Source organism: Pelobates fuscus, chromosome 2 (genome assembly GCF_036172605.1).
Source record: "Pelobates fuscus isolate aPelFus1 chromosome 2, aPelFus1.pri, whole genome shotgun sequence".
Taxonomy (NCBI): Eukaryota; Metazoa; Chordata; class Amphibia; order Anura; family Pelobatidae; genus Pelobates; species Pelobates fuscus.
In genome coordinates, this window is record NC_086318.1 from 182,835,023 (window position 1) to 183,123,380 (window position 288,358).

General features: G+C 39.9%; 2 protein-coding genes across 2 annotated transcripts in view; both read left to right on the top strand.

Annotated features, from left to right (window-relative positions):
- The window catches only part of LOC134586250 (CD109 antigen-like), a 128,586-nt gene extending 112,610 nt beyond the window's left edge, over positions 1-15,976 (top strand). The window contains exons 29-33 of the mRNA XM_063441743.1: positions 551-616; positions 4,719-4,855; positions 7,335-7,485; positions 11,584-11,686; positions 15,510-15,976. Of these exons, the coding sequence (XP_063297813.1) occupies positions 551-616; positions 4,719-4,855; positions 7,335-7,485; positions 11,584-11,686; positions 15,510-15,703 (651 nt within the window). The 3' untranslated portion in view covers positions 15,704-15,976. The remainder of the gene's footprint in view (positions 1-550; positions 617-4,718; positions 4,856-7,334; positions 7,486-11,583; positions 11,687-15,509) is intronic.
- A 14,463-nt stretch (positions 15,977-30,439) lies between these two features.
- Positions 30,440-218,449, top strand: CD109 (CD109 molecule). The gene is made up of 33 exons (XM_063442994.1): positions 30,440-30,899; positions 35,667-35,827; positions 48,377-48,405; positions 51,815-52,045; positions 56,151-56,276; positions 74,849-74,888; positions 77,048-77,132; positions 78,210-78,300; positions 83,134-83,272; positions 106,975-107,084; positions 122,640-122,852; positions 124,675-124,776; positions 128,143-128,205; positions 136,354-136,548; positions 136,696-136,848; positions 137,716-137,787; positions 139,118-139,208; positions 139,736-139,850; positions 145,696-145,813; positions 158,938-159,051; positions 161,984-162,196; positions 164,849-164,993; positions 166,352-166,528; positions 170,311-170,392; positions 174,502-174,730; positions 183,938-184,103; positions 187,721-187,911; positions 193,071-193,226; positions 193,324-193,389; positions 195,726-195,868; positions 198,177-198,333; positions 199,568-199,670; positions 217,670-218,449. The coding sequence occupies exons 1-33, from the start codon at positions 30,823-30,825 to the stop codon at positions 217,849-217,851; spliced, it is 4,335 nt and encodes a 1,444-aa protein (XP_063299064.1). The 5' UTR covers positions 30,440-30,822; the 3' UTR covers positions 217,852-218,449.
- The last annotated feature ends 69,909 nt before the right edge of the window (positions 218,450-288,358 follow it).

The following is a 288,358-nucleotide window of genomic DNA, read 5'->3' on the forward strand; positions in this document are numbered from 1 at the left end:
GATTATTAAGTATATGTACCTTTACTTTTTACACTATAGTGGTTTTGTACCCACCAGTGTTTGATAGATCTATTGTTTTATGTAAATAGATTTCATTACTGTTAATAAATGAATTTACAATAAAAGTTATGTCTTAATTTAGATTTGTATAATTGCATCTACTCCCACATTTGTTTTTTGGTTACAGGGTTATTGACTGAAGTGAGAATTTAAGGTGAATTCAACGTGAATTTCAAATTCAAAGTATAAATATCTAAACTGGAAACATTCTCTATGCCAGCTATGCTTCAGGTTCGGGCTAATTAAACCTTAAATTTGAAATTCACTTTGAATTCTCACTTTTGTGAATAACCCTGTATGTGTCTCTAAGAAAATGTTGTAAACCATGTAAGTTCTCCTATGGTGTTAAACTAGAGATGACTTTTATTTTGGAAAACATTATATAGATATTTCTGAGTTGATTGGAATGTACAGATATCCATCAGGATATGTTTGAAAATATAGTATGAAAAGTTAATCAATGATTTTTTAATTTTTTTTTTAAAAACAGGTTCCTGTTTCTCAGCCTTTGACACTGAATATTTCTGTATTTGGAAATGGATTAGCTATTGTGCAGGTAAGTTCAACAAGTTCTTTCCAATCTCATTGGACGTCCTGCAATGACATGGTTGCCGTACATTCCCTTAATTAAAGCTTAAAGCACAACTGACTCTACTCTGAAAGCCACAGTTCCTCAGTATTTACTGAAGTGTTTATTATGTTTAATAATAAAAATATATATGCTATTGGCATAGAAGCTGATTGAAATTAGATCCTTTCTTTGAGGAAATGGGGTACCACCATTGACGACTATTTGCAGACTCATGTGTCATGTTCTGTAACAGTGGAAGTAGTGTGGGAATTGGATTCTCTTATCACAATTTAGTAGTTGCATCAGGTCAATAAAGGGACACTCTGGTCTCCTAAATCACTTTAGCTTGCTGAAATGCTTTATGTGTGAAGATTGTGTCCTCTTTTTTTCATTTTACTAAAAGTGCAGATTTCAATAGAAATTGGCACTTTTAGAAATTAATTTTGTGTCAAGCAGACATGTCCTGTTACTTACTGGTTTGTTTAGCTCATTGGAGCTAAACTCAAGAGGCAGCAATTGCTCAGAACACCTGCCTTGCAAAGACTACTCATTGAGCTGAATTGATAAATCTGTGATTGGAAAGCCACAGAGACTCTGGGCGGGGGAAGAAGATTGAGGCTTGCAAAGACAGCTAATAAGAGAATTGCAACTTTTGCAAGCTATTTTTCATATATCCCTAATGAAAATAATGCTTAATGAAATGCATGCATGTTTTTTTTTGGGGGGGGGCTATATCTACTAAATGGTTATGATTATTTATGGGTTGACTTATTTAAAGTGTCCCTTTAAGCTGACAAAAAGCTGACCCTGATAGGCTTCTTATTAAAAATATAAGGCTTTAAGTTCAGAATCATTACCACATCTTTTAAGGACCTTGAATTCTTTGGTTGACGGTGGGTCCTTTCAAAGGCATACTTTAGCAGCACATTCCCATCCTATCCAATGATGGGAAGGATCTAGAGTTTTGTAAATGTTATCGGTCAACATCACTCTGGAATGTTGATCTAAAACTTTTTTCAAATATTTTGGCCTTGCAGTTACAGGTTTGTCTGCCATAGTTCATCCATATAGATCATAATACAGGTTAAGGAACAGCGCACACATAAAAATACAATTCTAATTTCTTTAAGGCTACCTTAAAATGCCTATCTCCGCAAACAAATATGGGGAATCACCGAGAGCATTGACCAAAGCAAAATACAAGACTATCTCACCTTTTTAAAGATATGAAGATACAAGAGGCTAATAACCAAGTGATTATAGAATGGGCTCACAGAAGATTTAAACCTAGATTTCTACCAACTGATAAACCAAGAGATGTGATAATCAAGTTTGTAAACTTCTATGTCAAACAGAAAATAGAAAACCATTGCAAGAAATTATGCCCCAAAAGATAATCAATTTGAGAATCTTTTTGATCTCACTTAACAATAAAAATGAAAATGGAATTTTAACAGTTTTCACTTATAATATAATTACAAATGTGGTGTTTTGTAAGATATAGAAGGGTATTTAGCATTTTGCAGGATGGGGTGGAGGAGGCGCCACCACAAAGGGTGCCAGTCGCTGAGCCTCTGCCATCTTGACCTCATGGTGCTTATTCACTGGGGCTATGGCATCCACGCTAGCAATGACTTGGAGAATGACTTCCTGCGAGGGGTTGGGGCCAAGCAGGACCAGCCTGGTGTTGATATCTCGGATGTACTCATTGACCCCTGGGGATGCTGAGTCGGCATCATCAAGCTGCATCAATTCTGCTATCCGGGTAGCCTTTGATTTATTGCTAGCAGGTCTCCCTTATACTTTTAGCAGGTTTTTCAGGGTCGTCCGCTTTCGTTGCTCATAACGCTGCCACACCAGCTGTGAGCTTCACTATGGCTCCAGAGAAATGGACATTTCCACTGCTGCCACCAGATATGGCGGTATACCAACAATCGCTTGGTTGTCATCACCACGTCCCCTTTATCTTGTGTATTTAGAGCTCAGCGTGATTATAGCCTTTTGCCGGGGTATATTGCTGTCTCACTATTTGAGACATAGTGAAGGGTAAAGAAGAACTGAGTTTATTGGGACAAAGCACAGAAATATATACACAGACCCCCAGCATGTGTACTGCATTCAGAATAACCCAAGCCCTCGCTGTCGCCTTTGTGTATGGGAGACAGCTCTCAGTTAAACCAATTATCTCCTGAAAGTGCAATACAAAAAAACAACACATATCATATAATGGAGCACCCCCACATGTCAGATATCCATGAAAAGGTCTCTCTGGAGTCCATTCAGTCCAAAAAGCACCAAGATCAGATAAGGCTAGCCCAAATTAGGTGGAAGTCAAGAGTTCAGCGCTATGTGGCTAGCTTCCAATCTGGCACAGGGTTCCCTAGTGCTGGGTAGAGATCCTCGGTCTCCTAAAAACACAGCGCTTTCTGTGGATATATGGAGCTCCCTTAAATCCTTGGTGTCATTCAATGCCTCACCCACCCACTGTGTTAACCCTCCAAAAGGTTCCCTGATTGCTTGTCCTGGGACCGAGAGAGCTCTGGTTGAAGATTTAGCAGACCACGGTGACTCCGCGATCTGCTTTTGAGTTCCAGAGAAGTTCAGAGTTACTCGTGTACCGCCATGTCTCAGCGGCCCCTTGGCTGGTAAAAGGTGACTCTGGAGCTGCAAACAAGGAGTGCTGGGCTGGGAGACATGGGATCCAGGGTTAGTCCCTAGCAATAACAGTCTTTATAGAGAGGATGGAAGTTGGGGAGACACGTATATACATATTTGGTGAAGCTGTGAAGGTATTAAGGACTACATTTTCTGGAAAATATAGCTAAATTAAAAATTGACAACACTCCTGAAAAGTCACTTCTAATTGGGATCGTCCAAATATCAATATAGACCAAAAAATACTAACTATTTATACTTTGGCAAAAATGTTGTCACAAAATTAATTGCATGAAATTTGGATAAAAAAGTTATAGTGCTTCACTGGTTACAATTAAAGAATGTAACATTCTAAAAACATTGTACTTCTTCGAAAATCAATCAGATACAAGAAGTCCAACAGCTTTCGTATTAAAAGGGGAAATTCTATTTCTCTATTAAATGTTTAGATGATCTGATCTATAAAGAAACGATAATTGATATTCTTGGATGTGACACTTTCTGTTAACATAGTCTTTATGGCAGTTTCTCTTCTTGTCGTGTGCAATTATATTATATGAAGAGATCTGTTTCTTTTTTCTTATTTTTCATAACAGTTTTGCATGCTCACAGAGCCTATGTAAGCCTGATTATATTGGAATTTATTTAAGTATGCACTTCATATGTATGTTTATATATTCTATTTTTTTTTCTTTCTGTATGTGGAATAAGGTGTTGTCTTGAAAAAAAAAGCAATTAATAGAGAACTGCTGAAATCGAAAATAAATGTGGCACTAAAGTCCAAAAGAAAGTTACATAGTCATGCGAATAGTCATGAATTCAAAGTGAATAAAAAATTGTGGGTTAAAATAGCTCAATTAAAAACATTTCTTATATGTTGATCTTTTTTTTCCAATTTGGCTATTTTGTCCTAAAATGTTATTTTCACTTTCAATACACATTAAATTCCCTGCAACTCCCTCTTTAGTTATGAAACCCTAAATGTGTTATGATGAGCACATGCTTCATGGGTTTCATAGAAAATTGTACATTTATTGAATAAACCGTGCAATTGGGTTTCCTAAAAGCCTTGAATGCCATTAAGTAAGGACTACAATTATGCAAATATCTAAGCCAAAACTTAGTATATGAATGGTGCTAAAATCAGGATAAATGTATAATTGTTTGCAAAATTTAGAGCAATATATCTGAGGCATAACACCTCATGGTATACTGTTAAATGAATCTCATTTTAAAATGAATGTATTTTAATTATGAAACAATTGTAGTGCGTACAATTTATCAAATGTAATAGATGGTACAAAAATATGTATATATTTAAAAATGTATTACCTATGCTATTTCAGTTAAATTGTATGATTGCTTTCAGCAATGATACTCATATTTCAGAGACTTGGTATATGCTCTGACATGTATTTCTTTTATATCACAGCTCAATATTATGTATAATCAGAAGATATCCTCAAGGCAGCAAAGAACTTCACTAATCCCAGAAGCGTTCAGTTTGGATGTTACGGTAATCGATAATGAAGTTAACTTGGATGGACTTTCTGTGGAAGTATGCACAAGGTTAGTTGCTGTGGAGCTCTGTCATGCACTCAAACAAACCAACAATATTGATCTTAGTAAAAAGTGATATAAGGATAGAAAATAGAGACAGCAGGATTTTGTATCAAAATAGGGACTATCACTCCTAAATAGGGACACTGTTTGATCTTCCAACTAACCAGAGCTGGATTACAAGGCAATATAGTGTCTAGGACCCAGACTCTTACAGGGTCCCAGTGAATCCCTTTCTGTGCTTTAAACTCTGGCTGTGAAAGGGACCCTCCCTGAGCCAGAAGGCCACGTGCCCCCTCACTACCTCAAGTGAGCTGTTTTTTTCTAAACTAAACATATTTAAATGTGTTGGCCTTTCTTAATAACAAAAATCTCCCTTTCATTTTAATAATTGTGTAGTCTGCATGTGCACTTTTTCATAATATCCTTATTTAGAACAGGTGCCTAAATTTGCAGTTGCAGTGAGTTTTAGAAAGTGTGTGTGTATACAATTCATCTGCAGCAAAATAAAAGAGGAGTATAAGTAGAAAACATAGACACACACATATTACAGTAGTAGATTAGAGAACCATATATTTGTTATGTAACTCTAACTACGGTATATATTTTTGTCCATCAACAATATAATTTCCTACGTGTACCTTAATTAACAGATCATCAAAATTGTTTCCCAGTTATCATAATTTAATGATATATTTTATGCCTAATTTTAGAAGACACAAACAATTTACATATATTCATTCTGTGTAATATATTACTAATTTCCTACCAACCTCATGCAAATATGGGTTGCAGAAATCTAACTCAACCTCAAGCTGAAAATAAAATGAATATAAAAAACCTTCCCTAAAGCACTCAATATCTTCTTTATTAAAAACTGTCCCACGCTGTAGTGTACGTATCCCTGTCTTGGGCTTATGGTTTCACCCAAAGGCTAAACTACATGATCGTACAGGAGCTTCTAGAACTAGTAATACTTTTAGAAAAAAAAGGCTTAGGTACACATGCAATATATCTAGAGAGTGTTATAATACCACATATTTGCCTATGCAAATCACTCACTGTCAAACTGCAGAAGGATTCCTTAAAAAATTACTTTAGAGTCAAGAATATTATATATCCATTCAATATTTATTTTCAAATATTTTTTTATTGAAATAAAGTTTTACATGTTTTACATAACACAGAAAAATGTATTCATTAATACAAAATAACAAAATAACAGAATATATAGAGTAAATCAGCGGTTCCCAAACTGTGTGAATGTTTCCCTTGTGCTATAATTATAGCATCGGGCAACATAACGGCTGATCAGGGGCCTGGGGGGTGCCACAGCCCTTTAAGACCGGGAACGGCCGGTGTAGTGTCTGCCAGCTTGGAGGAAGTGACAGCTTGTCATTTCCTTTCAGCTTTGTGCAGGTAGACAGCATGGGAGGGAGAGAAGGCAGCCGCAGCATGAGGGGACAGGAGCACTTCAGAGCTGCTCCAGACCCCATCACTCACACCAGCCAGCATGTTTCAATGTTGGTGTGTGTGTGTGTGAAAATGTCAGTGCATGTGTGTGTTATAGTGTGTGTGTATGTGTAGGTGTGTGTGTGTATGTGTCAGTGTCTATATGGATTTGTGTGTATGTGTCAGTGTATTTATATGTATCTGTGTGTTAATGTGCATGTATATCTGTGTGTGCATGTATATCTGTGTATGTATGTATGTATGTATGTATGTATGTGGTAGTGTATGTGTATGCAATCAAGAAGTCAAAGACACAACATACAAACACACTCTGCAAACACTGCAATCTAACACAAATATTACATATAAACACACCCATGCATTCAAACTCCAAAAGGATACACAAACACACCCATTCACTCAAATAGAAATACTTCACACAAATGTACATCCGCATTTAAAAGTGAACATAACATTCAAACACTCCCCTGCAATCAAACACAAACATTACATACAAACACACCGCTTTATTAAAACACTGAAACTTTATGCAAGCACCACTTCAAACACCAACACTGTACATTACACTATAGCGCCAGTAAATACCGCATTGCTGTACAGATATACAACCTAGAAATTTTGACTGGGGATGCTTTGGAAAAATATTGAAATATTAAGGGTGCCTTGAACCTGAAAAGTTTGGGAACCACTGGAGTAAATCATATGTAAGGACCATTATTTCCGTAACGGACAAACACACTAAAAAAGGGGGGGGGGTGGAGTTCATAATTAAACGTTTTGTAGGTGATCCTGAAAAGTGATCTAAAAACAAAACTGATGTTTTACCTCTATTTATTTAAAATGATAACTTACAAATACACTTGGAGCAGTAGGGCACTCCTGGCACCATAACCACTACATCATGTTTTAGTTGTTGTGTTGCTTAGAGTGTTTACTTAATTTTATTGTGTTATCCATCACCTACAGATATTTTGACTAAACATTATTCTCATTTATATTGTGCATTCTTTCCTAGCTACAAAGGCATAGGGAATGAGACTGGAATGGCCCTATTAGAGGTTGGATTTCTTAGCGGATTTACATTGGGCAAAGAAGGAATTCCAGCCAGTGGATCCCTGAAACTGGTTGAAAAAAAAGATGACAAAGTATACCTTTACTATGATTCAGTGAGTATAGTTTTACTTTTTAATTTGCAGAAAGCTAAGATGTCACTAGGGACAGAAGTGTCTGTCCAAAACATTGCCTCTCCCAATTTGAACAGGGAGCCTTTTATTCATCCCTGACTGTTCATCTTTTCTTTTTATTCAAATTTTATATAAATTCTTGAAATACTTACATATAACACAAAGCAAAGCATTTAACCCCTTAAGGACGTGGGTGTTCTATGCCGTCCTTATTGGGGCGGTCCTATATGCTGGCGGGCGGCATAGAATGTCCCCGCTGCCCATACTACTTACCGGGTCCTCGCCGTTCCCACGCCAGCTGTCACAATCCTGGGGTCTGCCTGGGCTCAGGCAGACCCCCTCTGCCCGATCCGGCCCCCTCTCCCCGGCGCCCCCTCCCCGACCATGTGATCACGGGTCCTCACGATCACATGGCCGGAATAGCCGGCTTTTGCAGTGCCTGCAGGGGGCCTGCCTGAGCTCTCAGGCAGTCCTCCTCATGCCTGTAAAGTTTTCAAAAGTTAGTCAAAGTTATTAAAAAGTTTTTAAATTAAATAAAAAGTACTTAGATCATATATATATATATATATATATATATATATATATATATGATCTAAGTACTTTTATATACACATACGCATACATGCATCATTAATAAAATATGTATATATATATATTAATATTAAAATGCGCTTAGAATGACGTTAATTTTATATATAATTTAAAAAAAAACCTATATAACAGTTTTAATGTGTTATAACTGTATTTTGATATTAATATACATATATATTACATTCAAAATACATTTAGAATGACGTTATAAATACATATATGTATCTATCTATATATATATATATATATATATATATATAAAAATAAAAACTAATTTATATACATACATACACACACACACACACGTATATACACATATACATATATATATTTAAATTCTACAAATATATTTATATAATATTTTTACATAATTAAGTAATTTTATTAATTACAATCTGAGGGACCTGCCCGACAACTGAGGCAGAAAGTCCAGAGAATTTTGCTCACAAGCCCTATATTTAACCCTGCAACTTTCCAGGACACCATAAAACCTGTACATGGGGGTTACTGTTTTACTCGGGGGACTTCGCTGAACACAAATATTAGTGTTTAAAAACAGTAAAACATATCACAATGATGATATTGTCAGTAAAAATGCATTTTTTTGCATTTTTCACACACAAACTGTACTTTCACTGAAGATATAATTGTTGTGATACGTTTTACTATTTTTAAACACTAATATTTGTGTTCAGCGAAGTCTCCCGAGTATAACAGTACCCCCCATGTACAGGTTTTATGGTGTTTTCAAAAGTTACTGAGTCAAATATAAGGCATGAATTTCCTTTTTTTCACATTGAAATTTGCCAGATTGGTCATGTTGACTTTGAGACCGTATGGTAGCCCAGGAATGAGAATTACCCCCATGATGGCATACCATTTGCAAAAGTAGACAACCCAAGGTATTGCAAATGGGGTATGTCCAGGCGTTTTTAGTAGCTACATAGTCACAAACACTAGCCAAAATTAGCGTTCAATTTAGTTATTTGCATTTTTCACACACAACAAATATGATGCTAACTTTGGTCAGTGTTTGTGACTAAGTGGCTACTAAAAAAAGACTTGACATACCCCATTTGGAATACCTTGGGTTGTCTACTTTTACAAATGGTATGTCATCATGGGGGTAATTTTCATTCCTGGGCTACCATACGCTCTCAAAAGCAACATAACCAGTATGGCAAATTTCAATGTGTATAAACTGAAAAATGTAAGGTGCTATATTTGACCCTGTAACTTTCCAAAACACCATAAAACCTGTACATTGGGGGTTCTTTTTTACTTGTGAGATATTGCTGAATACAAATATGTGTACTTTATTGCAGTAACAGCTAATAGTATTGTGACATTCACAGTTAAAATGCCATGCAGAACTAAAAAAAAAACCAGAATTTCTTAATTTCTCAATTTATGTTTATATTTTATTCATATTAAATTATGTTTAAGATACAAATATTTGATGTGACATGAAAGACCTGTTTCTATTTTTATATAAGTGTGGGTGCACATAATATGAAAGATGTGAATTACGCCTGAACAAACGTGCACAAATTCAAGGTTTTTTCTTTGTTTTGTTTTGATCACAACTTGTACAATTAAATATCCATTTACCTTTTTTCTACTTTTTTAGCCACATTACAGAGAAACACATTTTTAAGTCTGTGCTCTATTCTGTCTCTCTGAATAGGCACTATAAAGGTCAGCCACCTCTCTTTACTCGACACATATTCTGTTATTATCCTTATTGAGAGCAATCTTATCTATAAGGGGTGTTGAGACATCATTTAGTAGACCTCAAGTGTTGCAGGTTGATGTAATTGACCACAAGACTTCTATCACATTAGGAGATAATTCCATTGCAACATATTATTCTACTTATACATGTAAATACATATGTAAAAAATGAATTTATAAAATATTAACCCTATAATTACTGCCTTTGTTAATTTTGGTATTCACTGTAATACTACATCACAATATATAAAAAAAAAGTTACAATAAAAATCTGCTATGTGTTTGCTTTGATTTCCACCAACATAAATTGAAAAACCTATAAATGCAGAGTTTCTCTACAATGTGGAGATGTACATACAAATAAATCTATGCACGCGTAGTAGCAGGTATATTGTGCACTAAATACAAGAAAATGGGTTGCGCCAAAAGGTGTAAAACAATAAAATAATATAATAATTTAAAAAATATATATATAAAAAAGTCCAAATATTCACAGTCCAAATATATCGCAATCCCAGCTGTTCCTGGATTCTTGGGGAATGTTGGTTCTTGGTTATGGTTGGTTAAGGTTCTTGCAAATATATGTAGGGAGACACAAAGTGACAAATAATAGTGCAGACTGTTTTGGCAGGAAAATAGGACTGGGTATATGAGGTAGCACTCACATGTTATGTTGCTTAAACTAGCTCTAAGTAAAATTGCTTTCAGCGGTACAATCCCCACTGGTAGATATAACTTATGAGGCGAATATATGCAGGTAGGTATATGAAAGAAAAATAAAATATCCAATAGTGCTCACTGTAAACATAAATATGCGATACAGTACAAACATTTATTATACTCACATTTGATAGAGCGATAAGTGTATAATCCCCAGTAGGCATATGTTGGTAAATAGTTGTCCAGTAGTGATGTCCTGAACAGTTCGCCGGCGAACATAGCTTGTTCGTGGCGAACGCGGCGGGCGAACATATGCAATGTTCGGTCCGCCCCCTATTCGTCATGGAGGTGGGAGGGTCTGCTGCTGATTGGCTGGAATGTGTCTGCTGACTGTGAGGTACAGGGTCAAAGTTTACTCAATGATGACGAATAGGGGGCGGACCGACCATCACATATGTTCGCCTGCCGCGTTCGCCACGAACAAGCTATGTTCGCCGGCGAACGGTTCCCGGCGAACTGTTCGGGACATCACTATTGGCAAGATCTGAAGTTAGGTGTGCCAGGAACAAATACATTTTTAAATTGCATAAAAAGTGTAATAAATGGTCTGTCACAACAAAGTGAATTAAAAACAAATATACTTTAATGCTTAAAAGAAATAAAACCTAAATGTTACAATATTACACAACATATTTCACCAATATAGGCTTTTTCTAGTTTAGCCAGTTGTTTCCTTAGCGCTTTTCCATTTTTTCATATTGTGCACTAAGCACTATAGCATTAGTGAACAACCATTGCATAAAATAATGTGTTCTATGCTTTTTTTAATATAAATATTTATTTTTTGTTACTGTTTCGAATTATCGTATTGAAACAATGGTGAATATGGATTTTACCATTTCTGTTCTTTAATTTGCCAAAATACAAATCATGTAGGGTATTGCCAACCGTGACATTTGGAAAAATGGAGTAACTGAGCAATTCTGAAAATACAAAAAAGCTTTAAAAAAACCAACATTCCTGCTGACCTTGAAAATTTACAATGAAAAAGCTTAATGAATGTCTTTCCAATTAATAATTTTTCATGACTTTCAGATAAACAAAAATCAGACTTGTGTTTCTGTTCCAATGATTCGCACTGCAAATGTAGCTGCTTCTCAAGATTCAATGGTAAAAATAACTGATTACTACAACCCAAGTAAGTTAAAGAAGCTGAAATATCATATATGTTGTTGAAATCTAATTAATTAAGTATTTGAAAAAGTGTGCTATTTGTGAAATATGGTCTTTAAAAAATCAATTTCTTCTTAACCACTTTGCAACATTAGAACGTGTTATTGTGTCCTAACTATACTGGGCTTTAACCCCCTTAAAACCGGAGGGCGTACTATTACGCCCTATTCTAAGTGGCTCTAAATGCCGTAGGGTGTAATAGTACGCCTTCCGTTTTTTTTTTACTTACACAGGATCGTCGGCAATCGCGGTTGGGGGGACTCCCAGGGAGTCCCCCGCGGCAGATCCTCCCTCATGCAGCCGCCCCGGCCACTTGAGAGTGAGGTCCTTGCGAGGACCTCACAATCACATGGCCGGGTTAGCTGCCTGCTGCATTGCCAGCAGGGGGACTGCCTGTAATGACAGTTAGTCCCCCTGCTGGCTGGAAATAAAATAAATTAAAATAAGTGTAAAAACAAATATATATATATATATATATATATATATATATATATATTTACACACACATATACATACACACACTCCCGAGTACAACAGTACCCCTCATGTACAGGTTTTATGGTGTTTTCAAAAGTTACAGCGTCAAATATAAGGCTTGTGTTTCATTTTTTTCACATTAAAATTCGCCAGATTGGTTACGTTGCCTTTGAGACCCTATGGTAGCCCAAGAATGAAAATTACCCCTATGATGGCATACCATTTGCAATAGTAGACAACCCAAGGTATTGCAAATGGGGTATGTCCAGTCTTTTTTAGTAGCCACTTAGTCACAAACACTGGCCAAAATCTGCTTTTTTTTGCATTTTTCACACACAAACAAATACTAACGCTAACTTTGGCCAGTTTTTGTGACCAAATGGCTACTACAAAAGACTGGACATACCCCATTTGCAATACATTGGGTTGTCTACTTTTGCAAATGGTATGCCATTATGGGTGTAAATTTAATTCCTGGGACAGTCTCAAAGGCAACGTAACCAATCTGGCGAATTTCAATTTCAAATGTAACGTGCTATATTTGACCCTGTAACTTCCCAAAACACCATACAACCTGTACATAGGGGGTACTGTTTTAAATGCCAGACTTTGCTGAATACAAATATGTGTATTTTATTGCAGTAAAAGCAAACAGTATTATGACATTGACAGTTAAAATGTCATGTAGAACTAAAAAAATAAAAAAAAATCTTATTTTCTCCCATTTTTTTTATATTAAATTATGTTTCATAGCTAAATATTTGATATTAAATGAAAGCCCTGTTTCCCCTGACTAAAATTATAAATATAAGGGTGGGTGCATTTAATATGAAAGAGGTGAATTATGGTTGGACATACATGTAGCGCAAATGCCAGGTTTTGTTTACGTTTTGTTTACAACGTGTACATTTGGCTCAGTCCTTAAGGGGTTAATGCTGTTATGGCGTATTGACACATCCTAACGTTTTGATGTTAGCAGAGCTGCTTACACCTGGGAGGCCATTTTTAGTGGCACCAGATGCAATATATGAAGCTTTCAAAATGAGTGCTGCTACAATTAAATGGTTAAACCCCTGCTCACACCAAGGAGACTGGTATCATATGATACTTAGGGCTCCCCTCTGTCAGCTAGCGTCACGTTGAGTAGCCCGTAGACTGACAGTTCAAACAACTGGACACACTGCATCTGAACATATTCAGCTAGGAAAGATCTCCCTGTAATACTGAAAACAGCTAGTAGATAGTGGCAACATACTACTTTTTTACCGTTTTAACTAGGTAACCTACCTGCTGATATCAGAGGGTTTCCTTAGGGTTAGGGTAGGGTTAGTGTTGGAGAAGGTTAGTTGTAGGGTTAGATTAGGTGTAGGGTTAGCGCTTGGGTGAATACTATTTTAAGGTTAGGAATAGTGTAGGGTTAAAGTTAGAGTTAGGGTAGATATAAGGTTAGTATTGGTGCATGCATAGGATAAGGCAGAGCTAATCATGGATGGGTGCACAGCTTCCAGGCACTCTGTAGATAGAGGCGCATCAGCAAGGTGTGCAGCAATACGCTCTGCCCCCTAACATTAGGTCTTACCCCTCTCATTAGGCTCGGCCCTCTCACCATTGGCTCCAGGTGGCAGAGCTGGAAGGCAGAGGTTACTGGAAGAGCTGGATGGGAGAGGTGATAAGCTGTCCTCAAACAACATTTGTTTTTCAGCTCTGCTATCTGGTGTCGGATGGTAGAGACCCAAATAAGTAACTAAGAATCTACTTGACAATTAGAGAACAAAATAAGTAAGGGTCCAGAAGACTAGCCGTTTCCTGGACCCACAATAATAATAATAATAATAATAATTAGCCTATCGATTAGAAGTGCAAGTTATGAAGAGAGAGGGGAGGTTACTTGTTGAGCCTCTCCTGATTTTATTGTAATTATTGGAGACCACTTCATTTTATTTATTTATTTTAAATTGGAGATATCTTACATTACTTACACATTGCATTGATCTCCTTTGTGTCACTGAAAGTTGATTTTCCTGATGTAGTGCACCTTACACTGGTTTCACTGATGTAAAAAATCCACCAGAAAAAGTGACTTTTGAAGCCATGGATTCTCATTTAGCATTGAAACATGATTAACACTCATCAGAAGGACGGTACCAGGGGAATCCAGACACTAAAACTACTTTCATGAGATGAAACAGTTACAATTCTTTTAAACTGATTTACAAGTGTAACTGATTTCAACAGCAGTGCAGCTACTTAACGCTTTGAGAAATGATGATGATGATGAGAGTCCCTAAAAATGTGTTACTGTCCAATTATTTTTGTAAATGAAAAACTGAAAAAAATTAAATGTGCATATTTTAATCTTTTTAGGTATCCTTAGCAAACTGCATGAAACTTTTTACGTTTCTAAACAAATTACATGATATTCTTTACATAAAAAAATGTGGTAGTGAATTGGATAATGTAACTGTATGACACTATTATGGTTATTTACGAAGGTGAGTATTTATTGGCGAAAAAGTTAATTCAAAGTGAATTTCAGATTAAATAAAAAGTTGTTGAAATGGAAAAATTCTCCATGTCAGTTAATCTTCCAATTTGGCTTCTTTGACCTTAAATTTAAAATATATGCTTTCCTGACAATTCTCACTTTAGTAAATAACCCAGTATGTGTTATTTGGGAAAACTGTCAGATCCTATTTAAATGGTTACTCCAAGCATCATAATCACTACAACTTCCTGTAGTGGTCATGATGCCAGGTGTATCCTGGCCCGGTTCCACCAGTATTAGAGTAAACCATTTAGTAACAGTTTACTCTCTTACCTGGGTCCACACTGAGGTGCAGAAGCCTGAAGACAGTCCATTTGCATTCTGAGACTGAGTGTGCACATAATATGCATAGAATTGAGTTGCAATTTCAATACAGCCAAGGGGTTAAGCTCAGTATGGGCAGTATTTCACAGCAAAATTCTGCTCATAAAGACTCCAGGTACCATGATCACTTTAAATCACTGAAGTGGTCATGGTGCTTGGAGTAATCTTATAATGTCAGACACAATATCACTAGTTAGTTTAAGCTTTTTAAAAGCTTTTTAAAAACAAGAGTGAATATAATATCTTAATCTCACCTTTGTAAGAACCATTGTAATAAGAGACCCTTTTTTTTTTTTAGATAAAGAAAAAAACAGCAATTCAAATTACCGATTACGATATGTTTTGACAAATTATTCTGCAAATGTCTATTTATCTGTCTATAAACATAAATATTAAATTATATTTTATATTACATCGCACACTAAATAATAATTTCTTCCAGGAAACACAGCAACAAGAACTTATAATTCTGAGAAAATGAAAAAGATTTCTTCTTGTGACTTCTGTGGGTTGGACTGTTCCCTGTGTAAATCCAGTCACCAAACACAACCTCAAATTAATGGTGCTACTAAAATAGTGTTTCACCTCTGTTTTGTGGTTAGCATATTATATTTTCTATTAATGATTTATAAATGAGAAATCAGGTGATTTTAATATTTTGATTTAAAAAATTGAATAAATTACATACTTTTTCTATTTTGAGGACACAAATAAAAACATTTTTTTCAAGTCAATTATTTCTAGAGAGTATGCTTATATAAATTTGTGCTGGATTTGACACGTTGAAGATGTAGTAAGCTGTTAATTTTAGGAAATTTGTAATTTGTTAGTGTTTTCTCTAATACCATTTAGATGTTCACTATATTCCCAAAAGAATAGTTTTTGGAAACTGAAATAATTACATGTGAAATAAACAGGTTGTGTTTTTTTCTGCATTCTACTATATATTTTTTTGCATGCACTGAATACAGTATTTTCTAATAATTGTTTATTTACACATGTCGCTAAAACAAATAATGCAAGTACGGTAAGTATACTACACAAAATTATCCTTTGAAAATAATTTGTACACTTATACTGAAATATATAGTTCCACCAAAATTTCTTTGTAAACATTAATGTGCAATTTCTTAACTGACTGATTGTGGCTTCCATAAATATCACAATATTTTTATTTTAGCAATACTACGGAAGAAACAGTTATCAACTTAAAACAGGGTTTAATGTCAGCCATCATTCTTAATCTCAATGTTAATTCTCTAAGAATACAAAGTTGAAGGGATAATGTCGATACTAAAAGTACTTTAGCTTAATAGCACTGTTACCCCCATATTCCCTGAAAAATTTGTTTTTATGAAATACCCATTTTGACTTTGTTGGAATTTCACAGAAATTCCAACCAAGTCAATAGAAATACAGAGACAAAGCATGGACTTTGGTCCAGGAACCCCTGTTGTGAGACCAGGCATAAGCAAACGCACACCTGTACCTTATCGCCGGATCAGAGAATAATCACAACCCAGTAAATCTTTAACATGCTTTAACTCGGGGGTGGATTCTGCAATCAGGGTGTTATTTGGACATTGAGGGTGCTTGGTGACTGTATTTGCAGAAAAATAAGGTTCTTTCATCTTGCTTTTCTTCTAGGCCTTTAAGTTCAAAGCAAAGGGCAGATTGTGCTAGCTAGAGATAATGTAATTAAGTCCCCAGAGAAAGTGAGACCAGGGAGGGACAGTTGTACTGCACATTGCTTTGAATGGATGAACCCCTGCAGGGAGGGTCAACATTGCTATGTATAAATAGCTGTGTACTGTGCAATAAATATCATTCTACCCCTGCATTCAGACTTATCTAATGTGTGGTGGAAAAGCTATAATATCTGCTTTGCAGGAGAGGAGGTGTCATGAGCTATATTAACTGCAGACTTGTCCGATGAAGAGGTCCTTAGAGAAACCATTCAAGCTTCAGCGATTGGGTCTGAAGTGCTCCAGAATCTCTGGTGGCAGCTAGGAAGCTGACCTGACCTATCAGGTCAGCTTCCTAGCTGCCACCAGAGATTCTGGAGTACTTCAGACCCAATCGCTGAAGCTTGAATGGTATTCAGTTGGAGCTTGGGAGCTCTGTCACAATATACATCAATGTCTTTGTATAGGTCCAGCATATGTTTCTATTTCTAGGGGTACGCAGGCCGGGTATGCAATAATGAGTTATTACTGTTACAAATATACAGACTCACTTTCACCAACCAAGAATACTATAGCCATGCAAAGACCTACACCTCCACTAAAGCCTTGCACAGGCCTATGTGTCATCTCTACTCTGAGTATGCAAAAAAAAAAAATGCTGTATTTTACTTAGGGTGCAATAATCAAAGGATGTATGGCAACAGTAGCATGGGTAAAGCACAACTGCTATTTTAATGTATACAGTTTGTAACCATGAGTATTTATCAAATATCAGTGTTTAAGAAATATTAGAGTTTACATCTGTATCATTGTAGGGTATTTTATGGGTGGAGCCCAGGAGGCAGTAGTGAGCCAAAAGCGAGGTACCGAATAGGGATAAAACAATCTCCTAGTCAGGGTAAGCCAAGGTCAGAGACCAGTAGCGCAGGTTCAGGAACGGTATAACAGGCAGATAGGTCAAGGGTCAGATGAAGACAGGATTCACAGAAGTGTATACACCGAAGAGCACAGTATAACTGAGCACTGAGGTAAGGGTAGTCTGGGTTTATATAGGGGAGAGGTATCCACCTCTCATATACTATTGGTTAAACAGTGATTAGTCCCTTTAAACTATTTAAGGTGTTCTGTCTCTTTAAGAGGCCGGATTTCAGGCGCTCGCGCTCCTAGAGTATGTGGAGTTTACACGTTGATTTGGTTGGAGCTTCCAGCGGGTCGCGACGTGCTGTGGGAAGCCGCGGCACCGCATCCACGTGCCACATGGTTGCCGGCTGTCTGTTCTTGCGGTCGAACACACCAAAGTCCTGTGGATGGAGGCACGGCGAGGGACTCCCAGGTAAGCATGGTCATAACAATCATTGACCTTTGGCCCTTAATGCATTTCAATGCTTTCCTATGGGGAAATGAGCGACGCTGGAGGTCCTCACATAGCGTGAGGACGTCCAGCAACGCTCTAGCGCAGGTTTCCTGTGCTAGAAACCAGGAAGTGCCCTCTGGTGGCTGTCCAGTAGACAGCCACTAGAGGTGGAGTTAACCCTGCAATGTAATTATTGCAGTTTATAAAAAACTGCAATAATTACACTTGCAGGGTTAAGAGTAGTGGGAGTTGGCACCCAGACCACTCCAATGGGCAGAAGTGGTCTGGGTGCCTGGAGTGTCCCTTTAAGTGTCACAAAGATGAAATATTTTGGTTTTCAGTTTAACTCATGGATGACATTGTGTCTCAGGGCTCTTTTGATCACTGAAAAGAATCTCGGACACTTGTGATAATTAGATTGCCTGAGCCCAATTTAAGGAAAAACTACTAAAGAAGGGTGTTCCACATTATTAAGCAGAGCACCATTTTCATGCAATATGGGGAAGAAAAATGGATCTCTCTGCTGCCGAAAAGAGTGAAATAGTACAATGCCTTGGATGAGGTATGAAAACATTTGATATTTCACGAAAACTTAAGCGTGATCATCGCACTATTAAGAGATTTGTGGCTGATTCAGAGCTCAGATGGGTTCGTGCAGATAAAGGCACATTGAGGAAGATTTCTGCCAGATCCATGCATCGGATAAAGAGAGCAGCTGCTAAAATACCATTACATCAGCAAACTGATATTTGAAGCTGCTGGTGCCTCTGGAGTCCCACGGACACCAAGGTGTAGAGTCCTCCAGAGTCTTGCAACTGTGCATAAACCTTCTATTCGGCCAGTCCTGTTCACTGATGAGTGCCATGCAACCCTGGATGGCCCAGATGGATGGTGTAGTGGATGGTTGGTGGATGGCCACCCTGTTCCAACAAGGCTGCGACGTCCTCAAGGCGGTGGTGAAGTCATGTTTTGGACCGGAATCATGGGAGGAAAGCTAGTTGGCCTCTTTAGGGCCCCCGACGGTGTAAAGAGGACCTCTGCAAAGTATGTGGAGTGTCTGACTGACCACTTTCTTCGCTGGTACAGAAGTAAGAACTATGCTTTCCGTAATAAAATCATCTTCATGCATGACAATGCACCATCTCATGCTGCAAAGAATACCTCTGTATCAATGGCTGCTATGGGGATAAAATGAGAGAAAGTCATGGTGTGGTCTCCATCCTCCCCAGACCTCAATCCTATTGAGAACCTTTGGAGCATCCTCAAGCAAAAGATCTATGAGGGTTGGAGGCAGTTTACATCCAAACAGCAGCTCTGGAAGGCTATTCTGACATCTTAAAAACAAATTTAAGCAAAAACTGTCCAAAAACTCACAAGTTCAATGGATGCAAGACTTGTGAAGCTGCTATCAAGTAAGGGGTCCTATGTTAAACCTGGAGAACCTGGCAGAGCTGCAGTTAAGAGCTCCCCTGGGTTCGCTCTCCCTACCCTGCCGGCTGCCAGCAATGTGCCTGTGGACCAGGGAATCTCCCCTCCAGTCAGTGAAGGCAAACAGCGAGGCCGGCACTTAGATAGAGCAAGCCCTGCATGGGCCGGCAGGCCAGCACTATTTTCTAGGGGGGGAGGGGGGGGGGGAGAGGGGAAAGTGGGGGCAATTGCCTCATTGCCTCACCCCACCCCCCCCAGCCACCCCGGATTCGCCACTGATGTCTGGTTAATGTAGGCATGGACTTTAGATTAAGGGCAAAACTGTAACATATTCCATTGCTGCGTATGTCCCAATGCTGCCTGAGATTAGTTGGAGTTACAGTAATGGGCAGTGGCTATTTCAACTGATGTCATCAACTCCCACTAATCTCAGGATACTGTGACTGCATGGAGATTACCAATGCATTATTATCTGTTTCTTATTTGAATTGTAGGTAGACTAGAAAAATGGTCAGAGTTGTGGCAACTGACATTTAATGTGGATAAGTGCAAGATAATGCATCTTGGACGTAAAAACCCAAGGGCAGAGTACAGAATATTTGATAGAGTCCTAACCTCAACATCTGAGGAAAGGGATTTAGGGGTGATTATTTCTGATGACTTAAAGGTAGGCAGACAATGTAATAGAGCAGCAGGAAATGCTAGCAGAATGCTTGGTTGTATAGGGAGAGGTATTAGCAGTAGAAAGAGGGAAGTGCTCATGCCATTGTACAGAACACTGGTGAGACCTCACTTGGAGTACTGTACACAGTACTGGAGACCCTATCTTCAGAAGGATATTGATACCTTAGAGAGAGTTCAAAGAAGGGCTACTAAACTGGTTCATGGATTGCAGGATAAAACTTACCAGGAAAGGTTAAAGGATCTTAACATGTATAGCATGGAGGAAAGACGAGACAGGGGGGATATGATAGAAACATTTAAATACATAAAGGGAATCAACACAGTAAAGGAGGAGACTATATTTAAAAGAAGAAAAACTACCACAACAAGAGGACATAGTCTTAAATTAGAGGGACAAAGGTTTAAAAATAATATCAGGAAGTATTACTTTACTGAGAGGGTAGTGGATGCATGGAATAGCCTTCCAGCTGAAGTGGTAGAGGTTAACACAGTAAAGGAGTTTAAGCATGCGTGGGATAGGCATAAGGCTATCCTAACTATAAGATAAGGCCAGGGACTAATGAAAGTATTTAGAAAACTGGGCAGACTAGATGGGCCGAATGGTTCTTATCTGCCGTCACATTCTATGTTTCTATGTTTCTATGTTACATGTAAAAGCATGTACAAAAGAAAGATAAAATAAATAAAATGATGACTAATACTGAGACAAAGCATAGATTATGGAGGAGCATAGCTGAACTATTCATATTTCCTCAGGGGAAAATGGGTTGATCAAAATACTTCTCGTAATGAAAAAGCATCTGGTAACATCAAAAACAAAAGAGAGTACTCAATGATTTTAGTACAAGGTACAAGTATCTGCATATATCTTAATGCAAAATACTAATAGATACACACACCCACCATTTGAATTTGGGGACAAACCACTTGAAGCATTCATTGTGTTGAGCTATTGCAATTGCTATTGTATGATTTGTTCATTGCAGACAGCTAAATGTGTGTTACGTTTTGACAAAAAAACAGATTTTCAATGGGGGTGGAATCATTTTAATTACAACTTGTCTTTTTCAATATCTTAATTTTATTTCTTTATTAAACCTTGAGTAAGTTTGAAGTCTTGTGAGTGCACCCTTTATCATCATTCACTGACAGACATACACGCACATTCACTGACAGACTTAAATATTTACTCACAGACATACACACACACACACACACAAACTTACAGACACACGCTAACTGACAGACACACATACATATTCACTGATGCACACACACACACTGACAAACACACACTCAGTGACAGACACACACATACACTCTCACAGTGCTTCCTCCTGTCCCATATTCATCCGCTTATAAAAATGTGGTTAATGGCATTTACTGTCCACACATGAAAAGTTGTGCCAAGCAGCAACCAAATTCACAGAAGGGTTAATGCTGAGCAGAAATTATGCAAATGAGAACCTGGTAACTGCCTTTGGGGTCAAAGGCCGGTTACAGCCTATCAGATCTAGAGGAGGGGTATTTAGGGAGGGGTATTTAGGCCCAGGTATTTAGGCCCAGTCCTGCTGAGTGCCCTGTCGTGGTTTCCCTTGTGGTTGTCCGAGAGCGTGTTATTGATTCTGGTTATTTGACTTTGGCATTGTTTTTGACTTCCCTGTTTTCTGGCATCCCTGACTCCTGGCTTTTCCTTATCGTTGTGTCTCTTTCTGTATCCCTTGACCTCGGCTATTCCTGACTATTCTTTAGTACATTAGTCCAGCCATTCTAAGGTCCGGTATACGTTACCTATCAGTCCTCTGTGTTACACAATTCTACGTGCTGGATCATTCTGTAATCCTGACACCTCCCTGCTCACCTACAAAATGAGTAGATGCCAGGGAGGATTTCAAGGTGGCCAGCCAGCTCTTGGGAACCCAGTAGAAGAGGTTGACAAGGCATCATCTGGGGTGTTTCGGGAGGTGTGGAGTTATTTGCCTCCCCCCTGAAAGTGCCCCCCAAAGAAAATGCCTTATCAGCCGTATGCTAAATAGAGCACTGTGTGTGTGTTTAAATACCCCTCTCTAGGCTATGATTGGTCAGAGGGCGACCTCTGACCCCAAAACGTGCGTGTGCGTTGACGTCGTGACGTCACGCACACGTTGGTATATCTCTCGGGGGCGGGGCTATCCATAGACGTGACCACGTGGTCGGCGCCATATTGGATTCGGGCGTGATGCCCGGAAGAACTGAGTGCGCGGTTCCCGGCTCGCCGACGAGCAGGTAAGCTCGTGTAGTCGGTGCGGTCGTGCCGGTCGGGCACGGCCGTGAGGCTCGGCGGGCCGGTGACCGCAACAGTACCCCCCACTCGAAGACCACGCACCGGGCGGGAAGGACCCGGCTTAAGAGGAAAGCGGTTGTGAAATGACCGGATAAGACGGGGCGCATGGACCCGGTCAGCAGGAACCCAACAATGTTCCTCGGGACCATAACCCTTCCAGTCAACGAGATAGGACAAGACACCTCTGGATAACTTGGAGTCCATGATAGAACGGACTTCATATTCTTCTTGATCACCCACTACCAAGGGCGGAGGAGGAGTGGAGAACTTGGTGTAGCGATTGCAAGTAAGGGGCTTGAGCAGAGACACATGGAAAGTATTCGCAATTCTCATATGAGCCGGAAGTGCCAAAGAATAGGTCACTGGATAATTGGGTAACTCGAAAGGGACCTATGTACCGAGGGGCAAATTTCATGGACGGGACCTTAAGCTTGATATGTTTTGTGGAAAGCCACACCCTGTCACCTGGAAGATAGACAGGATTAGCGCCCCGTTTTTTGTCAGCTTGGACCTTTGCTCGTAATGAGGCTTTTTGCAGAGCTGAATGGACGGAATCCCAGGTATCATGAATTGATTCTAAACGGGTGTTCAAAGCAGGAATTTCCGTGTCTGAGAATTCAGAAGGAAAAACAGCGGGGTAATAACCCTGATTTACAAAGAATGGACAATGATTAGAAGATTCATGAGTGGCGTTGTTCCTGGCGAACTCAGCCATGGGTAAGAGCTCATACCAGTTAGACTGATTGGCATTTATAAAGCAACGTAAATAGGCTTCTAAAGACTCTCTGCAGCCCTCTCTGCTGCTCCATTTGTTTGAGGATGATATGCTGACGAAAAGGAGAGTTCGATGCCCAATTGTTTACAAAAGGAACGCCAAAACCTAGAAACAAACTGGGTACCTCTGTCAGATACTATGCTTTTGGGTACACCGTGCAACCGAAAGATCTCTCTCAAGAATATTTGAACTAGATCTTGAGCAGATGGTAATTTTTTAAGTGGGACAAAATGTGCCATCTTTGTGAATCTATCAATAACCATAAGGACTGTATTAAACCCGTTTGAACTGGGTAGATCCACAATGAAATCCATGGCCAAGTGGGTCCATGGAGCACTAGGTATGGGCAGTGGTTGTAACAGTCCAGGAGGCGATCTAGGAGGAACTTTAGAAACTGCACATATTTGACATGCCCCAACATAATCTTTGATATCGTTTCTAAGAGCAGGCCACCAAAACCTCCGGGAGATGGCAGAGAGAGTTTTATGGACTCCAGGATGGCCCGCTGTGAGGTTGTCATGGAACATATCTAGTACCTTTTTTCGGAACTGAGGTGACACATACAGTTTGTCCGGAGGTTTTCCCACAGGTGCCTGAATTTGGTCTGCTATTATGGCACAGAAGAGTGGAGAAGACACTTCGGTAACTGTAGTGGCAATGAGGCATTCAGGAGGTATAATAGGATATATCTCCTGTTCCGGAACTTCCTCTGTCTCAAACTGCCTAGAAAGTGCATCTGACTTGGTGTTTTTAGTACCAGGCCTATACGTAATTATGAAATTGAATCGGGAGAGGAACAATGACCATCTAGCCTGACGAGAGGACAGTCTCTTAGCGTCCCCAATATAAGCCAAATTCTTATGATCAGTAAAGATCAGAAGTGGCTCTTTGGAACCTTCCAAGAGATGCCTCCATTCTTTAAGGGCAAGTATAATGGCTAAAAGTTCCCTATTCCCTATGTCATAATTCTTCTCTGCAGGTGTGAGTTTGCGAGAGTAAAATCCACAGGGATGTAAAGGCGTATCAGGACTTTCTCTCTGAGATAGAATGGCTCCAACTCCTGTCTCTGACGCATCCACCTCTAGGATAAATGGTTTGGTTGGATCAGGATGGGTCAGGACAGGTGCTGAGGAAAATAAAGATTTTAACTGTTCAAATGCCTCTCTTGCTTCTTTGGGCCAAGATATACAATTTGCTCCTTTTTTGGTTAAATTGGTTATAGGGGAAATCACAGAGGAAAATCCCTTTATGAATTTGCGGTAGTAATTCGCAAAACCTATAAAGCGTTGAGTAGCTTTAAGGCCCTTGGGCAATGGCCACTGTAAGACTGCCTCCAGTTTGCGGGGATCCATCTGGAAACCAGACGGAGATATAACGTATCCAAGGAATAGTATCTCCATTTGGTCAAACTGGCATTTCTCCAGTTTACAGTAAAGACCGTTCAGTAACAGGGTTTTCAGTACAATTCTCACATGTTCATGATGTGTCTCTAGGTCTGGGGAATAGATGAGAATGTCGTCCAGGTATACTAGAACGAACATGTGAAGTTACTCTCTTAGGACATCGTTAATAAAATCCTGGAATACCGCTGGAGCGTTACATAATCCAAACGGCATAACCAGGTATTCGTAATGTCCCATTCTGGTGTTAAATGCGGTCTTCCATTCGTGACCGTCCTTAATCCTGACTAGATTGTATGCACTTCGGAGATCGAGCTTAGTAAAGACTCGAGCTCCCTTCAATCTGTCAAACAGCTCTGATATAAGGGGGATAGGGTAGGCATTTTTTATGGTAATCCTATTCAAACCCCTATAATCGATACAGGGGCGTAGGTCTCCTTCTTTTTTAGAGACAAAGAAGAACCCAGCCCCGGCTGGTGAGGAGGATCTACGGATATGACCCTTTCTGAGAGCATCCTTTATATATTCTTCTAAACAAAGATTTTCCTGGGGGGACAAGGCATAAACTCCTCCCTTGGGAGGCATGGTCCCTGGTAATAAATTTATAGTACAGTCATAAGGTCTGTGAGGAGGTAACCCTTCTGACTGGACCTTGTTAAATACCTCTTTTAAATCCATATACTGCGGCGGTATTTGTGTGGTCAAGGGAGGTGCAATAGGAACATTAATAGTACCAATAGGTTGTGGGATTTGCTTAAAGCAAACAACTTTGCATCTCTCACCCCAACTCACAATCTCTCCTTCAATCCAATCCAAACGTGGATTGTGTTTCAGGAGCCAAGGGAAACCGAGTATTATCGGACATGTAGGTGAAGATATTATTTGAAAGGTCATTTCTTCAGAGTGGAGAATACCCACTGAGACAGTGATTGGCAGAGTTTTGTGTGTGATGAAAGGCTGGGTAAGAGGCCTTCCATCAATGGCCTTGACTGCTATAGGTTTCTCTTTTTGTCTTAAGGGCAGGAGATGTTTTGCAGAGAACTCTTTGTCTAGGAAGTTCTCCGCTGCCCCAGAGTCAATCATAGCCTCACACTGAACAGTGGTCTTCTTAAAAGACAAGGTAACTTTGACAAGGAAACGGTTCTTAGTCAATTTAGGGGACATATACATCACACCTAAGGTCGGTCCCCGTACGTGCCTTAGGTGTGCAAGTTTTCCGGCCGAACCGGGCATGACCATCTTTGATGTCCCTTCTTGCCACAATACATACATAGCCCCTCGTTACGTCTGTGTTGTCTCTCTGCCTCAGTGAGTTTAGCGCTGCCCAATTGCATGGGTTCAGGTTCTGGAAGAGGCGCTTGGCTACTCACCACTGGGTTAGAGAAACGAGGAGCTATGGACAAATTAGAACGTCTGTTGCGTTGCTTGTTTTTCTCTCTCTCTCTGAGCCGGTTATCAATGTCTATCATGTAGGCAATAAACTCATTAAGATTAACCGGAAGGTCTCTAGCTGCGGTCTCATCTTGTATACTCTCAGCTAGACCTTCAGAGAAAGCAGCCACCAGACCGCTATTGGTCCAATCAACCTCAGACGCCAATGTCCTGAACTCTATGGCATAATCGGCTACAGAACGACTGCCTTGCTTTATTCTCATAAGGGCTTTGGCAGCGTTCTTCTCCCTGCCTTTAGGTTCAAACGTAGCCTTAAAAGCTGTGAGAAAGGCACTGTAATCACGGGCTACTGCGTCACCACTTTCCCATAAGGGGTTAGCCCAGGTTAAGGCTTTTCCAGTTAATTGGTTCATCAGATAGCCTATTTTTGATCTATCTGTTGGGAATGAACCTGGGGATGCCTCAAAGTGGTATTCAATTTGGTTTAAAAAACCTCTGAATTCTTTAGAATCACCTCCATAACGAGGGGGAGGTGACAGGGTTATGGACAGTGGTTTATGTGGTACGGGAACCACTACAGGTGGCGGAACCACAGGTGGTACAGGAGGGACCTCTAAATAGGCAGTCCTCTGGAACAAGGTCTGAAATGCCTGGGCAAATTGGTCTAACCTGTGGTCCATATCCTCCACCCTATTTTCACAGGCGATCATATGTTTGCATAGTTCTGCAGGATCCATGGCCCTGTCGTAATGTCACGGCTAGTAATGCGGTCCAGCACGCAGAAACTATGTAAACATATACATAAGTAAGAAAAGGAAAATAACAGGATAGAGCGTAAACCGGACCTTAGAATGGCCGGACTAATACGCTAGAGACAGAGAATGGTCAAAGGGAAAGCCGAGGTCAAGGAAGCCAGAAAATACTCAATACCGATAAAACAAGCCAAGTCAGGGAAACCAGAGATCAGAATAACCAGGGAAACGCCAAGGATCAGGATACCAGGAAATCAGAAACACGGAAATAGCACTCTCGGGAAACCAGGAAACTGAAACCACGACAGGGCAAAGTTCTGGGAAAAGCTAGGGGTTTAAATACCCCTCTCTAGGCTATGATTGGTCAGAGGGCGACCTCTGACCCCAAAACGTGCGTGTGCGTTGACGTCGTGATGTCACGCACACGTTGGTATATCTCTCGGGGGCGGGGCTATCCATAGACGCGACCACGTGGTCCGCGCCATATTGGATTCGGGCGTGATGCCCGGAAGAACTGAGTGCGCGGTTCCCGGCTCGCGACGAGCAGGTAAGCTTGTGTAGTCGGTGCGGTCGTGCCGGTCGGGCACGGCCGTGAGGCTCGGCGGGCCTGTGTCCTCAACAGACCCATGCGACCGGGCCCCCTCCCCCCTTTCAATCTGGGAAATAATGTGTAAAAACTGAAATGGGCAAGCCTTATATTTGACACTATAACTTTCCAAAACACTTTGAAACCTGGAGATGGGGGTTTCTGTAATACTTGTGATACATCACTGAATACAAATAGGAATGTTTTAGAGCAGTAAAATGTATAATGTTGATGAGATCATCAGTAAAAAGTCAGTTTTTAGTGAAAAATGCAAGAAACAAATATGAACGCTAACTTTGGCCAGGCTATGTGACTAAGTGTCTACTAAAATAGACTGGACATACCCCATTTTCAATAACCTGGGTTGTCTACTTTTGCAAATGAAATGCCATGATGGGGTTATTTTTCATACCTTCGCAAAGGCAACATAGGCCCAGTAAACCAATCTGGCAAATTTATATGTGTACTGAAAAGTGTACTGTACAACTGAAAAGGGAAAAGCCCTATATTTAACCTTGTCACTTTTGAACAATCCCATAAAACCTGTACATTGGGGGTACTGTTGTGCTTATGAGACATTGCTGAACACTAATATGTATATTTTATTGAAGTAAATTACATTTATAGTTAAAATGCCATGCAGAACAAGGCATATAAGAAAATTTCTTAATTTCACAAATGTTTTTAGATTTTATTGATATTAAAACATTGTTCATATATAGATGAACAAAATTATAAATAATAAATTGGGAGGATAGTGTGCATTCGCGAGAAAACGCAATGCTTTGTCAATCAGATGGACTCTGAGACCATCTGATAGAAATAGTGGAGTTTTACAGTACATAATACTCCACTATCACAAAATCACAATCAAAAAGGTTATCAGGCCTCCAGAGGAAAAGATCAACAAGACTGGAATGTGAAACCATGCTCAGTCATTGTCATTGGGCAGTAGGCTAGTCAATGGAATTCTTCAATCCTGTAGTCTAGAAGTGCACCTTAAAATGGAGCTCCAGGCTCTAAGTTTTTACAATTTCTACCTTGGCGAACTTTCAACATTCTCATGTTTACATGATATCTCCACTTGCTAATGTGTTTCATCAGAAAAGAACAGCTCTGACTTGTACCGAAATAAACATAACAAGGACCATGATTGTAGAATTTTACCAAGATCACTTGAGCAGAATGGATAAGCACTGGAATATTGCCGGCGCAGGAGATGCCCTTCAGGGAGCATAGGGAAATAGGCATAGGGTTAGCGTAAGTTCAAGGCTTTGTTTTAGTTTGGGGGTTAGCTGGCTGAATCCAGTTTTCAACGGTTGGATTTAATTTTGTTTTTACTGTTAGGTTTTGGTGGTTATATATATATATATATAAATAATATATATATATATATAAATAAAAAGTTCAAAGTCTGGCACTCTACCTTAAAGATGATACAAAATGTAAAAAAGCCTCGGTGCTGCAGAGCGTAGGTATGTATGCAGAAAGTAGATAGAGCACTCCAGAGGTCTTTGTTCAAAGGTGGTTTATTCAGTGAAGAAAATCAACGTTTCGACCCTAAGGTCTTTGTCAAGATGACAAAGACCTTAGGGTCGAAACGTTGATTTTCTTCACTGAATAAACCACCTTTGAACAAAGACCTCTGGAGTGCTCTATCTACTTTCTGCATATATATATATATATATATATATATATATACCAAATTTGAATTGCGCAGGCTTCGCACTCTGAGGGACTTACAGAACAGGAGGGAGAAGTTTGGAGCTTCCCACCCACACTTTTTATTTTATTGTCGTAGCTGTGGATTTGGGGTAAGGTCGCCTCAAATACGAGGTGGATTGAGGCATAAAGGGGCACTGTAGTCACCAGAACAACTACAGCTTATTGAATTTGTTCTGGTGAGTAGAATCATTACCTTCAGGCTTTTTGTTGTAAACACTGTCTTTTCAGAGAAAATGCAGTGTTTACATTACAGCCTAGTGATAACTTCACTGGCCACTCCTCAGATAGCTGTTAGAGATCCTTCCTGGGTCATGGCTGCCTAAAATGCATCCAAACATTCAGCATCTCCTCCCTCTGCATGCAGACACTGAACTTTCCTCATAGAGATTTATTGATTCAATTCATCTCTACGAGGAGATGCTGATTGGCCAGGGCTGTGTTTGAATCATGCTGGCTCTGCCCCTGATCTACCTCTTTGTCAGTCTCAGCCAATCCTATGGGGAAGCACTGTGTTTGGATCACGCCACCACTTCTAATGATGTCAGCAGACAGCTTGTTTCTGAGACAAACAACATGCAGAGTTACAGCTTCAGGCTTGAATACTGTAAGATTTTGCTATATTTATGGAGACATGAGGGGCCCAGGGGGGCTAGATGGTGGTTTTAACACTATAGCATCAGGAATACATATTTGTGTTCCTGACCCTAGAGTGATCCTTTAAGGTTTAAACAATCTGGCTGGCTCAAGGGCAGACTGATACATTTAAGGAGTTGTTGAGATTGTTATTGGATTAATTTTAAAGTGGATTGTAATGCCTCTAAATACCCTCAATAAAGCTACGACCTTTCCATCCAATTAAAATGGTGTCGGTTCTTATTTATTATCTGGTATTTGGTTTGTTTCATTTATAAATATGATCATCTGAAGGACAATAAAACCACGTTTTTTGCTCAGTTATTCCTATATTGCAAATAAAAGTCATTTAACTTTTTCTGTCAGTTTATACATGAGCTGATCTGTTGTTTTTCACTTAAACACAGCGCACGTTTGCACTGCAAGCACAAGTCACACTAATCTTAATATATACACTCTGGACATTTATTTTAAAAAACTGCAGTCTCAGGAGATTCTGTGTGGAACGCTGTGGGAAATAGATCGTCAAATTCTGTGCTGTGGGAAATAGATCGTCAAAGTCTTCACTTCTGACTCATTTGTGGCCAGGGCATATTTTCCACATTAACTTACTTCACGTCTGAACGGATCAGTAAGGGTGCGGTACATACTTTGCACTGGAGTACATGGACTCACCCTACCACTCACAGCCTTCCTTCATAAGACCCAGCCAGCTGCTATATCCTTTAAACACAGGTAGTGTTGAAGCAGCAGGAAGGATACACACAGACCCTGTAATCAGCCAGTAGACACAGCCATGCTGTAGAACTGGAGTAGAAGAAAGGAGAGGGGGCAGGGCTTGCTGTACTGACTACATCAACCCCTGGCTGCTGCTGCTGTTGCTGTGACCATATTAACACAGTTTACTTCTGTCATCCAATAAGCAAGCCTTGAAGATTTAAATAAAACAACAACAAAAAAAAAAAATAGTGGACACAAGAAGACATTAAAAAAGCCTTGGAAGATTCAACAGAGCAGAATGTTGCAGCTTCTGAAGAGCCTGCTAATGTTGGCTTACATTTTGTACCTCTTGCCAACACATGCTGCTGCAGCGGGGTAGGCATTAATACCATCTATATATTTCTGTACATTGTACCTTTTCTTCTCAAACTCAAAAATATACCCGAGTAAACTGTGCAGCGTGATCATGTCAACAGAACATGTACTGTAAGTGTGCACGGTGTGCTAATTGTCTCCTTTGTAAAATGTTACTTCGAAACATCTCTAGTCTTGATATAAAGTAGCCCAATCTCCATTTACCATTTCAGTTCCTTTAGTATGAGCGGTAGATGTATGGGCATAAGTAATAAAAAGGTTAATACTGGCATTTTTTTATTGTTAGGGTATAGTTTTAGGTGAAAGAGGTTTGTGAGCTTACTGTGATATATACTGTACTTTATTTAGTGTGCAGGCTGGAGCAGACTGTTTTTGTTTTACAAATTTATAGCATACGTAGTTGAAAATGCAAAACAAAAATGTTGGAGGTTTTACTTTAAATAAAGTCCTGCATAAAATACATCATCAGGACACAAATCACTGGAAAACAAAAACAAATAGATCCCAAAACTCCCGGCATTCCATTAGTAATCCACCCTTCCCCCTATAAGCAAAATCTTTTAATGTCTTTCCCGTTGTAGTTTTAGGGCCATTAACAAAAGTGATGTGCAAAGAAAAAGCATTACAATTGTATAAACATATACACACACACTATTTAAATTCAGTGTGCTGACTCCACAGGTACAGTGAAAACATTGATACATAATAAAGCTTATGGATAAACAACTTACTTGATTTAATATGCATGTTTGAAGTTGTTTTTTAGCAACCAAAACTGTAAGAAGGCATGCAGCTTAGTTTACTGATCACTTGGTAAACTGTTGATTTCCTAGAAATAATTGTGCACTTATAAGATAAGATAGATCAAACTTTTCTCCCTAACTGTATGAATTCATAATAATGTATTTTATATTAGAATTTTAATAATAATAATAATAATAATAATATATATATATATATATATAAATATAAAAAACACAGTTGATGGATTATTGAAATAGAATACTAACATGGCACAAGGGCACATATTAGCTTCTGATCATCCAAAGGTTGGCAGATTTTAATTTGAATAAGGGATGCCTATACATGACACTATATAAAAGTGGGCTTTTATATGTCGGGATGCCTGATGAACAAATATTGCATCTTTGATCTGTATTTTAGCCAACAGAATTGTGTGTATTGCATGTTTTTATTAGAAAATAAGTTCTGTCAGATTCCACATGACCATCAAACCATTACATATATCAGTGACTGGTATGACATTGTGCCTATTGGACACTGGTCATATACATAGTATAGATATTACAGATCATTGGCACTATATATAGGTGTATGTAAGCAGTGGAGGAACTAAAGTACAGAGGGCCCTGGTGCAAGAATTTGTTTTGGGCCTCCCTCTAGCACAAGAGTGGCAAAAAGGTAGATCTCTGTCGTACAACTCCCATGATGTTATGCGAGCTGGGGATCTACCAAATGCCTGTCCTCGCAGTGTTGTAATTGTGAGCAGTGTTTGTATGCTTGAATGTAAGTATGTTTTTGTATAGAGTATGTGTGTGTGTATGTAGGGCTGTATTTGAATACACTGTTGCCATTGGAATGCAGTGGTGTACTTGTATGTAGCCAGGGCCAGACTGGCCCACCGGGATACTGGGAAATACAGACAAGCTCACTGGCACACACATGCTCACTATAGACAAGCTCACTGACAGAAAAGCTCACTGACACACACACATGCTCCCTACAGACAAGTTCATGGACACACACATGCTCACTATAGACAAGCTCACTGACACACAAGCTCATTACAGACAGTCACTGACACACACGCTCACTACAGACAAGCTCACTGTTACACACACATACTCACTACAGCTGTATAAGCTCACTGATACACAGACACATGAGTGTGTGTCAGTTAGCTTGTATGTAGTGACCGTGTGTCAGTGAGCATGTGTGTGTTTGTGAGCTTGTCTGTAGTAGTTGTGTGTCAGTGAGCTTGTCTCTAGTGAGCTGCGTATATGTGTGTACATATATACACACAAAACACAATTTTACTACAGAGAAGCTCTCTCTTTATATTATATAGACAGACACCTCTCTCTCTCTCTCTCTCTCTCTCTCTCTCTATAGATATAGATATATAGAGAGAGAGAGCTTGTCTGTAGTGAGCGTGTGTGTATAAGCTTGCATATACGTGTGTGTGTGTGTGTATATATATATATATATATATATATATATATACATACACACAGGGGTGTATCATGGTTTTGTGCTGCCCTAGGCAGGACAAAACTCAGGCGCCCCCCTCACCCCCCCCCCCCCCGCCACCCCCACCCAACCCTTCCCCCGCCTTCTAAATACACACACACTGACAGATACGCATCCATTAGCTAACTGTTAGCTAATGGATGCGTATCTGTCAGTGTGTGTGTGTGAGTGTATGAGTGTGTCTGTGTGTGAGTGTGTCTGTTAGTGAGTGTGAGTGTGTCTGTTAGTGAGTGTGTCTGTTAGTGAGTGTGTCTGTTAGTGTGTGTGTCTGTTAGTGTGTGTGTCTGTTAGTGTGTGTATGTCAGTGTGTGTGAGTGTCTGTTAGTGAGTGTGTGAGTGTGTCTGTTAGCTGCTAACAGACACACTCACACACTCACTAACAGACACACTCACACACACTGACATACACACACTAACAGACACACACAGTCAGACACACACACACACTCTAACAGACACACTCTCACACACACACACTCTAACAGACAAACAGACACACTCACACTCACTAACAGACACACACTAACAGACACACTCACACACACTAACAGACACACTCACACACACTAACAGACACACACACACACACTAACAGACACACTCACTAACAGACACACTCACACACACTAACAGACACACTCACACACACTAACAGACACACACAGTCAGACACACTCACACACACTCTCACACTCACTAACAGACACACACACACACACACTAACAGACACACTCACACACACTAACAGACACACACAGTCAGACACACTCACACACACTAACAGACACACACACACACACACTAACAGACACACTCACTAACAGACACACACTAACAGACACACTCACTCACATTAACTCTTTTTTTTTTTTATTTACCCCCCCAGCCTCTTTACCTTTGGGAATGCTGGGGGGGTTCTCCCTCTCCCTGGGGTCTAGTGGGGCTGCCCTTCTTTTAGCATACCTTTTGGCATTTGGCATTCAAATTTGTTTTGTTTTTTCACACACAAAAAAATATGACCGCTAACTCTGCCAAGTGTTTGTGGCCAAGTGGCTACTAAAAAAGACTGGACATACCCCATTTGCAATACCTTGGGTTGTCTACTGTTTCAAATGGTATGCCATCATGGCGGTAATTCTCATTCCTGGGCTACCATACGCTCTCAAAGGCAACATAACAAATCTGGTGAATTTCAATGTGAAACAAAATGAGAACTGTAACATGCTATATTTGACCCTGTAACTTCCCAAAACATCATAAAACCTGTACATAGGGGGTACTGTTTTACACACGAGACATCACTGAATACAATATGTATATTTTATTGCAGTAAAAGCAAACCGTATTATGACATTCACAGTTAAAATGTCATGCAGAACAAAAAAAAAATTTGTAAAATCTCACTCACTTTTTTTATATTTTATTCCTATTAAATTATGTTTCATAAATAAATATTTAATGCTAAATGAGAGCCCTATTTCTCCTGAATAAAATGATACATAATAAGTGTGTGTGCACTTAAAGGGACACTATAATCACCAAAACAACTACAGCTTATTGAATTTGTTGTGGTGAGTAGAATCATTACCTTCAGGCTTTTTGCTGTAAGCACTGTCTTTTCAGAGAAAATGCAGTGTCTACATTACATCCTAGCGATAAATTTACTGGCCACTCCTTAGATAGCTGTTAGAGACCCTTCCTGGGTCATGGCTGCCTAAAATGCATCCAAACATTCAGTGTCTCCTCCCTCTGCATGCAGACACTGAACTTTCATCATAGAGATTCATTGATTCAATTCATCTCTATGAGGAGATGCTGATTGACCAGGGCTGTGTTTGAATCATGCTGGCTCTGCCCCTGATCTGCCTCCTTGTCAGTCTCAGCCAATCCTATGGGGAAGCATTGTGAATGGATCAGGCTACCACTTCTGATGATGTCAGCAGACTGCCTGTCACCGCTTCAGGCTTGAATACAGTTAGATTTTTACTATATTTATGGAGGCATAAGGGTTCCAGGAGGGCTAAATGGTGGTTTTAACACTATAGGGTCAGGAATACATGTTTGTGTTCCTGATCCTATAGTGATCCTTTAATATAAAAGAGGTGAATTACGGTTTAACAGACATATAGTCAAATTCCATTTGATTTAGTCCTTAATGCAACAAGTGGTTATTAAGAGATGATGATTGGCCAGGGTGGCATTTGGACCTACCCCCAGCCTGCCTCCTTGGCTGAGATTATCAGAATTGACAATCTTAGCCAATCTAATGCTTTCCTATGGGAAAGCATTGTGATTGGCTGAGATCATCACTGTGAAGGAGGCAGATCAGGGGCAGACTCAGCACCAGCAAACTGGAATAAAGGTAAACTATTACTATATTTAGGTGAGCTAGGGTAGCTAGATAGCGATTTTAACACTATACTGTCAGGAATACATGTATGTGTTCCTGACCCTATAGCGTTCATTTAACTAACATGTTTGTTATGTTGCAATAGGCCTTCATTTCTGATCACTGCTCCTATGGATATCCGTCCTGCAATGAATCTAGCATTAGGGATTGATTTGCTACCAGAAAGCCCATCTGTCGTAAAAGTGGAAGCAGAAATTCTGAAAGATAATATGACAATTGTTGGAGGAGAAGGACTATTCAAAAAAGGTGGGTACATTTTTATACTTTGAATTTGTCATATAGTGATACATGTTTCTAGTGTCATAGAGAAAAAAATAATGAATATCTTGTGTTGCATATTGTGAACTATTTAGTAGTTTGATGTGTACTACTATCTTCAACTATCCTTTTCATTGTTAAAAAGTTTAGGTCTAAAACCAAAGAAAAGAAAAGTGAGTAAGAACTAGGAGAAAGATAGTGACTGACAACTCCTCATTTTCAGCAAAAACAAAATTAGATGACAAAAAATGTAATATGGTGTACTAATGGTGAAAGGCCTCCAACCTTTTAGAAGGTTGGAAGATCAATAATGAACATACATAATATTCATTCTAAAATGCACACATGCTATTGTGGATTTGATAGTGACTTGGTATTATTTATAGAACAAAATAGAATAAAATAAATTTAATAAAATTATATTCTACTATGCAAAACATTATTAAAGTATCACACATATATATGACTGAACCACTCAATATTCTTAAATGAAGAATCCACACCATGTTACGTCTCTGGCTCAGAAATAATTTGCATATACAATTTCACGCAATATCTGTTCAGTGGTGGCTCTAGATTTTGCAAAGCCTTAGGCCAGGCACAGGCAACTTTCAGCACTTCAGATGTTTTGGACTACACTTCCTTTGATGTTTTGCCAGCATTATGGAGGATGTAGTCCACAACATCTGGAGTGCCGAACGTTGACTATCCCTGCCTTAGGCAATACTCAAACTAGAGGCCCCCACCAACACCCAAAGTGAAAAAGAAATTGTGTTTGCATTGTGTGTGTGTAAGGAGCTGTAGTTATATTAAAGGGTGGGCTTGAAGCGATGGATACAGAAAGCTAGTCTCTGTATTCATTGTTTAGAGTCTTGCATTCCCTGACTGTAGTTACGGCATAATTTAAAATGAAATTAATTTGCAAATAAACACATTTAATTTGAACTTATGCTAATCGTATATACGGAGTATGGTTGCATAACCTGGCAGTTGTATATATATAAGTTCCAGTGAGAATTGGTTTATTGGAAAAAAAAATAATTTTTGTTGGGCAAATCAATTACCAAATAATAGAGTCAGAGATAAGAAAACAGTGTTATAGACATTTCCCCACATTCTATAAACCTTTCAAGATGCCAAAATACCACAGTTTTGCAGTATGCAATGATACCTTTTTTATTGGACTAACATAATATTTCAAAGACAAGCTTTTGAGAGTTTTCCTCTCTTCCTCAGGTCTGAAGCAATACTGCAGCAGTATTGCTTCAGACCTGAGGAAGAGGGGAAAACTCTTGAAATTTCGAGCTGTTAAGTCGAATAATAACCAGGAACTCATATATACGGCTAATTAACCTACTAACTACAGGTATAAAACAAAATATTATAATGTCTAGCTCTTTTGATATAGCACATAACAAGATGTATGGTAACGATCACAAGTATTATTTTTTGTAGATCAAGATTAGTGCCTTTATAATCAATCTCTTTAAGGTGCATGAGTGAATTGGAGGGATTATAGCTTGATGAATTTGACATCCATTACTATCCCTTTCTTCTTGTCCATCTGGACATCAAACCAATACACAGAAAATGGAATAACGTTCACCACATATAACTAATGGAAATAATGTCATCTTTCATTTTGAGCACCATACATTTTACAGCCGCTCGACTACTAATTACATTAATCTTGGCTATTTATATCTCTCAGTTTATCAAGTTGCGATAGAATTTTGTGGCAATGAAAGATGGGGAGAGGGCTTCTTTACATGTGTGTGAAGGGTTATAACCATATGGATACCATATCCATATACATGGAATGGGATAATAAAAAATTTTTTGCACATGATTAATGGAAATATATCATTCTCTTCATCTTATTTGAATACTATACATTTGAAGCTGTTACTTTACAGCCAATTACATTAATCTTGGCTATTTACATTTATTAGCATTTCAAGTTGCGATAGAAACTTGTAACAGAAAAAGACAAGGATCATGTTTCTTTACATATAGAACGTGTGTCAAAGGTTAAAACTGCAAGTGAGCAGAGCCCTACCCCCTTTTTCTCACTAACCGATTGGTGAAGGTTGGCCTCCTGAAGGTCCAATCACTGATACAGGCGCCTTTTTTAAACCACTGGAAGAGCCTTAACGGTGAAACGCGCATCGGGTCTAATACACCCTGTTACAAATTATTCTGCAAATGATATTTTTCTCATTTACCTAAATAATTGATGTAAATAACAGTCAGCATAATTCTCATGTTATCAACTATTAAGAGTACAATTCAAATTTTATTGAATAAACCTCCTAATGATAACAGTATTTTTTTAAACATAAAAAACTTACAATGCACTGTTCCAAATAATTACACACAGTAAGTTTCAAAACACTTTATAGGTTGTAAAGAACTGAAAAGTGTCATTTGTTGTGTTTGCAGCATATTTACTGAAATCAAAAGCTATTTCAATCAAACTTATAACAACATTTTAACTTTTTAAACATTTTAACAGGTCACGTTACATTTTAACATAGGACCCCTTATTTGATAGCAGCTTCACAAGTCTTGCATCCATTGAACTTGTGAGTTTTTGGACAGTTTTTGCTTAAATTTGTTTTTAAGATGTCAGAATAGCCTTCCAGAGCTGCTGTTTGGATGTAAACTGCCTCCAACCCTCATAGATCTTTTGCTTGAGGATGCTCCAAAGGTTCTCAATAGGATTGAGGTCAGGGGAGGATGGAGACCACACCATGATTTTCTCTCCTTTTATCCCCATAGCAGCCATTGATGCAGAGGTATTCTTTGCAGCATGAGATGGTGCATTGTCATGCATGGAGATGCTTTTATTACAGAAAGCATAGTTCTTCCTTCTGTACCAGGTAAGAAAGTGGTCAGTCAGAAACTCCACATACTTTGCAGAGGTCATTTTTACACCTTTGGGGACCCTAAAGGGGCTGACTAGCTCTCTTCCCATGATTCCGGCCCAAAACATGACTCCACCATCGCCTTGCTGACGTCGCTGCCTTGTTGGAACAGGGTGGCCGTCCACCAACCATCCACTACTCCATCCATCTGGACCATCCAGGGTTGCATGGCACTCATCAGTGAACAGGACTGTTTGAAAATTAGTCTTTGTGTATTTTTCTGCCCAATGCAGCCATTTCTGCTTGTGAGCATTGGTTAGTGGTGGACGAATAGAAGGTTTATGCACAGTTGCAAGACTCTGGAGGACTCTACACCTTGATGTCCGTGGGACTCCAGAGGCACCAGCAGCTTCAAATATCTGTTTGCTGCTATGTAATGGTATTTTAGCAGCTGCTCTCTTGATCCGATGCATTGATCTGGCAGAAATCTTCCTCAATGTGCATTTATCTGCACTAACCCGTCTGTGCTCTGAATCAGCCACAAATCTCTTAATAGTGCGATGATCACGCTTAAGTTTTCATGAAATATCTAATGTTTTCATACCTCGTCCGAGGCATTGAACTATTTCACTCTTTTCGGCAGCAGAGAGATCCCTTTTCTTCCCCATATTGCATGAAAATGGTGCTCTGCTTAATAATGTGGAACACCCTCCTTTAGTAGTTTTTCCTTAAATTGGGCTCACTGGGCAATCTAATTATCACAGGTGTTCGAGATTGTTTTCAGTGATCAAAAGAGCCCTGAGACACAATGTCATCCATGAGTTAAACTGAAAAACAAAATATTTAATCTTTGTGACACTTAACCCCTTAAAAGACTACAGTTAGTCCCCCTGCTGGCAATGCACCAGGCAGCTAACACGGCCATGTGATTGTGAAGTCCTCGCAAGGACCTCACTCCCACATGGCTGGGGGGGCTGAAGAATGATGGAGGTGCCGCTGGGGCTCCCTGGGAGTCCTCCCAACCGCGATCGCCAGCGTGGGATCGCCGGCGATCGAGTAAGTAAAAAAAACAAAAAACGGAGGGCGTATTATAACGCCCTGCGGCGATTAGAGCCGCAAAGAATAGGGCATAAAAGTACGCCCTCCGTTTTTTTTTTTTTTACTTACCCGGTCGCCGGCGATCCCACGCTGGCGATCCCATTTGGGAGGACTCCCAGGGAGCCCCCGCGGCACCTCCGTCATTCTTCAGCCCCCCCAGCCATGTGGGAGTGAGGTCCTTGCGAGGACTTCACAATCACATGGCCGTGTTAGCTGCCTGGTGCATTGCCAGCAGGGGGACTAATTGTAGTGACAGTTAGTCCCCCTGCTGGCTGGAAATAAAATAAATGAAATTAATATAAGTGTAAAAAAAAAAAATATATATATATACTTAGATCATATAAATATATTATATATATATATATATATATGATCTAAGTATATATATACACATATACATACACAAACATACACTGTCTAGGTGTATTTTACTATTAATATATATATAATTATATTTATATATTAATATCAAATTACACGTAGACTGATACTGATTAAATATATATATAATTATTGTTATATATATATTTATATATAATATAAAAAAATATGTAAATACGTTAAAAAATAACATTACAAAAATATTTAAAACTAAATAATTAAAAAAATATATAGATGTGTGTTATTCCGTTCTAACTGTATTGTGATATTAATATATATATTTATATCAAAATACACGTAGAACGAAATAATATATATATATCTATATACATAAATATATACGTATATATCACTATATATATACCTATATATAAATAAAAATATTTAAAAAATATATATATATATATATACACACATACGTATATATATATATATATATATATATATATATATATATATGTATATATATATATATATATATATATATATATATATATATACATATATTAATTCTATATATATATATTTATGTAATATTTTTACATAATTAGGTATCTTAATTAATTACAATTAGCGGGACCTGGCTGACAACCCATGCCTATAACTTTCCAAGAAACCATAAAACCTGTACATGGGGGGTACTGTTTTACTCGGGAGACTTCACTAAACACAAATATTCGTGTTTCAAAACAGTATTAGAACGATGATATCGCCAGTAAAATTTACGTTTTTTTGCATTTTTCACACACAAACAGCACTTACACGGACGATATTATTGCTGTGATATGTTTTACTGTTTTGAAACACAAATATTTGTGTTCAGCGAAGTCTCCCGAGTACAACAGTACCCCTCATGTACAGGTTTTATGGTGTTTTCAAAAGTTACAGCGTCAGATCTAAGGCTTGTGTTTCATTTTTTTCACATAAAAATTCGCAAGATTGGTTACATTTGCAAAAGTAGACAACCCAAGGTATTGCTAATGGGGTATGTCCAGTCTTTTTTAGTAGCCACTTAGTCACAAACAGTGGCCAAATTTGGCGGTTTTTGCATTTTTCACACACAAATACTAACGCAAAAGAAGGGAGGAGGGTATTTAGAATTTTTAAGGGGTGCCCTCAAAGGCACAACAGAGTAGGGAATTTCACTACCTGCAGGATACGTTCACCACTCTGTTCCTTATCTGTTACGACTCTCCTCCTGGCTAATATAATATGAAACAAATGTAACATTTACATTTTGTTACATTTTGGTTTCATATAACTTTGTATGGTGTGACAACTAATCTTTTTCTATTTGTATATATTTGTAGCTTTTTGTTCTATGTATATTTCACATAGATTTGTTACACTCATTATTTTTTGGGATCACTGTATTAGTTTAGATTTTAATTTTTGATATAGTTTTGTTAAATAGAAAATTGGAACTCAGATTAATTGATCATAGTCCTCATAAGGATTAACTAATCTCTTTAGGATTCTCTTTGTCCTATTTCTTGGATATTAATTTTATTCATGATAAGATTTCCAAGAATATTTTAATTAATACATTAAAAGTGATGTTTTATTTATTTATTATTTGGGTTACTCTTTGCCACCAACAATTTACCTTCTAAATGGTTTTCCCAGGTATTCCTACCTTTGTCATATGGTATGAGAGTTATACTCCCTTTCAGAGAATGCTGATTTTATTTGTAGGTTATGTATCTGGGGGGATTGTTAAAACTCACTTTTTCTAAAATCCGAAATAAATCTCATAACTTTCTCTAGGCTGCAGAATTAGCAAAATAAAGGCAGAAAAAAATATATCTCACTAATAAATAGTTTGTCACAGTGCTTTTTAATTCTTTCAATCTGGGCTCAGTGCTCCATTCAGTTCAGCACATGCATGCCAGAATTCTGTTCAACTCAATTACGGGACCTCAGAATATCCCTATGTATAAAAATAGAAGCATTCCCTCAAATACATTTAAAATCCAAATTATTATTATTTTTTTTTCCACAAAATTATCACAAACAAGACTTGTCACTACAAAGGCGATAAGAGATACAAAATGAAAGAATCCAAAACATTAAACCATTACAGCAAATCTTCCATTCCTGGCTAATCATGGCAGCATCACTTATGGGTAGCTCCGCCCCTAAACAGGAACAGGACTGGAAAGATTCAACCAATCTGAACAAGACTGAAGACATAAAAGGTCCCTCCTACTTCTACCCCACAGTCTTTTTTTGTCCTTTTAGGACAAACAGGAACATTTTATTTTGTGACCACCTTCACATGTGTACCATGGGCTTTCAGATAAAGTTCAGCCTCTCTTCATCTGCAGTAATCAGCCTGCATGGACAGGACTAACTGAGTTAGGTACAGAATATTATCTGTACTGTACTGTGAGAATTTGGATACGTCCTTTATGCAGAGTTTGGGCTAATCATATTTCTATTGGATGTGGGGTCGGCTGTTGCCTTAAAAATTCCCCTTGCCGCATCATTACCCTTCATGACCTGTTTGAAAAAAAAACTTTGGAGAAGCCTGGGTAAGTGGTCATTATATTTATTTTTCTTCTTTTCCCCTTCCTTTATCACTGATGTTATATATTTAGCTCTTTCTTACCTGGGAGTTTTCTCTCTGTTTTCATCAGCTCGGCGCCTCTCTCCTTAGTATGTTCCTGCCGATGGCTGTGCGCAGTAGCATCATCGTCCGTTTTTCCATCAGCGCATGCGCTAACTAGCTTTTGCGCTTAAAGTGATATCGCACCTAAACTTAAAACATCAAAATCCTTAAAAAGATTTGAAGTTAGCTACTGAATTTTGCTCAGAAGCTTCCCTGGATGTTAGCAAGATGGTAGCTAAAAGCATGGCTCTTTCCATGGCCTCAAGAAGAGGGTTATGGCTACACTCTTGGGGAGCAGATTATGCTTAAAGGCCTCCCTATGTGCTCTCCCTTTTCAAGGTGACTTGCTGTTTGTAAAAGTACTGGAGAATGCCATTCACAAAGCAGCTGATAGAAAAAAGGCTTTTCTCCCTCAAGGCAAAAGAAGATTCGGTGCATCTTCCTGGAAAGACAAGAAGTTCAATACATTAAAAGTGATGTTTAATGTATTGCTAATATTGGATCCTTTTGGGACAGTAGAGCACATAGGCCTGGAAGGGAATATTCCAGGAATGCTAACTGGAGAAGTTATCAATCAACCTCATCTAAACCAGCTAGGCAAAGAGGATCTAGATATCAACGAATAATAGCTTCTGAACATTTGCAGGTCCTGCAAGGTGTTATAAGAGGCAGACTGCTCCTCTTCTATTCGGTTTGGGCCAAAAACATTCAAGATTCCCGTGTTCTTTCAATTCTAAGGGAAGGTTACAAGAACAAATTCAACTATTTCCCAACAAAGAGGGTCTTCATTCGTTCACGGGTAGCCAAAGAGTAAAAAGAAATAGCTATGAAGGACTGTATTTCACAGCTACTGGAGAATCGGGTGATAGAAGAAGTTCCTTGCGAAGAACGTTTCAGCGGCCATTACTCTACCATAGAAATGAAATGAAGGCTAATATTGGATCTCAAGACCTTGAATACAAAGTTGAAAACAAGAACATTCAAGATGGAGTCTATCGCTACTATTCTTCCAAATATAATGACTGGAGACTGGATGACGTCTATCGATCTAAGAGACGCCTCTTATCAGATCCCCATTCACAACAATCATCGCCGGTTCCTGAGATTTTGGATCTCAGGAAAACATAACCAATTCAAGGGTCTTCCTTTCGGATTAAAGTGGTACTGTCATGCCGAACTTACCTTTCTTTAATTGATTCCTCTTCTCTCTCTCTGTCATGATCTGTTCTTCATTTCTTCTGGTCTGCTCTAGTTTTCTTTAAAACATAAGACAAAGTAGGGACTGCTTGTCTTATGGTGGTTTCCTACATCTGACCATCTCAGTCCAGCTGAGGAGCAAAGTGTGCTTCGTTTCCGGTGGTTAGAGCAATTGGCTGCTCACTGTTAAAAAAAACAAAAACCCTGGTATCCCCCTATCCAAGCCCCCACCCATGCCGCACGAGTGGGGGCCCTAAATAATAATGGGGGGGGGACCTATTGGCCCCCCCACCCCCACCCCTGAGCGGCAGGTGGGGGCCCTAAATAACAATGAGGAGGGCCCTATTATCCTCACCCCGGTCCCCACCCCTGAGCGGCGGGTGGGGGCCCTAAATAACAATGAGGGGGGACCTACACGCTGTTTCAAATTATTATACAAATTCTATTTAAGTGTCACAAAGATTAAATATTTTGTTTTTCAGTTTAACTCATGGATGGAAACCAGATGGTGAAATATTATTTGAGTGGGGAGAACACACCACATCAAACAATACCCACTCAAATAATATTTCACCATCTGGTTTGCATGTTACTGTGTTAAGTTAGAGGTACTAACCCGAGTGGTGAGCAGCTTTTTTAAACTTTTGATGTAAATTAATCTTAAGCGCCTTACATTGACACAGCACATTTAGTTTATAACTCATGGATGGCATTGTGTCTCAGGGCTCTTTTGATCACTGAAAAACAATCACGGACACCTGTGATAATTAGATTGTCAGGTGAGCCCAATTTAAGGAAAAACTACTAAAGGAGGGTGTTCCACATTATTAAGCAGAGCACTATTTTCATGCAATATGGGGAAGACAAAGTATCTCTCTGCTGCCGAAAAGAGTGAAATAGTTCAATGCCTTGGACAAAGTATGAAAACTTTAGATATTTCATGAACCAATTTAAGCCAACCAATCAGAGTGCTCTGACAGGTAAATGAAGAGACTGACAGGTAAGTTTCTAAATTTATCTGTAACAGCATTCTGATTGGTTGGCTTGAAATCCAACCTATCAGAGTGCTCTGTGTCATTTTACACAGCGTGGGAAAATTCCAAAGAATTTTCCCATGCTGTATAAAATGACAGCACCCTGATCTCTGATTGGTTGGATTTCAATCCAACCAATCAGAGTGTTATGAGTCATTTTACACAGCGTGTGGACTTTTTATATCAGCATCACATAATAATAGCATGTGCTGTCATACATGCTCTCCAATAATCTTTTATTTGTGGTACACCAAAACCACCCTTATTGGCCTTCAAAGTCAAGCGGTTAACACAAGTTTGGAGGATATTTCTCAAACCAGGTAAGTTTATTAAAAACTGTCTGCACCAATCCCAACCAACTGTCTGGGGAGGTCAATGGGAACATACATAAAAGATATATCCATTTCTTTAAAATACAAGTTTTGAAAATATAATTTCTCCTCCACCTCAATACGTTTCCATTCTTTTAGCTTTTTACTGGTATACTTTAGCAGTGGTAAAAAGATGATTTCAATTGTTTTTGAAAACGAATTTCTAGTCTCAACCCCAAAGCAGCTGATTGCGTTTTTAGTGTAGTCAAATGATGAGGATTTACCCAAATTCACTTTATATCCTGAATATAATGAAAACTCCTCGCTATTCATCATCAATTAATCTATATCATTTTGGGAATCACTTAATGTACTAAGTCATCAGCATAAATGATAATTTTACCCCTCTCTCTCAATACAGAGAAGACTTTGATTCATCTATTGTCCCTGATTGCCACCGCCAAGGGTTCCCCACAAGATGTATCAGTAGGGAAAGCAGACAAACCTGTCTGGTACCATTTTTTTAATTAAACCATTGTGAGATAAAACCACTCCCACCACTCCAGCCATGGATGAATACATATAAGCCATTATAGAAGTTACAATAGGTCAAAAATGTCTAACACATGACCGAGTAATTCCCACCTGACCCTTTTGAAAGCCTTCTTAGCATTCAGCATCCAGTGGGACACATGTCCCCGATAAGCCACATCCACAATATCTATCAGTCTTCTGAGGTTATGACCAGGAGATCTACTAGAAACAAATCCTATCAGCCCCAGCCACCCTCCTGCCCAGATAAGGTAAGAAACAGGAGGGTGGCTGAAAAATGAGCTGTGTGTGTGTGTCTGTATGCATGCATGTCTGTCAGTATGTATGTATATATGTCAGTATCAATGTATGTCTGGATGAATGTATTGTATGTCTGTATGTATGTCTGCATGTCATTATGAATGTATGGATGTGTGTATGGATGTCAGTGTCTGTATGCATGTATGTCAGTATGTATATATGTCTGTATGTCTGTCACTATGTATGTATGTATGTATTCCAGTATCAATGTCTGTATGTCATTATGAATGTATGTCTGTGTGTGTGTATGTCTGTATGTATGCGTGTATGGATGTCAGTGTATGTATGCATGTATGTATGTATGTCTGCATGTCATAAATGAATGTATGTATGTGTGACTGGTAGTCAATATATGCATGCATGTCTGTCAGTATGCATGCATGTCTGTCTGTATGAATGTATGTCAGTATGTCTTTATGTATGTCAGTATTAATGTATGTCTGTGTGTGTATGGATGTCAGTGTCTGTATGCATGTATGTCTGTATGTATGTCTGGCCTTATGCATGTGTGTCTGTATGTACGTTAGTATGTGTCTGTCTGTCACTATGTATGCCTGTGTGTCTGTATATGTGTGTATGTCTCAGTATGTGTGTGTCAGTATGTATGCCTATATGTGTGTATGTCTGTTTCAGTATGTGTGTCTGTTAGTATGTATCTGTGTGTGTGTGTGTATCTGTGTCCTTTTGTATCTGTGTGTGTTTGTGTCTGTGTGTGTATTCCTGTGGGCGGGATTTGGAGGCGGACCCTGTGGGCAGGCTTGGAGGTGGGCCCCTAGGGGGCCCAGACCCTGAGCTGAGTTAGGGGCCCCAAAATTTCGGCTGGCGGCCCTGATTGTAGGTATAATATTTTGTCATCTATCTGCTATTACTGAGAAATGTATTTTGACGTCAACATTTAGTGATGAAATTGGCCTATAATTAGCAATTATTTCTGGATGTTTATTCTGTTTTGGGATGGGCACAATATGTGTTTGTAACATTTTTCATGGTATTGCCCCAGACATGATGATATAATTAGATATACATATATGTTATTTAGCTTTATTATTATTTAACAACTAGTAAATGTTATTGCTGAAGCTATCAGGTCCTGGGGATTTATTCACTTTCAATTCTTTTTATAGCTACATTATTTTGCTTTAAAGAATAGGGTCATTCAACTTGGTCAACTGGGCTGGAGAGATCTTTGGGATAAAATATCTGCAAAAAAATTGGACATTTTAACAGATTTATGTGTTACTGGTAAATTATATAATGCAATGTAAATTTCCTTTAATGCCTACCCAATTCTTTCTCGTTTAATGATAAGATCGTCCCCAGCTGTAATCTTAGAAACTACCTTTTTTGCCTTTTTATTTTTTAATCTGTTGGACAATAATTTATCAGTTTTGTTTCCTTCATAATACCACGTTCTGTTAAGCCATTCCAATGTAAATTCCAATTTGCTTTTTCATTTAAAATATTATTGATATTCTCCTTTGTAACCTTCAGCCTGTCACTTATTTCGTTAGAGGCTTTAATTTTATTTTTGTCAGCTAAATTTGTCATTCCATTTTTTGTTTCTTGATTTCCCAATATAATTCTTGATAGGCCAATTGTATATGCCCATTAGTGGTATCACTTCATTATTGTTATTTAGTTAATAAAGAGATCAGGCTATTCTTTAATATTATTAAGATTTTACTTTTTTTTAAATCAGTAATTTAATTTCCAATTACATCTTTTTTTTTATTGAAGCCATCCTTAATCTCCATAATAATTGCATTATGATCTGACCATGTATTACTAGTAATCAATATTTTCGTAATACAGTTTGTAGTAGCTGACTCTCCCAGAATATAATCAATCCTTCAGTATACTTAATGCGAGCAGGAGAAACATGAATAAACTCTTGTGGATGCCAAATTTGCCATAAGTACAGCAACCCATTTTTCTTTAAGATGTTGTTAAAGCATTTAGCCATATTCATTTGATTTAATTTATTATCTTTCTTGATTAATCTATTGCTATTCAGAGCAGTGTCTAGAGGGCAATTACAGTCTCCCGATATATAACCTTGTTCAAGTACATATGGATTTTGTAGATATATAGATAGATACATTTATATATGCAGAGACAAAAGGGAAATAATTGATTAAACCTATTCAAAATGTTTAATAGTTTTTTTCCCCTTTTTTTTAACATAGGGTCTCATAGTACACTGGTTCTTCCAAAGGTAAGTTGAAAATAGTTATTCATTATTGTTTTTATAATGCTTTAGTTAATTTATACACATACATTTCTTTTACAGCAGCATATCAGCTGTAAAGACTGATCACATTACATTATAGTACTTTATCAAAACAGAATGAGCAGTGAAATGTGTGGTTTAATATCCTATGTCATCATTTCCATTTTAACATGGGTTCAGGTTATGTAGAACATGGCAATCTTATAGAGGGCATCATGTAAAGGTTTTGTTATGTGTATGGCTAAATAATAAAAATAGCAAATATTAGCTTTCATTTCCAACTTTTTCAGTAAATTATTGTAAGCTTCCACTACTAACAAGGCAGTAGCTAACAGCAGCTACTATTTACAGGCTTGTTTCCAACCTTGTCACTAATTGTTAGTGGTTGACTGACACTAAGAACTGCATGCAAAGATACAAACCACTCACTAATTAGCTTCTCACTAGTAAAGCACATGCTGTGTAAGTTGTCATTGTAGTAACCACATCTTGCCAGTAAAAACAACTTACACTCAGCATGCATACTTCACCCTGACCTATGCCGTATGCCAGATACATATCTTTATATCATTTGAGGTTCATTTCTGATAAGTGAATTGTTTATTTAAATGACAGATGCCTTCCACTTCACACAGAAAGAATATGTTTATATTTTTATATCATACCTATCTGGTCTTTAATTTTATTGCTGTTTCATATGTTTGTATATACTATTGTAGTTTCTTTAGTGTTTCAATGTAAAGCCATATATTCTAACATTCATTTTCCTACATGATGTATAGTTAACTAGCTGCGGTTAATTTGTATCGGCAAAGGGTTAACAGCAGACCTTATACAGCAGCAACAGGTTTGGAAACCACTCGTCAACCAGTCATTAATTAGCAGTTAGCAGCTCTCATGGAGAAAATTGGGAGCTATTATCCAATACTTAGCGGCTGTCTTTCATTCAACTCCTTGTCCATTCTCGAAATTCCACAGTCGATAGACAGTCACTATTTTCTAATAGTAGAGACTGGTACTTACAAGTAGAGGCTGGCTGGTAAAAAAAAAGTAGCATTAGGATGGGAAACAAGCCTGTAGTTGAACTGGGGCAGTTGGGGCAGTTGGGGCAGTTGGGGTCTGCAAGATGTGCTTCCTTGTTATGTGGCGAAACTTATTCTTGCAATTGGGAAGAGTATTACTGCTTCTGAGTATCCTAATGTAAAAAACACCTGCAGAAGCCAACCAAAGTCGAAGCACAAGTAATACATTCCATATTCACCTTAGTTGACTTTATTAATAACATGCAATGTAGTAGTAGTTTTGGAAAGAGCTGAATGTTCTGAGCACATCTGCACTGTTGTACTAACTTACATGACTTACATGTAAAATGTACATGTGTTGATACTGTGTTGATACTTGATGTGAAAGGACCCTAAAACATACTCACAGTTTCATTAAACACAAGTTGTTCATAAATCTTTTTCAATGAGGTGTTATTCAGATTCAGTGTTTTAACAATAGAAAATATTCCATATTATTTATTACTCAACATTTTTTACTTTTTTAAAATAAGACTTCACTTGAAAAGTTTGTCAATATCTCTAGTCCCACAGATAAAACCATAAAATCTCAAGTAAACACAGTCTGAACACTATTGTTTACAGCTGAACTCATCCGTGCTCACTTCATTATTAAATTATAGATCACTGAACTTGGTTAGAACTTGTTAGTATACAGGTTTCAACAGATTATATCCTGACTTAAAGGTGAACTGTCACTTTCTTTTTTAGATTTTCTTTATATTGTTTTATTATTTACATATTCTTACATCTAACAATATGGATGTTTTTGTGAAAATTAAAAATCCACCCCTCTTCATCTTTCAATTGTGTGCATCAAACTTGGCACCTTGGAAATCATTGTTATAAGCTCTGTCATTTGTATGTTACAGTCATCACAGAAAAAGCAAACAGAGAAGAGGAGAAATTTAACAATATTTCTCCTCTTCACTTGCAATGTGTGCCCTAGATTGGCCTTGTCTGATATTGATTGTTATGTAATTTGAAACACTTTAATACAATTTATAAGAAAAATAAGTATTTCATTAAAAAAGGTTAACAGTAGTTGGTAATTTTCATTGTTTTAGTTTAAGGTATAAATTCCAGTGAGGCAACAGGTACCCGTTAAGTTTATTAACCAAGTTCTTGTTTATATAGCTAGGGACCTATACTGAAAGTAACTTTCTGTACTTCAGAAAAAAAAATAATAATATTCATTGAGCTACCCCCCCGGGACTTGCCTGAGTTGAGATGAAATTGAGTTAATAATACAGGTCCGAATAGACTGTTATATATCTCAAGACGCTACTGATAACAATAGATGAATGGCAATCTCTCCTATAAAAGCTATTGCAATGTATGAGACTATGGTATGGGTTGCTTTATTTTGTATACTAAATATACCACAATAGACAATTACACTGAGCAGTCACAAGATTAAAACCACTGACAGGTGAAGTGTATATATTGATACAATGACACCTGGCATACCTTGAATTTAATTTGTTTGAAGTAGAAAAATGGGAAAGCGAAAAGATCTAAGTGACTTTAATCAGGGCCAAATAGTGCTAGATGACTGGGTCAGGTTAAAAGGACCACTATAGCCACCCAGACCACTTCAGCTCAATTAAGTGGTCTGGGTGCCAGGTCCCTCTAGTGTTTACCCTGCAGCTGATAACATAGTTGTTTCAGAGATACGGCTATGTTTCCCTGAGGGTTATTCCAGCCTCTAGTGGCTGTCTCTCTGACAGCCGCTAGAGGCGCTTCCGCGCTTCCCACTGTGAAAATCACAGTGAGAAGACGCTGGACGTCCATAGGAAAGCATTGAGAAATGCTTTCCTATGGGTGGTTTGAATGCGCTCGTGGCTCTTGCCGCACATGTGCATTCGGCGCCGACGTTGGCAGAGGGAGGAGAGTTCCCCAGCCCTGAGGGATCCTGGCGCTGGAGAAAGGTAAGTGGCTGAAGGGGTTTTAACCCATTCAGCACAGCGGAAGAGGGGGGCCATGAGGGTGGGGGACCTATTAACACTATAGAGCCAGGAAAAATAGTTTGTTTTCCTGGCAATATAGTGGTCCTTTAAAGAATCTGCTGCTAATGTCTTGGTGTCAGATTCCACAGGACATGTTCAGAGGTCTTGTGGAGTCCATGCCTCAACACAGAGTTGATTTGGCAGTACAAGGTGGACCTACACAATATTAGGTAGGTCGTTACAATGTTGAGGCTGCTCAGTGTACTTGACATAACTCACAAAACTAAAGACATTTCAATTTAATTTTTGTAAAGATCACAATGTAAAACTGTCTGTTGCAATATATATATATATATATATATATTTTTTTTTTCTTTTGTCTAGCTTCCATTGAAAAGTGTTCAAGGCAAATATGAACTTCAAGTAAAAGGATTTTCTGACAACAACTTGATATTTTCCAAACATACACATCTTCGTTTTAAATCCAAGAGCTTTTCTGTCTTCATTGAAACAAACAGTGTCTTTTATAAACCAGCCCAAGAAGTGAAACTTCGAATTTTGGCTATGTCTGTTGACTTAAAACCTTACAACTCTACCGTTGACATACATATTTCGGTAAGTAGAAATACATGCATCATTATTAAGCACCGCATATGTTAAAAATACAGTGCAGTGGTTTGTATTAAAGTGGAGGATTGCAGTCTGCTTCAGTGTGTTCAATGATAAGTTATGTTTTAAAAGTCAAATAATTCCTCCTAGTGGTTTAATATGAATAGAAGCTTTTGATTTTGTTGTCTTCATGTCAGTAATGACATATTCATAGTTCTTCACTGAAGTGGATTATCAGGAATCCGAAATTAGTTCACTATTGATTTCCCATATCAGGCCAAAGCAGCCAAGTAAAAAAAAAAAATATGTCCAAACTTGTGTTTTCTGTTTAGCTATTTTGACAGAAAAAAAATGAAATATACAGTGAATTTTCTTTGATTGCTCATCAGTTCACACTTTATTAAATACATCTGTAAATGTTTACTTTATGGTATAAATAGACACATACCGTATATACTCGAGTATAAGCCGACCCGAATATAAGCCGAGGCCCCTAATTTTATCCCAAAAAACTGGGAAAACTTATTGACTCGAGTATAAGACTAGGGTGGGAAATGCAGCAGCTACTGGTAAATTTCTAAATAAAATTAGATCCTAAAAAAAATATATTAATTGAATATTTATTTACAGTGTGTGTATAATGAATGCAGTGTGTGCGTATGTGTGTGTGTATGAGTGCAGCGTGTGTGTATGAGTGCAGTGTGTGTATGAGTGCAGTGTGTGTGTGCATGAATGCAGTGTGTGTGTGCATGAATGCAGTGTGTGAATGCAGTGTGTGCAGGGCCGGTGCAAGGATATTTGCCGCCGTAGGCAAAACATTTTTTGCCGCCCCCTCCCCCCCCATATGTCCTGACTTCCCCTCCTACTCCCTCAGTGGTCCTTACCTCCCCACCCCTGTGTTCCTTCACCCCCCCCCCAGTGGTCCTGACTCACCCCTCCCCTAGTGGTCCTTACCCTCCCCTCCCCTAGTGGTCCTTACTTCCCCCTCCCCTCCCATAGTGGTCCTTATCCCACCCCCTCCCTCTCATAGTGGTCCTTATCCCCCCCCTCCCTCCCATAGTGGTCCTTATACCCCCCCTCCCTCCCATAGTGGTCCTTATCCCACCCCCTCCCTCCCATAGTGGTCCTTATCCCCCCCCTCCCTCCCATAGTGGTCCTTATCCCCCCCTCCCTCCCATAGTGGTCCTTATCCCCCCCCTCCCTCCCATAGTGGTCCTTATCCCCCCCCTCCCTCCCATAGTGGTCCTTATCCCCCCCTCCCTCCCATAGTGGTCCTTATCCCCCCCCTCCCTCCCATAGTGGTCCTTACCCCCCCTCCCTCCCATAGCGGTCCTTATACCCCCCCTCCCTCCCATAGTGGTCCTTATACCCCCCTCCCTCCCATAGTGGTCCTTAACCCACCCCCACCCTCCCATAGTGGTCCTTAACCCACCCCCACCCTCCCATAGTGGTCCTTATACCCCCCCCCATCCCAAAGTGGTCCTTATACCCCTTTTTTTTGTTATTATTATTTTTTTTTTTATTCTTATTATTTTTTTATTATTTCTTCTTATTTTATTTTTTTTCGTCCCCCCTCCCTGCTTGATATATGGCAGGGAGGGGGGCTCTCCTTCCCTGGTGGTCCAGTGGCAGTTCAGTGGGGGGGAGAGGGGGCTGGCAGAGCTGTAACTTACCTGTTCTGCAGCTCCTGTCAGCTCTCTCCTCCTCTGCGCCGTCCGTTCTGCTCTTCTGTCAGCTCCCAGTGTAAATCTCGCGAGAGCCGCGGCTCTCGCGAGACTTACACTGGGAGCTGACCGAGGTGCTGAACGGACCGGCAGAGGAGGAGAGAGCTGACAGGAGCTGCAGAACAGGTAAGTACAGCTCTGCCAGCCCCCCTCTCCCCCCAGTCTGTATTATGGCAATGTAAATTGCCATAATACAGACCTTGACTCGAGTATAAGCCGAGTTGGGGTTTTTCAGCCCAAAAAATGGGCTGAAAAACTCGGCTTATACTCGAGTATATACGGTAGCCTGTAGTTTGAATTATGGAGACCTACAAAAGGAGGATATCAAACGCAGTACAGGAAAACATAAGAAAAATGTATTGCATTGGCAGGTATGGAATTGGGACTGGTGAGATGCAGAACACCAGGGAATTGAATTAGAGCAGGACAGGACCCTAAAATACTGACTGTGCTACCAAAAGAGGGAACGTTCGAGGCCTGGTTTTGGGTTTAATAATCCCTTCACTAATCTGTTTTTATTTTAAGAATAGTTTACCACATATGTGAAACATGGATGGACAAAGGATTCAAAAAAAAAATTGAGTATAAGTTCCTGTTTGATGATGCTTTAAAAAAATATTTATGTAATTTCACAGAAGCTTTATTTTATCCTTCATCTGCCATTTCAGGCAGGTATTGAAATAATACCATTTTGTCACATACAGTAAATCTATCAGAAATAGTAAAATAAATTGGCAAATATCCTTCTTTTGGATGTTCATAAAGAATATGATGTTTCAGCTTTCTAAAAATGCAGCCTGATTGCAAAAAAACATTTTTAAATGGTCATAAAATCCACTTGGCAGGCTGTAAAAAATCCATGTAGGGTGTTCAGAACCTGAATACAGTCCAACTCAAGTAGACAGTTTTTGGAAGGAAAGGGGGTTAGAAAGATACTATAAAATGTACATATTAATATGTAGAAGTGTTTTCCTAGAGGTAAGTATAAATCACAATGTGCCAGGTGTTCAAAGATAAAACTGAATCTAACAAATAAAATAAAAATAAAGACATAATGTTTGGTGGTTACATCCAGAGTGATTACTCTAGTGCAAGTGAAAACTTGTTCTCCGATTCTACTCTGTAATAGGCAGTTGTAGATTCACACTTGTGTCTGCAGACCAAATTCACACTGCATTTATTATAAATGGTTACCCTTGATAAAGCCAGCAAGCGATATTCTACCTATTTTACGCTTCCTGTTAGTATAGCTTACCTATCATGTGTAGCACAACTAACCCATGTCACCATCATAATTCAGAAAAATATCTTTACCGTTACCTACTCAAGGTGAGTTTAAAATTTTAGGCGAAAATAGACACTGAAAACATTCTCAAAATTAGCTATGCTTGCCATTCAACCACTCTGGCCTTAAATGTGAAATTTACTGTAAACTAACAATGTATATATATTCGCGATGGGATCTCTGGTGTTTACATGTGTATGATCTTACTAACTAGTTGATCAGAACTGGGAAAGACGGACAGAAGCCTTGCTGGCATTACATAATCACTACTATACAAGCACTACTATACAAGCAATATTTGAATATATCAACATATAAATATATCGACATATAATGTGCTGTGGAGGTTCCCACCAAATACATTTGATTTATATATTTTCTTGTTACATTTTTCTGATGGTATGCAGAAAACTGTTTAGATGCTGCAGGCTCACTTTAATTGGTCACCAAATTAACATTCTAAAGTGCATACAATTTGAGTGTTATCTACAAACTGTTTACTGCATTAGTGCAAGATTGACATGCACCTTCTTTTGCTTGCCCCAACCCCTTTTCAAATGGAAGTGCTTGTTATTGCCATCTCCAGTGGCGCAAGTGTCATCACCAATATACCACATAGGCTCTTACACTACCTGCCCCGATTTAATACCTGCCTGTATTGAGAGATATGCCATAAGGATATCAGTTCAGACCAGCAGTGTGAACTTATCTGATCGAGTATGATGGTGAATTTAAAAGGCATTAATTCATGCCACCAGATACAGATTTCTGTTTCACATTTGTTTAAAATCTGTATAGTAAAATCTGTATAGTAATATACAAGGGTATCTTGGTATTTATTAGAATTTACTTATTAGTAAGAATGAAAATAAATGATTTTAAATACCATAAACGTATTTTAACAAGCAATAACTAATTATTGCAATGGCTTATTGAATCACACTAATATGCTTATTATTTTTATTTATTAATTTTGTGTTTAATACTTGTTGGATCTAACTTCGAACTTTAATTGATATACTGTGGAGGATTAGCACTTTTTACATCAAGTACTGTAGAATAATGTTGGTAATGCTGTCTTATAACATACTTTGCTTTCAAGGATCCCAGTGGGAATTTGATTGAGCAGTGGCTTGAAGAGGAAACTGACTTGGGTGTTGCATCAAAGAGCTTCCATCTAAGTGATAATCCTCCTACTGGAGACTGGTCCATAAAAGTAAAACTACATGTAAGTGTAACCTTAAGAAAACTGAAAATGTATAATACTGAATAATAAGAGCTACAGACCAAGTGAATAGACACGTTGGTGACTGGTTTGCATTTTAATGGTACTAGTTTAATGCACAGGAAGCTTTTTTTTGTTCTGCATATTTGGGTTGCTCAATCCTGTAGCCATTGCTGCCTACTACAAGTAATATAAGTATACTTCTGTGTGCACTTATATTAAGAGGCTAACCCTATTAATTGAAAAAAAATATTCTCCTGTTCCCCTTTGTGGAGAAAAAAAAGTGTATTATAATACATTGCTTTTACTACATATATACAATGTCGTGTCTTAGGTCTTAGAACTAACACAAGATCCTAGCTATTCAATTAAGCATATTATTAGCAAAACACTACAGAGGCAATTGGAAGCTAATTACCTCACTTAATGCCCAGGAACCCAATAATTTACATGCTTCCAAGGTTATTAACTACTACTAACATACTTTCCCCAGTAGTATGCCAAAATATGCAGAAAATGGAAACCCAAAAAGGAGAAACCAGGCCTTAGAGGGGCATAACCTAATTTAATAAACAAAGAAAGAGAAAAAGTCAATAAAGAAGCCAAGGTTGGAAATACAGATAGACGGAAATCGAGATAACAAGCCGGGTCAGGAAAACAGAGGTGCTCAAAATTCCTCTAAACTAGTCAAGGTTAAAATCCAGAAATAAACAAGTGACACAAGGAAAGCACCAATCAGTTACTAAGGCAGAAAACATGATATGGCACAGAACTAGGGACAAAACAGGATTAAATAGGATTACTTAGACTCTGACTGGTCAACGTCACCATTACGATTCCAAAACATGCGGAAACAAGGTCGCCTGAGTGACGCAAACATTTTGAACTAGTAATCATGTTACACAAACGTATGGCACTTAAGGATGCACCATACATGTGGGCAGTGTTTAAATTGCCATGTGGAAGCAGACCATGTGACCGACCGGTGTATTCGACACTCATGACCTGCGAGGGAGCAAGAATAGGCAGCGTTGATTGGGTAAGTATCGTGACATTACCCCCTCCCCCAGTAGGACATATCCACAACCCTCCACTCACTGTCACCCCCACACACACACACTGCCACTCACCTCCACACTCGGTCACCCCCCCACACACACACACTATGTCATCCCCCTCACACACTGCCACCTCTAAACTATTATCCCCACATACACACACTGTCACCTCCTAGACACACACTCACACACACTATCACTCCCCTCCACTTTGTCACCCCCTTCTATACCACTGTCACCCTCTTCACACACTCACACTGTCACATTCACCTCCCAGCCCTATTACACTCACCCCCCTTCATGCTGTCATACTCACCCTATAACATTAACTAACCTAATCCTGTAACACTCACCTTTTCTCTGACTGTCACATTCACCGTCCAGCCCTGTCACACTCACCCTGTCATATTAAGCCCTCCCGGGTGAGTGGGACAGGATGAAAGGGAATGCCTCTGCTACCTGGGACTCCAAAGAGGGACTAATTGCAAACAACACTTTGCAGTACTAAAAAAATCTTGTATAGACAATTCCAAGTTATGGATGCCAGGAATTGTGTACCAGAGTGCCGTAGTAAAGAAATTAACCAGTTCCTTTATTTGTTTCAACTTGCTTAATTAGTAAAGCCTTCACACTTGTCAAACTTGGTAGGTACGATAATGGGAGAGGATGTTTGTAAAGAATTTAGCAACACAAACAACGTACCCAAATGTGCACTGGGTTGGCACGATGCATGGTAGGGCAGCCTATTAGGGCTTCCGATATGTTGAGCTCTGCTGAAACACTTGTGTATGGGCTGAAATGCCCTCAGTTTCACTCAAAGTGCTGAGCAAGCATGTTTAGACAAGTAAATAAAGTTCTTCTGATACCACACAAACAGTGGGCCTGTTGGGTGGCCTAAATGCGAATTTTGTGGCGCAATTGTTAAAAGATCAGACAGAATTAAGTAACTATGCAAGTCTGAAGCTTATGATCTTAACAGGTAGTACATTGTGACTAGAGAGGATCTGTACCCTCTCATGCCCCCACAAAATTATCTGGAGGCTTTTATGTCTACTGCTTAGAAATCCTTTTGCACAGTTTATTTTGTCTTAACCTTTTCTTGATAGATTATTTCAAAAGGAGAGTCATGATAAAAACAAATTGCTAACCCCTTGCCATTAATAGGTTGATAAGTGATCACAATGCTCTTATTAATACCTCTAGTAATAACAAATATAACAAACATTGGTTGCGGGAATAAAAATACATTTGAATCCTTTTACAATGTATGCACACTAGATGGCAGCCAAACTATGATAACATTTTGAAGCTGGAAGGAAAATGAAGGCCAGATTTGGAAACCACATTTAAGATACTGGTTTCCAAATATGACATCATTGAGGTGCAATGCCTTAAGGAATGAACTGGCAAATAAACAATACTACCCTTTAATATTAAGTGAACACAAATGTATTATTGACACTATAGTCCTGAATAGCTGTTTAGGCCCAGGCCCCCCTTATCTCCAGTTAAAAAAAAGTTATTTACTTAACTTTTTTCAGTGCTGCACAAGTGCAGTTGTTGCTGGCCTGCCCACGCTTCGCCCCTTAGCTGAGATCAAACTTGATGCTCTTAGCCAATCCAATGTTCTCCCATAGGAGGTTAACGCACATCCAAATCAATGCATTTCTATGAGAAACGTTCAGCGCCTCCATTTAGAGTGTGGTGAAACTGTACTTCAGTACTGCACATTGTGCAGCATTGACCCAGAAAGCACCTCTAGTGGCCGTCTGAGTGACTGCCACTAGAGGTGTCCCAAGGCAGATATGTAAATACTGCCTTTTCTCTAAAAAGTCAGTGTTTAAATTAGCAAGCCTACAGGAACATGTTATACTCACCAGAATAACTATATTAAGCTGTAGTTGTTCTGTTCTATACCATAGTATCCCTATACATGTGTTTTAAAAATAAAATCCTGTAGTTTAGGTCTGACAGTTTTATTTCAGGCTCTCCTGTAAAGAGACACTATAGGCACCCAGACCACTTCATCTTATTGAAGTGGCCTGGTTGCAGTGTCCCTAACCCCCTTAGTCCTGCAATATAAAACATTTCCGTTTTAGAGAAACTCAATGTTTACATTGCAGTACTAAGACGGCCTCTTGTGGCATCAGAGAAACCCCCACAGAAAAGCATAAAGACAATGCTTTATCACGAGGAAGTCCTAATGCCTTGACGTGGCAGGTGAGCTTACACTTGAATGGCCATAAGATTGATACTAAAAAAAACTTCCAGTTATTTAAATGTGCATATGGATTTGAGATAGTGTGCAAGTAACTTTTTTCTTTAAATTATATTTTGTGTATATGTGCACTATAGTAATTGCTGCAACACAGGAATAGTGGAAGTTTGAGCGCAGGGCTTAATTGTAAATTTGTGTTTGCTTTTGTATCACAGCAATGTTACAATGCTGTCACCCACCAAATGTGTTCTCTATTAATGTATAATAAGTGTGAAGGGGTTTAGAAAGATACTCCTCTGTCTCATTAGAGATTTTGCCTTCTTGCTAATAAACAGCAAGGTGAATTGTTTGTGCAGGACTAGCCTAAGAGGCTTTGCCTTAAAGTGGCAGGTGAGCTTACAATTTAATGACCATTGGAGTAGTACTAAAAAACCTCCACTTATTTTTATATGCATTGGTATTTGGGATAGAGCACAAGTAACTTTTTTCTTTGGTTTTTATACCGTAAATAAGCTTGATCATACATAAATAAACAGTGTGGTTTATGTGCTAATAGAATGTAAATATCACAATATAGGCAATTATAATATGTCCTACACACAGGATTGGATTGTAACTGCATCATAGTTCTACAATTGACATCTGTGGGAAATTGGCATTCAAGCATTAGAGATTTACTCATAGAACGACTATCCCAAAGGGATGATAAAATAGTCACAGGATATTTGGTTATTCATTGCCAACAATGAGCATAGAGATACCATAACCAACACAAGCAGAAATAAAATAAAATAAAATATATACAGGTGATACTCGAAAAATTAGAATATCGTGCAAAAGTTCATTTATTTCAGTAATGCAACGTAAAAGGGGAAACTAATATATGAGATAGACACATTACATGCAAAGCAAGATAGTTCAAGCCATGATTTGTCATAAGTGCGATGATTATGTCTTATAGCTAGTGATGTCGCGAACACGAAATTTTCGGTTCGCGAACGGCGAACGGGAACTTCCACAAACGTTTGCGAACCGGGCGAACCGCCATTGACTTCAATGGGCAGGCGAATTTTAAAACCCACAGGGACTTTTTCTGGCCACAAAAGTGATGGAAAAGTTGTTTCAAGGGGACTAACACCTGGACTGTGGCATGCCGGAGGGGGATCCATGGCAAAACTCCCATGGAAAATTACACAGTTGATGCAGAGTCTGGTTTTAATACATAAAGGGCAGAAATCACCTAACATTCCTAAATCACAATGGATATGGATTGACACCTGACATATGACATATTGACACCTTGACATATGGATTGACACCATGACATATGGATTGACACCTGTCCTCAGAGACCCTGATACACACTGACACAGAGCAGAATAGGGACTGTTCCCCCTACATAGGGTCACTTGGCAGGTATGGATTGACTCAGAGACCATGATACACACTGACACAGAGCAGAATAGAGACTGTTCCCCCTACATAGGGTCACTTGGCAGATATGGCGTGGTCGTGGGAGGAGGAGGATGACTTTCACCTCTTCCCCTGTTAGATTACCGTTGTGCTGTGACATCACCCTTATACGCTGTGTAAAGCATACTTTTTAATTTATTTTGCAAATGCTGCATCCTTTCCGACTTGTTGTAATTCGGTAACATTTCCGCCACTGTCTGCTTATACCGGGGGTCTAGTAGCGTGGACACCCAGCACAGGTCGTTCTCCTTCAGCCTTTTTATACGAGGGTCCCTCAACAGGCACGACAGCATGAAAGACCCCATTTGCAACAGGTTGGATGCCGAGCTACTCATTTCTCGTTCCTCCTCCTCACACAGAGCAGAATAGGGACTGTTCCCCCTATCTTGGCAGATATGGATTGACACCTGTCCTCAAAGCCCCTGATACACACTGACACAGAGCAGAATAGGGACTTTTCCCCCTACATAGGGTCACTTGGCAGGTATGGATTGACACCTGTCCTCAGAGACCATGATACACACGGACACAGAGCAGAATAGGGACTATTCCCCCTACATAGGGTCACTTGGCAGGTATGGATTGACACCTGTCCTCAGAGACCATGATACACACTGCCAAAGAGCAGAATAGAGACTGTTACCCCTACATAGAGTCACTTGGCAGATATGGATTGACACCTGTCTTTAAAGCCCCTGATACACACTGACAAAGAGCAGAATAGAGACTGTTCCCCCTACATAGGGTCACTTGGCAGGTATGGATTGACACCTGTCCTCAGAGACCATGATACACACTGACAAAGAGCAGAATAGAGACTGTTCCCCCTACATAGGGTCACTTGGCAGGTATGGATTGACACCTGTCCTCAGAGACCATGATACACACTGCCAAAGAGCAGAATAGAGACTGTTACCCCTACATAGGGTCACTTGGCAGATATGGCGTGGTCGTGGGGGGAGGAGGATGACTTTCACCTCTTCCCCTGTTACATTCCCGTTGTGCTGTGACATCACCCTTATACGCTGTGTAAAGCATACTTTTTAATTTATTTCGCAAATGCTGCATCCTTTCTGACTTGTAATTCGGTAACATTTCTGCCACTGTCTGCTTATACCGGGGATCTAGTAGTGTGGACACCCAGCACAGGTCGTTCTCCTTCAGCCTTTTTATACGAGGGTCCCTCAACAGGCACGACAGCATGAAAGACCCCATTTGCACAAGGTTGGATGCCGAGCTACTCATTTACCGTTCCTCCTCCTCACACAGAGCAGAATAGGGACTGTTCCCCCTACATAGGGTCACTTGGCAGATATGGATTGACACCTGTCCTCAAAGCCCCTGATACACACTGACACAGAGCAGAATAGGGACTGTTCTCCCTACATATGTTCACTTGGCAGGTATGGATTGACACCTGTCCTCAAAGCCCCTGATACACACTGACACAGAGCAGTATAGAGACTGTTCCCCCTACATAGGGTCACTTGGCAGGTATGGATTGACACCTGTCCTCAGAGACCATGATACACACTGACACAGAGCAGAATAGAGACTGTTCCCCTTACATAGGGTCACTTGGCAGGTATGGATTGACACCTGTCCTCAGGGACCCTGATACACACTGACACAGAGCAGAATAGAGACTGTTCCCCCTACATAGGGTCACTTGGCAGGTATGGATTGACACCTGTCCTCAGAGACCATGATACACACTGACAAAGAGCAGAATAGAGACTGTTCCCCCTACATAGGGTCACTTGGCAGGTATGGATTGACACCTGTCCTCAGAGACCATGATACACACTGCCAAAGAGCAGAATAGAGACTGTTACCCCTACATAGGGTCACTTGGCAGATATGGCGTGGTCGTGGGGGGAGGAGGATGACTTTCACCTCTTCCCCTGTTACATTCCCGTTGTGCTGTGACATCACCCTTATACGCTGTGTAAAGCATACTTTTTAATTTATTTTGCAAATGCTGCATCCTTTCTGACTTGTAATTCGGTAACATTTCTGCCACTGTCTGCTTATACCGGGGATCTAGTAGTGTGGACACCCAGCACAGGTCGTTCTCCTTCAGCCTTTTTATACGAGGGTCCCTCAACAGGCACGACAGCATGAAAGACCCCATTTGCACAAGGTTGGATGCCGAGCTACTCATTTACCGTTCCTCCTCCTCACACAGAGCAGAATAGGGACTGTTCCCCCTACATAGGGTCACTTGGCAGATATGGATTGACACCTGTCCTCAAAGCCCCTGATACACACTGACACAGAGCAGAATAGGGACTGTTCTCCCTACATATGTTCACTTGGCAGGTATGGATTGACACCTGTCCTCAAAGCCCCTGATACACACTGACACAGAGCAGTATAGAGACTGTTCCCCCTACATAGGGTCACTTGGCAGGTATGGATTGACACCTGTCCTCAGAGACCATGATACACACTGACACAGAGCAGAATAGAGACTGTTCCCCTTACATAGGGTCACTTGGCAGGTATGGATTGACACCTGTCCTCAGGGACCCTGATACACACTGACACAGAGCAGAATAGGGACTGTTCCCCCTACATAGGGTCACTTGGCAGGTATGGATTGACACCTGTCCTCAGAGACCATGATAGACACTGACACAGAGCAGAATAGGGACTGTTCCCCCTACATAGCATCACTTGGCAGGTATGGATTGACACCTGTCCTCAGAGACCATGATACACACTGACACAGAGCAGAATAGAGACTGTTCCCCTTACATAGGGTCACTTGGCAGGTATGGATTGACACCTATCCTAAGGATCCCTGATACACACTGACTCGGAGCAGAATAGGGACTGTTCCCCCTACATAGGGTCACTATGTACCTATTTTTTGGTTTGGTTTTTGAAGCCACAGTGCAGCACCAGAGGGCCTAAAAATTAGGCATGTATACATGCCTGAAAAATTAGGTATTGTTGCAGCCGCTGCTGTAGCTGCGGCCATAAAAAATTATGTTTGTTTCCCAGGCAGAAAGTGCCCTAAAACATTGCGGCTTGAACCCTAGTTGGTGGCGGAAAAGTCATGCAAGTCAACCGGCATTCAGAGCTAAAATACAGCAGCGTGTGGACCATTTTTAGCCCAAGGCAGCTCATCTCATCAGGCCTTTTTTAGTCGAATGTATCGCCCAGTGTCAGTCCCTTCGGGATCCATCCCTCATTCATCTTAATAAAGGTGAGGTAATCTAGACTTTTTTGACCTAGGCGACTTCTCTTCTCAGTGACAATACCTCCTGCTGCACTGAAGGTCCTTTCTGACAGGACACTTGAAGCGGGGCAGGCCAGAAGTTCTATCGCAAATTGGGATAGCTCAGGCCACAGGTCAAGCCTGCACACCCAGTAGTCAAGGGGTTCATCGCTCCTCAGAGTGTCGATATCTGCAGTTAAGGCGAGGTAGTCTGCTATCTGTCGGTCGAGTCGTTCTCTGAGGGTGGATCCCGAAGGGCTGTGGCGATGCGTAGGACTTATAAAAGCTCTGCATGTCCTCCATCAACAACACGTCTTTAAAGCGTCCTGTCCTTGCCGTCGTGGTCATGGGAGGATGAGGAGGATGACTTCCACCTCTTCCCCTGTTAGATTCCCGTTGTGCTGTGACATCACCCTTATACGCTGTGTAAAGCATACTTTTTAATTTATTTTACAAATGCTGCATCCTTTCCGACTTGTTGTAATTCGGTAACATTTCCGCCACGTTCTGCTTATACCGGGGGTCTAGTAGCGTGGACACCCAGTACAGGTCGTTCTCCTTCAGCCTTTTTATACGAGGGTCCTTCAACAGGCAAGACAGCATGAAAGACCCCATTTGCACAAGGTTGGATGCTGAGCTACTCATTTCCCCTTCCTCCTCCTCAGTGATGTCAATGAAGGTATGTTCTTCCCCCCAGCCACGTACAACACCACGGTACCAGATAGGTGACAACAAGCACCCTGGGATGCCTGTTGTGGTTGGTCTTCCTCCTCCTCCTCAAAGCCACATTCCTCCTCTGACTCCTCTTCCTCACAATCCTCTTTCCAAACGTTGCCGCAGGTCCAGCAAGCGATGCTGATAAGGCTGTTTCTGGTGGTGATGGTGACCACAACTCTTCCTCTTCCTCTTCATGCTCATCTACGGCCTGATCCAGCACTCTTCGAAGGGCACACTCCAGGAAGAAAACAAATGGTATGATGTCGCTGATGGTGCCTTCGTTGCGACTGACTAGGTTTGTCACCTCCTCAAAAGGACGCATGAGCCTACAGGCATTGCGCATGAGCGTCCAGTAACGTGGCAAAAAAATTCCCAACTCCCCAGAGGCTGTCCTAGCACCCCGTTCATACAAATATTCATTAACGGCTTTTTCTTGTTGGAGCAGGCGGTCGAACATTAGGAGTGTTGAATTCCAACGTGTCGGGCTGTCGCAAATCAAGCGCCTCACTGGCATGTTGTTTCGCCGCTGGATATCGGCAAAGTGCGCCATGGCCGTGTAGGAACGCCTGAAATGGCCACACACCTTCCTGGCCTGCTTCAGGACGTCCTGTAAGCCTGTGTACTTAAGCACAAAGCGTTGTACGATCAGATTACACACATGTGCCATGCACGTCAACTTGCCCAACTTCAATGCCGCTAACAAATTTTTTCCGTTGTCACAAACCAATTTGCCGATATCCAGTTGCTGCGTAGTCAGCCACTTTTCCACCTGTGCGTTCAGGGCGGACAGGAGTGCTTGTCCGGTGTGACTCTCTGCTTTCAAGCAAGTCAAACCCAAGATGGCGTGACACTGCTTTATCCGGAATGTGGAATAGTACCGGGGAGCTGGGGGGGGTGCCGTTGATGTGGAGCAAGACGCAGCAGCAGAAGAGGACTCAGCCGAGGAGGTTATGGAAGAGGATGGAGTAGGAGGAGTAGAGGAGGTGGCAGCAGGCCTGCCTGCAAGTCGTGGCGGTGTCACCAACTCCTCTGCAGAGCCAAGCATTCCATGCTTGGCAGCCGTCAGCAGGTTTACCCAATGTGCAGTGTAGGTGATATACCTGCCCTGACCATGCTTTGCAGACCAGGTATCAGTGGTCAGATGGACCCTTGCCCCAACACTGTGTGCCAGACATGCCATTACTTCCTTTTGCACAATCGAGTACAGGTTGGGGATTGCCTTTTGTGCAAAGAAATTTCGTCCGGGTACCTTCCACTGCGGTGTCCCAATAGCTACAAATTTGTTGAATGCCTCAGACTCCACCAGCTTGTATGGTAAAAGCTGGCGGGCTTATAGTTCGGACAAGCCAGCTGTCAGACGCTGGGCAAGGGGGTGACTTTCTGACATTGGCTTCTTACGCTCAAACATGTCCTTGACAGACACATGACTGTGGGCAGATGAGCAGGAACTGCTCAAGGCGGGAGACGGAGTGGCGGATGGTTGAGAGGGGGCAAGGAGGACAGCAGTGGTTGACGTGGCTGAAGATGCTGGACCAGGAGGAGGATGGCGACTCAGAGTTTGTGTGCTGCTTGTACTCATGTGTTGATCCCATAGGCGTTTGTGATGTGCCATCATGTGCCTACGCAAAGCAGTTGTACCTAGGTGGGTGTTGGACTTTCCACGACTTAGTTTCTTTTGGCACAGGTTGCAAATGGCATCACTGTTGTCAGAGGCAGACACACAAAAAAAATTCCACACTGCTGAGCTCTGCAATGACGGCATTCTGGTGGTGGACACAGCATGTGTTGATTGGCGTGCTGTCGGGCTGACCCTGCGTGCCGATGCATGCTGTCTGACTGTGCCACTAGCTCCTTGCGACGACCTCCCCCTGCTTCCAACTCTTCTCCTCCTCCCCCTCTCTGTCTCCCCATCTGAACTTTTGCCCTGTTCTTCTTCTTGCCGAGCGGGCACCCACGTGACATCCATGGACGCATCGTAATCATCAACCGCTTCACTTGTATCTGACAACTCAGCAAAGGAAGCAGCAGCGGGTACAACATCATCATCATCACTCGGTACGTCCATGTGTGTAATGCTGCCTGCCTGAGACATATCCCTGTTATCTACATCCTCTGGCAATAATGGTTGCGCATCACTCATTTCTTCAAACGGATGTGTGAATAACTCCTCTGACATACCAAGTAAAGCGGCTGTGGTGCTAGTTTTGGTGGTGTCGGCAGGCGGGTGAATGGTATCTTGAGAGGTGCCTGAAGCTAAGCCGGCACGCACACACTCGCTACATCCCCAATACACACTATGCCCCCTATGCACCCACTCTCTACACCCCTAGCACGATATGCTTTCCTGGTGTTTTTGTCCTCTGGTATCCCACTTATTGAGACACCAGAGACAAGTGAAAAGCAAACACAGCGCAAGCATGTTATTAAATTTGCTTGCGCTGCGCAGACCAAATACAGGGCCTTTTTCTCATGCTAGAGCTCTGCAGCAGGGCTCTGCGCATTGAACTAACATGCTCACTTTAAAAGGGGGTGTGTTTGTCCTTAGTGATGACAAAACACCCCCTCTCTGGCCCCACCCCCTTCTCAGGGGGCCGCTGTGATTGAAAAATGCCTGGGCCGAATTTTTTTCCCAGTCCGGCCCTGGTTGGGACGATGGAAATCAGCAGCATATATCAGTTATATACCACAACCAGAACATGAATTGAGATTAGTATTTAAAGGTTTAGCTTTGTAACGTGTATGTCATAAAGTTTATTTGTTTACATCAACTTTTTCTCTCTTTTATTACAGGCCTAGCACCATAGGCTTGCGCAGCCTATTGCATTAGGGTGTGCACCCTAAAGCACAAACACACACCGCATGTATGTATATATATATATATTTGTTTTGTTTTGTTTTATATATATATATATATACATATACATACATACACACACACACACACACTGCTGTGTGTGTGTGTGTGTGTGTGTGTGCTGTTAGTGCGCTGTGTGAGGGTGCTGGTAGTGTGCTATGTGGGTGAGGGTGTTGTTAGTGTGTTGTGTGTGAGGGTGCGGTTTGTGTGTGAGGGTGCTGGTAGTGTGCTGTGTGTGAGGGTGTGTTAGGGTCCTGTTAGTGTGCTGTGTGAGGGTGCTGTTTGTCTGATGTGTGATATGTGTGTGTGTGTGTGTGTGTGGGTGGGTGCTGTTTGTGTCGTGTATTTGTGAGTGTGCTGTTTGTGTGAGGGTGCTGTGTGTGTGAGGGTGCTGTTAGTGTACTGTGTGTGAGAGTGTTGTGTGTGTGACGGTGCTGTATGTGTGCTGTGTGTGTGAGGGTGCTGTATGTGCGCTGTGTGTGTGCTGTAGTAAATATCCCCCCTCCCTTCTTACCTTATGATAGGGAGGGGAGATCCTTGCTGCCATGTGCCATCCCTGGCGGTCCAGTGTAGAGAATACTCTAGCCTGCGGGGCTAGAGTTCACTCTCGCGAGATCTGAGCGTTGCCACGGCAATGCTCAGATCTCGCGAGAGGAACCTGGCAAAGCTTCTGTCTAGAGCTCCCCGGGTCCTCTCCTGCCTCCCTCTATGCTGCTGTGGGCCGGTGAGGTAGATCTCCCCGCTGGCCCATGGAGGCTTAGAGCAGAGCCGGCACTCAAATAGTGCCGGCTCTGCATGAGCTTACAGGGGAGATCCGGAGATCTCTCCTGCCGGCAGGGGTCAAGTCCTGGGGAATAAAGTGTAAGAACTCTCCCAAGATTCCCACCCCCCAAAAAAAAATAATATACACTCGTGTATATATACGTGCACACACACACTGACACACACACATATATATATACGCGTACACACACACATACACACACACATACACTCACAGACACACACACATACACTTACAGACACACACATACTCTGACACACACCACACATACATTCACAGACACACACACTCACACAGACACACACTCACATACTCAGACACACACATACTTAGACACACACACACTCACAGACATACTTAGACATACACACAGACATACTTAGACACACACACACACAGACATACTTAGATACACACACAGACATACTTAGATACACACACAGACATACTTAGACACACACAGGGCTGCCATCAGAAATTTTGGGGCCCCTGACAAAGCACAAGGTCTGGGCCCCCCCCACCCGACCCCTCCGTCCCGGGCCCGCCCACGCCCTACCTAGTCCGCTGACAATGATGCGGGACTGAATGTGGTGTGTATAGTGTAAGTGAATTAGAATGTGTGTAATGGATGTAGTGTTTGTGTGTATTAGATACTGTTTGTGCAGTGAATGCAGAGTGTGTTAGTGTAGCAGATGCAGTGTGTATAGTAAACGCAGAGTGTGTTTGAGTAGTGGATGTAGTGTGTGTACAGTGATGTAGTGTGTGTTTGTGTAGTGGATGTAGTGTTTGTATGTACTAGATGAAATGTGTTTAGTGGATGCAGTGTCTGTAGTTGATGTAGTGTGTGTATTAGACGCAGTGTCTGTGTATAGTGAATGCAGAGTGTTTCAATTTGTGGTGGATGTAGTGTGTGTACTGTGAATACAGGATGTTTGTGTAGTGGATGCTGTGTGTACAGTTAATGCAGAGTGTGTGTCGTATAGTGAATGCAGAGTGTGTGCATAGTTTAGTGAATGCAGAGTGTGTGCATAGTTTAGTGAATGCAGAGTGTGTGCATAGTTTAGTGAATGCAGAGTGTGTGTTAGTGTGTAATGAATGCAGAGTGTGTGTTAGTGTGTAGTGAATGCAGAGTGTGTCAGTGTAATGAATGTAGTGTGTGTGTTAGTGCAGCGAATGCAGAGTGTTTGTAAATGTGTAGTGAATGCAGAGTGTGTGTTAATGTGTAGTGAATGCAGAGGGTGTGTTAGTGTGTAGCGGATGCAGAGTGTGTGTTAGTGTAGTGAATGCAGAGTGTTAATGTGTAGTGAATGCAGAGTGTGTTTGAGTAGTGGATGTAGTGTGTGTACAGTGATGTAGTGTGTGTTTGTGTAGTGGATGTAGTGTTTGTATGTACTAGATTAAATGTGTTTAGTGGATGCAGTGTCTGTAGTGGATGTAGTGTGTGTATTAGACACAGTGTCTGTGTATAGTGAATGCAGAATGTTTCAATTTGTGGTGGATGTAGTGTGTGTACTGTGAATACAGGATGTTTGTGTAGTGGATGCTGTGTGTACAGGTGATGCAGAGTGTATGTTAGTGTAGTGAATGCAGAGTGTGTGTCAGTATAGTGAATCCAGAGTGTGTGCATAGTTTAGTGAATGCAGAGTGTGTGTTAGTGTGTAATAAATGCAGAGTGTGTGTTAGGGTGTAGTGAATGCAGAGTGTGTCAGTGTAATGAATGTAGTGTGTGTGTAAATTTGTAGTGAATGCAGAGTGTGTGTTAATGTGTAGTGAATGCAGAGAGTGTGTTAGTGTAGTGAATGCAGAGAGTGTGTTAGTGTAGTGAATGCAGAGAGTGTGTTAGTGTAGTGAATGCAGAGAGTGTGTTAGTGTAGTGAATGCAGAGAGTGTGTTAATGTGTAGTGAAAGCAGAGAGTGTGTTAATGTGTAGTGAATGCAGAGAGTGTGTTAGTGTAGTGAATGCAGAGAGTGTGTTAGTGTAGTGAATGCAGAGAGTGTGTTAATGTGTAGTGAATGCAGAGAGTGTGTTAATGTGTAGTGAATGCAGAGAGTGTGTTAGTGTGTAGCGGATGCAGAGTCTGTGTTAGTGTAGTGAATGCAGAGAGTGTGTTAGTGTGTAGCGGATGCACAGTGTGTGTTAGTGTAGTGAATGCAGAGTGTGTTAGTGTGTAGCGGATGCAGAGTGTGTGTTAGTGTAGTGAATGCAGAGTGTGGTAATGTGTAGCGAATGCAGAGTGTGTGTCAGTATAGTGGATGCAGTGAGTGTGTTAGTGTGTAGTGTATGCAGAGTGCATGTTGTATTAGTGAATGCAGTGTGTGTATTGTATTAGTGTATGCACTGTGTGTGTTAGTGTATGCAGTGTGTGTGTTTGTGTATGCAGTGTGTGTTGTGTCAGTGTATGCAGTGTGTGTTGTGTTAGTGTATGCAGTGTGTTGTGTCAGTGTATGCAGAGTGTGTGTTGTGTCAGTGTATGCAGTGTGTGTGTGTTGTGTCAGTGTATGCAGTGTGTGTGTGTTGTGTCAGTGTATGCAGTGTGTGTGTGTTGTGTCAGTGTATGCAGTGTGTGTGTGTTGTGTTAGTGTATGCGGTGTGTGTGTTGTGTTAGTGTATGCGTTGTGTCAGTGTATGTGGTGTGTGTGTTGTGTTAGTGTATGCGGTGTGTGTGTTGTGTCAGTGTATGCAGAGTGTGTGTTGTGTTAGTGTATGCGGTGAGTGTGTTGTGTCAATGTATGCAAAGTGTGGGTTGTGTAAGTGTATGCAGTGTGTGTTGTGTCAGTGCATGCAGAGTGTGTTGTGTCAGTGTATGCAGAGTGTGTGATGTGTTAGTGTATGCAGTGTGTGTTGTGTTGGTATGTGCAGTGTGTGTGTTGTGTCAGTGTATGTAGTGTGTGTTAGTGTATGTAGTGTGTGTGTGTTGTGTCAGTGTATGCAGTGTGTGTGTTGTGTCAGTGTATGTAGTGTGTGTGTAAATTTGCAATGAGGAGGGAGAGGGGGGGTCATTTTAACATTATTTAAAACAACAACAAAAAAAAATTAATTAATTAAATTGTTTCTCCCCCCTCCCTGCTTACCTGTGTCTAGGGAGGGGGGAGATTCCATCCCCGGTGGTCCGGTGGCATGGTGGGGCCCCCCGGCTCCCTGTTACCGCAGAGGGGGCCCAGGCCTCCAGCTTCTCCTCTTCTCTCCTCCAATAACTCTCGCGAGACCCGCGGAGCGTTGCCATGGCAACCGGGTCTCGCGAGAGTTATTAGCCGGGAGGAGAAGAGAAGAGGCTGGAGGCCTGGGCCCCCTCTGCGGTAACAGGGAGCAGGGGGCCCGCGGCTGCACACATAGATCGCGATATTCGCGATCTATGTGTGCAGGGAGGGAAAGTGGGGCCCAGGACTGCCAGAGCAGTCCGGGCCCCCCAGGGCCGCCGGGCCCGTGACAACTGTCACGGTTGTCACCCCCTGATGGCGGCCCTGCCACATACACACACAGACATACTTAGACACACACACAGACATACTTAGACACACACACAGACATACTTAGACACACACACACACACACACACACAGACATACTTAGATACACACACACACACAGACATACTTAGATACACACACAGACATACTTAGACACACACACACACAGACATACTTAGATACACACACAGACATACTTAGACACACACACACACACACAGACTTACTTAGACACACACACACACACACACGCTTAGACACACACACACACACATACTTAGACACACACACACACACACAGAGACACTCACAAATTATTATTTTTTTAATTAAAAATTGTCCACCCAGCCTCCCTACCTGGAGTGCTGGCGTGGACTTGTCCCTGGGGTCCAGTGGGTCGGGTGCCGGTCTCCATCTCAGCCGCGGCGAGGGAGCTGTGTGCTGTCTGCTTCCTCTCACCGCGCGGGCTGTCTGCTGTAGCTGGGAGCCGGAATATGACGTCATATTCCGGCTCCGGCATCAGCAAACGGCGCGCGGCGAGAGGAAGCAGACAGCACACAGCTCTCTCGCCGCGGCTGAGATGGAGACCGGCGGGGGGGGGGGGGTCCATTACCTCTTGCCCTCCCCCCCATGACAGGGGGAACTCGGGGGGAACTCGGAGGGCATTTGGGGGTGGCAGAGTGCCTGCAGGAACGCGTGGGAACCTGCAGGACTCACAGGCGTGCCGCGGCCCACCCCGTGCGCACGCCTATGCCTAGCACGCCACAACTGACTTGTGTTTACTTCTAATTATATATTATTGTATTCATTATTATGGCTTGTGTGCCTGACTACAATTATAATATAGCTGCAGCATATTACACATTTTAGGTTGTGTGTGTGTATGTATGTATATATATATATACATATATATACATACATACATACATACATATATAAAACTAGTTGTTGGTCGGCAGTTTAAAGATGCCTCTTTGGGTGAGCACCCTTTATTTCTTTTTATGAAAAACTCTTGGCCAATTTAAAAGTCCAGTAACTACTGGAACTGCTATTAAAATTAGAAAAGACCTGATTCACATTAAAAAAAAAAAGATAAAAAGAAAAGTGACAAATTAAAAATGAACACTCTTTCACCTATGGAGAGCTCGGTGCAGAATGAACTTGCAAGGCAAGTAAAGTCTTTATAAGGCTTCCCCACACAATGTCAACTCTGACAGACAAGTCTAATTTCTGTGCCATCATTTTATTAGTGACTGGGTAGCGATAGCGGATGCTAACGGTTTAATAGACATGTCTCCACTCGTGGCATGGCAGCTGGAGGTATAAGGGAAGTATTAAACCTCCCTTATAGAAGTATGGGGGTCGTATTGACCTCCATATGCTTTATTTTTTTGATGCACATTTATTGACGGATTTATTTCAAGCAGAGCAGTCGTTTTTCAAGTTTAGCTGCCTGAATTTTGGCTAGGATTAAATCTAGCCGAAATACAATAAAAACTATTGGCAAATGTATCGACTGATTTCAACAGATAGCATTTAATTGAGGCCATCGTTGAATCCAGCAGTTGCTTAGGCTTCCAGTTATGTGTTTGTTTTTTTTTACTGGAAGATCATTTAAAACAGTTGTTTACATATTATATAATATTTAAACAACTGTTTTAAATTATTTTCCAGCAAAAAACAAACACATAACTGAAAAAAAAAAATGATTATATATAATCATTATATATATTATATATAAATCTCCTGAACTATCCACAATGTTAACAGGAACCATATTTGTGTGTCTTCTTCTAAATGATCAGAAAATTAAGTCAGTATGGTCAGTACTTTGTTTCTGACAGGTATCGTACAACATTATGGAATAGATAAAGGCACAGAACAACAATTAGTGTATTAGCAGTGATAATAATGATAATTTATTTATGATAGAAGATTTAATATTTGAATAAAACAATAATCAACAAGGAGTCTGTATTACCATGGTTGGCATTAGTCATCATAGAACATTAGAACAAGGAGAAAACACAAGACAGCTGTTTATTCTGTTTGGATATGTACAGTGTCCTATTAAAATTATTGGCAAAAGATGGTTGAAATCAAATATGGCAAGCATCTATTCCAAAATACTAACACTATATAAAATATGTTAGACTCAGATTAATGATTGGATGGATGAGGTGAACTGATTAAATCTGTTTTATGATTCAGATTTTTATTTTTTTATTAGTAACATTTTTTATATTTACACATTTTTGTGGATCTAAATAAGCCCCAAAAAGGGGTTGCTTACATTCTATAGCCATAAACAACAGTAATTTTCCCTACTACGATTTACTTGCAATACATATCTGGTTTTGCTTTGCTAATTTAAAAAAAAAAAAAAAAAAAGAAATCCACAAAATTCTAATATCTCAAAAGAAAAACAATAAAATACTTAACTAAAAGTAGTCCGACTTCACTTGTAAATATTCTTGTGTTGGGAGTGAATCAATTGCAAAGCCATTCCAGTATTTTACAGTTTTGAGCTACAAGTAACACTGATATTTTGGATTAAAATGTTATTTGCAACACATTAATCTTGTCATGTTTTAATAGAAATGGGTAATATCTAGATATTGGACTGTCAATTATATGTATGAAATAATTCAACAAACACTGGGTCAGATATCTATCATGGCTGGAAAAACAAACAATGAATTATTGTGGATTTTATGTACTTATGGAAAAATGTTTTTTACCAAAAACAAATAATAGTTTAAATGTGTTTCCCACAGGAGCAATATCATTATCAAACCTTCACAGTGATGGAATACGGCAAGTACACATTTCTTGATTTTACTTCCTTGATATTAATTAGGTTTTATGAAATGTTTGTGAAGACTAGCTCATCAACAAAGATATGTGAGTTCCCATGCAGGCTGTAGTGTTACCAGGTATGGCAAAGGTCTGAATGAAATTGAACTAAGACTAGAAAAGAACATCTAAAAAGTACACAACGAGAACACTATCTCGGTTTTAAATATTTACTTGACCTATATCATGGTATAATGCAAAATAATAGAATGGCAATAAATAACATTAGGTGCAATACAATGTCAATTATTTCACACTCAGTATTATAGTGGAATGGTTAAATGTGTAAATGTGGGTTTGAGGTAGAGGGGAATATTTAATAATTAGGGTTTACAACTAGCTGGATATGTTAAGGTTTGGTTAAAAAAAAAATAGGAAGTGCATACTCATTTATTGATTGTAGGTTTAGGAGAAGCTCATAAGATAAGCTTTCTCAGTGCCTCATAAATGTTCCATTGTTACCTTTTGACATGTGTGAGCACTATAATTTGCTTTAGAACAGCTGATGTTTGTGACCAGATATGGATGTGGATACACTGATCAGCCAGAACAATAAAATCACTAACAGAAGAAGTGAATAACATTGATTATATATGTCAGGGTCTTACCTGAGGTGGGAATCCGGTAGGCAGAGATTTGTGCTCACCCTTGCAGATATACACAGTCCAAGATGATAAGGTTGGAAACCACCAGGACTGTGAATCTGTGTACGGGGGCTGTGCATGAAAGGTGCTTCAATTTGCAGTACAGACAAGGACACAAGCAGAAGGATCGTCAAGGGTAAGCCGAAGTCAGAGGATGCCAGAGGTCAGGATAAAAAAGGAGGAAAGCCAAGGTCAGGAGCCGGGGTCAATCTGGAGTACAAGTATCAGGAGACAAAACAGGAACAAAACACGATCACCGAATCAAAGAACTGACAATGTTCTCATGGAGAGGCAGATTTAACTAACTTGCTAATGAGCTATCTGCCTCAGGTGGACATAGAGAAACAGGAGCAGTCACAGGTAAAGTCCAGCCCTGTAGTGCTGCAGACAAGGCAGGATAGGACAACAGGCAGAAACATGAACTGAAGTGTGGCTCAGAGGCAAGACAGCAGGGCTAAGGCAGCAAGAGTTCAAATCCCTTTTTTGGCACCTGTGGAATGGCCACGCCTTGCCGTCTGGATGTCACAGTGAGAACCGTGACAATATCATTACAATGGCAACTGTCAAGTTGTGGGATATATTAGGCAGCAAGTGAACGGTCAATTTTTGAATTTCATGTGTTGGAAGCAAGAAAAATGGGTAAGCGAAAAGATCTGAGTGAATTTGACAAGGGCCAGACTACTGGGTCACATAATCTTCAAAACGACAAGTCTTGTGGGGTGTTTCCAGTATGCCGTGGTTAGTACCTACCAAAAGTGTTGCAAGGAAGGAATACTGGTAAACCAGTGTTATGGGCACTAATGGCTCATTAATGCACGAGGGAGCAAAAGCAAGCCATCTGGTCCGATCCCATAGAAGAGTTACTGTAAAACATAACAGTATCCATGATAGAAAGGTGTCATAACACACAGTGAATCACAATTTGCTGCATATGAGCAGACTGGTTAGATGCCTACGATGACCCCTGTCCACTGCTGAAAGCACCTGCCTGGTCTGACAAGTCAAATTCTTTTCAGATCAGGGCAATGGTCAGATGCATGGCATCATTTACCTGGGGAAGAGATGGCAGCAGGATGCACTTTGGGAAAAAGGCAGGCTGGCAGAAGTAGTGTTATGCTCTGGGCAATGTTCTGCTAGCAAACATTGGGTCCTGGCAGTCATGTGGATGGTAATTTGACACATACCACCTACCTACAGACTATGTGCACCGCTTCACGGCAATAGTGTTCCCTCATGACTTTTGTTTCTTAATGTTCCCAATTCATCATCTGATTTGCCTTTTTTCTGAAATGTATATATTAATTGGGACAAAAGGCTTCTGACAACTAACCATCTTAATGAATATGCATATTTTGTCATGTATGATATTTTATGAGCAGACAAATGGGCAGAGGGCAAAGGTTATTTGCATGTGTGCATTTGCAACATTATAGATTTATTGTCTGGCCATGTGTAATGCAATATTTCCTCCCATAGTATTGCCAAGGTTTGAAGTTCTTCTGAGCACACCTGTACACCATTCAATAAAAAGTGGACCAATGGTTGGAACAGTTACTGCAAAGTGAGTTTTGTTTGTTATAACTTACAAGTATGTTGTTCTAGCTTGTGAAGTTACAGACCTCCCAAGTGTTCCTATTTAGGAGGGACAGACCCTGTTTTGGACCCAAATCCATCTAGTCCTCTTTTTTATTCTAATGCCCCTCTTCTCTAGGAGAAATATATTGTTGGTGTGTCTGAGCTCCACAGCAATATTTGTTACAGTAATGTGTCCTTTAAGCTACATTAAATATGTTCAAAAATCAGTCTGTGCAAATAAGATACACTGTTCTTGTTGTAAACTGCATTTTAGTTGCATAAATTGTTATTAGGTCAGCTACAATTTCTCAGAACAGCCCCACTCACACCCCTAAAATCAGTGTCCCTCTTTGTCCATTTGAAATGTTGGGTGGTATGGTGGTAGATCTCCACAAGCGCAGTCTGCTAAAGCAGCTGCTGAATCTATCTAAATAATTCCAAATAGTCCCTATTTAGGAGGGCTGTCCCTGTTTTGGGCCCAAATCACTCCCTTTTCTAGGAACTCTGTATTGTTGATGTGTCTGAGTGTACAACAAAGCTTCACATTAATAATACTCTCAGAAATGTGTCTCTATACCACTATAAATGTGTTTCGAAATCAGTCTGTGTAAATGACATGCATTACTCTTGTTCTATTTACATTTTAGTTACATAAGTTGTTATTAGTAAGTCACTTACAATTTCTTAGAACAGCCTCACCACTTAGCACATCCCCATTTGTGTAACTACTCTCAAATTGTTGGTTTCCATAACTCTCTTCAAACATCATGCAAAAAGCAGACAGTACTTTAGATTTAAGGTTCATTAAAACTGTAGTTATTTTTGTGCTTTGTAGTTTAAAGGAGGCATCTCTATGAGAAATGATACCTTTATTGAGTCTTAAAGAAAGATGTGGATAGAAGAGACAGTCAAGGCTGTTTGTGTGACCAATATGAAACATATCCTCTGGTTATTCCACAAATATGAGCTATATTTACCAGTGGAGCAAAATCCTGTGTAGATAAACTACACATATTGACTACTAAAGTGTACATTCATGCTATTTTCTGGTGATTGATTATAGGTATACTTATGGAATGTCAGTGAAAGGAACTCTGTCCGTAACTGTAACAGCAAATCACAGGAGGAAAAATAGTATTACCAAACTGTTTGAGGTAAGCATAGACCTTGATCCTAACAGCTACAGTGAAAGAATGCAGGACAAATAAATCTAACTGTAACTTGCCTATTCTTGCAAGGTTATATTTGAGTTTAGTGTCTTTATGTTTGTAAATAGGAGTGTTTTTGTATGGAGCAGGTGTGTCAATTTATGAGTAGTGCTTGCATTTGAATAGAGGGGCGTGTTTGTATGTAATGTTGGCATTTGAATGAAGGGGTGTGTTTCTATGTAGTGTCAGTGTGTTGAATTGTAGATGTGTTTTTATATGGAAACAAATATAAAAGTCAAAGGGCGCCAAACAATACACACTATTTTAAAAATGCATTTACCAAAATTTACCAAAAGTATTTCCTAAGCTATAATTCAATAGCGGTATAATTGAAGCACTTGATGAGGATCCTCCTTTTTTTCCTAACACTTACTTGTTAATGCTGGACAATGTCCAATCAAATGCTTTTTCATAGAGGAGCAGATGAAACAAATCTCCAAATTTCAATAATTCTCAAAGAAATGGGTGAATTTAAGATTAAAAGAGTTAGTTACTAAAGGGAGAATTCAAGGTTAATTCAAAGAGAATTTAATAAAAAAAAATTATAATTCATTATTTTTGTTGTGCATCAGAATACATATACGCTTAGAATGCCACAAGAGCAACAATAAGCACAATAAACTCATGAATAAGCATAACAAATGTGTGACAATCAGGGGAGGGCTGGCAGCCTTAGGCCTGGACGGCAAAACCAGTCAAGTGGCCCATTGCACCACCAAATCAGTTCACCATTCATGCCCACCTTTTCCTGGTTTTATAACGGATATTGATGTTATGCTAATCAGTAGCTCTTTGCCATACCCGCTCCTTCACGGCTCTGACTTTCAATGTTGTCAGAGCGCAGGCTGAGAATCTCTGAGCCTGTGCTCTGACTCACTAACTGAGCGCCGGAACCACGAGGGAGAGGATATAATCTGACTGCACCTACTGCTGGTGCGCACCAGTGGACCACTAGCGAATCATTTAAATTGAATATGCTGGTGTCCCCAACTTGTGAGCTGTGTTGGCCACTGGGCACCCCTGTTGTCCTGGCACCCTGCGTGACCGCACAGCGTGCACACCCCAACGGCTGACCCTGCTGACACACACTGACGTTACTACTTAGACATCCCTCAATATTAATACAGACATCAGAGTAAACACCAATAAACTGTGGAGAGCTGATCCCCCCAAATTTATAAAGAGTTTAAATCATGCCTCCTCCTCTCTCTCTCCCATGCGCTGCTCTGTAGGCTAGGAGGAAGTAAAGAGTAATCACATTCTCCCAGCACAGCGCCACCTGTGGCTGCATGGGGAACAGCTGTTTAATGTAATGCTTGCAGGACGGCCAGCTGCCGCAGAACCTCTTTGTTCCCGTCTCTGCAAAGGGCTCCAGGCACAGCCTGTTGTGAGTGTGAGCCACTGTAAATTAGGGGCAGAGGGCACTTGCACTGCGGTAAAGATGGATCTGGGCAGGAGGAGAGTGCTGTGCAATCAGTGCACTCCCCTCCTGTGGGTCACCATTAGACTGGTGCACCTGCCCAGGATCAGAGCCGGTGCAAGGATTTTTGCCGCCCTAGGCAAAATAAAAATTTGCCGTCCCCCCCATGTGACATCACAATGCCCCACCTATATGATCTGCCATATGAACTAATTCCAATGCTGCACACAGTGTGTGTTTACATTAAAAAGCCTGCAGGGACCAGCTATAGACACCAGAACCACTTCATTAAGCTGAAGTGGTTCTGGGGACTATAGTGTCCCTTTAATGTGAGGTAAATTATAGATTAGTGTCACTAATAATATACTAGATTGCCTACTTACAACCAGATGAGGATGATGATGGGCTGCAGTTTGGCTCCACTGGTCTGGTGTAGAACAGGATCTCTGGAGGCTGCTTGTAACTGTGGTCACAAAATTCAAAGTTCTAGTAGAATGGGAAGCAACTCAATTTTTGGGGGGCCCCTTACACAGCTCAAGGTCTGGGCCCCAGGACCTAACGGTGATTATGCCCATAAGGCCCACCTAAAAGTCCACCTACATGTTCCACCCATGAGTTCGCTCACAGGGAGTGGAGTGTGTAGGGGATGTGTTATGTGTTATTGTAGAGGATCTAATGTGTGTGCTTATGGTATGTAGTGTATAGGGATACCATTTTGTGTAGGTGATGCAGTGTATTTGTTTGTAGTGGAAGCAGTGTGTGTTTGTGTATAAGGGATGTATTGTGTGAATCTGTGTTTGTATGCATAAGGGATGCAAGGTGTGTGTCTGTAAGTGTGTGCATTGAGTGTGTGTAAGAAATGCATTGTGTTTCTGTGAATATGTAAGAGAAGCAGTGTGTGTGTTTGCATGTGTGTGTAAGGGAAGCATGTTGTGTTTCTGTGTGTGTAGGGATGCATTGTGTGTTTCTGTGTATGTGCGCGTAGTGTGAAAGAGCTCCCTGTCCTGCCCCCTGTCCTATAGCGCTCTCCCCTGCCCCTTAGTGGTCTCCCCCCCTGTTCTCCTCACTCCCCCATGTGTTCTCACTCCCCCAGTGTTCTACTCACTCCCCTCACCCTCCCTGTGTTCTTCCAACTCCCCCACCCTCCCTGTGTTCTTCTAACCTCCCCCCTCCCTGTGTTCTCCTCATCTCCCCTTCTCCCCCTCCTGCCTGTGTTCTTCTTACTCCCCCCCTCCTCTCTGTGTTCTTCTTACCCCCATGTTCTTCTTAATCCCCCTCCCTGTTCTTCTTAATCCTTCCTGTTCTTCTTAATCCCCCCATCCCCCTGTTCTTCTTAATCCCCCCCAACCCCCTGTTCTTCTTAATCCCCCACCCCCTGTTCTTCTTAATCTCCCCACTCTTGTTCTTCTTAATCTCCCCACCCCCTGTTCTTCTTAATCCCCCACCCTCCCCCCTGTTCTTTTAAATCCCCCCATCCCTCCCCCTTCTTAATCCCCCCTGTTCTTCTTAATCCCCCACCCCTCCCCCTTCTTCATAATGCCCCCACCCCTCCTTCTTCTTAATCCCCCACCCCTCCCCCTTCTTCTTAATCTCCCCACTCCCCCTGTTCTTCTTAATCTCCCCACGCCCTGTTCTTCTTAATCCCCCCACCCTTCCCCTGTTCTTCCTAATCCCCCATCCCTCCCCCTTCTTCTTAATCCCCCTGTTCTTCTTAATCCCCCCTTCTTCTTAATCCCCCACCCCTCCTTCTTCTTAATCTCCCCACCCCTCCCCTTCTTCTTAATCTCCCCACTCCCCCTGTTCTTCCTAATCTGCCCACCCCCTGTTCTTCTTAATCTCCCCACCCCCCGTTCTTCTTAATCTCCCCACCCTCCCCCTGTTCTTCTTAATCCCCATCCCTCCCCCTTCTTCTTAATACCCCCATCCCTCCTTCTTCTTAATCCCCCCACCCCTCCCCCTTCTTCTTAATCTCCCCACTCCCCCTGTTCTTCTTAATCTCCCCACCCCCTGTTCTTCTTAATCGCCCCACCCCCCCTGTTCTTCTTAATCCCCAACCTCCCCCTGTTCTTCTTAGTCCCCCATCCCTCCCCCTTCTTCTTATCTCCCCCACCCTTCCCCCTTCTTAATCCCCCCTTCTTCTTAATCCCCCCTCTTCTTAATCCCCCCGTTCTTCTTACTCCCCCCCTCACCTCCCCTCCTCTCCCCTGTAGCGTGGCCGAGCTACTCTCCGGTCCGCGGTGCCCAGCCGGAGTGATAGGGAGGTGCACACTCAGTGTGCACTTCCTGTCAGTCCGGCCATGTACAGGAAACAGAAACTCTGCGCGGAACAGGAGTTTCTGTTTCCTGTACCCGGCCGGACTGACAGGAAGTGCACACTGAGTGTGCACCTTCCTATCACTCCGGCTGGGCACCGCGGACCGGAGAGCAGCTCGGCCACGCTTAACAGAGCGCTCAGGCGGCTGCAGAATTAGGACCGGCCCGCTGTGGCCGGTCTTAAAATGATTTAGGGCGGCCTGGGGTGCAGTTGCCTCCCTGCCCCTTGCCCCGCCCGCCCCTGGTGACAATTGATTAAACTGCACAACGTTTTAAAGCAGGAAGGAGTGCAGAAAGCATGGTATAGGATGATAGCAGATAAAGAGTCTCTGCAGACAGAGGTCTGTGAAGTTGCTGTGATTGTTTGGGGATAAGCTCTGTTGCAGCGTGCTTGGAAGGAGTGCGCTAGCCATTTTAGATTGTAGGGCATAGCCCTGATAACTGATGAAATGTGTTGGCATATGCATCAAAATTGGTCAGCAGCATACCATTGTGTCTGGGATGACCCCCATTGGTCAAAATGGGGGTAGGAGTTCGGCAAGGCCGCTCACTTAATAGACTAATGAGAGTAGCGGTCCCCTCCTCCCAACTCCAGTTCAGGTAGGCCACAATGCAGCATTTTGGACTCCCTGCAGCGACAAGCTCAAGTCAGGTCTCAGATGAATCAGCTGAGCACCCACGATGTGGATAGAGCACTGTATTGAATATTGTAGCTTATGAGCATCTGGTAGCACCCCGATCCTAAAGATGGGGACAGGAGGTCATGCTGCTTCCAACCGAATAACTCGAAGGTCAAGCTACGCCCCACGTCAGTTTCAAATTCAAGGTAAATATTGCTGAAATGGAAACATTCTCTAAGTCAGCTTTGTTTCCAGTTCGAATACTTTTGTTTTAAATGTGAAATTCGCTTAACTTTTTATTTAAGTGTGGATAAAGTTTTGTTTGTTTTAACATTTCTTTAAATTGCATCTATAATTATCCAACAAATGTCATATGATTTGAGTGTTATATTAAGAACATATTCTGTACATTTTGTTTAACTACAGATAAATGGAGAATCAAAGTTTAGCTTTAGTTCTGTAGAATTGAAAGAACTTATGATGAACAGACAAAGAGCACATGACTCTGACTCCTCTGTTACTGGACCACTGGACATTAACGTCAGTGTCAAAGAAGCACTTACAGGTAATTTGTAGCATATCCCTGAAAGCACTAATATTAAACCAATTATACGATTTACTGTATTTGCATAATTAACTGTAGGTTTTCAACAGAAACATTTTGCTGATGGATCCATTGAATCACATCAGCTGTCTTTCTTCCAGGATATCTCGATGTCCATGGGGCTTTGCTGTCAAATGGTACAGTAGGGGGGCAAGATATGACATACAAATGGGGTCCCATGTGCTTCCACATGGTTACACATTAGGCCAGGGACACATCCTTCATGGTATTTCTTAAGTACCTACTTTCCTGATGGCACTCTGGGAGCTCCAACAGCTTCTTGTATAGCAGCTGTGAAAATGCATCATAAAGTCTGAAGAAGGTGGTTATGACTTGAACTGCTACCACCTTTGTTTTACCATAAATTGCCTCTTAATTTATAGATATCTTGGTGCCACCCCTGGAACTGACTTTTAAATTTAATAATGGTAGAGGTCCCCAATCTGGATATGTCCCTAGCCAACATAGCCTTGATTCATAAACTAGGGAGTGATGATACCCATGTGGTCAACTACAGACCTATTTCTTTAATTATTTTTACTTAAAATTGTTTGCTAAAATATTGGCGGAGAGGTGGAATCTGCTACTTAATTTCAGGGAGACAACTCTATGAGAAATACAGACTCTATGTGGTGCTTGGTTGACTGGTCATTTCTCTGTATGCGGACAAGCCTATCAACAGGATTGAACAGCAATACCTTTTTAACCCCTTAAGGACCAAACTTCTGGAATAAAAGGGAATCATGACATGTCACACATGTCATGTGTCCTTAAGGGGTTAAACTTTACTCCACGTGGGATTTCCCACTGCATTTGTTACAGTGCCCTTTAAATAAATGTATGTGCCCAAATACAGGCTCTAAACCCATGCTATTCACAACTGGGAATTGAGCTAGGTAGGATTGTCCCCTGTCACTCCTACTGTTTTCCATAACTCTTGAGTTGCTTTTAAACACCATACATAACTGCCCTGTGATATCTGGGGTTAAAATTGCAGGCACTACTTGCACAGTATCTGCATTTGCAGTTGACTTGCTACTTACCAGTCCAGTGCCCTCCATGCATTATTTTGACTTTGTTCTAGACAGAAAAAGAGGAAGTGGGGGGCACAATGAGAATATGCATTTTTTATTAATTGTGCTGCTTGAAAGACCAAAATTTATACAAAATACAGATTAAGAAACAGAACACACACAAAAAAATATACTACATCACAGTACCCCAATTTAAGTGGGTCCTACTCTAATTTTAAAACGGGAGATTAACTTGCTAACTGCAATACAACTGCAATACATCTTAAACTGCTTCCATAGACTCTTCTCAAATTGATGATTTCCTGTGATCACCTCCCCAAGTGTGGGGTGCTCAACTCAAAAGGAATCTGGTCTAGATTCCAAATATACATAGTAAAAAGGGAAATTGGGTAGCACACCCAAAAAATGTATTTCTCAGTATAGGTGCTGCTGTAAAGAAACAGGGCACAAACACAAACACAATTACATTTTTTAATTTTGCAATGGTCTAGACAGATTTGAGAATCTTAACCAAGTCTTTTGTAATGCCTGTACATGTCCCAGTTGCAGATGCAGCTCTCATTGGATTGTCCTACACATGACTCACTTCAATAATTGGAGATTGACATTATTGTTGACTCCTCCAAGCTCTTTGAGAGAAATTATATGATATCTGATAAGAGATCAAATAACTGCATTGACAAAACCATATCATGGATCAGGCAAATACATGTTGTAAAAGTGAGCATCCTTCGCAGAACTTTTTTTTTTTATTCAATCTCTTCCAGTCCCAGTCAATAAAAGAGATCTAACCAATTTTCAGGTTGTTATTGATAGTTTTGTATGGCAAAATAAATTACATAGAATTACACATAGTGTTCTGTAAAGAACAAAACCTGTAGGTGGCCTTTCTATATTATCTCTATATTATCTCTCAGCCCACTTGGCCGAGATCTTCATATGACACACTCCTCTGGAACAGAGGAGATGAGTGTACCTAGAATCCCTTCTTGCGTATGCTAACTTCACCCAATTCTACATCTAGATCCATGGGGTGAAATTATGCATTATTAGGAGTTTTCAGATGCAACATTTGAAGGTGAAATGTAGCAAGTGATTATAGCCTTTACCCGACATCATGAGTCAAGACTACATATCCACCGCTGATATTTTTTTGTGTTAAATTTAAGTTTAACATTTGATGTCAGTTTTGATAATATGACTGTATAATTCCCACTTTTATTGACAATTGATTAATAGTTTGAAACCAACACCACGGTGCCCCGACATATAGACTATCCAAGCTAAATAGGAACTGGTGCCCAAAGTCCTCTGATGCCTCCGCTTCAGGTGGCGGGATCGTAGTCCCATATCACTTAGGTCTCCCTGGGGATCCAGATGGCAGACTGCAAAAAACTTCCCTCTGTGTTCTGTGTTGGGCCAAGTGTGAGGGTGTGTGCACGATTGCTTATACAGTAACAGAAGCTTTGACAGATAGCTTCATATTGCGTGAGAAAAGCTGCTCTCCATCTCTGGCTTGCTGTACCCTCTGTTTGGTGCGAGGGAGCTAATGAGGCAGCCATCATGGTTAAGCCATATGGTTTCTATGCACCCAAGCAAAAGCATATGGGGGGCAGTTTTGGAGGTTTCCACAGTGAGGACCTCGCGCCTGACCAGAGGGTATAACTCCCGCTGTTCCAGAGGGTAGGTAACAGGGCACACTTCAGAAGCTTCAATTATCAGCTCGCTCTGAGTCAGGAGGTCAGCTGCTTCTTCCATCCACAGAGTCGTTAGTTGGACTAGGCCGCCTAACCTTAAATGATAGGTTCCCCTATCCAGACAAAAGGGTGGTTCTTAGCTAGGTCTGCTGCCATTCAGTGCCTGTGGACCAGGTGATTTTCGGCTGTGAGTTGTGAAATTTGTTTGGGCTGCAGAATAGTGAGTCCATCCTTCTTGATTGTCTGGCCCTGCTGCCTAATTGTTGCTTCTATAAATAAATATCTTGAAACTTCTCTGGAAAGACTGATAAACTGGATGAAAGTTCATATAAAATTCTTGGATAATGGAGAGTGACTTCTGTTATCTAATGATTTAGAACACACGGATATTTCATATTGTTTTTATTATAAAGTTGGACTTTTAACATTTAGGTGCAAACAAAATAGCAATTCTATCGAGAAACTTTAGGCCAATTACGTACTTAGAACACTGACAGTATCTTTCCCATATTAAATATTTCCAGACAGAGAAAGAAAGAGAACACTATAATTTACATTCTGATAGAAAGTTGACTTTGATGAGTCACAGTCCATGTTAGAAAAGTAGCCTATTTTATTAGTAATGTAATTAAAATATTTCTAAAAAATATTTTTTTATGATATCTGGTAACTATAAAATAGAAGAAATGCACCTGATATTTCTGCACTTAAAGGTTGGTGTATTGCAAATTCGGAACATAACATAAACATTTGTGCTATTCCCCAAATCAGTTTTTATTAAAGAAGCTAAAATGTTAACATACTGAAGATAGTCTGTTGGAAACAGATTCACCAAAATCATCTTTTCACAAGAACATAGAAGGTTTTGTGAAACTGTGTGCATGGATGATAAACTGATTTTTTCTATTGTTTATTTACACTGATTATATTGTTACAATGGCACCTGTCAACCCCTTAAGGACTGAGACAAATGTTCACCTTGTGATCAAAACAAAACATAAACAAAAACCTTAATTTGCGCTATATGTCTCTTTAGGTGTAATACACCTCTTTCATATTACGTGCACCCACACTTATTATATATCATTTTATTCAGGAGAAACAGGGCTTTCATTTAACATCAAATATTTAGGCATGAAACATAATTTAATATGAAGAAAATATAAAAAATGGGAGAAAATAATAATTTTTAAAAATTTTTTAGTTCTACGTGACATTTTAACTGTGAATGTCATAATACTGTTTTCGTTTACTGCAATAAAATACACATATTTGTATTCAGCGATGTCTCACGTGTAAAACAGTACCCCCTGTATAAAGGTTTTATGGTGTCTTGGGAAGTTACAGGGTATATATACAAATATAGCTTTTACACCCTATGATGGCTCGATGTTCTCGAATTTTAAACCCGTTAGTTCATCTGAGATTCTGTTCATCCTCAAGTCTCTCAGGGCATCGTCCTCATCGCTGGATCCCTGCACTGCTCAGCTGGTGAAGGATGCCGCTGATGCTTTGGCCCCCTATATTGCAGACATTGTTAGTATGTCATTTGCCACCGGAGTTGTTCCTGGCATTCTGAAGCAGGCTGTGGTTATCCCTCTGCTGAAGACACCAACTGTGCCACGCTCCGAGTTGAGCAACAATCGACCTATTTCCACCTTGCCTTTTTTGGCTAAGATCATCGAGAGAGCGGCGGTATGGCAAATTCAGCCTCACCTGGAATCTAATCACATTCTGGATGACTTCCAATCGGGATTTCGACCTGGTAGAGGGACAGAAACTGCCCTGGTTAAAGTCCACGACGATCTCCTGTGGGCTTTGGACAGAGGGGAGGAAATTGCCCTGGTACTCCTGGATTTATCGGCGGCCTTCGATACCATCGATCATGATAGATTGACAGAGAGGCTACTTACTGTGGCTGGTGTGGATGACAGGGCGCTAGCTTGGGTGACCTCGTTTCTCCACGACAGGGTTCAAAGGGTAAAATTGGGGACATTTTACTCCTCTAACATCTCCCTGACGTGTGGAGTCCCCCAGGGTTCGGCTTTATCTCCAATCCTGTTTAACATCTATATGAGGCCACTGACCCATATCATCCGCCGCCACATGCTTCCCTATCATATCTATGCCGACGATACCCAGTTGTACTTTCGCCTGGCCAAGAAAAAGGAGGATCAAATCAATCTTTCTTCATGCCTACAGGATATCCAGTCGTGGATGGGAGCCAATTATTTAAAACTTAATGGCTCCAAAACTGAATGCATCATCTTCAGTAACCAGGAGGTGAATAGTATCTTTCCCTCATGGCCGGACTCGTTTTCTCCATCTCCGAGTCCTGCCACTAAGGTCAGAGATCTGGGAGTCATTCTCGATTCCAGGTTGACACTGAAGCCTCAGATTAATCAGGTGGTAAGCTCTTGCCACTACCACCTGAAGCTTCTGAGGTCTATTTTCAGATTCATTGCCCCCTCCGATCAAATCTCGGTGGTCAACGCCATCATCAGTAGCCGATTGGACTACTGCAATGCTCTGTACATTGGACTGCCTCAGAACATCATACACAAGCTACAGTTGATACAGAACGCAGCTGCAAGGCTACTTACGGGTGTGGCCCGTAATGACCATATCACTCCATCATTAAGAGCCTTGCACTGGTTGCCCGTTCGTGAACGGGTTCTGTTTAAAAATGGTTGTTTGGTATATAAGGCAGTCCATGGTATGGGACCAGACTATCTGAAGGATAAATTCACACGCTATACTCCCAGTCGATCCTTGAGATCGGCTGATTTAGCCTTATTGAAGATTCCAAATTTTAAAAAGAAAAAGTGCGGAGGGAGAACGAGTGATGTTCAGGGAGCGCAATTTTGGAACTCCCTGCCTCTGACATTAAGACTTGAGAATGATCTACTGAAGTTTCGCCGGAGCTTAAAAACAGTTTTATTTGCTCAGGCGTATGGGATGACATGAAACTTTTAACCTGGTTCAAATGCATGTGATTATAATGCTGTTGTTTGCTGGATATTGTTTTGTCTGTTTTATTGCTGGTATGCGCATCGAGACCCTATGGGTAATAAGACTGCGTTTCTTAAGAATTTTTAATAAATAAATAAATAAATAATAAATACATTTTTCAGTTTTTTTCACGTTGAAATTCACCAGATTGGTTACTTTGCCTTTGAGACTGTATGGTAGCCCAGGAATGAGAATTACCCCCCTGATGGCATACCATTTGCAAAAGTAGACAACCCAAGGGATTGCAAAGGCAGTGTGTCCAGTCTTTTTTAGTAGCCACTTGGTCACAAACACTGGCCAAAGTTAGTGTTAATATTTGTTTGTGTGTGAAAAATGCGAAAAACTAATTTGAACACAAATTTTGGCTAGTGTTTGTGACTAAGTGGCTACTAAAATAGACTGGACATACCCCATTTGCAATACCTTGGGTTGTCTACTATTGCAAATGGTATGCCATCATGGGGGTTGTAACGGCACTCCGGGCATAAAGGGGTTAAACCGGCGTTTAGAAGATCTACCCCTTCCAGAGATACAGGCACAGCTACTGCAGAACACCAAACTCCCGAACTGAATACAAGGGAATGCTCCAAACTCCCGAACTGCATACAAAATAGTACTCCAAACTCCCGAACTGGAACCTCACGTATAGCTGCTAGCAGACGAACAGGAAAACCACCCAAGCGGTTTACACTGCTGGCAATCAGTCTCTAACAGCATACAGTAAATCCCCCCAAAGACGAGACAGAGCTCCGTGTTGACGGTCAAGCAGTGGTCTGGTTTAATGTGGGCTACCTGCCCGGTATTCATGCAGGTCTTCCACCTGGTGGACACTCCCCCAAGGGAACAGATGGAAGACTGGGACACAAATGGTAAAATGACCAATCACAGGCATACAGGGTTAAAACACTTCCACAGTACATTACAATCCCTCCCCTCTATCCTGGAGATAATTGGGAAGTAATCCAATTATCTCCCAGGACAGAGGCAAAACTCAATTACGCACATGTTGGTAAAAAGACACAAAAATACACAATGTTGCAAATAATGAACAAAACATATACATTCTACCTATCCCCCCACATACATACAGTTAAATCGCCATGGAGCCAAAGTCTTTCCCATAGTCTTTTGTTATACGAATAGGCTCCATGGCATGGCTATCTGGGGTGATGCTGTTCATATGGTTAAACTACCGAGTGAACAGGCATTCAGCTAAATGACCGAATGTAGAAGCAAGGAGGCTGACGGCTCAGCGGTGTTCGCGCAGATAAGTGTCCGTTTCCGGTTCCATAGTTTGGGTGCTGAACACCGCTGGCCGTTCGGGACTTTAAAATGGCAGCCGCCACGTGTTCGGCAAATGAACAAAGGCCACCCAGTATTCGTCAATTAAGCTGCGGTTAACCGCAGCTTCTGGGAGGTCAATTGATGGCACACTCCAGCTCTCAGGTGGTCCAGTCATTCGTGCGTTTGATCGTTACATTGAATTTACCGAACACCCTGTCAGAAAGGCACGCACAAGCCTTTCTGCAGGGGGAAATACCAGGTTTACCATAGGGCCATAGTCCAGAGGCAACAGGCGGGCAACCAGGCTCCTCCAATGCAATGTGGTGAGATTGGTCTCATCACAGGGGTAATTTTAATTCCTGGGCTACCATACGGTCTCAAAGGCAACGTAACCAATCTGGCGAATTTCAATGTGAAAAAACTGAAACGCAAGCCTTATATTTGACTCTGTAACTTTTGAAAACACCATACAACCTGTACATGAGTGGTACTGTTATACTCAGGAGACTTCCCTGAAAACAGACAGAGGGGGGCTCCCTGGGCTGCCAGGGAAGTAGAAAGGACGGCGGGACGTGCTATGCCGTCCTGAAGGGGTTAAGAGATGAGATATATTTGGCAACAAGTGAGCAGTCAGTTCTTGAAAATCACTTCTTGGTAGCAGGGTAAATGGGCAAGTAAAAATATCTGAATGAGTTTGACAAGAGCCTAATAGTGATCTCTTGACAACTGGGTCACAGTATTTCCAAAACAACAAGTCTTGTGGAGTGTTCCTAGTATGCAGTGGTTGGTACCTACCAAAAGTAGTGCAAGGAAAGACAACAGTTGCACCGGTGTCAGGGTCATGGACGTGGAAAACAAAGTGATCACACCAGTCAGAGTGGACATGATGACCCCTGTTGACCTCCGAAAGCACCTTCAATGGGGACGAGGAATGAACGATGTGCATTCCAGCGGATGCATTCAGTTCTGAATTTTTGTAAAACTGTTGCTTTGTAATTTTTCCAAATCCTATACTTTGTATAGAAATTGGATGTAAAAACACTGATTTTAATCCACACAATGAGTTCTGACCATATTTGGCTTCATTAAGTAATAGAATTGCCATTGCAGTCAGCACCGAGTAAGTCCATTGAATAGCTCTTTATAGTAAAAACATTTTTCAGTCACCTGGTATCTCTTGAAACAGATATAACTTGATGCTTGCAGGCTGGGCCTGTGAAGGAATTTAGTGGATTCAAGCCAAGAATTGGTGAACTTTAATTTGTGGAAGCACATACCAGTGCTTTTAAAATAATTAAAATAAATGTCCCATATATTGAGGGGAAATATATAAATGGATGCTTAGAACACAAATACAAATCTGTTTAAGCATGCAAATATTTGGACGGTGTACCCATACGTGCAAGGATGAATATATTTGCCCTATTGGGCTTAAACACTGCTTTATTATAATCATGCTGCAAGCAGCAAAGCAGCTAAGGATGGTCAAAGAACCAAAAGTTTACCTAGCCTGCATATCCATTTATTATGAAAACCAACCTTAGCTCTTTCTCTTGCGTATTGAGTATGAATCAATCTAGCATTCAAAAAAATTTAGAAATGAAGAAAATAAAATCCATATGTGAAAGCCCAATAACCGTCAATATACAAAGTGCGCAAGTTAACTTTGATATTGAATTGGGAAATGTTTCCTTAAAGGACCACTCTAGTGCCAGGAAAACATACTCGTTTTCCTGGCACTAGAGTGCCCTGAGGGTGCCCCCACCCTCAGGGACCCCCTCCCGCCCGGCTCTGGAAAGGGTAAAGGGGTAAAAACTTACCTTTTTCCAGCGGTGGGCGGAGAGCTCTCCTCCTCCGATCCTCCTCTTCTCCTCCCCGTCGGCTGAATGCGCACGCGCGGCAAGAGCTGCGCGCGCATTCAGCCGGTCACATAGGAAAGCATTCATAATGCTTTCCTATGGACGCTTGCGTGCTCTCACTGTGATTTTCACAGTGAGAATCACGCAAGCGCCTCTAGCGGCTGTCAATGAGACAGCCACTAGAGGATTAGGGGGAAGGCGTAACCCATTCACAAACATAGCAGTTTCTCTGAAACTGCTATGTTTATGAAAAAATGGGTTAACCCTTGAAGGACCTGGCACCCAGACCACTTCATTAAGCTGAAGTGGTCTGAGTGCCTAGAGTGGTCCTTTAATTCTTGGATCTGGTAAGCATTTTTTTTTTTTTTTAAATCTTTATTTTATTCGTGCATAGGTTAAACAAGCTGGTTTACATTGCCACAACAGCTGGTGCAAACTGATCTTTAGACATAGTATAACTGATACCGGAGAAACTGACGGAAGCCAAGCACAGAGAGATGGACACAGGTTTCTTCAGGAAGGAAGAGATTCTTTATTGGATCACCGATCGGGACTCAGAGGGACTAATGTCACCAAAATACAGCAAGTTCTGAGCCCCGGACAATAGTGCAGGCTCCTTATATAGGCATATAACTCCTCCCATATTAAGCTCCACCCGCACATTCTCTTGACCAATCAATACAAATAAGAATTAACTTCCTGCTTGACCGCATGGCCTGTCCAGCACAATGGAGGAGGGGAATACTACATCCTGTATTCTTGCACATGCTCCGTACACTACTGATCGTATCTTGCCTCGTGCAACCAATTGATCGATACGTCAACATATGCACGTACACATGCCACGTGGTAATCTCGGCCTACTAAATTTATTTTTACCGAGATTCCACCACATTCCCCCCTTTGATGCCTCTTGATATTTCACAATTACTTGAGGCATCACTTAACCTTAGTTTGCATACACCGCAAGTTACCTTGAACCAGACCAGACTTATCTTATGATGTGAATCTTCAACACTCATCTTCCTGCATTGGTTCTCCCTGATCTAGAGCCTTATATTTATAAATTGCCATTATCTGTGCAGCAGCCTTCCTCTCTGCTATATTTTCTATCAGGCTTTGCACAGACCTAACTACTAAGGGTATAAGACACGGCAGGAGTAGACACAACATTAAAATCAGTAGGACTCCACCTACCACTGCCTTAAGCCCTCCAAACCACTCATACCAGCTACCAAACCAACTGCTTGGATTATACCCTTTCCATACCTGAGTAGGCACATGCGCTAGTTTAACCATATGGCTAGTAAGCTCAGCTATTGCTTGCCCTTCGTCATCTATTTGAAGACAGCAATTGCTCAGGTTAAACTTCCCACATACACCTCCCTCTACTGCCAAAAGGTAATCCAAGGCTTATCTATTTTGGTATACTGCTGTCCTCATCCTGGTATTGTGCTTCGCTAGAAGATTGAGCGCTTGTGATGTCTCGTTAGTAATGATCTCAACCACCGCCTGTAATCGTATAATACGGTTGAGCATATAAATAGGGGTTCTATAACCAAAAGTACCATCCTCTGCCCACGTGGCTGGCCCATAATAATCTATAATACGCTGGGGAGGCCATTCATTATCTTCCCAGGCGCCTATCTCTATGGGTCCCCTTTTCTTCCTATGATTCACATCATACACTTTAACACCTAAAGTCTCACCTGTTTCGATAGGTAACAAGAAGAAGGATGGTTTGAGCATACCCAACACACATGCCCCTTCCCAGTCCTGTGGCAACTCCGAATAGGCTTTCTTACCACAGATCCAGTACAAATTTGCTGGGGCTCTCCAGGTAGATGTGATGGATAGGTCAAACCACACATCCTTTAAATTGGCGTATCTAGCAAACGGGTTAGATGGTTCTGAGACATTTGAAGCCGACCACCAAGTTGTATTCTTCGTATCATCATCATAACCTTTTTGCCCTAGACAAGTTAATTCTCCTACAGAAGTATTATACATCATTCCTTTCCTTGCTATGCAAACATAACCTATGATGGAGGTCTTTAATCTCCACTCAGATTTACCTCTAACACTCATATGATAATCGGCTTGTGTAGATATTAATTGGTCAACTGCCTCAGAACCGGACATTACCTCCTTTGCTTCCCAAGGCCATTGGTCTCCCATGTTAGTACCTCCACACACATAGCAGTTGGTAACATTAAGACTACCGGCAATACTTTCGGCTAAATCAATAAACAGGTTTTTAGCATTATGGGGGATCTTATTATCTATACTCATCTCTTCATAAAAGGAATGGTATACTTGATGAGTCTGGGAGGATACCGTATCAGTCTCTATCCCTATAAACAATACTGTCCCAGGATCTAAACCCGTCCCATATATTTGAAACCCAAATAAATTACCATATTTATCTAAGAACTTGTCGGGGTTATTTATAAGTATATGGACTGGATTGCATTCCATAGACTTACAATATGGGCTGGTAGGCAACTTAGTCACAATCATGTCCTTGTCTACTGTCTGTCCCCAAGTTGCCCACCCCACACAAGACCAATATGGGCAAAAGTTATAATCTCTATTTGGGCATCTAGGACTCACATATTTATTTTTACTACTGGGACAAATATATTTATCGTTAGACCCATACGTCCTCTCCCATCTAAGATCCCCACATACATTCCACGGCTTTCTACCACTTGATATCGCCTTACACGCATCAAATAGCAGAACACCCGAAGAATGTACGGATTCTATTACCGTCTTATTAATTAGGGTCCCCTGAGGATCTCCATTCCTGAGAGTCAACCAAATTGTACGAGGTTGATACTCTGGACTGAAGCACTTAGGTTCTCCTACTCCTAAATGGCACACACTATATTCTATATTTAGGTATCTACATCTTGATACATCTCCTTTACACTCGTATTGTGAATGCCAAATTAGGGTTTGGGAAATATGGTTACCTGTTCTTGTAGTCTTAATGCATACCTCACAGCTAGGAGGGTCGGTACCTCTACCTTCCTGAATATAAAAATACACATAAATAAACATTATTAAGAACACATCTTTCGTCGTCATCCTCAGTCTTCGTCCGTGCGAAGGCACCTCAGCTTCCAGGATGTAAGGGCTGCAGGGAATGGAGTTCTGCTCGTCTTCACAGGAGTCCCTTCGAGACTTTTCCTGGCTTATATACTATACGTCGGTGAGCGGACAGGCTTTATTATGGCCCTCTCACTCACTTACCAAATCTCTGAAACAATAAAATTTGTAATCCACAAGGTTCCTCGTCACTCCGACTGAGTTGTGCGCTTTAACCGGATCTTGCAGGGATTCTCTGGATCTGCTGTAACTTGCCAAGAATCGACTGCTGCTGGTTTAACCCTGGAGTGATGTATCCACGGATTCACTTCGGCTACTTTTATCGCTGTAGGGGTAGACAAAAGAACAACATAAGGACCTCTCCACTTGGGCCCTAACGGTACATTATTCCACTCTTTAATCCACACTTGGTCTCCTGGGTGGTAACTATGAACTGGGGGATAAATATTCACAGGTAATCTATCTTGTACCCATTTCTGTACCTCCTCCATAGTCTTACCCAACTCTACAACCTGCTGTCGGGTAATTCCTTCTCCCAACTGACTCAAATCCCCCCTTAAGTTACCAAGTACGGGAGGTGGTCGCCCATACATGATTTCAAAAGGAGAGAGGCCCATCCTTCTGGTAGGTGTACTGCGGATTCGCAAAAGAGCTATGGGTAAGAGAACGTTCCACTTAAGTTGGGTTTCCTGACACATTTTAGCCAACTGATTTTTAATAGTTCTATTCATTCTCTCTACCTTACCAGAACTCTGGGGTCTATATGCCGTATGAAGCCTCCACTTTATACCAAGCATATGAGTCAGTTGTTGTAGGCACTGATGAACAAAAGCTGGACCATTGTACGATCCTATAGAGCAGGGTAGTCCATATCGGGGTATTATTTCTCGTAACAGGAATCTCACAACTTCTCCTGCTTTCTCTGTACGAGTAGGACATGCTTCTACCCAGCCTGAATAGGTACACACAATTACCAGCAGGTAACGATGTCCACCCGATTTAGGCATCACTGTATAGTCAATTTGTAAATCGGACATGGGGAGTCCCCCCATAAACTGGACTCCTGGTGGCTTTACTGGTCCTTGCCTTGCATTATTTTTAGCACACGTTACACATCTTCGTACAATGGCCTGAGTCAAGTTGGACAATCTTGGTATGTAGAAATGTTTTCTGAGAGATTCTTCTGTGCTGTCTCTCCCAGAATGTGTCCCGTTGTGATAGTTTTGGACAATTTCTACCGCTAGTGATGCTGGAATGACTATTCTTCCGTCTTCTAACTGATACCATTTGTTCTCCAAATACTTTCCAGGTTCAGTCTTTAACCACTCCTCTTCTTGAGCTGTATAAACTGGAGTCCATTGAGACAGTGGAGTTGGTATAAGAGCAGCTATATGCCCCACATACTCCTGTCTTCCCGATTCAGCGGCACGCTTAGCTGCACTATCTGCCATCCGATTTCCTTTGGTTACATCACCATCTCCTCTCAGATGCGCTCGACAATGAATAATGCCGACTTCTTTCGGCTCCCACACTGCTTCCAATAGTTGTAGGATTTCAGCTGCGTACTTGATTTCTTTGCCTTCTGAATTCAATAGTCCTCTTTCTTTATACAAAGCTCCGTGGGCATGAGTGGTTAAAAACGCATACTTGGAGTCCGTGTAGATGTTCACTCTTAAACCTTCAGCCAATTGTAACGCTCGTGTTAGTGCTATCAATTCTGCCTTTTGTGCTGATGTTCCTTTTGCCAGTGGCCGAGCTTCTATCACCTTGTCTATCGTTGTTACTGCATATCCTGCATAGCGGATCCCTTCTTTCACATAACTACTGCCGTCGGTGTAATATTGAACATCGGGGTTCTGGATGGGAAAATCACGAAGATCTGGTCTACTTGAAAATACTTCATCCATTACTTCCAAACAATCATGTTGACTTTCAGTAGGTTGTGGCAAAAGGGTAGCTGGATTTAAGGTGTTTACAGTCTCTAAATGCACTCTTGGGTTTTCACACAACATTGCTTGCTACTTGGTCATACGGCTATTACTAAACCAATGATTTCCTTTGTAATCCAACAACGTCTGTACTGCATGTGGGACTCGTACATAAAGTTCTTGACCTAGAGTGAGTTTATCGGCTTCAGCTACTAGCAGGGCGGCTGCAGCTACGGCTCTTAGACAAGGTGGAAGTCCGCTGGACACTGCATCCAGTTGCTTAGACATATAGGCAACAGGTCTTTGCCATGATCCCAAGTACTGTGTCAATACTCCCACAGCCATTCTTCTTTGCTCATGTACATACAGGTAGAATGGTCGTGTGTGATCAGGTAGACCTAATGCTGGGGCACTCATCAAAGCCTTCTTCACATCTTCAAATGCCGTTTGCTGTTCTTGAGTCCATAAGAAGGGGTCGTGCTCTGTACCTTTGATAGCTGCATACAGAGGTTTTGCCAGTATCGCGTAGCTGGGAATCCATATCCTACAGAAGCCTGCTGCCCCCAAGAATTCTCGCACTTGTCTTCTATTCTTGGGTATCGGTATTTGGCACACAGCTTCTTTTCTCTCTGGCCCCATAATTCTTTGACCTTCAGAGATATGGAATCCCAGATATTTGACAGTTGGCAAACACAACTGAGCCTTCTTTCTAGACACCTTGTATCCTGCCTTCCAGAGAATGTGTAGTAGATCGTGCGTTGCTTGCTGACATATTTCCTTTGTAACTGCTGCTATCAACAAGTCATCTACATATTGTAACAATACACACTCTCCTGGGATGGACTCGAAATCCAATAAATCTTGACTTAGAGCTGAACCAAATAGGGTAGGTGAATTTTTAAACCCTTGGGGCAGTCTTGTCCAGGTCATTTGGCGTTTTGAGCCCGTTACAGCATTTTCCCATTGGAAAGCGAAGATACATTGACTTTCTGCGGCAATTCGGAGGCAAAAGAAGGCATCTTTGAGGTCTAAGACTGTAAAATAAGTAGCCCCGCCCGGAATTAAAGCAAGCAGGTTATATGGATTGGGTACAACTGGATGTATACTAACAACCGCATCATTGACTGCTCTCAAGTCCTGCACAGGTCGATACTCATCTGTACCGGGCTTTTGAACAGGCAGCAATGGGGTGTTCCAGAGGGAAGTACAGAATTTTAGGATACCATACCGTATGAACTTATCCAGATAAGATTGGATGTTCTTCTTAGCCTTCTGCGGGATGTGATATTGTCTTAGGCTTACTGGATAAACCCCAAGTTTTAGTTCGATTTTAATAGGTGGAATATTGCGGGCCAGTCCTGGTGAGTTGTTCTCTGCCCAAACTCCTGGTATGTTGAATAAGGATTCATCACTCCTAGGGTTTTGGTTAGTCAACGCTGTATAAAGTCGCCACTCTTCTTCCTTTGGTACGGATAATGTCATAATACCTGAAGGTCCATTAAACTTTAAGGATGTTGTTCCATTTGGTAGGAACGTAATCTGCGCTTGTAACTTAGATAGCATATCACGTCCCAGCAATTGGACTGGACATTCAGGCATATAAAGGAATTGATGTTTTACTACGTGGCCTCCCAATGTACAGAGTCGACTTTTAAGAACCGGTTTTGCTGCACTTCTTCCAGTTGCTCCTATTACAGTAATAGTTCTTCCAGATGGAGGAGCAACTAGGTCAGTCACCACCGAATGTTCAGCACCAGTGTCGATCATGAACGCACTCCTTTTTCCCCCTATTGATACATCGACCATAGGCTCCGCTCGACCAAGGGGGATGGAGCCCGGTCGGTATCAATAGTCCTCCATGACCGTGTCAGCCAATCCTACAAAGTCCCTACCTTCTCTATCGCGGGACCTTTGCGCTGCTGGATAGTACCTATCTTCCCTTACACTTCCTCTGTTCCCATTACTCCCTCTATTACCATTGCTCCCTCCGGGGCCTCCTCTACCTCTCGCTCTGCCTCTAAAGTTTCCATAACCTGTCCTAGGTCTGTCTCTCTCATACTGTTCTCTTCGCAGACACTCATTTCTCCAATGCCCTTCTTCTCTACAGTATGCGCACTGATTTCTACTCAGAGGTTCCTTATTCCACTTACTATCGCCTCTATCTGGGCCCCGTCTATCTACGCCTGCGATCGCTACCGCTAGCATATCTGCCTTTCTACGCATCTTGCGCTCTTCCTCTTTCTTAGTCTCTGTGTCCCTGTTCATGTACACTTTATTCGCTACCTCCATTAGTTGGGTGATAGACATACCTGCAAACCCTTCTAACTTCTGTAGCTTGCGCTTAATATCTCCGTAAGCTTGGCTGACAAAGGCGGAGTTCACCATTCGGGAATTATCTGCGTCTTCCGGATTAAAGGGGGTATACAAGCGGTATGCCTCCAATAATCGGTCATAAAAGACACTGGGCGCTTCATCACTTTTCTGAATCACCTCAACTGTCTTCGACATGTTAATAGCTTTCTTTCCTCCGGCTTTCATGCCAGCAATTATAGCGTCTCTATAGGCTCTGAGTTGAACCATATCTGCGCCATTTACATTCCAGTCGGGATCGGTGTTAGGATAATGTGTTGCGGCCCATGCTGCTGGATTGGCTTGATTCAAAGCACGGGCTCTATCCTCTTGCGCTTTAATGGCCGCTTGATTAATCCTTGTCCTTTCCTCATTATTAAACAAAGTCATTAATAACTGCTGGCAATCAGCCCATGTCGGGTTATGTGTCTGAACTATCGAGGTGAACAGATCGGTCATAGCTTGTGGTTTCTCAGTGTACGAGGAATTGTGGGTCTTCCAATTCAAGAGATCGGTAGTCGTGAACGGGACATATACGAAGACTGGGTCAGCATGTGCCATTTGACCTGCGGCATCGATATAGGCTGACCCGGGATTCAGACGAAGAGGCATCTGATAATGTTTTAATTGTTGGGTACCGGTCAGTTGTCGGGTTAGTATGGGGCTACGTGGAGGGGCGTCAGTTATGGGTTCCGGTCGGGGGGTAATAAAGCATGAGGATGTGGGAGCTTGGTTTTGGGAAAAGTTAGTAAATAGAACACTTCGAGCCGAGCTAGAAGAAGCTTGACCAGAAGTCTGAAGTGGCGCCAAATCAGGATATTCAGATCTAATGGGGGTTGGTTCTGGTTCCGGAAGGGGAGATTTAGTACGAGAGGGGGTGGATTCTGTACTGGAGGAGGAAGCGGAAGTGGATGGGGGCAATGGGGGAAGGGGTGCAGGACTTCCTGCATTCGCGTCACTTCCTCTTAAAGGAAAGTAAGGGGGCGGCAAAGGGATCTCGGACTCAGGGGGCGTGTCCAAAATGGGCCTAACACCAGTCCTAGTGGACAAACAAGTCCTAGCCACCATGAGGCGACATTGCTCCTCGTGGCATGTCTGAATCCATTTTGGCGAGTCATTTACGGCCTGTCTCCAACAATCAATATAAGGAAACTGCCCGTAAAGTTCAGGCCTACCTGATACAGCCACGTGTACGCGCTGTACCAGAGTTGGATCCAAACTGCCACGTGGCGGCCATGCCGCAACCAAAGTAGGCCACTCCCTAGTACACAAAGTGACCAAACGTACAGGAGACATTTTAACCCCAAAATCACATGTTTTGAATCCCTTTTTAAAATTCTTCACCATACAACCTAAGGGATCCGGAATCGTTGACTCCGACGCGCCCATACTTATCAATGGAACGTCGTTGACAACGAATACTATGCACGCGTACTATTCAACAGTCACACCCGTTTCCTCTGGCAACAGCACCACGTGGTACGGTTACCAAGTGAAACGTACACAATAACACAATAAACACTCAGGGAATTCCCGTACACGCACAGCTGTTACACCAGTCACTAGATAATCAATATTATGCCCTTTGGCGAAACTATACAGTCACCCACGCTATAATTCTCTATATATGAATTATCTGTCTATAACACACCCCAGTAACATCGTCTTTTACAAATAGCGGTTACAGTACGGTTAGCATAGGTCAAAGCACAATTTAAGGTCACAATACAATTATTTGTGGTTATGGTGTTAAACATGCAATAGACGACAATGATTAGTACTTATATACAGTGTCAGTAAATATACAGGGTTATGGTACCGTGCACTATGATACAGCAACACACTATTAACACTCTCGCTAGACGGCTGAGCTCGCGCTATCTAACAAGATATACACTTTACTAAACAATCTTTAACACATTTACAATCCCAACTAAACTATTGGCCAGTACCTTGAACTATGTACTTGACTACCTAAAACTATGTACACCCGTTTTGGTTAGCCACACTGCCCAAGCACCACATATAGCGAGCTAGAGGACCGAATTTACACAGACGCCTCTTAGTCGATTACTATCAAAAATCTAGTGGGTTCCAAATTTACACGCCTTCCCACTTAGCCAAGATAGGTTGAGAGCTAGCGAACCGAATTTACACAGACGCCGCTTAGTCTCCCGGTCCCTCCGACCTAGCGAACAAAATATACACCCTAGAACGCTAGTCTAGACAAGACACCGGTGTCCATCTAGGGCTATTTACACCAGAACCCCGCCTGACTAACCAAATCAAACGGTCTGACTAAAGAGGGTTCGATTGAGCGGTGCGCCTTCGCTCCTTCCCTCCGACAGAGGGGGCAGATTCCATACACAATTCAAACCCCTTATGGGCCTACCGCACAATCGGTATACCCCTAGTGGGTCTGCCGTCTAAAACAGCAGTTGTCTTACCTCCTCGTTCCTGAACCTGAGTTCACACTCATCGACGGGGACACCCCAGCACTTCTTACGTAGAGGCCGATGATCTCCTGGACAACAGACCAGTGGCGCAGAGACGAAGGGAGGTCCACGCAGAAGTTCAGGGGTGCAGCCGTAGAGAACGTGGGCAAAGATAGACCGTCTCACGCCTCTGCCTCTCAGCTACCGTTGAACGATGAGCTTCCCGGCCAATGCACCAAATGATACCGGAGAAACTGACGGAAGCCAAGCACAGAGAGATGGACACAGGTTTCTTCAGGAAGGAAGAGATTCTTTATTGGATCACCGATCGGGACTCAGAGGGACTAATGTCACCAAAATACAGCAAGTTCTGAGCCCCAGACAATAGTGCAGGCTCCTTATATAGGCATATAACTCCTCCCATATTAAGCTCCACCCGCACATTCTCTTGACCAATCAATACAAATAAGAATTAACTTAAATGCAAGCTATTGTGACACCAGATATGAGTGGTGGCACTGGGCAAGTGGGCACAGTATACGCTGTGAGCCTGACACACACACTGGCAGACAACTAACTGCTATTCAATCTATTACAGTCAAAATTGTATTTTTTTTTTTAAATGTACACTACTGTTACACCAGATATGAGTTGCACTGGTGTGACACTGTGCCCTGGCAGGCCCTGAAACGCACACGCGTGAAGGAAACTGACTGCTATTATATTACAGTCAAAAAAGTTTTGTTTTTTTTAAATGCAAGCTATTGGGACACCAGTGAGTGAGTGGTGGCACTGGGCAGGCCCTGAAACGCACACTCGTGAAGGAAACTGACTGCTATTATATTACAGTCCCAAAAGTTGTTTTTTTGTTAAATGCAAGCTATTGTGACACCAGATATGAGTGGTGGCACTGGGCAAGTGGGCACAGTATACGCTGTGAGCCTGACACACACACTGGCAGACAACTAACTGCTATTCAATCTATTACAGTCAAAATTGTATTTTTTTTTTTTTTAAATGTACACTACTGTTACACCAGATATGAGTTGCACTGGTGTGACACTGTGCCCTGGCAGGCCCTGAAACGCACACGCGTGAAGGAAACTGACTGCTATTATATTACAGTCAAAAACATTTTTTTTTTAAATGCAAGCTATTGTGACACCAGTGAGTGAGTGGTGGCACTGGGCAGGCCCTGAAACGCACACTAGTGAAGGAAACTGACTGCTATTATATTACAGTCAAAAAAGTTTTGTTTTTTTTTAAATGCTAGCTATTGTGACACCAGTGCGTGAGTGTTGCCACTGGGCAGGCCCTGAAACGCACACGCGTGAAGGAAACTGACTGCTATTATATTACAGTCAAAAAAGTTTTGTTTTTTTTTAAATGCAAGCTATTGGGACACCAGTGAGTGAGTGGTGGCACTGGGCAGGCCCTGAAACGCACACTCGTGAAGGAAACTGACTGCTATTATATTACAGTCCCAAAAGTTTTTTTTTTGTTAAATGCAAGCTATGGTGACACCAGATATGAGTGGTGGCACTGGGCAAGTGGGCACAGTATACGCTGTGAGCCTGACACACACACTGGCAGACAACTAACTGCTATTCAATCTATTACAGTCAAAATTGTATTTTTTTTTTTTTTAAATGTACACTACTGTTACACCAGATATGAGTTGCACTGGTGTGACACTGTGCCCTGGCAGGCCCTGAAACGCACATGCGTGAAGGAAACTGACTGCTATTATATTACAGTCAAAAACATTTTTTTTTTAAAAATGCAAGCTATTGTGACACCAGTGAGTGAGTGGTGGCACTGGGCAGGCCCTGAAACGCACACTAGTGAAGGAAACTGACTGCTATTATATTACAGTCAAAAAAGTTTTGTTTTTTTAAATGCAAGCTATTGTGACACCAGTGAGTGAGTGGTGGCACTGGGCAGGCACTGAAACGCACACTAGTGAAGGAAACTGACTGCTATTATATTACAGTCAAAAAAGTTTTGTTTTTTTAAATGCAAGCTATTGTAACACCAGTGAGTGAGTGGTGGCACTGGACAGGCCCTGAAACGCACACTCGTGAAGGAAACTGACTGCTATTATATTACAGTCAAAAAAGTTTTGTTTTTTTTAAATGCAAGCTATTGGGACACCAGTGAGTGAGTGGTGGCACTGGGCAGGCCCTGAAACGTACACTCGTGAAGGAAACTGACTGCTATTATATTACAGTCCCAAAAGTTTTTTTTTGTTAAATGCAAGCTATTGTGACACCAGATATGAGTGGTGGCACTGGGCAAGTGGGCACAGTATACGCTGTGAGCCTGACACACACACTGGCAGACAACTAACTGCTATTCAATCTATTACAGTCAAAATTGTATTTTTTTTTTAAATGTACACTACTGTTACACCAGATAGGAGTTGCACTGGTGTGACACTGTGCCCTGGCAGGCCCTGAAACGCACACGCGTGAAGGAAACTGACTGCTATTATATTACAGTCAAAAACATTTTTTTTTAAATGCAAGCTATTGTGACACCAGTGAGTGAGTGGTGGCACTGGGCAGGCCCTGAAACGCACACTAGTGAAGGAAACTGACTGCTATTATATTACAGTCAAAAAAGTTTTTTTTTTTTTTAAATGCTAGCTATTGTGACACCAGTGAGTGAGTGTTGCCACTGGGCAGGCCCTGAAACGCACACGCGTGAAGGAAACTGACTGCTATTATATTACAGTCCCAAAAGTTTTTTTTTTGTTAAATGCAAGCTATGGTGACACCAGATATGAGTGGTGGCACTGGGCAAGTGGGCACAGTATACGCTGTGAGCCTGACACACACACTGGCAGACAACTAACTGCTATTCAATCTATTACAGTCAAAATTGTATTTTTTTTTTTAAATGTACACTACTGTTACACCAGATATGAGTTGCACTGGTGTGACACTGTGCCCTGGCAGGCCCTGAAACGCACATGCGTGAAGGAAACTGACTGCTATTATATTACAGTCAAAAACATTTTTTTTAAAAAAAAAATGCAAGCTATTGTGACACCAGTGAGTGAGTGGTGGCACTGGGCAGGCACTGAAACGCACACTAGTGAAGGAAACTGACTGCTATTATATTACAGTCAAAAAAGTTTTGTTTTTTTAAATGCAAGCTATTGTAACACCAGTGAGTGAGTGGTGGCACTGGGCAGGCCCTGAAACGCACACTCGTGAAGGAAACTGACTGCTATTATATTACAGTCCCAAAAGTTTTTTTTTTTGTTAAATGCAAGCTATTGTGACACCAGATATGAGTGGTGGCACTGGGGAAGTGGGCACAGTATACGCTGTGAGCCTGACACACACACTGGCAGACAACTAACTGCTATTCAATCTATTACAGTCAAAATTGTATTTTTTTTTTAAATGTACACTACTGTTACACCAGATATGAGTTGCACTGGTGTGACACTGTGCCCTGGCAGGCCCTGAAACGCACACGCATGAAGGAAACTGACTGCTATTATATTACAGTCAAAAAAGTTTTGTTTTTTTAAATGCAAGCTATTGTGACACCAGTGAGTGAGTGGTGGCACTGGGCAGGCACTGAAACACACACTAGTGAAGGAAACTGACTGCTATTATATTACAGTCAAAAAAGTTTTGTTTTTTTAAATGCAAGCTTTTGTGACACCAGTGAGTGAGTGGTGGCACTGGGCAGGCACTGAAACGCACACTAGTGAAGGAAACTGACTGCTATTATATTACAGTCAAAAAATTTAGTTTTTTTTAAATGCAAACTATTGTGACACCAGTGAGTGAGTGGTGGCACTGGGCAAGTGGGCACAGTATATGCTGTGAGTCTGACATACAGGCTGGCAGGCTGGCAGGCAACTGCAATTACATTACACAGAAAAAAAAAAAAAAAGCAGACTGATGTTTTAGCCCTAAAAAGGGCTTTTTGGGGTGCTGTCCTTATAGCCGAGATCAGGTGAGTCCTTCAGGACTGTAGTGGACACTGACTACACTAGCCTAGCTATCAATTTCCCTATCAAATCAGCAGCAGCTACACTGTCCTTCTTCTCACTAAGAATGCAGCTTCACAATGAATGTAAAATGGATGCTGTCCAGGAGGTGGGAAGGTCTGGGAGGGAGGGTCTGCTGCTGATTGACTGGAATGTGTCTGCTGACTGTGAGGTACAGGGTCAAAGTTTACTCAATGATGACGAATAGGGGGCGGACCGAACAGCGCATATGTTCGCCGTCCGTGGCGAACGCGAACAAGCGATGTTCGCCAGGAACTATTCGCCAGCGAACAGTTCGGGACATCACTATAGGTAATATATTTCCACTCCATCTAAACATGACATCCTAATGAAACTAAAGGAGTTCCTCATTCCATTTAGCAGATAAGTTGAAGGTCACTATAGGAACCAAAGCAAATTTAGCATAATGAAGCAGTTTTGGTGCATAGATCATGCCCCTGCAGTCTCACTGCTCAATTATCTGCCATTCAGGAGTTAAATCACTTTGTTTAAACAGCCCTAGTCATACCTGTGATTAGGGCTGTATATTGTAGATTGTGTGTGTCACAGCCAAGGGAGGTGTCGCTAGGGCTTCGTGGACAGAAAAAAAGGATTTAAGTCCAAAATGACAGAAAAGTAAGCAGTGAGACTGAAGGGTAATGATATATGCACCATTACCTCTTCATTAAGCTAAAGTTATTTTGGTGCCTATGGTGTCCCTTAAATTAAACTTATATTAACTGTCATGTACCAAATTACTTACATCTCCAGAGATTTAATTCTCATTAAAATGCTTCCAGAAAGTTACTAAGATTATTATCTTTTTGTTTTGCATACTTTTGTTTAAACAGATACACAATTTTCTGTTGTTAAGTAGGTTTATATCTTAAGTAATACACACAAGTAATTATCTAAATACTGTGTCTTCTCTCTTTAAAGGCATCACGCTTAATGAAACCTCAAGTGTATATCTACTCGACAGAGAGTACTACAGTGAATTTTATGACCATACCACAGTATTAAAACCAACACTTAATTTCACAACTTATGTAAGTATGCGTTAATGCTTTATGATATGAATTAGAAAAGCATAATCATATCATATGATTTCACTTTAGTTGGTGTGTTTATTAAAAGCTGGAAAGGCACTGTGTCTATTTTTTATGTAAAATAAACAAAAGGAAATAAAAAAAGTAAAAGTAAAGTAAAACATTAAATTTAAGGGAACACTGTCATGTTCCCTGTTATTCTTTCCCGGTACACTGTCATTTAAATGATCCTTGCTTAAGATCTGAACAGGGACCCACTGAAGGGCAGGCTATTTGAGATGTTGTCCATTCTTAGTACTCTCTTGCACCTTGTTTTTTTGATCTCCTCAAGTTAAAAGGGTAATCCAGACGTGGACCCCTTGCTCACGGGGCCTAGAGGGATATCAGCTATGTGACGAAGTGCCCTTCGCAACTCGGTCCTGGAGAGGCCAGCTTGCCAGCCTCCTGCCCTGTGACTATGGCCCGGGGTATATGGACCTTTAAAAACATTAATGGGGCTTATGGACTTTCATTGGACTGGTGCTGGCCCTTTAAGCACATTTTTGGGACATAGGAAGAATTGGAACAATGCCCCTTTAAAATGGTGTCCCCAGACTCCCCAGACCTTCAAAATAACTTCTACATGTCTTTTTCCCATATGGTTCGGTAATTGGGGCTTACCGAACCATTTATTACACAGGCGGACCACACAGGAGTGGAAGTGTGCGGCTAATTTACCTCCCAGGCTGGAAGTCTGCTGTAGGTAAATTGCCGAGCACTGGGTGGCCGCCGTTCGTACAAACGAACACGTGGCGGTGGCCATCTTTGTTAGTCGACCGTGGTCAGCGGTTTGTGCAGCCAAATCCATGGAGCTGAAATCGACTACACATTTGCACGAACACCGCTGACCCTTATCTTCTCCTCCATTCAGTTTTCAGCCGTAGTGTCTAAGTCCCGTCTAAGTCCCATTTGGCGATTTGAACACACAGTGAGACTAAGCTATTTGCACGAACGGTGCCCTGTTCGTGCATGCGAATAGGACTTAGTCATTTTTCTGAGTGAAATTGACCGACTGCACAGCCCAAATCTATGGAACTGTTTTGGGCAGGAAAATGTGCTTGCGGTCGGTCACAAAGGACCTCTCACTAACTTTTTAACCCCTGGAGGGAATTGCCTGAAATTTGGATATGTTTATATCTGAAGTATGAGAAGTAAGAATATGTGATTTTTATTGGATGTATAGTTTTAAAGTTATAGTAAATGGGTAAAAATTACATTTTTCCTGCCTGTGATAATTACGTTAACCCATTGTGTACAGTAATTATAGACTGTAAGCTCGTTTGAGCAGGGTCTTCAACTTATTGTTCCTGTAAGTTTTCTTGTAATTGTCCTATTTATAGCTACATCCCCCTTCTCATAATATTGTAAAGTGCTACGGAATCTGTTGGCACTATATAAATGGCAATAATAATAATAATAATTATATCACAGGCAGAGGGGAGGATTTTGTGGGAATGAATGGGAGTGTTTTACTGTATATTACGTGTTTTATTGGTTGTTTTGCAAAACCCTGTGGGTGGGACTATGTGTGTAAAACCTGCATAAAAGAAAGCCCTTTGGTGCTCATTAAAAGAGATCTTCTTGACCCTCAACACGTAGCCTTGTCTCGTGATTGGAGGGGACAGATATACTAACACTGGGGATTGCTATGCTCTGCATACTCCCTTGAGCTTTAATCACTTAGCTCCTTTTAAGAGATGTTCCTGATACGCTCTCCTGGAGGAGAGGTCTTTCCCCACACGGTCCTGGAGGACAGAAGCTGATCCAGGGTGGAAGTAAGACGGCGAGACTCCAGTTAAGCTACGGCGGTTGTGGAGTCTGCGGTGGTTGTGGTGTCCGGTGCGGTGCTTGTGGTCCTCGGCACAAGCTAGGAAGCGTCCATCAATGGAAGGTACTCGGTCGGAGTACGGGGTGTTCCATTACAAGCTATACCTCACTGACAAGGTCTAACAAGGCTAAAATGGTCATTTGGATGTGCTGTCCCTCTCGTGCAGAGATACACGGTCTGCAATTCGAATCTGGACTGCCATTTTGGGTGGGATCAGACTGATATGCAAATAGACCTGTATTTTTGTTGTAATGGCACAAGATGAGCTAAAACCAGCTTGAGATATGAACAGGCACCCAGCGAAGAGCAGGCTATTTGAGCTGTTGTCTGTTCTCAGTACTCTCTTGAACCTTGTTTTTTTTGCTTTCCTTGGACAATAGCACATAATCAAATATATAATTGTCCTGATTGCATACCTCTCATGTGTCTCTATTTAACCCCTTAAGGACACATGACATGTGTGACATGTCATGATTCCCTTTCATTCCAGAAATTTGGTCCTTAAGGGTTTAGATGGACAGGCCATATTTTGGTCACAAGTCCCTCTGTCCCTTTTATCTGTCTTAATGTTTTTCTATTCTAGTAGCTCTGTTTTGTTGTTGTGTCTGAGCTCAATAGCAATAATACTCAGTAATGTGTCTTCACACTACAATAATGTGTTTAGAAATCAGTCTGTGTATATAAGATACATTGTTCTTTTTCTAAATTACGTTTTAGTTGCATAATTTTTTTTATATATTCTTTATTTTGGATTTTCAATAGTAGTTGGAGTAGGGTACAGAAAGTAAAATTGGGGAATAAGGTTAGGTTCACAGAATTCATGGTTTGTAACAGCATTTCCCTAAGCAGTTATAGAGAAGATGTGATTATACAACAATTTACTTATCATTGCTGGTGTAGTCGTTGCCGTCTTTCTTTGATTCTGTTTCTGTTAGGGGGGGTAGTTCTAAAACGTCACTTAGGAGGGGAGAAACTGTGTTTTACAAAACATCGGTTTATGTTAACAGTAACAATAACACGGTTGTTTTTAGTTCAAAAGTTGTTCGTCTTTGTGTTCTTTATGTGTCTTTTTCTCTTGGTGGTCGGTTGGTGTGTGCTTGTGAGGTTCTCTTCGGGGGGATGTTGGGGTACCAAAGGGGGTGGGAGCTGGAAGTGATGGGGTGGGGGGGAAGGAAGGTTTGGTAGGAGTGCTGGTTCTGTTGCCTAGTTTGTAAGCCTGATGTCCTGTGGATACCAATGGCATGGTATGGATGTTGCTAGTGATTGTCTTTTGCCCTTCTTACACTCTGTGTGTGTTTGTTTTTAGGCCGTCTCCTAGAATAGGGCATGTTGGTTCGGGCTACTTTGGGTTTTTCGTGGTCATTGTGTTGAGGGTGGGTGTCTGCCATTTACGTTTGTGATCTGATTTTGGTGGATTTACAGCGGCCTCTGCAGGGGGGGGGGGTATGTGTGGTGGGGTCTGTAGGGGTTAGTGTAAGTGTGCTTGTCAGATGTGGCTGAGGTGAGCGATTGGGGCGTTTTGTGTTGGGGATGTGGGGGGGGAGGAGGTTCTTAGAGAGAAGCGACCCGGTTGGTAAGTCGTGGGGCCTACTGTGAGTTTCAGAGTTCGTACTCCTCAAGTATTTCCACCCACCTGGTCTGTCCAGTGAAGGGGAGTGCCCTATATAGTTGGGAATTCGAAGATCCATGGCTCCCAAATTTTGTCGAAGTGCTTGGTGGTGTCATGTACTAGGGCGGTGAGTTTATCCATGGTCATATTTTCATTGATTTTCCACTTTATGAGTGTCATAGGTGGGGAATCTGGGCTCCCCCATTTCTCTGCGATTGCCTGCCTGGTTGCTAGGGCTAGCTTGGCTATCAGTTTATTTTGTGCCCTTGGGGTGTCTCTGAGGGGTCTGGAGAGGAGCCATAGCCATGGGTCCATCGGAATGGTGGTATGTAGTGCTTGTGATGCTAGTTGCGCTATTTGTTGCCATAGTGTGGCTACCCAGGGGCACTCCCACCACATGTGTATGAAAGTACCCCTATTCCCGCACCTCTTCCAACAGAGGTCGTTGTCAGTTTGTCTCATTTGTTTCAGGCGCAGCGGGGTAAGGTACCATCTGTTTTGTACGCTTGCTCTTTGTGGTTGACACAAATCGATATTGTTGCTGTAGCCTCCCATATGTCTGCCCAGTCGCTTTGATCTCCGATGGGGCCCAAGTCCCTCTCCCAGGCTGCCATATAGGGCATGGAACCTTCCTGTATGTTTTTATTTAGTAGGGAATATATTGACGCTATTTGACCCCTGTGGAGTGGGTGGTTGTTACATGCTTTTTGGAGCAGGGTGGAGGGGGGTAGTACTAGCTGTGTGTATGGCGGGTTTGCTGATAAAGCTGCGTATTTGTAAGTATCAGAAGAAGTCTCGGGTGGTGAGAGGGGTCTGTTGGGGGAGTTCCGCGAAAGGTATGATACTTTGGTTTTTGTAGAATTGGTGTATGCGCGTCAGGTGGTTGTCCTGGAAGTGAGTGAAGTTCTTCGGGGACATGCCTGGTGCGAATTTCGTATTCCAAAGAATGGGCATTAGCGGGGAGGGATGGGAGATGAGCTCGTGTTTTTCTGTAATTTTATCCCATATTTTGATCGTGGTGAGAACTGCTGGGGAGGTTGAGGGGATCGGTGGTCTGGCATCCTTTGGGAGCCATATGTATAAAGAGGGGAAATCAAATCCAAATATATCGTGTTCCAGATCGACCCATCGTTTGAGGCCGGGGGCTGCGTGGAGTTGGATTGCGTGCGCTATGTGTGCTGCATTGTATTGCAAGTATTGGGTGAAATTGGGGAGTCCTAGTCCTCCCATTCTGTTTGGTATATATAATGTGTGGCGGGCAATCCTTGCCCTCTTTCCGGCCCATATGAACTTGTCGATTTTAGTTTGCAATTGTTTGAAGTCGGAGGCAATTATCGGGATCGGAAGATTGTTTGGAAAAGGTATAAGAACCTCGGGAGGAGATTCATTTTTATTGAAGTCATTCTGCCTATCCATGAGATCGACATGTCTTTCCATTTGTCTAGGTCTCATGTGGCCGTGGTGAGTAGGAGTGTATAGTTTAAGCGGTAGGTTTGTGTGAGGTCTGCTGGGAGGGTGACGCCCAGGTATTTGATAGCTGTTGATTGGTATATGAGTGTGGAGTGGTATATGAGTTTGGAGTGTGTATAAGGTAGGTTGGTCTATCTGGATCGGTAGGGCTTCTGTTTTTTTCCAGGTTAAGTTTATACCCGGAGATGTTCACGTATTTCGTTAGCTCTGTGAACAACGGTGGGAGGGAGTTGAGCGGGTCCGTGATTGTGAGGAGAACATCATCCGCGTACGCCGCGATCTTATAAATGTCATCCCTGATACGGACTCCTTGTATGTCATTATGGCTTCGGAGGACCTGGAGTAATGGTTTGAGTGATATGGCGAACAGTATTGGTGAGAGTGGGCATCCCTGTCGTGTGCCATTCTTAATTTGGAAGGAGGGGGGCGTAGTTGATTGCAGGAGGAGGGTTGCTGTGGGAGAGGAGTATAGAATTCTCAGGGCGTTGGTGAAGGGTGTAGGGAAACCGAATTTATGTAACGTTGCAAATAGGAAGGGCCAGAGCAATCTGTCGAATGCTTTTTCCGCGTCGAGGGATAGAATCAGGTGTCAGTGAGGGTAAGGTATTCAATGATATTGTTTGTGAGCGGTGTGGGATTGTGTCTGTGTTGGGGGCTATGGTCGTACAACTCTGAAAAGTATTCATGGAATACTGTTGCCATCTGGTCTGGTGATTCCTGGGGTTTTCCGTCCCTCGAGTGGATTGTAGTGATCTTTTTGTGAGCAGCTCTGCGGTTGAGTTTACGGGCAAGTATTGTGTCTGCTTTGTTAGATTTTTCGTAAGAAAGCTGGCGGGTCCATTGAAGGGCCTTTGTTGTGTCGGCTGACATGAATTCTTTTATAGCCGCCTGGTGTTGTTGTATTTTAGCGTTTAGGTCCGGCGTGGGTTGTTTTTTGAAGGCTATTTCTAACAGGCGGAGTTCTTTTAAATTGTGTTCTAGTTTTGCCAAGCTTTGTTTTTTGTGGTAGGCGGCCTAGCTTATCAGGGTGCCCCTAATTACTGTTTTATGTGCCGCCAATACCATACCTGGTGAGGTGACAGAGTTGTTGTTTAGGGAGAAATAGTCTGTGATGGCCTGGGAGGTGGATTCTCGAATTGTGAGGTTATGTATTAGTATGGGGTTCAGGCGCCAGGACCATTGGCGGGTTACGTCTGGTGGGTCCAGGGTGAGTGATTTTTCACCGCGGTCCGACCACGTGATTGATCCGATGGCTGTGGATTTGGTCATAGATAGCACGGATGGGGAAGTCAGGAGTAAGTCTATGCATGAATGGGATTGGTGTGGGTGGGAGTAAAATGTGTAGTCCCGGGAGGCCGGGTGTTGGGTTCTCCATACGTCTATGAGGCGGGTTCGCAAGAGAAAGGATTGGGGAAGTTTATCGGCTTTTGCTGTGTGACCGCTGGGTTTCCTTTGGGATCCCGCTTTGTGCCTGTCCATCGCTGGGGATGAAGTGGCATTGCAATCTCCTCCTACGACCAGGTGGTGTGAGGAGAATAGTGCCAGGTGTGCTTGTAGTGTCTGACAAAAGGCGGCTGAAGGTACATTAGGGGCATAGATCGAGGAGAAGGCGTATTTCTGGGCGCCTATCTTCCCTGCTACTGTCACGTATCGCCCTTGGGGATCTGCGTCAATTTTGTCCACTGTGAGGGGGCATGCCTTATGTAATAAGATAGCCACCCTGTTTTGTTTGCCTTTTGGTGAGGTAGCTTAGAAGTATCTATTGAAGTTTCGGTTTTGTAATGGGAACGTCTTGTTGTGTTGGAAGTGGGTTTCTTGTAGGAAAATGATTTGTGCTTGGGTTCTACTTGCCCAGCGCATGGTTTGGTGACGATTGAGAGGGCTATTGAGGCCCTTGCCGTTAATGGAGATACACTTCAAGGAGGGAGCCATGGATCCTCCTCCCCTGTATTCCTTTTCAGGAGGTAGTACCACTGGTTGGCGTGTAGGGAGACCAGGCGAGTGAATGGGGTGGGAGAGGGAGGTGGTGGGGATGAGGGAGATGGGGGAGTGGGTGTGATGTGGCGACTGATGTGCGTGATGGTATGGGCTATGGATATGTTAAGCGTGTCAATTAAACCTGGTCTTACCAATAAATAGCCGGGGGCAATGAACGTTCTAGGGTTAGGTGTGAAGAATGAGTTTGAAAATGGTGGGGTCGAGAAGGCCGGTATCTCCCGTGCCTCCCCCCGAGCCTGTAAAGTAACTAAGGGCGTGTAGGTTGGTTGTTGTGATAGGTGTGTGCAAGCATGAGTGGTGAGGTCGTTGTCTCACGGTGTTCATTGGGGATTTGGATCTACCTGTAGGTCTGTCTGTTGGCCTGGGTAGGTCTCCTGGTTGTGTACTTCGGCCGATCAGTGTCCTCCATGTTCCCTTGTGGGTTGAGTTGTCAGTCGTTTGGTCTAGAGGTGGATTTCCTGGGAGTTTGGGTGAGCCTGGTTTTGCATAGTTGTGGAGCTTGGGTCCCCTGTGGTAGATGTAGCCTATTCTGCGCCTCTGTGGGGTTTCAGTCCTCTGGAGGTGTGGTTGATGCCTACGGGTGCTGTGGGGTAACTGTTAGATGGGGGGGCTATGTGGCCCATTTATGGTGGTGTGTATCAGTGACTGCGTGGAGCCGATACCAGTTTGGCGTTGAGAAAACACTTTACCTTGAGTGTGCAGTTTAATATGTTAGCCCTTTCTTTTTTTTTGTGTGTGTGTGATTTTGCCGGCATTACCCAGGTCCGTCAGTCCGGTTGTCTCCGTCCTCCGCTGGGGAAGGTGGGTGCGTCATGTCGGGTGGGGGGAGGCGACCTGTGGGGCCATTCTGATTAGGGCAGTTGGTACCTCAGGGTCCTTGTGGGGTCTGATCTTATGTACATGGTCTGTGTGGTCGGGATCTATGAAGAGGGGGACGTTTTACTTCAGAGGGCGGTACTCATCATCTGTGGGAGAAGGCCGTTAGAGTCAAGTCATTGAGGGTGGGGCGTTGTTTCAATGTGGGGCCGGCTCGGCCATGGTCAACACCCCTGTACCGTCCGTCAATCTTAGTCGTATTGTATCGAGCCCTAGTTGTCTTTTCCTGTCAGTTTGGGATGCGAAAGCAAATTTTGCGCCTGTGCGCCAACAGTAGTATACAAAACCAAACAAAGTGTGCATAACATTTAGCATGGAACAACGGTCCCTCAGGGAGTCTTAGTGGGTAGATAGTGTGGCTGATAGCTGACACAATGGTACATCATATCTCCCTTGGTGTCTGTTCTGATCAGTTTGTTACCCATGAAGTTCGTGCCTGTGCGTCCGTGATGCTATACAGATTGCTTCGCCTCTCATATTAGTAGCTTTTTAGGGGGGGCTCTGGGAGATATAGTAAGGCGGGTGGGTAAGGCTGTCATTTCTCTCGGGTCTTTCCATACCAATCCCCCGCCGGTCGCTAGCAGCGAGGCGGTCGCCGTGCAGCTGTTAAGCTAAGCTTTGTGTTGAGTGGATTAGGGCCACCCCAGTGAGGGATATTAGGGACATGATAAGGCTGGAAAGCAGATCTCTGCCCCTCTCTGCATGCTATGTTGCCGTGCCCCCCCCCCCCCCCCGAGACCGGGCCCGTCCGGCCTGTCTGTGTGTAGGTGTCTAAGCCCCCGAGGGGCTATGTGTTTTAAGGGGGGTGGTTGCCCCGATATGGAGCCCTATCGGGCTGGTGCATTAGCCATTGCCTGGGTTGTTAGTGGTCTACTCCCGGTACCCCCCGAGGGCTGCGTGGAGGCTAGGCCCCGTCCCAGGGGTGGTCGGGAGGGCTCCGCTCGGTCCGGAGCGGACGAGGCCTCTCCATCGTGCGGAGGCCCCCCTCTCAGGTCCCCGGCGCGGGTGTCAGAGTGACTAGGCCTCCCGCGTAACCCTCCCCGACCGGAGAGCGAGGGGCGCCCTCTCGGTCTAGTTATGATGGTATTGTAAGGGGTGATAAAGGAGGGGAGGATAGTAACCCTGAGGGGTGTGTGATGGGGGGAAAACCTTGTCAGTAGTCCAATATGTGCGAAAGTTCAGCTGATTTGGCTTGCGTTGCTGCTTTCCTCTTGCTAGCTTCTAGTTTTCTTTGGGGTCTGCGGTGGTCTGTTCCTCTGAGACAGGCGCAGTGATGTTGCTTCTTCTCTATGTGATGGACGGTTCGGGCATTGTGGGCTCCTGTCGGTGGGTGCTGATGGTTGGAGGAGTGGGACTCCAATGTGTTTGGCGAAGTCCAGCATGTCCGCAGGGTGGTGGAGGGTGTAGGAGTTATTGTCTTTCCGGACCATCAGTTTAAACGGATGGCCCCACATATATTTCCAGCCATGTTGGACCAGGGAGGTAGTGAGGGGTTTTAGTTCCCTCTGCTTCCGTAGGGTGCTAGGTGCTAGGTCCTGGAAGAATTGTAGCTGGTGCCCCTGGTGTGTCGGTGGGTTCGTGCGGGCAATCGCCATCAGTTTTTCTTTGGTGGTGAAAAGCAATAATTTCACTATTACGTCTCTTGGCATGGCCGGATTGGGCGTGGGAGGCCGCAGTGCCCTGTGCGCTCTCTCGATTGTGAGGTCGCGGTCTGAGGCCTCTGGCCAGAGGGTGAGGAAGATCTCCTTAACATTTGTGAGGACGGCCTCTGGAGGCACGGATTCAGGTAGTCCCCGGATCCTGATATTATTCCTGCGGGATCTGTTGTTAAGATCTTCGAGGCCATCCTCCAATTGCACTATTCTATCTTGCATAGTGAGGATGTCTTGGTGTTGGGATAGAGTTGTGTTAGTGAGGCCCGTGATGTCTTGTTCGGCCTGCGTGGTGCGCGCTGTGAGCGCGTCGATGTCGCTTCTGAGGCCCGCCATTTGCTTTTCAAGCTCCGCCGTTGTGTAGGCCTTAATATCAGAGGACGTTTCTCTGAGCAGTTTCTCTGAGACCAGGCGAGTGAATGGGGTGGGAGAGGGAGGTGGTGGGGATGAGGGAGATGGGGGAGTGGGTGTGATGTGGCGACTGATGTGCGTGATGGTATGGGCTATGGATATGTTAAGCGTGTCAATTAAACCTGGTCTTACCAATAAATAGCCGGGGGCAATGAACGTTCTAGGGTTAGGTGTGAAGAATGAGTTTGAAAATGGTGGGGTCGAGAAGGCCGGTATCTCCCGTGCCTCCCCCCGAGCCTGTAAAGTAACTAAGGGCGTGTAGGTTGGTTGTTGTGATAGGTGTGTGCAAGCATGAGTGGTGAGGTCGTTGTCTCACGGTGTTCATTGGGGATTTGGATCTACCTGTAGGTCTGTCTGTTGGCCTGGGTAGGTCTCCTGGTTGTGTACTTCGGCCGATCAGTGTCCTCCATGTTCCCTTGTGGGTTGAGTTGTCAGTCGTTTGGTCTAGAGGTGGATTTCCTGGGAGTTTGGGTGAGCCTGGTTTTGCATAGTTGTGGAGCTTGGGTCCCCTGTGGTAGATGTAGCCTATTCTGCGCCTCTGTGGGGTTTCAGTCCTCTGGAGGTGTGGTTGATGCCTACGGGTGCTGTGGGGTAACTGTTAGATGGGGGGGCTATGTGGCCCATTTATGGTGGTGTGTATCAGTGACTGCGTGGAGCCGATACCAGTTTGGCGTTGAGAAAACACTTTACCTTGAGTGTGCAGTTTAATATGTTAGCCCTTTCTTTTTTTGTGTGTGTGTGTGATTTTGCCGGCATTACCCAGGTCCGTCAGTCCGGTTGTCTCCGTCCTCCGCTGGGGAAGGTGGGTGCGTCATGTCGGGTGGGGGGAGGCGACCTGTGGGGCCATTCTGATTAGGGCAGTTGGTACCTCAGGGTCCTTGTGGGGTCTGATCTTATGTACATGGTCTGTGTGGTCGGGATCTATGAAGAGGGGGACGTTTTACTTCAGAGGGCGGTACTCATCATCTGTGGGAGAAGGCCGTTAGAGCCAAGTCATTGAGGGTGGGGCGTTGTTTCAATGTGGGGCCGGCTCGGCCATGGTCAACACCCCTGTACCGTCCGTCAATCTTAGTCGTATTGTATCGAGCCCTAGTTGTCTTTTCCTGTCAGTTTGGGATGCGAAAGCAAATTTTGCGCCTGTGCGCCAACAGTAGTATACAAAACCAAACAAAGTGTGCATAACATTTAGCATGGAACAACGGTCCCTCAGGGAGTCTTAGTGGGTAGATAGTGTGGCTGATAGCTGACACAATGGTACATCATATCTCCCTTGGTGTCTGTTCTGATCAGTTTGTTACCCATGAAGTTCGTGCCTGTGCGTCCGTGATGCTATACAGATTGCTTCGCCTCTCATATTAGTAGCTTTTTAGGGGGGGCTCTGGGAGATATAGTAAGGCGGGTGGGTAAGGCTGTCATTTCTCTCGGGTCTTTCCATACCAATCCCCCGCCGGTCGCTAGCAGCGAGGCGGTCGCCGTGCAGCTGTTAAGCTAAGCTTTGTGTTGAGTGGATTAGGGCCACCCCAGTGAGGGATATTAGGGACATGATAAGGCTGGAAAGCAGATCTCTGCCCCTCTCTGCATGCTATGTTGCCGTGCCCCCCCCCCCCCCGAGACCGGGCCCGTCCGGCCTGTCTGTGTGTAGGTGTCTAAGCCCCCGAGGGGCTATGTGTTTTAAGGGGGGTGGTTGCCCCGATATGGAGCCCTATCGGGCTGGTGCATTAGCCATTGCCTGGGTTGTTAGTGGTCTACTCCCGGTACCCCCTGAGGGCTGCGTGGAGGCTAGGCCCCGTCCCAGGGGTGGTCGGGAGGGCTCCGCTCGGTCCGGAGCGGACGAGGCCTCTCCATCGTGCGGAGGCCCCCCTCTCAGGTCCCCGGCGCGGGTGTCAGAGTGACTAGGCCTCCCGCGTAACCCTCCCCGACCGGAGAGCGAGGGGCGCCCTCTCGGTCTAGTTATGATGGTATTGTAAGGGGTGATAAAGGAGGGGAGGATAGTAACCCTGAGGGGTGTGTGATGGGGGGAAAACCTTGTCAGTAGTCCAATATGTGCGAAAGTTCAGCTGATTTGGCTTGCGTTGCTGCTTTCCTCTTGCTAGCTTCTAGTTTTCTTTGGGGTCTGCGGTGGTCTGTTCCTCTGAGACAGGCGCAGTGATGTTGCTTCTTCTCTATGTGATGGACGGTTCGGGCATTGTGGGCTCCTGTCGGTGGGTGCTGATGGTTGGAGGAGTGGGACTCCAATGTGTTTGGCGAAGTCCAGCATGTCCGCAGGGTGGTGGAGGGTGTAGGAGTTATTGTCTTTCCGGACCATCAGTTTAAACGGATGGCCCCACATATATTTCCAGCCATGTTGGACCAGGGAGGTAGTGAGGGGTTTTAGTTCCCTCTGCTTCCGTAGGGTGCTAGGTGCTAGGTCCTGGAAGAATTGTAGCTGGTGCCCCTGGTGTGTCGGTGGGTTCGTGCGGGCAATCGCCATCAGTTTTTCTTTGGTGGTGAAAAGCAATAATTTCACTATTACGTCTCTTGGCATGGCCGGATTGGGCGTGGGAGGCCGCAGTGCCCTGTGCGCTCTCTCGATTGTGAGGTCGCGGTCTGAGGCCTCTGGCCAGAGGGTGAGGAAGATCTCCTTAACATTTGTGAGGACGGCCTCTGGAGGCACGGATTCAGGTAGTCCCCGGATCCTGATATTATTCCTGCGGGATCTGTTGTTAAGATCTTCGAGGCCATCCTCCAATTGCACTATTCTATCTTGCATAGTGAGGATGTCTTGGTGTTGGGATAGAGTTGTGTTAGTGAGGCCCGTGATGTCTTGTTCGGCCTGCGTGGTGCGCGCTGTGAGCGCGTCGATGTCGCTTCTGAGGCCCGCCATTTGCTTTTCAAGCTCCGCCGTTGTGTAGGCCTTAATATCAGAGGACGTTTCTCTGAGCAGTTTCCTTAGATTGCCCATCATGAGGGGAGCCGAGTTGTCGTCTGGCATTTCGCTATCCTCCGAGTCTGAGCCGGAGGTCTGTGTATTCCGGATCAAAGATGGCCGCCCTTGTTCTGAGGCGCGAAACAACGTGGCCACAGACGGAGTTAGTTCTCTCCGTTTCTTGTTACCTCCCATGGTGATTTAACAGTGAGGTCTGTGGTAGCAATGCGTGGTGCTTGCGTTTTGCGGTGGATGGCCTTTTGAGGTCGCTGATGTTAGCGGATTTAGTGCTCGGGGGTGAGGGAGCTCAGGGATCACACATCCATCTTCATTGGTGGTCAGGCTCCGCCCCCGTTGCATACATTTTTATTAGTAAGTCATCTACATTTTCTCAGAACAGCCCCACTACTGGCCACACCTCCACTCACACCCCTAACATGAAATTGTACCTTTGTCATTATACTTTCATGGTCAGGAGCCATTCATGTATGTGCTTGAGAAACTGTTTGCAAAGAACTGTAATGTGTTCGCCCCTGGACATTCCTTCCATAGTGCTGTAGCACAAAATGTACCCTCACAGAATACATGGAACCATGTGGGATATATTCATTTACATTGTGTATCCTGACTGTGCAAATCTCCCTGACATATGATGTACATGAAATAGAATGCACAATTCATAACTAAATATTAATTAGCTATTGATATAATCAACAAACTGAGATTAAAGTTCCTTATTAAATGGACACTATGGGCACCCAGACCACTTTATCTCATTGAAGTGGTCTGGGTGTAGTGCCCCTGTCCCCTTAACCCTGCAATGTCAAATATTGCTTGTTTAGAGAAACTGAAATGTTTACAATCAAGGTTAAGACAGCCTCTAGAGGTGCTTCCTTGATTCACATGGAGTTTTACTCCATGAAATGATGCTGGACTCCCTTACACTTTGCACGAGGAGGTCCAGCATCTTGAAAAGTCCCATTATTACAATGCTTTCCTATGGGGAAGCTCTAATGCTATTGGTCGCCACACATGCACATTATGTTGTGATGTCACAGGAGAAAATTGAGCAAGCACTGGGAAATCTTGATGCTGGAGTCAGATAAGTAAAATAAAAGGCCTTTTAAGATGGGGGCACAGAGGCAGAGGGACATTTGTTATATATGTCCTTATTTTTGTTTTAAATATTCATATATATTGGAAATAAAAATACAGAGACAAAAATTGCAATTAGAAAAATATGTATATTACTTAATATGTACTTTATTGAAGATTATACTAATTACTAGATTGGGCAGTAATTTTCATTTGTTTTGTGGACGAAACTTGGCTCTTTTGTCCATTCATCCAAATACTGAATGGTAAGCGGACCAACTGAACGAATAAATGTGTATCAAATTATATTCTTCTATGTGCCATTTGTTAATTCGGAAAATTTATATTTTGGTGGTGCCCCAGTCTAGTAAAGGTTAACAGGGTTATTCATTAAAATACCAATGACCCCTGCTGCAAACATCCGGCTGCAAATGGAGCCATTCGGACTGGATAACATGGGCATCGTTGATGGGATTCATCAATGTCTGGATTTTGTAATTTAGCACATGGCTGAAATCGGTGTCAAATACGGCAAATCCAGGCTCTGAGAATACAACTCTGAATCCTCATAAAAGTCCGGCTTGCAGCGAGGTCTAAATAAGCACAACTTGCCTGCAAAACAATATGCACTGGAGGCACTGGTTACAGTTTATACCACATACTGAATCCAAGGTTACATTGTACACTGGTCATGAACTGGTAGCATTAAAGCCATACAAGTACATTACTGCTGCCCATCTAATGTATTGCCGATCCCACTCCTAGCCCTCAGCCCCAATAAAGGGCACAATGAGCCGGAACATACTAGTTACGGTCTTGGGGCCAATCGACTGTTTCTGGATGGGTCAAAGATGCCTTAAGCTAGAGTCCTTGTGAAAAGTGACCTCGGGACAGTTAGACATTTTTGTTAGACGTTTATGTTGTATTACTATGTATTATAATATTATAGTATTATAGTGAGCGTTTCACTTTTTTATTTATTTTTTCACTAGGTAGCACTTTGCACTTAGGCAGCAATGTTGTCTCAAGTTATAAGTTTTGTTTAGCACCTGTTGGACCAGGCATAGGGCACTAGCGTTCTAGTTTAATTTAATACTATCCTGTGGGGAAGCTCTGGAACCTTTATTGGTGTTTGGGTGATTCACCCTGGAAGCCTCTTCCAATTGGACAGGCAGTTGATGTTCCTATTGTATCGCTAGTGTGAGGGCTCCTCTACGTTTGTGTGTTTTTTTTTTGCTTTATGGACAGATAGATCCAGTCTGCTTATTATCTCGGGCAGTCTATACAGGGGAATTTTTTCTTTTTACCCTCCCAACTATCCTGGAATGTCTGCTGGGGGTTTATTTAACCTTACTATCTAGCATAATTGCACAATTTATTTGTTGCCTCTTCACTCTCCCTGTACCTATCTGGTCCATCTCCTTTCTGTGTATTCAGAGCTACTGTCCAGGATCCCCTTGTTTCAAGGGTCTCCATTATCAATATTATTACTTGTACTGGAAGCCCTCCACCTTTTTTTGGGGGGGGTGGGGGAGGGGGTGGGGGGGGGAGGGAGGAATTAGGTGTTCAGAGCCATATTTTGCAATAAATAGATTTGATTAAAATATATGTAATATTTTCCACATTTTTGAATTATGCTTAATCTACTTGTGTTTCTTATTTGTTTTATCAGCTTAAAGTACTGAGATACGATGGCAAAAGACTAACCACAGATGAAAAAGATAAACCAGTCAAAGTGAAAATAATCCAGTCAGTAGCATTGCCATACAGTGATTCAGACCAGACCGCAAAAAAAGAGGAACCAAGATTCTACTTCATTACTGAAAATGGCCCAATTTATATGGAAGTCCCATTGTTGGCTGATGTTATTACTTTAACAATAACGGTAAATTTGTTATATCATCACAACTTTTATGAGTGAAAACTGTGCTTTAGCACCTCTACTGGATATGCCAATATCTACATAATTATTCAGTGTGTGTCTGCTACTATAAAAAATTTGTTATGTCATCACAACTTTTATGAGTGAAAACTGTGCTTTAGCACCTCTACTGGATATGCCAATATCTAGATAATTATTCGGTGTGTGTCTGCTACTTTATATGATGCATCTCATATATACTATATTTCATTAATCACTAATTTTGTGCCCACTGTAAGATTAAATAATAATTAACTTATGTAAATATGCATTTAATGTTGTGAAATCAGTACTGAAAATTGTGACATGATCACTCAGAATCCACTGAACAACTTTAAAGGAACACTGTAGTCACCTAAACAACTTTAGCTTAATGAGGCAGTTTTGATGCGTAGATCATGCCTCACAGGTTTCACTGTTCAATCCACTACCATTTAGGAGTTAAATCACTTTGTTTCTGTTCATAAAGCCATTGCCACACCTCCCCTGGCTATGATTGACAGAGCCTGCATGAAAAAAAAACTGGTTTTCTAATAGACAGCCACTAGAGGAGGAGTTAACCCTGCAATGTAAATATTGCAGTTTATGAAAAACTGCAATAATTACACTTGCAGGGTTAAGGGTAGTGGGAGTTGGCACCCAGACCACTCCAATGAGCAGAAGTGGTCTGGGTGCCTGAAGTGTCCCTTTAACCCCTTAAGGACACATGACATGTGTGACATGTCATAATTCCCTTTTATTCCAGAAGTTTGGTCCTTAAGGGGTTAAACAATGTTGTATTTCTTGCTCTGTAAATTGAACTGTAATCACAAACAGGAGGCTCTTGTAGGGTCTAGCAATCCATTAACATAGCAGGGGATAAGAAAATGTAAATTAAACAGAACTTGCAATAAAAGAAGGATAAACATTAGATGGCTCTTTATAGAAAGTGTTTATGGAAGACTGTGCAGGTCACATGCAGGGAGGTGTGACTAGGGTTCATAAACAAAGGGATTTAACTCCTAAATGGCAGATAATTGAGCACTGAGATTGCAGGGGCATGTTCTATACACCAAAACTGTTTCATTAAAGTTGTTTTGGTCCCTTTAATGGCCAAATGTTGAAACATTTCATTTATTAAGGTGATTTGTATGCCCTATAGATCTTTTTATCTGTGCTGGTAAAACATAGCTGTGTTATACTTCACCAAACATTTGTTTTTTGTCAAATTAATTTATTTATATCTGGTTAGAAACCTATAACTAGTTCAGCATATGATTACATATACAAATAAAAAGAAAAACGTTTCTATGGCTAAACAGTTAAACCTTGATTTCACTGAGCTGGCACAGAGGTCTTGCACTACACAATTGCTGCCAATACCCAGCACAGCTTCCACTGTATTTAATCAGCAGGAGATGGTAGGGTAAAGCTGCACAACACTCTTGTATTGCTTCTCTTGCCACCTGTGCCAGTCTACCTCTGAGTTCCTGATAGTTTGTGATTTTGTGAAAAATCCTGCCAGAGGTCAAAACTTTTATCCCGTGCCAAGGTTCTTTCATTTTTAGAACTACATTTATCAAGCACATTTTTGTTCTTCTTGTAAGGTATCTTTGACAAACACAGCATTTGACCAGCATGAGTGAACCTCACCGCTTACCATACAATTTTGTTCAACAGTCTTCAATTTATTTTGCGGTTATCAAAATTTAATTAAACGTAAATATTCAACAAATAGGTTAGTTGAATATTAATGTGTATTGGTGAACGTGATATTGTGCTTCACTAATCAAGATATATTTTACAGGCTGAATATGTGGATAGCGTAAATGAACTTGTCATACGCAATACTTTTTTGTCACCAGACAAGACTTATATGCAGATACAAAATCCAAATCAAGATATAAAGGTAACACCTAATGTTGTAATACGGCCTTCTGTTGTACAGTTTGAAATATATATATATATATATATATATATATATATATATATATATGGCTTTAAACCAGATTTACTGTATCAAAATGCACTACTGTGTGTTTACTGACAGGGATTGTTTTTGCCTAGGTTAGGTTTAAAAAAAAAAAAAAAAAAACAACTAACTATGAATTGTTGAAGTTGTTTAGTAAAAGAGTGAGTGTGCATGAATATATATATATATATATATATATATATATATATATCAAACTGAAGTTGTTTAGAGAAAGAGTGAGTGTGCTTGATCTGTATGTGTCTTGACTGTGTATCTGCATGTATGTGTATGTATGTGTAAAAAGTTACAGAGTCAAATATAAGGCTTGTGTTTCAGTTTTTTCACAATGAAATTCGCCAGATTGGTTACATTGCCTTTGAGAGCGTATGGTAGCCCAGGAATGAGAATTACCCCCATGATGGCATACCATCTGCAATAGTAGACAACCCAAGGTATTGCAAATGGGGTATATCCAGTCTTTTTTATTAGCCACTTAGTCACAAACACTGGCCAAAATTGGCGTTCAGATTTGTTTTGTTTTTTCACACACAAAACAATATGAACGCTAACTCTGGCAAGTGTTTGGTCTCTCTCAAATGCAACGTAACCAATCTGGCGAATTTCAATGTAAAAAAAATGAAAAACGTAACATGCTAGATTTGACCCTGTAACTTCCCAAAACACCATAAAACCTTTACATAGGGGGGTACTGTTTTACACATGAGACATCGCTGAATACAAATATGTGTATTTTATTGCAGTATTATGACATTCACAGTTAAATGTCATGTAGAACTAAAAAAAAGCAACATTTCTTATTTTCTCCCCTTTTATTCATATTAAATTATGTTCATAGCTCAATATTTAATGTTAAATGAAAGCCCTGTTTCCCCTGAATAAAATGATATATAATAAGTGTGGGTGCACATAATATGAAAGAGGTGAATTACTGTTGAACAGACATATAGCGCAAATTCCAGGTTTTGTTTTGATCACAACGTGTACATTTGGCTCAGTCCTTAAGGGGTTGATATACTTTATCCTTTGTCCCAAGTGGGGAAGAATTTTGATTTTTGCTTTAAAACTGTATGTTTACATTTTGCTCAACTTCTAAATTTCTATTATTAGTTTTCTATTTATGTTGCTCATAATGTCTCTTAATTGTAAGTTTACAAGCAAATTTCCCTCTATTCACAAAAACATCAAAAGGCTCAAATGTAGTACTGTGAACAAAATGTCAACCTTTTTTTAAAATCTCTAACTCCGCTTTTCTATACTTGACTAGGTAAAGTAACTCATACAAAATTGGGCCCAAACTCCCACTACTCCTCGGCAGCAGCAAGGACTACAGTACACATCAACCCTAAAGAATACAATAAAAATCAAAGCAAAAGTGAATTGTGCTCTATTCCAAATCCCTATGCACATTAAAATAACAAGAGGTTTTTTAGTAACACTCCAATGGCTATTATACTGTAAGCTCACCGAAAACATCAAGGCCCTTTTAAGAGAGTCCTAGACTAACAATCCACCTTTCTGTTTTTTAGCAAGAAGGTAAAATCTCCAATGACACAGAGAGGGGTATTTTTCTAAACCCCTAAACACTTATTAACCCTTAATAGGGAAGACATATGGTTACACTTGGCTATTTAGTATACCCTTATCTATATTCATCACTTTATTTAAAAATATATTTATTGTTATTACTTTTTCCTTATCTACATCCTTTGAATTCCTTCAGTTTTGTTATCCCTGTTTCTCTTATCTTTGGAGGGGAGAATCAACTGAAATAAATCCAGTTGGATGTGCCAATTTTCTATTTTTTGTGTGTCATATTTATATCCTGAGGCCAGGCTAATTGAGAGAATTCAGTTTAGTTTTCCAAATACAGAATGCCCAGTAAATGCAACTCAGTTCCATGTATTATTAATTACAAATTCTAGCCCATCATGTAAGTAGTTTCACTCTTCTCAATTTCTCTCACACTTTTTAGTCATCAGAGGGACTTTTATATAACAAGTGTCACTACATTATTTGGTTTCCTCCAAGTACAATTACTCAATAATATTCCTAATATTAGCATGTCCTTAGGATTATATAATGTTTTGGATATATTATAAATATTTTTGCCCTCTTTCACAGGGTCATGTCTGACACACCCCAACCAACTCTCCCCTAAACCTACCTACAACACTTATTGGAGTGTTGTCCCCAAATGAGAAGGCTGTTAAGCCTAGAGTTGTTAGAGGTGTCATGAAAACTACTACCGCAAGCATGCACATGACTTGCTTCAGTGACTGAAATAGTTAAAAATCAACTAGAATTAAAAAAAAATGAAAACAATCAATAGTTAAAATATTTGTCTGCACTAGACCCCAAAAATACCCTTTAATACCATACTACCCACACTTATCTCTAGTATCAAAAGATTCCACCACCACCTCAAACTTATACATAAACACTTCAACTGACTATCTATTAAATTAAAAATACTACTAGAAAAGTCTCTTCAAATAATAGGATTCATATACCAGACAAAGGCGATAAATAATAAAGGAACATTTATTGTGAAGAAAAATAGTCCCAGTCATACATTAAAAAAATGATGGTAAACAATATATTTACACCAGAATATCAAAAGGACGAAAGGTCTGTGTGACGGACTGCCTGGCATCCCAACCAGGTGCCTCCGTCAATCGAGACCAGACACTATAAGCACCGTAGACCCCACGAACTGCCGAAGCTTGGTTGGGGTCTCGCTGTCCTCCTCCCACCCTGGACCCAAGACCCTGGCTCATAGTCTTTTGGCAAGAGACTGGGCATCAGGCCCCTCCAAGCACCTGTGACGAGGTTCAGTTCGTCACAGTCTGCTAAGTAGTGTGGGCAAAAAGCGGGCAGCCATTAGGTCTGGGGAAAGGCACAAATGAATATCCTTTGGGAGCAAAGTTTCCCACCTCCTGACCACAACCCTTTAACTGTAAACTAGCAAATGGCACATTTCTCTAGCTGAGACAGCCACAGTAACCACCATTAACCACCACATTCATCTGTCTAGTGGGTTAGGACAAATTCAGATGGGACATTGATCCCTCCCTACTCTACCTTAAATTACATAACAAAGCTTACCTAGGTGAGCCCTCTTTTCAAGGCTCAGCTTTAAATCGGTTTCTGGCGCACCACAACTGACTATTCCCTGTACGTACCTACAACATTATCAGCCTGTTGTCCCAACCACAAATATATATGTGCACATGTAAAATAAAAATAAAAAAAAACTTATTTTTTTTCCTTTTATTACTACAGGTTGGAAGCCCATTTAACTTAACTGTAAACAGCAATGCACCCTTAAAGGACATACATTATCTGGTAATTGTATAAAATTACTTATTTACATTGATAAATGAATGCATCAGTTTGTAAAATGTTGTTTATAACATCTTATATAAGTCTAACATACTTTTTTCTTTAGTCCACAGTCAATTAAGCATTTACTTTCCTATCTGCAAGCATTATTATTGATAAAATATAACAATAATGCAAATGAATACCGTTAATTTGTTGTTTTACTGTGTGCTTCTTTAATTGGAGAAACTAGACTTGTGCACTGCAAGATTTTTTCATTCTTCAGAACAAAATTTTCTAACTGTAAAATTTTGTCCAGTACCAAACCAGTCTGCCAGCTCGGTTCAGCAAAAATTCCTTAATGAAAACCAAAATCGACTGAACAGGACACCTTCGTGGTGTGGCCAGCGCTTGCTAGCCAGCCACCACATTAAAAAGGGGATAAATGGTGCAGAAATACTTCTAATATGCAAATATGTATCTAAATAATTTTATTACATGCTTTTATGGTGCAAATTAGAGTACAATAACAACCCAGCTGTGATAAGTGCAATATATTGTGAAAATAATATATCAAACAGCACCTTTCAGGCAAAAACAATCTAAATGTAGTATGATGCTATTTAAAAGGACTGTGCAAAAGTATGCAGCACAAAGAATCATCATATGTAAAAAGGGGCATTAATTCTCAGGCTCAAAATATAATTTAGGCACTTTATTAATCAATGGTAAGGCCACACCTTGAATGTGCTGTGCACTTTTGGGCACCTGTTCTAAACAAGTGTAGAGGTGGGCTACAAAATTAATAAAAGTAATAGAATATTTTAGTAATAAAGAAAGGTTGACAAATTTAAATCTGTTTAGCTTAGAACAATGGCATCTCAGAAGTGATAGCATTATACAAATATATTCAGGGGTGGGGGGACAACACAGACCATTATCTGGAAATCTATTCATAAACAGGACTATACATAGGACATAAGGTCACTAATTTAGACCAAAAAGATTTAGTATAAGGCAAAGGAACCTTTTTTTTTTGTTTGTTTTTTTTACAGTAAGAATGTGGATTTCATCAGAGCCTTTAAAGATATTTAAACAGTAACGGGATTATTACAATTCTTAATATGTAGGATAACAGCTTCTTGATCCGAGGAGAGATCTAACTGCCATTTTAGGGTCAAGAAATATTTTTTTCCTAGTTTGTTGCAAAATTGGAGAGCGCTTCAAACTGGGTTTTTCATCTTTTAGATCAACAGAAAAACCAGATGTGGGAAAGACTGAACTTAGTGGACGCATATCTCTTCTCAGCATATGTAACAATAACCACAAAATGACAAAATGACAAAAAAGATAATGATAAACATAAAGTACAAATGGTGCACAATGAACCATTTCATATACAATATATCTATAAAAGTAAATTATAAAGCAAACATTGTGTAGATCAATTAATACATATTGATAAGATAAAATTGTAATTGGAAAACTACTCACAAAATCTAAGTGCCTGAAATGGCACTTTTAAACTTTAAATTGTTGGAGCTACCAAGATCACAAAGCATTGTATATTTAGCACTTTATTTTCACAGTTTTATTGCAATATTGTGAATTTTACACATATTGCTCAAATCACTCTTTTCCACATTGTAGGTTTAATAAAGTATTTGGTCTTTGGATCTGGCAGTTGGCTACAGGTCTATGGATGTGATAGATGAGCTCAAAAGACCTGATCCACCCTGGGTGTGACAGTTATGAGTGGCACTTCTGCCACTTTTGTGAGTAGTTTTTCAATTGGATACATTATCTTATCAGTATGTACTTATTGATCTGCACTATGTTTGCTGAATTATTTACTATTTAAAACAATTATTTATGAAAAGGCTTGAAAGCATAAGTATTTTTTACAAAAATAACCAAATGATATACAACACTCCAAAAAATAATAAAGATATAAAAAGAAAAAGTGTATACATTTATTCACATAACACTGCCACCATCAGTCAAGTCTACAAGTAAATATAACTGATCATACAAATAATCAAACATATATAACTATGTACCCTAAGGGTGAAACCTATATTAAAGTGCAGAGTGCCAAATTACAAGTGCATAAGAAATTCATAAAGTGCTACAAAATATAAAATCTAAATATATACAGCCTGTCAACATTCCTATGAGACTAGAATATAGTCAGTCAAATAGTATCCAGAAAACATATATAATCAATCGAAAGTCTTATAAATCCAAATACAATTTCTCCAGGATAGTACTCCAAACTCATAAATGACTAATGTGTCACTTGTAAATGTTCCACTATAGAGTGGGTAATGTAGTTCCAGAAAAATATGCAGTTAAAAATATCCCAAAAAAGAGAAAACAAATCACATGAAAAAATGAGCCTGCTGCAATGGGAAATTATCCAAGCATACAATTGAATTTGATCTCACCTATGGTGAATGATTAGGGAATCCTTGCAGTCTCTGTACAAATAGAGAAAAAGAGTGTCCCTCTGTTCTAACTGTATGTTACTGGGCTCCACTTTGGAAATGTGCTGGGCAAATCCTGGACTGCACCAGCTGAGATCCTTCAGACTCCAATAGTAGAATGTGACAGACAAATCCTGGGCTCTGCTCTTGGGAAAACAACCTTGATTCGATGGCCCTCAATAAGTATTTTTTATAATTTTTTAATGTGCACCATTTGCACTTTCTAGATCTTATACCTCCCCATGTCCTCACTTGCCATGCCATTAGTGGGGGTATGTCTACTAAACAGCAATGGCTGTTTGCTATAATAAAAGACTTGCAGTTGTGGTGTATTGTGACCACAGTAGTGAGCAGTCACTGGCGGTTTTAAACTATTTGCCTGCTGGTGTCATTATTGAGCAAACAGTTAACATTGAAGCAACTAAAATGGCTCAGCCATTGGCTGTGTGCAACCAAAATGGCTCAGCCATTGGCTGCTAGAAATAATTAAAATATTTAGTTGTCCATGATGCAACTGATGCAACTGAATCACTTATGTTTTTGTATTTTTACTTTGTGTGTTAAAAGCGAATTAAGACTAGATAACATTACAGTCCAAGCACAAATGTTTTTGGAATGCAACAAGCTAGCCATTAATTAATCAATGAAATTATTTATTGATTAAAACATTTGTATAAGGTGACTTGTCTAACGTGCGATGTCTAACATGCCAGTTCATATGTCATGGAAGATTGGATTTTTTGTCATCCTCGAATAATGAGACCTTCCAAGTATCTTCAAGAATCACCTGTAACACTTCATATGTTGTCTATTTACTGAAGTGTTCATGTGGACTACTATATGTTGGTCAGACCTCTAGGTAATTGAAAACTAGGTTTAGGGAACATAGGTTAGCGATTATCAACTAGGATAGGAAATCCCCGATACCTAGACATTTCCAAATGGTCCATGAGAGTAACCCTATACACATATCAGTGATGGGCATTGAACATATCCCAGAGAAGACAAATAATAGAAAATCAGCCCTTATTGTAGCTGAAACTAGGTGGATTTTTCGACTTAACACACTCAACCCTTATGGGTTAAATGAGGAATTGGAGCATATTATTTAATTCCTTTATAAGTATGGTTTAAAGTCATAAACCTTTATGGTTTTGTTATAGTAGTGGGGGGTGAATTAAAAGGGATGTGAGGGTTTATTGGTATATCAACAGTTATATGATCTTACCCCATTTTTCTGCCTCACTGATCCCTAGACATATTAAGAATTGTGACCTGTCCAGTTAGATAAAATATCCATTACTCACCCTATATTTATTGAATATGAGGATCGAACTTAAGATATGAAGATTTCTTACAAGGTTTATATGTAACATAATGATTACTAACAAGGTTTATATGCTACTTGCATAATACATGCAATATTAGTTCCATTATTTTTATCTTTATTTTTATTATTATTTTTATCATATTAATTTTTACACTTTTAGAATCTTTGTGGGTCGAAAGTTAATAATGTGTAAGTAGTGATGGTTTTCACCTACCTACAAAAATCCTTCTTTATTTGATTATTGTTAATTTTATATGAAGGTATATATATAAAAATATAAAGAATGATATCATATGGATATTTTTAACCCTAAAAAATGTCTTTGGTGCATACAGTCTTTATTCTACATGTCTTACCTTTTAATATTACTCAATAGAGAGAGTTATACCACTGACTAGATGGTGGTTATTTATATTATGTTTTGTATTATAAGATCTTTTATGATGGATTAACATTTAATATTATTCAGGGTTTTTTATTTAGTATTATTGCATTTTATGTTTGTATTCTAAATGCACTCCTTAGGCTACTTGCCCTTTATAAAATTATCTTCAATTTAAGTATTATGGCCACTCTTCTACATGTAGGGTATATATACCCAGGTTGTGGATAGCAGATCCTAGTCTTGAGAAAGTCCTCCAAAGGGGACGAAACGCATAGACGATCTGTTTTCCGTCTCCTCTGTATTTCCAGCCCGGTTTCATCTACAGTCCGGGAGTGATTTTCGGCAGCTGTTGTGATCGGATCTTCATACACATCCTATCTCATGGTAGGGAGTTGGCGTGCTCCTCTAACCTCACACGAAGGTCGGGTGGATAGGGTAAGTTGCTCTGGCTTACCCCTCAGAGTTTTTTAACTCAGGGAGATTATTCACAGCGGCACCCTTAACCTAGACCTGGTTGTTTGGCGGGTTTAAGAGCTCCCTCCCCCAGGGATGGTATATGTGTCTGGGTACCGTTCATTTTGAAATAATTTTTTATACTTTTAGTTTTTATGTGCACATTCTCTGGTTTCCTATTGATACACATTTTGCATTAGTGTTGGGGGCCCCACACTGTGTATCTTTGAACTCTGATCTGGACATATTTTCGTTGTGATATATTTTTCATTATTGTATCCATATCTAATTGATTTCATTTGTTTATATATGTTTAATAAATACATTGTGTATATACATACATTTATCTACTCAACAGCTGCTGCTTTGGAGTACAGTTTTTATGTGGTCATATTTATTATTTGGAGCGCTCACATACCCTTGCTTGTTAAAGTTACCATCCTCTCCTAAGTTCCAATATTCTAGGTTTAAATTCCCTAACCCAAGAAAAATAGACATCAGTTATAAAAATGTAGGAAAATTAGCCTATACACTGTGTAAGTGCATTGATAGTATATAACTAAGCTCCAATGTGTTTACAAATGACCTTGTCTCCAGTTTAAGGACATTACCCATCAGCCACCGTGAAAGCTGTAATTTTGTATGTTTATTTATTTATTTTTAATCTCTATAAATACAGAATTTAGATGGGATGAGTTATACATGGCAACATAAGATCCTTAAAGTGTCCCTGTCATGTTTTATTCTATTTCCTTATGCTCCCTTTTTGGTAACTTGGTAACTGAAAAAGAACCTTGCTTTATGTTCTGACCTTGTCAATTTTTGTCAACTTGATTACTATACTTAAAGTGGCTCTGTCACTCTAAACATACTAAAGTTTTCTCTTCTCTTCCTCTTTCAGAATCTATGTTTCGTTTCAACCTTTCTCATCTATTTCTCTTGAAAAATATAAAACACAAATATAATGATATATTTATGATGACTCTCCTCTTACCTCTAAACCCAGCAAATTTACAACAAATTCCCGGAAGGCCTTCAGCACCCCAACTTTACCCATAGAAGTCCATGTTTTATCTCTAGTGGTCACTGTTGAGGAATTGCAAGGTCCCTTAGGTTGCTTCAAGACCTATCGCCCAAGCCCTGCTATCTTTACTACCCTTTTTTTTTATAAAGTGTTAAGGACTATTTTACTGCCTTAACAGTGCACAGTTTTTACTACTCCAAGGTCCTCCACCCTCCCTGGATGTGTTATCTGCTAATACTTCCCTTATTCTTAAGCCAGGTAAGGACCATAGTAATCCCAGCCATTAACGTCCTATCTCCTTTTTTAAATGTTGACATTAAATTAATGACAGATGTACTGGCAAATAGACTAAACCCATTTCCTAAAAACTTAATTTATTCGGTCGACTTTGTCCCTAACTGTCTTGCAGCCAGCAAAATTAGGCACTGTATTGACCTTATATTGTGTGCTTGCCAAGGGAATATTCAGTGCCATGGCAATGATTTTATTTGATGCCAAAAAGATATCTGATCGGCTTTTATGGCCCTTCCTGTTCATGGTTTTGACACAAATTTTCTCTTAGCTTCCTTTTCTTTCTTTCATCTCTGTATGACTCCCCGAAAGGCTATCTCTTCTTTTGTAATATTATTTTCCCTCTTTTACTATTGACAATGGCACCTGGCAGGGCTGACAGTTATCTCCACTCTTATTTGTTGTATCCTGGGAACCCTTGCTGCAGGAGGTATGGCTCAGCCATGATGTGTGGAAATGTATCTTAATGAAAGTCCAAAGGACTTAACTTTGACCCGGTTAGAAGATCCCTTCTTTTGTTAATTTAAAAGGATCATGGGTTCTTTCCCTGTACTTTTGCCTTTCCTTTTCCTACTCTCTTACTTCTCAGCTTCCATTGGCATGGCATTAGACACACCTCCTAGCCTTTACCCTCACTCGATCCTCTCTTATTTTCTCCATTATTGTATTTGTACATAGTTTTTACCCCAAATTGACCACTTCTTTCCTTTCTTCTTCCCCTATTTCATCCTTAACACTCTTTCCCTGAATAAATACACTGGCGTATGGTACAGACATCACTTATCTTTAGCAACTTCACCATGTGTAGGTAACATTGCCATCTAATACTAAATTCCCTGTCGGCTGCAGGAGCCAGATGCTTTACCTTAAACCCTCTTCCTCTTTTCTCACCTGTTAGGTTTTTCCCTTTTCTAACCTTGTTATTTTCTTGACCTATGAGTGAATGCACAAGAGGAAATATTGATTGGCTCTCGAGCAATTAAACCTTTATGGCTCGCAATCCTGCAATGTTGTACTATGGTTCCATCATCCTTCTGGATTAAATTCTAGTTATTTACTTTTTTGCTATGTTTGTAATTTATTCTCACGTGTCTTATACATGCGTGTATTTGTAAAATTCTAACTAAAGAATTATATATATATATATATATATATATATATATATATATAAAAATAAGACAAATTTTGGACTACTTTGTTGTATATATTTTATTTACACTTGACAATCTTGACAGGGGGTGGCGCTTAAGCCAAACTCCACTTCCTTTGTCAAGGAAACTGTTCCCACATCTTCCATCCAGTCCTTCCTCTGTAGCCTCGCGAGATCACCTTGCATCATTTAGTACTGGTCTCCATCGTTTATGCACAAGAGTTAGTCACTGCCAGTAATTCGAAGATGGTGGTGTCTGTAAGGAGGATTGGACACCACAAAGAAGAAAGAAAATAATTTGTGATTTCTAATTACTTTACAGGGACTATTATGAGTTTTATAGTGTGAAAGAGGGGATCATAAAAAAGGTTTTAACTGTGACAGGATCACTTTAAGGAAACATTTCTTTACGCATTTTTTAAGAACTAGAATGCTCAGGAAACAAATAAAAATAGATTTAAACATGTAGAAGCAGATTAGATCAAGTTTATTTTTGCTGACAGAGCCGCTTTACTCAGGGTTATCCACTAAAATGAGACAGTGAAGTGGATATCAAATTTAAGGCGATAAACAGGAAGTAGATCAACTGGAAATATAACTGTCTTAGGGAATTTACTGATTAAAATGTTTGGGATTTAAATTTGAGATTTACATTGAATTTAATTTAAATTTAATTTTTATTTTAGTGAAAAAACATGAAAACATTTTCAGAAGAGGTAAAGTGACTTGTATCTTCTTTTTTAATATTATATTAAAGCATATTACAGCAATACTACAATACTACAGTTTTGCTTTTCAAATTCTGAAATAAACATTAGAATTAACAACATGGTTTTGCTTGCAATTATATCATATTTGTGACATGACATATTTTTTTAACTATGTATCCTTTAAATAATCTTTGTGGTAGTTGAAAACACTAAAAGCTTATGGAAATCCATGAATATACGATAATGATAATAAAAAAAAAATATGAATCCCAGCATAGAAATGCCGTTCTCTGATAAATATGTTACCAACTGTTTAAATTTCTCTACCATTTTGACAATACAGGTTATGTCAAGAGGACAAATTGTGTCAGTAGGAAAGGAAGACATACTGACACATACTGACACAATGACAATAACATTGAATCCTGAAATCTCATGGACACCAGAGGCATGTTTAATTGTATATCATATTTCAGATAATGGCACTCTTATTAATGATGAATTAAGTCTTTCTATCCAACCCATCTTTAAAAACAAGGTAATATATTTTAATAAACTTGTAAGTATCTGATTACTGTATTTTCTTATCCAGCATCTTTACATTCTATTGTTATGATTAACTTTACAATGTGTAAACCTCTTATATGTAGTAATGTTATATCTAAGTTAATTTCTATGTTTCTAGATCTCAGTGTCGTGGAGCAAATTGCAAACAAGACCATCTGATAAAATTTCTCTCACTGTCAATGTTACTGATCCCGGTTCTCTTGTTGGACTTTCAGTTGTAGACAAAAGTGTTAAGCTGCTTGGTGATAGACAAGAAATTACTATTAAACGCGTGAGTAGAAAACTGGTGCAAAATAAAAGTAGTGGACTGTTCATCCATATTTTTTTTTATATATTATGTAAATCTGAGAAATATACAAAGAAAACAGCATTAATCCTGAGAGTTTATACTTTAGAATTATGTCTGTGTCTGTAGTTCAGAACTTGTGCATTCTATATCATTGTGGGCTGGACTTGCCCTTGAGTGTTCAATAAACTTACTATATCAACCTTCAGCTTACATGTTTCTTTTTCTCATGGTATTCTAAGTGTATTCACAAACTGAATTCAGGGAAATGATATATCCTGATAAAAGTTGGAGGTGAGTTCCGTCTAGCTTCATAGTTTGGGACAGCTATCCGTTTATTTAAAATTCACATAGGCTGAGTCCCTGGTCCTGAAGGTGTTGTAAGTCTTAAATAGATATATATGATACTTTGATCCTAGAATTGAATATCTGTCTTATGTAGTCTCAGTAAGAAAATGCATTTAACACCCAGCTTTATTGTTGCTTCACACAAGGCAACACCTTACATATCGTATCATAATATACTTTTAAGATACATTTTAATGTGTTAGGATATGTAAAGAAAAAAATCATAATGAAAAGCAGAGGAAGCACAGCAAGATGCCTTTGTGAACATAGACACAAATTGCAGTATTCTTGTAAGAGTAAAGATAGGATGGAACTACACAGCAATCCCTACTAATGTGTGAGAGCTCAGAAAGGCATCCTTTCCCCTAAGAAATAGGGCAGACTCAAAAAAACCTTGCATAATAATAATTATTCATTCATACATGTTTATTCTGCATGACTTTGTATTAAATAATGAAGGCGGGTATATTTATATGTTCCTGTGACATTTTGTCTTATTTTTAGGTGACAGAGGAACTTCATGGATACAGCACAACCTATGAGGGACAGATCCGTCATCCCTCTGACGTCTTTGAGGTGAAAGAATTAGTAAATAATTAGTTAGATTCATGTTAGTATACATTATCAATAATAATCATCATAATAATAATAATAATAATAAAAAAAATAGTATACATAAAGTGCCAACATATTTAGCATTGATGTTTATTGTGTTGGCCACTTTGCTTTGACTTTTCAATTACACAGGTGTGAAAGACAGTAGCCTCTTTATAACAGGAGGATTAAAACTAGTTCCCAAATTCTTTGTTTCCTTCGTTGTATGGGATGAGGCATTCTGCATTACATTAATTAGTTTTTAGTAACAAAGTAACAATGCACATCATTAGAACAAGCAGTTGAAACTAGAGTCCAACAAATACAAAAAATAATGTGGTGAATAATGTGTCAGCTCACCTGACTTAAGCAGCCCATATCTCTGTTCCAGACTACATAATGTCAGTTCTGTGCAAATATTACATCTGTCGTCAGTTTACACAGCATACTTGCAAAAGATATAACGTAGCAGGACTGCAAGGGGAAGCTTCAGTGTCCCTCCATGTACTCCTCACACCTCCCTGTAGTAAAAAATATATATTTTTTTAAACAAATCCCCTCCCACCGTCCTCTCCTCTCTCATGAATCCAATGTAGAGCATACACATGCATTCTGAGTCAGTGAAAGAATTTAATTAAATGGTTTCTATTTGATTGGAACACGGGGAGGGAGGCTGTGACGTTTGCCTGGGCATGGAATCTAGTGAGGGGAGTTTCACCCGGTGCTGGATTCCAGGAAGGGTTACAACTTATTTGAAAAGGTTTTTAAGCTCACATTACTCAGAGCCCACAAATCCTGGGATTGAGTACCTGTTGCCTAATTCAGGGTTGGCAAAATCTCAAATGGATCCCTTCTGGAACTGAGAATCACATAGGACCGAAACTATGCTAAGTAAATAATGCAGATTTATTTTCCAAAATATGGTTAAACCAAATTCATAAAACAAATGTAATTAAAAGCATAAAAAAAGTCCTTGTAATCCAAAGCCAATATGCGTTTCCCTCAATTGAGCTTCCTCAGTTGGCTGTGTCACTTTTGTCACATTCGTACTTTGCATCTATTGTCTAGGTTTTTGATGATGCCTTCATACAAGGCAAGACGTCTAACATTTACAACACTTTAAAAACGCTTTAAAATTAATATCAATGTACTGTACTGTAAACATTTTTATTACAGCATATCTTAAGGCTTTATTGCTATGTAATGTCAAGATTAATTCTGTTGACTAATTTATTTAAATACATATATATATATAAATATATATATATATATATATATATATATATTCATCTAATATTTTATGTTTCCATAGAAATGCAACATTGGAGTGCTCACAGACGTTAATCTTCAGTTCAGTGACTACATGTATAATACTGATATGGACTTCGAAGTCCTGTTATTTGGTACAGTTTTATTTATTTTTTTATATTTGATTTGTTTGTATGATAATGCAAATCTGCCAGTAGTATTTAGTTATAAATTAAGAAATGATTAATATAAATATTCTGCATATTAAACATATTTGCGGAGAGGTTAGGTATATTTCCATTTTCAGATGTGGAACTTTTACTAAACTCATTGTCCTGAGAAGAAATATTCTCTTCCAATTCTTATGGGAGAAGTATAAAGGCAATAACAGGCAAAAGAGGAGAAGGGACAACCGCCACAGTAGAAATGCTTGACAAAAATGGGATATGACAATACACAACGGGGAGTGGGTAATTTGAATGGAAGTATATAGCCACTTCACAACCACTGACTGTGGCTACATGTCAATACCCCCACAAAGACATGTATGTACTGTCCTGAAACAAATCGTTTTCTGTCATTTATAGGTACAATATAAAAGCATTATTATGTATTATTATGTATTATATGTTTTCCATTTTTTTTTTTTTGTAGCTAAATGCATAGTTTTCAATATTTTCAGATGACTATATATTGGAGGAAAAAACATCATTAAGCACTAGAGATCCTGAACTTGGTGGCCCTCCTGTTAGATCACATTTTCCAGAGACATGGATTTGGAAACATATTGATACTGGGTAAAAGTGAACATTGTATTTTCTAATGTCCTTATTATTTATTTTATTATTATTGCATTAAAAAAAATAATAATAATAATAATACTGTGGCCAAACTGACTGACTACAAATTGTGTTTTGGTTTTACAAGCTAGAGTAAACCAACATTGTCATTCATTAGTCTGAATGCTGATGTTACAAATGGGTCAATGCCATACTCTTTTATACAGACTATAAAATTTGGGCATTAAATGTAACATTTATTGGTCTCCAGCTCTTTGAAAACTAAGCTAAATTAAAGGAACACTATAGGGTCAGGAGCACAGACATGTATTCCAGACCTTATAGTGTTAAAAACACCACCTAGTCCCACAGACCCCCCTAAACATAGTAAAATCTTACCTTTAATTGAGTCTGCTGCTGCTGGCTTTGACCCTGATCTGTCTTTTTGGCTGACATCATCAGAAGTCATGAAATCAGCAAATCACATAGGAAAGTTTTGGACTGGCTGAGCTTGTCAAGGAACAAGCCAAACACTGCCCTGGCCAATCATCATCTCTTCATTGAGATGGTTTGAATCAATACATCACTATGAGGAAAGTTCAGTGTCTCTATGCAAAGGGTGGATACACTGAATGTCAGTGCTGCACACTGTGCAACACTGCTGCCAGTAGCAGCCCTTGTAGCCATCTGACGAGTGGCCACTGGAGGTGTCCCTAGGTTGTAATGTAAACACTGCATTTTCTCTAATAAGACAGTGTTTACTGCAAAAGGCCTGAAGGGATTGATAATACTCACTAGAACAAATACATTAAGCTGTAGTTGTTCTGGTTACCATTGTCCCTTTAATTAACAATATGACTTACATGCTACATCAGCTAAAAATAAATTATATGATACGCAAAGTTATAAAGCGGGCAAACTTCCCTCAGCCACACTGCGTGAGAGGAATTTGCAAACCAAAATACTCTACTTCATCTCTGATACAGGACAGAAAATCACAAAACCACAGGACATCTGTAACGAGTTCGACAATTTATTTAGTACTCTATATAGCTTAAATAGGGATATATCCATACATCAACCAACTGCGACAGAAATAGACCAATTTATATCATGTATTACCTTACCTAGTTTATCACAGGTTCAATGTGAGCAATTAGAAGCCCACATCACATCAGCAGAAATTGAAGAAATCTTAAAATCTCTTCCCAGATGGCCACATTTATTAAAAACACTAGAGCAAGCATGTCAAACTTGCGGCCTGTGGGCCGCATGCGGCCCACAAGGACCAGCTTTGCGGCCCGGCGAGCCGTGAGTACATGCTGGTGTGAAAGCAGAGTAGGCACCTGCTTTCCCCACATTGCAGGTGCCTACTCTGCTAACACTTACCCGGCTGTGGAGGAGGGCCAGCGAGGGACCTCAGCGTTCCTGCTCCTCACCCCTCGCGCGCGCCATCTGTAGTGAAGACGGGCACCGGAATATGACGTCATCACTAAACCGCGCGAGGGAGCAGTGAGGAGCAGATAGAAGGACCACAGGGAGATGCCCCACATCAGCTCCAAAAGGTAGGGAGCAATAAAGAACAGTATGTGTGTGCAAGAATGTGTAAGTGTGTGAGGGTGTATGTTAGTGTCTGTCAGTGTGTGTCTGTCTGTCAGTGAGTATGTGTGTCTTTCTGTGTGTGTGTCTGTCTGTCAGTGAGCTCTGTGTGTGTCTGTCAGCAAGTATGTGTGTGTCTGTCAGTAAATATGTGTGTGTGTCTGTTAGTGAGTATGTGTTTGTGTCTGTCAGTGTGTGTGTGTGTGTGTGTCAGTGTGTCTGTATGTGTGTGTGTCTGTCAGTGAGTATGTGTGTGTGTGTGTGTCTGTCTGTGAGTATGTGTGTGTCTGTGTGTGTCTGTCTGTCAGTGAGTATGTGTGTATGTGTATCTGTGTCAGTGAGTGTGTGTCTGTGTGTATGTTTGTCTGTCAGCAAGTATGTGTGTGTCTGTCAGTGAGTATGTGTGTGTCTGTCAGTGTGTCTGTATGTGTGTGTCTATCTGTCAGTGAGTATGTGTGTGTGTCTGTGTGTGTCTGTCAGTGAGTATGTGTGTGTGTCTGTTAGTGTGTTTCTATCAGTGAGTATGCATGTGTCTGTCAGTGAGTGTATGTGTGTCAGTCTGTGTGTGTGTGTGTGTGTGTGTGTCAGTGAATATGTGTGTGTCAGTGGGAGGATCAGATTTGGCACAGGGTGGTAGAGGGAGGTTCTGTGGTTTAGTAGAGGGGGGACTGGAATTTAGTAGAGGGGTGATGTTTTTTTGTTATTTATACTGTACTGTTTAAAATAAACCTATATTTCTATGAAAATGTAAGGTATTTTTTTTTGTGGCCCACATAAACTTAAACCTTGTTTATGTGGCCCATGCCAGACTTTGAGTTTGACATGCTTGCACTAGAGAAACACAAAATCAGCATCATTAAGGTGTAATAAATTCACTATTTAACTCACTGCTGAGATTTTTGGCAGACTGCCAGCATAGGTTCCCACACTTCACTAAACACAACTGCATAGCCCGTGGCTCTCTACTTCATGTGCAATACATTCAGCAGTAAATAAAGCTCTGGTCACATTACAAGATAAAAAAGAACCTGACAGAACCAGTTCAGAAGCCAATATAGGATAGTTATCGAGGGGTAAATTAACAATGTCTTGTCACCCTACAAGTCCAGTTAACCACTAACTGAGTCACAGTTCTATTCCAATCCAGGCAATGTAATATATAATATAAACAATATTTCTCTGCTGGAACTCGGTCTTTATCTGCCAATGCTAGAGTGGAAACAATACAATGGTATTGAAAAACACCATGTTGAGGAATAGACCACAATAGAGTAGCAAATAAGCTATGAACACGGAAGCAAGTAAGGAGCAGCTTATCGGTGTGGTAGCGTGTTTTCCTGAGTGTGCCAGTAAATATGCTGCCTTCAATCTGGGCCGGACTGGGGATACAAAGCAGCCCTGGAAAAAAAAACCTATGCCTAAAAAAAAGTCATTGCGCCATATATTGCCGTATGTAATATGTAAGGCAATGTCTTGCCACCCTAGATGGTTGAGTAATATATATATATATATATATTTATATTGCTTTTTCTAATATATAATATTGGTCCTTTTAGAGTAAAACGTTTAATTATACTTTAAGCATACTCACATGCAGTGTTTACATTGCTTCCTAGTGACACCTCTAGTGACAGTCACTCAGACAGTCACTAGAGGTGCTTCCTGTGTCAGTGCTGCACAGCGTGATTGCACAGTGTGCAGCACCTACTATCAGGGTCTTTGCAGCCAAATCTATGGCAGAGCATTGGATTGGCTCAGATCATCATGCTTGATGATCTCAGCCATAGAGGCAGGGTCAGTCGAGGGGAGACCAGCACAGCGTGGGGAGAAAAAAAAAAGGTGAGTAAAAACACTTTTAAAATACACACAGATACACCACAGATGGCACAGACACACACAATGACACAGACACACACACACAATGACACAGACACACACAATGACACAGGCACACACAATGACACAGACACACACACAATGACACAGACACACACACCATGACACAGACACACACACTATGACACAGATACACACACCATGACACATACACACACACACTCACACTGAAAGAATTACCTGTGGGTAACCGGCTGGGTGGGCTTGTGGCCGCAGGGGGAGGTCTGCTGGCGGCCGCTGGCTGGGGAAGTGTCTGCTGGCGGCCGCTGGCTGGAGAAGGGTCTGCTGGCGGCCGCTGGCTGGGGGAGGTCTGCTGGCGGCCGCTGGCTGGGGAAGGGTCTGCTGGCGGCCGCTGGCTGGGGAAGGGTCTGCTGGCGGCCGCTGGCTGGGGGAGGTCTGCTGGCGGCCGCTGGCTGTGGGAGGTCTGCTGGCGGCCGCTGGCTGGGGAAGGGTCTGCTGGCGGCCGCTGGTTGGGGGAGGTCTGCTGGCAGCCGCAGGGGGAGCAGGTTGTTCTGTCTCTGCTCCCCCGCCCTCGCGTGCAGCTTAATGAGACCGGGGCCGAATATGACATCATATTCCGGCCCCGGTCACATTTAAGCTGCGCGCGAGGGAAGGGGAGCAGAGACAGAACAGCCTGCTTCCCCTGCGGCCGCCAGCAGACCTCCCCCAGCCAGTGGCTGCCAGCAGACCCAGCTGTCTGCCCGGCCCCAGGTGCCGACGGCCCACCGGGAAATTTCCCGGTATCCCGGTGGGCCAGTCCGGCCCTGCCTTCAATGTGTAAACACTGAGACCACAGTGTCTATGTGTTTCATCAGAAATGGACTTTATCAAGACTCATTTCATTACAACAGAGGCTTGCTTGTAGTGTCCAAGTGGGACACTTCTTATTAGCAGTGGTAGTAAGTGTTGCAAATAAGCATTACAAATGTAAAAATCATGCACAGCAGAACATTCACATGAAATCAACATTAAAAATTTATACATAAAAAAAATAATCTTGTGTCACTTCTGTTTTATCGGAATCATTGCATTGCAGCACTTAAATTAAGTAGGATAACTTGTTTTAAGGTATTCATGTCTAATTACATAGGTGAAATAACTGAATTATGCAATATATGCACACAAATGATGGATTGTAGTAAATTGTGGAAGTCCGTATTTTATTGCATTACTTCAGTCTTCTATTGGGTGTGTTGTCAATTGAACTTAAAGGAACACTGTAGGCACCTAGACCATTTCAGATCATTAAAGTGGTATGGGTGCACTGCCCCTGTTTTTAGAACTGCAATAATTTGCTTTTGTGGGGTAACTACACCTTTAGTGGCTGTCTACGCTATTCATGAGGACATTCAACACCACCCGAAACCCCATAGGAAAACATTATATAATGCTTTCTTAAGGGGAAATTTGGACCCAGGTAAGTGACAGAAGGGTTTTTTAAACTCTTCTACACCGCGGGGGAAAGACGGGAGATGGTCACTATAGGGAGCTATAGTTCCAGGAAAACAACTCTGTATTCCTGGCACTTTAGTTTCCTTTTAACACGTGTAAGTAATGATTGCCTATTGATTGCTTGTATTTTTTTTCTCTGTGTGTGTCATTTTATGGGGATTCCTATAGCTTGAGAAAGACACCTTGTGAAACGAAACGTTGCAAACCCCTATGTCTTAATAAACTCTGCTTTTGATCATCCGGTTGTGTGCCCAGACATTTGTCACAAACAATTAGCATTACAGGCTTGCAACTTTTCTTTGGGTTGGTCTGCCGTCTTTGTACAGCACAAATTATATGATTTACATCGCTGGCCCCCTTCTATCCCACCCACATAATGCTTGGGGTTATGCACTCACTCTGTTAATATACCCATTTAAACATAAACTCATACATATTTGTTCACACTACATGCACGCATACATATACATGAATAAATGTTTGTATTGACCTGAGAATTGTGGATTCCGTAGTGCTTTACAATATTATGAGAGGGGGGATTTAACGATAAATAGGACAATTACAAAAAACTTACAGGAACGATAGTTTGAAGAGGACCCTGCTCAATCGAGTTTACATTCTATAGGAGGTGGGGTGTAAAACACAATAGGACAATAATCTACATGCCAGTTTTAAAAGGAGTTTTTTTTTTTTTTTTCACTAGACGGTGGTGTTATAGTGAATTGATAAGTCGTATGTAAAGTAATAATTTAGCAATAGTATTTCTCTTCTATTTTATCCTTTACCAATTTCCTTTCTCAATTCACCAACATTTACTTGTTATAGTTTTACTCAGGTATTGTGCTGATATTTTAAATATATAAATTATTTACCATCATAGTTTAATAACTATCTTATTTTTAATTGAATTTTACAGATCTAGAACAGATTTTACTTTAAACGTCGACGTGCCAGATACCATCACATCTTGGATTACTAATGCCTTTGTGATTTCTGAGAATTTAGGGTTTGGAATATTGTCAACCCCTGTGCAGGTAATGGGCATGTACACTTATCCCAGGCATTAGAGGCATGTATAAATGTAAGCAATATTTGAATGAATATCCACCTTAGGTTAGCTTGTAAGGAAATATAAAAAGGAAAACTGTCGTAATGGTTTATTTAAAAGATTATTTGAGTTACAACATCAGTGGGTACTATTTTGTAATACATACATTTAAAGGGACTCTATAGTCAACATATAAAAGGAAGAAAGACAGGTCCCCCAGCCTTCCTTCTTCCTTTTATATGAACTTTCATTTAATAAAAATAATTTTCGAGGTGTTTTTATATTAAAAACTTACCTCCGTTCCAGCGCCGAGCTCCCAGCCATGCCACGCCCCCTTTTTCGTCAAAATGACGAAATCGCGGGGCCCAATAGGACGCTTCTCTGAGAGAAGCGTCATCGCGATGTGGTGCGCATGCGCGGCTTTGCACTGCACCAATCGCGTTCTTCATAGAGCGGCATTGACAGCCGCCCTATGAAGAAATTCAGCGCTTTACCGCGCATGTGCGCGGAATGCGCGTTCGCGAGCTGAGCTGTCTGACTGACAGCTCAGCTCGCTTTCTAAAACTATCAATAAGGAGGGGGACCTACTGTCCCCCCCCGGCCCCCACCCCTGAGCAGTGGGTGGGGGCCCTAAAACTAAAAGTAAGGGTGGGGGCCCTAAAATTCACAATAGGGGGGGACCTACTGTCCCCCCCCAGCCCCCACCCCTGACCGGCGGGTGGGGGCCCTAAAATTATCAATAAGGGGGGGGACCTACTGTGTCCCCCCCGGCCCCCACCCCTGTGCGTTGGGTGGGGGCCCTAAAATTCACAATAGGGGGGGCCTACTGTCCCCCCTCGGCCCCCACCCCTGAGCGGCGGGTGGGGGCCCTAAAATTATCAATAAGGGGGGGACCTATTGTCCCCCCCGGCCCCCACCCCTGAGCGGCGGGTGGGGGACCTAAAATTCACAATAAGGGGAGGGGACCTATTGTCCCCCCAGCCCCCACCCCTGAGCGGTGGGTGGGGGCCCTAAATACAAAGGGGGGGACCCTAGTTAACCCTTCCCCCCAAAAAAAAAAAAAATTATCTCCCTACCTACCCCCCTCACCCTAAAAATAATGAGGGGGGGACCTTTAACTAAAAACCTGTAAAAAAAAAAAAATGAGATAAAAACAACTTACCATTCGATGTTTTCTTTCTTCTAAAATCTTCTTTCTTCAGCCCCAAAAAAAGGCCAAATAAAAAGCCATAATAACCGACGCAATAAAAAAGAAAAAAAAAAAAAAACCCGAGCGCAAAAAAAATAATCCATCTTCACCCATGGAGGGCTCCGCGCAGACTGAGCTCCGCAGGGCGGGGGAAAGCTTATAAAGCCTTGCCCCGCCCTGCAATTAGGCTAAGAACACTCTGATTGGTGGGTTTAAGCCAATCAGAGTGCTCTTTGTCATTTTACAAGCGTGGGAAAGTTCTTTGGAATTTTCCCACGCTTGTAAAATGACACAGAGCACTGTGATTGGATGGCTTGAAATCCATCCAATCACAGTGCTCTGTGTCATTTTACAAGCGTGGGAAAATTCCAAAGAACTTTGTCTTGAAATCCATCCAATCACAGTGCTCTCTGTCATTTTACAAGCGTGGGAAAATGCCAAAGAACTTTCCCACGCTTGTAAAATGACAAAGAGCACTCTGATTGGCTTAAACCCACCAATCAGAGTGTTCTTAGCCTAATTGCAGGGCGGGGCAAGGCTTTATAAGCCTTCCCCCGCCCTGCAGAGCTCAGTCTGCGTGGAGCCCTCCATGGGTGAAGATGGATTATTTTTTTTGCGCTCGGGTTTTTTTTTTATTTATTGCGTCGGTTATTATGGCTTTTTATTTGCCCTTTTTTGGGGCTGAAGAAAGAAGATTTTAGAAGAAAGAAAACATCGAATGGTTTTTATCTAATTTTTTTTTTTTACAGGTTTTTAGTTAAAGGTCCCCCCTCATTATTTTTAGGGTGAGGGGGGTAGGTAGGGAGATTTTTTTTTTGGGGGGAAGGGTTAACTAGGGTCCCCCACGTCCCCCCCTTTGTATTTAGGGCCCCCACCCACCGCTCAGGGGTGGGGGCCGGGGGGACAATAGGTCCCCCCCTTATTGATAATTTTAGGGCCCCCACCCGCCGCACAGGGGTGGGGGCCGGGGGGGGACAGTAGGTCCCCCCTTATTGATAATTTTAGGGCCCCCACCCGCCGTTCAGGGGTGGGGGCCAGGGGGGGGACAGTAGGTCCCCCCCTTATTGTGAATTTTAGGGCCCCCACCCGCCGCTCAGGGGTGGGGGCCGGGGGGGACAGTAGGTCCCCCCCCTTATTGTGAATTTTAGGGCCCCCACCCGCCGCACAGGGGTGGGGGCCGGGGGGGACAGTAGGTCCCCCCCTTATTGATAATTTTAGGGCCCCCACCCGCCGCTCAGGAGTGGGGGCCGGGGGGGACAGTAGGTCCCCCCCTTATTGTGAATTTTAGGGCCCCCACCCGCCGCTCAGGGGTGGGGGCCGGGGGGGACAGTAGGTCCCCCCCTTATTGTGAATTTTAGGGCCCCCACCCGCCGCACAGGGGTGGGGGCCGGGGGGGACAGTAGGTCCCCCCCTTATTGATAATTTTAGGGCCCCCACCCGCCGCTCAGGGGTGGGGGACGGGGGGGGGGGACGGTAGGTCCCCCCCCCTTATTGTGAATTTTAGGGCCCCCACCCGCCGCTCAGGGGTGGGGGCCGGGGGGGACAGTAGGTCCCCCCCCTTATTGTGAATTTTAGGGCCCCCACCCGCTGCTCAGGGGTGGGGGCCGGGGGGGACAGTAGGTTCCCCCCCTTGTTGTGAATTTTAAGGCCCCCACCCGCCGCACTGGGGTGGGGGCCGGGGGGGGACAGTAGGTCCCCCCCTTATTGATAATTTTAGGGCCCCCACCCGCCGCACAGGGGTGGGGGCCGGGGGGCAGTAGGTCCCCCCTTATTTTTAATTTTAGGGCCCCCACCCGCCGCACAGGGGTTGGGGCCAGGGGGGGCAGTAGGTCCCCCCCCTTATTTTTAATTTTAGGGCCCCCACCCGCCGCACAGGGGTGGGGGCCGGGGGGGACAATAGGCCCCCCCCTTATTGATAATTTTAGGGCCCCCACCCGCCGCACAGGGGTGGGGGACAGGGGGGGAGGAGAGTAGGTCCCCCCCCCCTTCAACCACTATTGTGGACAGAAAGCGTCCCTGTGGGTTCGGGCTTCAGCTGTCAGCTGAAGCCACGCCCACAGCAGTGCTGACAGCCTCAGCACACAAAGCGCGTTCACAGTGCTTTGTGTGCTGATAGCCCGTCTGAAGTATTCACCCAGAATGCATCAGACATGAGGCCTTTTTAGGGCCTCTGAACTCGGAAGTCCCTCTGGTGGCCGTCTGATTGACTGCAACAAGAGGTGTTCCAAGCTTCCAATGTAAACACTGCATTTTCTCAGAAAATACAGTGCTTACAATAAAAAGGCTGCAGGGAGCTGTAGCACTCACCTGAACAACCTCATTAAGCTGAAGTTGTTCAGGTGACTATAGTGTCCCTTTAAGTAAATACCTTCTCTTGGCATAGCTATGCTCCATGGGGGCAGCCATCCTACTCTTCTCTTGAGACTGATATGTGTTGGTGGCATGGATCTAGTTCTTGCAATTGACCTGCAATTCATGATCTGTTTGACTTTGTGGAGTAACTGGGATGTTGCTATCCTCCTTGTCTATTCTCCTGATGTCATATGTATATGCTCTCTACATCTCCTATTTGGTCTTCTGGCACTTCATCTTTTTCACTCCTGATCATCTTCTCTCTTTTTGCTTCTTTCAGCCCACGTTTATCTAGTATGGGACACTCCAGTTTACTTGCTGTATATCCTAATTAGGTTAATCAGTGAGTCAATGTCATTCTTTTGGTAGCATGCAGTGGTCTTCTTCTGTTTAGTAGTCACTTGGTCTTGGTGTTATGTAATGTTTATTTATTCCAGATGGGTTCCTGTACTGTTCAGCCTCAGTTCTGGATGAGTCTTAGGTGGAAATGCTGTTACACTGCATAAGTACCATAGATGCTTCTTTGGTAAACAGGGTATTTATTTTCTCAGTCTCTGCTTCTCTGGTGTATCTGCTCAGCTGCTTATGGTGTATCTGCTTCTCTGGTGTATCTGCTCTTGTGTATCTGCTCAGCTACCTTAGCTGTTTCTGTTCTGGCACTAAGTAGCCAGTCTCTATCCTTGATCTTTCCTCCTCTGTGAAGGTGATCCAGCTTACTAAATTCCTTATGTGATACCTTTATCTTGGCTTCTGATCTTGGTCTCCATGGTGGTCATTGCTTATCTTTCAGCCTGACCAAGTAGTCAAGCTTTTAGATGACTAATGTTCTTATATATATGAACGTGTTGGTCCCTGTGATGGTATTGGTTGGGGTTGTACATAATGCCTCATTAACTGCTGCTAGCAGTTTCCCTGTGACCTTTGGTAGTATTGTCTAGCTTTTCTCTGATCTTTTATTTCTATATTGCTATATCTGCAATTATGCCATTTTTGGGAACAGTCGAAGGTTGGCAACCCTCTGTAGGTATAGGCAAGTATGGAAGTTTCTTACCGCACATGGCTCATGTGTGATCTCTTGTGTAGTCCATTTTATTCCAATTGTGACACTAATTTCCTCTTGATGATGTTCAATTGTTGTGTCTCTATCTGTTTCATTGTTAATGTAAATGACAACCTGTTATTCATCCACATATAGTTCCCAAGCATCTAATGTGGCCTTTTTTAATGTCCAAACCAGCATGCCTCTATTGGTTCATGTCACACTCATATTATTAAGAAAGGCATGTACATATATTTAGGTATCCCCGATACACAGAATATTAGGGATACAGCTGTCAAAGAGAAAAATCACAACATAATGTAACACAGTACAGTATAGTAATGTATTGTGCAATTAGAGATGTACTCACAAGCTGCTTCTGAATAATATCACCTTAAGGTGCCTCCCCTTAGGTTTCTGGGGGAGAAATCCAGCCTGGATATCCAAGTATGGCTATAGACTCTCAACTAATTATGTTCTCCAGGACACATGTTGGTGTTTAAAAAACTGCTTTTATTTTGCCAGTGCAGTGTATTAAAACATACAACAAAGTAAGGTAAAATAAAAAATAAAAAATACTGGATCTCTGTAGGAGGTCCCAACTGATTTATTTTGGATTGTCTTAGAAGCAGTATGTAGTGGTCCCCCAATTTTCGTAGATCCCTTATTCTGATGTAATTTGTGTTGACAGAGAGACTATGCGCCGTTAATTCATTGGGCCTTAAGAACCCGTAGAACGCTATGTACATTGCCGTTTTGATTACGCAGTTAGTACTAGGTTCATATGGGCTGGAATCTAACAGATCTGATAAATCCTTAAATTTATTCCCGTCAATTGTTTGTCTTTTGGCTGTTGGAGGGCCGTCTGTGCGAAGTATACCTTTCAGGACGTTTTTCAGGAGATAGGATGACATGAAAGGTTTGTGGCAGGGAAATAAGTTGAGTAAGTGGCGCTGTAGGCCTGTGAGGTAAAGTTTGATGGTGTTATGTGCCAGCTTAAGGTGTAGGTGGCAGTGAGCGGTGAAAGCAACTATCGTGTCGATGGAAAAGGTATTGGTGATGTGGTGTTCGGAAGTGAACCTGGAGAAAATAGTAAGTACTCTATCGTAGGACTTCTTGGTGTTGTCTGACAGAGCAGATTTTGCCAACGTTAGTGCGTGTTGTTTCAGCCGTATCAGTCCATTATCAGGTCCTGAAATGTGGGGGTCGGCTCGGGTTTGATGGCCGCCGTGGGGTGTTGTTCGAAAAAGGCCTGAAAGTTGGAGCAAGAGAGAGCGTCAGCTGCAATATTTTACTGACCCGGTATGTGCATGCAAACCAAGTGGAAGTTGTGAGTTGCTGCCAGCCACGTGAGTCTGCTCATGAGTCTCATGATGACTAGGGATGCGGATCTGCCTTTGTTTATGATCTCGCATGTGGCTTCATGTCGGATAGGCATTTAACTGCTTTGCCCTCCCACAACGAACCCCAAGTGTGTGCGGCTGCCACTATTGGGTAAAGTTCAAAAAGCAAGGATGTGGTATTAAATGCCTGTAATGTTGAGGTTTCGGATGGCCATGAGTCATGGAACCAATGGTTGTTGTATATGGCCGCAAACCCTGTGTGGGCTGCTGCATCGGTCCATATGACCGGGGAATCTACGTCGAATGGGGGTATGAACATTGACCTCCCATTCCAGGAGGAAAGAAATCTGCCCATCAGTAAGTCTGCTTTGGTGTTATCATCGATGTGAATGTGAGTATTGTCGTGGGGGGTCTCCGTTAGGAGGTGTAGCAAGCGTGAAATGAATGCCCGACCATGTGGTATAATGCGGATCGCAAAGTTTAGTGAGCCCAGGAGAGACTGTAGCTCTTTGCGGGAGCAATTGTTTTTCCTCATGAACCATGTGATATCGGTAGTGATGCGGTTAATTTTCTCGTCTGGTAGACTCGCCACCATAGATGTGGAATCGAGATGGATCCCTAAGAAGGTTAGGGCTGTAGAGGGACCTATTGTCTTTTCCCTTGATAGAAGGACTCCTAGTGTGGAGAAAAGTGCAGCAGTTTTATCTATGCTGTGGGGAGTACAGTTAGGTTCCTCTACCGTGAGGAAGTCATCCAGGCAGTGTATTGCTACTGGGCAACCACACACATTTAGAAGTAGCCAGCACAGTGTTTCGGCGAACGTGTCAGTCAGTTTGGGACTGTTTTTGGCCCCAAACGTCAAACGCGTGGCAAAGTAGTACTGGCCCTTCCATTTGACTCTGTGTAAATGCCACAATTACCTGCTTTCAAGATTTCCCCCATTGCGTTATCCACTGTGGCATACTGTAGTGAAAATTCACTGGATGGTATTAATGAATTAATGCTAGGAACCACAGATGAATGAGGCGCTGATAGGTCAATGACCATACGTTTTTTATTGTTAAATTTCCCAGTTGCAATGCCAATTGGGTTGGTTCTTAAACTAGCGTATGGGGGGGGGGGGGTGTAAATGGGCCTATCATGAACCCATGGTTGATCTCTGCTGTGAGCAGTGCGTCGGTGGTGACAGGGTCTAGTATGGCTGATTTCAGGTTCCTACATTCTAGGGTGCCCCCCGGGGTTGTCACTAGCCCAGTGTGGAATCCTACCGTGAACCCTGTGGTAAGGAACTCGACCAAGTGAGGGGATGGGTGGTTGGAGAGATAATAGGTGAGGTTGCTAACATTAATTTCCGTGAGTCATTGTCTAGGGAAAAGCCTATTAGGGCACATGGTCTTTGCGTGTGCCCTAAAGCAAAGGGAACAGACATGCAACAAACAACAAGCGCTGAAGCTACAGCCTCCCGCATTGAAGTTATTGCATATCTGTGCTTTACCGAGGAAGACAATGGGTCTGCTCAATTTGTCCTTGATCACCCTGTCTGGTTTGGGGGTGGGCTCTGCATGGCTAGTGGAGGGTTGACTCAGTTCAGAGGGGCACAAATTGGTGGAATGTGCAGTTGATGTGCAAATGGCACAAGACGGAGGCTTGAGCCCGGCGAAGTGGCGGCAGAACAGTTCCGTGTCTAGTTGGCTCTAGTCTGAGCGTATATTAAACTGAATCAGCGCTGCCGCCACCTTCGCCGAGAATGACCTTTGATAATCATAGAAAGCGTAGCCTCCGTACTTGTTGCCTAGGTCCACCAATTTGTGGAGGTAAAGGTCCAGCTCCTCTCTGCGTTGAGGGAAGACAGAAAGTGACGGTGGCAACGAGCTGGCGGAAGCACAGCAACTGCCCGAAATTACTCGTGGTCCTAGTGCAGGACCTGACTGCGGCTGGCTGAATGCCGTCGGGAAGGGGGATACTCCGTTCGTCGGGATGGTGCTGGCTGCGTGCAATAGGAGTTTCCTTGTAGATTTGAGGTTGCTGCTGGACCGGAACCGGAAATGGACGCAGTGGAGTCTGGGTCAATCAGGGCCCTGATTAGAGGTAGGTCTGGGTATAAATAGGCTGGTTAACCCCTCCCACAACTACAGGCTCCACCTTAACATATATATATATATATATATATATATATATATATATACTTAATTATCGCAGATTCCATGTCTGTGATTCTTTTTTTGAGTGTCCCCAGCTATTATTATTATGTTATTATTTATATAGCGCCATCAAATTCCACAGCGCTTGACAATGGATGGACGAACGGACATGTAGTTGTAACCAGACAAGTTGGACACACAGGAACAGAGGGGTTGAGGGCCCTGCTCAATGAGCTTACATGCTAGAGGGAGTGGGGTAAAGTGACACAAAAGGTAAAAGGATAGTATTAGACTAGTGACAGCTGCAAGAGAGAAATCAGTTGGGACCTACTAACAGTTTAATTGATACGCTTTTATGAAGAACTGGGTTCTTAATGATTTTTTGAAGGAGTGGAGACTGGGTGAGCATCTAACAGAGGAGGGAAGCGAGTTTCACAGTCTTGAAGGCTTCATGCGTGTGTCTAATAGGTCAGCCTTACACACCTGCCGCATGTCCAGCAGGAGATTTTTTATATCTCTCTTTGTTGCCGGTGAGGAAACTTCATCAGACTCTGTCTCATTAGAAGGGTTCCCCACAGAAGGTGAGGCTGGGGTGAAGCCTCCTCTCGATATCCCTCAGAGGCTTCTTCATTGCTGAGCGGTTCAGGCGCCATCTTGGGGGGAGCCGGCGGATAAGGATTTTAAAAAGATCTGGCACTTTTGCAGCCTCTGGGTAGCACAATTTTCTGTTCTTTCGCCCCATATTGTCATCTGTGTGCGGGGCACTGGTTACACAGTTTTCTGGAGCAATTAGGTCGGTTTAGTCAATTTTGTTCTTCGGTTAGTTTATTTTTAATATTATTATGAAGCTCCTGGATTCTAACTTTAAGTTGTCTTTTGGTCTTTCCTACATATTGTTTGCCACACGGACACTGCAGTAAATAAACTACATGATTTATGTGGCAACCAATATCTGATTTAATAGAGAACTCTTCCTCTGTCATTATACTGTGGAACTTATTCCTGGTATATGCTTTGGTAAATGCCTTACACAAATTACATTGCCCAAAGCCTATATAAGTTGTATTCTGAGTTTTCCCCTTTTTCTCTTTATCAAAGTAACTTGGGGCAAATTTATTTTTAATTTTTTTAAATTTCTTTTATATATCAAGGGTGGATTTTCAGGTATATCTTGACTTAATATATTATCCTGGCATAAGATGGGCCAGTATTTTTGCAAAATTTTATGTATTTGTTTATGATTCAGATTATATTCCATGATAAAAGCATATTCAAACTCTTTTGTTTTTTCATTGGCCTTTTAAGAGTGCATTTCTATCTTTTTTTAAAGTTATTTTTATTTCATTTTCTATAAAAAATTTATCACAATCCTTTTTAATCAACGTATCCTTAATAATATTTGCCTGTATTTTGAAATCCTAATAAATTGGATCTGTTTCTTCCAACTCTAGTCATTTGGCTTTTAGCAATTCCTTTTAACCAGGGTACGTAATGACAGCATACATTATGGACAAAACTGTTTCCTTTGGTTTCTAAAATGAAAAAAAACATTTGGAAACAACTTCCTTACCCCTACTAGAGAGGATTACATCCCCCAAAAATAGTGCTTTTCTTCCATTCAGGAGTAAATTTCATATAAAATTAGTTGTGATTCAAGTAATATACACATTCACTAAAATCTTTTTCTGTCCTCTTCCAAATAATAGGAATTTCATCCATAAACCTTCGCCATAGGACCAAGCTCTTCCACCAACCATGCCTCGACCCAATTGTTAACTCCTCCCACCTTCTCATGTAGATGTTGGCATAGCTGGAGGCAAACTTGGTACCCATGGTGATTTTCCGTGGTTTGCTTGAGATATTTTGTTATCCCTACAAATGCAACAGGCCACTGGTTTTATTCCTACATAATGTTTTATTACAGTACATAGAGAAGAGGCATTTAAGGTTGCCCAACTATAATTTTGTTTCCATTAGATTTTTTCTAAATCCTTTAATATAGCTGTTGTATCTTTGATATACGATGTTGCACTGAGTTTATGCCACTTACAATCAGGCAGCCCAGGGGGCAGTTATGGATTTGTGGATTTCTGGCAAACAATAAAACTGTAAGAACCGGATGTGTGTTATAAAGAAATTGAAAATTTTTTCAAGAAATAATATTTTGTGCAACTGCGTTGAAGAAATTTTCCATTTTTTTTCTTGAAAAAACAAACAAAAAAACAAACAGGTGTTCACATTTGGAAAAATCCGGTAACATGGTAAATAGGGATTTAAATGATATACAGTTAGATAATACATTGAAATAAAATTTAAACAGTAAACAATTTTTCTCTTTTAAATTATTAGCAGAGAGAAGAGACATTATAATTAAAGAAGCAGATGGGGTAGTAATTATGATTAGAGATTATTATTTAGGTGAAGCTCTTAAAACATTAGAGGATAGATATACATATATTGAATTGGGGAATAATACAACAAGTAAATTCAATAAAGCATTGGAAATGTCTTTTTTTCAAAAATGCAGTTAAACAAAATATTACTTCTGAAAAGAAAATGTATTTCTTTATAACACACGTCCAGTTTTTCCAATTTTTTATTTTTTTTTCAAAAATCCACAAAGTTTATTTTCTGCAGTGTTTGTGTGGCAAACAATGTTTAGGAAAGACCAAAAGACAGCTTAAAGTTAGAATCCAGCAGCATTTTAATAATATTAAAAGAAACTAACCACACACAATTCATGTCCCAGCTTTAATATGAAAAACGTTCTCTTTTGTGAGCATATAGATCATATAGAAACTTATTGGAGAGGGGGAGATAGGGAAAGGAGATAAAATCAGAGAGAAACATTCTAGATCCAAAGATTGGACATTTTGGAACCAAAGGGATTAAATGCTGATATCAATATAGTTTGTCCCTTATTAGGAATAGATGATGCATCATACTTTGTATGGGGTTGGTACAACATACTGCAAATAAGTTTAAGATTCTAAACATTGTCACATGATGAAAATGTATGGGGATACAAAATAGTTTTGTTACACCAACATAACAATATTATATCACATGTTACGAAAGGAAAAAGTATATATATTTTATAAATACATATACAGTATATACAGTATAATATGACGTATTATGGGTCAACTGTTTATAATCATACTGACATCAATGAATAAATGTTAGATCTGTATATTAATTTTTGTTAAATTCAGTTACTGTAAATCAATTTATGTAAATTGTTTAATTTCATTTACAAGTGTCAAAGGTTTTTTTTTTTTTAGCTCAGTCACTTTAAATAAATATGCAATCAAGTCACTTTATTTTAACATCATAAATGCACATTAGTCTTTAAATTTATCAGCTCAGTAACTTTAAGAAAAGTTTCATGCATTATTGGATTGTAATGTCACTGTTACAATTTATTGGTGTCACTTTAAGATAAAATAGTTCTAACTAAATGAAAAGATCTGTTCAAATATATTGAAAATAGCTAACTAAATAAAAGGATCTTATGATTGGGGATTTTGTTGCACAGAAATTGTTCTAACTAAATGAAAAGATAACATTTCAACTCTTAACAGTCAACCTGATTTTTCCAATTCTACTATGGTCTAAATTGTGCAACATTGTTGGTAAAGGGACACTATAGTCACCACAACAACTTCAGTTTAATGTAGTTGTTCTGGTGAGTATAATCATTGCCTTCAGGCATTTTCATGCAAACACTACCTTTTCACAGAAAAGGTAGTGTTTACATTGCCCGCAACTACAAGTGGTCACTCCTCAGATGGGCACTTTAGATGCTTCCTGGGGCAGTGCTGCGCAGTAGGCAGCACTGCCGTTCAGCTTCTCCATGCTCTGCATTGATTCAATGCATCTCTATGAAGAAGTGCTGATTGGCCAAAATTGGTGTTTGGCCCTGCCCCCATCCCGCCTCCCTTCCCGCCTCCTTGCCGGTTTTAGCCAATCCCTATGGGAAAGCATTGGATTCCCTAAAAATCGGCAATTCTGATGATGTCATCAAGGAGGCAGATCGGGTGCGGGGCCAGTGCCAGTAGACCCGCGCGGCACTGAAAATAAGGTAAGTTTTAATTCCTTTTAAGGTTTCTGAGGTGGGGGCAAGCCACCTAAATGATGGGTTTAACATTATAGGGTCAGGAATATATATTTGTGTTCCTGACCCTATAGTGTTCCTTTAATGAACTCAGTAAGGTAATCTTCTAAATGTATAAATTTTGAAAGATTTGTTTTTAATAAAAAAAAGAAAAGCAAAGAATTTTGTAGTAAGGTTAAATAGCTTAAAGGGACATTCCAGACCCCCAAAGCAGTTTAGCTTGCTGAAATGCTTCATGTATAAAGAGTGTGTCCTCTTTTTCATTTTACAAAAAGTTCAAATTTCAATAGAAATTGGCACTTTTATGAATGAACTTGGTTACACCCACCTGACTTTCAAGTAGACATCCGGTACTGTTCCTTTCTGGTTTGGATAGCCTAGTAGAGCTAAACTCAAGAGGTAGGCAATAGCTCAGAGCACCTACTTTGCAAAAGAGTTCTCGTTCAGCTGAGAATAATTAGACAGCCACAGATGTTCTGGGTAGGAGTTTGAAAACTAGGGGTGGCACAGGCTTCAGTCATGAGATCTATTTTCACTGGAGGTCTATATACTTAACAGCTATTTTCTTATTTGGGCAATGGAGTATTCCTTTAACTTAAAAAAGTGTTCAACATTTCAGGTCAGTAATAAGACTTTTTCTCAGGAATCCATGTTGACACGACTATAATATAAACATTTGATAGACCATCTATATTTATTTTACTTTTTAAAATTAATTTAATGATTCATTCACTTGTCATAATTTTTTGTTCGTGAAGAATATACAGCCAAAAAGGCAATTATCTTATATTAACATAACCATCTTGGAGGACCAATTATCTCAAGAAACTTTAAATGTGTCACTTTGATGTTTTTGAGTTTTATAATTCGTATAGCTAACGCCAAATATTCAGTTTGTATCATTTAGAATTATTTCCTATGTCTTTCAGCTGGAAACCTTTCAACCATTTTTCATTTTCCTAAATCTGCCTACTTATGTTATCAGGGGAGAACAATTTGCTTTGGAAGTACTTGTGTTTAACTATTTAAAAGAAGACAGTGAGGTAAACTATTCTTTGTTTGTGAGTGTGACTTTCTCAAATCTGAAAATGTTTCACCTTGAAAATGTCAAATATTGTATTAAACACCATGGTGTGTATTTTAAAGACATTCTTTAATAAACAATGCTTCTTCAAAAGGTGTTAAAAAAAAAAAAAGATCAGTTGTTATAACATCCACATTAGTCAGTATTCCAGGGGTCATTGCAGTTGTTGTTATGACTGAAGGGTTCTGAATGGATGTGCATCAAGCTTAATTTTGAAACCCAACAATTGGTAGAGTCCTCTTTGTCACAGCACCTAGCCATTGCCATTCTAGATAAATGGCACTGAGTTATCTTTCCCTGCTGGCTCACATAGCCATGATTTGGGACTCACAGTGCAAAAAATAAATAAAAAGAAATACAAACACTCTTACTCACTCAAGGGTTTAAAATGATGAGCACTTCAGCTAGCATGGGAATGTATATTAAGAGCCTCTATTATTATTATTTATTATTATTGCCATATATACAAAGCGCCAACAGATTCTGTAGCGCTTCACAATATAAGAGGGGGGATTTAACTATAAATAGAACAATTACAAGAAAACTTACAGGAACGATAGGTTGAAGAGGACCCTGCTCAAACGAGCTTACGGTCTGTAGGATTATATTCTAGTTGGTAGTGATGACTTATAAAAATCAAATAAAACAAAAACAACAGGTGATATGTTTTAGCCCTCCACACAAGTGTGGAAACATAAATGCCGTTGTGATATCAAGAAAAGTGAATATTTTAGTTCCCTTAATGCTATAAGTCTTGGTTAATCAAGAAGGTGAACTAGAAAGGGCATTGTTGTCACTTAAGAGTCAATCAAATTTCCTGTAATTTCAAAAACTGTGCGTATTGCTTGCCCCTTTTAACAATGTTGCTTTTGTTTTGTTATATTACATTGTTCCTTGTCCAATGTAGTATTTGGTGGTCAAACAGAACATTTTAGAAGAGTGCCAAAGGCAGCTCAATGTGGCTGTTTCCAATTTTGACCATAAATTGAGGCATTGTATCCATTCACTACCAAGTGTTAAAAAACAGAATAGCATATATTTGAAACATGGAATACATACAGGAATATTTGGACACTGACACAAATTTTGTTATATAAGTTACAGTTAAATAATGAATAGGGGCTGTAATGTATTCACATCCAAATTGGAGGAAGGGTTTAGTAATAATAGCTTTATGTAGCCCCCCTTTTTTTTTTCAGGGGACCAAAGTTAATTTGACTTAAAAGCTGTTTCATAGACAGGTGTAGGCTATTCCTTCATTGTTTCTTCATCAATTAAGCAGGTAAAACGTCTGGAGTGGATTCCAGGTGTGGCATTCACATGTGGAAGTTGTTTCTGTGAACCCACAGCATGCTGTCAAATGAGCTTTCAAAGCAAGTAAATCAGTCACTCCTTAGACTACAAAAATCCATCAGAAAGATAGCAGGAACATTGGGAGTGGTCAAATCAATAGTTTGGTACATTCTGAGAAGAAATAATGCACTAGTGAGCTCTACAACACAAAAAGACCTGGATGTCCACAGAAAACAACAGTGGTGGTATGGTAAAGAAAAACTCCTTTACAACATCCTGCCAAATGAAGAACGCTCTCCTGGAGAGCATTATCTAAGTCTACCATATCATTATCTAAGTCTACCATGAAAAGAAGACTTTACAAATCAAAACACAGAGGGTTCACCACAACAAGGTGCAAACCATTCATAAGCCTCAAGAAGAGAAAAGGCCAGCCCAGTTCTGGAACTGCATTCTTTGGGCAGATGAAACTACGATTATCCTGTACCAGAATGATGGGAAGAAAAGAGCATGGAGACAGCTTGGTAAAACACAGTGGAGGCGGTATGATAGTCTGGACATGCATCTCTTCCAGTGACACTGGGTAACTAGTGTTTGTTAATGAAGTGACAGAAGGCAGATGGAATCTGAAGTGAATAGGGATATATTGTCTGCTCAGATTCAGCCAAATTCAGTGAAGTTGATTGGACGGCGCTTCACTTTATATATGGACAATGACCCAAAACATACTGCAAAAAGCAACCAATGAGATTTTAAGGCAAAGAAACAGAACATTCTGCAATAGCTGAGTCAATGACCTGATCTCAATACAATCGAGCATGCCTTTCACCTGCAAAAGATTAAACAGCAGAAAGACGTACAAACAAACAACTCAAGACACCTGCAGTAATAGCCTGCCAAAGCTCACAAAGGAGGAAACCCATCATTTGGTGATGTCCATGCAGACTTCAAGTAGCCATTGCCTGCAATGGATTCTCAACAAAGTATAACAAATTAACATTTTATTTATGATTGTGTTCATTTGTCCAAAACAATCCATCCTTCTGCACTGCTCACTTTTTGCTAGAATTAAGTTTGCATTACAAAAGGCTGCTGTAGATTTTACCAGTAGGGATAAAGAAAACATTTTGCAATTGCACTGTACACAAGCAGATAAACAGAGAAGATATCTGGCAGGTAATTTCTTACTTAGAAGGATACAAATTAGTGCTGAAGTAAAAATAAAGTACGGGATTAAATTCAAATTTCATTGCTTAGCAATACATGAGTATATCATTTGTTTCAGTGAAGGGCTAATTCAGATCAGCAAGATTTACCACGCTTACATTGATCTTCAGTCTGGAAAAAAAAATTAGATGTCTGTTGGATAGTGCATCCTTAAGTCCAACTTTGATGAGATGAATGACAGTCATAGTCAGTCCTTACTTTATTGTTGGTCCTTATTCTAAACATTCTGTAACTAGTGGTGTTTGCTTGGAAAATGGTTGAAATTAATAGTGTTTTGCACTTGCATGCTAAGATAAAAGCCAAAGTGTATACGAGAATGCAGCAGATACAGGAAAAAAAATTTTTTTTCAACATGCATTTTATTTTCATAGGTTTTGGTTACCCTTGAATCAAGTGATGCTTTTGAAGTAATGTTTGCCTTTGTTAATGAATCTGGAAGCCAACAAGCGATCCTGGTCCCAAGTCAAGAAGGAAAACGGGTTTTCTTTCCTATCAAACCAATTAAGCTGGGTGAGATTGCCATTAAAGTGAAAGCCATATCCTCAATTACTTCAGATGCATTATCTCAAAAACTACTTGTCAAGGTATCTATCAATGATTGGTCACTTGTGAGTTTTACCTGTACCTTTAATATTAGTGGTAATTGATAGCAGAGATTGATTCACATATCTGTAACATGTATAATGATTTTAAAGCTGTTTGTATAGGTATTTGTAAATGTATAGCTAGGTATTGTATCATAAATGTATCATAGCTAAATGTATCATAGGTATACATTAATGTTTTAATTTTCTTTTATCAGTAAAAGGTGTAGATGACTTAGTTAAATACACCATTTGTGCCCAAGGTCATATTTAACCTCCTTACTAACCTAAGGCCATTTTCCCAAATGCACCTTGCCACTGAGCCTATATATCCAGATATGCAAATAGTTTGGTGTATATGTAGAAGTGGTTGCTGTAAATAGTGCGCTTAAAAGTTATTAATATCAGATTAAAATTAACAAAGCTGCTACACAATCCAACGAGTTTCTCTTCCACCCACTATAAATTAACATGTACAAAAACAAACCAGCTAGATATGATTTAAACACTCAGACCTATACTAGCTATATAAATGGATCGCTACACATTGAAATAAAAGGTACACCCTTACCCTAAAATATTTAACTCAAACGATGAGTAGACACATATAAAAGGAAAACAAGAAAAAACAATATAGTGTAAATCTAATAAAAAATAGGTATCAAATGTATAGCACATGTGTGTCAACTCACATTGATAAGAGCCTCTAGGGGACAGGCTCAAATGATATAAGCAGTAGTGTTGTAGGTGACACTGCACCCTTTCTTTCCAAAGATGATATCCTCAAGAAATTAGATAAAAGTGAGAGACAACTTTCTGGTGTAGTATGGTCTATACATGTAAATAGACTTTAAATGCAAATATTTTGCTCACCTTATTCAGAGCCACTGAAACCTGGCTCTGAGTATATTGGCTTGTGTGCCTATTGAGGGGGCACCTTACCTTCTTTAGCAGCAGGTAGTGGATAAAGCCAAGTAGGACTTAGAAATATTTATTTACTTTCAAATAAAAAAAAAAAAAAAAAAGCATATACGTTAAAAAACATACATAAATGGTAAATGTAATTGTCTATAATAAGGCCTGTAGTCCGAGACGTGTTTCACTCGAAATTATGGGCTTTCTCAAGCGGCATATAATTTCCATCCGTTCTAGCTGCTTTTAAATTTCCCCGGTCTTGAATCCTATTCACCACCAATCTCCTAAGTGCAGCGCTGATAAAACACATTTACCCCTCATGTATGACTCAAATGGGAAACAGTCAACCAAAGCATAGGGGGGGGGGGGGAAGAGATATAGAAATATAATGGTGTAGTATATCCTACAATATTAAGTGGTAAAAAATATAAAATAGACAAACTCACAAAGATAGAGCCAAATGCAGGATCTGTCTCAAATCACAAACACTTTGGTGTGTTAAGGTGACACCTTTCTCTCTTCTTAATTTTCTTGTTGAGCTCAAAATAAACCACAGAGAAAACAATCCCTAGTTTAATAAATTAATAATCCAGTGATCTTATACATAGGATGAATATTGCTTACATTAGAAAGAGCCAATAGGAAAACCTGGCTCTAGGTGTCAAGGCTGATAACCCACTAAAGGGGGTTAACCCTTCTTTGCAGAAGGCAAATGGTAGTAAATCGCCAGCAGGACAAAAAATCCAATTGGATAAATGTATTTATACATAGAAATAGTATAAAAAAAACAAAAGGTGAATCAAATAATATAAAATAAATGTCCTCAAAGGCTTCTTAGATGCTCCAAGACATGCTTTGTCCTTTTCTCTAGCTTTTTCAATCGATTGAAAAAGCCAGAGGAAAGATGGTAAATTAATCAATTATATTCACTTCATCTGTAAGTGGTTTTAATGTTGTGGCTAATAAGTGTGTATATGTTGTTGAATACTTAAAGGACCACTATAAACATACTCGTTTTCCTGGCAGTATAGTGCCCTGAGGGTGCCCCCACCCCAAGGATCCCCCTCCCGCCAGGCTGGATGGAGAGGAAGGGGTTAAACACTTACCTTTCTCCAGCGCCGGGCTCCATCGGAGCTGGAGACTCTACTTCTCCTTCCCCATCATCGGCTGAATGTGCATGCGCGGCAAGAGCTGCGCGCATATTCAGCCAGTCTCATAGCAAACCATTGTCAATGCTTTCCTATGGACGCTGACGTCTTCTCACTGTGAAAATCACAGTGAGAAGCGAGGAAGCGCCTCTAGCGCCTGTCAAGGAGACAGCCACTAGAGGTTGGATTAACCCTAAAGTAAACATAGCAGTTTCTCTGAAACTGCTATGTTTACAGCAGAAAGGGTTAATCCTAGGTTGACCTGGCACCCAGACCACGTAATTAAGCTGAAGTGGTCTGGGTGCCTATAGTGGTCCTCTAAAAGCACATTTCAACGTTTATTGATGATTTTGACAACATTTTTGCAGTGAAGTCATAGTACATCTGCTTTTCTACAATCTGATAAACAAAGGAGTTTTTATCTTTACATGATACAAAGGACATTATCTTGTGATGCCATTTTCAGTTATACTTTGAAAAATTCATAACTGGCTCTGTTCATGTGGAAAGTTAGCGTGCACTGTGTTTACAACTAAATTTTATGGATATGCTGAGTATTATACTGAATTATATTGATTTATTCTGACAGGCTGAAGGAATAGAATATTCATATTCACAAACTATTCTTTTGGAATTGAACAGTAATAAACCACAAAACATTTCAAAGACATTGGACTTTACATTCCCTCTTGATGTAGTAAGTGGCAGTGAAAAGGCATTTATCAGTATTGTTGGTAAGGAAAACAGCATGCTCTATTTTACTTTACAACTAGATTACAAGTGTGTAACAGAAACATATGTTTATATAATGTATATAAATATATGTATTTTTAAAAATGTGTTTTAATAAAGGGATTAAAGGAGAGTTCATCAAAATCACAAAGAAATCCTAAAGTAGATATCTGGCAGATATATATTTAGCAGGTAACTCAGATGGTTTTATATCCCGGTACCACTGCCTGTAGCACTATAAACAAAGAAGCATGGCTGTCAGGTTTTATTGAACTGGCTCCTTACAGCTGGCATCAATGTCAGTGAATGTTGGTGCTGTGTTAATCCCTCACTGTTCTTGTAAATAAGTGTTATAAATCTTGGTGATAAATTCAATGAAGGATAGTTCATAGGGGCAGGTGTGGAAAAAAACCCACCCCACATATCTAAATCTGGATGTACTTTTTAAATAAATGTTTTATCCAGGTATTCATAGCCTGCTCTAACAGTATTTCTGAGGTCACCCATTGGCTGTAGGATGTCAGATCCTGGATCTCTAAAAGACAGGCCTGCATATTGTTATTCTTCCAGGGCTGTCATTGGGTCACTGCATCAAAGGGTGAAGTCAGACCTCTTTAAAGGGTTTGTTTCGCTAATATGTGTATCTGCAGGTTTATTGTGCTGAACAGAGCAGGTTTATTGTGCTGAATTGACCTTTCCTTCAGTTAGAAGTTGAGTACATAGGATTAAACAAGCAGAGTCAAATTCTGAAGGTAGGAGTCAAGTGCCACTCCATCTTTAAACTTCACCAGCAACCAGTGTGTGGTTTGGCCTCTTCTCAGGACTGGTTTTGTAGTAAAGATACACTTGTGTAATCATCTCAAAGGAAAAATATCGAATATATAATAATATAAGACAAATATATAGTTTCATAGGCTGAAAAAAAGACTTGTGTCCATCAAATTCAGATTTATTCACATCTGTTTATGCTGTTGATCTAAATGAAGGAAAAAAACACAGTTTGAAGTGCTTTCCAATTTTGCAACAAACTGAACTTTTGGTAATTTTTAGCAGAAGTATATGGCACTGGACTCTAAGCAATTTATATGATACAAAATGTAAGAATATTATACATTCATCTTTTACAAGTACAAACATTTAAAATGAAACAAAAAAGCCTTTACGTCATGTATCTATGTATATTTATTGACGTGTAAACCTGATCAAAAATGTATTTAATTTGGTAGTCATTCCTTGGATTAAAACTCTCTCTGAATATCTAGTACTTCTTAGCAAAGTCAAGTAATTTGTTTAATAAATATCTAGGTCTAAAATACTGCAATCTTGTAATATATATATATATATTTGTTTGTTTTTGCAGGTGATATCCTTGGTCCTTCAATAAATGGTATACAGTCACTTATTCAGTTGCCGTATGGATGTGGTGAACAGAATATGGTTAAATTTGCTCCTAACATTTTTGTTATGGAGTATCTAACTAATACCAAACAGCTAAATGACAAAGTTATTCCACAGCTGCTTTCATTTATGAAAGAAGGTATGCTAAATTGAACAAATTATGTCCACAGATTTAATAAAGAAAACATTTTTTGTTTTTCCAAATCGCATAGTATGTGTAATTCCAAAATACCAGTAGACAATCATCTGAAACAGGCCTATTTTGAAAGAGTTTTTTCCAGGAGTAGACAAACCTATAAGGCAGGGTTAAAGGGAAACTCCAGTGCCAGAAAAACGATCCGTTTTTCTGGCACTGGAGGGTCCCTCTCCCTCCCACCCCCCAATCCCCGGTTACTGAAGGGGTGAAAACCCCTTCAGTGACTTACCTGGGACAGCGGCGATGTCCCTCGCCGCTGTCTCCGCCTCCGCGACTCTCCTCCTGGTGATTACGTTGGCCGGTGGGCGAGACTAATCTCGCCCACCGGCCGAGGAGACCTAATGCGCATGCGCGGAAATGCCGCGCATGCGCATTACGTCTCCCCATAGGAAAGCATTGAAAAATCATTTCAATGCTTTCCTATGGGGTTTTGAGCGACGCTGGAGGTCCTCACACAGCGTGAGGACGTCCAGCGACGCTCTAGCACAGGTTTCCTGTGCTAGAACCCAGGAAGTGACCTCTAGTGGCTGTCTAGTAGACAGCCACTAGAGGTGGAGTTAACCCTGCAAGGTAATTATTGAAGTTTATGAAAAACTGCAATAATTACACTTGCAGGGTTAAGGGTAGTGGGAGTTGGCACCCAGACCACTCCAATGAGCAGAAGTGGTCTGGGTGCCTGGAGTGTCCCTTTAATGTCGTGTTACCAAATGGTTTAATGAGGGCTCAGCATTGCCCATACAAATATTTTGATGCATAATAAAGGTTAAATATTCTCATATGATATTCCAAGATGAGTGAGTAACTTTTGGGTAAAATGGTTTGACAAAAAAACAGAAGGACACCCATAGAGTCCATGAAACATGTACCGCAGTGGTGTACTAAGGGAGGGGTGAGGGGGGCGGTCCACCCAGGGTGCCACCAGTTAGGGGGGTGTCATGACCAGGGCCAGGCATGTGTGAGCTGTGTGGCCACAGGTTTCCATGGCAGTTGGGGCGCCGGGCAGCCAACACAGCTCACACAGGCAGAGACCAGCAATTCAGCCACTTCAAACCCAACCGCACGAAAGGAAAGTGGGGCGGGGCCAATCCGACGGTGGTGTAGCCAACCCAGCGGTGGGAGCGGAGCTTAACATAGCCTCCACCCGCTGCTGTTACTGCTGCACATGGAGGGCAAGGAGTCCCTGCTTCTACAACTAACAGACTCCAGGGAGGGACTTCAGAGAATCCACTCCTCCTCCAGCCCTTACTGTCTGTAAGTAAGTATGTGAGAGAGAGAGAGAGACATTGTGTGTGTGATTGTCTGCCTGTAACTCTCTGTGTGTGTGTTTGTGTGTGAGTCTGTATGTGTGTGTGTGTGTGTGTGTGTGTGTGTGACTGTCTGCATGTAACTGTGTGTGACTTCATGTCAGTGTGTGTGTGTGTGTGACTGTGTACCTCTAACTGTGTGTGTGTGCGCAACAGTCTGCCTGTAACTGTGTGTATGACTGCCTGCCCATGACTGTGTGTGACTGCCTGCAACTGTCTGTGTGTGTGTGTGATTGTCTGCCTGTGCTTGTGTGATGATGCTTGTAACTGTGTGTGTGTGTGTGTGTGTGTGACTGTCTGTCTCTGACTGTGTGTGTGTGACTGTCTGTCTGTAACTGTGTGATTGTATGCCTGTAACTGTGTGTGTGACTGTCTGCCTGCAACTGTGTGTGTAGGGGTGCAGAGATTTTGTAGAAGGTGACGAGGGTCTTGTATAAGGGGGGCTGAGCAGGGAATTTGTGGAAGGGGGGTGCAGGGGTTTTGTAGAAGAGGGCAGTACAGGGGTTTGTAGAAGGGGGACAAGACAAGGATTTTGTAGAAGGGCAGGGCAGGAAAAGGGTTTTTGGTAGAAGGGGTTTTACAACGTTTACAAATTTGTGCAATATATTATATAAAAAAAGAAAAAATTTAAAACATTTTACGGATGTTTTTTACATTTGAGAAGAGGGTGTGGGTGCCACACACAGGATCTGCCCCGGGTGCCAAATGCTCTAGGTACGCCCCTGATGTAATGATTATGGAATTTAGAGTATCCTGTTAAACTGATATTGCTAAAACAATAGGGGCAGCACACTGAATTTGTGCTTTCTGAGGTCAACACATGAATAAAATTTTATTTTGTAAAAAATATAAAACACTTTTTTTACAATATAGGTTGCTGTATTAAGTCACAGTTTTTGAAAACAAGATATCATTATACAAGGTTTCTGCTGTCATTTTTGTGTTTTATTCTGATTTACCGAATAATGTTTTAGTGCAAGGCACAGACCATTCTAGCATGCAAAGTGCAATCTGGTATTTATGGGGTGCTACATTCAAAGCTTCTTCAGATCCATATAACATTGTTCCTATCAGATTAGTAATATCCATTTGGAAAAAATTATGTATTCGCTGCTTTCCAAAAGACATACCAGGAGTGAAAGGCATGATGTTTAAATCAAATTTTTACACTGTACTATAAAACTGTTTTGTGGACAAGACTACTTTTAGGCCATTTGTTAACAAAAGGTAGATCATCAGCTAATTTTAAAACTGCAAATCCAATGACTATTTGACCCTTAAACAGTGGTGGAACTACTGCTGCTGCAGTCATTACGGCTGCACTGGGGCCTGCAGGTTTTGGAGACCCATGTACTAAGGTCAAACCCGATAGGCAGGCAGATATGATAAGGAGTTTGGTAGGGTGCTGCGCCCCTTTAGAAGCACGACAGGACCTTTTTCACTGGGAGGAAGTGGCTAGCATGGGAGAGGAGGATGGAGGAGGCACAGAGAGGGAGGAGGTAGAGCAATGCAGGTAGAGAGTCTGGATAGGCTCGCATTCCCATCCGCCTCAGCCAGCCCAGAAAGACACCCTTCCGGACATAGCTAAAAATATGAATATTGAGACTTATGTGTATATCTATCAGTGTGTGGGTATATTTGTGTTTCAGTGTGTATCTGTGTGTGTGTGTGTGTGTATCTGTGTGTTTGTGTGTTCGTGTGTATCTGTGTCACTGTGTGTGTGACTGCAAATGTGTACATGTGCATAGATCCTAGCATTCATATTCAAACATCAACACTACATACAAACAAATGCCTCCAACACAATATGAAATTAAACATCAATACTAAATGCAAACACACCCCTGCATTCAAACACGCTATGCACAACGATGCCACTGCTTTCAAAGGACAACAGTACATAAAAACACAACTGCATTCAGACTCCAACACTACACACAAATATACCCTTCTGTTCTTCTGTTCACACATACATACTAAAAAATAAAATAAAAAAACATGCTTATTCAAACATGCAAACACTGCCCACAAACAAATCCCTGCAAGGATGTGCAAATGAAAGATCCCCAGCTAGCAATGCATTGTTGGATCAGTGCCCTCTCTAAGTTAGTTTCACCACTGCCCTTAAGGATATAAGTATACTGTGAGCTGTAGTTTTTAAACATATGAGTATCTACATTTTGCCTCAAATACATTAAAATAGGACACCATGATCTTTTAGAAATGCTCAACTTATTGTTTTAACATCCACAGCCATTGTTTTTTGATTTTTTTAATTACACAATTTCATTCGTTCCTTGTCAAATTATTTTTGTTTACTGTAAGCATTAGAGTACTTTAGAAAATATACTTTAGCAAATGTTCACTTTCCATGCCTTTCCAAAAGAATGCAATCTAAATAATTTGTTTTTTGCTCCGCAGGGTACCAGATAGAACTTACTTTCCAAAGGAAAGACGGATCATTTAGCGCATTTGGAAACCAAGATCCTTCTGGAAGTACTTGGTACTTTGTGTTTCTGTTTTTAAATAATATTAGCCTTGAAATGGCAAGCATTGTTGTATTATTGAGTATATCTTTCTTCTTAAATGTCATCTAGATTAATTAGTTTAACCTAATATTGCCGATAGATTCATGCTATTTTTGTCCAGTCAAATTGCAATAGATGTAACCATGAATATATTTTGTAGATGTGACTGTTTTTTTTTTATTTTTATTTAACATAAAGTTAGCAATCTTTGACATGCATCACAAGCTTTAAACCCTACAGGAAATAGCTTAAAGGATCACTATAGAGTCAGGAACACAAATATGTATTCCTGACCCTATAGTGTTAAAACCACCATCTAGCCCCCTGGGTCCCTCATGCCTCCATAAATATAGCAAACTCTTACTGTATTCAAGCCTGAAGCTGTAGATCTGCATGCTGTTTGTCTCAGAAAAACAAGCTGTCTGCTGACATCATCAGAAGTGGTGGCCTGATCCAATCACATTGCTCCCCCTGATAGGATTGGCTGAGGCTGCCAAGGATGCAGATCAGGGGCAGACAGGGCCGGCGCGTCCATAAGGCGGCACAGGCGGCCGCCTTAGGGCGCACCGGCTCCGGGGGCGCAAGATTTCAGTGACCGGCAGGAGGGAAGCTCTCCCTCCTGCCGGCCACCATCTCCGCCCCCAGTGCGGCAGGGCTGCGATCAGGCGCTGCGAGGGAGCTCTAACCTCTCTGCTCTGCTCCCTCGCGCGCTGTCTAGTGATGCCGTGGGAGCCGGAATATGACGTCATATTCCGGCTCCCGCGGCATCAGCAGACAGCCCGCGAGGGAGCAGAGCAGAGAGGTTAGAGCTCCCTCGCAGCGCCTGATCGCAGCCCTGCTGCACGCCGCCCTGCAGCCCCACAGGACCCCAGGGAATGATCCACACCAGCTCTCCAGGTAGGGAGGCTGGGTGGATATTATTTATGTATTAAAATAATTTGTGAATGTATGTGATGTGTCTGTGTGTGAGAGTGTCTGTGTGTGAGAGTGTCTGTGTGTGTAAGTGTCTGTGTGAGTGTGTGTGTGAGTGAGTGTCTGTGTGTATGTGTCTGTGAGTGAGTATGTGTCTCTGTGTGTGTGTGAGTGTGTGTGAGTGTCTGTGTGTCTGTGAGTGAGTGAGTGTGTGTGTCTGTGTGTGTGAGTGTGTGTGAGTGAGTGTGTGTGTGTCTCTGTGTGAGTGAGTGTGTGAGTGAGTGTCTGTGTGTCTGAGTGTGTATGTGTCTCTGTGTGAGTGAGTGTCTGTGAGTGTGTGTGTGTGTGTGAGTGTGTGTGTGAGTGAGTGTCTGAGTGTGTGTGTGTGTGTGTGAGTGAGTGTATGTGAGTATGTGTCTGTGTGTGTGTGTGTGCGTGAGTGAGTGTATGTGTTACTGTGAGTGACTGTGTGTCTGTGAGTGACTGTGTGTGTGAGTGAGTGAGTGTCTGTGAGTGTGTATGTGTCTCTGTGTGAGTGAGTGAGTGTCTGTGTGTCTGAGTGTCTATGTGTCTGTGTGAGTGAGTGTCTGTGAGTGTGTGTCTGTGTGTGAGTGTCTGTGTGAGTGTCTGTGTGTGAGTGAGTGTCTGTGAGTATGTGTCTCTGTGTGTGTGTGTGCGTGAGTGAGTGTATGTGTTACTGTGAGTGACTGTGTGTGAGTGTATGTGTGTCTGTGAGTGTGTGCGTGAGTGTGTGCGTGAGTGTGTGCGTGAGTGAGTGTATGTGTGTCTGTGAGTGTGTGCGTGAGTGTATGTGTGTCTGAGTGACTGTGAGTGTGTGCATGAGTGAGTGTATGTGTGTCTGTGAGTGTGTGCGTGAGTGAGTGTATGTGTCTGTGAGTGACTGTGAGTGTGTGCGTGAGTGAGTGTATGTGTGTCTGTGAGTGATTGTATGAGTGTTGCATGTGAGTGTGTCAGTGTATGTGTGTGTCTGTCAGTGTGTGTTTGTGAGTGTCTGTCAAATCAGTGAGAGTATCTTTGTCATTGAGTCTGTGTGACTATCAGTGTGTCTGTCAATGAGTGTCAATCAGTGTGTGTGTGTCAGATCAGTGAGTCTCTGTGTTTGTCATTGAGTGTGTGTGACTGTCAGAAGAACACTAAGGGACAGGGAAGGGAGGGGACCAATAATGGACGGGGAGAGGGGCTGGTTAAGAGGCACATAGGTGAAGATGTTATTTTTGAATGGGGGGGGGGGGGCGGAAAAATACATCTTCGCCTATGTACCCAAAAATCCTTGCACCGGCCCTGGGGGCAGAGCCAGCATGATTCAAACAAAGCCCTGGCCAATCAGCATCTCCTCATAGATATGAATTGAATCAATGCATCTCTATGAGGAAAGTTCAGTGTATGCATGCAGAGGGAGGAGACACTGAATGTTTGGATGCATTTTAGGCAGCCATGACCCAGGAAGGATCTCTAACAGCTATCTGAGAAGTGGCCAGTGAAGTTATCACTAGGCTGTAATGTAGACACTGCATTTTCTCTGAAAAGACAGTGTTTACAATAAAAAGCCTGAAGGTAATGATTCCACTCACCAGAACAAATTCAATAAGCTGTAGTTGTTCTGGTGACTATAGTGTCCCTATAAGAAAAAGTGAGACTACTGAGCTAATTAAAATTTTTACATTATTAATTAAAATAATAATAATAATAATAATAATCTGTATTCTCTGTACACACACATCTTTCAACATAAGAACTCATAATATTTTTACCCCAAGAGTATAAAATACACAGTTATCTTTGGTACCTCCTGTAGAACAAGCCTGTACCTCACGCCTACTCCTCCTACTTTTGGTGCTAGATTTACAAATAAATAAATGGATTGTCCATCTAATATTCGAAGAGTCAATCATATAACATACACATTCTTTCCTTTAATTTTACCTTTACCCTCAAATCTTCATTTTAGACTTTAGAATGTGCATTAAATAAAAACAAAACTACAAAACAGTTAGAATGTGCATTGAATAAAAACAAAACTACAAAACAGGTAACACAAACATAATAACTATTAAATTGTAATGTAATTTATTTTGATTCTAAAATACATAATCATGTTTATTCACATATCATTCAAATTCTCCCTATGTCTGTTGTGCCAAGGTATGTACTTATATTTTTAAGGAAATAACTTAACATTGGTATTTACTGAGGTTTTTTTATATATCTTTATTTTTTTCCCTTACCATATCATCTACACTTGTATAATAAATACATAGTTTTATATTCTCAAAATACTAAGTACCTCTTTAATATATGTAGTTATTATAACATTGGATTCAATCTTATCACTATAAGGAAGAAAAGCAGATAAACGTAGCAATGTTAGAGTATTTAAAGACCATTAATGCCCTGACAACCATTAAAAACACCTGAAGGTTGATTATTTTTATGCCCATGGAAACTCAAGAAAGAGGAAACAAAAACAGTTTAACGCATGACACACTGCACTGTACCCATTTAAACCTTACTGCCTTTAAAAAAAACTCCATCAAATCAATATGTTGTCTAATGGGACAGAATAAAGCAGTTGGGTTTAAGCTAAGCCCTTTCAGTACTGCAGCTGTGACTGTGAATGAAAAAATATAACTATAGGATGGATATAGCAGTTAAACAAAATGTTTACAACACATTTAAACTGATTGGAGACATCAGAAACTCTAAATAATTTTAAAGGAGCCCAATATGAAAAAAATCAGTAATCTGCAATGATTCCCTAGTAGGACCGGAACAGTGGTTTTCCCTTAAGCACTTAGTGGGGCTCTTACCAAAGTAGGTGAAAGCAAATACACTAATTCCCACCCTGCAATGTCTATAACATATAGGAATATGTATCATTCAGCTCTTTTTTCTAGATTTCAGATATACTGTTCTTATTTATTCACATCTCCTCTTGCTTTGTTCACTTACTCGTTCTTCCACTTCCTTACCGTCATCTCATTAATTACCATATTATTCATGTTGTATTACAGAACATAATATTGGAATCTAACAAAAAAAAAAAGCATTTCAATGTAAATGTTAGTCAGTGTTTGTCAAACCACTTTCTAAATACAATAGAAAATGCAAATAATTTTTTTGGTTCATTTAATTGTTTGCATTTCTTTTAAAGGCTGTCAGCTTTTGTGCTGCAATGTTTCTTGAAAGCTCGGCCATTCATCTTAGTAGACCCTGTAGTACTGCACAAAACACTCACCTGGCTTCTAAAACATCAGAAGAAAAATGGTGAATTTGAGGAACCTGGAAAAGTATTGCATACTCCTCTACAAGGAGGACAGAAGAGTCCGGTTACACTAACTGCATATATTATGGCTGCCCTCATCGAATATCCAGGACTCATGGTAACAGGGTATTTTTCATATTGCATGTACTGAAATATATATTATAGAAAAATATTTATTTTGTTTTCATTTCTAATAAGACATCCTGAAGAAACTTGGTTAGCAGCATGACTCATGCTGTCTTGAATTACTTCAAATATAAGAACTGTAGGGGAGCATTACTGCATAAATAGGGATTACGTAACCACAGTTTATTTCATTTCTGGGCTTGAGGGGAAGTAACTTTTACTTGTTTAGTTTTTCCTATATTTTTAACAGTTAAAAAGTAAGACATTTGTGTACAATAATTATGTTCATAACACAACCAACTTTTGGATCAACAGCAAAAACATATGTGAGGAACGCTGAACTTGATGGACGCAAGTCTCTTTTCAGCAATGTAACTATGTAACCAATGGGCTAACTATGTTTATTACAAAAGATAACTATGCAGATGGCAATGTGAAATTGCTAGCTGGCCAGGGAGGGGGGCTCTTACTCCCTGGTGGTCCAGTGGCATTGGTGGTTCAGTGGGGGGGGAGAGGGGGGCTGGCAGAGCTGTTATTATGGCAATTTGCATTGCCATAATACAGACTGGGGGGAGAGGGGGGCTGGCAGAGCTGTAACTTACCTGTCCTGCAGCTCCTGTCAGCTCTCTCCTCCTCCGCGCCGTCCGTTCAGCACCTCGGTCAGCTCCCACTGTAAAATCGAGACTTAGAGTGGGAGCTGACAGAAGAGCTGAACGGACGGCGTGGAGGAGGAGGGAGCTGACAGGAGCTGCAGGACAGGTAAGTTACAGCTCTGCCAGCCCCCCTCTCCCCCCAGTCTGTATTATGGCAATGCAAATTGCCATAATACAGACTATTGACTCGAGTATAAGCCGAGTTCCGGTTTTTCAGCACAAAAAATGTGCTGAAAAACTCGGCTTATACTCGAGTATATACGGTAAACTGTTTACTAAATGCTACAGGGATATTCACTAACATGAGCATTCAAAGTGAATTAAATGTATGTTTCACATTTTAGGCCAAAGTAGCTAAACTAGAAGCATAGCTGACTTAAACAAGCTTTCCACTTCCGCTTAAATGTGGAATGTTCTTTGGATTTATTTTGAATTCTCAGTAACTAAAAATAGGGCTAAGGGCTTTGAAGGAAAACAAATGTGTATTCCTGACCCTATAGAGTTAAAAACACATTTTTGCCCTCCAAACCTCTCTGTCCCCCCTTAAAATGAAAGAAAGCTTACCTTTATTCTAGCACTGCGCAAGTCCTCCGCCTCTAGCTCTGCCAAGGCTCCACCCCCTTGGATGAGATCATCAAAACTGACAATCTCAACCAATCCAGTGCTTTCTCATGAGGAAGTAATTTCTGAAGTAAGAGGAACATTAAAGGAACACTATAGTCACCTAAATTACTTTAGCCAAATAAAGCAGTTTTAGTGTATAGATCATTCCCCTGCAATTTCACTGCTCAATTCACTGTCATTTAGGAGTTAAATCACTTTGTTTCTGTTTATGCAGCCATAGCCACACCTCCCCTGGCTATGATTGACAGAGCCTGCATGAAAAATAAAAACTGGTTTCACTTTCAAACAGGTGTAATTTACCTTAAATAATTGTATCTCAATCTCTAAATTGAACTTTAATCACATACAGGAGGTCCTTGCAGGGTCTAGCAAGCTATTAACATAGTAGGGGATATGAAAATCTTAATTAAACAGAACTTGCAATAAAGAAAGCCTAAATAGGGCTCTCTTTACAGGAAGTGTTTATGGAAGGCCGTGCAAGTCACATGCAGGGAGGTGTGACTAGGGTTCATAAAGGGGTTTAACTCCTAAATGGCAGAGGATTGAGCAGTGAGGCTGCAGGGGCATGTTCTATACACCAAAACTGCTTCATTAAGCTAAAGTTGTTCAGGTGACTATAGTGCCCCTTTAATTTTTCTTTTACGAACCTCAGATTACCTACTTGCATGCATATATTTGCATGGTTTTGCTTTGAATATCAAAATGAAATTAAGACTAAAAATAACATATCTGTTGTTCCCTAATATTCCCAGGGTCCGATTTGAAGATTTAAAGCAGGTTTCCCCAAACTCCGGCCCTCCAGATGTTGCTGAACTACAACCCCCATGATTCTCAGCCTATCTATTTCATTTATAGAATCATGGGAGTTGTAGTTCATCAACATCTGGAGGGCCGGAGTTTGAGGAATCCTGATTTAAAGGATAGTAAACCAAGTGATTATCCTCTAAAAGTTTGAGTTTGATTTGCTTTAAATTTCTCAGATGTTTTTACACATTTGGGGGGAAAAAACAAACTTTGTGAAAACACAGTTTTTATAGTTTTAAGTCTAATAAGGACAAATCTTTGCTGCTAGAGATTTTGGATGCATTCTGTAACTACTTACAAGGTGATCTATTAGCAACATCTTACTTTCAATTGAATTTTCAGTAGAAGTTAGGTGAAATAATTTACTTTACTTCAGCTATGTCACTTCATGTAATTGGCTTTTCCTGCCACATTAAGCTGACATAAATATTAGTCATCTTGCACTTTAAAAAACATCTCCAAATCCAAATAATATTTGTTTTTCTATATTTAATATTTACTGAGACATAATTTATGTTTAATACTGCATGTAATAATAATATAAACATATAATAGGCTACAGCTATAGTCAAGTGAGGTATTGTTCTGAAAGTATGCAGTGAAGGTTAACGAGAACACAAAAAGATTGGGCAGTAGCTAAAGATTTCCTAATGAGTTGTTACTAAGGCTACGGGAATTATTACAAGAAGTTCATGATGCTGCCTTCTGAGAACAAATTCTTGGCTGGGCAGTTTGTTTTCATGAAATGGTTGTAGAACATATAAGAGTCAATGCGTCTGTCAAAATACTGGAATTGATTAGGTGGAGAAATGACTAGAAATAAACTGGGTCTATTGAAGATTTGACTAGAAATAACTGTGAAGTGGCCAGGTTACTGATGATTGCCTGACACCATATAAATTTAAGCACACATTTACATATTTACATAGGCTGAAAAGAGACATGTGTCCATCAAGTTCAGCCTTCCTCACATTTTTGCTCTTGATCCAAAAGAAGGCAAATAACCCAGTTTGAAGCACTTCCAATTTTGCAACAAACTAGGGAAAAAATTCCCTCTTGACCCCAGAATGGAAGTCAGTTTTATTTTTGGATCAAGCAGCTATTACCCTACATTGAAAAATGATATCCTTGAATATTCTGTTTTTGCAAGTATGCATCTAGTTGCTGTCTAAACATCTGTATGGACTTCTTCTTCAGGCAGAAAATTCCACATCCTTATTGTTCTTACAGTAAAAAAAAACAAAAAACTTCTCTTTGCCTTAGACTAAATCTTCTCTATGTTTGGTTTCTAATGAATAGTCAGTATCTGTCACAACTACTGCAACAAAAGAATATTAAGTATATATTACATTGTTTCTTAATCCTATGAAATCTGGTGGAAGTAAAAAGGTCAGCATGCTCCAAAAACCATTTCAAACAAAAATCATCAAATGATCAGTACATAGAAGCATATATTCTATTATGAGTGTTTAAAGAGGAAGAGATGGGGTATGGGACTTCATCAATTCATGTGATTGAAGTGATATCTTAGATCACTCCTAGTAAAGTTGAAGCAGCAAGGTTGAGTTAATCCTACTTCAGATGACAACCATTCAGTCAGCACAAGTAGCACTTATATCATTCTGTAGAGTGGCTGTACATTTGAATTTCACTTTGAATTCTCTTAGAATTCCTACCTAGTTTTAGATTGTAAGCTTGTTTGGGCAGGCCCTCTTCATCTATTGTTACCATAAGTCAAATGTGTTTTGTTAGACTTAATACTTATTTCAATCTGATAAAAAAAGGAATAGAAGGTCATGGAATCTAGCATTTACATCCCTTTTATACAAAGTGCTAGATGGCTCATGAGCTTAAAATCTAAGAACAGAGGGAGCAGGTGAATTTTAAGGTAATGGACAGGAAGCCTAAGAATTTTAAAAAGACAGAAAGCATGCTTGATTCAGTAATATAGGGACATGTTCCTGTAATACTGAAAAAGCCAGTAGATGACAATATACCACTCACTACAGATTTAACTATAAAGCCCATCTGCTTATATATGTACTGTATTTTACACATAATTCCCTTAGTGGTAGAGTTAGAGTAAGGTTGACATAAGGGTTAGTATTAGGGTAAGGGTTAATGCTTCTTTAGGGTTAGGGATAGTGCAGAGTTAAGGGTAAGGTAGGGTAGAGTAGGTAAATGGTTGTTAGTGTAAGTATAAGGTAAGGGATATGGTTTGTATAGCATTAGGAGAGGTAGGCAGTGGTGTATTTCCCACGAGGTTAACAAGGAAGCCTTGGGCGGCACTTTTAGGGGGGTGGCAAAAATGCAGCACCCTGGCAGATGCCCTGTTATCCTCTTTCATGGGGGGCCCAAGAGCTGCCCACCTCAAGGCCCCTTGAGGCTTTAAAATGCTCCCAATGTGGCCGTGGGGTAGGGGTAGCGGCGCGAGGGAGCCCTCTGTGCTCTTCCTGCTCAGCTCCCTAGCACCCCACAGTGATGCTGGGAGCCGATATATAACATCACCTGGCTCCCGGCATCCACTGAGCGGCATGCAAAGGAGCTGAGCAGGAAGATTACAGCTCCCTCGCTGCCACAACTGTACGCCTGCCTGCACGCCCAGCCAACCAGCCACCAGCCCAGTAGCCAGACCAGCAGCCCAGCAGCCAGCCACCAGAGCAGCAGCCAGCTCCACTGGACCCCAGGGGAAGAATCCACTCCAGCTCTCCCAAAGGTAGGGAGGCTGGGTGGATTAAAATTTATATTTTAAAAATATCTATAATACATTGCAAGTGTGTGAATGTTTCAGTATCAGGGTGTATGTGTAATGAAAATATACCCCAACACGCAGGATTCAACTCAACAGAAGACAACACAGAGGGGAGATACGTCTACCGGACCTTAGAATGGCCGGACTCGACGTATATGAGAGGAGTACAGAGTCAGGAGTGATCCGAGGTCAAGGGCACAAAGAGACAGCGTAAACTAAGACTAGCCGGGGTCTGGTACACAGTAAACAGCAAGCCGGCAAACAGAACAGATAAGGATAAAGAAATAACGTAGTCAGAAACAAAGCCAAGGTCAAGTACGAAGGAACACAACTGAACACAACAAGTGCTAAAGGGAACTGAAACAGAAACCACGATAGGGCAATTTTGATTGGCCCCTGTCATATCCACGCCCCCAAAAGGTAAGTGTATGGGGAGTGTGGCATGACAGGGACCAATGGGAGGCCTTTGCCAATTTAGGCTCCCACTGTCCCTTTAAGAGCACGCCCGATACCCGCGGCGCGCTCTTAGAGTCAGGCGGGACACGTGACCGCTTCTCGCGGTCACTGCCCGCCTTCCTGTCACAGACGGCGGATGAGCCGCGCGTGGCTCGTGCAGCAGCAGGACCGCGCGCGGTTTGAACAGAGGACCCCGGCCGGTCCCTGGAATGGGTAAGTACCGCTACAGTATGTCAGTGAATGTGTGTGTGTGTGTGTGTCAGTAAGTGTGTGTGTCTGTCAGTGAAAGTGTGTATCTGTCAGTGAATGTGTGTTTCTGTCAGTGAATGTGTGTGTGTGTGTCTGTCAGTGAATGTGTGTGTCTGTCAGTGTATGTCTGTGAGCGAGTGTGTATCTTTTAGTGAGTGTGTGTGTCTGACAATGAATGTGTGAATCTGAAAGTGTGTGCCTGTCAGTGAATGGGTGTGTCAGAGTGAGTCTGTCATTCAGACTGTGTGTTTGTCTTAAACAGGCAGGAGCAGGGTAAATTTGGTGGGGGAGAGGGGTGCCCAAGTTTTGACATGCCTAGGGCAGCACATATCCAAAATACACCACTGGAGGTAGGTTTAGGGTTAGTGTTAATTACCAAATATGAATTTAAATCCTAGACATATAAGGCATTTAACAATCAGGACTGATATGTGAATCTATTTTGAGTTAGTTGCATTGGACGTGTAAAAAAATATTTTTTTCACTCTTAATCTTGTAGATATTAAAATAGAGTCCTTTCTGTCCTTTAACCCCTTAAGGACACATGACATGATGTCATGATTCCCTTTTATTCCAGAGGTTTGGTCCTTAAGGGGTTAAACATATCATATTATTATTTACAATATGTGAAGTAGCACTTAAAAGAAAACCATTAAAATCTCACTCCAGACCTCTAATGCACTTTAACCCCTTAAGGACCAAACTTCTGGAATAAAAGGGAATCGTGACATATCACACATGTCATGTGTCCTTAAGGAGTTAAATAACTATTTTTCTTCAGTATATATTAATGAGGATCCTATGGTAAGCGATAAGCAAATGATTGCTGCAAAAAACTTGCAGATAACTTGTGATTGGATAACTCGAGACAAGGTGCTACAGCTATTAAGGGAAATTAATGTAAATAAAGCTCTGGGGCCTGACGGTATCCACCCACGAGTACTTAAGGAGCTAAGTGGGGAAATAAGTGAACCTCTGTATTTAAATTTTCAAGATTCTTTTGTTTCAGGTATTGTACCGGAGGATTGCAGATGTTGTTCCTATATTTAAAAAGGGTTGCCTGGAAATTATAGACCTGTGAGCTTAACTTCTGTGACTGGGAAATTATTTGAACGGCTATTAAGGAATAATATTCAGGAATTCATTGGGAAGAACTGTGTTATTAGCAATAATCAGCATGGTTTTATGAAACATAGGTCATGTCAAACTAACCTAATTGCATTCTACGAAGAAGTAAGAAAAGTATAGATCAGGGTGTTGCAGTGGATGTGATCTACTTGGATTTTGCCAAGGCATTTGATACGGTTCCTCACAATAGGTTAGTCTTCAAACTAAGAGAAATTGGTCTAGATGAATATTCTTGTTCTTGGGTAGAACATTGGCTTAAGGATAGAGTACAACGAGTTGTCATTCATGGTACATTTTCAAGCTGGACAAAAGTGGTAAGTGGTGTCCCTCAGGGTTCTGTTTTGGGACTGCTTCTATTTAACACATTTATAAATGATCTTGAAATGGACATTGAAAGCCATGTATCAGTGTTTGCAGATGACACAAAACTTTGTAAAGTAATAAAATGTGAGCAGGATATTGCATTGCTGCAGAGGGATTTGGACAGATTGGGGGACTGAGCACTAAAATGGCAGATGAAATTTAATGTAGAGAAATGCAAAGTTATGCACTTTGGGGTTAAGAATGCACAAGCAATTTACACCCTAAATGGTAGTGAACTAGGGATAACCACACACGAGAAGGATTTGGGAATTGTTATAGACAACTAATTAGTCAACAATATGCAATGTCAATCTGCCGTTGCTAAGGCCAGTAAGGTTTTGTCATGTATAAATAGGGGCATAAATTATCGAGATGAAAATATAATTTTGCCTCTTTATAAATCGCTGGTAAGACCACACCTTGAATATGCTGTGCAATTTTGGGCACCTGTTCTAAAGAAAGATATCATGGCAGTAGAAAAAGTGCAGAGATGAGCTACAAAATTGATAAAAGGAATAGAGGATTTTATGTTATGAAGAAAGGTTAAAAAAATTACATTTCTTTAGTTTGGAAAAACTGCGCCTGAGAGGGGATATGATAACATTATACAAATATATTCGGGGCCAGTACAAACCATTATCTGGAAATCTATTCATAAACAGGGCTATACATAGGACACAAGGTCACATATTTAGGCTGGAAGAAAGGAGAATTCATCTAAGGCAAAGAAAAGGTTTTTTTTTTTACAGCAAGAGCAATAAGGATATGGAATTCTTTGCCTGAAGAGGTGGTTTTGTCAGAGTCCATACAGATGTTTAAACTGCAATTGGATAAATACTTGCAAAAACATAACATACAGGGATATAATTTCTAATTAGTGGGGTAATAGCTGCTTGATCCAAGAAGACATCTGACCGCTATTTTGGGGTCAAGAAGGAATTTGTTTCTAGTTTGTTGCAAAATTGGAAGCGCTTCAGACTGGGTTTTTTGCCTTCTTTTGGATCAACAGCAAAAACATACGTGAGGAAGGCTGAACTTGATGGACACAAGTCTCTTTTCAGCTATGTAACTATGTAACTTGCTTTACATATTATACAGTGCTGCAGAATATGTTGGCACTCTGTAAAAAAATTGTAATTGCAAGTACCATACATACTCGAGTATAAGTCGAGTTTTTCAGCAAATTTTTTGTGCTGAAAAACCCCAGCTCGACTTATACTCGAGTCAATGACTGTATTATGGCAATTTACATTGCCATAATACAGACAAGGACCGCCGGGCTCATTACAAGCCCAGCGGTCCTGTTGGGGGCTGGCAGAGAGCTGTAACTTACCTTTCCTGCAGCTCCTGTCTGCTCCCTTCTCTCTCCTCCGCTGACAGGAGCTTACAGCTTCCTGCCAGCCCCCTCCTAAACAGTGCACACCACTGGACCACCAGGGAATGAGAGCCCCCTCCCTGGCCAGCTAACAAGCAGGGAGGGGGGACGAATAAAAATAAATAAAAAATTAAATATAAAAATAAAATATTAATAATATTAAAACAAATAATAAAATAAAAAAATATGAATAATATAACAAAAAAATAAAATTAAAATAATAATAATAAAAAAAATTATAAAAATGCCCACCCCCCACCAAGGCTCTGCATCACATACACAAACACACTCTGCATCACACACACACACTGCACTCATACACACACTGCATTCATACACATACACACACTGCATTCATACACACACTGCACTCATACACACTGCATTCAGACACACACACACACACTGCATTCAGACACACACACACACTGCATTTATTATATACACACACTGTAAATAAATATTCAATTAATATAATTTTTTGGGGATATAATTTTATTTAGAAATTTACCAGTAGCTGCTGCATTTCCCACCCTAGTCTTATACTCGAGTCAATAAGTTTTTCCAGTTTTTTGGGGGTAAAATTAGGGGTCTCGACTTATATTCGGGTCGACTTATACTCGAGTATATACGGTACTTCTGCATTTTGCACATTGTAAAATATTAAGATGAATTGTCCTTAATTTCATAAGATATGCAAATCTTCTTTGTATAAATTCAACATTAATTTCATGTGCACTATTTCATTATAAATCATTTACTATTTTATTTAAAGCATATGTCTCTTTCTCCTAGAACTCTAATCACATTACAGATGCTACAAATTATTTAGAGTCCCAGATGAATGAAATCGTTAATGATAACTACACCTTGAGCCTTGTGACATATGCACTGTCATTGGCTGGGAGAAGTAAAGCAAAAGAAGGACTAGATATCTTAAATAAAAGAGCAGAACAAGAAGGTACAAAAATGTAGAGCAAACATTTATGTGTGCAAAAAAAGCTCCTTTCTTGGTTGATGCACCCTTTCCCTTTAATAATTGCATTTTTTAAGCGTAAGAATCTTTATTAGGTTCTTAATATTAAGTTTAACTAGTAATACAAGTTTTAAAGATAGGCAATATTTCAATATTTGATTACGTTTGTATTTTGTACAGGAGTTAAGCATCTATATATTACTGTTAATCTTGACGTTATTTAACTAGTATATCTTAGTCCACCCATTGCACAGTGCTACGGAGTCTGATGGTGCTATATAAATAATAAAATAATATTAATAATATCATGCCATTTTGAAACACAGTTGCTGGTTCGTTTTTGATTGTGAAAGTTAAAGGACCACTATAGTCACCCAGATCACTTCAGCTCAATGAAGTGGCCTGGATGCCAGGTCCCCCAGGCTTTAACCCTGCAGCTGTAAACATACCAGTTTTAGAGAAACTGCTATGTTTACATTGCAGGGTTAATCCAGCCTCTAATGGCTGTCTTGCAGACAGCCGCTAGAGGCGCTTCCGCAACACTTAATGTGAAAATTGCATTGAGCACGCAGAACGTCCATAGGAAAGCATTGAGTAATGCTTTCCTATGGGCGGTTTGAATGTGAGCGTGGCTCTGGCCGCATATGTGCATTCGGCTCCACTCGGTTGCTGACGTCGGAGGGGGAGGAGAGACCACTAGCGCCGAGGGAGCCCGGTGCTGAATTAAGGTAAGTGGTTGAGGGGGTTTAAACCCCTTCAGCCCAGCAGGAGGGGGGCCCTGAAGGTGTTGGGGACCTAAGCACTATATAGTTCCAGGAAAGCAAGTTTGCACTATAGTGGTCCTTTAATGTCAAAGAAAAGTTAATACTTCTTAAATGTGTTGAAATTGGAAGATCAATTCCAATTTTGACCCCTGTCCCACTATCCTGAGTTTTTTTTGTTTTTTTTTAAGGTGCCCCACTTGTAAAGTAGAATTCCACCAAAAACACTAAATTAAACTCTAGAACTCTAAACTCTAAACTTGTTTTTCTTTAGACACTTTTCAGTGTCAAAGTGGTCTCAGTTGCAATTGGACAGTGTGTGCTTTTTTAACCAGCTTATTATGAGCAACGGCTGGTTAACAGTAGAGTCACAGTAAAAGTTAGTTTTATATATAGTATATAGTTTTGAATCTGAAAGCCACAAATAATATAAAACAGTTACCCAAATAGCTTGCTTGTTTCACAACCATAGTACCAAATAGGAATGGTCTTTAATACTCTCATACTATCAGTGCATCCAAAGCTGGACGGCTAAGACCGATATTCACTAGTGTATTAGAGCATAGAGCTATAGGCACTGACTCAGCCACAGTTTTTGTTAAACCACTTGAAACCTGTTTAACACTAACTGCATAGTTGGTGTCTGAGGATTCTTTGCAATATACCTTCAAATTGTAGGCATCTGTGGGCATGGCCCTTTTCACCTATTTATTTTCCAGTATGTCATATGTGTTTTGTTAAACTTTTGTACTAATCGGCTGAATATGTGAGCTCTTTATAAATAATTGTAATTGTAACATAACCATGAATTTTTTTGCACTTTAAAAACATCCTCTCTTTTGTATAGGTAAAAGCACATTTTGTAATCCAATAAGTAACAAATATGTGAAGTTGAACAAAGGGATTAATTAAAAAGAAAAAAAAATAAGACTTTTCTTTGAAGCTCACAATTCAATTTGGCATTTACATATTGGAAAATTAAACTCTAAATCAATTGTATTCTATTAAGGTCTTTTGTTACTGTTACATTATAAAATATGTTTTCAACCATAGTAAATAAAATCAATATTTATTTGTTTTGTTAGGAAGGCTAAACTCCTGGGGACATTCTTATCCATAGTACTGGCTTACAAACTTTCAGATAACTGACACTTCAAAGTATCCAATATTAATGACTACTGAACAAGCTTACATTTTCCAGTTTGATTTTACTTGGTATTTTCCTGGTAGGGTTCCAGTATCATCCTTCCCATCTGAGTATTAATGAAACATTTAACTGGCTGTCACTTGCCATTATGTTCCAAGGATTTTATGTTTTCGAGTGCTAACATGCCCCAGTTACTGGATTTTTTATTATTTATTTTTGGACTTTTGAATAAATAGTTATTACATGCTGCATTATATTAAATTACAGTATTGCAATATTACTATGTACTGGCATCCACCATCAAATGAAGGAAGAAAAACAAAGTGAAAAGGCCAGCTCATTTTTAATAATCCTAACATTGTAGAATCAATATTTTATCTGTTACAATTGTAAAGCAGAGTAGAATAAGTTAACACTATATTAATTATTCTAAAAATAACATATTTTTAATTGTTTGCTAATTTATGTACCATTTTGTGTATTTAGCAGTCCTTATGTATTGTTGATATCCAGTGCTATTTTCTAATCAAATAGTCATATTTTGTGTCACATAAACAAGACTATATAATTAAATATAATCATACAAATGTAGTAGAGAAACCTGACCACCACACTTTGACCAAAAATCTGTAACACCTCCTAGAAAATCCTATGCAAGATGGGCTTGTAATTTAAAGTGATAATGTGTCTTCAGTCAGACAAAATGAGAAAATGCATTTGATATAATATATAGTGCTAACTGTGTAGTATATTGGGTAAGGGAGAATTAAGAGGTATAGTTTGAGATGATTGGAGAGATGTAAAGGGGAGCAAGGTAGTGGTGGGATTTGCATACAAGGGTAAGACATTTGAAGTTAGAATACAGGAAAAATCAGAAGTCAGTTGAGTTTATCAGTTGAGTTTATAAGTAGCATTCATTCACATGGAGAAACTGGCATGTTGACAAGGATATGGACATGGATTTTTTTTTAATTTGAAGCAGATTGGTGGAATGTTGCAGCAGATCAAGGAGAAATGAGTTCCAGTAGTCATGTTTGGTCAATGCAACAAATGGAAGTAACAGTTGATATATTTTATTAAAGACTAGTAAAAAGGTGTAGTTGCCTCCTAGGTTTAGGGATGTTAAGCAATTTTAGTTGGGTTTATTTGGATGGATTGCAAAGATATGCAGGTGGCGATGTAAGACACGGAAGAAGATATGTTGGAGAAGAGGTAAGGTGCAAATTAGGGGTAGGAGAACATGATCTGTATGTTATCTGCAAATAGATTGAACCAAGGATTAAACCTTCTGTTGCATCCACTGGAAGAAATAAAGAAGGATAAGGATGGAAGGCAAAATCAAATTATGTGCTTGGAAGTAGAATGTTGTTTTTGTGGTGTGGACAGGCCAAATGTCTGCCTGACAGAGGGGAGAATTGTGTGAATAGATAAAACAATAAATACAATAAGATAGGTGGTGGGAACAATTCTTCATTACCTTGGAAAATGGGGAAGGAGGGAGGTTGATCAGAAACTGATAGGTAAGGCAGAATCAAGGAATATTTTATGATGTATAGTAATCTTTATTTCAATACATGCTTGATGCTAAAATTGCATTGACTGTCACAATATCGATGAACTGTTTTATAATATTAACACTAATTTATAAAATAAATAGCCCAACACAATTTTTTACTAGAAAAATATTTTTTCAGGTGATTTAAGGTTTTGGAAGTTATGTTTCCCAAAAGCATCTGGATGGTGGCAACCGTGTTCAACAGATGTAGAAATGGCATCCTATGTATTACTGTCACATATCAAACAGAATCGGTTGACTGAAGGACTACCGGTGATGAAATGGTTAAGTCAACAGAGAAACCATCTAGGGGGATTTTCATCTACTCAGGTCAGCGACTAATATTAATGCTTCCAGAAAAAGAATTTTAGGCATTAAATTGAGGCAAAGAACAGTGAATTTTGAAAATAGAATTTTGCATAACATCCCTACCCAACTTAATTGCATTATGCACAACATGTAGAAAATTACATTTTAAAACATAAAATAAACGTTTGTATGTTGCTCACACTGCACACTGCTGTACACTGTTGACTGTTATTATAACAGCAAAACTCAAGGGACATTCTGGGTGCCAGCACAGCTTAAATGACCACTCTAGGCACCCAGACCACTTCAGCTTAATGAAGTGGTCTGTGTGCCAGGTCCTTCTAGGGTTAACCCATTTTTTCATAAACATAGCAGTTTCATGAATATGTTTGTGAATGGGTTAAGCCTTCCCCTATTTCCTCTAGTGGCTGTCTCACTGACAGCCGCTAGAGGCGCTTGCGTGATTCTCACTGTGAAAATCACAGTGAGAGCACGCAAGCGTCCATAGGAAAGCATTATGAATGCTTTCCTATGAGACCGGCTGAATGCGCGCGCAGCTCTTGCCGCGCGTGCGCATTCAGCCGACGGGGAGGAGAAGAGGAGGATCGGAGGAGGAGAGCTCTCCGCCCACCGCTGGAAAAAGGTACGTTTTAACCCCTTTCCCCTTTCCAGAGCCGAGTGGGGGCACCCTCAGGGCACTCTAGTGCCAGGAAAACGAGTATGTTTTCCTGGCACTAGAGTGGTCCTTTAAGTGCATTTAATAGGTTTTATTCTGGTATTCATGCTGTCTTATTCATCATATTCAAACATCTTCTACTTTCTGATTGGAAGTACAATGACAAATGCACCACAGCTAATGAGATCAGTGTGAGTTGAGCTTCTGAACTAATCTGCCAAACAACCAATCATTGCCTGCTTAATATGATTACATAGTAATCTAAATACAAAATATATGCCCCCTTTTTCATTAGCCTAACACTGATGACATGTATACAGATTAATTTGCCTCGGTTGTTAATTTAATTTATGTCTCTGGTAGTTTATAAAATGCATTATTATAAAATGCCTTATTAGCCTCTACCCTCAGAAGCCAAAGTGTGGTGGATGGGGCAGCAGCCATTCACTGGGAGTTAATCCACTATTTATTGCTTTCTATCCCACTGTACACATGGTGGCAGCCATAAAGTCATTTGTGCGCCTGCCCACAGGTGATATTGGGTCCTGAGAACCCCATGTTATTTTTTTTTTCAAAACCTCTACTTACCCTTTTTTGGGTAAGAAGTTGCTGAATCCTTTCTGAATCAATGTTATTATTTATGAATTATGCTTGTTTCTATGCCTGCTTTAAAACTGAATGCATGAAGTCTTAAAACATATTTTTGGCAAAGTATTTCAAGCTAGTGTAAGTCAAGAAAAATATAAATGTTTTGCATTAATTAGCAATTTTATTCACTAACCTGTTATATTGTTAGGAATTCAAGTGAATGACATATTTCATGCCAGAATAGCCAAGAAAAAAAAGATTGCAGGCATTTTGCTTTGAATCTTTAACAATATTGCATTTTTGTGAATAACCATGAAGAAGTGAAGACGTCTGGAGGTAAAACACAAAAAAGCCTGCCACCGGGGGCGGAGCCTGACTGGCAAGAGGAGCAGACGTGTGTGTCCTGAGCTCCTGCTGAAAGAGCAAAAAAAGCGATTTTAACCCCGGCCAAACAGCGACTAAATCCACTGACAGGCAGTACAGAGCCCAGAGGGGACTCAGCGACATACCCCAAGACCTTACCAAACAGAGTGGTCGCGGGAGACCGGAGAGACACTGTTGCGGCCTACTACACCGGAGCTGGGGAGAGGCGGACGATCTCCCTGCTTATTGGTAACCCACGAGAACACGCAAACTCCTACCCCCCCCACTGGACTGGCGAGGTCATCCCGGTCCCCAAATCGACTGCCTACATCAAGCGACACAACTACAACATACAGACCTAAAACAGGTCCAACCAAGCGAGGGGAGCCGAATCAAAATGGTGACTGAAACATGGCATGGCGAGACGGCACACGAGCGGCGTGCACCAGCCCTTTGCTCTGTGGACCGAATGCTACAGTGGCTGAACTAGCACTTTCAACAGCTATGGGTCAAGCTGGAGAACCACCTGTTATCTAAGCCGCTCAAGCCCCGAGTTCAAAAACAGGGCGGCAGGAGTCGGAGAGAGCAGAGGACCCCCTCAGGCCTAAAGCATCTGGACAAACCTGCGCCTCAAGTTACTGGCCCACCTGGGCCGAGGGCCACCAAGGGCTTGACCCGAAGACATCGTCCACACGGACGGAGGGACGACCACCACAGAAGATGGCAGACCATCAGATCCCCCCAGTACTCCCGCCAGGGGGAAGACCCGGCCCATAGAGGAAGCTGGGTCTGTGGTATAAAGATGTCGGCCTTCATCCCGGCCTGGGGCTGGAGGGAAGACTTAGCTCACCCCCGACGAACAGCCACCTTGGTAGCCTCCCCTGCCACAACTGCAGCTGGCCGAACACAGGGCCCGGGGCAGGGGCGCACCCCACAGGAGACTCGTTACCAGGCCACCTGTGGAGCCCGAGCGGCCTACACAAAAACCCAACAGGACGAGCGAGATGCCGGACGCAACCAACACCTTGACCTACCAAAGAGACACATCCAGGCGAACCCGAGAACTTCCAGGGACGGTATGGCTCTACCAAACAGAGGCATTGGCTGACAGTGCCACATGTCCTCGAGTGAGGTACCCATGTACCATGTTGCGGCTACACTACAGCCCGCTGGTACCAAGACAGATAACACTGTTCCCAATATGTTATAGTTAATTTTACATTTGCCTGCATTTATTTATATTCATATACCTATGTTTACTTACACTTGTAACACAACACCAAAGGCACTTCAGGGGTTAAACCCACCACTAGCCGGTTAACACACACTTAGTTAGGTATTTAGACCCAGCAAAGGTGACAAGCAAGTTTAGTTAACAGAGGCCCAAAAGGGTCTCCCCTTCTGGAATCATATCTAGCCAAGAGCTCATTTACCCTACGAACTCAAGCGACGCAGGGGTTAAACTCGCGACACCACTCATGGGCATAGTGCCCTTAATCCGATAGGGTATGTGCAACCAGTGCCTAGGTCTCCACTCCAGCATGTAACCCTACATGACAGGCACGAGCACTGAGTAACCAAAGCCTGAAGAATCAACACTGTACCTACCAAACTCCATGTTACTAGATTGTTTTAAAAAATATAAAATTGTGTTGTCCCTTGCCCGCCTCTCAATCTAATCTCGGGCTCTAAAATGTGGACGCGACATACCGTTTACCATAGCCAACTCGACTAATCAGCAGTTATCCCACTGTGCATCTGCATTGATACTGCATTAATACTGGGTTATCACTGACTTAACATATTGTTTTATGCACTGTTTTATTATTATTGTTTTATTGTTGATGTCTCGCTGTGGCCCAGGACCACAGTGACCTATAGGCCTAAGAGCAGTAAGCTTAGACCCAGGAAAATGAGTAGGGCATAACAGGGTCTTAGACCGCGCTATAAACTCCAGTAAACAAAAGATAACTGTGCAGGTTAGGCATGCCACACGTCCCCTTCTACTTCGATGACTTAACTAGCTTACGGCGGCTCGACAAGCCTGCATAATGTGCTTATTCTAACCAACAACAAGGACTGGACACTTCTCTAAGCACCTCGCAGGCCACAGTCACCGCTAGCAATAGGTGCCCATATTGAAACGCGAACAACTGTACTCTTATTGCATTGTTTAGCCCAGCTTGTTAGTAGTTAATAGTTTTATGCCTCACACAACCCTACCGACAAACCATGCCACGATATACGGCAAAACAAGCCAAGATAAAAACTCAACATGTAAGCATATAGCAGCTATATGAGCGACTATTGAAACGATTTAGCTGGTGTGTAACCTGACATAAAGTGCTAGCTGCATTAATATGGCTAATTCAGCTTTGTTAAGCTCTAATTGTCGATTGTCTTTATTATTTGTCTCCTCTACTTTAACTTAGATACTATAACTGTTTAGTTAACCTGGATAAAAAATACAGAAAAATGTGCATATTCTCATGCCACTGTCTAACATGTATTGATCTTGTTATACGCTGTTGTGGCGTCCGTTGACACCATGTACTCACCTGCACAATAAAAATAAAGAATTAAAAAAAAAAAAAAGCCTGCCACCTGGTATGGTAAGATACAGAAAAGTATACCATCTGTCCAATTAAATTAAAAGATCACTAAAGTCATCCAGACTACTTCATTGGTGACTTCTCATCACAAATGCTCCTCTATGAGGTACATTGAATTCAAAAGAGCCCTAGAGGTGATGCCTCCAGTATGATGATGCAGGAGGAGGAGTGTGTGGCAGCATCTAGGTCTTGTCGCTGGAGAAAAGGTAAGTAAAAGTCTTTTTTTTCAAGTTTTTATTGCGAATGTGGGGTGGAGGGGGGGGGGGGGCTTAACCTTATCACAAACACAAAAAGAAAAGTCATGCGCTCACTCCCATCATTCCTGGGCGGCAGCAACAACTACAGTACACATCAGCTAATACATATAGTAAAAACCAAAGAAAAACAGTTGCCTGCGCTCTCTCCGTAATCCCTATGTATATTTAAACAAATGGAGGTCATTTAGTTACTCCAATGGCCACTGGAGGGAATGCCTGCCTGCCAACGTCAAGGCAGACAACCCTAGACGGGCATTCCCTCCAGTGGCCATTGGAGTAACTAAATGACCTCCATTTGTTTAAATATACATAGCGATTAAGGAGAGAGCGCAGGTAACTTTTTTCTTTGGTTTAAACTTATCACACACTACAAGACTATAGCGTTAGGAATGCAGGTTTGAATTTGTAACGGTATAGTGTTCCTTTAATGCAATACATATATGGTCATATATGGCACAGCATGGTAAAATGAAAGATACAGGTCTGAATGCTACAAATCAGAGTCCTGGTTACATTTAACAACCTTTTCCCTATGCACCTCCCCCACTGCTAGACTAACACAAATATGAACGCTTTAAGTTTCGCCATACAATAATTCTTTTTTTTTTTTATCAGAATATGCTTCTCACATATAATTAGATAAGATGTATCTCACTATAAGATTTTTTTTTTTTCTTCTGACAGGACACTATATTGGCTTTACAAGCAATGTCATCCTTTGCTTCTGTTCATAAAAGAAGGGAGCCCGCATTAAGCATTTCTGTGCATGGCGAAAATATGAGTATGCTAGCAAATTTTACAATCAATTCTGCTAACCAAATTGTGCTACAGAAAAAAGAGGTAAGATTTGCTGCTTAGAACTTATTACTACAGTAATTCAGCAATGCTGACCTAATGCAGTACTTCATGTTATTCACACTGATTCCTTTTATTGTAGATTATTGTTGAACAACCACTGAAACTTAACATTCATGCTGAAGGAGTTGGCTTTGCCATATTACAGGTATGTAATAATACCAAACCAAACCATACACAAGGTCTGTCTGGAAAAAGTCCAGCCTTTTCTAATATAACAAAAACGGTTTGCGTAACATCAATGTAACCTGGGAGCCAAAGAGAATGGACTGGAATGCAAATTAGGGATTATTCTAGCCTCGGTGAGGGAATAATCTAAATTTTATTAAAGACAGGAGGCGAATATTTGCTTTACCTTCTTTACTGAAACCTCCAGCAGAATAGAAACAGTTAACAGAACTTTTCAAAACAACCAATCAGAACAAAGCAACAGTAGTATAAAACCCCTAAGCAGGCTCTTCCACTTCCTCTTTCTTTGATGAGGTCGAGCAGGAGAGCAAGGAAACCAACAAATCCACCTTGTAGCAGACACATCCAGAGAAACAATCGTCAAGCCCAGAGAGAAAACAGATTACACTGCAATAAAAAGGAAAACATTGTGAAAGTAAACTGACAAGGCAAGATGTCATATCCATACAATATCACTTGCACTTCATAATACCTGATGAATAAACAAAGTCTACAGATCTTATGAAGACCTAGTATCTAGTATGTACCTTAACTAAAAGGCATTGACAAAACATAAGTACAACACAAACATTATGAATAAAATGCACACAGAATCATCACTGAATAATAGAAATAACCTTTTTTATGTAAAACAATGCAGTCACAAAACATAACAATATCCACAATTAATTATAAGACCCAAATCCAGGGAGGGAATGTAAAAAAAGGGGGGGGAATATTTGCCTCCTGTCTTTAATAAAATTTAGATTATTCCCTCACCGAGGCTAGAATAATCCCTAATTTTATGGCAGGACAGGAGGCTTCATATTTGCAATTTTAACGCCCAAATAGTAGAACCAGAAGCAATATGAGATAGAGGACTGAAATAAAAGGAGAATGGGAAAACCAATTCTCTAAATCATGCAGCGGTGTAGAAAAAAATGCAGAAGGGACCCAACGGCTTCCAAAGTTTTTGAGGTGACAACACCCTGAACCAAAAGTGTCCCAGAGGAACTCTCAAGGTCAGCCAATGAGAGGATCCACCAAATTCAATGGGCGAGTGAAGATGCAGAAACAGTCCAAAACGGCCGTACGCAGAAATCAACAGCTGTCCATGAGTAGACGGACGAAAGAACCAGATCCTGGATCTAAATGGTCGTGTACAACCTGTCAACAGAGTCTTGGCCTATCCGGAGAATAGGGGTACAACACAGAGGACGAATAGAAATGAAATATGTGTGGAGCAGAAACTGATGTACTGAACGGCAAGAAGGAAGAAGACACTACGTCGATGCCATGATGTCAGAACGCCATGAAATACAAGATCTACTGGGGAAAACCATAATCAGAAAAACTGGCGCAAGGCAAGTCCTTGTCATCAGGTTATTCCTCAAGGAACTACAGAACACACGATACCACTTGACTTGAGGAATAGCGAGAGATAGGGCTCCCGTAAGGTATACTCCTCTTGGTAGACTGCAGACCAAGAGATCCTTACCAATGCCAGAATCTTGAGAAAAGCACATGAGTCGTCCACTAGCTGACATAGGACGTAAATGGCCCCATACGATCCTACCCTGAGAGGGCAACTCAGTCAGACAATGGAGACAGCCATGATAAGGATGTACTCCATTTGCAATACCTTGGGTTGTCTACATTTGCAAATGGAATGCCATCATGGGGGTAATTCTTATTCCTGGGCTACCATATGGTCTCAAAGGCAACGTAACTAATCTGTCGAATTTCAATGTGAAAAAAATGAAATATGTAACACGCTATATTTGACCCTGTAACTTCCCAAAACACCATAAAACCTGTTCATAGGGGGTACTGTTTTACACGTGAGACATCGCTGAATACAAATATGTGTATGTTACTGCAGTAAAAGCAAACAGTATTTTGACATTCACAGTTAAAATGTCACGTAGAACTAAAAAAAATCTTATTTTCTCCCATTTTTTTTAGATTTTTTTTATATTAAATTATGTTCCATACCTAAATATTTGATGTTAAACGAAAGCCCTGTTTCCCCTGAATAAAATGATATATGATAAGTGTGGGTGCATTTAATATGAAAGAGGTGAATTACGGTTGGACAGACATATAGCGCAAATGCCAGGTTTTGTTTTGTTTTGATCACAACTTGTACATTTGGCTGCGGTCTTAAGGGGTTAAATATTAAATTTTAGACCTTTGTTTTATTCTTCTAGATGTATGTTTACTTACTAAAACAAGCAACTTAAGCAACTTCATAATATAATGTATGGTTAATTGTTGACATATAATAACTATTATTCTATTATTATTTCCCTGCAGCTTCATGTCATTTATAATTTGAGAAGTTCGGATTTTTCTGAAAGACAGTTATCCATTCCGAATCATGATGCATTTGATTTAGGAATTACTATACTTGATGATCAAACAAATGTAAATGCTATGAATTTAAAGATATGCACACGGTATGTTGGTAGTTACTACATCTTAATGTATATTTTCTCTCGTGAATCCCGAAGTCCCTAATTTTAGGCCAAAGGAGCCGAACCAAGCTAAAAAAGTTAGATAGTTGATTTTTAATTTGGTTCTTTTTTCCCCAACATTTTGAATTACATTTTAAATTCTGCATGATTTCCATTTTTGGCCATGATTATATTGAAATGTCAGAACATATTATGAATATTTTCAACATGATCACAATGCAAATTATAGACCTATTTTTGTAGCTGAAGTTATAAAATATTATCTTTAGGCATGTTCGACACACATTTTCCATTTTCGTTGTCTTATTAATTTCACAACATTGCGTCTGGTGATGTTTTACGCAAACATTATCAACTTAGGTAAGTTGTTTGTTCTGCTCAAGCAGAGAAGCATTTGATAATTTTTAGGCTATCATTTAATTTGTTGAAAATGTTTTATATGAGTTATCACCTAGGGAGTGGAGTCTGACCGCAGAATATCCCAGTTTTTGCTGTTGAATTTGAAAAGAGACCAATGCTTTCATGTTTGCATAAATATTTTTTTTTCTGATTGATTATGATCATTTAACCTTCACAAAGTTTTTTTGCGGAACTGATAATGAGAAAAGTTTATTTGAAAAAATGTTTATTTCAACTGTGAGCTTGTGATTGTATTGACCTCATTGATGGCTCATCAGCAGCTACTAATATGCAATTAATATGTCAATAATTCTCTATTGAATTATTGTGATTGAACCTTTAGTGAATAATGACCATGAAAACACATCAATTATTGTTAACTATATCAAATTATCTGTTTAGATCCCATTTCCCCCTAATTTAGAAAAATCTATCAGTAGAAATAGATTTGGATGTTGTAATCCTTAATCCTGCACATTCATATATATATATTTATACACGCGTATGCCCTGTTTTGTTTGTTCTTTGTTTAAAGTTCCCAAAGCATTATAGAAAATAATTTAATATACATTGAAAATTTGCAAACATCCTAATAGTTTTATAACCAACAATAGCACCATCTAGTCTAGTGCAAGAGAGGAAGACATGCAGGACAATAATAGCTTATGTACACCACTATTATTATTATTATTATTATTATTATTATTATTAGCACTGGTATATATAAACCAGCACTGTACAATCAGGAAAAAAGACACTACAGTATAAATAAAACAAATCAAAAGGAATAGAGGTAATTGCCCGTGAGCTAAGATATGACATTTACAGCTCTTTTATACAAAGTACTAAGCTAGATGTCAGATGAGCTTACAAACCAAAGGTTATGATGGGGCTTGAGACAATAGGGAGTAGGGAGAAATTTGAAGATAAGGGGGCCTTTGAGAGCATTTGCACAGGCTGCTGAATGTGATGTTATTGAGCAAAGGCATGCTATAAAGGAAGCAGACATTGGAGGATGGGATGGAAAGTGGGAGGATTTAAAGTTGCGGGAGGTTGGGATACTGCTCAGTCAAAATGGAGGCTACTGCTAGTAGTGGGTTTGTTGTGTGAGGCTTATAGATGGGTGAGAATGACGAGATACAAATTAGAGGGCTGAAAAGGAAAGGGGAGGGGAAACCAAACATGTCTAAAATTTAAATGCTTGCCAAAAAGATTTTATTTGCTATAAAATTAATAATCACATATACATTTAAAACTACATGTACAGAAAATTGCATTGAAAAGTAACAATAAAGAAAAGAAAATTGGAAGAAAAAAATATGGCCGCAAAGGAAGTAGTCTAAAGGCATAATAATCATAATTTAGTGTCTTCAAAGCTGCCCTCATTATATCAGAGCTTGCTGAAAGATGCTGGGGAAAATGGAGGTTATTGCTTGTAGTGAATTTTGTGTGCAAGGCCACTCAGCGCTTGCTGGAAGTTGCTGGTGAAAATGGAGGTAATTGCATGTTGTAGATTTGGTGTGTGAGGCCTCTCAGAGATTGATGGGACTTATTTGTGAAAATGTAGGTTATGTTAAGAAATTTAACTGGAAGCCCTGACAGGGCTACCCAGCAGGACTCAACTGTTTAACACTTATCTGGAAATTGTGGAACATTGGTAATTACATAATTCCAGCTAAAATAACCAAACTGGGAAAATTATTTAACACAGCTATTTTTCCAGACTAGAATTTGCAGTTCTAGTGTCAGCTATCTGCAACACTTAGTTTAGTGAGCAAACCAGTATGAGATAGAATGGGAAATGTCAGATATTTGGCTAAATCAGAGATTATATGTATATGGATATGTATTATATTGTGTTTATCTTGATTCTCTATGTTTTCCATTCTAGATATTTAGAGACAGAATCCTCTGCTCAGAGTGGAATGGCTGTAATGCAAGTGGACCTACTTAGTGGCTTTAGTTTGTCTCCTAAAGCTATTGCATTAAAATATCCGATTAACAAAGTGGAAACAAGCAATGGGAACATCAACATTTATTTTGATTCGGTAAACAAAAACATTGCATGCTAAATTGATCAAGTACATTTCCTGTATTTTAATTTATGATAAATATTCGTATTATCCTCTACAACCAGTGCCATTGAATACTCTGGAACCACTACTCTTGTTTAGTCATAGCCATAAGCATGTCAACATGTAAGTGCCTTTTTGAGCATTATGTCTCTGAAGAATGCTTTGACAAACAAATATGGTAATATACTGAAAAGGCAGACTTTATTCAGATTAACGCCAGCCCTGTCTCATTGCTACTCATACATGAAGTTGTTATACAAAATAATTGCAAGTGGGTATTGAATCCCTACTGATATAATGTGTTTGAGAAAGGGTGGAAACAGTGGGATATACATCCATAAATGGTGGGCACGCCCAGTTTAAAAAGCACTTTGGAAACAAGCTAATACACTCACCAACACTCAGTTGTTGACTGACCATAAAGTGGCCCTGTTTCACCTCATTCCTATTGTGCTCTACAATTTGAACATGACTACTTGAGCCATTTATTTTTACTGACCTAAAAGGTGATAGCTCTCTGTTGAGCTGTGGGCTGGCTTCAGTACTAGATGCTCTTCGAGAGAACAGGGGCTAGGAACACATGTCCTAAATACTGTGTAACAAATTAAATATATTAGAGGAGAAGAAACCTTAGTAAGCAGTGCAAGACAGACTTATGAGGCTGTCACCATATATATAGTGCGCTGATGTTAAATTACATTGTTGCATTTGATGGTATGTACAGCAACATGTCGACAATGCATGCATCCAGGTATTATAATTTCCTTGATTTCTATTGAACATACTGCATTTTTTTTTAATTTGCCTACTGTTAATGTTAATCTTTAATAAAACTGTAGAGAGTGTTTTTAATACAAATGTATAATGGACTGCCATCCAAAAGAATTCATATTATGGTTTAAATCTACTTTCTTAGTTATTTTGCTCTGGAGCTCGGTGATACATTGATACACAATCATTATTCTGAGTTCATAGGAAGGAAGAGCACCAGCAATTCAACGGTCAGTGGGTCCTCTACTAGACAGATATGGTACCAGTGGAGAAAGGAATAATTGTTAATGCTCTACTAAGGCCTCACTAATACTGAAAATTGATTAAGATACCAGATCATTTATTAGGAACAGGATATATTAGGGGTCAAAGAGAGATTTGTCCTCTTTGGAGGCTTCCAAAAGCATAACTAACATGAATCATTTGTATATTGTAGCTCAATAAAACACCTGTTTGTGTGGATATTCCTACTAATAGAGAATCAATGGTTGGCTATACCCAAGACGCATTTGTATCTGTCTTCGATTATTATGAACCAGGTATGTGAAAGCTGATATGCATGTTTTAATTAGGTTTTATATTTTTAGATTGATTGTTGTTTCACTTATATAATAAAAAAATTGACTATATGCTTTAGATGATAACTTTAACTACATTTACTACTGAATTTTTCTCACTGCATCAAACACTACTGCATTTAATACATAAAAATGTATGACGTGTCTTGCATCAAAACAGCTTAATTCCAACATGTCTGCTTTATAAGTTAACTCTGAAGGTGTCACGATTCCGGGAACCAAACACGCTAACACACACACAGAGAAAAGGTGCAGTACCGGACCTTAGAGTGGCCGGGCTGAGCACACAAAGAATAGTCAGGAGACAAGCCGAGTAAGGGGAACCAGAAGACGGGATAACGAGAGACAAGCCGAGGTCAAAGGGTAGGAGAAAGTCACAAAGTCAGATAAACAAGCCAGAGAGTACGTAACCATAGAGTAAAGCCAGAGAGTAACATAAGTTCAGTAGCAATACTAGCAAGCAAAGACCACAACAGGGCACTGAGAGACAGGAAAGGTAAGTATTTAAATCCTGTGGTTAATTCTGATTGGATAACTTCCAATCAGAATTAACAATCACACGTGGGGGATATCTATACCCCCCACTGTGATCATTGTGCTGTAGCTTTAACGCCAGGTCACGTGAGTGACCCCGGCGTTCAGATATAAGTGCCGGCTCCCAGCGTGCAGCGTTATACATGCTGCCGCTGGGAGAAGGGGAGGAGGATGCGAGCGGCGTGTCAAGAGGAGAGGACGCCGCTCGCTGACAGGTAAGGGGAGAGGGGACCGTGGGCGGAGAGGGACCGAGGGTGAGTGCTGCGTGAGGATTGCAGCCTCCCCTCACAGCCGCCCGCGGAGACCTGACAGAAGGAAGCAGGTTTCTGTAGTGATGCTTACAAAGGTCTGTTTTAAGAAAAACATGTATTTAATACTATTTACAGAAAAAATGTATAATTGTAATTTTTGGTACAAAATGTATTGCAAATATTAAAAAAAAAATTGCTAAATATATTTTATTGGTTCTGCTAGTGCAAATAAAAAAATCAATATACCCTGAGGAAAAGCTTTATTCGTAGCTTGTCATACCAAAAATACAAGAATGTGTGTAAACTACAGCGCTGTTCTCAAGTGTGTAGTTTAGATTTTTGATTTTCTTCCAAAGTTAAGTTATTCAGAACATTGCCAGTGTTTTGATTAAAAAAACACAAAAAAACAGACCCAAACCCATTGTGTCTAATTTATTTTGTTGATCAATATTTCTGGAATTCACCTGTCTTGACAGCATCATTTCTATTACAGATGGGATGGGAGTATAGCCAATTTATATTCTGCCGTTCCCAGACATTGTGTAGAAGAAATATTTATCATTTATCTTGACTTAATTGGTGCAGAAACGTATTCCCCTATGCATTATGATTTTAATCTATCTCTGCCAAATGCTGTAACATTTTATTAATGATCAGGTATAGGAATTAATCACTACTGAACCATATTTGAACCAAATTGTTGAAAAAGTTAAGAAGCTTTTTTCCCACTTGTCTTATTTTTCCTAGAAATGTCTTAATATAACCCCTTTGGTTTGTGGGTGTCCATACCGTTAGTCGAGTACCTGGACTGTTGGCAGTGATAAAAAATGCTCCAGGGATTAAGCCCAAATCAAAACTTGGTGAAGGCGCAATCAAGCCCCAAACCCTGGCCCCTCCTAAACTCCACCCCTTAACATGCCTCTTGACAGGCTTTTGGATACATACATAAAGTTACACAATCACAGTCAGAAATGTACAGACACACACACCTTCACAGATGCATACATAAAGCTCACAGGTACACAGATATACACACATAGACATGGACTGATAGAGACACAGAGGCACACACAGACACACAACTAGGCAGGCACACAAAAGCAAACACAGTGACAGGCATGCACTGGCACAAATATATATGCATATATTCAGGCACTGACAGACACAAAGGCAAAGACATGTACATACACATATACATAGCCACACACATTCATAGACAGGGATACACTGGCACTGACAGATACACAGGAATGCAGGCAGGCACAGAAATGCACACACTGGCTAAAAAAAAAAGATAATGGTTCCTTTCCCAGTACTTTAGGTCAAAGTATGTTTGTGTGCAGGAGGTGGGCAGAAGGCAGATAGGGGTGGCTTGGTTTTACTGCTTCAGGGCTTTCAGGGAGTAGTGGCAGTGAGCCACCAGCCCTGTATTTCTTCGGAGGCTCAGCAGGTATCTCTATAGTCCTGTTCTCCTCTCCCTGCCTGCTCACCTCTGTTAACATCATCTATAATTGCTACTTCAGCTCCTGCTTGAGATTATGTTCCCTGTGTCACTATTCAAACTGCGCTGCTTTGGCTCTCGGCTGAGACTCTCGGGAGAGAACAGGCATGAAGAGAACAATGGAAGAATAGATTTGGTGGGGATAAATGAGAAATTTGAGCAGTTATCGATAGGGCAAATCAGAACTGTAGCTTAACAGCCCCACATCCCCCCTCTGCCCCCTGTCGATGCCCCTAATGAGTATTTCAAGATCTTAAATTACTTTAACATTCCTCTTCAGATCATTTACTTCATCAAGGTTTTTTCACATCCAGTAGATGTATTTGGAGTGGTGAACAATTGGCAGCATTCTGTTTCTCAAGGTGATCTACCTTGTTTAATAAACAGATTTTGCTATAGCACAATATTTGATTCCTGTATGTGCATGATTGTAGATTGCATTTTACCTGAGTAACATACCACTGGAAAATAATGGATTTGATGCATGCCATGTGATTGAATCTGTGATGAACTAGGTTTCTGCTGCCCTCAGCCTAGCCAAGCCTGCTCTTCACCCCAGTACTTTATGTTATGAACACTATCAGGGTTATTTACTAAAGTGAGAATTCAAGTGAATTCAAAGCAAATTTCAAATATAAAGCCATAGTAGCCAAACTAAAAGCATACTGACTGACAAAATATTTTTATATATCAGCTATGACATTAAATTTTAAATTCACTTAACCACTTAGTGACCAGATCGATTTTCAATTTTCTTACCGTTAAGCACCAGGGCTGTTTTTAAGTTTCTTCTCTGTTTGTGTTTTGCTGTAATTTTCCTCTTACTCATTTACTGTACCCACACATATTATTTACTGTTTGTCTCGCCATTAAATGGTCTTTATAAAGATACCATTATTTTCATCATATCATATAATTTACTATAAAATAAATTATAAACTATGATGAAATATTTTTTCTTTTAAAAAGACACTTTTTCTAACTTTGACCCCAACATTTGTTACGCATCTACAACCACCAACAAACACCCATGCTAAATAGTTTCTAAATTTTGTCCCGAGTTCAGAAATACCCAATGTTAACATGTTCTTTGTTTTTTTTCTGCAAGTTATAGGGCTATAAGTACACGTTTCAAAATATATATTTTTTTAATTTTTCAATAGTGACGTTGTAACACTGTTATGTGCAGGGACGTATGAGCTGCGAGGCAAACAAGGCATTTGCCTTGGGCGGCATTTCCCAGGGGGCGGCAAAAAAAGCCGCCCCCAAATGCCCAGGGCAAATGTCTTGTTAGCCTTGTGGCTAACTAAAAATCCGGTCGGTCGGGCGGGTGGCACTGGCGAGGGAGCACTGATTAGTGAGCTCTCTGCTCAGCTCCCTCGCGCTCCGCAGAGTGATGCCGGGAGCCAGAATATGACATCAAAAATTAACAAAAAACATAATTAAATTTAAAAAATTAACCCCTACCCTCCCTCCCTCTACCTCTCCCTCCCTCTACCTCTCCCATGTACATACCGATCGCTGCGGTAAATAAAAGGTAATGAATAAAATAAAAATATATATGTATAGATGATATATATATATATATATATATATATATATATATATATATATATATATATATATTATCTATATATATATATATATATATATATATATATATCTCATATATATATATATATATATATATATATATATATATTATATATAATGTCATACTACATGTATTTTTTATTAATATATACATATAATATAAAAATACACTTAGAGTAAAATTACACACGTATATAATATATGTAATAACTATATATATCATGTATATATTATAAAAAAGAAATAATAATTAAAAATAAATAAACTAAAAATAATTTAAAAAAATTATATATATATATATATATATATATATACATGTATTTATATCAAAATACACTTAGAATGAAATTTTATATATATATATATATATATATATATATAAATATATATATATATATATGTATATGCCCTTAACGACCGTGTACGTCCGACAAAAAAAACGGTTGTTAAGGACTGCGGACGTACCCAGAATGACTGCGGCAAATAGGAGCCCTGGACTTACCTGGACCGGCGATCCACGGCGATCACGGCCAGAGGGACTGCCAGAGACCCCAGCAGTCACCCTGCAGCAGCTCCGGCCACCCTGGCCCTCCAGGGCCATGTGATCACTATGATAACATTGCTTCAATAGGAGTCTAGGAGCTGCCAGCAGGGGGACTATCTGAGCTGTCAGACAGTCCCCCAGGCTGCTAAAAAGTAAAAAAAAAAAAAGTTAAAATATGTATAATATATTATAAAATAATTCAAACATTTTATAAAATATTATACATATATAATGCATGTATATGATTTCATTATAAGTGTACTTTGATATATATATATATATATATACACTATAGTATATTATATATATACATGCATACACACATATGATATGTGTGTGTGCATATATATGTATGTATGTATGTATATATTTAATATAAATTGAAATTATTTTTTTTATGAAAAAACTAATAAATCACTAACTTTGGTTAGCGTTTGTGACTAAATGGCTACTACAAAAGACTGGAAATACCCCATTTGGAATACCCTGGGTTATCTACATTTGAAAATGGTATGCCATGATGCGGTTATTTCACATTCCTGGGCTACCATATGGTCTCAAAGGCAACGCAGACCCAGCAAACCAATCTGGCAAACTAAATTGGGCAAGCCCTATATTGTCCCTGTAACTTTCCAAAACACCATAAAACCTGTACATGGAGGGTATTTTTATACTCGGGAGACTTTGCTGAACACAGATATGAGTGTTTACAACAGAAAAATCTATCACGATGATTAAATCGCCAGTAAAAGTGCAGTTTTTATGTAAAAAAATAAATAAAAAAAACAAATATGAATGCTAACTTTGGCAAGCGTTTGTGGCTAAGTGGCTGCTAGAAAAGACTGGACATACCCGATTTCGAATACCGTGGGTTTTCTACTTTTACAAATAGTATGCCATGATTGTTAATTTTCATTCCTGGGCTACCAGACGGTCTCAAAGGCAACATAGGCCCAGCAAGCCAATCTGTCAAATTTCAATGTGCAAACATGGAAAAGGGGAAAGCACTACATTTGAGCCCGGTACGTTTGCAAAAACCCATAAAACCTCATAAAACATTGGGGACACTGTTGTACTCGGGAGATGTTGCTCTACACATATTGGTTTTTTTGTCAGTAACACACAACAGGAACTGAGAATCCATGCCTAAATAACAATGTAAGTGAGAAATAACATTTAAAATGACTACCCAAAAGTTTGACAAAGACTGGTGGTAGAATTAGTGCATGGCAAGTGTAAAAATACCACCATTTGAAATACCCTAAGGTCTACTTTTCAAAAATATATGATTTGATGGGGTAAATTACATTGCTGGCTTCAAAAATGTCCCAAATTGGACATGGGTGATTGATGACCAGCTGTGAAAATTCAGAATTGGAAAACTGGAATGTGCACCCTCCAAATAAGGTCTTTTATCCCCCAGATAACCCGGCACACTTATACATGGGTGGTATCACTGTACTCAGGAGATGTTGCTGAACACTTATTGGGGTATTCTTTGGCAGTAACCCTTAAAGTTCTCAGAACATGTATTCTTAAATTGCTATGTGTGTCAAAAAAATATTATTTGTTTTTTTTTAATTTGGCATAGATTGGTGGTAAAATGTTTGCATGAAAAGAGTCAAAATACCCCAAGTTTAATACCCTAGGTTGTCGTCTTTTAAAAAATATATACATGTGAAAGGTTATTCAGGGATTCCTGACAGATATCAGTGTTACAATGTAACTTGCGTAAATTTTGAAAAACAAATGGTTTGGAAATAGCAAAGTGCTACTTGTACTTATAGCCCTATAACGTTCCAAGAAAATCTAAGAACATGTTAACATTGGGTATTTCTAAACTCGGGACAAAATTGAAAAACTATTTAGCACAGGTGTTTTTTGGTGGTTGTAGATGCATAACAGATTTTGGGGATCAAAGTACGAAAAAGTTTTTTTTTACATTTTTTCATCATATTTTATATTTTTATTTATAGTAAATTATATGATATGATGAAAATAATGGTGTCTTTAGAAAGACCATTTATGGCGAGCTAAACAGTATATAATATGTGTGGGTACAATAAATGAGTAAGAGGAAAATTACAGCTAAACACAGCAGAAATGTAAAAAGAGCCCTGGTCCTTAACGATAAGAAAATGTAAAAACGGTCTGGTCACTAAGGGGTTAAATTATGCCCTAGACCTAGATAATTGAAAAATAAGATTATTGGGGCGGGGGATGACGACATGACGTCACGCAGGGAGCGTAGCGTGCACGCCGCCGCGTTGAGCTGAGCTGGAGTTCCCCGCGGGAATGAGGGAGTCACCATCCGTTTGAATGTGGGGCTGTTTGCCTCAACAAGTATGCTGCCCGGACCTACACGATAGGAGAGACAGTTTTTGCTGCTTACCGTTTCCAGGCTCCAGTCTTCTAAGTCTACCTCAACCTCCAAGCCATCTCAGGTGAAATGTTCTTTGGTACTTGGTATTGGTGAGACAAAATTGATATAAACACCCAGAAAGGAGTTATGTGGAAACGCTGTGGGTAGTTGGAAATTATATACCCAGAAGGGAGCTGACCATTGAAGCAACAACCTGTGTGATTTATAATATTAAATAAATAAGGCATTTAAAAGAGAAAGAAGGGGGGGCGGGGCCGGACCGCCATGCCGAGCGGACGCACAGTGGAGTAGCTCCCGACAAGCTACCTAGTCTTTTGGCCTTGAAAACCGGCAAATTCTTCCCCAGCAACTGGAAGCTGTGCCACTAGACACTAGAGGCGACCCTGGTACCGGGGAGAGGCTTGCCGTGAGGTTTTAGTCCCTCGGTGGGGCGGTCCCTGCCAGCTAAGATGGAGACCACCCGGGCGGTAAGCGGGGTGGACGGCCGCTGCCCAGCTTTCCTGCCCACCAGAGGTACGGTGGAACCGAGAAGCTAGGCGGGTCCGGCCCTGTTCCCCCCCCTATGGGCCGGCGGGGGTGATCCCGGCCCCCACCCTGTGTCTCACCGGAGTCCTACAAACTTGCCGAGGGTCCGCTTCCAAAATGGCGGAGACCGCGTGGCAGGCGACTCTGCCGGACGCATCCCCTCCTCACTACACAGGCGGAATACAGACCCTGAATGAACAGGAGCCAGCGAATAAACTCCAAGGTACCGTAAGCTAGGGGGGTGCAGCACTACCACTCACATCATCAGAGGGTACTGACCACACCACGGGTCTATGTTTTAAAGCCCTAACTTACCCTACTGAGCCGCTTCACTCACCGCAGAGGGGCTAGAACACACTGCCCGACAACTTAAAAGCACCAGTCTCCCCCCCCTGTACACGGCAGGCATCAGGCTGGACAACACGTACCCCTGAGTGAAAGATGGTTTCCCTGCACGGACATCTACTGGGACTGCACTTACCACCAAGACGTCAATCCGCTCATCCCACTATGGCAGACCGCACTACCAACAGACGGATCGTCCGGCATCCCGGCAAGGAAGCATGACTAACTGCATTGGCCCAACATAGGGTGGACACTAATATTGTTTTGCTTTAAATGCTTGATTTAGCTGAGCTTGTTACTTTAAAAGTCATTAAACCTCTCTGTGTACACGCCTGCAAGTGAAATTCTCCCTGACACATCTGACCACAGCTTAGAATAGCATAAACTAGCATTCAATCTACATTAAATAAATCAAACAAATGTGACCTATCTAGTATGTAAATCAGTAATTCAGGCAGTTCATTTATGATTTATCTGATACATCTGTTATGTCTGTAATACTTGATCAACCCATGCTATGACTAAATAATCTCAAACGTGCTCTCAACTACCATTATTAAGCGATGCAAACATGTCACTCATACTATGCATAGATTAGACGTATAAGCTAAGGTTAGCATGACAACCATTTAGTCCAAGCTTAGCTGGACTAGAGCTATGTCTGACCATCTTGCTGATAAGCTAAGGTTATACTTAAGTGTACAGATTTGCTTGTATAATTAATTTACTTAACCCAATCGAGAACCTACACTACTGAAATATTGCTATAAAAAAAAGTGCCTGAATAGCAATGCCATGACTTGTATTATCAATGTTTATTAACTGTCCCTGATGTCGCTGTTGTGGCGCACCAAGGCTACTTGTTAACTTTGTGCACAAATAAAATAAAGAATTAAAAAAAAAAAGAGAGAAAGAAAATGTGGCTTAATAACTACTCCTTTATGAGTTGAATCTGAAGCGGTTGTAAACTTTAAAAGGACAGGTTTTTTTTGTTTGTTTTTTAAGAAAGAGGAAAAAGGAAAAATAGATAGAAGGAAATTAAAGGCCAAGGAAAAGTGGAGAAAAAAAAAAGAAACAAAAAAAAAAGCGAAGGAAACAGAAGGGAAAAGGAAGAGAAAAGGGAAGGATACAACATATATAAGAAAACACAATAAAAAGCTCGGCTTAACAACCTGCCCTGAAGGAATTGAAAGTACTGCAAGTATTGCAGATGAGAAGCTGTCAAAGGTGTAAAGATAATAATAATAATTAGATCTGCAAGTAACGAAGTACTGAAGTACTCAAGTGGAGAAACTGGAAGTGGAGAAGCTAAGCGGTGTAAAAAACTGTATCTGAATTGATTTGAGTAAAGAAAAAGAAATAAGAAATAAGAAGGAAACAGATAAAGAATGTATCACCTTTTAAAGTGGTAAAAAAACAAACAGTAAAGTCTGTCAGGGCACTTCTGCTAAACGAAGCTCCAAAACAAAGTTACAGCTAAGTTACGTCAGCTGAAATATTATGAATCCGGCATTCCCGTGAATGTAAGCCTATACTCAGAAAGCTGTTATCCAACGCGATTGGTAGATAAAGTGGGCAGACTGAAATTTATATCTGGAAAAGGGTGAGCTCCAGAGCAGCTTGATTAATTAATTTTCTAAGCAAATAAGGCATTATAATCTCCGCCTATTAACTTCCCTGAAGACAAAGAAGGTAGAAAAGGGGAGAAGCTGCACCTATAAAGGGGAAGGAAGGGATAGGAAAAAGAAAAAAAAGAGAAAAAAGGGTATTTAATATCTTTCTTAAAGTGGTAAAAAACTAGAAACGTTTGTAAGATAGAATTCCCACAGGAAAGAAACAAAAGAGAAAAACGTCTTAGAAAATTGAGGCAAAACAGATTAGAACAATGGCAACAAGGGAAACAGCTGATCAAAGACAAGATCCAAAGCCTCTCCCAAAAAAAAAGACCAGGAAAAGAAGGAAAAACAAGAAAAGAGACTCTCAAATTTTTATAACGCCCCAGGAGACAAAAGCACCTTGGAAATGTATGCGTTATCAACGCCAAACAAAATGGCTTTAAGTAGGTTCACTGGAGATCTTAATGAGACAGACTTACAGGAATGCTCAGAAGAACAAATGATCACCCCAGCGTACTTAAAAGAATGTTTAGATCTACAGTTGGAACAAATAAAAATAGAAATGCAGGGGAGCTTTGGCAATTTAAAGCAAGATATAGTATCGATCGGACAAAAAGTTAAAGTCAATGAACAAAAAATAGAAAATTTGGAATTTCTCCTACAGAAGCAAAAAGAGATTATTGAGAAACAACAAACGATGATAAATGAATTGCAGGAGAGATCTACAAATATGGAAGATAGAGGAAGAAGAAATAATCTAAGAAGAAATGGTCCTGAATCTATCTCACAAGAAAATCTGGCAAATTTTCTCACTGAGTTTTTTAAAGTTCTCAAAATAAATATTGATGATAAAATGGACTTTCTTGAAAGATCACACCGACTATATAAACCAAGAGCACTCCCTGATGACCTTCCAAGAGATATAATCATTGCCTGTCACTCTTATTCCTTTAGAGAAAAAATTCTAAAAGCAGCAAGACAAATGGAAAGAGATCAAGGCAAATTTAAGGATATAAAGGTTTTCCCGGATTTGTCATTTCAGACAAGGAAAGCGAGGAAACAATTTTTACCAGCTACTTTACGTTTAAGAGAAAAAAATGTAAAATATAGATGGAGATTTCCGACTAAACTTATAGTCTCCAAAGATGGGATTACGCACACATTTGACTCACTTGAAAATGTTACAAATTGGTTGGTTAATATGGTTTAATCAGGGAGATAATTGGAATCAGTAAGACAATATCTCCTGATCTGGACTGAGTTTGAATCATTATTTTATTCAAACGGAAAAGGTTTAATATGTTAATAATTGAAATTGAATCACTTTTCATGATTTATGTAATAGCACGTAGGTTTGTTGAGAAAAGTATACTGTAAGGAATAGTATTAAGCGGAATATATGTTAAAAGAATTAATGAAAGTGATACTCACTTTTCACTTGGTACATTTTAAATTTATTAGGATTGGGTATCCTTCACATGACTGAGAGGCACTTTAAAAAAATAGATAAAAATAACACTTACACAAGTCGATTAAAATGTTGACGTTAGATAAAGCATTAAGAGGGATATAAAATAATTAGAATTAAATGGAAGAGACACTCATGAATCACTGGGTTTAACTGAAATAAGAATAGGCTATCCTTTTTAATTTTGTAGTAATTGAATAATATTTAGAATATAGATAATTATAACATGCGCACTAGAAGATAAATTTGAATCACATGTGAAAGAAGATTTAGTATTAGATAGAAGTATTCCCATCACTGGTTCTAAGGTGAAAACTGGGGAAAAGAAGGGAGGGAACTTCAAGTAATGGGGAGACTAAAGAGATGTATAGGTAGTCTTATAGTATGAGATTTCTAATTATGAATAATAAAAAGTCTCGTTAATATTATTTGTCGGGGGGAGGTTTTGGATATTGTTGTAACACTTTAGAAGGTGAAAAAATTATTTAACAATAAGGGACAGTCATAGCTCAGCTCTTATTTTCTCCTTATCTAGGAGTTATCCTGATGAGGACAAGATTCCATTTAGGGTTTTTTTCCCTTTTGGATCTAGACCCAGAGTTCATTACTCAGGGTTATTTGTATGAATGCCTCTCTTATATGAGGGGTCGGTGTATGATTGGTGCAGTATGTGTATTAGGGGCAGGGGCTCGTTTTCAGACTAGGTTGAAATTTATATACAAGTCCAACAAGAATATAGATAATGGATTCTGGACTCTGAAGAAATTCTACAAGAGGCTAAAAAAGAGTAATGGTTAAAATGATATCGTTAAATTCTCAAGGTTTCAATTCCCCTAGTAAGAGAGTGATTCTGTTTGACTATATTAAGAAAGAAAAAGCTCAAATCATCTTTTTACAGGAGACGCATTGGAAAAGAGATGATAATCTAAGATTTATCCCACAAAGGTTTTCAATAGTAGCATCCGCCTCATTAGAGAAGCAGAGGAAAAGAGGGGTAGCCATTATGATAAGTGAGGATATTGATGCTAAAATCATCTATCAAGAAACAGATGAGGAAGCTAGATTCATTATAATGATAATTAAAATTCAAATAGAAATTTATACGCTAGTTAATGTCTATGCGCCTAATAATCCCTCTAACAAGTATTTCTATGATCTTTTAGACAAAGTAGAAAAAATAAAACAGGGTAAATTACTTTTAACGGGGGATTTCAATCGTATATTGGATGTTAATCTGGACAGGAAAACATTAAACCCCGTTGGGCAAAATAAAGCAGTAATTTCACAGGCAGTACAATTTCAAAAGATACTTAAGAAATATGGTTTAATGGACATATGGTGTGTGTTCCATCCACTTGAGAAGTATTTTACATGCTTCTCCAGATCATACTTTTCATATTCAAGAATCGATTTATTCTTGGGTAATGATGCTCTGGCCAATAGTACTAAAAAAGTTCTTATAGATGAAGTAACATGGTCCGACCATAACGCCATAATTCTGGAGTTGGACATAGTGAATAATAGTGTAAGAAGAACAAACTGGAGATTAAATTACAATATCCTTTCTAGTAAAGAAAACAGAGAATATATTGAGGAGATGACAGATATGTTCTTTCAGGAAAATGAGGGTGGAGAAGTGCCGCTTCCAGTGGTATGGAACACATATAAATGTGTTACAAGACGCTATTTAATTAAACTAGGTACAATTGATAAAAAAAAAGGGAAAATCCCTGAAGGATCTTTATGTAGATTATTATAAATTATCTAATGAAAATCAAACCTCACCAACCCAGGAGATAAGTATAAAAATGTTATTAACGCGAAACCGTACAAATTAATTATTATATAAGGAGAAAATGAAAAATTTACAATCCATAAAGATTAACTGATACTATAAGAGTAATAGGGCAGACAGGCTGCTTACAAATAAATTGAAAAAAAGAAAACAAATGAGGAGGATCCATAAAATTGAGACTGAAAAAGAAATGTTATTATGCCCCAAAAAGATAGGGTCAGCTTTTAATGACTATTACAGTCAATTATAAAATTTAGAATCTGTAGGACAACAACTCCCCTCATCAGAATACTTTAAAAATAAAAAAATGCCAAAAATAACTAGAGAACAATTGAACGAGATAAATAAACCAATAACTTCAGATGATATTATAGTAGCAATAAAAAAGTTACAGATAAATAAAGCCCCTGGCCCAGACGGCTATTCAAATACATTTTATAAGATATTTAGAGATATTCTCTCGGTACATCTTGCTAGGATATTTAATGTGATACTGGAAAATCGTGCATTTCCCAGCGAGATGCTTCAAGCGAACATTGTTCCAATTTTGAAGCCGGATAAAGATCCAGCTAAATTGGCGAATTATCGACCAATATCTCTTCTTAATGGTGATGTAAAGATCTATGCCTCAATTATAGCAGACCGCTTAAAAATCTGCATTCCAGCCCTGATACACCAGGATCAGGCCGGATTTATTTATGGCAGAGTATCCTCAGGTGGACTTAGAAGAATATTGGATGTTCACGATGCAGCAATCAAGAAGAACGTTTCCCTTCTGACCCTGTCATTGGATGCTGAAAAAGCGTTTGACAGGGTCAGATGGGATTTTTTGGGAAATGCCCTGAAGTCGTATGGTATAGTGGGAGCAGTCTATGACGCCATTATGGCGTTATACACTGCTCCCTCTGCTAGGACAATAGGCCCAGGAATAGAGGCAGATTGGTTTAATATCAGGAATGGCACCAGGCAGGGTTGCCCCCTGTCCCCATTACTTTATGTTTTAACCATCGAGCCTCTGGCAGAAGACATAAGGCAGAATGGGAAGATTAAGGGTTTTTGGTTTAATAATTTAGAACACAAGATTAATCTATACGCGGATGACGTTATGCTCATGTTGCAGAATCCCAGATCATCATTGCCGGAATTGATAAGATTACTAGGCCAATATAGTGAATATTCAAACTATAAAATTAACACTAATAAGACTACAATAATGACAACAAATTTATTTAGTGAAGACAAGGATTTTATTAAAATATCTTACGACTTTGTCTGGGCAAAGGGATATATTTCGTTTCTTGGTATCAAAATACCAAGAAACATAAATAAAGTTATAGAGGTTAATTTTCTCCCTCTTATAAAAAAATACAAATAAGATCTTAAAAGAATGGGTCAGTAAAGAGATTTCTTGGATAGGGCGTATAAATACCATTCGCTCATATATTTTGCCTAAATGGAATTATCTTTTTAGAATGTTACCAATACAGGTTCCAAAGCCCTGGTTAAAAATTATACAGGCAGCTTTTTCTAAATTTATTTGGAAGGGAAACAAACGAGAATAAGCTTACAGCTATTATCTAAGAAAAGAAAAGACGGGGGTCTTGCTGCCCCAAATATAATAGGATATCATAATGCCTGTATGCTGGCACACACTGTTAACACTTTAAGTACAGACCAAAAAGATCAAGCCTGGTATCAATCATTAGTAGAGACAAACAGCCTGTCTGCCCTGTTCTGGACAACAAGGAGGAAGGGAAATAAAAATAATCCAGATCGTCCAGAAAATTCGATAATTATTGATAGTATTTGGAGATACTGGAATAAAATTAAGAAAAATTTTAAAATAGAACACAGACTATTCCCATTTCTACCCATAGAGGTGATTAAAAGTAATATCGAAGATATTAATATCAGTGGATGGACACAAAAGGGAATTATGTATATACAAGATATTATTGATATAAAGGAAATTAAGCCATTTAACCAGTTACAATCAGAGTTCGGGATTGATAGTAAGGAGATATTTACATATTTAAGAATTAAGTTTTATCTGGCGAAATTCCTGGATTTCCAGCTTAATAAAAATATTAGTAATCTTAAAAAGATTATGGGAATTTATAGAATTAAAGGTCATATTTCCAAATGTTATTAATTTTTAACCCCTTTAGGACGGAGTCAATAGTGCACGTTCTGATCAAAACAAAACGTAAACAAAAACTGGAATTTGCGCTATATGTCTGTTCAACCGTAGTTCCCCTCTTTCAAATTATATGCACCCACACTTATTATATATCATTTTGTTCAGGAGAAACAGGGCTTTAATCTATCATTAACTATTCATATATGGAACATAATTTATTATGAATAAAATAAAAAAAAGGTGAGAAAATAAGATTTTTTTTTAAATTTGTATTTCCGTCTGCCATTTTAGCTGTGAATGTCATAATACTGTTAGGTTTTACTGCAAAAAAATGCACATATTTGTAATCAGCGATGTCTCACAGGTACAACAGTACCCCCCATTAACAGGTTTTATGGTGTTTTGGAAAGTTACAGGGTCAAATATAGAACGTTCCATTTTCAAATTGAAATTTTCCAGATTAGTAATGTTACCTTTGAGACAGTGTGGTAGCCCAGGAAAGAGAATTACCCCCATAATGGCATACCATTTGAAAAATTAGACAAGCCAAGGTATTGAAAGTGGGGTATGTTTAGTCTTTTTTAGTAGCCACTTAAAAACAAATATGAACGCTAATTTTGGCCAGTGTTTGTGACTGTGTGAAAAAAGCAAAAAACTAATATATGGCCAGTGTTTGTGACTAAGTGGCTACTAAGAAAGACTGGACATACCCCACTTGCAATACCTTGGGTTGTCTACTTTTGCAAATGGTATGCCATCATGGGGGTAATTCTCATTCCTGGGCTACCATACGCTCTCCAAGGCAACATAACCAATCTGGCAAATTTCAATGTAAAAAAAATGAAATGCAAGCCTTATATGTGACTCTCTAACTTTCCAAAACACCATAAAACCTGTACATGGGGGGTACTGTTATTCTCGGGAGACTTCACTAAACACAAATATTAGTGTTTTAAAACCGTAAAACATATTACAACAATAATATAGACCATAAAAGTGCCGTTCGCTTGTAAAAAATGTGAAAAACGTCACTTTTACTTAAAATATCATGGTTGTAATACAATTTACCAGTTTGAAACACTAATATTTGAGTTCAGTGAAGTCTCCCGAGTAAAACAGTACCCCCTATGTACAGGTTTTATGGTGTCTTGGAGAGTTACAGGGTCAAATATAGTGCTTGCAAATTAAATTCTCTGCACTTTCTCCCTGTGTTGTCAGGCATGTCAATCAAATTTTAATTAATCAAATCACATAATTATGTTAAAAGATTATTTAAATATACACGTAGAATTTTAATATATATGCATTTATAGGTATTTAAATTCTACGTGTATACTAATGTAATCTTTTATGTAATTATATGTATTTATCTATATATATATATTTGCGGTTATTTGTATTTTATACATAGATAGATATATATAGAATGTCATTCTAAGTGTATTTTGTTACCGATATATATATATTAATAACAAAATACAGTTAGAATGAAATTACATATGCATATATAATTTATATTAAATTGTGTTTCAATATTTTATTTATTTATTTTATTATTTTATTTATTTATTATTTTAATTATACGTATTTATATATAATATATATATATATATATATGTACATCTATTATATATATAATATATATACATATTATATATATGTAACGTCATTCTAAGTGTATTTTAATATTAATTTATATACTTATATTAATATTAAAATACACTTTGCATGACGTTACATATATATAATATGTATATATATTATATATATATAATATATATACATATTATATATATATTAAAATATATTTAATTTATTTTTAAACATGTTTATTTTATTTTTTTTACACCTCCTACCAGCAGGGGGACTGTCTGATATTTCAAACAGTCCCCCTGCTGGCAGATCCATAGCCAGCTATAGGGGGCCATGTGATCGCTCTTTGAGAGCGATCACATGGCCCCTGGGGGCCTCATTTGCCGGAGGGGGGCTGCCTGGGCTCTCAGGCAGCCCCCCAGAAGAGGATCGCGGCGGAGGTGAGTAGTTGCTGGCTCCTGGGGGCTTAAACCGTTACGGCGTTCCATGCCGCCGCAACGGCTTTAAAGCCCATTTAAAGCGCGACGGCATGGAACGCCGTAACGGCGTTAAGAGGTTAAAGGATTCTCAGAAGCTCTCTGGAAATCTAAGACTAAGTGGGAAAAAGATTTACATACCGTGATCTCTGAGCAAGATATGATAAATGTGATAGTTAAAGTCAATAAAACGGTACATTGCTTGAATATAGTAGAGAATTTCTATAAACTTCTAAACAGATGGTATATGGTCCCAGAAAAATTGGCCAAAATGTATAAAGATCAAAATCCTGTTTGCTGGCGCTGTGAGGAAGGGAAAGGAGATTATCTCCATATTTGGTGGCACTGTAAACTTCTAAGTAATATATGGAAGTTTGTATACCATCAGATTCATAATACATGTCAGATATATATACCCTTTACACCACAAAGTCTTTTGTTACATCTGGGATGGCCCTCTATGCCTACTGAGAAATGTATGTTGATAACACATATTTTAATGGCAGTTAAGATAGTTTTAGCCAGATATTGGAAAAGTAATAAGGTACTAGAGTTGAGTGAAATTAAAAAAACAAGCAATATACCAATGTAAAATGGAAATGGGAATAATCCAAGGTAACTCTGTTGGTCTGAAGGAATCCAGTAAATGGGAAATAATAGTTGATAAGTTTATTGCTAATAATGACAATTTATAATATAGAGTCTCTGGGCTGCCCCGCAGTGTGTTTGATCCTGGAAGAACACCAGCAACCTATTAACGAAGGACAGGAATAATCGGATAGTACAGGCTTGGTTCCTCCGGAAGGTGTGTGTGTGTGTGTGTGTGTGTATGTGTGTATGGTATGAATCAGGTTTTTATTATACCTCTAACCCGTTACTTATGTCATTTATGCATATGGTCATCCAAATCTGGTTAATATTGGTAATGTTGCTTTTTTTTTTTAGCAAACTGCTTGAATGGAAACATATCAATATATATATAGATCGGTTATAGAGGCATTGTATGTATTTTGATAATTGTAATATGATTTTTTTTTTTGAAGAAATAAAAATATATTAAAAAGAAAAGAAAAATAAGATCATCAAATGCAGTTTGACTAATATTCATATAATCCTACAGTTGCAAACATTCATGCATTTGTTATGATACTATCATTTCGTTATTAAAAATGTGTGTGACTTTTTTTTCAAAACAGGAAGAAGGGCAGTAAGAAGTTATAATTCAGAAGTGATGCAAACACTTTCACTTTGTCAGCTCTGCAAAGAAGATTGTAGCAAGTGCACAGAGGGCAATCATTCTGTTGGATTACAGCAACCTTTCACTGTCAAATGGCTTCTCCTAATGCTGCTTTTATTACAAAGTATATGTGTATTTTAAACATTGTTATCCCTGTGCAATTTAGCTTCAAAGCAGTACATTTCACACCTTTGCATTCAGAGGGTTAAATTAAAGGGATGATTATCTGCTAGCTTATGTTTAGTATAAACATGCATTTCATAATTGAGCAACATATCTGCATCTTTGCAATATACCAAATGGCTTATTTTTCCGCATTTTCTAAACTTTTACTTTTTTTTTTTTTTATATAAAAATTGACACATATTTATTGATGTTTTCTGAACAAGCCCTTCTGAAGTAATTATTTGGATACACTGGCCTCAATTTCATTGGTTTAAGCATCAGCATCAAAACTATTCCAATTTATTAAAAAACAAATGTTCATATGATTTATCTACAAAGATTCCTTTCAATTGTGACTTCTGTAAATTATAAAAAATATCTCCTAAATTCAAAGATTCTTATTTCAGTATTATCGAAAGGCTATGTTCTTTGAATTTGTGCATGTCACAGTTCAAACTTCAATTTTTTAATGAATCAAAGTTCAGTGTTGGTGTTAGGATGTATTCAACAAAGACAATAATTTTGTTTCCTCTTCAAGCTATTTGAATTAGAAATAAAAGTAATTAGAATGTTTTTGTGTGTCTAATTTGTCCCAGACCATATCTCTCCTTTTTTTCTACCTTCTGTTCTTTTCCTACTTTCTTCTTCCTTACTTTCTTTATTAATGACAATATCATTCTTCTATGAAACAGCAAAAATACGTGTATGTACAAATTGAAAAACAATAATAATACAATATAACACAAACTTTAAAAAAAAAAAAACCTGCACTGGGTAGGTGTCACGGGTTTGTGAGTATCTTGCTGTTATTCCTTCAATCCTCCACTAGTCCTAATTCCAGATGTTCTGAATTAAGTGAAAGTATTCACTTTGTGTAGAGTTCCCCCAATATAATGGACGCAACCAGTCATATTGGGTAAAAGCAGCAATTTGGACTTTATTAGGCCACACTTGGCTTTTTATACAGTGCCTCTAGCATGGGGTTTCTAATACAAAATCACAGGGGGTTTCCTTCCCACAAGCCATTGTGTTTGAAAGATAATTGAGCTCCAGTTAAGCTAGCCAATTATCTCTCAAATAGGAAAACTTACATACAATTTTTACATATCACAAAAATACATGACAAAAGCATCGGAACCCCACAAAATTCCTGAATAGCCCCGATCTGAGAACACAGTAAATATCCAAAAAACGCTCAGATCGGTTCAGTAAAACAAAAGTTTGTACATATATGAACTGGCTGCCTGGTAGAGGTGGTATTGTCAATTTCAAAAGGGGTTAATTTGATTGTATGGGAGGTCAGAGCTTACAACTGCAACTACTACTCTGTAAGATGTGAAAAGCCACACATAAGTGGCCTGGATGTCTGATTTCAGTATAAACTAACTCTCTAATTTACCTGATGTCTTGATTCCCTCTTAGATAAGGAGTACAGTATAACATAGCTATGCACAAATACAATTAAAATATTTCTTCCAATGTAGTAAATTGTAGTAAATTTGGTTGACCACTTTATGGACAGAATTTGTTAAATCCTTTTGTATAACAATGGTATTGAGGTGGGTTTTGTTTAATTAAAAAAAAATAGTATATGGTAAGGCATCATATCTGGTTTATTAGCTTTCTCAAAATATTTTTGCCACAAACATTGGAGGTGGCTCAGAATGTTGTAAATCAACACAATTTCTATAAATACAACATTTTACAGGCACCCAGAGTTTTTACCTTCAAGTCAAAGAAGTTGACCACTCATTTAGAGTAATAAATATAGAAATAACCAGGAGTAATGTATTGTAAAAAATACTGAGCTAATAGAGCCATGGATCCAGAAAGGTACATTAAGACACACACAAAAGTGATTTAAGGATTATATATCATGTAAGCTAGTTTGAGCAGGGTCCTCCTCAACCTATTATTCCTGTAAGTTTTTTTTTGGTCTAATTTATTGTTAAATCTCCCTCTCTAATAATATTGTAAAGTGCTATGGAATATGCTAGCACTATATAAATACCAATAATAATAATAATAATAATAATAATAATAATAATTTCTCAACAGTTTTACAACTCTCTTAGAATTAGCATGAGAGAAAAAGCCACCCAGGCTTCTACCTCAGCTCAAGATATTGCCTTATGGATAAAGCAGACAGTGGCAGAAGGTATTGCTGAATACACCAGAGGAAAAAGACCCACACCTGAATTTTTCCAATTAGATTCTGACTCTTCTGAATATGATAGATGAGATGAAACAGGCTCTATAGAGTTTGATCCTATTTCTTCCAACAAAGAAGACTCTCTGATAGCCCATGTCATTTGGATCCCATTGCAATTGAGCATCTAATTTCCTCAGTCAGAAGAACTTTGGAAATCCAATAAAAAAATCACAACCTTGGCCTCTGATAAATACTTTGAAGATCTGAGCTGTAAAACATCATATTTTACAGCACTTAGACCCATTAAGAATCTTGTGAAACCAGAATGGGCCACTACTGAGAAGAAATTTTCCCTGCAGGCTCTCCAAACTTTATCCAGTTAATAAAGTGGATTCCAAACTATGGACCTCCAACACCAAGGTGGATGAGTCAAGCATTAAGATAGCTAAATAATCTACCCTGCAACAACAATGCTTCCCTTAGGAATCCCATGGATAAAAGGATTGGGCTAAGTTATCAAAATAATATCTAGCTTCACAATTAGGCTGTCATCCAGCAGTTTGCATTTAGGTTTATGTTCAGAGTCACAAGATATTGGATCATAGACATAGGGGAAGATCTGGATAAGGGGGTAAGAAGACACCACATTCTTAAGGATGTTAAATTGGCCAGTGAATGGTCAACAGTCCTTATGAAGGTTCTCTACAAGGTCATGGGATTTTCCATAGCAGCCAGAAGAGATCTTTGGCTGAGATCAGGGCAGAAGACATGACATCCAAGCATAACTTATGCTCTCTCCCCTTTCTGGGAGAAATTATTTCTGGGAGCCCCTTAGAAGAGTTGTTTAAGAGAGCAGCAGATGTCAAACAGGTCCTCCTCCCCCAGGATAGGAAATTAAGGAGACCTCTACAGCACCATCACCCTTACACATGACTGTGTAACGAGATTATACCCCAATACGCAGGATCCAGCTAAACAGAAGACAACACAGAGGGAAGATACGTCTACCAGACCTTAGAGTGGCCGGACTCAACGTATATAGGAGAAGTACAGAGTCAGGAACGATCCGAGGTCAAGGGCACAGAGAGACAGCGTAAACTAGGACTAGCCGGGGTCTGGTACACAGTAAACAGCAAGCCGGCAAACAGAACAGATAAGGATAAAGAGTAAACAAAGTCAGAATACAAAGCCATGGTCAAAACGAAGAAACACAACTGAACACCACAAGCGCTAAAGGGAACTGTAGCAGAAACCACGATAGGGCAAGGAACAAGGGAAAGAGGTAAGTATAAATAGCCAAACCTCTATTATGATTGGTCCCTGTCATATCCACACCCCCAAAAGGTAATTGACAGGGACCAATGGAAGACCTTTTCTAATTAGGCTCCCACTATCCGTTTAAGAGCGCGCCCAAGACTCACGGCGCGCTCTTAGTGTCAGGCGGGACACGTGACCGCTTCTCGCGGTCACTGCCCGCCCTCCATCTCCAGCCATCGGATGAGCCGCGCGCGGCTCGTGCAACAGCTGAGCCGCGCGCGGCTTGAATAGAGGACCCCGGCCGGCACCCGGAAGGGTAAGTACCACTACAGTACCCCCCCTGAGGACACGCCCTCCGGGCGGGGAGGGCCATGCCTGGCAGGAAAACGAGAATGGAAGGAACGCACCAGGCGAGGAGCGTGAACAGCATCAGCGGAAATCCAACTGTGCTCCTCAGGCCCAAAGCCCTTCCAATGTACAAGGTATTGAAGTCGACCCCTAAGGAATCGAGAGTCAAGAACGGCAGATACTTCAAATTCCTCATGACTCTCCACGGAGACAGGAGGGGGAGGAGGAGTATGCCGGGTATAGCGGTTGCGTACGTAAGGCTTCAACAGGGAAGTATGAAAAACATTAGGAATACGTAGATTTTTAGGAAGACTCAGGGCATAAGAGACAGGATTAACCTTATGCAAAATACGATAAGGGCCAATAAAGCGTCTAACCAATTTAATTGAAGGCACCCGGAGACGAATATTTTACATGGAAAGCAAAACCCTGTCCCCCACGACATAAGAAGGAGCCGCCCTGCGATGCTTTTCAGCCTGCAACTTCTGGCGAGCAGCCGAATCCACCAAAGAACGCTGAACCTGCTCCCAAGTATTACGTAAACCAGCTAAATGCTCATCTAGAACTGGCATCCCCTGTGAGGGGAAAGCAGCCGGAAGAACAACGGGATGCTGGCCATAAACAACGTAAAAAGGACTTTTGCTGGAAGAATCATGAGTAGCGTTATTCCGAGCAAATTCAGCCCAAGGAAGGAGGTCAGACCAATTATTCTGATGGTGGGACACAAAACAACGAAGGTATTGCTCCAGAGATTGATTGGCACGTTCAGCAGCTCCATTAGATTGGGGGTGGTATGCGGAAGAAAATGAGAGCGTAATACCCATTTCTGAACAAAAGGCCTTCCAAAACCTGGAAATAAACTGGCTACCCCTATCAGACACAATAGATATGGGAATACGATGCAACCGAACCACCTCTCTAGCAAAGATAAGTGCCAGTTCCCTAGACGTGGGCAGCTTGCGAAGAGACAAAAAGTGGGCCATCTTGGAAAACCGATCAACTATCATTAGGATAACAGTGTTACCATTCAAAGGAGGTAATTCCACAATAAAATCCATGGACAGGTTACACCAAGGCCTCTCGGGAACGGGTAACGGATGCAGCAGCCCACAAGGAACCCTACGAGAAGATTTCATACAGGCACAAGTATACCTATATATAGAGTCGGTGACATAGATAGTCGTGACATCCTTGCACAAGGAATATCACCAGAAATACTGAGAAATAGCCGACACCGTTTTGGAAATACCAGGATGTTCAGCAGTCTTAGTGTCATGATATAACGACAGAATATCCCGTCTCTCGGGAACATCAATGAATAGTTTATCAGTAGGCCTCTCGCTAGGAGCCATGCTTTGTTTCGCTTGTATGGCCTGCAAGAGGAACGAGGAAATAGACAAAATAGTAGTAGCTATTATCCTTTCTGGGAGAATGACGGGAGTAACATCAATCTCCTGTTTGTCAGTAGTTTTGAACTGTCTGGACAGAGCGTCCGCTTTAGTGTTGCGATCACCCGGCCTATAGGTGATAATATAATTGAAGTGGGACAAAAACAGTGACCACCTAGCCTGCCTAGAAGACATTCTTTTAGCCTCACTAAGGTAGGATACGATCTTGTGATCCGTAAATATGAGAATAGGATCCTTGGTTCCTTCTAGCAAATGTCTCCATTCTTTCAGTGCTAAAATAATAGCAAGGAGTTCGCGATTACCCACATCATAATTATTTTCCGCTTTGGACATCTGTTTGGAAAAGAAACCACAAGGATGCAATGGCTTTTCAGGCGACTCTCTTTGGGATAACTTCCCTCTTGAGTTAGCAGCTTTTCTTTTTCTTTCCATTATGTCTATATTTGAATTCAGAAATAACTACACAATTGATATCAATAGTGTATTCAATACAGAAACTAATAGTCCTGTCTTTCTAAGACAGAATAGTTTTAGTCAACAAGAATTATTCACAAAACTTGAAAAAATTCTAAGTACAGAAATTAAATTAAAATGGGAAATTGCCACTTTAAAAAAATATATCGATGAACGTATCACACCTAGAGGTTTGAGATTATTTAAATCCCCAACCTCAGATCAGGATGACATCGAGTTCATGGAAGAATGGAACAATAAGCTTGAAATGTGTACTTTCGGTCTAATGGAAACACTTATAGTGAAAAAAAGTAAAAAATTATCACTGTTAGACTCACAAATCAATGACCTTAAAGAGCAATTGTTACCATTCCTTGAAACAAAAGTATACAAACAAAATTCTATTCTCATTCAAAGTAAAATTGAAAAAATTGAAACTGACACCAAACACATCAAAGTAAAAAAAATATCCGAAACAAGTCTGACTATGCCAACAACCAAGTTAGAACATATCATCTAAACAAAAGATACACCTCTGAAGCACCATCACCAAATAAACAATATACATCTAAAGAATACTCTAACCATCACAGACAACTACCCAAACAAGGAACCCAATTCTCTCGCAACCACTTTACCACTAAAACAAGGAAACCCTCACACCACTCACCACAAAGAATACGTAAAAACAGACCTTATACATACCAACACCACAGTCCCTCACTTAGACAATACCGACCTGTCAATCACTCTCACTATCAATATCAACCCCAACCTAAATATCCAGCCACCTCACGTAGAATACCTTCTACATACACACAACCGTCTGACTACTACAATGTACCTAGTCCCACCATCAAACCAGCCTCACCGAAGCCCCAAAGAACTAGATTCACCAATCAAAGGAGCAATGAATATTTAAATCACCCCAAATCCCCAATCACGTACCAACATCCCAACAGATACCAATTATTATCATTGCATTCCGAAATTGAAAATGATGAACATTTTTTAGACATTCAGACTCACCACAACACATGCACACTGACACCTTATCCTTCAAGAGCAAAGAAAAGAAATCTAAGTTTAGAGGGAAGTGAGGTGGAAGACGATCACAAAAGAGAGAGACTAGAAAGACCATAGACCCTATATGTGAGAAAGAGTGTGGCATTTTTAACCTATCCCAAAAAGTTTTAACTACAGCACAAATTTCTGTTTTAACTAAAGGTCTAAAATTTGCCCCTACACACTCTTTTAAACCTTTTGAAGCTTACCTAGACATTAACAAATTTGTACGCAAAGCTACTCTCAAAAGATGTTTCAGTCACCAAAATCTCCCCACCAGTCCACCTTCCATCCCTCCCCCTCATCACAAAAAGAGGCCACAATTATCAATACTAATTTAAAAGAAAAATCTAAGTTCTACCCGGCTCATTGTAAATCTGCCCCGCTTATTATGTTCGAGAAACTTGTTCTACAAGATTTAGAAAAAATCAAACCTACTAAATTCGATACCCACAACTTAACACAAAGTGAAAGATTAGCAATAAAACAACTACAAGACGATAAAACAATAGTAATCAAACCGGCAGATAAAGGGGGAGGTCTGGTTATACTATCTAGTACTATGTACATTGAAGAAGCTAATAGACAACTTAACGACATTCAAGTATATGAAAAATTATTATCAGACCCAACCCCAAACATTAAAAAGGCCTTTTTAACTTTTTTTTTAAAAAAGGTGCAGATCTTAATATTTTAAATAAACAAGAAATATTTTTTTTTAAATATCCAACACCCGACAATCCCAGTAATATATTTTTTACCTAACATTCACAAGATCATAACCCATCCACCAGGGAGGCCCATTGTGTCTGGAATTGGTTCACTTTTAAGCAATCTATCACAATATATAGGCACCCTTCTCCAACCCTCTGTAAAACTTATGAGGTCCTATCTAAAAGACTCTATGACCCTTTTAAGATTTTAAGTAATTTTACTTGGCAACCTCATTTTATTCTAGTCACCTGTGATGTTCAGTCTTTATATACGATTATCCCACATGACATAGGCTGCAGTGCAGTAAAAAAACATCCTCACACACGAAAATAGAATTTCTGACATCCAAATCGATTTTTTTATTGAGGGTATTAATATAATTTAAAAAAATAACTATTTTTGTTTTTTTAATTGTTTTTACCTACAAAAACGAGGCACAGACATGGGGACCAGGTTCGCCCCCAGCTATGCTAACCTCTTCATGGCAGATTGGGAATCCACTGCCATTTGGGGCGAGCATGCCTGGCGGGCGAACCTGGTTACCTATTTTAGATATATAGATGACCTCTTTTTCATTTGGGATGGCCCCGAAGATTCTTTAAATTCATTTATTAATCATCTTAACTGTAATGACAGAGGTATTATCTTATCTTGTGAATACAGTAAAACTACTATTAATTTTTTAGACTTAGAGATTTTTATTAAAGATGGCATTTTAAATACAAAAACATTTTTTTTAAAAGTATGCACTAACACAGCCATTGACCATTATAAACCATGGCTGGAGAGTGCACCAAAAAGCCAATTTTTAAGATTGAGAAGAAATTGCTCTCAAATAGAAGATTTTAACAAGCAAGCTGTTTTTTTAAGAAATCAATTTACTGAAAAAAATTATCCATTAGACAATCTCAACAATACTATAGATGCAGTTAGAACCAAAGAAAGAACAGAACTCCTGACCTATAAAGAAAAAACTTCTGACAATCATCTCAGTCTCCCTATCATATTTAATTTTAACAATAAAAGTAATCACGTTAAAAAAATAATAAACAAACACTGGCATTTGCTACAACATGATGAGACTTTGAAGAAAATCATACCATAGAGACCGAACATTGTTTTTAGAGGAGCCCCAAGGCTGAAATCTATTTTAACCTACAATTTCACCAGAGAAAGTGTAAAAAAATTCCAATCCTGTCTCCTACCTAACACTAAAGGGTTCTTTAAGTGCAAACGCTGCAAAGTTTGTAAATGTACCGATCAGTCTATCAAACCCAAAACTACACATTTCCAATCTAACAAAACTAACATAATATATAATATTAAAGATTTCATTACCTGCACTACTAAAAACGTAATTTATCTCCTAGAATACCCATGTGGGCTCCAATACGTGGGCATGACCACGAGAAGCCTCAAAATAAGATTAGGAGAACACTGTCGAAATATCATTAATGGATACCAAAATCATACTGTATCTAAACATTTTGCTATCCACAATAATGATCCCGGCCTCTTAAAATGTATCGGCATAAAAAAATGCACCATTCCATGGAGAGGAGGCAACATTAAAAATATCTTAGGAAAATGTGAAATGGAATGGGTTTTTAATTTAAAAACACTAACCCCTAATGGTTTAAACGCTGATTTTGATTTATTTAATTTTATATAACATTTTACCTGTTTTATATTATCTATTTATATGCTATAATTATTTTGATTATTACCATTATTATTTTTACCATTTATCACTATGAGGTTTTAACTAGTTGATTATATGCTCATTCTCTTATATTTAATCCATAGTTTTTCTATTTTAATTAGGTGGTTATGTGTACCACAAGCAAGATGGCTACCTATTATGGGCACTACAGGTTTATTTATCCATTCCCCAACCAAGATGGCCGCCGCCATCATTCCCTTCCTTATTAGCACCTTTTAGCCCAATACAGGGCTTCATTCTTTCACTTTCAATACATGTAGTTCGATTCCTGACTACATGTCCCATAATACTGTGCGGCCGGAAGTGACGTCGCACTCATGACGCGCGTCACGTGTTCCGGCCGTAAACACTAAAATCCTTATGCAATAATGCTCGTTTTTATATTAAAATCACACTATATGCACCCTATTATTTATACCTATTTATTTCTTATTATGAAATGCTGTTATTTATATGCAATAATTATTTACTTTGTGATTGGTCTGTACAATTTTGGCGCCAATTTTAATTAGTTCTATACCTATATAAACCTTAACTAGCCAGGTTGAAAAGTTTTTTATCCATTGATAAAGCCTTATATTGGTGAAACGCGTTTGGATATTATACTGTTTTTATATACTGTTAATAAATAGATTTTGGTCACTTTTTACGTTTATACCATTATCTTTTTGACTATTACCTGGCCTTTTATATATATTTTATACTATATACATTTTTATATACCCTTCTTAATTTTTTTTGTATTCATTTTACTTCCTGTTATTATACTCCAAAGAATCCTAGGTGGGGATTATACCACCTACCCTTTTATCATAGAGCAGTTAGCCTGCCCTATACACTGTGAGTATATTTTATTATTTTATAAACCTACAATATTTTATTGAGAGCACTATCGCTGTTTTATCTTCTCTCCGAGCTCCTGATACTACTATCAAGAACACTCATCTTATATCCTACAAGCGGGGATTATACCGCTGTACGCCTACAAAACTAGAGCTAGCATAAGCTCTACCAAATGTGAGTGTATCTATTATATTTTTACATCTTTTTATCTCACGTGTGGAACATACTGCACCATTATTGTTTCCATTTTTATCTCCCACTTGGACGTCTGTCACCACATAGAAGAGGATACTCGCCATATATCCTGTAAGCGGGGATAATACCGCTGCAAGCCATTCACACCAGAGCTGGATTAAGCTCTGTCAACTGTAAGTAAGACCTCTCCTATTTTTACTATTTTGGATCATCTTACTCATCACCCACCACCTTCCTCCACATCCCTTGGATATCGTAACAAGTAGAATCCTACAACTTCGTAGACCACAAAATAGATTCAATTGGACTTGATATTATTTATTTTGTATATTGGCGCAGACCCATCCCCGATTTATGTGTTTTTGACTCTCTTTGGGATAAGACAGCACCTACCCCAATATCAGAAGCATCAAACTCAAGAATATAGGTCAGTGAGGGGACAGGATGCTGTAAGATAGGTGCAGAGGCAAACGTAGTTTTCAGAAATTCAAAAGCCTGAAGTGCCTCGGATAACCAGACACGAGTATTGCCTTCCTTTTTTGTCATACGGGTAATAGGTGCTACAATAGACGAAAAACCTTTGATAAAACGTCTATAATAATTAGAGAAACCAAGAAAACGCTGAATGGCTTTCAGACCTTGTGGTAGAGGCCATTCTATGACAGCAGCAAGTTTCTGGGGATCCATACGAAAACCTTTAGCAGAAATCAAATACCCCAAAAACTGGACTTCGGATTGGTCAAATAGACATTTTTCCAGATTACAATAAAGACCATTAGCAAGAAGGGTCTTCAGAACTGTCGTAACATGTCTGTGATGAGTGTGTAAATCTGTAGAATATATTTATATGTCATCCAAGTACACAATTACAAATGTGTGAATAAAGTCTCTTAAGACATCATTAATACATTCTTGAAATACTGCTGGGACATTGCAAAGACCAAATGGCATGACAGTATACTCATAATGGCCTGATCTAGTGTTGAATGCTGTCTTCCATTCGTGGTCTTTCTTGATACGTATTAAATTATATGCACCTCTAAGATCCAGTTTGGTGAATACCGTAGCATGTTTGAGCCTATCAAACAATTCCGTGATTAATGGTATATGGTATGCATTTTTGATGGTGATTTTATTTAGACCTCTATAATCGATACACAGTCTTAAATCACCTTCTTTCTTTGATACAAAGAAGAACCCCGCTCCAGCCGGAGAAGAGGATCTCCTAATAAATCCCTTGTCTAGTTATTCCTTTATATAATCCTCCATGACACGGTTTTCTTGAACCGATAAAGGGTACACCCTGCCCTTTGGAGGTATAGTGCCAGGCAATAAGTCAATAGCACAATCGTGGGGTCTGTGAGGCGGTAATTTGTCAGCCTCCCTTTTATCGAAGACAGTCTTTAGAAATAAGTACTGAGAGGGTATAGCCGTAGACAAAGGAGGAGTGGTAGGAACATTAATGGAATTCATAGGTGTGACTTCAATAGTACAAGACTCGTGGCAGGCTTCACTCCATGATTTTATTTGCCCTGTCTCCCAGTCAAAAATGGGATTGTGAGCACGTAACCATGGGTACCCTAACACTAAGTGTGAAGAGGGAGAGGTGATGACCTGGAACCGAATGGTTTCATAGTGTAAAACCCCTGTGTACATGTGTAACGGTACAGTCTCATGAGTAACAACTGGAGAACTTAATGGTCTACCATCTATGGCCTCAACGGCCAAGGGTATCTCCTTCTCTCTGATGGGAATGTTGTTTTTCTTCACAAAACCAGAGTCTATAAAATTTTCAGCTGCCGCGGAGTCAACCAGAGCGTATATGTGTTCAGCTATACAACTCTCTCCCATATGTAAAGAAACAGGGAGAAGCAAACGGTTAGGAGGCAATTTAGGAGACTTAGATATCACACCCAAGGCCAGTCCCCTATAAGGTCTTAGGTGCGAGAGTTTTCCGGAAGCAAAGGACATTCCTTTACCATATGGTCTCTCTTACCACAGTATAGGCAGAGTCCGTCCCTTCTCCTATGTAATTTCTCAGTATCAGAGAGTTTGGCACCCCTAATTGCATGGGTTCCTCATCAGATACTTTAACACTCTCCGGTATATTAACTCTGGGGTTAATAGGTGTAACAAAACGTCTATTCCTGTTCTTAGTATAGAGCCTGTCACGAATCCTATTATCTATATCAATGAGGTAGTCAATAAGGTCCTCTAATGCAATAGGAAGCTCCTTAGCTGCTACCTCATCCAATATAGTGTCTGATAAACCTTCCATGAAGGCAGTAGTTAACCCATTGTTGGTCCAATCTACCTGTGAAGCAAGGGTACGAAACTGAATAGCATAGTCAGCCACAGACCTAGAACCCTGTTTAATTCTCATTAATGCTCTTGCGGCATTTTTTTACCTTTTTGTTGTGTCAAAAGTTCTACGAAAAGACGTAAGAAAACTGTTGAAATCATGCACCATAGGTCCATTAGCTTCCCAAATAGGATTTGCCCACTCAAGTGCTTTATCGGTAAGTTGGTGCATAAGGAACCCAACCTTAGACCTCTCTGTGGGAAATGAACGTGGATACATCTCAAAGTGGAATTCTATTTGATTAATGAACCCTCTGCATGTCTTAGAGTCTCCTCCATACCTAGGAAGAGGGGTTAAATTGGCCGAAGTATTAGGCAAAGTATATACTTCAGGAAGAAGGGGTGTAGGAGGGTTAGGTGTGGTTGCTGGAATGGTTCTAGATAAGAGCGTCTGGAGAGCCTGGGCTATCTGATCCATACGGTGATCCTGCTCTACAAATCTAGCCTCATGGGACACCATCTGTTGAGCTAAATCTGCGGGGTCCATGGCCCTATTGTAATGTAACAAGATTATAACCCAACACGCAGGATCCAGCTAAACAGAAGACAACACAGAGGGAAGATACGTCTACCGGACCTTAGAGTGGCCGGACTCAACGTATATAGGAGAAGTACAGAGTCAGGAACGATCCAAGGTGAAGGGCACAGAGAGACAGCGTAAACTAGGACTAGCCGGGGTCTGGTACACAGTAAACAGCAAGCCGGCAAACAGAACAGATAAGGATCAAGAGTAAACGAAGTCAGAATACAAAGCCATGGTCAAAACGAAGAAACACAACTGAACACCACAAGCGCTAAAGGGAACTGTAGCAGAAACCACGATAGGCAAGGAACAAGGGAAAGAGGCAAGTATAAATAGCCAAACCTCTATTATGATTGGTTCCTGTCATATTCACACCCGCAAAAAGTAATTGTATGGGGAGTGTGGCATGACAGGGACCAATGGAAGACCTTTTCTAATTAGGCTCCCACTGTCCGTTTAAGAGCGCGCCCGAGACTCGCGGCGCACTCTTAGTGTCAGGCGGGACACGTGACCGCTTCTTGCGGTCACTGCCCGCCCTCCATCTCCAGCCGTCGGATGAGCCGCGCGCGGCTCGTGCAGCAGCTGAGCCGCGCGCGGCTTGAATAGAGGACCCCGGCCGGCACCCGGAAGGGTAAGTACCGCTACAGACTGACTTCCTATAGAGATAGCAAATTTTATTGATCTTGTTGTGAATATACTAGAAATGCAAGTTGGAAGAGTGGTCAGTCTAATAAGTCATCCAGAAGCAAGATCTCTTCATCTTCCTTTTGTTCCAGCAAGCAATTCTGGAGGTTAGAGCACCCAAGCTTCTATAGTAGGTGCCAGACGTTTGCCTTTCCAGAATGCCTGGGCACAAATTCTGGATTCAAGGGTAAGAACCATAGTGTCAACTGGCTATTATTATTATTATTATTACTGGTATTTATATCACCCAGCATATTCCATATCGCTTTACAATATTATCAAAGGCGAAGATTTAACAATAAATGAGACAATTGCAAAATCTTACAGGAACAATAGGGTGAAGAGGGCCCTGCTCAAATGAGCTTACAGTCTATAGGAGGTGGGGCATAAAACACAACAGGACAGGAGGTAGCAATCAAACAAGGCGGAGTGAAGCAGAGCTGGAGGAGAGAATAGAGTGCTGCCCTTTAGGAGAGAGCAATGGACAGATATGTGAGCTAGCGGTTACTCTGGGAGGCCATAAGCTTTCCTACTGAGATGGGTTTTGAGGCATTTTTTAAAATGATTGAAGACTAGGGGAGAGCTTGATAGTCATTGGCAGGCTATGCCAAAAGAAAGGAGCCACCCAGGAGAAGTCCTGCAAGCGTGAGTTGGCCGTACGGGTGCGAGCAGCAGACAGAAGGTCACAGGCAGAGCAGATCAGTCAAGAGACATAGGAGGGGCTAGAATTGGTCAATGCTTTATTGGTGTGGATTAGTACCTTGAATTGACTCATATATGATACAGGAAGCCAATGTAAGGACTGACAGAGGGGAGAGGTGTGAGAGGAGCGACAGGAGAGGAAAATCGGTCTAGCTGCAGCATTCACCCTTGGATTTGAAGAAAATCTTCCTCCTCCATGTTTTATAAGGACAAGAGTCTGTGCCAATCCTTAAAAAAGAAGGGCTTTCATTAACTATATCTCTACCCTTCTTCAGCAGGTGTCATCCTTTCTGTACCAAAAAAGGAAAGGTTTTAGGGATTTTACTCACCACTTTTTATGGCTCTGTGGGATTTCCCATTGGTGTTACATGCTCTATCAGATGCACCTTTCAAACCATTGCAGGTAATGTCTATAACAAAGCTATTACAGAAGATGCTCCTTTTACTTGCATTAGTTTCAGCCAGAAGAGTAGCAGATCTAGAGTTGAAGAACTATACACTTCCTTCTTCCATAATAGTGTTGTTCTTCGTCTATCATCTAAACTAGGAGATCGTCCAGATTATTTTTCTGATCCATCTTCTCACGAGGAAGAAAGATGTCACAAGCTTAACTTAAAGAACTCAAAGGGTATAGGCGCTCACTATATTACAATAAAGGCTGCAGTATACAATGCAAGGATTCCCAAAACCTTGTGTGATAGATAAATAAAGAATAAATAAAGAATAGAGTATACGCCAAACTCTAACTTACAGAACTATCTGTCTGTTTATATTCAGTGTACAACAGCCCCATAGAGAAAGTCTAAACAACTGTTCATTATACCTTGTAAGGAAGAAGCTATCTCAGTTTTTACTCTCTGTTAATGGATTATTACGGTCCTCTCCAGAGCTTACAAAGTCCAGGATGCTCCTGTGCCAAAGGGTATCAATGCACCCTCTACTCCAGGGGTGCCCTAAAGGTAGAACCCCAGATGTTGTAGAAATAAAACTCCCATGATTCTTTGTATACTTTTTGAATGACAAAGCATCATGGAAGCTGTAGTTTTAATACATCTGGGGATCTACCTTTTGAACACCTCTGCTCTACTCGCTTAAAATATTTGTACGTCACTACAGGATGGATGTTTCTTCAGTAGCTGATTCACAGTTTGGTCTTTTAGTTTTTAATTCCTCACATATTTAATAAATAATGTTGGCATCATTCACCATCCTTGTGTTTTCTTACTGCTTGGGTATTCCCATTAGTTAAATGCTGCCATGCCTATCCAGGAATAAGGAAAATGTATTCATACTTACAGTAATTTTTTTTTTCCTGGCTATTATTCATGTCAGCATTTGGTTCTCCCTCCCTTTTTATCAGATAAGCTTGTTACTTGACTGAGGAACATGGATTAATGGAGATACCTTCATACCTTCTAACTTAATTGTTTAATTAGTTTTTCTGTCTTTTTTTCTAGAGGGAGGAGCTTACCCATTAGGTACATGAATAATAGCCAGGAAAAGAAAATTACGGTAAGTATGAATACATTTTCCTTATTAGAAGTCCAAAATGTGTAAGTTGTTATGGTGGAGCACACACTGAATTTTTTTAATGTGATAATTTACATGAACACCTTCTTAAACTGCCAATCTTATAAAGTGGGATCTCAATTATCAATTCCTTCAAATTTCTGTGCAATTTTTTAGTAAAAGGTACAAATATTTTGTGCAAATATTTATAAAAAAATATATACTTTTTTTAAACATGAAAAGAAAAAAGCATGCATTTAACACAATTTTTTTTGAATTGTAAAAACAAGTGTACTTAAGTGCATTAAAAAAATAGAATTAAAAATATTTGTACTTTGTGCAATTTATAGTGCTTATAACACAAAATCCGAAATAGAGTTATATCCCTTTAAATTTTTAAAACTTTGCTTGTTGCTTTCTGTTATACCTACTTTATTGTTCGAACCACTTTTTTTAAGCACTTAATTTTGCATTGACAGGTGAAAAAACAAATGCCTTGGCATGCGTCATGGCTTTCACAGAAGCCTGTTCCATGAGTATAATATTTATTACAAGTTGTGCGTTTAACAAGCTTTTCAGAGTGGTTTACAGGTATGACAAGGATCGGGTTCGAACCACTCTTTTATGCATAGATAAACCCTCAAAAAGAAAACATAGAAAACAATAATAGTGGAGACAAATTAAAAAATATGAAGATATTTGTATGGAGTCGTTAAAATGCTAACATCGCAAAGGTGAGACAAAAATGGGTCTCAGTATTGTTGCCTTGGAGTCCTTTTCCAGGGGGAACCCATTTCCCTTACCTGGGAGTTCGCTTGCTCATATTGGGATACTTTTGTGTAACAAATGAATTTCACAGATAGTGCAATATGCAAGGATACATATTATTTATGTTGCAGCTATTAGTTTGATCTGATAAATAGAGCATAGTAGAAATCTCTTTCTAAGTTTTGACAGCTAGCATATTACTATTTTAAGGGACTTGTGTGGGTACCATAACAGCTTAATTTTAATAAAACTGTTATGATGGCAGGAGATCCCTGGCACTGCCTTACTGCTTCCTTCATGAATGGTTTAACCCCAAAGATTGCAATCCAATGACTTTCGGTCTCTCAAATTCAGATCAGTAGCTCCCCACTCATAAAAATGGTATGTACCATTTTCATGAAGATGTAGCTACTGATTGACTCAGAGCATCAGCTGACTGCTCTAAATCAATCAGTGGCACTCCTGCCTATCCGAATTTGAGACACTGAATGTCATTGGGAAGAGCCAGGAAGAGCACTGGATTGCACTCTTTGAGGCTAAATAATTTGTGAACAGTTTAACCCCTTGAGATAAGGAAGTGCCAGGGACTTCCTGGACCTCATGTGAGTGTGTGTGTAAGTTATGTAGAGTGTGTAGGAAACAGAGTGGTGTGGGGTAAAGACATGGTGTATAGGTTATTTAGAGATTGTATGCCTCAAAGAGTAAGGTGAGATAATGATATAGTGTGTATTTGTGTAGGTTATGTTAGGTATACATTTTTATGGTGCACAGAATGTTCCTTTTAGTGTACTATTGATGTAATATAATGTGGTTACACAAAGCAATGTGATGACTTCTAATATTTTTATTTTTTTCTACAATATTTTTATATTATGTGACTATATTAGTTGTTAGAGTGTATATTGTAGCACTAACATGGTTACTTGAAACCACTACAATTCCTTGTATGTCATCTAGAACAGACTGACAAAAGAAATACAAAATCAAATCTACAATATAATAATAGAGTATTTCATTTTTTTTACAGGCAAACTAAATTCAACCGCATTTGAAGCTTTTAAACAAATTCTCATAATCTCCACCAGAGATCACTGTTTACCTTACATAGAGTATTTTATGGGACAGAAATCTAAAATTGAAAGTTAGTTATAATTATAACTATGACACCTGGATACCAATGTATAAGGATTATTGGAATTATAATGTTGATGATATGGGCAGATTATTGGCAATATTTTAGTTTATAGGTTTTTGCAATATATTTGCAATAGAATTCAAATAAATAATAAAGGAGGAACACTTTTTTCCCATACACACTACATCAGTATCCCACATTACACTATGTGCCCTACATACACTACATAACTTACACACATACACACTACATTCCTATGCCACACCACACCACACTATTTACTCTACATACACTACATAACCTATACACATACACACAACATCCTTACCCACCTCACACTGTATAACCCATTGGTCATCAACCTGGTCCCTACCGCCCACTAGTGGGCGTTTCAGGATTCCAGGTGGGTGGTAGGGATTTCCTCATTTGGAGATTGGGTGGGTGGGAGGGAGGGGGCGAGCCAGCGGTACCCCTGCGACCATCACCATTTGCGGCCCCATCCCGCGCGGCAAACCGCCAGGGGCGCCGTCCAAGGGGTCCATCGGGTTGCCCATGCTGTCAGGGCCAGCCGATGGATGTGGATTGTAAGGGGGCCCGGTTAGCGCTGGGCGCTTTAACAGCGCGACCGGGCCCCCTGTGATTACATCACAGAGCTGGGAGGAAGTGACTGCGCGTCACTCCTCCCAGCTAACACACAGGCCGCGCGGGAGGAGTCAGAGTGGGAACTCTGACTCCAATCCACCTGAGCCACCACTGGAACCAGGGAAAGTCACGCTCCTGCACCTAAAAGGTAGGAAACAGGAGGGTGACTAAAATAGTTTGTGTGTGTTTGTTTGTGTGTATGTGTCTTTGTATGTATGTCTTGTGTGTGTGTGTGTGTCTTTGTATGTATGTCTTGTTTGTGTTTGTCTGTATGTATGTGTCTGTATGTGTGTGTATGTGTCTTTGTATGTATGTCTTGTGTGTGTGTTTGTGTCTGTATGTCTTGTTTGTGTGTCTTGTCTTTGTATGTATGTGTTGTGTGTGTATGTGTCTGTGTTATGTGTTTATGTGTCTGTATGTATGTGTCTTTGTATGTATGTGTGTCCTGTGTGTTTCTTTGTATGTATGTCTTATGTGTGTGTCTATGTGTGTGTGTGCATGTCTGTGTGGGTCCGTATGTATGTATGTGTCTTTTGTGTGTGTGTGTGTGTGTGTATGTGTGCCTGTCTGTGTGTCTGTTTGTATGTATGTGTTTTTGCATGTGTGTATTGTGTGTGTGTCTATATGTGTGTATGTGTGTGTCTGTATGTATGTGTGCCTGTCTGTTATAGTGGTCTACAGTAAGTAATAGTAAGTGGGCTACCTAGCTCAGCCTTCCTACTGGGCATTGCTATAAGTAAGGTTAAAAAATAGAAAAAAGGAAAAAAAAAAGGTGGGGAGGGGAATTGAGGAGGGAGAGGATGGGAGCTGACGCACAAATAAGAAATCATATTATGCGCAAACAGAGAAGTCGTCTGAATATCACTGAAAGAGGAGCCCTTTGTTTGTTCCTTACGAAAATCGAACCAGATATCAAATATTTATTCTCGCAGCATCAACCTCAAGGATCTCGTTAACCCCTTAAGACCGGAGGGCGTACTATTACGTCCTTTTAAAAGCGGCTCTAAACGCCGCCGGACGTAATAGTACGCCCTCCGGTTTTTAGTAACTTACCCGGTCGCTGGCGGTCCCACGCCGGCGATCGCGGTTCGGGGGACTCCCAGGGAGCCCCCCGCGGCACGTCCGCCCTCCAGGAGCCCTCCCGGCCATGTGAGAGTGAGGTCCTTGCGAGGACCTCACAATCACATGGCCGGTATAGCTGCCTGCTGCATTGCCAGCAGGGGGACCAACTGTAATGACAGTTGGTCCCCCTGCTGGCTGAAAATCAAATAATAAAATGTTAAAACAGTGTAAAAAAAAAAAAATTATATACTTAGATCATATATATATATTATATATATATGATCTAAGTATATATATACACATATACACACATACACATACACCGTCTAGGTGTATTTTAATATTAATATATATATAATTATATATATATATTTATATCAAATTACACGTAGACTGATACTGATTAAATATATATATAATTATTGTTATATATATATTTATAAATAATATAAAAAAAAATAATATGTAAATACGTAAAAAAATTAAATAAAAAAAATAATTAAAAATAAAATATTAAAAAATATATAGATGTGTTTTATTTCGTTCTAACTGTATTCTGATATTAATATATATATATTTATATCAAAATACACTTATAACGAAATAATATATATATCTATATACATAAATATATACGTATATATCACTATATATATACCTATATATAAATAAAAATATTAAAAAAAATATATATATATATATACGTATATATACACATATGTATATATATACATATATTAATTCTACACATATATTTATGTAATAATTTTACATAATTAGGTATCCTAATTAATTACAATTAGCGGGACCTGCCTGACCACCCATGCCGAAAGTATAGGGAATTTAATTTGCTAGCACTATATTTAACCCTATAACTTTCCAAGACACCATAAAACCTGTACATGGGGGGTACTGTTTTACTCGGGAGACTTCGCTGAACACAAATATTAGTGTTTCAAAACAGTAAAATGTATTACAACCATGATATCGCCAGTAAAAGTGACGTTTTTTGCATTTTTCACGCACAAACAGCACTTACAGGGACGATATTATTGCTGCAATACTTTTTACTGTTTTGAAACACAAATATTTGTGTTCAGCGAAGTCTCCCGAGTACAACAGTACCCCTCATGTACAGGTTTTATGGTGTTTTCAAAAATTACAGCGTCAAATATAAGGCTTGTGTTTAATTTTTTTCACATTAAAATTCGCCAGATTGCTTACGTTGCCTTTATGACCCTATGGTAGCCCAAGAATGAAAATTACCCCTATGATGGCATACCATTTGCAATAGTAGACAACCAAAGGTATTGCAAATGGGGTATGTCCAGTCTTTTTTAGTAGCCACTTAGTCACAAACACTGGCCAAAATTGGCGTTTTTTGCATTTTTCACACACAAACAAATACAAACGCTAACTTTGGCCAGTGTTTGTGACCAAATGGCTACTAAAAAAGACTGGACATCGCTTATTTGCAATACCTTGGGTCGTCTACTATTGCAAATGGTATGCCATTATGGGTGTAAATTTATTTCCTGGGCTACTATACAGTCTCAAAGGCAACGTAACCAATCTGGCGAATTTCAATTTCAAATGTAACACGCTATATTTGACCCTGTAACTTCCCAAAACACCATAAAACCTGTACATAGGGGGTACTGTTTTACACGTGAGACTTTGCTGAATACAAATATGTGTATTTTATTGCAGTAAAAGCAAACAGTATTATGACATTGACAGTTAAAATGTCATGAAGAACAAAAAAAATCAAAAAAAATCTTATTTTCTCCCATTTTTTTCATATTAAATTATGTTTCATAGCTAAATATTTGATATTAAATGAAAGCCCTGTTTCCCCTGAATAAAATGATATATAATAAGGGGGGGTGCATTTAATATGAAAGAGGTGAATTACGGTTGGACAGACATATAGCGCAAATGCCAGGTTTTGTTTACGTTTTGTTTCGTTCACAACTTGTACATTTGGCTGCGGTGTTAAGGGGTTAATCACTAGTATTGGTAATTTAAATTTACTTTATTGTTTTCTAATTAAACTTTATGAAGTTAAAAACATTATAAACATGCATTAAGTAGAAATAAAAAGAAATGTATGTACATTTATTTTTTGAAAACACCCTCCTTTCTAAAAAATATTCTGCACTTGCGCAAAAACTGGAGGGTGGTAAGGACATTTTTCCATCAAGAAAGATGCATTAGTGGGCAGTAGGTAGAAAAAGGTTTACTACCACTGGTATAACCTACACATTACATTCCTATATCCCACCCCATACTATATTGCCTATACACTTTACAGCTCCTATACACAGACATGTGAACATTACCATAAACCCCCCACCTTGCATTAAATACATTGTTTAGCACAAAGATATATTATGTAGTAGTTGCAATATTTAGGTACAACCACACCTCAACCTCATTCATCAATTGTGTAGCACAGGTGTCTATGCAAATAATTAATTGACAGGTGGGAGAAAAAACTATTTTTAAAGGGGAACTCTGGGTACCAGAGCTATTATGGTTTAATATAGCGGTTCTGAAGCAAATAGAAAAGGCAGTGTTTACATTACTGCCTAATGCCACCAATAGAGGGGTTTACCGATAGCAGTCCTGAAAAAAATGCACGACTAATCTTTGGTGTGTAAATTCTGTGCATGGAGATGCATTGAGTTAAAAATGGTATGGTTAGGCAATTGCCAAACATACATACTAGCCTTCTATGCGAACATCAGTACTAATGATCTAAGCCAGTGGAGGCAGGGCAGATGCAGGGAGACTGGAGCTTTTTCAACTTAATTAAAGGGGGCCCATTAATCTAAGTAGCTAGCATAACACTCTTGTGTTAGAAATACATTTGTACTTGTTCCTTATTATTATATAAATCTATTATATAAATCTTTTGAAAAGTGACGCTCTGTAAAAGTGATAGATGATATATAAACCTGAACTTGTAGTATTTATATATAGAAACCAGAACCTATACGTAAACCATCAGAATAATTTACTTGTAGTCCAAATTATTCTCAGTCCACAATATTGATCTTCCAAATGGAGTAAATTATCACTCTCAGTATTCTCCAGCACTCCTGGGGTTAAAATTATTTTTTTCTACACATTTGTTATACATTATGCTAGCACAATCAGGGCTGGACTGGGAATGCAAAGCATCCCTGCAAAAAAATGTATGCCAGCCCTATGAGTCATTGTGCCATGGTAGTGTTTGTGTGTGTATGTATATACAGTTGCAAGAAAAAGTATGTGAACCTTTGGAATTATATGGATTTCTGCACAAATTGGTCATAAAATGTGATCTGATCATCACAACAATAGACAATCACAGTCTGATTAAACTAATAACACACAAATAATGAAATGTTGCCATGTTTTTATTGAACACACCATGTAAACATTCACAGTGCAGGTGGAAAAAGTATGTGAACTCTTGGATTTAATAACTGGTTGAACCTCCTTTGGCAGCAATAACTTCAACCAAACTTTACTGTAGTTGCAGTTCAGACGTGCACAACGGTCAGGAGTAATTCTTGACCATTCCTCTTTTCAGTTCAGCAATATTCTTGGGATGTCTGGTGTGAATCGCTTTCTTGAGGTCATGCCACAGCATCTCAATCGTGTTGAGGTCAGGACTCTGACTGGGCCACTTCAGAAGGTGTATTTTCTTCTGTTTAAGCCATTCTGTTGTGGATTTACTTCTATGCTTTGGGTCATTGTCCTGTTGCAACATCCATCTTCTGTTGAGCTTCAGCTGGTAGACAGGTGGCCTTAAGTTCTCCTGCAAAATGTCTTGATAAACTTGGGAATTCATTTTTCCTTCAATGATAGCAATCCGTCCAGGCCTGACGCATCAAAGCAGCCCCAAACCATGATGCCCCCACCACCATACTTCACAGTTGGGATGAGGTTTTGATGTTGGTGTGCTGTGCCTCTTTTTCGCCACACATAGTGTTGTGTGTTTCTTCCAAACAACTCAACTTTGGTTTCATCTGTCCACAGAATATTTTGCCAGTACTGCTGTGGAACATCAAGGTGATCTTGTGCAAACTGTAAACATGCAGCAATGTTTTGTTTGGACAGCAGTGGCTTCCTCTGTGGTATCCTCCCATGAAATTCATTCTTGTTTAGTGTTTTACGTATTGTAGGTTCGCTAACAGGGATGTTAGCATTTGTCAGTGACTTTGGTAAGTCTTTAGCTGACACTCTAGGATTCTTCTTCACCTCATTGAGCAGTCTGCGCTGTGCTCTTGCAGTCATCTTTACAGGACAGCCACTCCTAGGGAGAGTAGCAGCAGTGCAGAACTTTCTCCATTTATAGACAATTTGTCTTAACGTGGACTGATGAACAGCAAGGCTTTTGGAGATAGTTTTATAACTTTTATAAGAACAACCATTCTTAATCGTAGGTCTTCTGAGAGCTCTTTTGTGCGAGGCATCATTCATAGAAACATAGAAACATAGAATGTGACGGCAGATAAGAACCATTCGGCCCATCTAGTCTGCCCAGTTTTCTAAATACTTTCATTAGTCCCTGGCCTTATCTTATAGTTAGGATAGCCTTATGCCTATCCCACGCATGCTTAAACTCCTTTACTGTGTTAACCTCTACCACTTCAGCTGGAAGGCTATTCCATGCATCCACTACCCTCTCAGTAAAGTAATACTTCCTGATATTATTTTTAAACCTTTGTCCCTCTAATTTAACCCCTTAATGACACAACTTCTGGAATAAAAGGGAATCATGACGGAATATATCCGTCGTCTGTCCTTAAGGGGTTAAGACTATGTCCTCTTGTTGTGGTAGTTTTTCTTCTTTTAAATATAGTCTCCTCCTTTACTGTGTTGATTCCCTTTATGTATTTAAATGTTTCTATCATATCCCCCCTGTCTCGTCTTTCCTCCATGCTATACATGTTAAGATTCTTTAACCTTTCCTGGTAAGTTTTATCCTGCAATCCATGAACCAGTTTAGTAGCCCTTCTTTGAACTCTCTCTAAGGTATCAATATCCTTCTGAAGATAGGGTCTCCAGGACTGTGTACAGTACTCCAAGTGAGGTCTCACCAGTGTTCTGTACAATGGCATGAGCACTTCCCTCTTTCTACTGCTAATACCTCTCCCTATACAACCAAGCATTCTGCTAGCATTTCCTGCTGCTCTATTACATTGTCTGCCTACCTTAAGTCATCAGAAATAATCACCCCTAAATCCCTTTCCTCAGATGTTGAGGTTAGGACTCTATCAAATATTCTGTACTCTGCCCTTGGGTTTTTACGTCCAAGATGCATTATCTTGCACTTATCCACATTAAATGTCAGTTGCCACAACTCTGACCATTTTTCTAGTTTACCTAAATCATTTTCCATTTGGCTTATCCCTCCTGGAACATCAACCCTGTTACATATCTTAGTATCATCCGCAAAAAGACACACCTTACCATCAAGACCTTCTGCAATATCACTAATAAAAATATTAAAGAGAATGGGTCCAAGTACAGATCCCTGAGGTACCCCACTGGTGACAAGCCCTTCGAATATACTCCATTGACTACAACCCTCTGTTGCCTGTCACTCAGCCACTGCCTTACCCATACAACAATATTGGAATCCAAACTCAAAGATTGTAGTTTGTTGATAAGCCTTCTATGTGCAACAGTGTCAAAAGCCTTACTGAAATCGAGGTAAGCAATGTCTACTGCACCACCCTGATCTATAATTTTAGTTACCCAATCAAAAAAATCAATAAGATTAGTTTGGCATGATCTCCCTGAAGTAAACCCATGTTGTCTCTGATCTTGAAATCCATGTGTTTTTAGATGTTCAACAATCCTATCCTTTAACATGGTTTCCATCACTTCCCCCACTACTGAAGTTAGGCTTACTGGTCTATAGTTGCCCGACTCCTCCCTATTACCTTTCTTGTGAATGGGCACAACATTCGCTAACTTCCAATCTTCTGGGACTACTCCTGTTATCAATGATTGGTTAAATAAATCTGTTAATGGTTTTGCTAGTACACCACTAAGCTCTTTTAATAGCTTTGGGTGTATTCCATCAGGTCCCATTGACTTATTTGTCTTTACTTTTGACAGTTGAAATAGAACCTCTTCCTCTGTAAACTCACGTGTAATAAATGACTCATTTATCCTTTTTCTTAACTGAGGTCCCTTTCCTTCATTTTCATCTGTAAATACCGAACAAAAATATTCATTGAGGCAGTCAGCTAGACCTTTATCCTCATCTACATACCTTCCTTCTTTTGTTTTTAATCTAACTAATCCTTGTTTTACTTTTCTTTTCTCATTTATGTATCTAAAAAAGGTTTTGTCCCCCTTTTTTACTGACTGTGCTATTTTCTCTTCTGTGTGTGATTTGGAAGCTCTTATAACTTGCTTAGCCTCTTTCTGCCTAATCTTATAGGTCATTCTGTCTTCCTCACTCTGGTTTTTTTTATAATTACTAAATGCTAACTTTTTGTTTTTTACTATTTTGGCTACATCTGTGGAGTACCACAGTGGTTTCTTGAATTTTTTGCTTTTACTGACATGCAATTTTCTGTTGCCTTCAGTAGTGCAACTTTTAAATAATCCCATTTCTTTTGGACTCCATTTAAATTGCTCCAGTCTGATAATGACTCCTTTACACATATTTTAATTTTGGAAAAGTCTGTTTTTCTAAAGTCTAAAACTTTTGTTTTTGTGTGGTGTGACTCAGTCACTGTTCTTATATTAAACCACACTGACTGATGATCACTGGATCCTAAACTTTCACCTACAGTAATATCTGATACCAAATCTCCATTTGTTAACACTAAATCTAGTATGGCCTCTTTACGAGTTGGCTCCTCAACGACTTGTTTTAGAGACAATCCCAGTAGGGAGTTTAGAATATGTGTGCTCCTGGCACAAGTAGCTATTTTTGTTTTCCAATTTACATCAGGAATATTAAAGTCCCCCATGATGATAACTTCCCCCTTCATTGTCATTTTAGCTATTTCTTCAACTAGTAGATTATCTAACTCTTCAATTTGTCCTGGGGGCCTATAAATCACACCTACACGAGTTACTGTGTGATTACCAAATTCTAACGTAACCCAAACTGACTCTATGTTCGCCTCACTAACCTTTATTAGGCTAGATTTTATGCTATTCTTTACATACAGGGCCACCCCTCCCCCTTTCTTGCCTTCCCTGTCTTTTCTATATAAAGAGTACCCTGGTATTGCTATGTCCCAGTCATTTTTCTCATTATACCATGTCTCAGTAACAGCGACTAAATCTACACTATCAGTTGCCATTATTGCCACAAGTTCATGGATCTTATTCCCTAAACTGCGAGCATTTGTAGACATGACTCTAAGCTTATCCTAATACTGATCCTCCTCTTTCACTCTCCCTTCAAGTTTGTGGTACCAACATCAGTCCATCTTTGCAAGCGCGCTGTCTTGGCGTCATACTTGACTCTGGTCTCACTTTTGAGCCTCACATCCAGCATGTTGCCAAATCCTGTAGATTCCATCTTAAAAACCTAGCCCGCATCCGCCCCTTTCTTGCACCAGATACTACCAAGGAGCTTGTCCATGCTCTGGTAATTTCCCGCATCGATTACTGTAACCCTCTCCTGATTGGTCTTCCCAAAAGCCGTACTGCACCCCTACAGTCCGTAATGAATGCTGCTGCTAGACTGATTTTCCTCTCTAGCCGTTTCTCTCACACCTCACCCCTCTGCCAGTCCTTACATTGGCTTCCTGTATGCTATAGGAGTCAATTCAAGGTACTAACTCACACCTATAAAGCACTGAACAACTCTAGCCCCTCTTATATCTCCTCACAGATCCATAGGTATGTCCCTTCTCGGTCTCTCCGCTCTGCCCGTGACCACCTCCTGTCCGTTGTCCGCACTCGTACGGCCAACTCGCGCTTGCAGGACTTCTTGCGGGCGGCTCCCTTCCTATGGAATAGCCTGCCTACCGCCATCAGACTCTCCCCTAGTCTTGCATCTTTTAAGAAGTGCCTTAAAACCCATCTCTTTAGGAAAGCATATGGCCTCCAAGACTAACCCTTACCTCACATACCTGTCTCTTGCCCTCTCCTAAAGGGCAGTCCACCTTATTTTATTGCAAATTCCTGTCCTAATGTGTTTTACACCCACCTCCTATAGAATGTAAGCTCGATCGAGCAGGGTCCTCTTCAACCTATTGTTCCTGTAAGTTTATTTGTAATTGTCCTATTTATAGTTAAATCCCTTCTCATAATATTGTAAAGCGCTACGGAATCTGTTGGCGCTATATAAATTGCAATAATAATAATAATAATAATAATAATTTTTTAACACACTTGCTACAGGCACCTTCTGTCCTTGTTTCTGTCCTTGTTTTCACATCACATTCACATTCACATCAGGCAATGCTTCTTGTGAAAAGCAAACCCAGAACTGGTGTGTGTTTTTTATAGGGCAGGGCAGCTGTAACCAACACCTCCAATCTCATCTCAATTAAATCATACTTTAATATTGTGCACCTTACATAGTTATTTTTGCTCTTGGGTACTTTCATGCAATATTACATTATTTATTTAAGCATTGATATTTATTAATATTGGCAATATTGTAAGTGTATCATGCAATTTTTTTCCCTGCATTGGGACTGCTCATTTCCGTGCGGCCAGGGCTTGCTATGCCATTAATCTCAGCAAATTTCTGCTTGAAATGCGGTTAAAATTGCATAGACCAAATTTGTCCACTACTTGACATCGTAGAAATAAGTTTCAACCAATCGGACGCTCGCGTGGTTGCTTAGCACCTATGCATCATGTCCAATCAGCATGTGGGTTGCGATCAGGTGACCAACCCGGAAATGAGTCCGGTCGTGACATCCGTGGCGGCAAACGGCAACGAGCAGTCCCTGATTGCCAGCTGTATGTAAGTACCTCATTTATTTATTCATTTATCCCCTATATAAACGTTGATTTTTGAGCAGTAAAAAACTTTGGTTAAATTCCTTGAGTGCCGGTATTCTTCTATTTTCTACATATATATATATATATATATATATATATATACACATATATATGTATTAAGGCTTTTGCCTGTAATTATGTGAGGGGCATGATTTCCCTACTTAAAGGGACACCTTACCTTGCGCCACACCATTCTTGGTCTAGCGATTTGCATGTGACTACTTCAGAGTTACATGCAAGTCACCATCTTGCAAACTTACCTGTTTCTCCACGTGGTTTATCTGTATCTGCTGTCTTCCGCCGGCCGTGGCACTTTGCTTACAGAATCGTCCACTCTTCAGCCCTCCAGGCCTGCACGCCGAGGATGGAACCGGAAACACCCCAAAATCATAAGATACTGACCTAACCGTCGCGCCACAGTCGCAGTGCCACGGAGTGATCATGGTTTAGGTCTATTTCAATTGCTTGTACAGTTTGCATACTTCCTTTCGTATACTATTCTATGTTACTTTCAGTTCGTTTCAAACTCCCGAACAATTTTGTGTCTGTTAGCAAGTTTTTACTATTTTTTGTTACTGTTGGTTTGTTTCAAACTCCTGAACGATTTTATTTTAAATCTGTTTACAAGCTTTACAATTTCGGTAAAGTTTAGTTACAGCCATTCATACGAATGACTGTTCGCATGAGTTCACATTAAATAGTATGGTTCAGGAAAGCTTTCATTTAATTTCAACAAACGCTCCCCCTTTTGTATAACAGTCAGCACGAAAGCCATAAGGCCGGATAGAGCATTTTGTGCATAAATTCGTATAATTTAACCGCACGGTTTTGCAAATTCATCCAAAACTAGTCTGCACAGTGCATTATGGTCATACAACAGAAATACTGACATCTAGCAGTCATTCAAAATAAAAGGTTAATTACTGCATTAATTACATCATGTCATTTTACTAAATAAATAGCTGGTTATCTTGATACTACGGATATAGGTAACCCTACTATGTGTATGTTTATATATCTGGTAATACTCTATGTATGGTTTAATTAACTATTGTAATTCTGCATTCAGTTTACTGTTCAATACGCACTACGCCACATCACTCTTCTGGTGTAGGCTTATCCTGTACATAAATATCGGTTTCATAAATCACTTACACCTCACCCCTGGGTTATGCTTGAATGTCATGTAACATTGTTCTCTTATATGATGTGCATATTCCCCACGCTAGGAAATTACCCTTCCTGTATTGGTCCAGCTCATTCACTTGGGCCTCAATTTCACTATTCATTGACATGACTCATCAGTCTCCTTATATGGTTTACTTAAATTAACGTGATTTCTGCATGAAGGTTTTCACTTAATTACGCCTCCATGCTCGCCTGGTGTATTCCTATACTCATACTACTACAAGAACCTAGCAGGTCAATTCTCATACTGCTTCTATGCTCTCTTCACCTATGTTACTGCTATTCCACTTCTAATGTAGGAAGACTATTCTTGTATCTGTTTCTATAAGTGTCGAAGTCTGGGTCTTCGACACTTAACTAGGGATAAGATGCTATCATTAGTTCGGTATAGTACATTACCTAAGTATCTACTTGGTGTATAATCATAATTATTTACAAAGGTTAGGCTCCGTATCCTATGTCACCTTCTGGTGACTTCCCTAACTGCTTACTTCAATGCAACTTGAGTGTATAGTATACTCTCTTGCCTATATAACCACGTTTTATGTTCCTTAAAGAGGACTACTGTTTTAGCTTGAATCTGTTTTCTTCCCTCAAGGAGGTCCCAGGTCATTTGGCCTCACATGGGCTTGAACAACATTACTAATTTGTATAATATGTTACGGGGGCCACGTACATACTCCTCGAATATTTCATCATTAGATTCATCATTTAGGACTATTGCTTTCATTTGTATCAGTTTTTCATTTAAAAATGGGTTGTAGGTTATAGAATAATTGTATCAGGGGCATTACTCCTACTATGTTTATTTACATGTTACAGGGTGCTCAGGATTTAGGGCAACCCTACACTAGTTAGGTAGGTCTGTTATAGATTATTGCAATTATGTCCACGACCTGGCCCTTACAATTCACACATGTACATTACAACATTGCATCTTTAGGTGCTAGATATCTACTATTTACTGCAACCTCCCACTTATGGTTACAACTAACTGCTCTACTAATCCTGTAGGTATACCAGGATATCTATAATGTTACGTCGTATACCACACTCCCTACAAATATCTCGTTAACCCCTACAGGTCTGCTCCTATCCACTTCTTATGTTAAACCGCATGACTTACTTTCTTTTCTCAGGTACGTAAATTTACCTGTACTTCTATGCACCATGCCCTTCTCCCCTTAGTTAGCTTCATTCATGGCTGACAGGGCACCAGGAGTCCAATAGTTAACAATTTCACAGGCACCTGCACCATAGGTTAGTGGTCCCGCGAGGCAAACACCCATCCTCATACAATGAGGTACTACGCCCATCGGACCAACTCATAGTTAGTCGTCTCGCATGGTGGCATGCGGCCACACCTGTCCGTCCCATTCTATTGTATGCTTTAAAAGTCACAGAGAGGACGACACCACGCCACAACGTTTGGTGGCCATGAAATCCCCTCGCACCAATGCATAGATAGAGCCTCTCAAGCCACTTGGCATCTAGCAGGGCCTCATCCGTCACCCACCAAGTTTAATCGTTTCATCTCTTGGCATTGGCCAGTATGTTATAAGGGTATACACTAATTACTTGGCTATTTAAACATATCTCAATGACAAGAATGTGCCAAGTCCGATACACCTTCACACTAAGGAGACATAGCTAGTCCTACTTCTATTAAATCTAAAAGCACACAAATAATTAAATTAACTCTCAGGTCCAGGACATATATAACAAAACATCCCAAAACACACACTTCACAAGTAGGTACCCCCTCAAATTAAATCATGTGTACAATAGCTGTAAAAAATTACATCTACAATCTGATAAAAAATTTAATTAACTAGTATTACTGATACAGTCATGTTAGGCATAGGTATTAAAACTGTGTTATATATATATATATATATATATATATATATATATATATATATATATATATATATATATAAACATTTATTTCCTAATATTACTGATTATCAAATCATTCACAAACTATAAATAATAAGATTCAGAATTAATCTGTGGAACAAATTGTAGACATTAATACCTAAACAAGTTAAATATTCCTTTCAATTGAAAAGCTAAACTAAAATATAACAGTTTAATTTTTAGAATAATAAATCTGTCAAATTCCACTGCCATGGTTCCTGTGGTTAAACATCTGTTTGGCTGTCACAAAATGAGGCTTACTTTGAATCTTAGCTATAGCTTTATAGGAAACCATGTGGCAACATTAAGCCTGATGGAATTCTCTGCTGAAGCAAACAAATAACGTAGACCAGGCATAGGCAACCTTCGACACTCCAGATGTTTTGGACTACACCTCCCATGATGCTTTGCCAGCATTATGGATGTAAGAGCATTATGGGGGATGTAGTCCACAACATCTGGAGTGCCGAAGGTTGCCTACCCCTGACGTAGACAATGCTACTTTAATGCTGTGCAGAGTGTAATGAAATAAATCTTTTGATTTTTGAATAAGGGCATTTTAATGAAACAAAACAGGACCTTATTGCCAGCCATTTACCTTGCTAACAGAGTTAAAGGAAAACGAATATGTTTTCTTTTACTAGTAATAATAGATTACATGTATTATAGTCCTGTTGTGTATTATTTTGCAAGAAGTATAAACATACCTTTTTAAGCGCTGCTCCTTACTTACCCTTGCTCCATATGGGCATTGTTTAGCCTTTTTTATTTACCTGAATCACCATTTATGTGTTATTGTTTGGACTATGCAAAAGGTATGAAACAGTCCCAAAGATTTCAGAAATTGTCCTAAAACGCTGTGTTGAAATATTAAGAATGTGTATAGGCTATAGTTTATGTTATAATAATTAGATGCTTTTTAACTTCTTCACTACTAAGTATATTTTGTTAAAAAAAAAAAATTATTAGCATGGCATTTATTTGAAACAATGTATGGGTAGCTAGTATGTAAATAGAAAACAAAATAATTTCATATATTGACAGCTGTTAATGATGTCCGTCGTCTGATTGGACTGTTTAAATATCTCATTTGAATAATGAGATATCGGTATAAACGCCTAAATTTCCAGCAAGGATATGTGTATATAAAAGAGACCCGTTGGTCAGTATAGGTTCAGCCCCTGACGAAGGTGCATCACTTAGGCACCGAAACGCGCGTCAGGTTGAGGGTTTCTTTCTTCACGTTCTCACTTCACAGGGCAATCTATCACTATGTGCAGGCAACCAACACTCTAAGTATGGTTCTGCACATTAGCACGCTTTTATTTTAACACTGTTTTTCTTTACCTTCATTATTGCCTCATATTTTTGAAAGGAGTTATTTGGGCATTCTGCTACTTATAAATGAGGGGAACATAATTGGTTACATTACCTTTATATAACTTTTTCTCATATTCCCTCATTTATAACTAAAGGCATTTTGGATACATTTTTATCAATCCAATTACAAACCATCCAGCACCTGATTATGTTTAGCTACTGTTTAGCTACTTGCTGATTGCAAACTATTCAGTACATTACTACACTAGGTTGCTGGTTTGCTATTATGTTTTGATAATATCGACTATTCATTATCCAATGCCTAGTCCAGGGGTAGGCAACCTTTTAGCAGCACTGTGCCGAAATAGGATTGTGATGTCCCGTAGCGTGCCGGTCTTTTTTTTTTTTTTTATTGAGGTGTGTATGTTGCTGTATTCTGCTTGTGTTAGTTATACTGTAGTTGCTTTGTATTGTTGCATTTGTGCTTATATGAGCGATTATATTGTATATGTTCATGAGTAGTTTGTGGTATCGTATATGATATCTAGGAATGTTGGCTTTGTATGGGGGCTGCTTGTGGAATTGTGTGTGTGGATGGTCACATTGTGTGTTTGGTAGTGTGTGTTATTGCATGTGAGAGGCTGCATGTGGTGTTATGTGCATGTATGTGGATTGTCAGTGGTGTTGAGTTTGTGCGGATTGTGTGTATATTTGTATGTGGGCTGTTTGTATTATTTGTATAAGGGGAGGGTTATTATGCATCTCTGTGTATATCTAGCAGTGTGAGTGGTTTCCCTGGGTTCCAATGGGGACCAGGCTTGCCAGGTACAAGTCAAGGACAGGAACTGCAGGCTGCTCTTCTCCAGTGTGGATTCCCATTCACAAGTGCTGGAATGAAGTGATCTGAGATCACGTCCTCTACGTGCTGCAATGCATAAATTGAGGATTGTCCTTCACCACCTTTTCGTATTAGCAGATTTCTGAAGATTCCCTGGGACTCTTGATAGGCCGGAGCCTGTTTGGCTCTAGCAGCCTTGAGTGCCGTGCAAAGACACCTCGAGTGCCGTGCATGGCACTAGTGCCGTAGGTTGCCTACCCCTGGCCTAGTCATATTGAATTTGTGCTTTGTCAGCAACATGCATATATTTTGACATAGCTTTGAATCTTGCTAAATACTCCATACACCCTATTAAGGTGATTCCTATACTCAGACCACTAAAAGTGGCGCTACGCTGTATGATATTTTGATTATAGCCACGCTGTTCCAAGTATCTCTGAACACCATAGGGTTAAGGCATTCTCCTAGGTCTCCCATTATATCTATTTTGATTTATAGCTAATATCAAATCTCAGACATTGACAAAACTAGTATCACATTACAGTCTAAGACTGAGAACCGTAGTGACTATTTTTTGGAGACACTAGGAGAGGAGGTTAGCCATTTCGCCTGTATTTTCTCTCTTTACTGACCACTTATTATTATTATTATTATTATTATTTTTTAACCTATTTACCTACATTATACTTATTTATTCATATTCATTATTATTATTTTCAGTAACTATATTTCCAGTTGATACTCATATATAGGGTTCTTGGATCCAGTATTTTGAGCATCTTGTACGTTAACAGTTTTGCTTATATAATTTTACACATCAAGTGCAGCTAAAGAAAAATAATTCAACATAGATGCATGTGTCAGTCCAGGTTTTTAAAATGTATCAGACATCTAGGACCTAAATTAATTTTGGTAGCTAAGCTTACCCTATATCATACTTACCTGTAAACCTGCCCTAATGCTAATGATAACTTAAACTCAGAGGGATTTTCCAGCTCACAGAACAGAGAGTGTTCTCTGATAGAGCTCCCTCCCATGCTGCAGCTCTGGCATGCTGTCCCTGCCAATCACATTGTGATCAGTACTGGGCAGCCAGATCAGCCCAGCAGTAATCACAATCAGCGGTGTGCTGTGCACTGATACAATGTCAGAGTCTTTTCAGTACTCTCACTGAGTACATCACTGAGTACATTCAGCTTAAGTATATAAATGGATTAAAAGGGCTGCATGCAATGCACAATTTGAGTCCGCAGAGGTATAGGGAGATTGGGACAAAATTATATTAAACAGTGCCTCCATCCAGTGATCAACATAAACTAATATACACCTTGCTAGCACTGGGACAAGGAAGATGCAGAGGCTGTAAATAAACCAACAGAACTTTACTTGCAGCCTGGTAGAACAATAATTTTAATTCAAAGTCCACTTGTGAGAGTACCATTCCCAGATAATACAGCACCCTATATCAGACAGACAGTCCAGTATAGATAATAGACAGGAGGTGATCAGCGCCTAAGGTTATATATACATACGATACAGATGTAGTTCCTAGTATATAAATCTATAAATACAAATCAAGAAACAAAAGAAATACAGTATTACCAGTGGAACACACATATGCTAAAATAAACCAAGAGATTCTCATACACCTTAGTGAGTACCCTTCGCCCTCACAACAAACAGAATATACATACAATATAAGGTGGAGTATCTTCTTGTTTAAAACGAATTTAAAACAACCTGGAGATAAAGCAAAAAGAACACATAATAGTGCAATATTGTCTAAAATCTCCTATAAACGTCAGGGAAGTATATGGAAATAAACTCACAAGGCAGGAGCCTATAAAATAAGGCTCAATCTTCCAGCGTTGTGGGATTTAGGTTCCCACTCCCTTCTTTCTACTGCCCAGAGGTGATGAATAAGGTGATGTCCTTTCACAGGTGAGTTGAAATAGTAAAAAGTGCTTTATTGAATAAAAGTGCACAATAAGTATAAAAAACACAAGACCTTACGATTAAGGGAAATCTTGTAGAGATTGTCTCTGTTAGCAAAACGCGTTTCGCCTCCTATGGAGGCTTCCTCAGTTGCTGTGGGTCCTTGCTGTAAGTTCTCTTTATATGTGGTTTCAATTTCGCGCCCTTTTTCCGGCTTGAGTGCTCGATCGCGGCATTTTTCACTTCCGCGTTCCACAGGTGGAACGCATTCGTTCAGTCATTTCCGGTTTCGGCTCTTGCGTTCCAACGGTGGAACGCATACGTTAGGATTCCGATTTCTCTGTATTGGGACGTGCTTCTGCGTTCTATTTGGTTCCATTTTCGGCTGGCAATCCGTTTTGCCCTTAATGAGTCCCATAAACAGCTGGCAGTCCATTTTGGATAATTTTCATTGTACAGATAAGTCTCTCAAAACGGAGTTTGAATGGAAAGAATAAAATATAGTAAATGTATATTCTGGATACAAAATTTATGTAAATATAATATAGAAAAACTTATAAATGACCAGGAAATATAAAATTATACACTTTAAAATTACTGTGTAGATCTGGTTAAAAAAAAAAAAAAAAAAAAAAGGGGACTAAATGAATAAGACATATGGATGAAAAAGTGCTGATAGTAAGGCAAGGATAAAATGAGCTTAAGAACATTCCCAAAATAGACTTAAGATCAAAAACCTTTATATAAAAAACTTGCTTTGAAAGGAATTGGATATTTAAAAGTGGCAAACCTCAAAATCTAAATTGAGGCCATGGGGGATAAGGGTTTTAAAAGTATATATAAATTTCATTTCTTCTTTCCCTAATGTTTTAATATAATTACCCCCTCTCCAGTCTCGTTTCACTTCCTTAATCGCACAGAAAAATAAATTCTCTGGGTTTTGATTATGAGTTTCTTTAAAATGCTGCGACACACTATGGGTTTCCAAGCCATTTTTAATGTTCCGAATGTGTTCGGCGATTCTAACTTTGAGAGGTCTAATGGTTCTCCCTACATAGAGCAGATTACAAGGGCATTTTAGAAGATATAAAATGCCCTTGGAGTGGCACGTGAGATGGTCTTTTATAGTGTACGGTTTCTGAATAATACTCTCCAAATTTTCTAGATGTCTTTTTGTCTGTTTAGTTGTTCTGCATGGGAGACATGTGCCACAACCATAGAATCCTTAGCAGCCACAGAAAAGAACCTACTATAACAAGACTGTCAGACCCCAAACAGGACATAATCGTACACCAATCCATAGGGGACACCAACGCACTAATTACGAACCCACCGAGATTACCACCAAAAATAAGGATCTTAGAAAATATAGCGATGTAGTAAAAGAAGGAACCCAAAGGAAAGAAAAAGAAAAATGTTCCAATGGAGAACCGTCTCACCAATCCCACGATAGATCCAAGGAAGAACCCTCTCACCAATCCTACGATAGATCAATTTCCCAATATAGAGAATCAAGAAGAGAGAATATTGATACATCATCCCCCCCAGATACCCCACCATCACCATCGTTTTTTCGGAGGGACTTAATACAGAACAGAAGGAAGTGGACAGACGACACACAACCATGGGAAATACAGGGGAAAAGACAACGATCAATGGAAGAAGAAGGAGACAGAGAAGAAAGAGGAAAACAACACAGAGAGAAGAGAGGCAAGACATCAATTTAGAAGGAATTTTTAACTTAACCGATAAAACCCTTACTTTAGAACAGGCAAACATTTTTAATAAAGGTCTTAAATTCGCCCCCACAGCCGATTTTAATTCTTTCGATTTTTTTGTTGACATGAATTTGTTTAAAAGAAAATTATGCCTTAAAAATTTTTTTTATAACAAAGAAAATAACGTGCAAGAAGAACAAAATGATGGATACATTCACACATCACTCAAAGCTAAATCCCAGTTCTTTCCAAGACATCTGATTTCAGATGCAATCCAAACCTTTGAAACAATGGTAATGAAGGATGTAGAGAAATTTGGAAAAATCAACAAATATAAACACAATTTATCGATAAAGGGAAAAAAAGCTTTAAAAGAAATTAAAAATAATGACCAATTAGTGATCAAACCTGCTGACAAGGGGGGAGGGACGGTAATTCTGGATAAAGATTCATACATAAAAGAAGCAGACAGAATACTTTCAGATTCCCCGACCTATCAGAAATTAACATATAACCCTACGAATGAAACCATAAAAATCTTTAAGCAGTATGTGGACAAAGGAAAAAACTTAGGAATCCTTACAGACAAAGAGGCAGACTATCTGTGGATAGACAACCCCAAAATACCGGTCTTTTATCTATTACCTAAAATTCATAAAGACGTAACCAACCCCCCAGGAAGACCAATTATATCTGGCATAGATTCAATCTCTACTAGAATTTCCGAGTATATTGATACCATCCTCCAGCCAATTGTCAGAAAAAATCCCACATATCTTAAGGATACTATTCATGTCCTACAGATTTTAGAAAAAATAAAATGGATAGAGGGCAACAGATTAGTCACATGCGATGTAACTGCGCTATATAGTATCATACCCCATAATATAGGAATAGCAGCAGTGAAACATTTTTTAGAAAAATCCGATTTTAAAGAAGAGCAAATACAGTATATCTTGGAAGGAATCTCACTAATTTTAACCCACAATTATTTTTGGTTTGAGAATACTTTTTACCTACAAATCTGTGGAACGGCAATGGGCACCAAATTCGCCCCAAGCTATGCCAACCTATTTATGGCATTTTGGGAAGAAGCATTTGTACTCCAAGGACATCCATGGGGGGCGAGTTTGGTGTCCTATTGCCGTTTCATAGATGATATCTTTTTTATATGGACTGGCACTTTAGAGGCTCTACAAGAATTCATTTTATATCTTAATACTAACAACTATGGAATCAATTTAACTAGCACTTATAGCGAACATAATATTAATTTTTTGGACCTTGATATCAGGATCCAAGATGCCATGATAGTTACCAAAAACTATTTTAAACCAGTGGATGCCAATAGTTATATCGACACCAATAGCTGTCATCATAAACCCTGGCTAAGTAACGCCCCTAGGAGCCAATTTTTAAGGATTCGCCGCAACTGTAAATTAAACAGTGATTATCTAGAGCAAGCCCAGTACATCAAACAGCAATTTATGGAAAAGGGATATAACGAAACATCTTTGAATCAAGACTTAGAAGATGTAGGCAAATTAAAAAGAAGCCAACTTATTCAATACAAACCAAAGAAAATACAAACCAACACTAATGAAGTTCCTTTCATTTGTAACTTTAACGGACACAACAAACGTATACATAAGACCATAAATAAACATTGGCACCTATTAAAAGACGACCCAATTTTATATAAAATTTTACCTTCAAAACCTAGGATCACATACAGAGGAGCAAAAAATTTTAAAAATATACTAGTTAAGAGTCACCTAAAACCCACAAAACCTAAGCATTTTATTCAGGATCTTAAAGGATTCTATGGTTGTGGCACATGTCTCCCATGCAGAACAACTAAACAGACAAAAAGACATCTAGAAAATTTGGAGAGTATTATTCAGAAACCGTACACTATAAAAGACCATCTCACGTGCCACTCCAAGGGCATTTTATATCTTCTAAAATGCCCTTGTAATCTGCTCTATGTAGGGAGAACCATTAGACCTCTCAAAGTTAGAATCGCCGAACACATTCGGAACATTAAAAATGGCTTGGAAACCCATAGTGTGTCGCAGCATTTTAAAGAAACTCATAATCAAAACCCAGAGAATTTATTTTTCTGTGCGATTAAGGAAGTGAAACGAGACTGGAGAGGGGGTAATTATATTAAAACATTAGGGAAAGAAGAAATGAAATTTATATATACTTTTAAAACCCTTATCCCCCATGGCCTCAATTTAGATTTTGAGGTTTGCCACTTTTAAATATCCAATTCCTTTCAAAGCAAGTTTTTTATATAAAGGTTTTTGATCTTAAGTCTATTTTGGGAATGTTCTTAAGCTCATTTTATCCTTGCCTTACTATCAGCACTTTTTCATCCATATGTCTTATTCATTTAGTCCCCTTTTTTTTTTTTTTTTTTTTTTAACCAGATCTACACAGTAATTTTAAAGTGTATAATTTTATATTTCCTGGTCATTTATAAGTTTTTCTATATTATATTTACATAAATTTTGTATCCAGAATATACATTTACTATATTTTATTCTTTCCATTCAAACTCCGTTTTGAGAGACTTATCTGTACAATGAAAATTATCCAAAATGGACTGCCAGCTGTTTATGGGACTCATTAAGGGCAAAACGGATTGCCAGCCGAAAATGGAACCAAATAGAACGCAGAAGCACGTCCCAATACAGAGAAATCGGAATCCTAACGTATGCGTTCCACCGTTGGAACGCAAGAGCCGAAACCGGAAATGACTGAACGAATGCGTTCCACCTGTGGAACGCGGAAGTGAAAAATGCCGCGATCGAGCACTCAAGCCGGAAAAAGGGCGCGAAATTGAAACCACATATAAAGAGAACTTACAGCAAGGACCCACAGCAACTGAGGAAGCCTCCATAGGAGGCGAAACGCGTTTTGCTAACAGAGACAATCTCTACAAGATTTCCCTTAATCGTAAGGTCTTGTGTTTTTTATACTTATTGTGCACTTTTATTCAATAAAGCACTTTTTACTATTTCAACTCACCTGTGAAAGGACATCACCTTATTCATCACCTCTGGGCAGTAGAAAGAAGGGAGTGGGAACCTAAATCCCACAACGCTGGAAGATTGAGCCTTATTTTATAGGCTCCTGCCTTGTGAGTTTATTTCCATATACTTCCCTGACGTTTATAGGAGATTTTAGACAATATTGCACTATTATGTGTTCTTTTTGCTTTATCTCCAGGTTGTTTTAAATTCGTTTTAAACAAGAAGATACTCCACCTTATATTGTATGACAAATCAAGAAACAGATTATGGTGCAGTACAGTTGATGTTATTGAAGGGAGTATAAATGGGCAAAAGTGCACAATCACACTATTTAGAGCTGTCTCAGCTCTATTATGAATGCCTGGACGGACTAATCCCCGTCTATGGATATAAGTGGAGGGTCTTTTGAGCTTGTTTTTAAGATGAGGTAGGTATATATGAAGAAAGTAAAATAATAATAATAGTAATAATAATATTAATTTTAAACAAAAAGGAAAGGAATGCACTCAAAGAACTCCAAAATGATAAATCCATCATAATTAAGCCAGCAGATAAGGGAGGAGGCCTTGTAATATTATCTAAAGAAATGTATGAAACAGAAGCACATAAACAGTTAAACGACCAGAATACATATATCAAACTAACAAAAGACCCCACTGTAGACATAAAAATACTACTAACAAAATGGAGTTTTAACTTGCATGAATTCACATATATAAACATTCAAAACCCCAGAATACCTGTCATATTTTCTCCCAAAAATACATAAAGACTTACAAAACCCACCAGGTAGAACTATTGTTTCCGGTGCAGGGTCCATCTTATTTAACCTCTCAGAATACATTGACACAATGCTTCAACCATATGTAAAAAATACACCAAATCATACCTCAAAGACTATATAGACCTCATCAAAAAATTAGATAAAGCAACATGGAAAGACACCTACATCTTAATTACACATGACGTCAAATCGTTATATACAATCATCCCTCACGTAAAAACTATTTTAGAAAATTGCAAAGACCTACACCGTACCCAAAATTATTTTATTATTGAAGGAATCAATTTCATCTTAAAAAATAACTATTTCTGGTTCTCGGACTCCTTCTACTTGCAAGAAAATTGCACAGCTATGGGCACCAGATTCGCACCCAGCTATGCAAACCTCTTCATGGCATGGGGTTGCGAATCTGGTGTGCTATTTTAGATACATAGACAACCTCCTATTTATCTGGGATGGAACTATGTCTACCACTAAATAATTTATAGAACACCTAAATAAAAACAATGACAACATTATTTTAACTGCAGAACTAAATGCTCAATCAGTTACTTTTCTAGATTTGGATATATACGTGGAAAGCAATATCCTCCTCACAAAAACACATTTAAAAAAAGTACACACAAATACTTTTATCAGGAAAGACACTTGCCATAACCCTGCATGGCTAAATAGTATCTCAAAAAGTCAACTTCTGAGACTCCGTAGAAATTGCTCCAAAACAACTACTTACTAGACACAAGCCCAAGATATAAGACAGACATTTATACAAATAGGCTACAACCCCACCAATATAGATAACCTGGTAAGTAGGTAAAACAAACAGAGATGAACTACTAGAGAAAAAAGTACTCATAAAGCAAAAAGAAAATTAATTAATTCTCCCATTAACATTTGTCTACAATAACAAAAAATAGACATGTTAAACGAATAATCAACACAAATTAGCATTTATTAAAAGAGGACAATCTTTTGAAAACAATTATATCAGACACACCCACAGTTATTTTCAGAAGTGCACTAAACCTAAAATTCAAACTTACAAAGAACTTTAAAAAGAAAAAACCTGTAAATAACCCTAAAGACCACACCTTTTAAAATATTAACAAAGGCTTCTTTAATCCCTTAAGACCGGAGGGCGTACTATTACATCCTTTTTAAAGCGGCTCTAAACGCCGCAGGACGTAATAGTACGCCCTCCGTTTTTTTGTTACTTACCCGGTCACCGGCGATCCCACGCCGGCGATCGCGGTTGGGGGGACTCCCAGGGAGCCCCTCGCGGCACCTCCGTCCTCTTCAGCCCCCCCGGGCCATGTGAGAGTGAGGTCCTTGCGAGGACCTCACAATCACATGGCCGGGATAGCTGGCTCAGGCATTGCCAGCAGGGGGACTAACTGTAATGACAGTTAGTCCCCCTGCTGGCTGGAAATCAAATTAAAATAATTAAAATAAGTGTAAAAAGAAATATATATACTTAGATATATATTATATATATGTGATCTAAGTATATATATATACACACACACACATACACTGTCTAGGTGTATTTTAATATTAATATATATATAATTATATATATGTATTAATATCAAATTACACGTAGACTGCTACTGATTATATATATATATATATATATATATATAAATATAATTATTGTTATATATATATATATTTATATATAATATAAAAAAATATGTAAATACGTAAAAAAAATTAAATAAAAAAATAATTAGAAATAAAATATTAAAAAATATATAGATGTGTTTTATTTCGTTCTAACTGTATTGTGATATTAATATATATATTTATATCAAAATACACGTAGAACGAAATAATATATATATATCTATATACATAAATATATACGTATATATCACTATATATATACCTATATATAAATAAAAATATTTAAAAAAAATTACATATATATATATATACGTATATATACACATATACATACACATATGTATATATATATATATATATATATATATATATATATATATATACATATATTAATTCTAAAAATATATTTATGTAATAATTTTACATAATTAGGTATCCTAATTAATTACAATTAGCGGGACCTGCCTGACAACCCATGCCGAAAGTATAGGGAATTTAATTTCCTAGCACTATATTTAACCCTATAACTTTCCAAGACACACCTTGTACATGGGGGGTACTGTTTTACTCGGGAGACTTCGCTGCACACAAATATTAGTGTTTCAAAACAGTAAAATGTATTACAATGATGATATCGCCAGTAAAAGTGACTTTTTTTGCATTTTTCACGCACAAACAGCACTTACACGGACGATATTATTGCTGCAATACTTTTTACTGTTTTGAAACACAAATATTTGTGTTCAGCGAATACAAACAAATACTAACGCTAACTTTGTCCAGTGTTTGTGACCAAATGGCTACTAAAAAAGACTGGACATACCCCATTTGCAATACCTTGAGTCGTCTACTATTGCAAATGGTATGCCATTATGGGTGTAAATTTATTTCCTGGGCTACTATACAGTCTCAAAGGCAACGTAACCAATCTGGCGAATTTCAATTTCAAATGTAACACGCTATATTTGTAACTTCGCAAAACACCATAAAACCTGTACATAGGGGGTACTGTTTTACACGTGAGACTTTGCTGAATACAAATATGTGTATTTTATTGCAGTAAAAGCAAACAGTATTATGACATTGACAGTTAAAATGTCATGTAGAACTAAAAAAAATTAAAAAAAATCTTATTTTCTCCCATTTTTTTCATATTAAATTATGTTTCATAGCTAAATATTTGATATTAAATAAAAGCCCTGTTTCCCCTGAATACAATTCTATATAATAAGGGGGGGGGGGTGCATTTAATATGAAAGAGTTGAATTACGGTTGGACAGACATATAGCGCAAATGCCAGGTTTTGTTTACATTTTGTTTCGTTCACAACTTGTACATTTGGCTCCGTCCTTAAGGGGTTAAATACTTGCATAGCATGCAAAAAAAAAACACAAAAAATGGATAAACATAGACGAAACTATATGTCTAACAACACTGAGTGACTGAGTGACCGTCTGAGTGACTGTCACTAGAGGTGTCACTAGGAAGCAATGTAAACACTGCCTTTTCTCTGACAAGTCAGTGTTTCTATTGAAAAGCCTGCAGGGACAGGTTATAGACACCAGAACCACTACATTAAGCTGTGTGTGTGCGCGCCTGCTAGTGAGTGAGTTTGCTTGCATGTATGTGTGCCTGCTAGTGAGTGAGCTTGTGTTTTAAGTCAATGAGCGTATGTATATCTGTGGGATTTCTTTTTCTTTGAGGCTGTGTATCAATGAGTATCAATTGTGTGTGTCAGTGAGATTGACTGTCTGCATGTGAGTATGCTTACTGTATAATTAAACATTTTACTCTGAAAGGACCAATATTTTATATTAGAAAAAGCAATATATATTTTATATATATATATATATATATATATATATGCACATATATATATATATATATATATATGCAAAATAATAATAGTCTTATGTAAAGATAGCACTCTAAGGACTTCAAAGTAGGTATGAAAAAATAACTTAACTTTTATGTGTGAGTTGCTGAATAAAAGTTACGTTATTTTTTTATACCTACTTTGAAGTCCTTAGAGTGCTATATATACATATATATATATATAAATATATACACACACACACACATTTATATATATATATATATATATATATATATATATATATATATATATATATATATATATATATATATATATATATATATATATATATATATATATAAAATGTCCAATGCTTGCACTCCAGTGATAAGTAACGTATAGCCCTTGGAGTGCTATCTTTACATAAGACTGATATATATATATATATAAATATATATATCAGTCTTATGTAAAGATAGCACTCCAAGGGCTATACGTTACTTATCACTGGAGTGCAAGCATTGGACATTTTATATATATATATATATATATATATATATATATATATATATATAAAAATGTGTGAGTATATATATATATACATATATATCTCAATCATCTGGGGTGGCAAGACATAGCCTTACATATTACATGTGACAATATATGGCGCAATGACTTATGGGGCTGGCATAGATTTTTTTTTCCAGGGCTGCTTTATATCCCCAGTCCGGCCCTGTACCCAACACTGGGGAGGGGGGGATGCCATAAAGAACCTAGAAAAACTTGAAATGGAATGAATGTATCACCTTGACAATTTACACCCAAAAGGTCTAAATATAGAATTTGACCTGATTAATTTTCTTTAATCATGTAGGCACTTCTACACCCCACTGATATATTTTGGTTCACCTTAAAATGGTATGTATGTCTACTTATACGCACAGTGCACTTCAATAATACATGTATAGGACTGAGAAAAAAATGTAATAATGTTACCAAAAATAAGAAAGCTATAAAAATATTCCTTACCCATAATCAAACCGATATATAAGTCTCTATATATATGTCTATATATATTTTTATTACGTTTATGATCTAATTAATCTAATATCTTAAAGATATGTGTACCTATTAAGCAAGTTTTTCTTGTATTGTTGCACATTTTCTGTTTTAGCTCAGAATATTTGTTTTTTTATTTATTTAGCTGTTGTTTCCAGCTTTTTACTTAATAAACCCACTATTTTATACAACATCACCTGAGGAGTATATCCTTCAAACATCCCTCATCACCTTTCCGGTTCCTACATATATCCCTAGGTGGGGATTGTTCCACCTCAAGTTCCTTATACCAGAGCAGGACATTGCTCTGGGTGATGTAAGTAGGATATTTCCCTCCATCAATACCAATTGTTTGTATATACTATACCATTGAATTTTCTATTTTGCTTTCATCACATATAACTATCTCATCTTGAAAACAAGCTCAAAAGACCCTCCACTTATATCCATAGAGGGGGATAATTCTGTCCAGGCCTTCATAATAGAGCTGAGACAGCGCTAGAAAGTGTGAGTGTGCACTTTTGCCCATTTATACTCCCTTCAATAACATCAACTGTACTGCACCATAATCTGTTTCTTGATTTGTATTTATAGATTTATATACTAGGAACTACATATGTATCGTATGTATACATAACCTTAAGCGCTGATCACCTCCTGTCTGTTATCTTTATTATCCACTTCACTAGGGTGGAGAGACCCCTTGTTGGTGATCTGCTGCTAATTATAGATATCAACCACTTATACCCGACTATTTTTCCAGACAGTCCAGTATGCACACCCTTACTTTGTAACAGTCTGACTGGAGATGTTGAATTGTCAGTGCTTTGGCAGGGGTTAACAATCCTTCCACAGTGTTGTCCGGCTTCCTCTTTCTCCTTCTTTTACAAAATTCAGCTAAATAAAGGCAGAGTGACTTGAGAGAAAAGTGACAGAGCTACTCATAAAATGGGCACAGCCAAGTCAGAGTATCAGGGGAGCCACCTGGCTTAATATAAATAACTCCAATTGACAAAGGGAATAAACTGATACCATGTCTCCCTGGGACGTTATTTCTATGACATTCTCAGTAGTGACAGTCACTTTAAATTTTAAATAGCAGAGAATTGAGCAGTGAGACTACAGGGACACTATTTAAATATCAAAGCCACAGTTGTTTTGGTTCTTAGAGTGCCCCGATAATGGAATTGATTACATTTGCAGCAATGCGGCTTAATAAAAATGCCAACATGATATCAAAATAATGTCTGTATATATGCGCCATGTATATACTGTACTGATTGAATCTTCTCTTGACACTCCTGTGTGGGAGGAAGGAAGAGGATCCAGTCACTTACAGCCCACTTACTGTTATTCATAGAAACAGAATGAAAAAAAAAAAAATGAATGAAAAAAATGAATGAAAAAAAAAGTATGGGTTCTTGAGCTAAATTTTATTTTGGATTTTGTTGCAATGCAAAATAAAAGAAAAAAAAAGAAAAATTCTGCAAATAAAGGGGTTAATCACAGGTATTTTAAGCGTGATATAAGAAACTCAGTAACTCTGGCAAGTTGTATATTCAGTATAACATATTTTGCATATGAAAGAACAGTTGTAACCAATTATAATGTCAAGTGATCCAGTTCTAATGATGTATCTGTTATTTCTGCCAATAAGCATAGGAAAAGAAAGCAGGTCAAAAACCGAGGGGCAAAAGTTTCCATAAATCCATATTATTGTTAACTGAAAGAAATTTCATTCCAAGCTTGTCTGTAAAAATGAGACCTAATTTAAATTTTTATAGCTAAAACCATGATCATTATCATAATGCTAAATAACTACTTCAAACCACAAAACATAAGTAAGTTAAAACTACCGTATATACTCGAGTATAAGTCCAGTTTTTCGGCACATTTTTTGTGCTGAAAAACCCCAACTCGACTTATACTCGAGTCAATGTCTGTATTATGGCAATGGTTCCACTTCGACCACTTTGAAAGTTTAAAGGGGCATTGTGCCAAGTCTCAATATGCCCAAATAGTGTTCTTAAACGGCAATACAACCCAGGGGCCATAGTCACAGGGCAAGAGGCTGGCAAGCAGGCCTCTCCAAATTCCAGTGACGAAGGTGCTTTTGTCACAGGGGGGTTGGGAAGCAATTGCCCTGTTGCCCCCCTGGATATGGCACTGCTTTCTCCTCACTGCCATGTTGTGGTCTCAGTTACCCAATAGTGTGTTTTCATTGTATTGCGTGTTTTCTTGTTTTGACTTGGCTACATTATTCAACTATCAGCCATCGCTAATCCTAGACCTTAGCCTGTTTCCTCGTTGATCCATATTTCTGTATCCTCTGCCCTTGACCTGTCTCTGTTTTTACTTCTATCTACTTGTATACTGTGTCATATTCATCCATACATTAAGCTAAGCCATTCTAATGATTCATAATACATTTCTTCCCTTACGTAAAGGATAATCTTTGCCCTTGGTTCCAATGTTTGAGTATACTCACCTTGAAATACTGTTCCCCTGTTACTACTGCACTCATGACCTATATCAACATCCTCAGAAGAACATTCCAAAACAACTAGGAGAGAAAAACATTTGACACAAGTTGGCTCAATTCTGCAGCACTAAAGATAGATGATTCCATGAAATCATAAGCTCACAAGAGCAAAGCTTCTTTCCATTTTTTCTCAACATGAATCTATGTAACACACCAATGACAGAAAGATATGAGTGGAATCTTATCATGTAGATGAATCATAGTAAAACAAGATATAGATTCTTATAACATATTGATCATGTTGAGCCTTTTTTTATTTAATTTCCCCATCAAAGCTTTAAATAGAGAAGATAAAAGTTGTTGAAAAGCATAAGTGACTCAAAAATAGCATATTTATCTTTTTAGTATACAATCTGCTATTAACCCGTCATGTACAATACATTGATTTAATGATGTGCCATAAATTCTGTAATGAAAAGTTACAAAGGGTTACAAACAGGTTGATGTGAGGGAAGCATTGAATGTAAGAAATAAATAAATCCTTCTAAAAATATTATGGACAATTTTAAGTCTTACAATGTATGGACATATGATCCAAAGTTGGTCACCTTTGTAGCCTCATTGAACAAACAATTCAAATATACATGGTTTTGCTTCTCTCATATCACGGGGATTCTGAGATTCCTGCAGTGGCAGGAAGACCAACAGGGCCTGAAAAGATCTCAATCAGGTATCCCTAATTGGCTTACCAATAGCAATTCTGCATGCTTCCTTGATCATGCTTACCTGCTGACAAAGGTGTGAGGGAGTAAGACAGCCCTGGGCTGCTTTTACTGGGGTACTTTCATCCTGCTCTCCCCCCAGCATTTCTACAGGATATATGGGTCGCAAACCTGCACATCAGCACAGTTCTTACTAAGTTGAAGCTCAGTGCGCCTTGCAGTTGCTAAACCTGTCACGACAACCCTAATTAACGAATCCTTGGTGTCTGGATACATACCCAAACTTTGGAAGACTGCAAGAGTAGTGCCTATCCATAAAAGTGGTGACACTACTTTGGTTTCTAACTATCGCCCAATATCATTGCTCCCAGTATCTTAGAAAAATCTTAGAAAAATGCGTCAATACGCAACTATGTGAGTATTACTAACAATCTAACTATCTGACCCCTGATCAATCAGGTTTTTGCCCTAATCCCTCCTCTACAACTGCCCTCTTAAAAGTTTGCAATGACATCCAAACTGACATGGAACAAGGAGACCTAACTGGAGCTATTTTAATTGATTTTGCAAAGGCATTTGACACCAAAGACCACGACATTCTACTGCACAAAATAAAAAACTCACATATTGGTGATCGTCCGCTAACCTGGTTTCGATCATATGTATCGGATCAATCACAATATGTGTCAATTTCTGACAGCTACTCCCTCCATCTCCCAGTCACGTGTGGTGTGTCCCAAGGTTCCATTTTCTGTCCCCTACTATTCACATTATTTATAAATGATCTGTCTAATGTCTGCAAATCCTCAAATGTACACATGTACGCAGACACAGTAATCTATGCAAGCAAATCCGATCTACCGTATCTTGAGGCAGTGCTCCAAGACCAGTTCACAGAGGTAGAAAGTGGATCACAAAAAACAAACTCTGAAAAAACTGTCACAATGATCTTTGGAACAGTACCTAAATTACACAAATTACAAAATTCCCATCTATCCATCAAAACAAAATCAAATAGCACACTGACCGCAGTCCACTCTTTCAAATACTTGGGTATGTTGTTTGACCCCAATCTATCTTTTGGCCTCCACATAGAAAAACTTGCATCGACACTTTATCCAAAACTAGATGCCATGTACAGAAACAAATCCTGCCTAAGCCCTACAGCAGGGGTCCTCAAACGTTTTAAACAAGGGGCCAGTTCACGGTCCCTCAGACACTGCTGGGGGCTGGACTATAGTTTTACTTTTTTTTAAAAAACAAACAAATACCTATACATAGTGAAACAGACACAAACTGACATACATAGAAACACATACATACGCATGCTGACATACATACAGATAGACAGACACATACTGACATACATACACAGACAGACAGACACAGACAGATACATACTGACATAAATACATACATACACACAGACATACATACTGGCATACTGAAATACACACATACATACTGAAATACATACACACATACTGACATACATACACTCATATACACAGAGATACATACTGACATACTGAAATATATGCATACAAACAAATACTGACATACATACATACATACAGATAGACACATACTGACATACATACACTCATACACACAGATATACATACTGATATACATACATACACACATAGACATACATACTGACATACTGAAATAAATAAATACATACATGCATACAAACACATACATATTGAGATACATACAGACATACATACATACATACAAACACACACACAGACATACATACTGACATACATACACACACACAGCTAATTTTTCTTACTTTTTTTGCAGGAGAATAGCTGTGGCTGATGGGAGTCGGTGTGGCTCTTCCCTCCAAGCGGCCTGGCTGTGCCTCTCTTCCCTCCCATGTGGAGGGAGCTGGGAGGAAGTGACAGCCACTTCCTCCCAGCAGTTCTCTGTGGCTGCACATTTTTAAAGGAGCCTGGTCGCGCTATTGCACGGCCGCAACGCTGCCCGGGCCCCTGAAGAGATAGGGCCCATCGGGTTGCCCTGAGTGCTTGGGCCGGGTTCAGGACCCTGGCGGGCCGTAGTTTGAGGACGCCTGCCCTACAGTAAAGGAAAAGATTGTACAGCAAATGCTGATGCCAATCATTGATTATGGGGATGTAGTATATGCACCTGCACCGCAAACCCATCTTAATAAACTTAATACATTGTATAACTCGTTCTGCTGATTTGTGCTACAATGTAATTACATGACCAACCACTGTGACATGCTAAAATAACTAAACTGTCTGTCGCTGGAATCCAGACGCAGCCTTCATCTTTCCAGCCTTGTGTTTAAGAACTTTTCTGGGAAACTCCCATCCTACTGGAGCAGAATGCTCTCCCCAGCTGTTCCCACTTCCTATAACCTCCGATCCAGTACCAGCACTTTATTTAGTCTATTTCAATACAAAAAGTAAACAGCCCGATCTTCCTTTTTCTACTGAGTACCGCAATTATGGAACACTTTCAAATCTTCGCCAAGCCTAAAATCCTTTAAGAGATCCCTCTCTACATACCTCAAAACAGAATGCACATGTCATGGTTGATTATATATTTCCTACCTGTTTTATGTTAAATTTTGTATATATTGTGTATTAATATTGTTTTTGTATTTTATTGCAATGTTTTATTGCAATGTATTGCAATGTTTTGAGGACCCAGGACATACTTGAAAACGAGAGAAATCTTAATGTATGCTTCCTGGTAAAATATTTTATAAATAAATAATTATATATATATATATATATATATATATATATATATATATATATATAGAGAGAGAGAGAGAGAGAGAGAGAGAGAGAGAGAGAGAGAGACAGACAGACAGACAGAGAGAAAAATAAAAACCATATGATTAAGCAGACCTAAAATGTAAATTTCCAGCGGAAATTTCCTTTGTAAGCTTTATATTTTTATTGCATGAAGCAGATTTCCTTTGGGACCGTGGATAACCAGAAAAAGGATTATGAAATTGTAGGCTTGCACTTTTTCAATCTTACTTTTTACACTGACAAAGTGTTTTGTGAACAGTTATGTTTTTCCTCCAAATATTAAAATGAACTGGTATAAACCACTGGAAATGTATATTTCCAATAGGTTAAGTTATTTTCCTTTTTGTTTTACCTATGAGTATTGCTAAGTAGTTAAAAGAAATTACAGGGACTTTCCAAGCACCATAACAAATGATGTTCATTGTGTAGGCTATGATGCAAAGAGGTCCTGTATCCCTGTCTCATTGCATGAAGCTGTTTGCAATAGCAAATATTTACAAAACTTTTTTTCATAGAAACATAGAAACATAGAAACATAGAATGTGACGGCAGATAAGAACCATTCGGCCCATCTAGTCTGCCCAGTTTTCTAAATACTTTCATTAGTCCCTGGCATTATCTTATAGTTAGTATAGCCTTATGCCTATCCAACGCATGCTTAAACTCCTTTACTGTGTTAACCTCTACCACTTCAGCTGGAAGGCTATTCCATGCATCCACTACCCTCTCAGTAAAGTAATACTTCCTGATATTATTTTTAAACCTTTGTCCTTCTAATTTTAGACTATGTCCTCTGGTTGTGGTAGTTTTTCTTCTTTTAAATATAGTCTCCTCCTTTACTGTGTTGATTCCCTTTATGTATTTAAATGTTTCTATCATATCCCCCCTGTCTCGTCTTTCCACCAAGCTATACATGTTAAGATCCTTTAACCTTTCCTGGTAAGTTTTATCCTGCAATCCATGAACCAGTTTAGTAGCCCTTCTTTGAACTCTCGCTAAGGTATCAATATCCTTCTGAAGATATGGTCTCCAGTACTGTGTACAGTACTCCAAGTGAGGTCTCACCAGTGTTCTGTACAATGGCATGAGCACTTCCCTCTTTCTACTGCTAATACCTCTCCCTATACAACCAAGCATTCTGCTAGCATTTCCTGCTGCTCTATTACATTGTCTGCCTACCTTTAAGTCCTCCGAAATAATCACCCCTAAATCCCTTTCCTCAGATGTTGAGGTTAGGACTCTATCAAATATTCTGTACTCTGCCCTTGGGTTTTTACGTCCAAGATGCATTATCTTGCACTTATCCACATTAAATGTCAGTTGCCACAACTCTGACCATTTTTCTAGTTTACCTAAATCATTTGCCATTTGGCTTATCCCTCCTGGAACATCAACCCTGTTACATATCTTAGTATCATCCGCAAAAAGACACACCTTACCATCAAGACCTTCTGCAATATCACTAATAAAAATATTAAAGAGAATGGGTCCAAGTACAGATCCCTGAGGTACCCCACTGGTGACAAGCCCAAGCTTCGAATATACTCCATTGACTACAACTCTCTGTTGCCTGTCACTCAGCCACTGCCTTACCCATTCAACAATATTGGAATCCAAACTCAAAGATTGCAGTTTATTGATAAGCCTTCTATGTGCAACAGTGTCAAAAGCCTTACTGAAATCTAGGTAAGCAATGTCTACTGCACCACCCTGATCTATAATTTTAGTTACCCAATCAAAAAAATCAATAAGATTAGTTTGGCATGATCTCCCTGAAGTAAACCCATGTTGTCTCTGATCTTGAAATCCATGTGTTTTTAGATGTTCAACAATCCTATCCTTTAACATGGTTTCCATCACTTTCCCCACTACTGAAGTAAGGCTTACTGGCCTATAGTTGCCCGACTCCTCCCTATTACCTTTCTTGTGAATGGGCACAACATTCGCTAACTTCCAATCTTCTGGGACTACTCCTGTTAACAATGATTGGTTAAATAAATCTGTTAATGGTTTTGCTAGTACACCACTAAGCTCTTTTAATAGCTTTGGGTGTATTCCATCAGGTCCCATTGACTTATTTGTCTTTACTTTTGACAGTTGAAATAGAACCTCTTCCTCTGTAAACTCACGTGTAATAAATGACTCATCTATCCTTTTTTTTAACAGAGGTCCCTTTCCTTCATTTTCAGCTGTAAATACCGAACAAAAATATTCATTGAGGCAGTCAGCTAGACCTTTATCCTCATCTACATACCTTCCTTCTTTTGTTTTTAATCTAACTAATCCTTGTTTTACTTTTCTTTTCTCATTTATGTATCTAAAAAAAGTTTTGTCCCCCTTTTTTACTGACTGTGCTATTTTCTCTTCTGTGTGTGATTTGGAAGCTCTTATAACTTGCTTAGCCTCTTTCTGCCTAATCTTATAGGTCATTCTGTCTTCCTCACTCTGGGTTTTTTTATAATTACTAAATGCTAACTTTTTGTTTTTTACTATTTTGGCCACATCTGCGGAGTACCACAGTGGTTTCTTGAATTTTTTGCTTTTACTGACAAGCCTAATGCAATTTTCTGTTGCCTTCAGTAGTGCAGCTTTTAAATAATCCCATTTATTTTGGACTCCATTTAAATTGCTCCAGTCTGATAATGACTCCTTTACACATATTCTAATTTTAGAAAAGTCTGTTTTTCTAAAGTCTAAAACTTTTGTTTTTGTGTGGTGTGACTCAGTCACTGTTCTTATATTAAACCACACTGACTGATGATCACTGGATCCTAAACTTTCACCTACAGTAATATCTGATACCAAATCTCCATTTGTTAACACTAAATCTAGTATGGCCTCCTTACGAGTTGGCTCCTCAACGACTTGTTTTAGAGACAATCCCAGTAGGGAGTTTAGAATATGTGTGCTTCTGGCACAAGTAGCTATTTTTGTTTTCCAATTCACATCAGGAAGATTAAAGTCACCCATGGTGATAACTTCCCCCTTCATTGTCATTTTAGCTATTTCTTCAACTAGTAGATTATCTAACTCTTCAATTTGTCCTGGGGGCCTATAAATCACACCTACACGAACTACTGTGTGATTACCAAATTCTAACGTAACCCAAATGGACTCTATGTTCGTCTCACTAACCTTTATTAGGCTAGATTTTATGCTATCCTTCACATACAGGGCCACCCCTCCCCCTTTCTTGCCTTCCCTGTCTTTTCTATATAAAGAGTACCCTGGTATTGCTATGTCCCAGTCATTTTTTTCATTATACCATGTCTCAGTAACAGCGACTAAATCTACACTATCAGTTGCCATTATTGCCACAAGTTCATGGATCTTATTCCCTAAACTGCGAGCATTTGTAGACATGACTCTAAGCTTATCATTTTTTAACACACTTGCTACAGGCACCTTCTGTCCTTGTTTTGGGGGACAATTGGATTGATGTTTTATCACCCTTTTGCCCCCCCATCCTAGTTTAAATACATCTTAGCAAAACCTCTGAACTGCTCACTGAGAACATTTGTTCCCTTTTGAGAAAGATGCAAACCATCTTTTTTGTACAGTTTATTTCCATTCCAAACAGAGCTACCATGAGCAATAAAGCCAAATCCTTGCTCCCGACACCATTCACCAAGCCACAAGTTAAAGTCCCTAATACGCATCCGCCTGTCATGCACAGGCAGAACTTCAGAGAATGACAGTGTGGAAGCAACCTGCCGTATATCATTGGCAAAAACACTAAAAACTTCCTTAACCTCTGAAACCTCATTGCAAGCCAAGTCATTTGTCCCTAAATGGACAAGTACATCCAATTCCCCTTCCTTCTTTGCTTGCTTAACAATATTACAGATACGTCTCCTGTCTCTGTGAGCAGTAGCTCCGGGAAGACACCTCACAAGACCACCATTGTCCATCTCCACACCTCTTATGATGGAATCCCCCAACAACAACTGCTTTCTATTAGGCCTCATCATAGTCTTCAAGCCTCTCTGCACAACACCACTGGCCTCAATGCCTCTCTCCACAACAGCACTAGCCTCAGTGCCTCTCTCCACAACACCTCTAGCCTCAGTGCCTCTCTCCACAAGACCTCTAGCCTCAGTGCCTCTCTGCACAACACCACTAGCCTCAGTGCCTCTCTGCACAACACCACTAGCCTCAGTGCCTCTCTGCACAACACCACTAGCCTCAGTGCCTCTCTGCAAAACACCACTAGCCTCAGTGCCTCTCTGCAAAACACCACTAGCCTCAGTGCCTCTCTGCACAACACCACTAGCCTCAGTGCCTCTCTGCACAATACCACTAGCCTCAGTGCCTCTCTGCACAACACCACTAGCCTCAGTGCCTCTCTGCACATCACCACTAGCCTCAGTGCCTCTCTGCACAACACCACTAGCCTCAGTGCCTCTCTGCACAACACCACTAGCCTCAGTGCCTCTCTGCACAACACCACTAGCCTCAGTGCCTGTCTCCATGACACCATTACACTCTGAAAGTGCAGAAAATGAATTATGTAGAACAACAGACTGTGCAATATGCCTTTTATCCACAACTCTAAGTCGACCAGATCCTACTGTAATCCATCTGCCATTCCTAGTATGTCTCTGTGGCAGTGGCTTTGCAGCAGTTCCAGCCTGAGTTTGTTTACCAGATAATTTACAAATCTCAGATTTCAAAAATACAATCTCCTGCCACAAGATAGAGAACTGTCTACAGATTAGACAACAACTAAACCTCCAAAAAGTGGAACGCGAAGCAAATGCATAGCAACTATTACACTGAACTAAGTATGCCATTCCAATGAGATCAATTATTTAAATCAAACGAATCTTAACTTTTTATTTATCCTCCTGAATACCTCAGATTACCTCCAGTTTATCTCCAGAATATCTCCAACCACAGACACTTAGAAGCAACACTCTCCAGAATATCTCCAACCACAGACACTTAGAAGCAACACTCTCCAGAATATCTCCAACCACAGACACTTAGAAGCAACACTTAGAAGAAGCAACCAAGCTCTATTAGCCAAGCTAATGACAACAGCCCTTATATACTCCTAAAATCACCTCCCACTAGGAATGTTTAACACCTGGGTAGGCCTCTGCTTATTAGCAAACAATAGCTAATTTACACAGCAATCAATAGCAAGTAGCTACCTAATCCAATCAAATGCCTTATAATTACCAACAGGAAATCAAACCTTGTGCAATCAGTAACCTTTTCCTACAGATGAATCTTACCTGTAACAGTAAAAAAGAAAACTCTTAGCACAACTCTTAGACAGTTGAAGCTTCTGTAAAACTCTCCAGAATATCTCCAACCACAGACACTTAGAAGCAACACTTAGAAGAAGCAACCAAGCTCTTTCATATGTAAACCTACTGTTTTTTTTCTTTTACTGTTTGTATTTTATTGAAACATTTTTCTCAATGATTGAGAAGTCAACAATTTGCCGCAAAACACGACTGACATGTTGTATACATATATAGCTCTGTTCACATATGAAAAACACCACAAGATTATGACTTATGACAAGGCCCATATCTTTCGCATTGTTCTGTTTTTAGGTATAATCTTCATTTGTATTTCACTCCACTAACAAATTTGGAAAGAAGCTACATATCACCGATAGAAGATAAGTAGGATGAGTAAAAGCTACTCAAAGTGAATGTAATAAAATAATAATTTATACTTACATATAGGCAATCTTGATAATGTAACAGGATATGACCCTCAAAGGAGATAAAAATACAATAGGATAATAGTGAAATATGTCATAAACAATTGACACGTATGTATATAAAATACAATATGAAAGACTAACTCACGATTTGCAGAGCTACTAAGAGCTCTGCTGTATAGTGCCTGGACGGTATAATCCCCATTTTAGGATGTGTGGATATTGGCTGTGTGGAATGTCCAATTCTCAGCAACCATATATGTAGGGAAAACAGAATAAAAAAATCCAATAGTACAGTATGTCAGGTAAAATTGGTAATGTAAGAGGTAGATATCCTACTTACGATTTCCAGAGCAATGACTTGCTCTGGTGTTGATAGCTTGTTGATAATCCCCACCAAGGGATATGAAGGATAAGCAGGAATCCAGCAGCAACAGAAAAAGTATGAAGACCAAAAAAAAGGGTTTGGAGAAAAGGCTGTGACTTTTATTAATACAAAAACATATCACTGATAAGCTTTTTACCCAGACGTGAGAAGAAGAAGTTTTATTTCCTACTCTGCAAAAAAAGGTGTTTGCAATACATCTACAAACTCTTCAAGTTTATACCTCCACTCAATGATTACCATCAACATCTATGGGAAACACTGGACAGAGCTCCTCAGTAAATTGATAACAGCCATAGCAGGGCTACTCTCAACTTATTGAGCAATAACACTGATTCAATATGATTAATGGTACTGCTGATTCTCTAATCCTTGCTGGATAGAGATTTATAGGCTATGTTCAGCCCCATAGTCAAACACCAGAAAAGAGACAGAATGGCAATTCAGGCATATCGGCTATGGGTAAGAGGTTGGGACTGGTGGCAGTTTGAAAAGGGAGTTTAAAATAGATGTTGTATTACAAATAAACTGCAAAACAAAGAAAAAAAACATTTAGAGCAGGGGTGCCCAAAAGGCAGATCACCAGATGTTTTAAAATTACATCTTTCATGATGCTTTGCCATTCTAAATGTATTCTAAAGACATGCAAAGCATCATGGGAGTTGTAGTTCTGCAACATCTGGGGATCTAGCTTTTGGGCACCACTGGCTTGAAGTATAAGAAATAGAAGTGAAAAATGAAAGAACTGGGAAACCAAACACCTGTGACCAGCATAAATAGAGACCAGTAGAAGTAGGAACAAAAAAAGACAAGAAAAGAGATTTGCAACTCAAACCAGCTTTTTTCGAAAATTCAATTACCTTTAGTTCTTGTTCAGGACATTCGACTGAGACACAGGGAGCAGGGAAAGTAGCACAGAGAGATGGCAGCACTTCATCAGAAAATGGTCTCTGATGAAGTGCTGCTGAGGCACAAAGCACATTAGCGCCTTCTCCCTGTGCAACTTTCTCTGCCGTGTCCCAGACGAATGTCCTGAACAAGAAATAAAGGTATTTTACATGTTATAAAGTCAGATTCCAGTTGAAAATCTCCTTTTTTTTTGCTTTTTTTCCCTATTGAATGTTGATGCAGGAACCGAACCTGCTACTGACTACCAGTTGAAGTGTTTTGCTCCAGTGCTTCAGTCTTAATATGAACTGACCTCTAGCAGATATACATATTTTTTCAACGCTATAAAAGGCCAGACCCTTCACACATTTAAATTTAATGTGCACTTGCTTACAATATGTGATAGAATTTATCTTGATTCCAAGGCTCAAGCTTATAGGTGTCATATAATGATATCCTATATTAAAATTGGCTAACTTGGACTCAGGAAATGCTTGATGCTTGAACAACACTTAAGACCATATATGTCTAAGTTCCGGGAGCAGAGAGCCCCCCACCTAAGATGTCTCTACGCTAATCTTTTTGTTCTCTCTTATCTTGAAACTTATTTGTTATGTGTACATGACGCTCATCCCTATGTCTTATCTGAACTCCCTTGCTATTACTGTTCCAAGAGTATTTGCACGTAAGCACTTCCTTTTTAATGTATAAAACCCAGCTGATGAATAAAACGTCAGAGGCTTATTTTGAATACCAACAGGTGTCTGGTGTCTAATTCTCGCTTCTCCAAGTGCACTTGTAACAACAATTTGGGCTTCCTCTGAATATAACAAATATCATTATTTGGATCCACAACAATTTGGTGCCGTGACCCCGGGATCAGACAAATCCAGTTCATCCGGATCCAGAAGGGTTGGCTCGGAGCCCAGACGGTTAATCAGCTGCAGCGGGTAAGAAAAAGCTTTTATTTTTCTACCTATAAATGATTTTGACTCTCTGGTGCTCTTTGAGAACCCTGTCTGGGTGGGTAGCTCTTTGAGAACCCTGTCTGGGTGGGTAAGGATTTTAAAAACGTCTGATCTAAAGAACTTGTTTTCTTTGGTATTATGGTTATATTCAGGTGGAGGTTGTGTTATGTCTTGTGAAAGGAATCTTGAGATAGTGGATTATAACTGTGGGTTGTAAGTTATTTTTATTGTTTGCCTTGTCATTTGTTTTATAATTTGGAGTTAGAATCCTCCAAGGGCAGATCTCCTGATCTGTGTTTAGAAGACAAAACTATGAAAATTCTACTTCATTGGTCATAAGTGTTTTAAATACACTGTTATTGTACAGTTTGTCTTGTGTAAGGAAGTAATTAACCCTTACAAGTTTTAAGATGGGTAGCTATTGTCAAGCATCACAAAGGACAAGGAGCAATTAAGAATGTTAAGAGGTTACTTAAGAAAGCTGGCATGCCCTCAGAGGGCACTCTAGACCCACATATATGGAGTGAATTTATGGCAAATTACAGAGGTTGGTTAGAAGATAATGACTTAGTAGAAGTTGCACAAAAATGGCATGATACTGCTGTTGAATTAACTAAATGTGGTTGTAGAGAAACCACCAGGAAAGGTGTACCATATTATCAATGTTTTGGACCTCTAGGGTCCCAGAGTAGGCAAGATCCTGGGAAAAATCTTGTAAACCAACCCCTTTACCAGGATAATGCAGGGACTCCTTTGGTCCCTAAAGGCCAGGCGATTTCCCTTTTACGGAGATCAAAACCTCTCTTTCCAGTAATATTACGCAGTGGGACTTCATATGGTTCCCTAGCAGCCCCTGTAAGACCTATGGGTTCATTAGAGCAGGCAGATAGTCCAGACTTAAGGGAACCCCTAGTTGCCCCCATAGACACCCCAGTGGGGCCATTGGCTCCACAACAATTTTCTACTCCAATGATACCCAAAGTTGAGAGCGTATACCATGAGAACAGACAGCCGAGCTCAGAGATCCAATACTGGGAATAATATAAGCCCTGGACACCCAGTGAACAACTGGCAATAATACAGCAGTTGGCAGATGTTGAAAAGGCCCCCTTAGCTCTAGTCCAGTCTCTATCCACAACAAATATAACATATGCTCTTTAAACAAGCACATAGAGTGGACGGCAGTATTGTAACATGACTGTGTGATACAAAAGCAAATACAAACACACAAAATTAAGTCCTGCGCTCAAACTCTCACTAGTCCTGGTTGGCAACAAGGACTATAGTAAACACCAGCCATATACATGCAATAAAAAACAAAGAAAATAGTTACATGCACACTATCCCAGATCTCTATATACATTTAAATAACTGGCACATTTTACTATCACTCCAATGGCAATTAAAGTGTAAGCTCACCTGCCTACACTAACAATTCACCTTGCTGTCCTCAGCCATAATGCAGCATCTCTAATGAGACAGAGAGAGGTATTTTTCAGAAACCCCTACACACTTCTTTACCCTAATTAGGGAACGCATGGAATATGTGGCAGCACTGAAGCATGCTGTGTTATACAAAAGCACCCTGTGTTTTTCCTTACATCAATTTATTTTTTGCATGTCAGTAGTATTTTCTTTAGTAAACTGCTATTTAAGGACATATAATATCAAACATCTGCTAACTATGTGCTGGTATGTCCTAATTCCCTAAGGATAATGGAATGTTCAGCTGCCCTCATGAATCTTTTGGCATATACAGTAGCTTAAAAAAATAAAATGTTGCACATGTTTTCTTTCATTACTCACTGCATTGCTCACACGCATTTAACCCCTTAAAGGGAATCTCCAGTGCCAGGAAAACAATCCGTTTTCCTGGCACTGCAGGATTCCTCTCCCTCCCACCCTCCAATCCCCGGTTACTGAAGGGGTGAAAACCCCGTCAGTCACTTACCAAAGGCAGCGACATGTCCAACGTCGCTGCCTGCTCCTCCCCCACCGCTCCACCTTCTTCCTCCGTCGGCCGGTGGGCGAGACTGATCCCGCCCACCGGCCGAGGAGACCTAATGCGCATGCGCAGCAATGCTGCGCATGCGCATTGGCGCACCCCATAGGAAAGCATTGAAAATTAATTTCAATGCTTCCCTATGGGGAATAGAGCGACGCTGGAGGTCCTCACACAGCGTGAGGACGTCCAGCGACGCTCTAGCACAGATAATCTGTGCTATGATGCAGGAAGTGACCTCTAGTGGCTGTCTAGTAGACAGCCACTAGGGGAGGACTTAACCCTGCAAGGTAATTATTGCAGTTTATAAAAAACTGCAATAATTACACTTGCAGTGTTAAGGGTAGTGGGAGTTGGCACCCAGACCACTCCAATGAGCAGAAGTGGTCTGGGTGCCTGGAGTGTCCCTTTAAGAACCAAACTTCTGGAATAAAAGGGAATCATGACATGTCACACATGTCATTTGTCCTTAAGGGGTTAAAGTGCCATAAACATTTTTTTTTTTTAAACATAGCTTCTTTGCATATTGTTAAAGGCACACTACACATTATAACAAACAATGCTCACTTAACACTTTATAGTACATACAAACAGAAATGTATAACTGTAATGTTCTGCAAAAAAAATCTGCAACTCTAGCACTGCCCCCTTTCCCTCTGGCATCAAAAGAGTAATTTTATTTCCTTACAATATTTGTTCAAGTTATATACAGTATCTGGCGGGAGCACAGAAGGTAGGCAGATATTGTGTGTGTTTGTCTCCTTCTTGATTCTTAGAGAGAACCCAAGCATTGGCCATGCATGTATAGTCACCAGTTTAGGCGATCATTGTGAACATTTTTTTTTTTTTTTAAAGATTGATTTAATTAGCAGTTTATACCCTCTGATGATAATAGAGCAGCGAGTGTTCAGAGCACCTGTGTACTGTGCTCACTAAAGAAAGCTGTCTGCTGTTTTCAGCACAGTGTGTATTTTGAGCTCTGTCATTGGGCCATTTCTTTATGAATTGGATGCTGCTATATTAAGAAAATATTGTGGTCTGGGATAATAAAGTGAGGTGCTGGAACCAAGCATGCACGTGTTCCTGAGAAAGAGCGTTCGTATAAGTTAGGGGTAGGCAACCTTTGCTACTCCTGATTTCGTGGACTACATCTCACAAAATGCCTCTACAGCCATAATGCTAGCAAATCATCAGGGGAGATTTAGTCCACAACATTTGGAGTGCCAAGGCTGCCTACCCCTGATCTAAGGGGGGGGAAGAAAGGGTGGGGTTGCTGAATGGTAGCAAGGTAGGCAGAGTGCTACAGTCTATATTTATAACCCCTTCCCAAAACTACAGGCTTAACAGCCTTTCTATTTGTGGTTAGAGACCAAAAAGCTGAGTCTTTATTGTGAAGCACAGCAGTTGTTTGCTGGAACAAACCATGTGTGTGTTCCTAAAAAAGCTTGCAAAATAATTATAGATTACAAAAAAATTACTCCAGTGAGGTTAAACATTTCTGTATTACTGAGTATCTATATAAGGCATCAGCAGACAAACCAAACATATTCATACAACATTCTGAATTAAGAGAACCACGAACTAAACTGAATTCTTGAATGCCATCACTAGAATTTATATCAGCAAACTTAGTTCCAAAAGTGTAAGTCTAGTAAACAAGAGAATAAATGAGTCAATCAGGAAAAATTTGATAAATGGAAGAAAGTACACTCGCAAAATGAAACAGTTCTATCCTGGAACTCCCCAACCCGGAACTGCCAGATTTCTTTACAGTCCTATACAGAAAGGACTGGGCATACACAGGTAGTATTAACCCCTTAAGGACTGGACTTTTTTTGCGATGTTGTACATTTGCGACCAGGCATCTTTTTGACACTTTTGTGGTGTTTGTGTTTAGCTGTAATTTTCCGCTCTCTCATTTACTGTTCCCATACAAATTATATATTGTTTTTTTCAGGACAAAAGGGGCTTTCTTTACATACCATTATTTATATAATCTCATCTAATTTAATTTAAAAAAAATGAAAAAATATGATGAAAAATTGAAAAAAATACACGTTTTTTGAATTTTATGTGAAAAATCTTTTACTCATCTACAAAAGCGAATGAAAAAAACTGCTAAATAGATTCAAAATGTTGTCCTGAGTTCAAAAATACCCAGTGTTTACATGCTTTTTGCTTTTTTTTTGCATGTTATAGGGCTATAAGTACAAGTAGGATATTGCGGTTTCAAAACATACATTTTTAAAATGTATCAATAGTGACATTGTAACACTGTTATCTGTCATAAATTGCTAAATAACACCCCACATGTACATATTTTTTTAAAAGTAGACAACCCAGGGTATTCAATATGGGGTATGTCCAGACTTTTTTAGTAGCCACTTAGTCGCAAACACTGGCCAAAGTTAGCGTTCATATTTGTTTGTGTGTGAAAAAAGTAAAAAACTAAATTGAACGCTAATTTTGGCCAGTGTTTGTGACTAAGTGGTTACTAAAAACGACTGGACTTACCCCATTTGCAATACCTTGGGTTGTCTTCTTTTGCAAATGGTATGCCATCATGGGGGTAATTCTCATTCCTGGGCTACCATATGCTCTCAAAGGCAACGTAACCAACCTGGCCATTTTCAATGTAAAAATATTTGACCTATATATTTGACCCTGTAACTTTCAAAAACGCTATAAAACCTGTACATGGGGGGTCCTGTTCTACTCAGGAGACTTTGCTGAACACAAATATTAGTGTTTCAAAACTGGAAAATGTATCACAACAATTATATCATCAGTAAAAGTGCTGTTTGTGTGTGAAAAATGCAAAAAAAGTCACTTTCACTGACAATATCATCGCTGTGATATGTTTTACTGTTTTGAATCACTAATATTTGTGTTCAGCGAAGTCTCCCGAGTAAAACAGTACCCCCCATGTACATGTTTTAGGGTGTCGTAGAACGTTACAGGGTAAAATACAGTGATATCAAATTAAATTCTCTGGTCTTTCGGCCTGGGTTGGCAGGCAGGTCCCTTAAATTGCAATCAATAAAATAACTTAATTATGTAAAAATATTACCTAAATACGCACGTAGAATTTAAATATATATGCATATTTATATATTTGAAGTCTACGTGTATATTTATATAATTATTTATGTAATTTTGTATATCGACATATGAATAGTTTGCATTCTTTTTATTTATTTAAATATACATAGATATATATACAATTTCATTCTAAGTGTATTTTGATATAAATATATATATATATTAATATCAAAATACAGTTAGAATAAAATTTCGTATAGATATATAATTTTTTTTCAATTTTTTATTATTATTTTTAATTTTTTTAATTTAATTTAAATTATTTATTATTCGTATTTTATAATAATATATATATACAATATATATAGTTATTATATATATTATATATATACGTGTGCAAATTAATTATAAGTGTATTTTTATATTAATATATGTACATATTAATATAAAAATACACTTAGCATGACATTATATATATGATATATAGACATATATTATATAGGTATAATATATGTCTATATATCATATATATACACATATATAATAATATATTTTTTTTTATTAACTATAACTTTAATTTTTTTTTTTGATTTTACAGTTGCAGGGAGACTGCCTGTCAGCACAGACAGTCCCCCTGCAGGCAGAGTCTAGGACACCTATTGTGACCATGTGGTCGCCCTGTTGGGCGATCACATGGCCCCAGGGGTCCTAAACCGCCATGGGGAGACTGTCTGGGCTGCAGGCAGTCTCCCCACAACGGGAGCACCGCCGATCGCCGCCGGGGGAACGACGGCGATCGGGTAAGTACATTTTAAATTTAGGACGGTTCAGGACCGTCGTCGGTCGGCAATGCAAAAATGCCGATGACGGTCCTGAACCGTCCTGCGTCGTTAAGAGGTTAAAGAGATCAAATTATGATCACATATACAATGTTTGGCTTACCGGGGGGGCATTACCAAGGTTGCTACAGTTTGTGACTAGATTGTATAGAAAACACTGCAGTATATGACAAGACTATGGCCACTATTAGAGGACAGTAGAAGACCATATAGCGGACATAACAGAAAAGCAAGATTGTATAGAAAATACAATAGGATTGGACCATAAAGTAGACACAACATTGTAGGACACAAACATAACATAGACCTTAAATTACAGCATGGGTGATGCTACAGAATAGGAGAATGCTGCCTAAAGGACAGGATGGCATAAGACATAACTGTGGATTGAACATCTCATTACAGGACAAGACATTACAATATAGGACTATACTGTATACAGGGCATTAGGGGGTCCAAATATAGTAAAGATACTTTTTGGTATGGGACAAGAGTGGATAGAGGTCATTAGAAATTAGAATGCATTAGTAATCTGTGTAACTTGAAGCAGACCATGCAGTAATGAAGAATGTATCACACCTTGTACCAGTCAGATGGAGGCTGTGCCCCATGGATTCTACTGGTCATCTCATAATTCCGAGACCCTTTCTATTTATTCCAACAAACCCATAGCAGCCCTAAATATCCTGCCATGCTTTTGAGTGGTGTTCTGATTAATCAGACAGCACATCAGGAATAGCATTGGAATTAATGATGAGTAGGTGGGGAAACATCGAGTTGCTGCCTTATGTAAGTGACAGCAAAATATGCAGAGTGGGATCTTAACAACATTTATAATTCTGCTGTGCTCAGAAATATCATTTGTCTAGTATCCACATTCTTTACAGGTTATTCACAACATTTTTTAAAATATAAATAGAAAACTGTTCTGATCTACATAATTAACCCAATACTCAACAACTTTGCATGTTCCTGTGAAGTTACAGGATCAATTAAAGGTCTGTCCAATCTGCATTACATCAAAATTCTCCCTTACTCTGTAATCTGAACTCTAGCCCTAACCCTAACATAACACCTAACTGTAGTTCTAACCCTACAAGACACAAATAGATCAAGTTCCCAATTATAAAACGAAAACTGGTGGAGTAAAAGAGAGTGGCTACACAGGCAAGCATACTTCACTCTTGAAGCACACATAACAATAACAGAGTAGGTAAGCACCAAAAGTGTGCAATATAAAGAGAAATACAATATGTACACTAAAGCTTGTCAGTAGTTGGTAAATAGAGTTAGTGTAGGCTTTCTTTTTTGTGTGTGTGGAAGTGTAGGCAGTTGTTCCTGCTTATCTGTTTTGTATTCTGGTAGATATTATTTGTATATGTCATATCTATAGTAAAAACACAGCAAACAATTCTTGACCAGAAATTGTCTACTTAGTAAATAAATATGTAGGTTTGCACTCACATTTTTTGGAGTAAATCAGTGTTCTAGTGTATTGAGCCTAGGGCATTATAATCATCTCTTAGGGAAATAGTGCAAAGTAGTATTCAAAGATTTTTTGTTAACTTTATTCACCACCTATTAATTGATTTTATTGTACATATGGTATTTTTTTTTTTTTTACATTTTGAGTCGTCCGAACTGGAATTCAGCAGGTTTCAGGACAACCAGGTGATTGGAAGAATTTCCAATTTTTTTTATTAACATGTAACCGGACATGTTCGTTTTTTATTCTGAGTGCCATTCCTGGCACCTGAAAAAAGGGGTATTAAATGGAGAAGAATCTGTGGGCTTGGTGTAGCGGAGAGCTGATGTCCCACCGCCTATTTCCACTGGTAACCTAGAATGGCTCAGGAACAAGTAGTAAATCCAATAGGGTAACAAGCACAATCAGAAAGGCAATCCAGTAATATCCCATCACCTTTCCCAATAACTGGGCGACACAGAGTATCAGGAGTAGAACTGACTTTTAATCCCACAACCCCTGCTTTTATGCGGTTCTCCGCTGCAAGGGAGACACCCACAATAATTACTACAGTAACCAATCACATAGACGTTACCTCCCACACATCTCCTCCCCTCAGCTTAACAGTTAACACAATTAAAATGTACACATTTTTCCCCAAATTCTTGGATGTACCCCAAATATGATAGGTACACCCCTAAATATGGTAGCCCTGATCTGGGTGAGCAACATATTAAAAAAATCACCCAGATCGGACCAGGGGTTCGGGAGTTATGGGGAAGCAAAGATTTAACCGACCGCACAGGCAAAGTAGCCGAAAACAGTTCCATGAGTTTTGGCCTTGCGGTCGGTCTCTGTCGGTGCATAAAAAGTCCCGAAAGTATATGCCATCCAAGGTTGAGCTGGCATTCGGATGAATCCCCTGGTTCGTGGGATTCATCCTACCGAATGGCGGGCCGTTCGGCAGTTTCAATCGGTAGTTTCTGGAGCCCTGGAGATCTTAGCAGTGTTCGGGTAGTCCGATTTGAGTTCCAGACACTCGACAACCAAACACCGCTGTTCGTGTGTTAAGATGGCCACTGCCACGTGTTCGGCTGCCAAAATGGCGGCCACCCAGGGATTACAGCAAAGCGTTCGTGCTTTTGAACCAGGGGAATGTAATGGACAAACAGGGAGGTTAATTACAGCCACACTTCACATCAGAGTGGTCCGGTTGTTGGGTACTTTGGTTCGGATGGTGAATGCAGTAGTTCAATGCAGATTTGTATGGCTTTTTACCGAACAACAGGACGAATACTATTAAGGTAACATATATTCACAGGAAAGTCTCTATAATAAGTTCATATGAAAACCTTTTATGTTCAAATAAAACAGCCAGAGGGGTTTTGCTACACTTGGTAGCTTAGTTTTCCATGATGGACAAGAGGTCTGCTCAATCATATGGGCTGGTTCTCCTGTCCAATCAAAAGGTAGCAAAAAATATGTTTTATGATCAGAGGGGCAGCCACTTAATGTTAATTTTATTTACAGATCAAACAAAATGACCAACAGAAATAATAAAAAAAAAAGAAGCAATAAAAACTATACTTTCAATCAGGACTATTCTGGACATTTTAAATTTAGTTACTGAGGGAGACAGACCAGCAATGATACAGTATGCTTACCCTTTCTGTGGCATTGTTGGAAAAATAGTCTGGGTCAATTCTAGTATGAGATTAGCTTTAGCTTTATGTTAAATCTAGCAGTGTGTGCTGCCAGGAATACTAGAAAAAAGTTTGAGTAGAAGATAGGAGATTGTCACTTGGGTTGGCAGGCATTTTGTCATTCATCCTGTGCTACTATTTTACCTACATGGAAAATCCTTATTTTAGACACTGTGGTGTCAGGAAAACAAATCATTTTGCCTAGCCTGCGTCATTGACTCTAGTGTGAGACTGGCAAACTAGTGCAATGCCTTTCATTGTGATTTTCCACTGCCTGAATAAGTGTTGAGGTGCCTGTTACCTCAACAGTTGGAAGAAGCTGATAGGGTACTGCTTTTTTCACACTGAAGGATGTGGTCTAAGGAAAAAGTGAGTGGGCATGGATAATTGATGAACGACTTGCCCATTTCACCTTGAGAAGAACAAAACTTTCCAAAACATCCAGTCTGTAGCGTCATATGACCAACTTTGAGTGTGGGTAAACAAAAACAGTGCTCAGCCCTATCATGAGCTTCTCTCAACTGCATCTGCTGAGGCAACAGCACCACAAGACTCAGACAGATAAGAATAAACCACTACAATGCAAGTCATTTGAAAAAAAGGGGCAGCAGTCATAATTACATTTTTAAATCAGGGGATTTTTCAAAATATGAAAGGTAAAAGTGAGTGGACAACTGATATTTATTCTAACTTTTTCCTTTTTTAACAAATCTTTTTTTTCCAATTAAATGACTCCTACTGCTTCTTGGACACTGTGTTTTCTTTCACATTGAAGGGTGGATTCTGGGAGATAATTAACTTACATTTAACTCAATTATCTCACAGGCACAGAGAAACCTTGCAGGGGCTTGTATTGTATTGATTGGAGACCCCCTGCTGGGGTCTGTGCATAAAAAGCTGAGTTTGGCTCAACAATGTGTCGTCTAGTTACTGGGAAAGGAAAGGGCTATTCACTGCTCGGTATCTGGTTCCAGCTTGTGAAGGATTCAGTGGGGAAAGTCCTTGTAAGAACTTTAGCTCCAAGGATTGTGTGTCGTCCGGTCCATAGAAGGAAATAGAGCTAGCCCCCTATGATGTACCAGGATGGAGAGGCTCTAGGATGACCCGAGTTAAACCATGCCAACTGGGGCAGAAGCACTGAGGTTTTCCCCGGTTCAAGCTAAGAAGCGATCCTTGGCAGAGGCAGTGGCGGATCCAGAGCCAGATCTCGGGAGGGGCACTTGTAGATTATTTAAAGAAATAATCCATGCACAATAACCACTACAGCTCTGTGTAGTGGTTATGGTGCCAGGAGTGCTGGGACCACCTCCCAGAGTAAGTAGGCAAACCGTTTAAGAACAGTTTGACAACTTAGCTGGGGTCTGCTGGGATATGGGGATGTAGTAGAGCATAGGAGCAGTGGTGTGTGTTAGTGCTTCAATGTGTGAGGGATGCAGTGTGTGTGAAAGGTTCAATGTGTGTGGGGGGGTGTAGTATGTGAATGTGTAGGGTGTGTGGGGCAATGTGTGTGTATGGGGCAATGTGTGTATGGGGAGCTGTGTATGTGTGTGTGGGGGGCAATGTGTGTATGGGGGGCTGTGTGTTGGGGGGGTGGCAGTGTGTGTATGGGAGAAGAATCTGTGGGCTTAGTTTTTCATGATGGACAATCATATGGACTGGTTCTCCTGTCCAATCAAAAGGTAGCAAACAACGATGTATGTGTGTGTGTGTATGTGTGTGTGTGGGGCAATG

Bases quoted from the DNA above. Each gene is read 5' to 3' on its own strand.
- CD109 (XM_063442994.1), top strand. From the start codon at position 30,823: ATGTTGCAGCTTCTGAAGAGCCTGCTAATGTTGGCTTACATTTTGTAC. The intron at 145,814-158,937 runs GTAATGGGCATG...TATGTCTTTCAG, and splicing joins TATTGTCAACCCCTGTGCAG to CTGGAAACCTTTCAACCATT. The intron at 193,390-195,725 runs GTATGTAATAAT...ATTTCCCTGCAG, and splicing joins TTGGCTTTGCCATATTACAG to CTTCATGTCATTTATAATTT.